This window comes from Astyanax mexicanus, chromosome 6 (genome assembly GCF_023375975.1).
Source record: "Astyanax mexicanus isolate ESR-SI-001 chromosome 6, AstMex3_surface, whole genome shotgun sequence".
NCBI classification, from domain to species: Eukaryota; Metazoa; Chordata; class Actinopteri; order Characiformes; family Acestrorhamphidae; genus Astyanax; species Astyanax mexicanus.
In genome coordinates, this window is record NC_064413.1 from 11,225,404 (window position 1) to 11,469,196 (window position 243,793).

Consider the following 243,793-nt stretch of genomic DNA (forward strand, 5'->3'; position numbering starts at 1 on the left):
ATGTAGTTTGAGCAAGTAGTGCCATTTTTCAGGCTAAGTAAGAAAATGCATTGTAGCAATTTTGTGATGTTTAGCGAAAAGATAAACAGCTAGCAAAGTTGTTAGCTACTGCGTGTTAGTGCCTGCAAGATTGGGGTTAAGGTGAAGGCCATTACTGCTGGTCTTGTTTGGGGATTTCCCCAGAATGTCATGAGGATGCACTACACGTCATGATGATTTAAGAAAAATGCCAGTATATATGCCAGATATAATTGACATTGTGTGTAGGGCTGGACGATATAACAGTAATACTGTATGCCACAATATTAAAATATTTTGATGGTATCTTCAAACGGGGAAGGTATTTCTTAAATATGACTGTTTGATGTGGCAAATTTCTACTCTGTGTCAAACAAAGGCCAAAAAAACTTATTGATTAATGTGTATTTAGGATGGCCACAGAAGTCTGGGTGGCTTTCTGAAAACAGGTGGGGAAAGACATGCTGGTTGCATTTCCACTTGCCGCGGTCAAAGTTCAACATGGTCCAACTTTGACCGCGAAACGCATGACGTGAACATATTGTAGACAAAACATTGGTCGCAGACGTGACATGCTTTCGAAAACCACGCCTACTATCAGCAGGCGACACTGCACGTCAGCAGCAGCCCAACTGCAAACACGTGTGGCCAGCGTTGAGCGGAGTGGAAAACAAAGCAAAGCGGCGGCGTACCGCGTGCGATATGAAAAGGCCTTTAGGCAAAGCTAGTGGTCTGCAGGATGTAGGTTACCTTTGAACGCTCCTCATGTAGCGGGATCACGGTCTCTGATGTGGTATTAGCGGTTAGCCTGTTAGTTAACATTATCAAACTTGCTATCTACGTTCATGTAAAGTGGCCCAAATCCGGTCTGTTAGGTGTTTTGTGACACACTTGTGTCGTTTGTGTGTAAACAGCTTTCATTGAATCTTCAATCCGATTTGGGTCACCTCAATATGTGGTATTAAAACCCAATACAAAACCGATTCGCGGCAATCCGACTCTGTCTGAACGGCCAGATCGGAATTGGCGCGCCATCACGGAGAGCGGAAATAATAAATAATGGTAAATAATAAACGTGAAAACAGCTTAACGGGGGTTAATGTATTAAAACAATGAGCCAGGAACACCAAATGTATTCAGGAATACTCATTTATTACTCTTAATTAGTACTTTCTACAACTGTAAGGATGAACCTGTACTCCAAAAGGAAAGTCATAAATGTGACGTTAGACTTTTTTTTCCTCCCACTGAAAGATAGACACACACAGCACTGTTCTTATTCAGTCTTCTTACAATTATTCCACCGGTTTCTTCCCCGTTAACTCGGGCCGCAAGACATTGACACACTTTCAAATCTGACACGCCGGCCCTGAATAGGGAATTATGTGTATAGCCTATATATATATTTTTTGGTATTTAAGTAAGCATCTGAACAAATTATATTGTGGCCAAAATTCTCCCACAATCAAGTATCCCTTATCCAATAATTAGCCCTCATGCCCCCTTCAAGTTTTGCACCTTCTGGACACCTTTGTGGCTCTTAAATCATTATACATCAATATTTGTTTTTGCTTCTTTTTTATATATCACTTAATCAACTTCAGTCCTACTCAAGACTACCAAACATGAAATACTTTTCAGGATTTTAACCCTTTAAATGACAGTTTAATTATTTGAATTATTGCAGGTTTTTTTGCAAAAAAACACAAAAAATTGATTATTTTCCACAAAACAAACTGCAGACAAATGGGGCATTGGTGGTAATTAGAGTGTTGGATATGTCAAAGATTAGCAACAAAATTGTTTTGATTGCATTATTATTTTTTATGTAGTGCCAGATTTAAAATTTTGCACCCTCTGGACACCTTTGTGGCAAAAATGTACACGCACAAAATCAGCAATAAAATCTTCATATGTCAATATTTTCTTTTCTTTTTTTCATTTTTTTTCATAAATCACTCAATCAAATTCAGCCCTGATCAAAATGATCAAATATTCAATAATTTCCAGGATTTTAACCCTTTAAATGACAGTTTAATTACATGATTTATTAATTATACATTAAAAAACCCCACAAAAATAGAATTATTTTCCATATAATAAATATTAGATGATGGGGCATTGGTGGAAATTATAGTTATGGATATGTCAAAGACTAGCAACAAAATTGATTTGATTGCATTATTACTTTTTATGTAGTGCCAAATACTCCCTCTGGACACCTGCGTGGCCAAAAACGCCCCATTGACTTCCATTGAAACCACATTTATTCATCTCACTGCAATTACAGTATAAAACCATGCATTTTGAAATGTTAGTGTTTCATTTTGAAGAAAAGTAGTGATATTTGACATTTTTACTGTATTCCATTGGATTCAGTCATTTTCCCATTTTAGGCTGATAAATGAAATTCTTGTAATTTTGCCAGTTATATTATGGAGCCATGTGACTAACAGGGGTTAGCACTTGCAATTAGCACTTCAATACACCTTAATCTCTCACACCTGTATGAAAGAAGACCAAACGTGATCAAACCATTAGGACTTCAGATCCAACCAGACCTGGACAAGTTGGCCATTGACATGTCCACGTTAAGGAAGGCACACGATCCTATAGCCCCTTTGGAACTTAAAAAACCAACAGTCATATTAAAACTAACTGAAAACCTGAAACTAAACACCCACCCAAATGACTATCAAGCTCAGTTCTTCGACATTCAAAACATGTACCCTACCCACAGAACAATTTACACTGATGGATCAAAAATAGAAACTCATGTAGTAGCAGCATTCTCGACCACAAATTTTCACAGCAGCATTCGCCTACCAAGCCATAAAACCATCTTCACAGCTGAAGCATACGCACTGCTGCTGACATTGGAGTACATCAAGAACTGTACATACCCCACCTACCTAATCTGCTCAGACTCCAAGTCCTGCCTTCAAGCTTTGGAATCTTTAAAAACAGACCATCCCATTATTTCTGAAATACTTGCAAATGTCAGCTTTCTACATAAACAAAGATACCAGATAGCTTTCTGCTGGATCCTGGATTACAGGAAATTATATGGCAGATAACCTCGCCAAGAAAGCGTCGACAAAAGAGGTGACCAAGTTCTCAGTCCCACCTTTGGACACATTTTACATCATAAAGTCCTTAATCAAATCCAAATGGCAAGAAGAGTGGGACCAAGAGCTCAAACTGCATGAAATTCAGCCTTTGTTAAGACGGACAATCTACAAGCACAACTCAAGCTCAGATCAGACAATTTAGTGCATAGGTCACTCAAGTCTAACACAGACACTTAATGACAAATGATGAAATACCATCTTGTCCATCGTGAAATATCCCGCTGACAATGAAACACATCCTCATCGACTGTCCTGCCTGCATCACTATAAGACAATTTTACTACCAAGAACAGAACATAAAATATTTTTTTGGGGAAAACCCACCAGGGAAGATCTTACAGTTCTTATCGCACCTTAACCTCAAACACCTAATTTAATAGATATGTAGCGAAATATATTTCATTTATTCTGCTTGAACTTTTGTAGGGAGGACTCCAGTGACCATTCCGTGCCTGACTCCCCATGAAAGCTTGTGTCTTCAGAGAATTCCTGCAGCTTGGTGGGAGATAAATGCTGCATGACCATTTCTAAAGCTTCCTCTGAACTGAAATGCCTCTTCATTTTTCTGGCAGGTCTTTCTTTTTCTCTGCTCACTAAGAAATGACCCCCTCAGCCAAACTGCACATTTCTTTGGCTGTGAAAGCAGCCACGTGCATAAACATACTAATAGTTTTTTGTTGTTGTTGTTTTTGATTACATCAAAGGCAGGAGGTCATGATTTTACTCAAGCACCTTGTCATAGACATCCATTAAAAGTGACCTTATTAACCCCTAAAATGTCAGTGTGTGATTACAGATTCACACACAGGAAGATTCTCTCTCACAGGTGCACACGCATGCATTTGCACACACACACACAGACACACACACTCTTGGGGGTCCCCTGTTAGTGACATGGCTCCATAATATAACTGGCAAAATTACAAGAATTTCATTTATCAGCCTAAAATGGGAAAATGACTGAATCCAATGGAATACAGTAAAAATGTCAAATATCACTACTTTTCTTCAAAATGAAACACTAACATTTCAAAATGCATGGTTTTATACTGTAATTGCAGTGAGATGGAAAAATGTGGTTTCAATTCAAGTCAATGGGGCATTTTTGGCCACGAAGGTGTCCAGAGGGAGTATTTGGCACTACATTAAAAGTAATAATGCAATCAAATCAATTTTGTAGCTAATCTTTGTTGCTAGACGTATCCAAGACTCTCATTACCACCAATGCCCCATTTGTCTGCTGTTTGTTTTGTGGAAAATAATCAATTTTTTGTGTTTTTTTGCAAGAAAATGGCAGTAGTTTAAATAATTAAACTGTCATTTAAAGGGTTAAAATCCTGAGTTTTTTATGTTTGGTAGTTGTGAGTAGGACTGAAGTTAAATGATTCATGAAAAAAAGCAAAAAAAAATATTGATGTATAATGATTTAAAAACAGGTTTTTGGTGCGTATACATTTTTGCCACGAAGGGATCCAGAGGGTGCAAAATGCATCCAGAGAGTATGAATGACATGTAAGAGTAAAAGACATTAGATTTCGAAAATTTTATGAAAAAGCAGATTTTCTGCAAAACTTCATGCCAATAGCTGCAACATAGCCAAAATGTTTTTTTTTTTTTTTTTAAAGTTGAGAAAAATGTACAAAAATGCCCAAAGAGGGCATGAGGGTTAAACACTAAATGCCCCCACAGTAATTAAACACTAAATAGCACCCACAATTATCCCTTAACCATTAAATAAACACTAAATACCCCCCCCCCACAATCAATCATCCCTTAACCATTAATTAAACACTAAATACCCCCCACAATTAACCACCCCTTAACCATTAATTAAACACTAAATACCCCCCACAATCAATTATCCCTTAACCATTAAACACTAAATACCCCCCCACAATTAATCATCCCTTAACCATTAAACACTAAATACCCCCCCATAATCAATCATCCCTTAACCATTAATTAAACACTAAATACCCGTCACAATCAATCATCCCTTAACCATTAAACACTAAATACCCGCCACAATTAATCATCCCTTACCCAATAATTAAACACTAAATGCCCCCACAGTAATACACTAAATACCACCCACAATTATCCCTTAACCATTAAATAAACACTAAATACCCCCCTCACAATCAATCATCCCTTAACCATTAATTAAACACTAAATACCCCCCACAATTAGCCATCCCTTAACCATTAATTAAACACTAAATACCCCCCACAATCAATCATCCCTTAACCATTAATTAAACACTAAATACCCCACAATCAATCATCCCTTAACCATTAATTAAACACTAAATACCCCCCCACAATCAATCATCCCTTAACCATTAAACACTAAATACCCCCACAATCAATCATCCCTTAACCATTAATTAAACACTAAATACCCCCCCACAATTAACCATCCCTTAACCATTAATTAAACACTAAATACCCCCCACAATCAATCATCCCTTAACCATTAATTAAACACTAAATACCCCACAATCAATCATCCCTTAACCATTAATTAAACACTAAATACCCCCCCCACAATCAATCATCCCTTAACCATTAATTAAACACTAAATACACCCCCCCCACAATCAATCATCCCTTAACCATTAAACACTAAATACCCCCCACAATCAATCATCCCTTAACCATTAATTAAACACTAAATACCCGTCACAATCAATCATCCCTTAACCATTAAACACTAAATACCCCCCATAATCAATCATCCCTTAACCATTAATTAAACACTAAATACCCCCCACAATCAATCATCCCTTAACCATTAATTAAACACTAAATACCCGTCACAATCAATCATCCCTTAACCATTAATTAAACACTAAATACCCGTCACAATCAATCATCCCTTAACCAGTAAACACTAAATACCCCCCCACAATCAATCATCCCTTAAACATTAAACACTAAATACCCCCCCCACAATCAATCATCTCTTAACCATTAATTAAACACTAAATACCTGTCACAATCAATCATCCCTTAACCAGTAAACACTAAATACTCCCCCACAATCAATCATCCCTTAACCATTAAACACTAAATACCCCCCCAAAATCAATCATCCCTTAACCATTAATTAAACACTAAATACCCGTCACAATCAATCATCCCTTAACCAGTAAACACTAAATACCCCCCCACAATCAATCATCCCTTAACCATTAAACACTAAATACCCCCCACAATCAATCATCCCTTAACCATTAATTAAACACTAAATACCCGTCACAATCAATCATCCCTTAACCATTAATTAAACACTAAATACCCGTCACAATCAATCATCCCTTAACCATTAATTAAACACTAAATACCCCCCCACAATCAATCATCCCTTAACCATTAAACACTAAATACCCCCACACAATCAATCATCCCTTAACCATTAAACACTAAATACCCCCCCACAATCAATCATCTCTTAACCATTAATTAAACACTAAATTCCGCCCACAATCATCTCTTACCCATTAATTAAACACTAAATACCCCCACAGTAATTAAACACTAAATACCACCCACAATTATCCCTTAACCATTAATTAAACACTAAATACCCCCCACAATCAACCATCCCTTAGCCATTAATTAAACACTAAATTCCACCTACAGTCAATCAACCCTTACCAATGAATTAAACAAGATATACCCCCACAGTTAGTGGTTTGTATTTAGTAAAAAATATATAACAACAACAAAATTACACATCATACATTGTACTTAAAATGCTGAAGTGAACTTCAGTTTACATTGCAGGTACTGCATATTGTGCATTGAGCTTAAATAAAAAAATATTTGCCTGTGGAGGTATATAAATTAAAAGGTAGTGGTTCATTGGCGTGGGCATATTTCATTAAAAATTGGTGTTTTTAACTTGTTGTTTTAAAGGTGAACTCCGGTGTAAAATGGACTTGGGGTGTAGTGAAACATGATAACATAAAGACCACCTCTGTTTGCCCCATCAGTGGGGGCAAAGAGCCTGTTGGGAGACTCGGCCAACAGGTCTGTATTTCTGAATGCTAGGGGCGAACGGAATTGGCCTAATCAACAGAAGTTTGTACTTATCAGCAGAAGTTCGTGTTATCATGATTCACTACACCCCAAGTCCATTTCGCACTGGAGTTCTCCTTTAATACATTGAGCCATGTTAAAGGGACACTATGTAGGATTTTCTTGATTATTCATCATTTTTAAATGAGTAAATGTACAACTTCAAAATCACTGTTCCACTCCATTGAGGTGTAATACGTAGAATAATATCCCTCTCATGTCTGATCTGGGCTCCACTGTGCTGAAACAAGGCTATGTAAGTTCTGAGAGCAGACCCTGCCAATGCTCACATTGTTTCAACACAATGAAGCCCAGATCAACATGAGAGAAATATTATTTTGCATATTACACCTCAATGGAGTGGAACAGTGCACCTTTAAGCTGTTTCATTATAATAGATTTCAGTGGAAAAAACCTTAACGTCACATTTATGACTTTCCTGTTGGAGTACAGGTTCATCCTTACAGTTGTAGAGAGTACTAATTAATAGTAGGGCTGCAACAACTAATCGATTAAATGGATTATTTAAATAGTTGGCAACTAATTTAATAATCGATTAGTTGGGTCTACGTTATTATACATGTAGACGGCAGTTCCTCTCCAAGCCGCTAGGTGGCGCTTTGCTGCAGCCGGTAGTAATTGGCCCGTCAGCGAGCAGCCATGTGGTCCATTATGCTGGAGGTGAGCTGTTTTGTAAAGCATCCAGTTAAAAATACGTGTTTTATTAATCCATCCGTGTTCATACTGTTCGTAAAAATACTTTTAAAGGTGCTTTAGTCAAGTACTAAGTATTATTTTGTTGTTTTGGAGATATATATCTATATCTCCAATATATATATTCTATATTTGTTGTTTTATATTACATGTGTAGCTATGGAGTCAATCACATGGATAAATGAGTTTTAATTCACTGAGCTCCATTATTAATGCTTATAAGCTGAAATACTGCTGTATTAGTTCATTCATTTTCACTAATTCATGGGTTTGTGCAATATTTCAGTGTTTAATGAGCAGAAAGTGGCAGTGTTTTGATACAAACAGATAAATAAATATACTGAGTATAAATAAATAATTGGTGAGTAATGCTGTTTAACAGAGCTAGATAAACTCAGTGTTGTTTTACACAAACTTTTATAATGCTTTATAATTACAATCAAACCACATAATAATTTAAAGGGTTCCTTTGCAAAAACAGGTGTTCATTTTTATTATTTTATTTTATTTATTTATTCATTGATAGTATGTACAATGCACATAAACACATTACTTAAAATTAGTGAAAAATCCCAATTTTTACTATTTTTTACCATTTTTATTGAAATATACTGAGTATAAATTAATCATTGTTGACTAATGCTGTATACTTAAAACAAGATCTCTCATTTTTAGTAAATTTATATCTCATTAACATTTAGCAAGTTTTCCGTTTGCGATGGCAGTTCCATTCAGAGTAAAATATTAAAAATATATAAAATCTTTTCTGACTCTGGGTTTGTGTTACATTATATTGTTACATTATATACACTTATTATATAACTTAATGTAATGGTTAATTTTTATTGTAAACACTAATATTGTTAACAATGAGAGGTTGTTTGTTTCTTATACAATTACACACACCATTTTTGTACAGACAATATGGTTTTTAAAATAAAATTCTGGAAATCTTATTTAACCCCCCCATTCGATTAATAATCGATCAATATAAAATAATCGTCAGCTTAATCGATTATCAAAATAATTGTTAGTTGCAGCCCTAATTAAGAGTAATAAATGAGTGGCTTTTGGTGTTCCTAGCTCATTGTTTTAATACATTAAGCCACATTAAGCTGTTTCCTTATAATAAGTTTCAATGGGAGGAAAAAAGCTTAACATAACATTAATGACTTTCTTATTGGAGTACAAGTTAATTCTTACAGTTGTAGAGAGTACTAATTTAGAGTAATAAATGAGTGGCATTTGGTGTTCCTAGCTCATTGTTTTAGTACCTTAAGACACATTAAGTGTTTTAGACTCTCCCTGTCAGATATGGGTCACTATTAGCAGATAGATGAGAGAGAGAGGCTGTGGAGACCTTAGTAAAACAGTTGTATAGAGAGGGACACAAAAAAAGATGGCTAAATATTAGCAGATAGATAGATAGAATGACTAGGGGTGGGACGAGATGTTCATCTCACGAGACGAGACACGATATTGGGTTCATGAGAAACGAGACGAGACAAGATTTTAACAATATATAAATGTATGATTAAAAATATTTTATTTAACTGAAAATCACAAAATGAAAACTGCAGGTTTTAAAATGTATATTGTAATGATGATCAATTAAGTTTTACTCTGAATTATGAATTATGTATATACACTACCTGGCCAAACAAAGTTGACACCAAAAAAAAGGTCACACACTAATATTTGGTTGGACTGCCTTTAGCTTTGATTACGGCATGAATTCGCTGTGGCATTGTGTTGATAAACTTCTGCAATGTCACAAGATTTATTTCCGTCCAGTGTTGCATTAATTTTTCACCAAGATCTTGCATTGATGATTGCAGAGTCTGACTGCTGCACAAAGCCTTCTCCGGCACATCCCAAAGATTCTGGGGTGGCCAATCCATGTGTGACAATGTATTGTCTCGTCTCACCCCTACTCTTTACTATTTACTGTGTTGCTATTAACAAAATATTAGGCTCCATATACACATTGAGATTATGTCTTCAGATGGAAATGTTTTATCTTGACTTACCAATAATCATTTGTCCAGATATAATCTGCTTTAGACCTAGCTTGTTCCCCCTGCCACACCAGTTAAGTTTTTTTGCAAGGTCAGTGGATAGTAACTTGCTGGCAATTCTCCAAATGTTTTTTTCATCGTCTCTCCACCACTAAGTGACAGCATGTCAATCTAAAATAATGCAGAGTAGTAGAAATGTATGAATTTACCAAACTTACTTCCTTCCATACCTTTTGTATTTACTATTAAATGTCTGACGTGCATTTTATGTTAAGATTTCGGAATTCGGCGGCCACCCATGAAAGACTCAACAAGGGATGTTAAGTAATTTATTTTGAGGTCCATCTCACGCAGTGCCTCTAGCACAGTCCTATCTACAGCTGCAAAATTAAAATGATTATTTTAGTCCATTTTTATTTTTGTGCATATTGGGTTTTAGGGTTTATTTTAATTGATCAAACTTACATGCACACTGATTAGGACTAAATCGTCTTGACAGTCCCTGCTGAATGGTGGGTGCTGTTCATGCAGAAGTTAAATTAAAAAGTCACTCTTCAGAAAAAGCTACTTTTTTTAAATTGTTTGCATTTTAGTGACCTAGGGCATTGTTTGGACCATAAATCATATTTAAACTTCAGTAAACTCACCGTGGACATGAGGAAGGACCTCCTGGCTATGTCCTGTTCCCTGAGAGGGTTCCGCCCATATGGACTGATTGGACATGGGCCACTGTGAGGTTTCTTGTTGTACGGTAGGAGCTGTTTACAGTTTATAGAAAAAATTGACATTTGTCATTGTTACCTATATTATAGTTTTTCTCAGTCACTCTCAAATCACCATTATTTGCCAGTATTTACACAACAGTGAGTGTATTTCTCAAAAAAACAAAACTACACAATGACCAGCTGATGCCTGTACCTCATTCAAAATCCTTAGTTCATGCACCAAAGGTGCATGAATTTATGTCAGTGACCATGTCTGAGTCAGAAGGAAGAGGTATTTTGTTGTTGATTACAAACAACACCAAATGCTTTCTCATGTGTTCATATATTTGTATACTCTGTGTTAAACCTACTGCACTTTTTCCTGAGTAGCATAAATTAATTTCGGCATTACCTAGATGTTTGGTCGGTTAAAGTATAATACATTGTGATATGCATGGCCAAAGCAATTGATCATTTGGGAAACAGCAGAGAGTTGTACAAAAATCATTTGCAATGGCGCTCCAAAGCATTTGCTATTTGTTTGAAATGGTTTTGAGAAATTAAATTCTGATCTGAAAAATTCTCCAAAGCAGCCAAAAAAACTGCACTAATACTAAACTAAAAAAAATGTTTCCCCCTTCAGTAAACTCACCACTGGAATGTGGATGGATACTCTGGTCATGTTCGGCTCTCTGAGCGGGTTCAGCCCATGTGAACTGGTTGGACCTGGGCCACCGTGATGTTTCTTGTTGTACGGTAGGTGCTGTTTACAGGGATTAAACAAAGCTGAGACAATACATGGCTGTGAATTTTCTATGAATAATATTCATGTAAAGATACTTTTGAGAATGTCTGACTTTAGTCGTTTGCATTTCAGCTACCGATAGTGTTATTCTTACCTATATTAATAATGTGCTAATACTCAACTAAAAAATGCTTTTCTCCTTCTTCAGAAAACTCACCACTGGAATGGGAAAGAACACCCTGGTCATGTCCTGTTCTTTGAGAGGGTGCTGTCCACATGGGCTGGTTGGACATGGCCCGCTGTGATGTTTCTTGTTGTACGGTAGGTGCTGTTTACAGGTAATTGAAAAAAAAATCTATGAATAATATTTATGAGAAGATACTTTGAAGAATTCATAAGGTATTGATAAATATAGGAAAGAATGAAACTAAGGCATCATTCTTGCCTATATTTTGAATGTACTAATACATTTTTTGTACTAATTAATGTACTAAAATTGCTTTTCTTCTTCAGTTAACTTACTATTAGTTAGAACACCCTGGCCATGTCCTGTTCCCTGAGAGGGTTCTGCCCTCTCAAAAATAGTTGGACGATAGTTTTGTGTTGACAAGAAAGAAGAATATCACAGACCTGCCAACCTTTATGCATTTTGTGTAGTGGATATACATTTTGACCCCAAACTATGCTGCTTGTATTTGTCAGTTCAAAATCTGTAAAAATCCATATGGCTTCGAGTTCACCTCTCTGTGCATTCTCGCACTTGGCCATGGTATTGGGCATTGGCCAGCTACTTACAGAGTAATCCGGAAAGTATTCACAGCACTTCACTTTTTCCACATTCCACACTCCAACCTGATGGAGCTTCAGAGGTACTGCAAAGAAGAATGGGCAAAACTGCCTAAAGATAGGTGTGCCAAGCCTGTGGCATCATATTCAAAAAGACTTGAGGCTGTAGTTGCTGCCAAAGGTGGATCTACAAAGTATTAAGCAAAGGCTGTGAATACTTACGTTTTTATTTTTAATACATTTTCAAAACTTTTTTCACATGGTCATAATGGGGTATTTTGTGTAGATTTTTGAGGAAAGAGATTCATTTAAGACAATTTGGAATAAGGCTGTAACGTAACAAAATGTGGAAAAAGTGAAGCGCTGTGAATGCTTTACGGATGCACTGTATATCTGCATCTGATGCACAGTTCAGAATTGGTTGTTTTTCATCCATAGACAGTGGTCCGGTTTTCATATTGGTTCCTCCTCTAACAATAAATGAACAGTCTGCACAGGCTAAACCCAAATCTGAAACTGAGCGTAGACATTCAGTGCTATCTATTGTTTGAATAATCAATATAACAGGACACACGTGCAACAAAACACACTTTACTGTAGAGTTGCACGGTGTACCGAAGATTCGATTCTTTTTCGATACTACGTCATCACAAACGATTCGGTTCTTTAGCGTTCGATGCTTTCGATACTGTATATAGCCCAGTCACTAGCTTCAAATGAGTCAAATTAGTAGGCGCAATTTGATTCAGTTCATAAGAAAACTGATACACACCGCAGCAGTCGGTGTGGCAGGATTCAGATAAACTTAGTATTCTGAACAAATGAATTCATTTGACTCGGTTGAGAGCGACACACGCGCGTGCAAGCCAGCAGAGCAGCAGCGAATGTAGAATGGCGACGGCTAAAATAACAGATGTCTCTCGTCCGCGACTTGTGGACAAAACAGGCGCGAGGAGTGAAGTGTGGGCAAATTTTGCTTACATCGCTGATGAAAAAGGGAATCCGACCAACACCACAAACCCAGTTTGATTACCCAGAGATTTCCCACCACATTCCTCGGGCCGGGTCGGGTTCGGGTTCCAGAAAAATAGTCTGAGATGTAGGCGTCTGTTTTTTATTTATATTTTTATTTTTAAATAAAATAACGAAAACTGAAAGTGAAACTAAACTACTTTATTTATAAGCGCTGTTTTCACTCCCGCAGTTGTACAGCGGGGGGTGTTGTGCCGATTCTGTCCGCGAAGCGTTATGTGTGGGACTAGAATATGAGCACGAGGAGATCAAAGAGAACCTTTACCTGTGAGTAGCTCACATCAGAAGACGCAAATCTCTCTCTCTCTCGCTGTGTCTCTCTCTGTGTGTCTCTCTCTCTCTGTGTCTCTCTCTCTCTCGCACGTGAACGCCTCCGCGTTTGACCTGCAGCACTTTGTTTAGCTGTTCTTAAAAATCATTTTAATTAAATAATAGTTCTATGCTTCTTTATTACAGTATTATTTAACATAATTCTGATCATATTTCGCTCATTCAAACAGCCCGAAAACAGCCAGTTTATGGTTTGGGTTGGGTCGGGCTCGGGCAGAACGTGCACGGGCTCGGGCTGGGTCGGGTCGGATTTTTTGGGCCCGATCTAACCTCTACAGAGGAGGGAACACCAGCAACCTGGCTAAGCATTTAGCAGACAAGCACCCTGATCTCTACAAAGAGCTGAGAAGTCGACAGGTTAGTGGAGTTAGTCAAGATACACTCTGTCTGTACACTGAACATGGGCTTATTAAAAACGGTAAACGGTTGATTAATAAAACGGAGCAGTAAGTGTTAAAATGAACATAACATTGTAATGTTCTTCTGTCTCTTTATTTTCCTTATTCAGAACTTAACTTCTGCCCGCCCGTCAGGTTCACATAGTCAGGCTACCATTACCTCTGGTTTTGGTTTTAGTTTTTTAGGAAGTGTTTAGATAATTATGTTATAGTTAAGGTTATAATAACGAAACTTGTTTTTTGTTCAAATGTTTCATTTTAGAATAAAAACGTTTGCACCGATTGTTCAGTGTTCAATCCAGTTCAGTCAAAAATAAACATTTTATGTTCAGATATTTTTTTAGTTTTTTTTTTCTTCCAAGTATCGTTTTAGTATCGAGAATCGTGATACTACAGTTAGTATCGGTATCGAAGTCAAAAGTTTGGTATCGTGACAACCCTACTTTACTGTCACATGTTCCAATACTTTTGCTCACAAGAAAAATGGATGTACTATTTTTTTTAACTGTGTCAGATGCAGATGTAAGTAGCTGGTAATAAAAGCTGAAATGTTATATTCATTTTTTAATATCAAACCCAAATGTTTAGTCTACAGCAGAAATAAAGGGATTGGACTCACTGTCCCAATACTTTTGGAGGGGACTGTATTTCCAGATTTTAATAGCAGGTTCTTCTAGTTTGCCACATATGTAGGCTATTTAGCAGCAACAGTAAGAAGAATTATGTAAACATTAATTAAAATGGTAAGTGTAATGATTAGATATGACTCATTAATAATAATAATAATATGCAAGTAGTCTTGCTGCAGGTCAGCCCAAAAATGATCAGATGCATTACTATGTGACTTCTGTATGATAACTTAAATAATTTTGTTAAGTTATTTATGCTTCATTTTATCAACATATAAGCAAAATAATGATAAATACAGAGTAAATAGCTGTGCTGAGGAAGTGACCTGCGAATAAGTTTTGGTCTAAACTGATCATGTGAACTTCGCACTAACAAGTGTGCTTTACTATACTTACTACACATATATTGCGAAAAACTAACATTTGCTTACATTTTTATTTAGACATCTAAAGTTCTTTGAAGAGGTGAGGTTTTCCCTTACCAGGTGAGTTTTTCTTTCATAGCTTTTTTTAACATTCCTTTCTTAATCACACCCTCTGTAATTAGGCTAATTCATCTTTGTTTAAACATTACAATTACTGTAACTTTAATTAATTGTATTTTAAGTGTTAATATTAAGTGTATTTTAAAGCAAAAAATACGTTGAGTCATTGAGTTTAAAAATACTGTCATACCTCCCATATTTTAAAATTGCTCATAAGACTTCAGAAGACTGTAACATACAGTTAGGAAAATAAGTATTTGGACACCCTGCAACTTTGCAAGTTCTCCTACTTAGAAATCGTGGAGGGGTCTTAGGTGCATGTCCACTGTCAGAGACATAATCTAAAAAAAAATCCGGATATCACAATGTATGATTGTTTAATAATTGATTTATGTGTTAATGCAGCAAAAAAGTATTTGAACACCTGCTAATCAGCAAAAATTCTGGCCCTCAAAGACCTGTTAGTCCGCCTCTAAAAAGTCCTCCTCCACTCCACTTATTAATAATTTAGAAGCACCTGTTTAAGGTCGTTAGCTCCATAAAGACACCTGTCCGCCCCACACAATCAGTAAGACTCCAGCTACTAACATGGCTAAGACCACATATCTGTCCAAAGACACCAGAGAGACCTCCACAAGGCTGGAAAGGGCTACGGGGCAATTGCCAAACAGCTTGGTGATAAAAGATCAAATGTTGGAGCAATTATTAGAAAATGGAAGAAGCTAAACATGACTGTCAGTCTCCCTCGGTCTGGAGCTCCATGCAAGATCTCACCTCGTGGCGTATCAATGATCCTAAGAAAGGTGAGGAATCAGCCCAGAACTGAAGAAAGCTGGCACCACTGTTTCCAAGATTACTGAGGGTTACTAAGGGGAATACACTAAGACGTCATAGTTTAAAGTCATGCATGACCATTTGGATGATCCAGAGAAGTTATGGTAAAAGTTCTGTGGTCAAATGTGACCAAAATTGAACTTTTGGTCTTAATTCCATTCGCCGTGTTTGGAGGACGAAGAATGATGAGTACCATCCCAAAAGCGCCATCCCTACTGTGAAGCATGGGGGTGAAAGCATCATGCTTTGGGGGTGTTTTTCTGCACATGGGACAGGACGACTGCAGTGTATTTAGGAGAGGATGACCGGGGCTATGTATTGCAAGATTTTGGGGAACAACCTCCTTCCCTCAGTTAGAGCACTGAAGATGGGTCGTGGCTGGGTCTTCCAACATTACCCAAAGCACACAGCCAGGATAATCAAGGAGTGTCTCCATAAGAAGCATATAAAGGTTCTGGAGTGGCCTAACCAGTCTCCAAACCCAAACCCTATAGAAAATCTTTGGAGGGATTTCAAACTCTGTGTGTCTCGGCGACAGCCCAGAAACCTGGCTGATCTGGTGAAGATCTGTGTGGAGGAATGGGCCAAAATCCCTTCTGCAGTGTGTGCAAACCTGGTGAAAAACTACAGGAAACATTTGTAATTGCAAACAAAGGCTACTGTTAACATTTGATTTTCACAGGTGTTCAAATACTTATTTGCCACAGTAACACACAAATAAATTATAAAAAAAAAAAATCATACATTGTGATTTCCGGATTTTTCTTTTTTTTTGTCTCACGGTGGACATGCACCTAAGATGAAAATTTCAAACCCCTTCACGATTTCTAAGTGGGAGAACTTGCAAAGTCGCAGGGTGTTCAAATACTTATTTTCTTCACTGTATTACAAATATGCATTTTTAATTGGCTTCTAATTTACAAGAGATGGGAGTCTGCTCTCAGTTAAATTTAGGCCTTGTGGTTAACTGACTAGTATCCACAGATGAAACAGATACACAGATAAGGTTAAAAAGTGCTGGAATGTTAAACATTAAACCTTGAATATCTGACAGATTGGTGCACCACTCCTGCTTTGCTCTTCTAGGCTGAAATGTACTGCTAAGAGTTGTAAGGGTGCATAAAAGTTTAGAGAATTGACATTTTTGCTAATATTTTATAATAAAATATAAATAATTAAATTTGCTGTCAGATTGTTAGAAAGGGAAATACAGTGGGGACTACACTTCAACTATGAGAGACAAAATAAGACAAAAAAATCTAGGAAATAACATTGTAGGATTTTTTTTGTTAAAGAATTTATTTGTAAATTTATGGTGGAAAATAAGTATTTGGTCAAAAACAAGCAATCAAGATTTCTGTCTCTCACAGACCTGTAACTTCTTCTTTAAGAAGCTCTTCTGTCCTCCACTTGTTACCTGTATTAATGACACCTGCTTGACCTCGTTATCTGTATAAAAGACCTGTCCACAGCCTCAAACAGTCAGACTCCAAACTCAACCATGGCCAAGACCAAAGAGTTGTCGAAGGACACCAGGAAGAAAATTGTTGACCTGCACCCGCCTGGGAAGAGTGAATTTACATGTTGGTGTTTACATGTTGGTCCCCTGTGGGAGGGAAAGACCATTGATAATCTCCCTCTATCTGGGGCCCCATGCAAGATCTAATCCTGTGGGAAAAATTTTCATGAGAACGGTGAGCAAAAATGCCAGAACTACACGGAGGGACCTGAGGAATGACCTGCAGAGAGCTAGGACCAAAGTAACAAGGCTACCATCAGTAATACACTATGCAGAGAGGGACTCAAATCCTATAGTGCCAGGCATGTCCCTCTGCTTAAGACAGTACATATCCAGGCCCATCTGAAGTCTACCAGATAGCATATGGATGATTCAGAAGAGGATTGGGAGAATATCCTGTGGTCAGATGAAACCAAAATAGAACTTTTGGTGAAAACTTAACTCTGCATGTTTGGAGGAAGAAGAATTCTGAGTTGCACCATACCTACTGTGAAGTATGGGGGTGAAAACATAATGCTTTGGGCTGTTTTTTCTTCAAGGGCACAGGACAACTGATCCGTGTTAAGGGAAGAATGAACAGGGCCATGTATTGTGAGATTTTAAGCCAAAACCTTAGTGAGCATTGAAGATGGAACATGTCTGTGTCTTTAAGCATCACAATGATCCCAAACAAACCGCTTGGTCAACGAAGAAGTGGTTCTGTAAAAAACATTTCAAGGTCCTAGATTGGCCTAGCCAGGCTTCAGACCTCAAGCCCATAGAAAATTTGCTCAGTGACCTCCCGAAAACATCACTGCTGTAGAGGAGATCTGCATGGAGGATTGGTAACAAAATACCAGCTACAGTGTGTGCAAACCTGGTAACTTACAGGAAATGCCATTGCCAATAAAGGTTATGTTACAAAGTACTGAGTTGAACTTTTGTTTTTGACCAAATACTTATTTTCCACCATAATTTACAAATAAATTCTTTAAAAATCCTACAATGTGATTTCCTTGATTTTTTTTTCTTATTTTTTCTCTCCTATCATGTATCAATGATGAAAATTACAGCCCTCTCTCACCTTTTTAATTAGGAGAACTTGCGCAATTAGTGGCTGACTAAATATTTTTTTCCCCTACTGTATATTGTGATTCATTCATTCATAAAAATGTGCTGTGTGTGTGTGTGATCATCCATTCTGTAAACACTAAATACAGTACCGCAGTATTTTGAATTGTGTTGTTTCGGTCTTTGAGGTGGGGCTGGGGGTCTTGGTGCATTTGGCAGTCTTTTTTTGACAGGTGGGGTTTCTTCCTTCTCCTCTTCTTCTGTTGAGGAGTATGATTTCTTTCTACAATAGTACAATAATAAATTAGCAGTTGGTAGTGCATGCTGCGGAGTTGGTTTAAAATACTTATAACACCAGTATACACGGCTTACTTCCTGACTCTCTTTCCCAGAGTTTCTTTGCCAGAGTTTCTTAACTCAGTTTCTGAGTTAAGATCTGACGTGTAGCAGGACTTCTTCCAGTTGGCAACAAGGTTGTCAAATGATTCTGGGAAAGGAAAAAGAAGAATGCATACTAGATCAGGTATATTATGGTCACATTAATACATATGATATATATATTCTATATAGTGTGTGTGTGTGTGGTCACCAAACTTTTATAACCTGATTCATAAAGTATTCGAACATTGTGCTTGCTCCATCCTTTTTCAGGCTGTGGGACCTCTGCTTTCCTGACGCTTTTGAGGAGTCTGGTTTCATCTTTGTAGGGTGGCCACCACGAGAAGCCATGTTCGTACCAAGATTTTGACACTGGTCCGGTTTGCTCCTCCCCCACAAACTCTACTATGAGGTACATTGAAGGAGCTGCACCATGCCCCAACCCCCCGCCAAATGAACATTTTCAGGTTCTAATACTTAAAAAAATCACATACATACGGTCAAGTCAGATTATTTTGACCACCTCCTTGTTTCTGCACTCAACTTTTTCAGTGAGCATATAGGAGCACTTTATAGTTCTATAATGACAGACTGTCTTTTTTTCTCTGCATACTTTATTATACTCCTTTTACCCTGTTCTTCCATGGTCAGGACCCCACTGTACCACCACCGAGCAGCTATTATTTGGGTGATGGGTCATTCTCAGCACTGCAGTGACACTGACGTGGTGGTGTGTTGGTGTGTGTTGCACTGGTACCAGTGGATCAGACACAGCAGTGCTGCTGGACAATAGTCCACCAAACAGAAATAATAATAATATCCAGCCAACAGGGTCCTGTGGGCAGCATCCTGTGACTACTGATAAAAGACTGGACGATGACCAACACAAACTTTTCAGCAGCAGATGAGTTTCTGTCTTTGGATCTACATGGGGGAGCAGCTAGGGCGGAGTGACTAATTGAGTGGGCACAGTGTTTAAAAACTCCAGCAGCACTGCTGTATCTGATCCTTTTATACCAGCACAACACACACCAACACATTACCATCATGCCAGTGTCCCTGCAGTGCTGAGAATTACCCACCACCCAAATAATTGCTGCTCTGTGATGGTCCTGTGGGGTCCTGACACATGAACAGGGTGAAAGGAGTATAATAAAGTATGCAGAGAAACAAAGACATTATAGAATGTCATTATAGAACTATAAAGTGCTCCTATATGCTAGAAACTAGAAGGTGTTCATAATATTTGTCTTAGAAGCACTAATGAATGATCAGCTCACCATATATATATATATATATATATATATATATATATATATATATATGGTGAGCTGATCATCAAACTTTTGAACGGTAGTGTATGTATATATATATATATATATATATATATATACACTACCGTTCAAAAGTTTGGAGTCACATTGTAACGTCCTTATTTTGGAAGGAAAAGCACTGTACTTTTCAATGAAGATAACTTTAAACTAGTCCTAACTTTAAACAAATACACTCTGTACATTGCTAATGTGGTAAATGACTATTCTAGCTGCAAACGTCTGGTTTTGGTGCAATATCTACATAGGTGTATAGAGGCCCATTTCCAGCAACTATCACTCCAGTGTTCTAATGGTACAATGTGTTTGCTCATTGGCTCAGAAGGCTAATTGATGATTAGAAAACCCTTGTGCAATCATGTTCACACACCTGAAAACAGTCTAGCTCATTACAGAAGCTACAAAACTGACCTTCCTTTGAGCAGATTGAGTTTCTGGAGCATCACATTTGTGGGGTCAATTAAACGCTCAAAATGGCCAGAAAAAGAGAACGTTCATCTGAAACTCGACAGTCTATTCTTGTTCTTAGAAATGAAGGCTATTCCATGCGAGAAATTGCTAAGAAATTGAAGATTTCCTACAACGGTGTGTACTACTCCCTTCAGAGGACAGCACAAACAGGCTCTAACCAGAGTAGAAAAAGAAGTGGGAGGCCGCGTTGCACAACTAAGCAAGAAGATAAGTACATTAGAGTCTCTAGTTTGAGAAACAGACGCCTCACAGGTCTCCAACTGGCATCTTCATTAAATAGTACCCGCAAAACACCAGTGTCAACATCTACAGTGAAGAGGCGGCTGCGGGATTTTGGGCTTCAAGGCAGAGTGGCAAAGAAAAAGCCATATCTGAGACTGGCTAATAAAAGAAAAAGATTAAGATGGGCAAAAGAACACAGACATTGGACAGAGGAAGACTGGGAAAAAGTGTTGTGGACGGATGAATCCAAGTTTGAGGTGTTTGGATCACAAAGAAGAACGTTTGTGAGACGCAGAACAAATGAAAAGATGCTGGAAGAATGCCTGACGCCATCTGTTAAGCATGGTGGAGGTAATGTGATGGTCTGTGGTTGCTTTGGTGCTGGTAAGGTGGGAGATCTGTACAGGGTAAAAGGGATTCTGAATAAGGAAGGCTATCACTCCATTTTGCAACGCCATGCCATACCCAGTGGACAGCGCCTGATCGGAGCCAATTTCGTCCTACAACAGGACAATGACCCTAAACACACCTCCAAATTGTGCAAGAACTATTTTCAGCAGAAGCAGGCAGCTGGTATTCTATTGGTAATGGAGTGGCCAGCGCAGTCACCAGATCTGAACCCCATTGAGCTGTTGTGGGAGCAGCTTGACCGTATGGTACGCCAGAAGTGCCCATCCAACCAATCCAACTTGTGGGAGCTGCTTCTAGAAGCGTGGGGTGCAATTTCTCCAGCTTACCTCAACAAATTAACAGCTAGAATGCCAAAGGTGTGCAATGCTGTAATTGCTGCAAATGGAGGATTCTTTGATGAAAGCAAAGTTTGATGTAAAAACAATGTTATTTCAAATACAAATCATTATTTCTAACCTTGTCAATGTCTTGACTCTATTTTCTATTCATTTCACAACATATGGTGGTGAATAAGTGTGACTTTTCATGGAAAACACAAAATTGTTTGAGTGACCCCAAACTTTTGAACGGTAGTGTATATATATATATATATATTTATTTCAATTCGTATTTAAGTTAAGTTTTGGATGTTAAATATATATTAATAGTGATTCCAAACTGGACGGTAGTATCTATTTACTGTGTCTTTGCATGCAGTAATGGAATTGACACAAATTTGTGTTTATATGGAATGAGGAAGGCCTTCCCCTCTATCTGATCATCTTTGCAGAAGTGCATCGTTCTGCTGAGTCCATGGACCAAATATATACGTTGAGGGTAGATGATTGCAGTGGATAATCAAAGAATGATTCGTGCTGCTCATATCTGCTGTATGCCAGAAATACCTCACTCCCTTAAGAGATAATATTTTGGACCTTTACAACCTTTCCCTCAAGGTAAATATAACTGTTGGCTTGATCAAGCTTGATGGTGAACTGTGGTGTTACCAGCTTTTTGTGTTGGGTTGCACCATAAAATGGTGGAGGAAGAGGACCAGATATGGTATGTCCTAATACATTATTTGTCTTTGTCTCTGGACCTTGTCTCTGTGCTATCTCTGACAGTCTTTTTACAATTTGACTGAGTGGGCTGCTAGGTTTCCTAATCATTCTTTTCATTTTACCCAGGTGGTTTTCGTACTGGAAGGCACTGAAGCTGTCAAGAGCGCCATGAATTTGAACATCTTGTGCAAGATGCACTAGGTTGTGAACATTGTATGACAGAAATTTAGGGCCATATAGCTCTCCAAAATGAGAAACAAAAAGACCCAGGATGTTGTTGGCATATTCAAGATAGTCCTTAAGAAGATGTGTGTTACTTAGGATGAAAATTCCCACAAATAGCAACAAAAAATTGTGGTACACTTCAGTGCTCAGTATGTCTTTTAGCAGAACGGGGCCAGTGTACAACAAAAATTGTCTAAACTCTGTAGCTTTCCACCGGTCAATTTCTCTGAGAGCCCTTGGTCGACGTGCAAACTCGACAGGAACGTAGCTTTGGACACCAAGCAGCTTTTCTGTCAAGGCATTTACCTGAAAGCTAGACAGCCTACAAGTGAGTGGACCTAACTTAAGCCAAAGATGAATAAGTCGCCGCATGACACCAAGGCAGACAAGGTGCATGTAATCAAGGGGGAATCCAGATACCATTCGTAGAGCTGTCTGTTCCAGAGCTGAAATACCATGGTGGTGGTCCGAATCGGTCTTGTCCTTGAAGCTTTGATCTGTTCTTAGTGGCAGATCTGTTCGAGGATACGTCATCCTACTGTCCATGTACATGCCTTCCTGTATGCATTTCTCACACCCGTGATACCCTGTGTGACCTTTGATGCATTTGATAAAAGCACGGGCTGGAGCATCACAGACCATTGAGGAGAGCAAAGTTAACCTGATTCCGTTGAAGTCAAATCCTTCTGCAAGTACAGCTATCTCAACTGCAAAGTCATCAAGAAATGCGTTTGCGGAATTGGGCTTTCTCTCACCACAAAACAGACCAATTGTGACTGGCTCATGATGTGGTAGGTTAAGCACAGACCACCAGCTTTCTCTTGAATGGAAAGGTCATTTGATTTTGCTGTATTCAACAGTGTCCTGGCATCTTTTGGCAAGATTGGATGATGCTTGCCAAGGACCTCTAAAAGTGCATTTACTGCACTGTGTGTGACATGGTGTTGAACTGCCCATTTTGCTAGTTCGTCACGCAATGAATCGAACTCCGTTTCTGACTCTGATCCAGAATCTAATTAGGCAAAGTCCTCACAGTAAAAAAGTAAATCAGTATTGCAACTGAGGTCATTGTTGCATACAGCAGATTGGTCATTCATGGGCTCTGAATCACTGTTGTCGCCATTGTGATCAAGTTGAGCATTGATTTCTTTTTGTGAATCAATGCTTTGTGCTCCTTGTACCTGAATTGACTCTAAGTCTCTATCTACCCATGATTTTGCTTTTCACCTAAGTGTCCAGTATGATGGTTTTCTGCATGACATTCTATACAGTTAGACAAAAGAGACAACAAAATCATTGTCACAATCAATACATGTCAACAAGTAAAGAAACTATTTTTGTTCATTACATACCTTTCTTATGCAGTTCTTGTCTTGCAACTGAATCTGGAAACAACAATACAACTGTGAATATTTGAATGAAAGATTTCATACTCATTCGATAAGCGTACACTCTAAATATGATAATTCTTAAGTGGTGTAAAGTAAATATTAGGACCTAAATAGAATGGAGAATGTTATATAAAAAATAGATTTATTTTTGGAGATGGTTAATGGCATTAAAACCGTTTGTTACAATCTAAGCCATTGTGGTGCTATGTATATCGTTCTACTACATAAACTAGTTCTACCAAAAAAAATAATTTTGCTAAAGAACCTTTTAAGATGTATTAATTGGTCCTAACTGAAAATAACTTAATATGAAATAATGAAACCCTTAATTCTGAATGTTGTCATTTTATTTTGGTTGTAAAATATTTTGTTCTAAAAAAATTTGAAATAAAAGGCCTGGCCCCCTGGTTGAGAAAACCTGTACTAAACTGTAGCTGCAAAATTGCAAGGGAGCAAACCCTATACAAGTAGACCACTTGTTTTATAATGCACATAGTTTATCATACAAAGACAGCTTAAAAATATATATTTTTCTTGAGAGCTGTGTCTGAAGTTTTTGAGCTGGAAAAAGTATTTCATATGCCCAACCATGTACATTTTAGTGGTTTCACTGTTTTAACACACCATGACACTCTGAAATGTCTTGTTAAGTACCTGATTACACTGATGTACACTTTGCCTACAGAACCAGGTTTGAAAAACACTGTATTTGCTCTTTAAAGGCCCGAGGCCAGCTGGCAGAATAGTAATATGAGCTCTTTCCGCTTTAAAATAATATGAAACCGCCCCCTTTTATTTAACTGGCTGAAACCTAAACCCATTACAGCTTTAAATGGAGAGACGTGACAAAAATGCACACAACTGAAAAGGAGTTTGGTCAAAATGTTTGGGCTGTAGTGCTGCTGTTGCCGCTGTTTCAGAAACTGGGTTCTCGCGTAAATGCGGTGAAATGTGAGTAAACATGGGGCTTATATTTAGTAGTATTTTTTACTGCTTAAATGAGCCAAATGTTGGATATACTAATATTTTTAGTACTTATATAGGCACGTTTTATAGCGTTAGCTACAGCTAGACTGAGAGTAGGTTAGATAACAGCTAGGTTAGTTAACTAGCAGGCCAGCTCGTCCGTTCGTCCGCGGTCTGTTGGTCTGCAGTGACACCACGGCTTATGTTACTAATGTATAGTAAGTTAGCTATCTTGCCAACTTAACTAACGTAAAAAGACTAGCTAGCCTTTTGTGGACGCCAGTGAATTTATGCCAAGTTGATAAACACAATTAGCTGGATAGTCTTAATATTATAAGTGACGGTCCAGTTAGTTTGATAGTTGGTATTACAAGCGGTGACGCTACGAGTTAAGTTACTAATGTAGCGTTAGCTAGCAAAGCTAACTAGCATTCTGAAATATGCAATACTGTAGTGCCAAGTTAATAAACTGACTAGCCAGCTGATTTTATACAACAGTAGTAATACATTTATACATTTCTGGCTGTAAATACCTATTATACCTAATACCTATTATTTAATATTAACTTTAATTAATATTATTTATTAATATTAAATACCCATTATTAAAATAGTAACTATTTTCAAATAATTAATTTAAAACTGGTAGCTAATACAGTGGCTGACTTGCTAACTTGGCTACCTAACGTCAGTAAAGTAACAACGTTAGCAAGTTAGCTAACTAGGTAGACAAGTTTGCTTGTTAACTAGCGTTACTTACTTTCGTGAAATGGAAAAAATAAGCAATACATACAAATAAAAGTGAACTATTTTTAAGAAATTGGCTCGTTTGACGGGTAGGTCTTTGGTGAACAAAACCGTTGAGCGTCTGCTAACTGGCTAGCTTGCCTGTTTAATTTGTCACGAGCTGTTTAACAAAAGCTCGCGCACGTAACCGTGTCGTGCTTTAATATACTAATATACTACAAACCGCGGCAATGTTAATGTGAAATGTGGTAGAACATCATGTATAGGATATCGCAGGATCGGAGTTGGTAATGTTCACCACTTCAGTGCAGATGTTTAGCATATTTCTCTCATATGATTTTATATTATCTGAATTTTACCATCCTAATGAATCAAAATGTAAATTTTTGCTGAATGCATGCAAACACTGTACTGCACTGATGTGATGGACCAAGAAAAACAAAACTGTTGATCAGACAGTTTTTTTTATGTGACATCATTGGCTCACTTTGCTTGTGATAATCAGATCATGTTTTCTAATGCTCGATCGTGTGGAATTTTTCTGTTCTGTTTGCAGAATTGAAAAGTTTATGGAGAATTAGTAAACCTCTCAACAGAAGAAGAAGAATACAAGTTGCATGTAGGTAACTTTTTTTTTATTTTGGTTCATGTGTTCTTAATCCCACCTGTGTGTAAATGTAATGTTTTATATCAGAACAAATATATTAAATTGACTAGGTTTGAACTGTTCTGTATTAGTATATGAATTTGTTTTTGTGTTGAAAATAAGCGGATCCATGAATCAATGTTTCAGTGTCTACAAATGACTCAATTTATAATTTGCTTTGATATAAAAAAATAGATTTTTATATTTTTCATCCCAAGAGCTGATCAAACCATATGATCTATTTTTCGTGGATTGCTGAGGTTTTACTAGATAAAAAAAATCAAATTATATATAGGATGAGTGTCACAGGGTCGGAATTGGTAATGTTCACCACTTAAGTGCAACAATTTGTGTATTTGTGAAATGTGTAAATCTAACATGCATTGTGAAGGAAGCAGAGTAAAGGCTTTTAACCACTAAACGAGAGTACATCACAGACGAACAGAATCTGGGTACAGCTAGGGCTGTCGCGCTAACCGCAATATCGCGATGTTGACCAGGAAAACCGCAGGGGAGGCAAGGAACCGCAAAACCGCATGTTTGTTTTGTTTTTTTCATTTCTGTCTTGCATGTTATGGTGATTGAAATTACTTTTTTCGTTTAAGAAAAATATATGGAAACGAATAATAACTTTACATGTAGTTTATCTTGTTATTCTGTAGCTAGATCCAGTCTTATTTTAATGGCCATTCTTTTGCACTGAATGTGCTGCTGAACCAAGGGACAGCAAGCAACTGCCAAAAAATATTTTTTCTATTTTTGTTTCGTTTTTGCAACTTTATGCAATACATATTAAATAAATTATTAATAAAAGCAAGTTGTAATTTTTCAGCGGGAATATGTACTCCGCTCAGATCCTCTCTGAAGCCACATAAGGTGAATGTGTTTAAAGACATGAGAACGAACGTCTCAGGGCTGGTTTATAGTTCGTCTAAAAATCTCACACAGGGACCAAGTCTCCGCCGCGTGTCTCAGACTTCACCGCAGAACGCGGAGGAATGGCGCGGACACTTAGAGCTTAGATCAACCCGAACCAGCATGAGGCGGCAGTTCTCCATCAGGTCCGGTAGGAAGCAGCGGTCCCGATATTTCTCTTTCTCAGTTCTGAACTGAACCGGACTCTTTTCCACACACAGAAAACTGATAGTGGCGAATCCGTCCGTTATTTCTGAGGGTGAAGCTGTGCTCAGGCTGCGGTTAACACTGAGCTTTTAGCTACAGGTCTGAGTTGTTTAAATGAGTGAAACGTGTTCTAAAGGATGGAACTGAGCAAGTGCTGCGCTCTGACGTGTGCGAGCTGCTCAGGACAGGCCAACTTCGGACTTATTTTTCCAAAAACAGTATAATTGGTTACTTTGCTACATTGTGATTATTATGCAGTAGCTGTATATAAAATAAAAATGCATTTTAAAAACGTCACAGACGATTAAGTGATGGGAAATATCAGCGCCGGAAACGCACTGCCTTATCATTCGCGCAGCAGTTCACTTGGCAGGTAAACCAGGCTTCTTTTCTACAACCTGTAAATATTCTATTGATGGCTTGATTTATATATGTATTTATTTTTTGTTTAATAAAAATATATATAAACGAATAATAACTTTAAATGTTTCAAATATGGTTATGTTTCTAAATCCACTAGACCTTTAGTTCAGGTTTGGTGGTAGCCCAAGTAGCCTGAGCGCACCTTGTGGGCACATGCTCTGGACTGAGATACCTTTTCCACGTGGGCACGCACTCTTTACTGTCACAGCCCTACACATATTTAACTAGTCTTAAAACTGTGTCATCTTTATCGTTTAAAAACAACAATATACACAAATTCTTAATAAATATAACAAAGAATTTATATAACTCTAAAATTAAGTCCCATATCGCGTCATATCGCGGTTTTGAGCCACCATGTCAAACCACAGGGGAAATTCTTTCACCGCGACAGCCCTAGGTACAGCAGAGATAACCAAAAACAGTGGAGTTGTGCATGAGATTTCACAGGCTGGTGCTCGGCATTTTGCACATTTTAAATATGCTTGATTCTAAAACATAAAATACATTTAATCTTGAGAGGCAATGCATGCAACATTGCAGAAGTATTGAACACTGATCTGTCCATCTCAGGCATCTTACTGAAATGAGAAAGCAGCAGAGCTGAGTATGTGGGTTGCGCACTTGCATGGTGGACACTCATTGGCAATTTAACAATTTATTGATTTAACAAACAGTAGCCTCAGTAGAGTGTGGAAGAACCATTCACAGTCACAACCAGGGTGCGAATTATACAGTGACAATTTTGGGGGTGAAGTTTTAACATGGGTGTAGGTATGAAGGATACAGTGCCCTCCATAATTATTGGCACCCCTGGTTAAGATGTGTTCTTTAGCTTCTCATAAATTGAGTTTTGTTCAAAATAATATAGGACCACGATGGAAAAAAGAGTAAAATACAACCTTTAACTCAAGTGAATTTATTCAGTAGGAAAAAAATCCCACATTAAGAGATAATTATTTAATATCAAATCATGTGTGCCACAATTATTAGCACCCCTGATGTTAATACTTTGTACAACCCCCTTTTGCCAACAAAACAGCACCTAATCTTCTCCTGTAATGTTTCACAAGATGGGAGAATACAGAAAGAGGGATCTTTGACCATTCCTCTTTGCACATTCTCTCTAAATCATCCAACGACCTGGGTCCTCTCCTCTGCACTCTCCTCTTCAGCTCACCCCACAGGTTTTCAATGGGGTTGAGGTCTGGGGACTGAGATAGCCATGGGAGGAGCTTGATTCTGTGTGCGGTGAACCATTTCTGTGTAGATTTGGCCACATGTTTAGGGTCATTATCTTGCTGAAAGACCCAGTGACGACCCATCTTCAGCTTTCGGGCAGAAGCCACCAGATTTTGTTTTAAAATGTCCTGGTATTTTAGAGCATTCATGATGCCATGCACCCTAACAAGGTTCCCAGGGCCTTTGGAAGAGAAACAGGCCCACAGCATCACTGATCCCCCCCCGTATTTCACAGTGGGCATGAGGTGCTTTTCTGCATACTCAGCTCTTGTGTTACGCCAGACCCACTTAGAGCATTTGTTGCCAAAAAGCTCTATCTTTCTTTCATCTGACCAAAGCACACGGTCCCAGTTGAAGTCCCAGTACCGCTTAGCAAACTCCAAACGTTTGCGTTTATGATTGTGAGTGAGAAATGGTTTCTTCCGTGCATGCCTCCCAAACAGCTTGTTGGCATGTAGATAGCGCCTGATGGTTGTTTTGGAGACTTTGTGACCCCAAGAAGCTACCATTTGTTGCAATTCTATAACAGTGAGCTTTGGAGAACTTTTTATTTCTCTTATCATCCTCCTCACTGTGCGTGGTGGCAAAAAAACTTGCGTCCTCGTCCAGGCTTGTTTACCACTGTTCCAGTTGTTTTAAACTTCTTAATAATTCCTCTGACAGTAGATATGGACAGGTGTAGGCGAGTAGCGATTTTCTTGTAGCCATTGCCTGACTTGTGAAGGTCAACACACATCTGCCTCACTTGAATGTTATGTTCCTTTGTCTTTCCCATGTTGAAGATAAATGGCCTCTGTGTCACGTCATATTTATACCCCAGGGAAACAGGAAGTTGTGAATTACTAATTAAATGTTCCTACATACTCTGATCAACTCCGTAAACTACTGTAGAAGTGACAGAAATACTTTTATTAAATTTATTTCCTAAGAATTGTTAGGGGTGCCAATAATTGTGGAACAGGTGATTTTATGAAGAATAATTATTTCTTAGTCAGGGATTTTATTTCCCCCTTAAAATTTACTTGAGTTAAAGGTTGGACTTTACTTTTTTTCCCCCATCGTGGTCCTATATTATTTTGAACAAAACTCAATTTATGAGAAGCTAAAGAACACATCTTAACTAGGGGTGCCAATAATTATGGAGGGCACTGTATATACATGTTTTGACCTCCAAACTATAGTTTTTAGCCCTTTTGAGGGGGGTTCAAGTCTTAATGAGAGGGATCAGACCCCCACCCAATCTCCCCGTAATTTGCGCCCTGGCTTGAACCAGTGTGATACTTTAAATGTGGTTATGGCACTGTAAAAATTTTGAATAAGTACAGCAACTCCTCCTTTCATCAGTTTTCCTGCAAAACTTGGCATTATTTTTCTAAAGCAGCACAAAATGTTAATCTACAGTAACCGTTTTAACTTTGTCTATGTTTTTAGCATACAGATTTTTATTTGAACAGCCCATACACTCGGTTAATTAATCATGCATATTAAAAAAAGTAAAACATCATCTTCATAGTTATATTAATTGTTTTGAGGCACAGCATGAATTTGAGTTTACTGCAAAACGACTTATCGGAGCAACTCAAAAGTTCACTTATTTTACCAGGTTAAATAAATGCTAAAGTAAAATAGTAAAAAAAAAAACTCTTCAGTTATTCATTACTTATAGTTTCGCATTTCCCCTACCACCTCAAAAAGGCACAAACGTTACAATGAGCCTGTAGTAAACGAGTGTATGTGTATATATATCTGCTAGTTTTGGGCAGTAATTCCAAACAGTGCACATAAAACTGAACCTGGGCCCCCACCCAAACAGCAGCACACCACCTTTAATCGACTGCTCAGTTTTTAAACAGATGGCATGTGCTTCTTCTTCAGATACAGCCACTGGCTAGCACTAGCCATGTAGCATTACAAGCTAACACACTCTATTAGCTAACAACTGGGACTGGCTAAACATGCCAGGTTCATCTGTGACTTCTCCAGTTTATCGCGTTCTCTCCTCTTTCAACATTTTGTGCTTATTAAAAATTTAAACAGGTCTGGAGAGAGAGAGTGAAAGGGTACTGTAGCTCAGCTCTGTAGCTTGAAGGATAATGTAAACCATTCCAATTGTCAATGCACATTAATTAGTTAACTGGAGAACCAAAGGCATTATGACTGATCCACAGACATTTGAATACTTTAATGCCTTGGCTTTCAAAAAGCAATATTGTAAATTAAGAAACTTGTGTATTACCTGTCCATAAGAATATTTGAGAAATATTAATTTGTTGAGTATTTTTGGTCTGTTTATATATAAATACTGTGATGTGCCATAAAACCGTCAGAATAAAAAAAAAGTTATATGAATTTTTGGTCATAAACCGCCCAGCACCAAAACACATCATACATACTCTATTGTAAACTCTGAAATTTGAGCACTAGCTGTGCAAGCTAATTAATTTGGTTATGTATTATGTTTTTCATTATTTATATATAATAAAAAAAAAAGAAATTGTTTAAATGATTCTGAGGAAGATGTTTAAACTTGGTCATTCTTCAAACACCAAGGCTGACTGAGTGGAGGCTTGTTAACTTACCTGTTGAGCCCCGTTTGCAGTCCAGGAAAGCTGCTGATATTGTAAATCTCACCTTTGGTGATGTGGGTGGAGTTGGCTAAATATTAAGTTATTTTGTAACAATCTTGTTTGTCAGTTGTATTTTATTCAGAGCTAGTTCCAGCACATTCAGTTTCTCTGCCTTCACTAAAGTCGACCTAAGTTTTCATGGTAATGGCAGGTTTAGAATTGGATGTGCCCTTGGAGTCACTCTTATGCAGCTGGTTTTGGCCAATTTTTGGCCTTGCATGTCATGTTAAAGGCATCCGTTTGATAAATTTCACATTATGTATAAGCACAGATGTTTTTTTAAAAACATATTTAAAACTTTGTTCCTTATTTCTATTGTTATTAGGTTATTGCTTTAATAGTGAAATACTGTGATAATGTGATGTTGTCTGATATGGTTGTTGTGGTTGAATCTCTGTTGCAACCCTACCGTGAAACATGTTATTACACATTTTACAAGTGGCTTTGGGTTGTCTAAAGTTCAAAATTGATGGGCAAGTGGTGGTGATGGTGATTATTTTGATTATTTTCTCTCTGTGCAGGTGAAAGGTGCATGAAGTCTGTATTTCCAACAAGCCATTGAAGAGAGAATTGTCCTCTAACTGAGAATCCACACAGGTTGTTGCAATCCTTACTTTGCAAAAATGGCTAGTCACACATTTGTACTGAAAATTGGCTGATATTGTTTATATAGTTGTCAGTCCTATAGACATGATCAAACTTGTTATACACTACATAAAGAGTGAAGTCAGTTTTGTTATTCAGCCAGGGTTTAATACTGTTGAGTACAGAATTATGCCCAGATCACACTACACAAATTCAGCCTGATTTTGACATGTTTTTAGTCCGATCCGAATTTCAGTGTCGCGAACGACCGAGGTTTGTGTAGGTCAAAGAGCAGTAATTTGACGTGAAGGACGTTGCACAACGTCCTGATGAAAAGACTAGTATGTTAGATTTTTTTTGTGTTTTATGGCCTAGTTTGACATGTTCAGCGACGGACTCCTGGATGCTAACCAACAGAAAGTCAGCGCGCTCTGTAGCGCACAAGATGAACATGAAGAAAATAAAGAGAAATGGACCTGCTGCAGTTTGGGGGAGCAGCGAATTGAGTTTTGTTGAAATGTAGGAACAATACCCCTGCCTCTATTACCTTTCTACAAGAGAGTACCATGACCGAGTACAGAGAGAAGTAGGCGAGAAATAGTGATTGCTCTTCAGCTACCAGCTACATTTATACCATACCTCACGTTCGCTCTGAAGAAAAGCCAGAACCACCTCTGTGAAGCTGGAGCCTCATAAAACCGAATACAAACATTTTAATTTTCGTTAGCTCTGCTGCGTTTGGGCAGCATAAGTCTTTGTTTGCGCTACTTACATTCTTAAGAAATTGAAACATTTGTGCTTTTAAAATAAATGAGTGCTATTTAAACCATTGAGCTATATGTGAAATAAAATGTACAGTATATGTTTGCGTTATGGCCATATTGCTTGGTTTTGTAGAGCAGAGCTAGGAACAAATTCAGCTACTAGAGGGGCTTCAAGCCTCACCTCGTCACAGCAGCAGAAATAGCCCAGGGCGCAATAGCCCAGGTGTCAGGAGGAGAGGGTCGGGGCACTAAATCCTCATGTTCAGCTCAGTTAATTGGGAACTGTCCTATAGTGGAGATTACGATTTGGGGCGTGGCTTTCTATTGTTTGTTGGATACAGGGTCTATGGTGAGCACTGTAACCTCTCAGTTCTTTGACAAACATTTGCAAGGCCAGTTTCAACAGGCTCTTCAGTCTTGCCCTTGGTTGCAGTTAAAAGCAGCCAATGGTTTAGACATACCGTATTTAGGGTATGTAGAAGTAGATGTGTGCTTCCTGGGAAAGTAAACCTTGTTACTAAGGCCTCGTCTGATGCTAACACTGTTTCTAAAATTCTATCCCAGGTCTAGTAGGCATGAACTTAATTAGCCAGTGTTGTGCAGCATGGGAGTTCTTCTTAATTTCTTAGACACACAGCTTGCAGCAAACTTTGCCGGATGGTAAAGTAAGTCTGGTTCTGCTGCGTGGCCCAACAGTGCGAGTGCCGGCAGGTGCCATGAAATTGGTGTCAACATCATGTTATGATGGGTTGGGATCTGCCTTTTCTTCTGGCTTATTAGAGCCAGTACATTTTATGGATGGGCAGTTGCCTAGTGATCTTTTGGTTCCTTCTGCTTTTTTGTCTGTGTAGCATGGGGTTGTGCAGGTACCAATAGTCAATGTCGGCCCGCAAGATAGATGGCTTCCGCCTAAGGTAGCTTTTACACTCTGGCAGTTCAGTACCATGTCCAAAGGGATGAGCAACATCATGTTGCTACTATCCACTCTGTTCAAAGCCAAGACAATAGTGGCAGTGACTTTTCTAATCTTAACTGGCCTACCCTTTCCTTTGAGGAACAGGAGGAGGCTCGGGCTCTCTTGAAAAGATTTAGCACTGTTTTTAGTCAGGATGATGGTGATTTGGGCTGTACCACTTTGGTCCAACATTACCCCTCTTCTGCACTATCCCTCTTCTGGATTCAGCCCCTGTGAGGCAGAGACCACCTACTGTATTTCAATGATGTAGTCATCTTCTCCCAGACATTTCAGCAGTATCTGCAGCATTTGGAGATGGTGTTGGGACAGCTAAAAGAAAATCATTTAAAATAAAGCAAAAGAAATGTAATTTCTTTCAGATAGAAGTTAGCTACTTGAGCCATGTCCTATCTGCTGCAGATGTGTCCACTGACCCTGAGAAGGTTTGTGCTGTTTCTGAGTGGAAGCAACCCTTTCAGTTATAGAACTCAGTTTTTTTAGGGTTTGCATCATTACATTACATTACATTACATTTGGCAGACGCTTTTGTCCAAAGCGACTTACAATAGTCAAGTACAAAGTAATAGGAATTAAGATCATTTTAGATAGGGCTTAAAGGAGGTCGAAGGGAAATAAAGGGATAGAGAAGTGAGGGAGGGGAAGAAAGAAATGAGGTTAGAAGTAGTTAGTGTGTTAGAGGTGTTAGGAGAGTAAGTGCTCTTTGAAGAGGTCTGTCTTCAGGAGTTTATTAAAGATAGCGAGAGATATCAGTCAGCACTGGGATGAGACTTGTGAGAAGGGTTTTCTTGCTCTAATAGAGAAGTTAGCTATGCTGATTTTACCCTTCCTTTTATAGTCTAGATTAATACCGGGTGCAGGCTTTGGAGCTGTTCTATCCCAGGATCAAGATGGTAAGCGATGGCCGATTGCATTTGCTAGTCGTGGTTGGTGGCCTAGCAAGCGTAATATGTCAAATTATAGTTTAATGAAATTGGAGCTCCTGGCTCTTAAATGGACAGTTACAGAGTAGTTCAGTACCTCCTGGGTGATAAGTTTACAGTTTACACTGATAATAATCCACCGAGTTACCTGCAGTCTGCCAGGTTGGGTGCTGTAGAACAGCGATGGGTGTCCCAATTAGCACATTTTTAAGTTACAGTATTAAATATCGTTTTGGAACTGCCAATCGTAATGCAGATGTCTTATCATGGCTTCCTGCTGCTCCTCATCCCTCTTTGTCTGAGAGAGTAGCAGGGATTTCCATTCCTTTTGAAATGGACAGGAGAATATACTAGTTGTTACAGATGTGTTTTTTAAAATTCACACTAGCTTATCCAGTGCTTGATCAGAAAGCTAGTACAGTGGTTATCCCATTTCCCATTATCACCCAGAAGGAAATGGCTAGTGTGAACGATTTAACAGGACATTGCATGACCTGCTCCTTTGTTGGGGGGGTGGCTGTTGAGAATGATTTTGTGGCTACTGACCCTGTAAGCTGGGTAGCACAACACGAGTATTTGTCAGATGTGTATATTGGTGCAAAAAGGCTTTTGAAGGCAGCAGCAGTCTATCGTAGGCGGGGTCAGGCTCCTATTCTTTCCTCTGGTATGTTGGTTCGCTGTAAAAATCATTTTCATGGCAGACAAAAAATCCAGGACAGTGGAGTTCCACTGTCTGAGATTGTGACTTGCTTAGATGAGGTGGGCACGCTGTACAAGATTAGAACTGCAGGAAACAAGGACCCCTATACGGTTGTGCATAGGTTGGATATGAAGCCAGCAGTAGTTATAGTGTGTGTAGGTGTGTGTGTGCATAGGGGTGTGTGTGTAGGTGTGTGTGTGTGCGTAGGGGTGTGTGCGTAGGGGTGTGTGCGTAGGGGTGTGTGCGTAGGGGTGTGTGCGTAGGGGTGTGTGCGTAGGGGTGTGTGCGTAGGGGTGTGTCCGTAGGGGTGTGAAGGGGTGTGTGTGTGTAGGGGTGTTTGTGTGTGTGTAGGGATGTTTGTGTGTGTGTAGGGGTGTGTGTAGGTGTGTGTGTGTGTGTGTGTGTAGGTGTGTGTGTGTGTGTATAGACCAGACCTTCTCATTTAATTATAATATAATTAATTTTGTTTTTTCAGCCGTAGAGAGGGATGCTCTGATTGTCACGTCTAACAATCCGAAGTCGAGGGAGAAGACAATTTTTGAACCACCTTTTCTCGGTCCTTCCCCGTCAGGGGTGAGCAGTGTGGTGCTGCTCAGATGCAATGAAAGCTGCCGAGGTGTCACGCTGCCCCATTCCGCAAACACAAAACCTTCACTCTATTGTCGTCTGTGTGCACGGTTTGACGAAGCACTTCCAGCCACATTACATTCCATAGCATAGGGTTGGGGGTGGGGGGGGGGGGGGGTTTGGGGAGATGGTGCAAGAGGCTTGCGCAAGGTGAAGGTTTTAGAGGAAAGGTGTGGGTGCGCAGTCCACACTCCCACCATTTTAACTCTACCAGAGCAATTTCCAGTGGCATGAGAAACGACATTCACTCCGGATAGAGCTGCAGGGGTCTGCCGGTGGTCCGGTCTGCTGGACTCACTTAGGGTTCACTCCCCTAGCCAACATTTCCTCCCAAGGTTAACCCACGCTGGCAGTGGGGCAGTGGTTGGCGCAAGCACCTCTGTTTTTAAACTTTTCTTGATTTTTTGGTTTATTTAGTAGTGCTCAGCACTATCCGAAAAATGCTTGTCTCAGCCTAAAACGTCTGATGCAAATTTTCAGCTTATATTTTCTCTTTATTTTTCTTCACTAATGTATGTAACCATTCTTCTAGGAAGACTGTGTCACTATGTCTAGAGTATGTTTAAGTGTTTCCAGATGTATACCATAACATCCTATATAAGCAGGTCCCCTAGTCCCCTTCAAGCATCTTCACCGCAAAGAGACAGCGATAAACAACACTTTTCTCTGTTTTCTTCTCTTTTACTCCCTTCACACTTACTCATCCACTTTTAGTCTGCTTCCTCTTTGCTCTACACACCTATTAATCAACTCTCAGTCTACCTTTATAGACTTTTTCCTCAGGTTTGCTGGATTAGCTGTTTGCTGCTGCAGTTTGTTTTTGTAAGTTTCTAAATTCAACTGAAACAAGGTGAGTGCTTTTTTTCTCCATGACTTCTGCTCAGGTTTACTCCTGTTCAGAGTACTTCACAGATACTTGTAAAAATAGTGGTATTTGTACTAAGTGTGAGATAGTTAGCACCTTGGTGGAAATAAGTTAGAGCTGCACATCCGGGGTTTAATAAGGGATAGACAGCAGGATTCACTGTTAGCAGCCCCAGGTGTCTCAGGGAGAGTTAGTACCCCCTCGACTCCGGCCTTAGAGCCCTCACAGCGGGGCGAATGGGTAACCCCCCAGGCAGGTAATGCCCCGCTCAGTGAAGCACCAACTGAGGAGCCTGTTAAAGGTACTCTGGTGATAGGAGACTCTATCGTCCGACACGTGAAATTAGTTACTCCTTTAGGGGCACCAGCGGCAACAGTAACTTGTTTACCGGGAGCCAGAGCACCGGACATTAGTGGCAACCTTAGGCTGTTAGGGAATAGAAGATATTCGAGGGTAGTAATTCATGTAGGGGCCAATGATATTCGTCTGCGTCAGTCTAATATTAAAGAGGTGATTAAACAGGCCCAGACGCTGTCCGAGGAGGTAATCTGCTCTGGCCCCATCCCAATGAGGTGTGGTGATGAAGCTTACAGCAGGCTTTCTTCGCTGAACCGCTGGATGTCCAAGTGGTGTGCAGAAAATCATGTGGGCTTTATAGATAACTGGCTACAGTTCGAGGGCAAGCCTGGTCTTTTAGGTAGGGATGGGGTCCACCCCACTCGGGAGGGTGCTACCTTACTTTCATGCAGCATAGCTCATAGTCTTTTAGCTAGTTGGCAGAGTAGTATTAGAAGCTGCTGACAATCCAGAGCTGGGACAAGGCCGCAGACAGAGAGGCTTAACCAACCGTCTGTGAGCTGCAAAGAGACGTTACCTAGATACCAATGTATTCAGACTGTCTGTGTCCTCCGAGTCAAACAAAAAAACGCCGAAAAACTAAAACAGTCCAATCCAAATAACTTAACTTATATTAAACAATTGTATCCAGACTGTAGCACTAACACTTCAAACCTAAAAAATAATTAAATTAGCAGTTATAGTGAATGAAATGATAACTGATCAGAAATTCGCTATTCTGTGTCGGACAGAAACCTGGATTAGGCCAAATGAATATGTAGCATTAAATGAAGCCACCCCTGCAGGCTACAATTATATACACAATTCGAGATTGCCCGGTGGAGGTGAGGTGAGGTCTGCATACTTTCCAGAAATACCTTAGTTAGCAGAAACTCTATGATAATTTTACTTCTTTTGAGCTTCTTTACACCAGTATAATTAATCCAGTTACAAACAAGAATTAATTTTCCTTAATTAATATCTACAGACCACCAGGGCCCTATTTAGAATTTTTAAAAGAATTTAGTGATTTTGTCACAGACTTAGCAGTAAATAGTGATAAAGTTATTATAGTAGTCGACTTCAACATTCATTTCGAAAAGTTGGATGATCCATTAAAAAAGGCATTCACATCAATTTTAGACTCAGTTGGTATTATTCAAAATATAACAGGACCTACTCATTACTGTAATCATACTCTGGATTTAGTTTTGACCCTCGGTGTTAGCATAGATAACCCGAATATTTGTTCTCAAACCTCCGCAATTTCAGATCATTACCATTATTAATTTAAATTACATCTCAGTCATAATTTACGTACAACCCCTAGCTACTCTGTAAAACGTTCAATAATGCCTTTTACAGCCCAACAATTTACTGATAAGCTTCCCGATTTATCAACTATAATGTACTCTCCTGTAGACTCAGTAGAACTAGACAAACTAACAGAAGGTTTAGAAAATACCTTTCGCTCCACTTTAGATGTTGTAGCACCCCTTAAACATAAAATAGACAGACAGAAAAAGCTCGCACCGTGGTACAATGATCAAACTCGTACCTCAAAGCAGTTAGTATGAAATTTAGAGAGTAAAAATCGATCAACTAAACTGGAAGTGTTTCACTCTGCGTGGAAAGACAGTCTTGCTAAATATAGAAAAGAACTTAATAAAGCCCGCTCAGCATATCTGGCCCCTGATCGAGATTAATGAAAATAATCCTAGAGCTGTCTTTAGTGTTATTTCCAAATTAACTAAAAACCAGGCAGGTACTGACCCTCAGATTCCAGCCATTCATACCAGCAACGATTTTATGGACTTCTTCGATAGTAAAATAAAAAAAAAATCAGGATAAAATTAAACAGATAAACAGCACATCCTCTCTGTGGCTGATCTAGAACAAAACCCTGTTACGGAAGTTAGGTTGGAAGTCTTTAACCCACTTCCACAGCTAGAACTAGAGAAAATTATCTCCTCTTCAAACAGGCTTCTGAGCCAGTTAGCTAATGAATTAGCTGACCATATCATAAAAATGATCACATTTTATCTACTAGGGGTGGGCAATATGGGCAAAAAAAAAATATCTCGATATTTTTTTGGATTTTTGCGATAACGATATTTTGACGATATTTTCCAAAAAATACAAAACTATTCTAAAAAAGTATTCAATTGAACATGTAAGGTTCAAAATATGGTAAAAAACAGGAAATTTTTTAGGCGCTTTTCAGATTTTCTATTTCTATTTTTTATTTTTAGATCCATAAAATGATATATTTATGTGGATGAAGTGTTTTAGTAGCTCTATATTCTGCTATTAGAAGTTTTAAAATCACCATGTAAAATTATAAACTGCTCCCTAGATATGATAGAGATCTGAACCTGGGATGGTCCTTTCTTTCTGAAAAGGACTGGAAACTTTAGAAGAATAAAAACTATTAATTTTATAACTTATTTCGCAATAAAGAAGGTCTCTCAGCCTGTTCTCTCCCTATAGAATAGACCCGCTGGAGCAGATTTTCCAGAGGGAGGGGGGAGCGCTCTCAGAGTGTCCGGTTTCAGAGCGGGCTTCACCTCTGTCCCACATAACTCGCCACCTGATTGGCTGACAGAATGTAGGGGGGCAGAGGGGGGCTCTCAGTCTGCCCAACTACCATGGTAACACACATGCGCAGTTTGATCGCTCCAGAACAAAGGGAAAGTCTCAGAACACAGCGCTGGAGTTTCCAATAGTTTTAATCTGCGTCGGATTTATAAGAGCGCTTCTCAGACATAAATGGGGATTATTGGGGACTGGATTGATGGATTTTCTGATGGTTGGGTGGATTCTGAAGCCAGTGCTCTCAGGTAGGTGCTGATTCGCTCTGTTTGGGTGTGGGGGGTGTTCTGCAGGTACCCCGGGCGGATCAAAGAGCGTGTTTTTATCACAAACCGGACCGTCTAGCGCACGCTTTCAGCTCTAAAATGAAATACAGCTAAATGTGACTGAAAAGTAGAGATTCTTAGCTTTAAAATGGCATATTGGGTGTCTATATTGAGCCTATACTTACTCAAACACAGCCAGATATGAATTATGATATTTTTCTGGCCCGCCGGCGGGACAGGGCGTGTTAATACTAGAGACCTGCGCGGGACAGCATTTCCAGTCCTGCTCCCGCAAAAAAATATGATTTTCAGTCCCACTCCCGCCCGCAATTCCCGCATGATTCCGACGTTCGCGTTACTGCTCAAGGCAGTTCTTGTCATTGGCTTGAGGAATTAAAAGTGATGTACTTAGCTGAACACATCACTAAGCTAGCTGCAATGACAAAATATTCAAATAAACAGAAATATTTAACCAAAATAACAAATAAATTCTTACACAAAACAAACTAAAAAGTAAACAATTAGAACTAAAAAAAAGAAGTAACTAAACAAAACCCACCTACAGACCCAAACAAATAAACGCCACAATAAAGCAAACACAACTGAAAGCAAACAGGGCCTGCAGGCCAAGACACAAGACACAGGCCAAGGCCCTCTCTTTAAGGAAAATAAATGAATAATAAATCGCAAAAACAAATAAAATTAGAAAACAAACAAACTAAACTAAACCCAAAATACTAACGAAACTATAATCTAACGAATTGCAAAAGATGAAAAATAAAAACGTCACACAAAAGTAGGAAAACAATAAATAAGTAAATAATAAAGTAAATAAACTGCGTCTGGACAAGGACACCAAATACAATAAATCACCCAGAAACAAAGAAATAAACAAACAACAATGTAACGACTGGCAAAGCACCAGCTTAACCAGAACCAGCACAACGAAAGGAAGAGCAGCTAAGGTTAGCTTTCCGAGACTTTCCGTCTGCCTCACCCGCCCGCAATGAGCTTTCAAAATTTGCCCTTCGCTGCACTACTATGCATTGGGTCCAGCGGGTGCAGGTCTCTACTTTATACACAACGCACTCTGAGTTTAGTTAATCAGTTGTTTTTACTTACATTATGTATATGTATAAATATATAAATAACAGCCTTAAAATACGATGCAGTTTATTAATTTTTGGCGATTTAAAAAAAAAAACAAAAAAAACTCGATATTACAAAATTACACATCGTCAAATCAACATTCACGATAATTTCGCAAACGATACATATCGCCCACGACTATTATCTACATCGAACAGAACTTAACCTGTTTTAATATAACTGTAATGATGAAAGCTAGCAAATATGAACTATATAAATAAATTTGTTTTGTCCTAACAGAAGCTAGCCAACTCTGTTAGCATTTATCTGGTTTACATGTACAAGCAGATATTTTATCCAAATGTGATGTCTTAGAATGTTTAGATCTTTCTAATTGAAGGCAAGGTCTAGGTCTGATTTTGAATTAATGCAGTACAGTTTTAAGATAACTTGAATCTTTTTTGTGTGGGCCTGAGTCTATCATACAATCTGTGAAGACATTATGTAGAAATTATCGCATGTTGTCCTGAGACCAACATCATCATCGTCATTATCATGTGCATTGTTCTGAGACCATCACCATCATATCATGTGTGTTGTCCTGGGATCATCGTTGTAATATGTCTTGATATCACAATGTATGTTTTCCTGAGACCATCACTATATATATATATATTGTCTTGGGACTTGTTGTCCCAAGATCATCATGTGTTGTCTTGAGACTTCCATCTGTATTTCCAATGACAGTAATCATCATCATCATCATCGAGTCATTATCATTCTGTCAAGTCCATCTAGAAAATCATGTTTTTTTTTCCTGAGACACTCATCATTGTCACAGGACATTCACTATTGGTGTATGTTGCTTTGAGGCTTTAATCACGTGCACTGTCATAAAACTTTCATTGTTTTATCATTGTTGCATGTTGTCCTGAGACTGTTATCATAGATGTAGTCCTAAGACCATCATCATTGTTTGTTTTCCTGAGACTATCATCGTGGATGTATTTCTAAGACCATCATCCATGTTTGTTGTCCTGAGACTATCATCATGGATGTAGTCCTAAGCCCATCATCGTTGTTTGTTGTCCTGAGACTATCATCATGGATGTAGTCCAAAGACCATCATCGTTGTTTGTTGTCCTGAAACCATCATCATGGGTGTAGTCCTGAGACCATCATCATTGTGTGTTGTCCTGAGAATATCAAGACAGGTTTGTCCTGAGACCATTATTATCATCATGTGTGTTGCCCTGAGACCATCATCGTTGTGTTTTTTACTGAGACCATCATTATCATTATGTGTAATGTCCTGAGGTATTATTATTATTATTATTATTATTATTATTATTATTATTATTATTATGTGCACCACCACCACCACTACCACTGATGTAGTAATAATAATAATAATAATAATAATAATAACCTTTAACAATATATTACCTTTTGTCTAATTGTGGTTGCTTGAGGCCTGTTTTAACAGAATTGTTTCTTCAACAGTTCATGTGATGATCAAGAAGAAGTCAGCCAAATGACTGAGGAAAAGTTTAATAAGTAAGTTTAATGTATTCCTCTTGAATTGTTTATTTTGTTTATCAAATTAACACATTGAATTGATGCACTATTAATATTTAACTAATTCAATTGATGCACTTTGTGTTACTCCATGTATTTTCTGGTTTTGTTCACAACACAAGTGGAGACACAAGGAAACTTATTTATTTTTGCACAGTGACTCCCTAGCCACACTCAATGACAATCAGTGGATTGATGATGAGATTTTGGAACTGGAATTCAGGTTAGAATAACATGTAAGAATTAACAACTGTTTGTTGAAATAGAAATTAAAGGACTTTTGACATTTGATTAATTATAATTTTAGAATTGTTGTATAACTAATCTCTGAAATTGACAATATAAATAAGTTATAATTATCCTTTTTTTTAGGAATATCTATGCTTCACTACGTCCTGCATTACAGAGAAAAATTTACTTCTTTCCTGTTTTGTTTAGTAACAAACTGGACAGAAGGTAAGACTGTGTTTTTTCCAAATGACATGTTTAGGCTGACACATCAGTGTCTTCCACAGTTTTGATTAGTTTTGGTAGTTGTTGCTATCATTTGCATATTGACCAGTGCCACGGTTGACCCTGGCAGGGAGACGAGGAGACGGACGCAAGTGCAGGTAAGGGCGAAATAAATAAATAATTTATTAAATAAATAACAAGGAACAAATAACACAAAACAAAGATACACAAATAACCAATAACCAAAACAAATTAGAGAACATAAACTAAACCAACTAGAGATAATGATAATAAATAAACAGGGAATATATACAAGGGAAGAAACTAGAAATAAACAAGGAAATAAACTATAAACAAGAAATAAACAAGAAACAAGGGACTAAGGCTTTAGGAGACAAGGAAACACTGAGAGAAGCTATGGAACACTGAGAGAGACAAACGACAGGTGAAGGTGCAAAGACCCACGAGGGACAAGTGGCACAGGGGATCTATTTAACAAACAGAAAACACACTAGAATTGGAAACACCTGGGGAAGGGGTGGAGCTACAAATGAGACACGTGGTGGAAAACTACTGAGACAGGAGACACAGAGGAGCATAAGGCACGTGGGGAAAACACACAGAGACATGAGACAGGGCTAAGATGTGACAACCAGTAATATAAAAATTTATTTCTACTATAGTTTCTGCATATCTTTTTTGCAGTGATAAAAGGGGCAGATGGGATTCACATTTCACAAAGAATTCATACCACTTAAAACTTTCTTCTTTCTTACAATTTTTCTTACACACAAACTTTAATGTACTTTATTAAGATGTTATATGATAGACCAACACAAGGTAGCCAGTGATTGTGAAGTTAAAATAACATTGTAAAAGACATAGTAGGTAAAAAAAAATACTAATTAATTTTTTGGAAAGTGTGGCATGTATTTGTTTTCAGCCATGTTTGCTCTGATACACCTATAATAAATTCCCTGTGACCAATTGCCAAATTAATAGAGTACACCAGTGTGTAATTTATATAATAACTTCATGTTATGTGATGCCTTAAAGATTTGCTGTAGAATATTTGTGATCAAACAGCTTCATAAAAAAAAACAATAAACACACCAGAAAGGTCAGAGATAAAGTTTGGAGAGGTGTAAATTGGATTAGGTTACATAATATCCCAGTTTATAAACATCTCAAAAAGCACTATTCAATCCACCATCTTACAATTGAAGGAATATGGAACAACTCTACAACTACCAAGGCATGTCTGTCCACCTAAAATGACATTTCAGTCAAGGAGAGCACTTGTCAGAGTAGCAGCCAAGAGGCCAATGGTCACTCTGGTGGAGCTGCAGAGATCCACAGCTCAAGTCGGAAAAACTGTCCACAGGACAACTATAAGTTGTGCACTCCACAAATCTGGTCTTTATAGGAGAGTGGAAAGAAGCCATATATTCATGATAGTTGCTGTTCACAGATAATCTGACTAGGTTTATGCCATTCTGTAAAGAATAATGGGCAAACATTTCTGCCTCTAGATGTACACAGCTGGAAGAAACATAATCCAAAAGACTGTCAGCTGTAAATGCAGCAAAAGGTGGTCCTACAAATTATTGACTTAGGGGAGCTCTATACATTTTCATACCATACAGTTTTTATTTATTAAAATGTTGAGAAATGTGAATAATTTTTTCTTCACTTCACAATTGTTTGCTACTTTGTGTTGGTCTATGATATAAAATCCCAATAAAATCCATTTAAATTTGTGGGTGTAACATAAAAAATAAAATATATAATGATTTTACTGTCTACATTTAAGTGTCAATGCTATCTAAAATTTTACCTTAAGTTCAACTTGTTTTATTGTACTAAGTTTACATTGAAATATATTAATTAAAATTAGCCTATAGTATCCATCAATTTGATTGTTCTTAGTGCTACCAGATGTCATTCTTACTGTCTGTTTTCTTTCATAACAGGGATGTATTTTAATTCTGCATTTCTATTCATTGCTATTATTTTTTTTTTGCCACACTCAGCAAAGGTGAATACAACGAAGCCATATCCTGGGTGAAAGATGGGAGGATCTTTAGTCGAGAATATCTTCGAGAATATGTGTCAACATGTGAATGGGTAAGAGCTTATTTATCTTCAAAAGTTTTGTCTTACATAATGTATTGGACCTTTCCAACAGAGGGTCTGGGAAGAAATGGCAGAGTTGGGTGTCAAAACCTAGTCAAAATCTGGACTTTAATCTGATTAAACAGGCCATTCATGCTTAAAAACCCTTCAGTGTAGTTGTAGTATAAGAGAAGGCAAAAATTCCTCCACAGATGTGGAAGACTTATTGACAGTTATTGATACTTAATTGCAATTGTTGCTGCCAAGGGTGTTAAGACCAGTTATTAGGTTTAGAGGGCAAATATTGTTTCATACAGGGCCAGGATGCTTTGGATAGCTTTTTTCCCGTAATACATATTTATACACTGCCCAAAAAAGGTCACACACTAATACTTGGTTGGAGCTTCTTTAGATGTGTTTAGAATACACATTTTCTATGGCAGCATTTCCATGAGCTTCTGCAATAATAATAATAATAATAATACATTTTATTTCAGGCGCCTTTCTGTCACTCAAGGACACCTTACAAAGTGCAAAATAAGCATTAAATAAACATACAAAATACACAACATTTAAAAACAGGTTAAAAAGGGAAAACAATCAGATGGAATAGGCAATTTTAAACAGGTGAGTTTTGAGGGTGGATTTGAATTGTGAGAGTGAGTTAATTTGTCTGATATGAGGTGGTAAAGAGTTCCAGAGTTGGGGAGCAGAGCGGCTGAAGGCTCTGCTCCCCATGGTGGTGAGGCGAGCAGTAGGGACGGTAAGGTGGATGGAGGAAGAAGATCGGAGGGAACGAGATGGAATTACAACCTGAAGAAGATTAGAGAGATATGGTGGAGAAAGATTGTGAATGGCCTTAAAGGTGAGCAGGAGGATTTTGTAATTGATACGGAACTTTACTGGGAGCCAGTGGAGCTGTTGGAGAACAGGAGTGATATGATGGGGGTTCTACTGATGATACGGGCAGCTGAATTCTGGGCCAGTTGAAGCTTATGGAGAGTTTTATTGGTGAGACCAAAGAGAAGAGAGTTGCAATAGTCTAATCGAGAGGTGACAAGGCTGTGTACAAGAATGGCAGTGGCATGAGGAGTAAGAGAAGGGCGAAGACGGTTTATATTGCGGAGGTGGAAGTACGCAGACCGGGTAATGTTGTTGATGTGTGATTGAAATGAGAGAGTACTGTCCAGGATGACACCCAGACTCTTTACCTGTGGGGAGGGGGAGACGGAACAGTTGTCAATGTTAAGAGACAGACTGTTGGTTTTGGATAGTATTGATTTTGTGCCTACGAGGAGAACCTCAGTTTTATCACTGTTAAGTTTTAGTAGATTTGAATTGAACCATAGTTTTATTTCAGACAAACAGTCAGTAAGGTAGGAGGGTGGAAGATTTGAATTGGGTTTGGTGGCAAGGTAGAGCTGGGTGTCGTCCGCATAACAGTGGAAATGGATGTTGTATTTGCGGAAGATATTTCCAAGGGGAAGGAGATAAATGATGAATAGGAGGGGCCCCAGGACAGAGCCCTGGGGCACACCTGAAGTGACAGGAGAAGGCAGAGAAGTAAAAGTTTTGAGCTGAATGAACTAAGTGCGAGAGGTGAGGTATGATTTAAACCAATTTAAAGGAGTCTGAGTGATACCAATGGAAACTAGTCTATTGAGGAGTGTGGTGTGACAGATGGTGTCAAATGCTGCACTAAGGTCAAGAAGGATGAGGATGGAGAGTAAACCAGAATCAGCTGCCATGAGGAGGTCATTAGTGATTTTTATGAGCGCGGTTTCTGTACTGTGGAGAGGGCGAAATCCAGATTGGAACTGTTCATACAGGTTGTTGCAAGACAGATAAGTATGTAGTTGAGCAGCTACTGTTTTCTCAAGGATTTTTGAGATAAAGGGTAGATTAGAGATTGGCCGTAGGTTATTAAAATTTGTGGGGTCAGCACCAGATTTTTTTAAGATTGCGGTTATTGCAGCAGTTTTAAATGACGCAGGAACAGTTCCAGTGGAGAGAGAAGAATGGATAATAGCGGAAATTAGAGGGAGCAAGGAAGGGAGGCAGGCTTTGACCAGGCCTGTAGGGAGAGGGTCTAGCTGACAGGTGGATGGTTTAGATTTACGGATGAGATCTGAAATTTCCGAATTTGAGGGAAGCTGAAACGAGGAAAAAGAGTGGACAGGGGGGGAAAGTTCAGGAAATATGCCAAGCGTAGGTTGTGAAGTGAGATGTTTATGAATGTTCAGAATTTTTTCATTGAAAAATGACATGAGGGAGTTACAGAAAGCAGTTGAGCAGAGGTGAGATGGCAGAGAGTCTGGGGCTTGGGTGATATTCTTATATAATGAAAATAGTGACTTGTTACCTTCATTGGAACAGATTAGACTAGTGTAGTAGTTGGATTTGGATGCGGTGATGCAGTCCTTATAGTGTAGCATATGATTTTTGTAAATGTCCTTGTGAATAGTTAGACCAGTTTTCTTACAGAGCCGCTCAAGTTGCCGTCCTTTGGCTTTCATGAGCCGAAGTTCGGGCGTGAACCAGGGGGCAGACTGAGAAAAGGAAACAGACCTGGTTTTTAGCGGAACGAGAGAGTTGAGTATGTGGTGGAGTCCAGTATTATAGTGTGATATCAGCTCTTCAAGGGTAGTTGAGTTGAGAGTGTTTGTGAGGTGGTGAATAGATGAGGAAAGAGAATCTAAATTAATGTTCTTAATGTTACGGAAAGAAATGAGACGGGGGGGCTTAGAGATGGAGAGAGGGAGATTAATAGAGAATGAGAGCAGGAAATGGTCAGTTATAGGGAGATAATCTGTTGTAAAGTAGGAAGGTGAGACACCAGAGCAGCAAATCAAGTCCAAAATGTGACCTTTAGTGTGAGTGGGAGCATCTGTGTGCTGCTGGAATCCAAAACTGTCAAGACAAGATGTAAAGTCTTTGGTAAGAGGGTTATTGATATTGTCCATATGAATATTGAAATCTCCCAGCACTATATTATTTGGTGAGAGGGTGGAGAGATGAGTAAGCAGAGCAGCAAAATCATTGAGAAAGTGGTTGTTTTGTTTTGGGGGACGATAGACAGTTGTAATGATAGTGGGAATAGGTCCAGACAATTGACACACTGTTGATTCAAAGGAGGAGAAGGTAGGCACAGACACCGGCGATACTTTACACTTCTCGCGGTGAATTATCGCGAGACCTCCCCCCCTCCGGCCGGTGTCACGAGGTTGGCAAATGTAAACAAACCCCGGAGGAGTGCATTCATTAAGTTGTACAAAGTCATTTGGTTGTTGCCAGGTCTCAGTTAAACAGAGAAAGTCAAGCTTACGGTCGATGAGGAGATCCTGGATGAGATGTCCCTTGCTTGTGAGTGAGCGAATGTTAAGAAGACCGAAGTTGACAGTGGAGTTGTCTGGTTTGCGGGGGTGTTAGCCGACCGGGCTAAGCAGGCTAGCACACTGTGGTCAACAGCCCGGCTGTAGTTGCGAGATGGACAGCGAGAAGTGGACCAGATGGATTTTATTTCTTTCGTTGAGTCCTCGTGGAAGTTTCGGCGAGATCCGCGGTGGATGTATCTCCGGCGGGGAAGGAAAGCTGCATCCGAATGGAGGAGTAGTGCAGCCAACGGAGGATCAGACAGTTGGTACCGCAGCCGGAGGAGTTCAGCAGCGGAGTACTGAAGCAAGCCCGTCGCGGGTTGGTGAACAAATGCCAGGAGAAGCCACAGAAGCACGGACCAGATGTGGGTCATGCCGGTCAACATTGTGATCGAGGACTCAGGTAGATTGATCAGGTGCGCAGAGGCAGGTAAGGCTCAGAAGCTGTCCGTATAACAACACAGAAGTGTAGACTAATTTTCAAAAACAGATGTAAAGTCTGCCAGATGAGATCTTGTGTATCATTCTTTTGTCCTAGGTCGCAGGACCAAAGACCGTAGGACAGCTTAAAAAATACAAATATTAAAATTCCGGGCGAGCAGCGGCAGCAAGTCGCGCCAGCGTTCACTCTAGAACCGGATCCCAATGTCACACAATGTGAGTTGCATTCATTTCTGCTCAAGATCTTGTATTGATGATGAGAGATTTGGTGTTGAGAATTTATTTGTTAGAAAGGAAATTTATTTAGAACACATGATTTAAAAGAATGGTTAAAACAACATTAATAAGTTAATTCATAAGTTAATGTTAAGATTAACAGTTCATGTGTCAGATACATGATAAGATTAAAAAGAGATTGTTGGTCAGTTTATTTGGATTATACATAGGAATTGGACTTCATTGCCCATGGGACATTGTGCATGTTACGTTACACACGCAGTGATTCTAAAGGTTGGGGGCGGGGCTATATTTTTTTGTTGTAGAAGGAAGCAGACAACTCAAGCAATTCACTTGCTGTAAATATGTGGAGTTATTTAATTAATTAATTAATTAATTACTGGTTGAAACGGATTGACGTCTCACTTCATTAATTTAACAAGATTAGTTAGAACATTTTGGTGCCGAAACCCGGGAAAACAGACCGAGATAGCGGACGAAGATACTGAAGAGAGACCACTCGCAGCGGAGCAAGGTGAAAGAGCGACAAGGAAACGTAGGACGATTCGGAGCTCCACTACGTGACTGATAAACCAGATAGATGTTGAACTGCGAAAGGAAAATGAACAGAGGGATCTCAACCGTGTGCGGAAGATGCTAGCTGTGTTGTCAGCGAAGGAGGACCGTTTGCGCGAGCTGGACAATACAGTGGAGGAACACACTTCACTGGAAAACGTGGAGGCGGAGGTTGAACTCGCAGAAGAATACAGAGACCGCGTCATTGAGGTAAAAACGCGTGCTCATCGAGCGATCAACGAGACTGTGAGTAACCCCCCACCTACTCGTCAAAGTGATGCTAGTAGTGCAAATAAACATATAATGAGACTGCCTAAGTTACAAATTGACAAATTCAACGGAGATGTAAGCTTATGGCAGGAATTTTGGAGCCTGTATGAGATTGCAATTCATAATAACAGTGTACTCTGCAAGAAAGAAAAGTTTACCTTCCTGAAAACTTACCTTACTGGAACAGCTGCAAAGTCAGTAGCAGGGCTCACGCTGACAGACAGTAGTTATGATGCTGCAATCGATTTACTTCAAAAAAGATTTGGAAGGAAAGATCTCATTGTAAATGCTCACATGTCAAAGCTACTGAACCTCACTCCTGTAAAGAAATCATCTGACATCACTGCCTTAAGACAGTTGTATGATGAATGTGAAGTTCAATCAAGAAGCCAAGAATCATTAGGAGTGGTATCAGACACCTATGGTGGAATGTTATGCCCAATATTGCTCCAGATGACATGGCTCTTGAATACAAGAGGCGACAATGAGGCGACAATGATGAGTGGAAGGTGGCCGATGTGCTTCAGTTCCTTCAGACAGAGGTTCAGACGCGAGAGAGAACTGTACAAATGATGAAATCATTTAATCAGAGAGAAACACACTAACACACTAACTACTTCTAACCCCATTTCCTTCTTCCCCTCCTTCACTTCTCTATCCCTTTATTTCCCTTCGACCTCCTTTAAGCCCTATCTAAAAATGGGTTATCTAAATTCCTATTACTTTTGTACTTCATTATTGTAAATCGCTTTGTACAAAAGCGTCTGCCAAATGAAATGTAATGTAATGTAATGTAATGTAAAACCCAGTTCACTAACAAACTAAGCAGCAGATCACATTCAGCTAGCGATGTTAGGGTAGCCGTTTGTGAGAAAAATCTGGCACCCCCACCTGATGTGTCGGTCAACACAGACACACCCATAACGTCAGTAATTCCCCAAGCAGAGAAAGCAGAGAACACAGTCCTGCTACAGACCGCCAAGGCATGGGCCGTAGGGCCCACAAGCAGGAAGATGGACCGCTGTTTGTTAGATGGAGGCAGTCAGGGGAGTTTTGTGCATGAGAATGTAGTGAAAGAGCTACAGCTACCTGTTACCAGACAAGGAACGCTTACTCTTTACACATTTGGCTCCTCTACTGCAACAACGGTCGCAACATAGTGAAGCTCAGCTTGGCGAATGTATGGGATAAGCAGCAGAGAATTGAAATAGATGCTGTTGTGGCCCCACAAGTGTGCACTGCACTGATGAAGGTTCCAGGTGAACACATACAGAAAGAGCTGAAAAGAAGGGGTCTTTAATTAGCTGACTGTGATGGAGATTATAAACCTGAACTCTCTGTGCTAATCGGCTCTGATTATTACTGGCAGATCAGTGGCAGATGCTGGTCTTTCGAGGAGGGGAAGCTCAATTTCGGCCTACATCTTAACATATGTAGTTTTTTTATTCAAAAATTCTACTCTCCCTCAGATGTTTTTTTTTTTGTAAACAAAAGCCATAATTTTCAAGTTTTCACTACACAACAAAAAGGTACCCATTCTTTACGTTGAACAATTACATAAGAAAAGAAGCTATGACATGAATAAACATAAAATGATCAGTAAAAAAAAAAACATTACGCAAAAAATAAAACTCTGATATTATGTGCAGCTTGCACTGGCGCAAGGCTAGTGTGAAGTGTGTCCGTCCGTGAGTGCTTTGCCCAGCATTTATCCAATGACTCATCTCGTTTCGCCGCGCGCTTTGCTCCGCTATTGAGCTCTGTGGACGCTCAGCATCCGCACTGTTTAAAGCAGCGCTGTGAAGCTGCGGGAATGAGTGAGAGGAAAGTCGCGTCGTTACCAGTGATAAGAAGCTGATTCTGAACTAAGTTCAGCGCGGTGTAGCGCATATTTAATCAGTGACATGTACACACAATAGTATATATTTAATCACTAAACACTTTTTTTTTCATTTTAGAGGAAGCTGAGCTTACCTTGCAGTCTTAGAGCAATCGCCACTGTGGCAGATAGTATCAGGTCGTGTTGAAAGACTGACCAAGAGCCTAGTGGCACTAGAGAGCACATTTGGATGGGCAGTACAAGGCCCAATGACAGTGTCCAGCATGACAGAGTCAACATGTACGAACATACTGCTCAGCAACGAAGTACAGATTGACAATCAACTGCATGCATTCTGGGAGCTAGAGTCCTTGGGCATCACAAGTGAGAAGCCTGAGAGCCCAGAGGATGCAGAGGCATTGCAGCTGTTTGAAGAAACCTCCATTCTCAAGGACGGGCGTTACCAAGTGGAGTTGCCATGGCGACGAGATCATCCACCACTTCAAGACAACTACCGCATAGCCGAAAGGAGACTGGAGAGTTTGAAAAGGAAACTAAGTAAAGATGTCACACTGTACAGCAGATACAACAAAGTTGTGGAATACTACCTAAAGCAAGGAATGGCTGAGGATGTACCAAAGGAGCGTGCATCACTGCAAGACAGTCAGACGTACTACTTACCCCATCATGCTGTACTGAGGGAAGACAAGGCGACAACAAAACTGCGAGTCGTATTTGACGCTTCATCTAACGAAGATGGAAGTCCCTCACTGAATGACTGTCTCTTAACCAGTCCCAATCTGAACCCAGATCTGATGAGTGTTTTGATCAAGTTTAGACTGCATGAAGTCGCTTATATGGCAGACATCAAGAAAGCCTTTCTGCAGATTTCACTCACGGAAAGAGATCGGAACGCCGTGAGATTCCTGTGGTTTACAGGTCCACCAACACAGGCCATGAAACTGCACATGCTCAAAATGACGAGGGTGGTGTTTGGAGCTTCGTCAAGCCCATTCCTACTCCTCGCGGCCACCATTAGGAAGCATCTGAGACAGTACGAATTAGAACACCCAAAGGTGGTAGAATGCATCATCTCCTCACTGTATGTGGATGACTTTATTTAAAGATCAAATGAGGTGACAGTATACAGTCTATAAAGTCACAAAAACGGCCAAGAACATAATGTCTGAAGCAGGCATGGAGCTATGCAAATGGATGACAAACTCTTCTGAGCTCAAAGAAAAATGGCAGGAGAGCTTGATGGATTGCTCTGCTCACCCAGAACCACACGGGTCCATTCTGAAGGTGCTGGGCTTGGTGTGGAGACCGACCACTGATGACTTTGTGTTCGACCTCAGAGGGCTGCTAGATATCCTGAAAGAAAGAGAAAACACAAAACGAAGTATTCTGCAATCTTCTGCTCGAATATTTGACCCATTGGGATTTTTGACACCCTTCACGATTAGGATCAAGTGCATGTTCCAAGAGATGTGGGAGAGAGAGCTCCAGTGGGACGAAGAGCTGCCGCCCGATTTGACAAAGAAGTGGCAACAGTGGTGTTCAGAGCTCCCTCAACTGCACAAGGTGTCAATCCCACGATGGTACAAAATGCACAGCACACAGCAGAACAACCAAGAGCTGAAGCTGCATGTATTCTGTTATTCTTACAGTGAACTTACAGTGCAGTCGCTTACATTGAAGGAAAAACAAGGGAAGGAGACGTGACCATAAGCCTGGTTGCATCCAAGTCCAGAGTGGCCCCGCTTAAAAGAATGACCCTGCCACGCCTGGAGCTGATGGGTGCTGTGATAGCAGCCAGGTTGGAGAATGCACTCATGAAAGCGCTGCAGCTAGACAAGACACAACTCAGACTGTGGACAGATTCAATGATCGTTCTGCACTGGATCTGCGGCTCTGCTCATAAGTGGAAACAGTTTGTAGCAAATAGAGTCTTTACAGAAATCCAGACTCTAACCGACCTACAGTCCTGGTCCCACTGCAAGGGTAAACTTAACCCAGCTGACCTTCCCACCAGAGGTCTACCTGTACAGGACATGAAGCAGAGCACATTGTGGTGGAATGGACCTTGGATTCTAATGACAGCTGACCACTCAGAGAGTACTCAGGAAGATGTTCAGGAAGAGGAGGTTAAATCTGAACTCCGATCCAAATACCAGATTGCAGTACAGGCCGTTCAGCAAGAACCAGACTTCCTAAGTCCTGTCTTATGTCTAGAGAAGTACATCAAACTAAAAACAGTGCTTCGGGTGACAGCCTGGATCAAGAGGTTCATCACCAACACACGCTCAAGATCCAAGGTGAGCGGTGAACTGACAGCGGAAGAGCTGAATGAAGCAGAAAAATATTGGACGAAGGTGGTTCAGAGACAGAGTTTCAGCTCCGAAATTGATCTGCTGATAGCAGGAAAATGCCCCAACATAGACTCCAGAATACAAGAGATCAAAGCATTTCTGGATGAAGATGCATTGCTTAGTGTTGGAGGACGGCTACAACATTCTGATCTCTCTTACAGAGAAAAACACCCCTGGATTTTGTCCAGCAAACACAAATACACAGAGATGGTGGTGCAGAATCAACACAAGAAAATATACCATGCAGGTGTACAAGACACTTTAGTGCAGACTAGAGAGAAATATTGGATTCTTAAGGCACGGCAGGTAGTGAAGAAAGTTGTGTCCGGATGTGTATTTTGCAGGAATTTCAAGGCAAGGCCAGGACAACAGACTACTGCACTATTGCCAAAGGACAGAATAACAGAACCACCACCTTTCGAAGTTACCGGTGTGGATTTTGCAGGACCACTCTATTTGAAGATCCAGAGCTCAATGGCAAAGGCATACATAGCACTGTTCACGTGTGCTGTAACCAGAGCAGTCCACTTAGAGTTGGTCTCAGACATGTCCACGGAGCACTTCTTACTAGCTCTTAAAAGTTAAAAGTTTCATCTCCAGAAGAGGGTTATGTAAGGTGATCTATTCAGATAATGCCAAGACGTTCAAGAGAGCAGATCAAGATCTGAAGGAGCTCTGGCAACGAAAGAGAGATCCACAACTACGAGAGTTCTTCTCAGATAAGGGCATCACCTGAAAGAGCAGCCTGGTGGTGTGGATTCTGGGAGCGGCTTGTTAGATCAGTCAAAATCATTCTCAGAAAGGTGCTTGGTAGAGCTAAACTCAACTTTGAAGAGATGTGCACCATGCTTACAGAAGCTGAAGCCATAATAAACTCTAGGCCGCTCATGTACGTGCCCAATGATGTGGACCAGCCAGAGCCACTGACCCCTGCCCACTTCTTGGTGGGTCAGAGACTGACTTGCTTGCCTCCAAGGTCATTTCCAGCTGAGATCAAACATCCAACAGCCAACAAGGAAGAGATGACCAAGAGGTGGCGCTACAGACAACGACTCGTGATCAACTTCTGGAATCGCTGGCAGAAGGAATATCTAGATAGATAGATAGATAGATAGATACTTTATTGATCCCGAAGGAAATTTAGCAAGAATCTGCTGGATCTGAAATCAGCCCGTTGCTGCGACAACCCACAGCCTTCTTCGCTGAAGATTGGAGATGTAGCACTCATCAATGAAGACAACACCCCAAGGCAGAGCTGGAAGCTGGGGAAAATTGAAGAACTGTTTCCTGGTCGTGATGGCCTTGTCAGGTCATGTGCAGTTCGCACCGGCACGGGGACTGTTCTGCGGAGGCCCATCCAGCTTTTGTATCCTTTGGAAATTGTATAAACAGTAGTTTATGGGGGGAAGGATGTTGAAAATTTATTTGTTAGAAAGGAAATTTATTTAGAACACATGATTTAAAAGAATGGTTAAAACAACATTAATAAGTTCATTCATAAGTTACTGTTAAGATTAACAGTTCATGTGTCAGATACATGATAAGATTAAAAAGAGACTGTCAGTTTATTTGGATTATACATAGGACATGGACTTCATTGCCCATGGGACATTGTGCGTGTTACGTTACACACGCAGTGATTCTAAAGGTTGGGGGCGGGGCTATATTTTTTTGTTGTAGAAGGAAGCAGACAACTCAAGCAATTCACTCACTGTAAATATGGATCCTCTTGATGCAAAAAAACGGCAGAGCAAGGTGATATTGATGTCATTGTTTGTGTTTAACTTATTTGAGTTATTTTGTGTCATTTTAATCTTTATTGTTAATTATACTATTTTTTTGTTTTGTTTTCTCAGACCGTGTATTCTTGCTATGGATTCTTTATTGAGATGTTGTGATGACGACACAACTTTCAGCTACATCAGAGGGTAACTTATTCGAAGAAAAGGAATAAGTGGTTAGACTGTCCATTAATTATTTGTGTAATCATTAAAAAATAATTAATGTTTCAACAGCTTTTTAAGTGCAGCCTGGGAACAAAATCACAAAACGGCAAGAAATTTTTCTTCACTTCCTGTCATTTCTGTTGCTGTTCCCCAACAAATTAACTAATCCTGTTTGCAAAGCATTTGCTGGAGGTACCTTGAGAGATTTACTCTTATTTTATGAAAATGATAAAAAAAACCCTCATACAAATCTGAAATATATATTGTAATATTTCATATTTATTTCAATTACACTTTCACCTAGGATCTTCCAATTGACTTGTCAAAGAATGAAATTGATAAAAGCCACTGGTTCACTGTTGAGGATGCAAAGATGGCAAGGAGAGAGTTAAGGGAGAGGATCCTCAAATCATGTGAACTTGGTGGAGGTACCTGCATTTTTGTTGTACCCTGTCGGTTAGTGAAAGAAAGCACATGTTTTTTTTCCCTCATAATCATAAGAATCAGAGACATTGTTTTAAATGTCTTTTAACAAGCTTTGCACAGTTGAAAGCAATGAGACGAACATTTCAGATGAAATTGCCATTCAAAAAGTGAAGGTGAGAAAGACGGACAGGAGAGAAGTGAAAAGAGGAGAGAAAGGAGGTAACAAACTGAAAAGCAAATGGAATGTAGATCAAAGGAAAATGGTCAAGAACAAAACACAGAAGATGAGAAAGTTAAACAGGAGACAGCAAGAAGCTCTAGAGAAGGTTTAGATCCAGATCTAGAAAAGAAGACTGAGTACAAAACAAGTGAAAAAGAAGAGAAAACAGGTGATGTAGCTTGTGATAAACAAGAAAATGTTATGGAACTGCTTGAAGCTATTGTGAAGGGAGAAAGCTTTGAGGATTCTGTAAAAGAAGAAGAAATACCAGAACAAGATGGAAGAAAATGGGAACAGACTCAGGAAAAAGAAGAGGTAAAAAGGGAAGGAACATAGTACAAGGTTCTTGAAAGAGTAACAGTAACAGGAAAACATTACTTTGTTGATGAGGCAGAAATAAAAAGACGAGTGAAGGGAGAGAACATGTCGGCAAATGTGTTCAGAAGCCTGATCAGGGTGCGTGCAATACATATACATTAAATATTTTCACTGGCAAAATGTAATGGCTATTGATCATTACATTTAACTGTTTATCTATTTTTATTGTTTTATTTCTAAATTTATGTACAGGTTCCCCGCAAAGTACTTGCACAACCCAAGAAGGCTAAGACCCAGGTGAGCATATTCAGTGCTCTTTCAGCCCAGGATCTTGCTCTCGGGTATGGCTCCAGCCTAACTAAAAACATCTCAAAGTACAGACTCTTGATGGGCATTCCGGCAGATGATGCACAAGTCACAGTGTAAGTTGATGTATTGTACAAGGGTATTCATTTATGCTCTAATATATGGGTTCAACAATTAAATTACACTTTAGGTGTATATTAAGTTTATAAGTTTTTATTCACTACTTTTAAAAAAATGCATCAAGTTACAGAACATGTTGTATAAAAGACACAGGATGTGGAACAACCATGCAAACTACTAAAAAACCTGTATTTTTCTTTGTTTTTTTTCCTTTCAGGAAGACCATACAGACTATGATAAGAAACTTAAATGAGCTGGGTCCAGATTCTGATTTTGCTATAAAAACACACACAATTAATTTTGGCCCAGTTGCAACAGATCTTTGCTTGTCTTTTGTTGAGGATCAGCTAAAATAGTTGATTCATTCACAATAGTGTAAAGTTCTTGTGACAGAAAACAAAACATACAAATCACAAATTCATTGAAAGTTTAAAGTTACACATTCTTGACACAAACAGAAAAGAAAATGTACAGAATGCAAATTCAATCTTACATTTTTGGTTATGGTTCAACTTTACTTCTTTATATACATTTTGTTTTGCATATTTATTTTTACTGACTTTTACCTACTTTGTTTTTTTTAGTTCTCTTACACTTTCTGAGTTTTTGAGTTTTTCTTTTTTTCATAGGAAAGCTCTTTGAGTTTGTTGCCTCATCACAAAGACTATCTTTTCTCTTTTTTGTTCTGTTTGGAAAAAGTGGGCATAATTTCCTTGAATTGTCATTACTGAAGCTCTGAATAAAGCTTGATGCAGTTTGGTTGTTTTCTCTACGAACTTCAACTCCAAGCTGATATATCTGAGTTGATATATGTTCTGGAATTGTTTTTCATCTACGAACAACTTCTAGTATTTTCTCCAGCTCCCTTACTGATAAACTGTTTTTCTGATGGACATCAACATTTGGAGAGACACAATAGCTCTGCACGTGTGAAATACTCTCAGATTCAAAAGTTTTACAAAGAACTTTGTGTGCAACAACAAGACAAGCACATTTTTTGTAGTGTGAAAAAGAACAGCATGTGCATGTGTTCATAGTAATGCAAGGTTTGGATACTCTGTTTTTGGACAAGCCTTCAATGCTCAGTCGATTGTTTTTGGGGCAAACAAGTGTATATTTCTGGCATTTCAGCAAGTAAGCAGCATGGACTTTTAATTGTGCTTCTATATCTGGAATTTTTTTGTCATCATCACTTTGTAGTAAATGAATCAAAAGCAAATGTTTGCATTTCTGGCCTCTACAGCCAGTCATGCAACTGCAATAATGTTCAACTCCCGAAAGGAATTGGTACTTGAGGTGATGGAAAAACCTTTACAACAGATATAAAAAGAAAACAGTATCAAGTGGGTTGCAAGCAATTATCTACAATGTAACTTCATGACTACAAATGTAATAGTAGTGGTGTCCAGCTGTCTTTTCTATGCTGTGGTGTGCTGGGGAGGAAGCATGAAGAAGAGGGACGAGATGCGTCTGGACAAGCTGGTCAGGCGGGCGGGGTCCGTGGTTGGTGTGGAGCTAGACTCTGTGGTAACGGTGGCAGAGAGGAGGACACTGCAAAAACTACTCTCCATCATGGATGATGATGGTCACCCACTGCATTTCATCATCATGGATCAGAGGAGCAGTTTCAGTGGCAGGCTCCTGTCACAGAGCTGCTCTACGGACAGACTGAGAAGATCGTTCGTTCCGAGAGCCATCAGACTCTTCAACTCCTCAAAGTGGAGCCGGAAGAGAGAGGACAGATGAGAAACGAGTCTCAATATGTGCTTTCTTAATCAGCCTTTTTTTATCTGTACTGGAAAGCACCCTACACATCTACACCCTGGGACTCTTTTGCCTTTTTACTGTATATACTGTTCATTTGCATCCCTGGACACTTGGCACTTTACTGTACACTCTGTACCTTTTCACTCCTGGACACTTTACTGTACATCTTGTACATTTGCACCCCTGGACACTTTGTCACTTTACTGTACATCCTGTACTTTTGCACTCCTGGACACTACACTACGCACCTTACTTAAATACAATACTTGCACAGGTTTATGTTTAATATTGTCATATCTGCTGATACCTTCTATACTTAAATTATTATTTTACTGCACTACCTCATATCTATGACTGATTACTTTCACACTTTGTATAGTTTTTTTGTATTTATATATTTATATTTTATTTTATAATACTTATTGTTTGTTTCTACTGTGTACTGTTTGTTTCGACTGTGTTGTGTAACTGCTACTGGCTGCTAAATTTCCTTCGGGATCAATAAAGTATCTATCTATCATCTATCTATCTATCTATCTAGTAATACTGCCACATTATGTACAGTCGGAATGTTTTCACCATAATAAAAAATTATTCTCCTCTGGACAGCCAACGCATTATTGCCTGTTTTTAAAAATAAGCATCTTTGTCTGGTAATGGCAAACAACATAAAGTACACACATTTTGGTCAGTTTAATGTACTACTGTACCAGATATATTTTAAACAAATGACTTAAATAACATACTGAATGAGAAATTCCAACTTGAATTTTATACAGCACACTCCACAATTTCTGGCACCCTTGGTTAAGATGTGTTATAAACCTTTAAAAAAAATTAAATGCTTATAGCAGAAGCATAATCTCACACTGAAATATGTAGAAAACTGTAATCTTTAACTCAAACTGTTTAAAGTGAATAGTAAAAAGATCCAAGACTAAGAAATTATATTTTTTACAAGATATTTTTACATATAATTTGGCATGTTGTAAATGTCATCAATAAGTGCACTTTGAGAATAAGTGTGGAGTGCACAGAGTGATTTAGGATTAATCTGTAAACTCTACTGTGTGAGGTGCATGGGTGAGAAGCAGTGACAAAGGAACTGCATACATTCATTTGTGACTGTAAGAGTGTATGATCATTTGTGTGTGTGTGTGTTTTGGTGAGTGAGTGTGAGATAGTGTGATAATGGGAAAGAGTATGTTACTGTCTGTGAGAGTGTAATAGTGTGTAAGAAGTTTTTGGATTGGCATGTTTGTTAGAGTGAAATAGCAGTCAAGTTTGAATTTTTGCCTAAGGTCTCTTTTACAGTTTTTCTCAATTGGTTTGGCTCATTTCTTGAAACTGAGATGACATTCCTATAACTATAAGGTAAATTGGCCAAACAAACTTTCTTCGCAACACTTCAGATAACCAGCAAAATGTCATATGTCTCCCAAAACGTTCATTCTTGCTTCAAAATGAAGTCCCTCTCCCATATAAATAGTCAGTACCATAAAAATGGCATAGATCCTTCTCAATTGGCACATTTTCATTCATTTCATCCTCATGTCAAAATAAACCGGACGGTGCAGCACAACTACATGGATCCTTATCACATGCTCATATCACTCCAAAAACAGCTTACCCATGTGTCAAAACTAATTTCCTTTCTCACACAAATCATCAGTGCCCCCAAAATGCATTGTCCCTTTGGTATTGTGTAAGTACTGCAAGTCAAAATGCTTAGATGTTTTGTCTTTATGGCAGAGGTCTAGCTAAAGGAATACAATTTTCACACCACACACACTGCACTCATTCTGCTGAGGAAATTGTAAATATTTCTATTTACAAGTATCTTTACACATTACTGTAGGTAGGAAAGAAAAAAATACAAAGGAAAATGTATCAAATATACTATGTATACAAAATACAAAAACAAAACAAAAATACAGTATGTAAAAAAACAGTCAAACAAATGCAATACAGTAACATTCTGACTACTCTGTTTAACTCCCCTCTCTCTCCTGGTCATCTTCCTGGCCATCCATCCGCTGCAGTCTGTTTGGCCATAAATTCTCATCAACATCGCCTCTGATGTGTTCTTTAGCAATGCACCGTGGGAAGAAGCGCCGTGAATGCCTGAGCCATCCTCTACACTGATCGCCACAGGATCCTTATATCTTTACAGGACTAGCATCAAAGTACTAGCACCAGGCCAAACTGTATACAGTCATATGAAAAAGTTTGGGCACCCCTATTAATCTTAATAATTTTTAGTTCTAAATATTTGGGTGTTTGCAACACCCATTTCAGTTTGATATATCTAATAACTGATGGACACAGTAATATTTCAGGATTGAAATTAGGTTTATTGTACTAACAGAAAATGTGCAATATGAATTATACCAAAATTTGACTGGTGCAAAAGTATGGGCACCCCTATCATTTTATTGGTTTGAATACTCCTAACTACTTTTTACTGACTTACTGAAGCACAAAATTGGTTTGGTAACCTCATTGAGCTTTGAACTTCATAGTCAGGTGTATCCAATCATGAGAAAAGGTATTTAAGGTGGCCAATTGCAAGTTGTTCTCCTATTTGAATCTCCTCTGAAGAGTGGCATCATGGACTCATCAAAACAACTTTCAAATGATCTAAAAACAAAGATTGTTCAACATAGTTGTTCAGGGGAAGGATACAAAAAGTTATCTCAGAGATATAACCTGTCAGTTTCCACTGTGAGGAACATAGTAAGGAAATGGAAGACCACAGGGACAGTTCTTGTTAAGCCCAGAAGTGGCAGGACAAGAAAGATATCAGAAAGGCAGAGAAGAAGAATGGTGAGAACAGTCAAGGACAATCCACAGACCACCTCCAAAGAGCTGCAGCATCATCTTGCTGCAGATGGTGTCACTGTGCATCGGTCAACAATACAGCGCACAAGGAGAAGCTGTATGGGAGAGTGATGTGAAAGAAGCCATTTCTGCAAGCACGCCACAAACAGAGTCGGCTGAGGTGTGCAAAAGCACACCTCAGGCGACTGTTTGTGGCGTGCTCGCAGAAATGTCTTCTTTTTCTTTCTTGCTGCAGCTCTTCGGAGGTGGTCTGTGGATTGTCCTTGACTGTTCTCACCATTCTTCTTCTCTGCCTTTCTGATATTTTTCTTGGCCTGCCACTTCTGGGCTTAACAAGAACTGTCCCTGTGGTCTTCCATTTCCTTACTATGTTCCTCACAGTGGAAACTGACAGGTTAAATCTCTGAGACAACTTTTTGTATCCTTCCCCTGAACAACTATGTTGAACAATCTTTGTTTTTAGATCATTTGAAAGTTGTTTTGATGAGCCCATGATGCCACTCTTCAGAGGAGATTCAAATAGGAGAACAACTTGCAATTCGCCACCTTAAATACCTTTTTTCATGACTGGATACACCTGGCTATGAAGTTCAAAGCTCAGTGAGGTTACCAAACCAATTTTGTGCTTCAGTAAGTCAGTAAAAAGTAGTTAGGAGTATTCAAATCAATAAAATGATAAGGGTGCCCATACTTTTGCACCGGTCAAATTTTGGTTTAATGCATATTGCACATTTTCTATTAGTAAAATAAACCTCATTTCAATCCTGAAATATTACTGTGTCCATCAGTTATTAGATATATCAAACTGAAATGGCTGTTGCAAACACCCAAATATTTAGAACTAAAAATGATTAAGATTAATAGGGGTGCCCAAACTTTTTCATATGACTGTATATGCAGCAATGCCAGCATTCAAAATCCTAGACAACACCTGTCAGGTAACAAACTGTAGATTGGTGACCTGTAATGTGGGACACACATTTTCGTCAAAAACTGCTTTTACCTGTTACCTACTCACCTGATTGTCATGAATTTATGAAATGTTCCAAAATATGTGTTCTGTATTGTATTACAATTTCTTAACTCATTTTGAAATTTGAGCAGACTATTCTGCAGATGATGACTTATACAATGAAATTGTGCTGACATGTTTTGGAGAGAACAACCATTACACTGAGAACCAACCAATTGGGATAGACCAACAAGATGCATTCTTTTGGAAAATGTACTAAATGTAGGATGATTGTGTTAAGTGTAGGCTACTTGTACATAACCGTTTGCAAAGATGTACTAAGTGCTTGAGACATGTACAAAGCATTTGAAATGTGATGAAAGCAATGAGAAATGCCATTCTGTTATGAGGAACTGCAAGTTAGTTTGGGGATTTGTCCATGTTATTTTGAAAATGTCATCTCAGTTTCAAGAAATGAGCCAAGCCAATTGAGAAAAACTGTATAATAATGCAGAAAGGTATATTACAATAATTTATTCTAAGACTAAGATTTAGTCTAGATCTAAATGTTTTTTGTTTTTCAAATGACAATATTAAGAAGCTAATAAGTTGAGCCTTTATGCAAATTTAACACTTAAAAAGGACAGTTATAAAGGTTGATGTAAATTGTACTTACTTGTGTAACATGGTACCAGCAGAGCAGAATATCTGACTCAGGAAATATATATACACTGCTCAAAAAAATAAAGGGAACACTCAAATAACACATCCTAGATCTGAATGAGTGAAATATTCTCATTGAATACTTTGTTCTTTACAAAGTTGAATGTGCTGACAACAAAATCACACAAAAATCATCAATGGAAATCAAATTTATTAACCAATGGAGGCCTGGATTTGGAGCCACACACAAAATTAAAGTGAAAAAACACACTACAGGCTGATCCAACTTTAATGTAATGTCCTTAAAACAAGTCAAAATGAGGCTCAGTATTGTGTGTGGCCTCCACGTGCCTGTATGACCTCCCTACAACGCCTGGGCATGCTCCTGATGAGGTGGCGGATGGTCTCCTGAGGGATCTCCTCCCAGACCTGGACTAAAGCATCCGCCAACTCCTGGACAGTCTGTGGTGCAACGTGACGTTGGTGGATGGAGCGAGACATGATGTCCCAGATGTGCTCAATCGGATTCAGGTCTGGGGAACGGGCGGGCCAGTCCATAGCTTCAATGCCTTCATCTTGCAGGAACTGCTGACACACTCCAGCCACATGAGGTCTAGCATTGTCCTGCATTAGGAGGAACCCAGGGCCAACCGCACCAGCATATGGTCTCACAAGGGGTCTGAGGATCTCATCTCGGTACCTAATGGCAGTCAGGCTACCTCTGGTGAGCACATGGAGGGCTGTGCGGCCCTCCAAAGAAATGCCACCCCACACCATTACTGACCCACTGCCAAACCGGTCATGCTGAAGGATGTTGCAGGTAGCAGACCGCTCTCCACGGCGTCTCCAGACTCTGTCACGTCTGTCATGTGCTCAGTGTGAACCTGCTTTCATCTGTGAGGAGCACAAGGCGCCAGTGGCGAATTTGCCAATCCTGGTGTTCTCTGGCAAATGCCAAGCGTCCTGCACGGTGTTGGGCTGTGAGCACAACCCCCATCTGTGGACGTCGGGCCCTCATACCATCCTCATGGAGTCGGTTTCTAACCGTTTGTGCAGACACATGCACATTTGTGGCCTGCTGGAGGTCATTTTGCAGGGCTCTGGCAGTGCTCCTCCTGTTCCTTCTTGCACAAAGGCGGAGGTAGCGGTCCTGCTGCTGGGTTGTTGCCCTCCTACGGCCTCCTCCACGTCTCCTGGTGTACTGGCCTGTCCCCTGGTAGCGCCTCCAGCCTCTGGACACTACGCTGACAGACACAGCAAACCTTCTTGCCACAGCTCGCATTGATGTGCCATCCTGGATGAGCTGCACTACCTGAGCCACTTGTGTGGGTTGTAGAGTCCGTCTCATGCTACCACGAGTGTGAAAGCGCCACCAACATTCAAAACTGACCAAAACATCAGCCAGACAGCATAGGTTCTGAGAAGTGGTCTGTGGTCCCCACCTGCAGAACCACTCCTTTATTGAGTGTGTCTTGCTAATTGCCAATAATTTCCACCTGTTGTCTATTCCATTTGCACAACAGCAGGTGAAATTGATTGTCAATCAGTGTTGCTTCCTAAGTGGACAGTTTAATTTCACAGAAGTTTGATTTACTTGGAGTTATATTGTGTTATTTGAGTGTTCCCTTTATTTTTTTGAGCAGTGTATATTTATTTATATGAGCGTGTGTGTGTGTGTGCGCGTGTATATACAGCTTCGTAAAAAAAATCTAATTAAAAGGACCGTTTCAAAATGATCAGTTTGTCTGATTTTGCTATTTATAGGTATATGTTTGAGTTTTATTTTAGTTTTATTTTATAAACTACAGACAACATTTCTCACAAATTCCAAATGAAAATATTGTCATTTAGAGCATTTATTTGCAAAAACTGAGAAATGGCTGAAATAACAAAAAGATGCAGACCTTTCAGACCTCAAATAATGCAAAGAAAACAAGCTCATATTGATAAAGTTTTAAGAGTTCAAAATTAAAAATTCAGAATTCAATATTTGGTGGAATAACCCTGGTTTTTAACCCCACTATAAACCTTTGGAATGTATTCAAAAGGAAGATGACAGGACACCATCAAACCAAGCTGTGTAAAAGACTAGTAGAGGAGAGCATGTCAAGAAAATGCCAAGAAAATTGTTTCTAAATTAATATTGTCGCTGTCCAGTGAAAAACACTTATCTCCAAAACAGCAACTTTACAGTAGAGAGAAAAAACCTACTAAACTTTTAATGGAAGTCAATGTAGAAAGAGTTTATTTCAGGTCATTTTGAAGGGTTTATATTGATCTGTTCATCAATAAATTTTGGCACAGTGTAAGGGACAGTTTGTTCAAATTGTAAACTAAAAATCAACAAAAATGGAGATGTGTTTTTCATTGGACAGCGACGATATGAATGTTTTCTTTGCATTATTTGAGGTCTAATTATCAGAAGTAATGATGTAATTGTCTAATCATAGATATGTTTACTTTGATACACATACATTACCTTGTTGCTACAGTGAAGATATGTCTTAGCTTTTCTAAGGCCAGCTCAAGTGTAGATTGCTTTTCATTTCCCAAGATAAGATAGGCAACAGGTAATCCATGACCATGGTTGTCTCTAATGGCCAGTGTGCATAAAGGGAAGTCATATTGATTTACACAGTAGGTGGCATCCATGAACACAATGTCCCATCCATATTTATCAAGATTGGTCTTCATAGATGGTGTTTGTAGGACAATGATGAGATCTGTACAATCAGTGTAGGCTTGATAGAAAATCACATGCTCACTTAGTGGACCTTCCAGCAGTTTTGTTGTACTTTGGGCATCATCTTTATGTAGACGGCATTTACGCATCATACATGTTCGTATGTTTTCAATGTCTTTTGGTATAACAAAATAGGTGCGGCTGTTAAAATCATCATATCCTCTCTCCTTAGACCATTCATGGGCTTTAACAAGAATAGTATCTGGTTTTACACCCAATTTTAAAAAGTGTTCAATTTGTTCTATTAGCTCAGGGCTAATATTTCACAGGTGTCCCTCTGACTGGTGTTCTGGGTTATGACCTGAATGCACATTGAATGTTCTTTGGACTATTAAAGTATAGTTGACCCATTCTTTTTTTAGTTTAAATAAAACATAGGCTTTACAACCTTGTGCTTTGTAGCTTTGAGGCCTCGGTGTTGCAGATCTGCTGCACAAGTATAAAGAGTAACCATTCTTTTGGTCCTTCAGACTAGAAGAATTAACACATCTAAATTTTCCTACAGATGAATCCATTGTCTTTACTCTGTTTAAAATGAATTCTTCAGCATTCTTGTCTTTTGTTAGGATGTGAACTTCAAGACTTGCAGTCTTCCATCTTGATTCCAAATATGACAAAATTCTATAAAACACAGACGAAGAGTAGTAATTTTAGTAGTGATCCTGCTCCAGTAAAAGGAGCAAGAACAGAATTTTTGAAACAAGGATTGATGACAAAACACATATTTTGTCGATCTATAGGCGAGCCATCAACAACAATAAACAACAAATTTAATAATGATGATAACTGTCTCTGAAAAATAAACATTAGAATGGGAGTCTCAGAACAAAATGTGGTGATAATTACAGTCTGAGGAAAGCAACCATGATGATGGTTTCAGACCAAAACACATGTAGTCTTCTGGCAAAACAGATTTTTTTTAGAATTACAGACATAATAATCTCATAATAGTCTTAGGAAAACACAGATGATGATGATGATGATGATACACTGATTGATAGGCAACAGATAAAAACAATGATTTCAGGACAATATTTAATATGCAATATTGATAATATCAGGAAAATGCTAATAGTCGTAGAACACAAAACAAAAAGATAATGGTCTTAGAACAAGCCACATGATGATGATGGGTTTTTAAACCCATGGTGGTGGGGATATGTGTGTGTGTGTGTGTGTGTTATACTGAAAAATATTTTTCTCATTTTTCAGTATAACTGATCATTTTAAATTACTTAAACTTATTTTTTTCCCCGAAATGACTTGAAATATGACATTTAAAAAATAGGATCAGGACATCTCTGTACAAAACAAATTGAAAAATTAAAAACAGGCATAACGATGATGGTCTCAGGACAACATATGCAGATAAAAGTCTAACAATGGTCTCAGGACAAAAAATAAGATCTCAGTGCAATACAACTACGCAAATCTCAGGGTCACACAACAATGCTCCCAGGAGAAGAAAAAACATGATGCTCTCTGAACAGCAAACATCTTAAAGGTTTTAAGACATGACTCAACAATTATTAGGACAATACACAAGATTGTGATGATCTTGATGGTTTCTGGACAACACAAGGCAATGATGGTCTCAGGACAACAAACAATGGATGATTCAGAAAATAATATAATAATGATGGTATCAGAACAACATATGAGAATGAAAGTCTTAGGACAACAATCAATATAATGATGGTCTAAGGACAAGAAAGACATTTAAGAGGATTTCAGTACAGCAACCATGTTGATGGTCTCAGGATAACACTTAATAATGTTGGTCTCAGAACAACACATATCTATCGCTGTCTCAGGGCCACACAATGATGATAGTCTCAGGACAAGAAAAAATATTTGCCCAGAACACACATCAGGATGGTTATAAGACAACACTCAGGAAAGTATCAGGAAAGACAAAGGATTACCTCAGAACAAGATTCTAAAAACAATATTATGATGATTATCTTGATTGTCACAAGACAAATGAAAGACTAAGAACAAACATAGGGGTGATAGTCTCAAGACAACATAAGATTTAAGTCTCAGGACAGCAAATAAGATAAAGATGTTTTTAGTCAAACCCATAATAATAAGAAAGGCCTCAGCACAGCACACAATAATGATAGTCTCAGGACAACAAGCAAAATAATGATGATCTCAGGACAACACATAATAATGACAGTCTCAGGACTACAAGCAAAATAATGATGGTCTCAGGACAACACATAAAAATTACAGTCTCAGGACAACACGCAAAATAATGATGGTCTCAGGACAACACATAATAATGATTGTCTCAGGACAACAAAGATGATGGTGGCCTCAGTACAACAAACAAGATCATGATGATCTCAGTATTACACATAATACAGCAAAACACAACTATGGTATTCTCACAATGATGATGGTCTCAGACAAGAAAAAAACATGATGGCCACAGAACAACATATTATGATGGTTTCAAGTACATAAAAAACGTAATAATAGGACAACAAAGAAGATGGTGATGGCCCCAGGAAAAGAAACAAGATTGTGATGGTCTTATAAAACATCATGCTGAAGACAACACTCATGACAAAACATGATGATCTCAGGACAAGACTCTGAGGACAATTCACATAATGATAATGGTTTTGAAACAACACACTTGATAGACAGATTGATAGACACAGAGATAAATATCTCAGGACATAACTCATGAAGATGATAGTCTCAACAAACCTGATCTCATGACAAAAACATGATAATGATCTCAGGAATAAGGACATGTGGAAGATTGTGCTGGTGCAGGCTGGCATAAGGACAGGTTGAGGCTTGTACTGGTCCAGGCTGGCATAAAGACAGTTGGAGGTTTGTGCTGGTGCAGGCTGGCATAGGGACAGATGGAAGCTTGTGCTGGTGCAGGCTGGGAGAAGCACATGTAAAGTTTTTGCTGGTGCAGGTTGGCATAGGGACAGATGGAGGCTTGTGCTGATGCAGACTGGGAAAAGGACGTGTGGAGGCTTGTGCTGTTGCAGGCTGGCATAGGGACACGTAGAAGCTTATGCTGATGCAGGCTGGCATAGGGACGTGTGGAGGCTTGTTCTGGTGCAGGCTGGCATAGGGACAGGTTGAGGCTTGTGCTGTTGCAGTCTGGCATAAGGACAGGTGGAGGATTGTGCTGATGCAGACTGGCATAAAGACATGTGGAGGATTGTGCTGGTGCAGGCTGGTATAGGGACAGGTGAAAGCTTGTGCTGATGCAGACTGGGATCGGGACAGGTGGAGGCTTGTGTTGATGCAGACTGGGATAAGGACATGTGGAGGCTTGTGCTGTTGCAGGCTGGCATAGGGACAGGTTGAGGGTTGTGCTGGTGCAGGCTGACATAGGGACAGGTGTAAGCTTGTGCTGATGCAGACTGGGATAGGAACAGGTGGAGGCTTGTGTTGATGCAGACTGGGATAAGGACATGTGGAGGCTTGTGCTGTTGCAGACTGGCATAGGGACAGGTGAAGCTTGTGCAGGTGCAGGCTGGCATAGGGACACGTAGAGGCTTATGCTGGTGCAGGCTGGCATAGGGACGTGTGGAGGCTTGTTCTGATGCAGGCTGGCATTGGGACAGATGGAAGCTTATGCTGGTGCAGGCTGACATAAGGACAGATTGAGGCTGGTGCAGACTGGCATAGGGACAAGTGGAAGTTTGTGCTGATGCAGGCTGGCATAGGGACAGGTGGAAGCATGTGCTGATGCAGACTGGGATAAGGACATGTGGAGGCTGGTGCAGGTTGGCATAGGGACAGGTGGAGGATTGTGCTGATGCAGACTGGCATAAAGACAGGTGGAGGATTGTGCTGATGCAGGCTGGCATAAGGACAGGTGAAAGCTTGTGTTGATGCAGACTGGCATAAGGACAGGTGGAGGATTGTGCTGGTGCAGGCTGGCGTATGCACATGTGGAGGATTGTGCTGGTGCAGGCTGGCATAAGGACAGGTGGAAGCTTGTGCTGGTGCAGGCTGGGAGAAGCACATGTAAAGTCTTTTGCTGGTGCAGGTTGGCATAGGGACAAATGGAGGCTTGTGCTGGTGCAGACTGGGATAAGGACATGTGGAGGCTTGTGCTGTTGCAAGCTGGCATAGGGACAGGTTGAGGGTTGTGCTGGTGCAGGCTGACATAAGGACAGGTGGAAGCTTGTAATGATGCAGGCTGGCATAGGGACATGTGGAGGATTGTGCTAGGGCAGGCCGGCCTAAGGACATGTGGAGGATTGTGCTAGGGCAGGCCAGCCTAAGGACAGGTGGAGGATTGTGCTGGTGCAGGCTGGCATAGGGACATCTGGTCTCACTGATGTAATACTTGTTGCCCGGTCGCTGTTGGACGGACTAAACCATTTTTAGGACTGTGACTTAAGTTGCACGCTAATGTGTGTGGTCAGTTAGTTGTGGATTTTGGGTTGATTTTCCAAAATAAAGGGGCATATTCAGCCTCATGTCATAAAATAAGCTACAAAAGGTAAAACAAAAAAAAAAGATATTTCATAGCTCAGTTCAAGCAGATGTCCTGACAAATCCATACTGAGTTTTGAGTAGCTTTCCACATTTAGCTATTTAAATTATATGTGATAACAAAGCTTCAGGAGGTATTTTTTGACAAAAATATTTAAAATAGTTATATATTTGTATCTGCTGAAAAAATGTTTAAAAAGTAAAACACCTCTCCCCTGTACATTATAGTTTGTGCGTATGATTTAAATCAAATATAATTAAAATAACTTGTAACACTACCCCCACTCTAGATGGTGTATAACCTATGTCACCAATCCAGCACATACACCACACATTACAGTTTCTTTTTTCTCTTTTGTTAAAACGTGAATGTCCCTTAGCAAAAGAGTAACACTTCGTGAAAGAGAAAAGAACTTGGTGTCTCCTTTGGTTTTATGTCCATTTTCCTTCCTGGGTAGGGGGAAAAGCACAGTATTGAGTAGTATCGAGTTTGCTCATTCTCCTTTTTTTTTGTTAGGGCAAATTGTTGTACTTTTGGCATGGTGTTTCAGTTTCTTGAAGCACTCCATAGGTCCAACCCTGAAAGAGGCATAAACAAACCTGCCACACACAGATAATTTGCAACATTAAAAGGAAATGTGTCTTATTTTATAGCTAACGGCTCCCCCAAACTAACTTATATTGACAAATACATTTGACAAAGAGCATTTTTTTCAGTACAAGTGTGCTTGGGTTTTCTCTTTTTTTTTTTAACAAATGTAACAACAATTGCTTATCACAATAACAAAACATTATCGTCTTTTTTTTTTTTACAATGAACACTTATTTTTTTTTTTTAAGTTTGTGTGTGTTTCAATCACAAAGTCCAGTTCTCTAAACAGTCCATTCCCTATATCGTTTTGGAGCTTTCCTACTCCGTTTTGGACGCCCTTTGCGTGTGTGGGCTGCAGAATGTTCAGTTACAGTTCCTTGTCTTTCTGGTTGCACTGTGCTACCCCCACTATGATGAACTGCATTAGTGTCCATAGGAGATCTGGGGATGTTCACTGAGTTGTTGGAGGTTTCTGCAGGGATTTGTTCACTGTCTAGAGTGAAATGGTTGGTTCTAGCTCTGTTTGCTCTTCGATGAACAAGTGGGAAAGGTCAGGGTCAGGCTCTGTGTCAAGAGTTGGTGGTGGAATTTCTGTGGGATTCCATGTTTCAATTTGTTTGATGACCCAGCTGTTGTCCAGTGGCTCACGTGAGTGGTAAGCTTTCAGTTTATCGTGATGCACCACTTTATATTTTGTTTTAGGATTCTTTTGGATTCTGTACACTAAGTCATCAAGTTGGCCAAGAACAAAGTAGGGACCTTCATAGGAAGGTAGGAACTTTCTCACCTTGTTTCTCACTCGCTTAGTGCCCTTGATAAGGTGCCATTTCTCGCCCGAAGATGTTGGGTGTAAACCCTGTAGAGCTGTGTTTTGTTGCTCAGTATGCCATCACAGCATATGGGATCATAATGTCCCAGTCCCAATGGCAACGCTCAACTGTAGTAGCCAGGATCTTTTGCAGGGTGGAGTTGAAATGCTCTACTTGCCCATCGGACTGTGGTCTGAAGGGTGTAGGACGAGTCTTTTCAATTCCCAGCAAATCACACATTCTTTGAAAAACTTCGAAATCCAAGTTGGAGTCCTGATCGCTGTGCAAAACATGAGGAGCACTGCAGTTCTGCAGTGAGTACATTAGCCACTGTCACAGCCTTGTCATTCGGCAGAGCGTATGCCTCCACAGTTGTTGTGAAATAATCCTGCACAACCAAGATGTAGCGATTATACCTCTCTGTCTCATTCATTGGGCCATCAGATCAATAGCAATCCTCTCCATGGGTGCTCCAACATGAACAGTACCCATAGGTGCTTGTGGTGTTTTGGGGGGTCGGGCCTTGGCAGCACAATTAGTGCAAGTGCGGCACAATTAGTGCAAGTGCGGCACCAGAGCATGACATCCTCCTTCATCTGATACCAGTGATATCGAGTCTGCAGATGGGTCAGGGTCCTTTCTACCCCAAAATGGCCCATCGTGCACCTGCCTAATTACATCATGGCGGTAGACTTGTGGCAGCAGGACTTGCAGGTGATACACAGGGTCCTCAGAGGTGTAGAACCGTCTGAATATGATGTTTTCTTTGAAGTCCAATCTGTCCCACTGACTCCAATACGCTTTTGTAGCTGGGCTGTAAGATGATACTTCCTTCCAGGTAGGACGCTGGTTCCCCTCCTCTAACCACCTCCAGACTGGTGCGATGTCAGGATCAGTTGTCTGTGCCTCATACAGCTGCTCTGCAGTCCAACCTTGAAAAGGATTTATTTCACTTGTGGCTGTGTGGCGAACTCTTTCCATCAGATTAGCAGCCTTTTCCCAACTCTGTGATTTCCCGTTTTCTCTGTTAGTATGGTCTTGGGTAATTCGTCTACCCCCACTGGCATGAACTCGGTTGAAGAAACGTCCACTTTTTCACTGCTGCTTAAGTCACACTGCACTGCTTGATCACAGAAATGTTCACTGCTAGAGGATGGATCTGGAACCACACAGGGACAGGATTTTCGACATGGCCGCCTAGCGTTACAGTGTTGAGCACCTGGACGATGGATGACCTTGAAGTCGTACTCCCCAAGCTTTTCCAGCCATCTGGCCAGCTGGCCCTTAGGTTCCTTCATACGCATGAGCCAGCGCAAACTACTGTGGTCAGTTCGTACATTGAGGGTTCTGCCCAGGAGATACTGGCGAATGTGAGAGGTGAATTCTACAACAGCCAAGAGCTCCCGCCTGGTAGTGCAATAATTTTGCTCTGTTTGAAACAGTCTGCGACTCCCGTAAGCCAAGACACGTTCCTCAACATTCTGCACTTGAGATAGGACGGCCCCAATTCCAAAAGGTAAGGTAAGCCTCCTTTTTAACTCCTCAAATGCCTCCTGGCATTCTGCTGTCCACTGAAAACGTGCATACTTTCGGGTAAGTGCATGAAGGGGTTGTGCCACAGCAGCAAAGTCTTTAACAAATCGTCGGTAGTACGAAGCAAGACCAACAAACTGACGAACTTCAGAGACATTGCAAGGCGGTGGCCATTCTCGCACTTTTGAGATCTTTTCTGGGTCAGTGGAAATGCCATGTTCGGACACAGTGTGTACAAGGTATGCTACCTGCCGATGAAAAAGACAGCATTTGGCTGGCTTTTGCTTGAGGTTTGCCTGGCAGAGTCTCTCAAACACCTGTCCAAGGCGTTCCAACATCTCGGAAGCATCTTTGCCCAGGATTATTATGTTGTCTAGGTATACAAGAAAGGTTTCCCACTGCATGCCTGCCAGAACACGATCCATTAAACGCTGGTACGTCGCAGGCGTGTTGCATAGGCCAAAAGGTATGACATTCCAGGTAAAGAGCCCTTTCTATTGCAGAATGCTGGTGAGCCCTGGGTTCTACCTGCCAATACCCGGCAGCCAGGTCTAATGTACTAAACCAGCGGGCAGTGGATAAGGTGTCTAGCGTGTCTTGAATGCGTGGTAAAGGATACATGTCTTTGACAGTGCGTTCGTTCAAAGACCGGTAGTCAACACAAAGTCTATAGGATTGGTCCTTCTTGCGTACCATGACAATCGGTGACGCCCAGCTGCTATGACTCTGACTTGCAAGTCCAGTTTTAAGGCTTTGCTCTATCTGTTGATAAGCATTAATTCGTTTTTCACAGGCCATGCGATGTGGAGGTTGTTTTATTGGAGGGCCTGGCATGGTTTGGATGTCATGCTGTACCAGTGTGGTGCGGCCGAGGTCTCCAGGTCCAGTTGAAAAGACATCTCCATATTTCTGAAGTAGCTGGGATAGATTTGTCTTATCATCTGGGTTCAACACAGATGCACCTTCAGTATACAAATCTTGTAGATGGTTGGGAACAGCAGCCACGTGAGAATTATCTGGTCGGGACTCTGTGGACACAATAGAATGGACTTGAACTACCTCTGCAGTTTGGAGGACCCTTGCTACAGCACCCTTCTTTATCGTAATAGCTGAAGCTCCAGGATTGTACATACGGAATGGGAACATGATTAGCTGCCTGAGCATTCACAACAACTCTTGCCACCAGCACTCTGTGTTTCTCCATAAACCCCTTGGTTGGGCTCAACACCACCTTCCCCTTCTCAGGTCCGGAAAAGTGGGCGTTACCCGGCACAATGTACTCACATCCTGATTCCAATGTGGCTGTACGTGCTACTCTGACAATATGGGCCCTAGGTCTTTGGTTTGGGTCGAAATATGGAATGTGCTCCCCGAACAGCATGATTTTCTGATTTCCAAAATCAAGACGTGCTCTAGACTCAGGGTGTCTACAGGTGTGACCAAGTGAAAATTAAGACATTTTAAGACTTTTTAATGCCCTTTTCCAAATAAAATTAAGACCAACTCGCAAGATCATACAGGTTAAAATAAAAAACAATTGATTATTTACGTTTAAACTAGCTGCTTGATAACTTCAAATGTGAATGCACAAGACAGACACTACGAGACACAAACATTACAATTTTCACACTGTACAGTATACACAATTAAACTTTATACAAAACAAAATTCAAACACTGACATAATACAATACACGCTCACACGCACACACAAACTCACACTAGGCCAGTTTTTTCTGATTCACACTCCAGCTCACGCTCAACCCCTCTCAGTTCTGATACTTTTTCTCTAAAATGCTTTCTAAGGATGTTTGTTTGATTTTGTGATCAGGCACCCTAGAACAGCTCTGTGATGCATTTGTTTTCACGGTCCGGTAAACATTTTTATTCTAATTAAATACAAAATGCAAGATATTATATATTATATATTAAGTTTTACTAAGAACAATTTTTAAATATCTTATACAAATAAGAGTGAATAATAATAATGATAATAATAATAATAATAATTATTATTATTATTTTTAATATTATATATATATATATATATATATATATATATATATATATATTGTATATTTATATTTAATATATATGTATTATTTATTCGCTCTTATCTGTATTAGGTATTTTAAATATGAGAATGAAAATGAAATAAAAAATATTATTACATTTAATTTAAAATGTTGCTTATTAAAACTAATAATATCTTGCATTTCGTATTTAATTACAATAAAAATGTTTACCGGACCGTGAAAACAAATGCATCACAGAGCTGTTCTAGGGTGCCTTTCTTCTAGGGCCCTACATCTGTTACTTCCTTGCTTTATGACACATAAGAAACATAGCGTGATTTTCACTCCACCAGGTGAGTGAGCCTGAGTGGACACCTGCATAAGTTGAAGTTGTTTAATCACTGTTTAATTCATCTCTCTCTCGCTAAGTTAGAGGCGTTACAGGCATCTCTCTCTCGCTAAGTTACAGGCGTTACAGGCATCTCTCTCTCGCTAAGTTCTCTCTCGCGCGCGCGTGTTATGTTTCTCTCTCTCGCTATGTTACAGGCGCATTCTCTCTCTCTCGCGCGTGTTATGTTTCTCTCTCGCTATGTTACAGGCGCGTTCTCTCTCTCTCGCGCGCGTTATGTTTCTCTCTCTCGCTACGTTACAGGCGCGTTCTCTCTCACGCGCGCGCGTTATGTTTCAGTCCCTCTCTCTCGCTCGCTGTGTCCTATACTCTCTCTCTCGCTCTTTTCATATACTTAATAGCAGCGCAGTATGTGTACGCAGCACTATGTGTGTGTAGTACGCATGCCGGTGTTTAGTTTTGCTTACCATTTCGTACGCCTGAGAAATGAGACTGGGTTGGCAATGCATGGCTAACTACCGATTTCCACCCCCGAAGTTCAACACATGGCTGACGGAATTATTCCCCCCTAAATTTAGCTCCGCAAATTTAAGATATTTTGGTTAAAAATTTAAGAAAAAATAAGACTTTTCAAGGCCTTATTTGACAAAAATGAAATTTAATACCATTTAAGACTTTTTAAGGACCCAACTTGGATGGGGAGACTAACTTCTCCAAGCACAGAAATGTTCAGAGGCCCAATACCTTGTAAAAACTGCACAGTAGAAGGCTGCAATAGGGGCTTAACATCAGGGTGGATTTCGTTAAAATGGCGAAGAGGCAGAACATTTCTCCGAGCGCCACTATCTAGCAGTGCGCAGACTTCCCTGTCATGTATAAGCACATGGATGCACATTTCTGGGCCATTTTTAACAGTGAGCACAGCTGGAGCATTGTGATGGTTATGGGGGCTGTTCACTCTCTGAGATTGGTGGGGTTTAACTGGCTTTCTGGGTAATGGGCAGTCTTGTTTCATATGCCCTATCCCGGAACAGTTATGACACTTGATTTCAGCCCAGTTAATATTTTTCCCCTTTCCACCTTTAAATGATGAGGGTCTGCTATATCTGCGCTTCCATTCAACAGGCACTCCCATTATGCTGTCTTTGTCATCTCCCTCTCTCAAAGTGTTGCTATAATGCACTACTGCTGTTTTGCTTTTCCGTTTAAGGTTCTTATATGAGTTAGTGGCCATAAGTTGAGTGACCCTTGTGGTCTCATACCTGTGGGCAATTTCATAAGCCTTGGCCAGTGTGCGTGGTCTGTTTTCCAGCAGCTTTTGTATGACATCAGCATCCCCAAGTGCATAAGTGAACACCTCTACAGCAATGCTATCTTGTTCAGTTTCTGATCGGTCTGAATATACAATGGAAACTTTTTCATAAATGTCATCTCTGAGAGTATTTAAGGCCTCATCTGACTTGTTTTTTTTGTAAATTACAGCTCCAGCAGCACCTACTAGACAAAACTTGAGCTGGGTGGCTTTAGTATTCTCTGTCCAGTTGTTAGCTTTTGCACAGCTCTCAAAATGATACAGGAATTCTTTCCATGATGAAGAACCATCAAACTGCCCTGGACGTAATACAGGAACCCTTTCTCTTTGGCTGCTACATTCATCACCACTACAGTTGGGGGAATTATCATCTTGTGCGTAACTAGGTGGTTTGTTACACGAGGTGGGACAAGCACAATTATGGGGGGTGCATTTACTTCTGATTGCATGTTATTACAAGCTTGAGATGGATGAGCTTGGCATTTTGCACAGCAATGTGTAGCAGGTTGCAGTACATGCTGATTTTGCACACCACATACTTCACATGAACAGAACAGATTTAGAGAGTTTTGGCCAGAGACATCAGGATAAACAATGCGTGTGCTTTCTGCATTGCATTTGTGCATCGCGGGAGTGAAGAGGTTAACGCTGGTAGCGCGCGGCATTTTTAATAGTTGGGGGCGCTCACATACTGAATGCACTGCTCTGCAGCAACCGGGGCTCTGAGCACTCTGCAGTTTTGTTAAGTTTTCTCTCGCGCTGGCTGCAGCGGTTTCCATGTCAACAAGGAACGGATTGGTTCGCGCTGAGTGCGCGGGTAAAACTCCGTTATTTAGGAAAAGTTCTGGCTGCGCTCTGTGACCGTGCACGCGTGCGGGGAAAAACAGCTCCACGCTGTCTTTAAACGGATTGCTGCTGCGTTTAAATGCAGCGCTTCCACAGTCAGAACTCTGCCCCTCGTGCCAGGTCATTTGTGGACGCTGACTCTCATTTACACTTATCAAGGACATGAATGGGTTACTATAGTTGGTGTAATTAGTGCGGAGACTTGCTTCTACGGGGGAACTTTTTCTCTGCTCCGCCGCCATTTCGTGTTTACATTCTCCTACTGCCTTGCCATACATTTGCTAGTAATATTAGCTGAGCTGCTTGAACTGCGCTGCCTTCTCGAAGCTTCTTTCACCATTTCATTAGGAACAGTTGCATGTGACTCACCACTGAAAGACGGATTATCCCGGACAACGAGCCCCCAGTGTCACCTTTATTCTCCTGGCAGTTGTTTCTCCCGGCCGTGGACGGGAACCAGTGGAACCTGTAGTTCTTTGGGCTAGAGTTAACTGCTCTAGGGTGATACCCACTTTTACTTCACTTGGTTTAGTTTCAAAGCGAGTCACAGGAGTCCAGGGTGAGTTCCCAAGCAATTCTTTCATTTATTAGCAGTTCTAAACACTCAAAAAGAAAGGTAGCTAGCATTCAGAGAACAGAGGGGAGAGCCATAGATGTTAACTGGTCTAACACGAGGCGGAGAGAGAGAGAGAGAGAGAGACGAAGCAGCAGCCATCTAACCCTAATTTGCTCCTAATCACACACTGCTGCTTCCTCCACCAAACTGATCTAAACAAAATATAGCGAGCTTCACATACATTTCTTAAAGGAACATGAACCCCAATCTTGTAACAACTGTAATAAAAAAATGTTGAATGCTTTAGATCTTTTACTTAAGTATGATGCGTTAAGAACAGTTCAAGTAATTTTTTTGATAGATGACTTTGATAGTACTTTAACTCAAGTCTGGATCTCTAGTACTCTGCAAAAATGCTCTAGAATAACAGCTAGTGTAAACTTACCAGTAATGTCTGTAACATGTGACTTAGAACTTAATCTGACCATTTTGTCAGTAACTAGTATTCTAACGTTTTACTATTTGTAATCGAGTAATCAGATTAAAGTTACTTCTCCAAGTCACAATGCGTGCCATTTGTCATATTTTCTTAGTAAAAAGATATAGTACCTCCCTGAAATCAACTTTTGCAACTTGGGATGTCTGATACTCTTATTAAATAAAGGAGATATATTACAGTTACTATATGCCTCTCAGGCTGGTAACTAGATCTAGATGCCTACAGACAGATAAGCAGTGAATGCTCTCATTAAATAAAGGAGATGTATTACAGTTACTTCATGCCTCTCACACAAATGACAGCGTCAGTGTTAATAAGATAGTGAAGTCAGATCAGTATACTTTACAATCAACCATTATCACATTCTGCAAAACAAGGACATGGGCCTGTGGCTTTCACTGTAAGTGAGGAAACCAGTAACATTCTTTCACTGTATAAGTGTATAAGGTATAAGTCAGCAAACACAAATACATATCCATGTGCTATATATTCCTTACTGTATTATAACCATGATAGTGTGACTGCATTGCTGATAGTGATCCACCACACAAATAATATAGTGGTATCAAAAAGTTTGGGCATCCCTGATCACTTTCATAGTTTTCCTTTATAAATCATTGTTTGTTTAGATCAGCAATTTTAGTTAAATATATCATACAGCAGATGAACACATTAATACTTGATAATTTAATTGAAGTTGGAAAGTGTGCAATAATTATTTAAAGTAAATTAGGCAGGTTTATTCGTATCCTTTGTTGTTTGTTTGATTTTGTCCTTTAGTTCAAACCTTTCTGTAAAACTGCAAATATAACCCACAAATATATTAATACATTTTTAATATAAATACATTTTTACTGTAAATACAATAAAAAATAAACATAAATAACCTCTGAGTATGAACTGCTTTAAAACATGTAAATAGTTATACCGGTCTTGTAAATATGTACAAATGTAAATATACTTGTGGTGCTAACTTGAATTTGCCGATGATAAGATAGTGTAAGGGCAATCGGAGGAAATATAAATCTGTTTTCTGAATGAGTGATGGTGACACCTGTACATATGGCCAGGGAATGCAGAGCTCAAGATCAATTAGAAAATCAGTCCATGTTTTCCATTTCCACCTGAAAAGTAAAGCTGTCTGTTGTTTAATTCCAACTCACCCCTAGGCTTTGCTGTAGAGGCAAACTCCTTATTCCAGCTCTTTTAGGTCTTTTGCCCTGTCTTCAGTAGGGAATGCATCACTTGATGACTTGATGACTGTTGGAGGCTATCTTGTATAATTTAAGATTACATTCTGTGAGCGTTTCCCATGCGTCTTTCAGAAGACTGTGCTTACAGTGGTCAGTACATCATCGACGTAACAGTTTCTCATAACAAACTGCTTGGCAGCAACACCATGCTCTCTCTCACCTTGCTCAACCGTACGTCTTAAGCCATAGATGGCTATAACTGGAGATGGGCTATTGCCAAAGACATTTACTTTAATTATTAAGTCTATAATTTCTTTGTTAGGGTCATTGTCTTTGTGCCAAACAAATCTCAGGTAGGTTCTGTGGTCTTCTTGTACGACAAAGCTGTAAAACATCTGTTGCACATCTGCTGTAACTGCCTCTTGATCCTTTCGGAAGCACATGAGGACACCTATGAGTGAGTTATTTAAATCTGGGCCACTAAGAAGAGTGTCATTTAAGGATATCCCATTGTACTGGGCACTTGAATCAAAGACTATTCTTGTCTGGTCAAGTTTGCGAAAATGATTATTGGTTATTAAATGTGTTCTGATCTTCATCTCACAACAATAGACAAATACTTTGCTTAAACTAATACCACACAAAAAGTTTATGTTTGCATGATTTTATTGAACACAACATGTTAAAATTCACAGTTGGGGGGAAAAACCCCTAGGCTAATGACTTTTCTAAGAGCTAATTGGAGCCAGGATTTGATGAGATTGAATGTGTTGGTTAAAGCTTCCCTGCCTTATAAAAACACACACCAGTTTGAGTTTGCTGTTCTTAAGAAGCATTGCTTGATGCGAATCATGCCTCACACAAAAGAGATCTCAGAAGACCTACGTTCAAGAATTGTTCACTTGCATGAAGCTGGAAAGGGTTACAAAAGTATCTCTAAAAGTCTTGATGTCAATATGTCTACTATCCCTAGGCATGGTCGTTCTGTAAAGATGACTGCAAGAGCACAGCGCAGAATGATCAATGGGGTGAGGAAGAGTTCTAGAGTGTTAGCTAAAGACTTACAGAAATCTCTGGCACATGCTAACATTTTTGTTGACAAATCTACAATAAGGAAAACATTAAACAAGAATGGAGTTTAATAGAGGACACCATGAAGAAAGCCATGGTTGGGTATGTGGTGTTGGTTCAGTGTTGGGGTGTGGTGTTGATTCAGTTTTGGTGTATAGTGTGGGTTCAGTGTTTGGGTATGGTGTGGAATTAGTGTTGGGGTATGGTGTGGATTCAGTGTTGGGTGTGTGGTGTTGGTTCAGTGTTGGGGTGCGGTGTTGATTCAGTGTTTGTGTATAGTGTGGGTTCAGTATTAGTTTGTGTTTTTTGTGTTGGGGTATTGTGTGGGTTCAGTGTTGGGTGTCTGGGTTCAGTGTTGGGATGTGTTGGTGTGTGTTCAGTGTAGAGGTTAGATCGGGCCCAAAAAATCCGACCCGACCCAGCCCGAGCCCGTGCACGTTCTGCCCGAGCCCGAGCCCGAACCGACCCGAACCATAAACTGCCATTATGAGCCCGAGCCCGACCCAACCTGAACCATAAACTGCCATTATGAGCCCGAGCCCGACTCGCCCTATAAACTGGTTGTTTTCGGGCTGTTTGAATGAGCAAAATATGATCAGAATAATGGTAATTAACACTTTAACAAAGAAGCATAGAACCATTATTTAATCAAAATGATTTTTAAGAACAGCTAAACACAGTGCTGCAAGTCAAACGCGGAGAAGTTCACGAGCGAGAGAGAGAGAGAGAGAGATTTGCGTGTTCTGGTGTATCCTACTCACAGGTAAAGGTTCTCTTTTATCTCCTCATGCTCATATTCTAGTCCCATACATAATTCTGCAGCTCCCTCAGTGTTTTCTGTCGTATTTTGCGGCTAGCACGAGCGCTTACAACTAACACCGCGGACCGCGAGGTACCGCCGCGCTTGTACCAAACCCGCTGCTGAATCCAACTCCCGCTTCGCGGACAGAATCGGCACAACACCCCCCACTAGAACTGCGGGAGTGAAAACAGCACTTATAAATGAATTAGTTTGGTTTCACTTTCAGTTTTCGTTATTTTGTTTAAAAATAAAAATATAATTAAAAAACAGATGCCTACATCTCAGGCTATTTTCTGGAGCCCGACCCGGCCCGAGGAATGTGGTGGGAAATCTCGGCCCGGGGCAGGTCGGGTTCGGGCAGAGAATCTAAGCTCTAGTTCAGTGTTGGTGTATGTATACATGTATGTATGTATATGTATACTGTGTGTTTAGTGTTAGTGCATGGTGCTGGTTTAGTGTTGGTGTATAGTATGGGTTCAGTGTTAGTGTGTGGTGTTAGATCAGTGTTGGGGTATGGTGTGGGTTCAGTGTTGTGTGTGGTGTGGGTTCAGTGTTGGGGTATGGTGTGGGTTCAGTGTTGTGTGTGGTGTGGGTTCAGTGTTGGGGTATGGTGTGGGTTCAGTGTTAGGTGTGGTGTGGGTTTAGTGTTGGGGTGTTTAGTGTTGAAATGTGTTGTGAGTTCTTTGCTGGTGTATTTTGTTGGTTTGATATGTGGTGTGAGTTCAGTGTTTGTGTGTAGTGTTGGTTCAGTGTTGATGTATAGTGTAGGTTTAGTGTTAGTTTGTGGTTATAGTTCAGAGTTGGTGTATAGTGTGGGTTAAGTGTTGGTGTGTGGTGTTGGTTCATTGTTAATGTGTGGTGTGGGTTAAGTGTTGGTGTGTGGTGTTGGTTCATTGTTAATGTGTGGTGTGGGTTCAGTGTTGGTGTGTGGTGTTGGTTCAGTGTTGGTGTATAGTGTGTGTTTAGTGTTAGTGTAATGTTGGGGTGTGCTGTGAGTTCTGTGCTGGTGTATTATTTTGTTTGATTGTTGGTGTGTGGTGTTGGTTCATTGTTAATGTGTGGTGTGGGTTAAGTGTTGGTGTGTGGTGTTGGTTTATTGTTAATGTGTGGTGTGGGTTCAGTGTTGGTGTGTGGTGTTGGTTCAGTGTTGGTGTATAGTGTGTGTTTAGTGTTAGTGTAATGTTGGGGTGTGCTGTGAGTTCTGTGCTGGTGTATTCTGTTGTTTGATTGTTGGTGTGTGGTGTTGGTTCATTGTTAAAGTGTGGTGTGGGTTCAGTGCTGGTGTGTGGTGTTGGTTCAGTGTTGATGTATAGTGTGTGTTTAGTGTGTTTAGTGTTAGTGTAATGTTGGGGTGTGCTGTGAGTTCTGTGCTAGTGTATTCTGTTGTTTGATTGTTGGTGTGTGGTGTTGGTTCATTGTTAATGTGTGGTGTGGGTTAAGTGTTGGTGTGTGGTGTTGGTTCATTGTTAATGTGTGGTGTGGGTTAAGTGTTGGTGTGTGGTGTTGGTTCATTGTTAATGTGTGGTGTGGGTTCAATGTTGGTGTGTGGTGTTGGTTCAGTGTTGGTGTATAGTGTGTGTTTAGTGTTAGTGTAATGTTGGGGTGTGCTGTGAGTTCTGTGCTGGTGTATTCTGTTGTTTGATTGTTGGTGTGTGGTGTTGGTTCATTGTTAATGTGTGGTGTGGGTTAAGTGTTGGTGTGTGGTGTTGGTTCATTGTTAATGTGTGGTGTGGGTTCAGTGTTGGTGTGTGGTGTTGGTTCAGTGTTGGTGTATAGTGTGTTTAGTGTTAGTGTAATGTTGGGGTGTGCTGTGAGTTCTGTGCTGGTGTATTCTGTTGTTTGATTGTTGGTGTGTGGTGTTGGTTCATTGTGGTGTTGGTTCATTGTCAACATCTCCCTGCTCTGCTCTCTACTACTCTGGTCTGCTGCTGTGCTGGTCTGCTGCTGTGCTGCTCTGCTGCTGAAAGCTTGCTTTAATCTTCAGCTTCTACACTTTTCTCTGTTTTCTTCTCTTTTACTCTCTTCACACTTACTAATCCACTTTTAGTCTGCTTCCTCTTTGCTCTACACACCTATTAATCCACTCTCAGTCTACTTTTATAGACTTTTTCCTCAGGTTTGCTGGATTAGCTGTTTGCTGCTGCAGTTTGTTTGTGTAAGTTTCTAATTTCAACTGAAACAAGGTGAGTGTTTTTTTTCTCCATGGCTTCTGCTCAGGTTTACACCTGTTTAGAGTGTGGCATGTATAGCTTAGATCCCTTATCCACCGATACTGGTAACAATAGTGGTATTTGTACTAAGTGTGAGATAGTTAGCTCCTTGGTGGATAAGGTGAATAAGTTAGAGCTGCACGTCCGGGGTTTAATAAGGGATAGACAGCAGGATTCACTGTTAGCAGCCCCGGGTGTCTCAGGGAGAGTTAGTACCCCCTCGACTCCGGCCTTAGAGCCCTCACAGCGGGGCGAATGGGTAACGTCTCGGCGGCATAGTCGAAAGGCTAAGGCTAATGCTACCGCAAAGGCCACAGCCAGCCCACCTAAACACCACGCTCCCCCAGTTCACGTGTCAAACAGGTTTGCCCCGCTCAGTGAAGCACCAACTGAGGAGCCTGTTAAAGGTACTCTGGTGATAGGAGACTCCATCGTCCGACACGTGAAATTAGCTACTCCTTTAGGGGCACCAGCGGCAACAGTTACTTGTTTACCGGGAGCCAGAGCACCGGACATTAGTGGCAACCTTAGGTTAGGGAATAGGAGATATTCGAGGGTAGTAATTCATGTAGGGGCCAATGATATTCGTCTGCGGCAGTCTGAAATAACTAAGGCTAATATTAAAGAGGTGATTAAACAGGCCCAGACGCTGTCCGAGGAGGTAATCTGCTCTGGCCCCATCCCAATGAGGCGTGGTGATGAAGCTTACAGCAGGCTTTCTTCGCTGAACCGCTGGATGTCCAAGTGGTGTGCAGAAAATCATGTGGGCTTTATAGATAACTGGCTACACTTTGAGGGCAAGCCTGGTCTTTTAGGTAGGGATGGTGTCCACCCCACGCGGGAGGGTGCTGCCTTACTTTCATGCAGCATAGCTCATAGTCTTTTAGTTAGTCGGCAGAGTAGTATTAGAAGCTGCTGACAATCCAGAGCCGGGACCAGGCCGCAGACAGAGAGGCTTAACCGACCGTCTGCGAGCTGCAAAGAGACGTTACCTAGATACCAATGTATTCAGACCGTGTCTGTCCCCCGAGTCAAACAAAAACATAAAAAAACTAAAACAGTAAATCTAAATAACTTAACTTATATTAAACAATCATATCCAGACTGTAGTACTAACATTTCAAGCCTAAAGATTGGTTTACTTAATATTAGATCTCTAAATTCAAAAGCAGTTCTGGTGAATGAAATGATAACTGATCAGAAATTCGATGTTCTGTGTCTGACAGAAACCTGGATTAGGCCAAATGAATATGTAGCATTAAATGAAGCCACCCCTGCAGGCTATAATTATATACACAATCCGAGATTGTCCGGTAGAGGAGGTGGGGTCTGCATATTTTTCCAAAGTACCTTAGTTAGCAATCAGAAACACTATGAAAATTTTACTTCTTTTGAGCTTCTTTACACCAGTATAATTAATCCAGTTACAAAAAAGAATGCATTTTCTTTAATTAACATCTACAGACCACCAGGGCCCTATTTAGAATTTTTAAAAGAATTTAATGATTTTGTCACAGACTTAGCAGTAAGTAATGATAAAGTGATTATAGTTGGAGACTTCAACATTCATTTCGAAAAATTGGATGATCCATTAAAAAAGGCATTCACATCGATTTTAGACTCAGTTGGTATTATTCAAAATATAACAGGACCTACTCATTACTGTAATCATACTCTGGATTTAGTTTTGACCCTGGGTGTGAGCATAGATAACCCGAATATTCGTTCTCAAACCTCCGCAATTTCAGATCATTACCTTATTTCATTTAAATTACATCTTAGTCATAATATACGTACATCCCCTAGCTACTCTGTAAAACGTTCAATTACGCCTTTTACAGCCCAACAATTTACAGATAAGCTTCCAGACTTATCAACTCTAATATATTCTCCTATAGACCCAGTAGAACTAGACAAACTAACCGAAGGTTTAGAAAATACCTTTCGCTCTACCTTAGATGTTGTAGCACCCCTTAAACACAAAATAGAGAGACAGAAAAAGCTCGCACCGTGGTACAATGATCAAACTCGTACCTTAAAGCAGTTAGTACGAAATTTAGAGCGTAAATATCGATCAACTAAACTGGAAGTGTTTCACTCTGCGTGGAAAGACAGTCTTGTTAAATATAGAAAAGAACTTAATAAAGCCCGCTCAGCATATCTGGCCTCACAGATCGAGATAAATAAAAATAATCCTAGAGTTCTCTTTAGTGTTATTTCCAAATTAACTAAAAACCAGGCAGGTACTGAACCTCAGATTCCAGCCATTTACACCAGCAACGATTTTATGGACTTCTTCAATAGTAAAATTGAAAACATTCGGGATAAAATTAAACAGATAAATAGTACATCCTCTCTGTCATCTGGTCTGGCTGATCTAGAACAAAACTCTGTTACTGAAGTTAGGTTGGAAGTCTTTAACCCACTTCCACAGTTAGAACTAGAGAAAATTATCTCCTCTTCAAACAGCACAACCTGCACACTTGATGCTGTTCCCACAAAATTACTAAAACAGGTACTGCCAGATATAATTAAACCTCTGTTAATGATAGTAAACTCATCGCTCGCCCTGGGCCATGTACCCAAAGCCTTTAAAACAGCTGTAATTAAACCTCTGATCAAGAAACCAAATCTTGATCCTAGTGTACTGTCTAACTATAGACCTATTTCAAACTTACCCTTTATTTCTAAGATTTTAGAAAAAGCTGTAGCCCAACAACTTTGCTCTTACCTGCAAAGAAACCAGATCTATGAAAAATTTCAATCTGGATTTAGGCCTTATCATAGCACTGAGACAGCTTTAGTTAGAATAACAAACGATCTACTTATAGCCGCCGACCAAGGCTGTGTTTCCTTACTCGTACTTCTCGATCTGAGCGCAGCCTTTGATACAATAGATCATACTATCCTTTTAGAAAGACTAGAGAACATGGTCGGTGTAACCGGAACTGCCTTAGCATGGTTTAAATCGTACTTAACCGATCGCTATCAGTTTGTGAGGATAAATGATATGTCTTCCAGTTATACCAAGGTAAGATATGGAATTCCACAAGGCTCTATATTAGGACCGTTATTATTTACATTATATATGCTCCCACTGGGCAAAGTTATTAGAAAACACAATGTGAATTTTCATTGTTATGCGGATGACACGCAGCTCTTCATATCAGCCAAACCTGATGACAGAGTGAGATTAAAGAAAATCGAGGATTGTGTAGAAGATGTAAAATCATGGATGTCGCACAACTTCCTCCTATTAAATAGTGATAAAACAGAAGTTCTCCTATTAGGCCCCAAAGCTGCTAGAAATAAATTATCAGACTTAATGCTAAATCTGGCTGACTTCTCAGCCACCCCTGGTTCAGCAGCTAAAAACCTTGGAGTTATCATAGATTCAGATCTAGCATTCGATAAACACATATCTAATGTTACTAGAACAGCTTTTCTACACCTCCGTAACATCGCCAAGCTAAGAAATGCCCTATCACTGCATGACGCAGAAAAATTAGTACATGCCTTTATTACCTCAAGGCTAGATTATTGTAATGCGCTACTGTCTGGATGTTCCGGCAGTAACTTAAATAAACTTCAGCTAGTTCAAAATGCTGCAGCCAGGGTCCTTACTAAAACGAGAAAATTTGACCATATTAGTCCAGTACTATCAGCACTGCACTGGCTTCCAGTCAAATTCCGCATAGACTATAAAATTCTCCTGTTAACGTATAAAGCCCTACACGGACTCGCTCCTGAGTATTTACAAGACCTCATCTCCTGTTATGAACCACCGCGATTACTCAGATCTCAGGGTGCTGGTTTATTAGTAGTTCCTAAAATTCAGAGGAGCTCTGCAGGAGGAAGAGCTTTCTCTTATAAAGCGCCTCAACTCTGGAATAATCTCCCCGAATATGTTCGGGACTCAGACACAGTCTCAATCTTTAAGTCTAGACTGAAAACTTACTTGTTTAGTTTAGCTTTTGGTAATTAATGTTTTTCCCTTTAGATAAGGCTGCAGATTCAGGGGTTCATGGACAGAGGAAATTGTGGTAAACTGAGATGCTGGTGCTGTTGTTCTCCCACTGCACACGGTCACTCAGGTTTGTGGACGGTGGAGTGGGTGGATGCTGGTGTTTCAGGGTGCCTCCATGTCTATGTTACCTTCTGGCTCTCTGCCTTTAGTTAGGCTGTTTTATTCAGTTCTGCCGGAGTCTTTAGCCACACTCTGAAAATGTTTTAATATTCTCAGTTTTGCATAAATCCAGTCAAAACTAATTCCATCTCTCTGCCTTCCTCCGAGTTACTGACTGCCCACCTGTCTGACCCGATACCGATGTTGGACCCTCAGGCTCTCGCGTCTCCTGTCCGGCCAGACTGATGGAAGTTTCTGAAGTCAGCTCTTCTCCACCACCACCACAGATCAGCTGCTCATCGACCATCTTACTCTCCACTACAGATTACATCCAAGCCATTAGTGGCGCTATTACACTCCTGAGTACATAAAACCTATATGGATGTATAAAAGACTTTTTAAATTTCTATTTAAAAGCCGTTTGACCAGTGGTAGGATGGTCCCCCCTTTAATGTGAGTCTTGGTCCTCCCAAGGTTTCTTCCTCCTCCTGCAGCTCTGAGGGAGTTTTTCCTTGCCTCCGCGCTCACTGGGGGTTCTGCATTCTGTATTTTCTATGTTTAATGTTTTGCCTGATTCTTTGTCCTGTAATCATGTTTCTGTAAAGCTGCTTTGTGCCAACACCTGTTGTAAAAAGCGCTATACAAATAAATTTGATTTGATTTGATTTGTTAATGTGTGGTGTGGGTTCAGTGTTGGTGTGTGGTGTTGGTTCAGTGTTGGTGTATAGTGTGTGTTTAGTGTTAGTGTAATGTTGGGGTGTGCTGTGAGTTCTGTGCTGGTGTATTCTGTTGTTTGATTGTTGGTGTGTGGTGTTGGTTCATTGTTAATGTGTGGTGTGGGTTCAGTGTTGGTGTGTGGTGTTGGTTCAGTGTTGGTGTATAGTGTATGTTTAGTGTTAGTGTAATGTTGGGGTGTGCTGTGAGTTCTGTGCTGGTGTATTCTGTTGTTTGATTGTTGGTGTGTGGTGTGGGTTCAGTGTTGGCGTGTGGTGTTGGTTCAGTGTTGGTGTATAGTGTGTGTTTAGTGTTAGTGTAATGTTGGGGTGTGCTGTGAGTTCTGTGCTGGTGTATTCTGTTGTTTGATTGTTGGTGTGTGGTGTGGGTTCAGTGTTGGTGTGTGGTGTTGGTTCAGTGTTGGTGTATAGTGTGTGTTTAGTGTTAGTGTAATGTTGGGCTGTGCTGTGAGTTCTGTGCTGGTGTATTCTGTTGTTTGATTGTTGGTGTGTGGTGTGGGTTCAGTGTTGGTGTGTGGTGTTGGTTCAGTGTTGGTGTATAGTGTGTGTTTAGTGTTAGTGTAATGTTGGGCTGTGCTGTGAGTTCTGTGCTGGTGTATTCTGTTGTTTGATTGTTGGTGTGTGGTGTTGGTTCAGTGTTGGTGTATAGTGTGTGTTTAGTGTTAGTGTAATGTTGGGCTGTGCTGTGAGTTCTGTGCTGGTGTATTCTGTTGTTTGATTGTTGGTGTGTGGTGTTGGTTCATTGTTAATATGTGGTGTGGGTTCAGTCCTGGGGTGTGATGCGTTTTAGAGAGACTGGCCGCAGCTTCATCTCAGTGAAGGGGATGGAGACGTCTTTACCCTTCCAGTCTATCCAAACAACTCCCTAGAAACACACACACACACACACACACACCAGCACACAGAGATTTAGTTTAGTTTTAAACCAGGAGAACCACCCGTAGGCTCATCTCATTCATACCTGGTTCTGGGAGAAGGTGGAGTACAGGCCGTTCAAGTTGGCTTTGTAGCAGTTTTTGTACCACCAGCCCCCCATGTAGGCCTTAGCACAGTGAATACTGAGGGGATTAGGATCCTTATCCTTAGTGGAGAATGGGCAACCATTGTGGTACCTCATAGAATCCCCTGCAAACACACAAAAACACAGTTTAAATCTAGATATTTATGTTATTTCAGCTTAAAACTGAATAGTAAGTTATCAAAACTTCATTCTGGATATTAATATTATTAAAGGTTCAAACTAAATACACATGTTTCAGAACATCAAACTGAATATGAATGTTGGAGATTTGTCCTGGATATTAATGATATTTAAGTTTCAAATAGAAAAGTAATGTTATCAGAATGTCTTTCTGGTTAATCATTTAGAATATCATTGTTATTGGAACTTTATTATGAATATTATTAAAGCTTAATTCTGAATATTAATGTTATTAAAGGTTTATTATAAATATTAATGTTAATAAAGGTTTATTACAAACATTAATGTTATTAAAGCTTGATTCTGGATAGAATTGTTATTAGAGCTTCATTCTGGATATTAATGTTATTAAATGTTTATTATAAATATTAATGTTATTAGAGCTTCATTATGGATATTAATGTTATTAGAGCTTTATTCTGAATATTAATGTTATTAGAGCTTTATTCTGGATATTAATGTTATTAAAGCTTTATTCTGGATATTAATGTTATCAGAGCTTCATTCTGGATACTAATGTTATTAGAGCTTCATTCTGGATATTTAGGTATTAAATGTTTATTATAAATATTAATGTTAATAAAGGTTTATTATAAACATTAATGTTATTAAAGCTTGATTCTGGATAGAATTGTTATTAGAGCTTCATTATGGATATTAATGTTATTAGAGCTTTGTTCTGAATATTCATGTAATTAGAGCTTTATTCTAGATATTATTGTTATTGGAACTTTATTATGAATATTGATATTATTAAAGCTGCATTTTGGATATTCATGTTATTAGAGCTTTATTCTGGATATTAATGTTATTAAATGTTTATTATAAATAATAATGTTATTAGAGCTTCATTATGGATATTAATGTTATTAAATGTTTATTATAAATAATAATGTTATTAGAGCTTCATTATGGATATTAATGTTATTAGAGCTTTGTTCTGAATATTAATGTTATTAGAGCTTTATTCTGGATATTAAGGTATTAAATGTTTATTATAAATATTAATGTTAATAAAGGTTTATTATAAACATTAATGTTATTAAAGCTTGATTGTGGATAGAATTGTTATTAGAGTTTCATTACGGATATTAATGTTATTAGAGCTTCATTATGGATATTAATGTTATTAGAGCTTCATTCTAGATATTAATGTTATTAAAGGTTTATTATAAACATTAGTGTTAATAAAGGTTTATGATAAATATTAATGTTAATAAAGGTTTATTATAAACATTAATGTTATTAGATCTTCATTGTGGATATTAATGTTATTAGAGCTTCATTATGGATATTAATGTTATTAGAGCTTCATTCTAGATATTATTGTTATTGGAACTTTATTATGAATATTAATATTATTAGAGCATCATTCTGGATATTAATGTTATTAAAGGTTTATTATAAACATTAGTGTTAATAAAGGTTTATGATAAATATTAATGTTAATAAAGGTTTATTATAAACATTAATGTTATTAGATCTTCATTGTGGATATTAATGTTATTAGAGCTTCATTCTAGATATTATTGTTATTGGAACTTTATTATGAATATTGATATTATTAAAGCTTAATTTTGGATATTAATGTTATTAGAGCTTTATTCTGAATATTAATGTTATTAGAGCTTTGTTCTGAATATTAATGTTATTAGAGCTTCATTCTAGATATTATTGTTATTGGAACTTTATTATGAATATTGATATTATTAAAACTTCATTTTGGATATTCATGTTATTAGAGCTTTATTGTGGATATTAATGTTATTAGAGCTTCATTCTGAACATTAATGTTATTAGAGCTTCATTCTGGATATTAATGTTATTAGAGCTTCATTCTGGATATTAATGTTATTAAAGCTTCATTCTGATTATTAATGTTATTAGAGCTTCATTCTGGATATTCATGTTATCAGAGCTTCATTCTAAATACTCATGTTATTAGAGCTTCATTCTGAATGTTAACGTTATCAGAGCTTCATTATATATATATATTTTATATATTAAGGTTATTAGATTGTCATTAATCTTATTAATTTTATTAGAGCGATATAAAAATTTTATACGTTATTGTGTATTCTGGCATTTGGTTTGAGTCGCTGTAATGAGCATGTGCATGTGTGCATAACAAGCAGGTGTGTATGCACATTGGGCATGCAATTTCCTGCAAAGATGGCAACATCTGTGTTGAATGGTTGCTTAGGTTGTATTCAGTCAGTGCAGCACCTGTGTAGTGAGCAGTACAGTGTTTTCCATTGCCAATATAGCAATACACAGGAAATCTTACTGAATGTGCTTAATTTCCAGACCAGCATGTTAACAGGCTGGCACATATATATATATAACACTGTTTATCATGTGTTAGCAGCTAAGCATTCCTCGGCTAGCAGGCCAATACTAACAATGTAACAATGTAACTAACAATAGTCAAGAGCAACAGCATTAAACAGTGTCAAGAATAGATTCAAAAAGGATTTTTTGTATTTTTGTGCTTTTGGTTTTCGTTTTGGATTATTTCTCCTCCCTAACCAATGGATACAACCCCTTCAGATATTCAACAGATTGCTTATTCCAGGGATTTTCTACTACAGGTGTAGTGTGGCTCTTATCAAGCAGCTGTCCCACACAAGCTACCTGAGACTTTAATCAAGCACTCATTCGATGAAATGGACACACGTTACAACAATAAAAGGAAGGTAACACGACTAGGGAAGAAGAAGGGGGAAATTAGAGCAAGACTTACGTGAAAAAGAGGTAAACAGCATCATGCACTTTCTCAGTGACCCTTGATAATGTTTACTCTTTGTGCAAGCTAATGTTCTGCACTAGTATAAGTATCGTACTGCTTTCATTCTTGCTCTTACTGAAACACGGTTGAATGCAGTGTTAATTTTGACAGATCATTTTGATTTAGTTTTAATCTTTAGTCTTTTGGTTAATATTAGTTTTAGTCTAGTTTTAGTCGACAAAAAATAAACATTTTAGTCTAGTTTTAGTCTAATAAATTTTAGTCATATAAAAAATATGTGGTATCGAAAAAGAAAAAGGAAAAGAAGCAGCTTTTCGACCCAGAAGAAGCTCTGGCCTGCAAACACGATGCTACCGCCAATTCGGACAACCTTACGACGCTGACTGAGCTAATTTACCAGATGAAGGAAGCTTTATACGACCTTTGCACTGAGGTTAAAGAAATGCTTTCGGCTATGTATTGTTTTCGTCAAAGAATGAGCAACTCTGAGGCAGAAATAACAACCCTAGTCTGCTCAGTTTTGCTTCTAAAGAACCGTTTGGACAACGTACAAGCAGCTCAGCGCCAGGACAGGCAAGACATACAGGCAACCCCTCAAACACTTAATAAGCTGCAGAACCAAGAGGACCGTAACCACAGGAACAACTTACAGCTCGTCAGCCTTCCCCAAGGCATAAAGGCAGTCAGCTTCCAACTTTCTTCACGGTCAGTTCCACTTATTTCTCTTCACCGCCTACTACGGACCCACCGCTCAGAAACGTAAATCTTTCTCATCCTGTCTAGCTGCTCTTAAACAAAAAGGCCTCCAGTACTTCCTCATCTATCCTGCCACACTTAAAGTCACATATAATTCAGAGAAGCGCACCTTTTATTCTCCTGGTGATGCACAGTGCTTTATAGAAAGCCTTTAATTAGTTATTCAAGTTAATTTACTTGTGTTGACTACAATGTCGTTTTCAAATAGTTCTGGTATGTTTGTTTGCAGGCCAAATGATAGTAGCTATTCAAGCCCATCTTGGGCAGAATCCAGGGAATGTGTTATTTGCTTTCTGTTTCGGCTAGCCCTTGCAGGAATTTTATAAATCATTCCTGGCAAAATAGCAAGTGTTTGTTCACCTTTATTCTTTCTTTTATTTGTTCTTTAATTTGTTTGTTTTTTCTCTGACTTATGTTAAATTTCCTGGGGGGGCAACTATTTTTTTCTTGTAGCCATTATTTTGATTTACTCAACTCTTCTTTCTGATATCCATATTCTCTGTACAAATTTTTTAATCATAGAAATGTAGTGAGCCCTCATATTGCATTTATTACATTATATCCTCAGCTGCCTCAAACATCATGAGTGGTTATAATCTTTTGTCATGGAACATTTAAGGTGGCAATGAATCAATTAAGAAAATGTGTAGATGTCTTGCATAGAAAAAGCACAACATAGTGTTCATACAGAAATCCCACCTGAAATTGCATGATGTTAACAGATTTCAAAATAAACACTACAAAATTATTGCTAAGTCCTGTGCATCGAACAAGACTAAAGGTGTGTTGCTTGTAGTTAACAGAAAGCTATAATTACAGATAATTAACTCAGGAAATGATCTTGAAGGTAGATTCTGTTATGCAATAGTTAAACTAGATACAATAACATATTGCTTGGCGCATCTTTTTTTGAAGATCTTAAGACCAAATTACCCAATAATTATAAGAGTACTAAGTGAATTGAGATCTGGTGCAGCTTCAATAAAGAAAGGTAAATCTCCTGGCCTCAATGGCATACCTCCAGAACTTTTGCTCGAATTGTGGGATATAGTTAGTCCATTATTATTAAATTCCATTAATTATTCTATACAAATAAGTCATTTTCAAAGGGATTAAACTACTAAAGGTGGATTCGCTGCAGATAACATCAAATGGGTGTTTCATATTATTAATGCCAGCAACAAAAATGAAAGTACCTCTCAGGCTTTATTTAGTTTGGATGCAATGAAAGCTTTTGACAGACTTGAGTGGCAATTCCTGTGGTCAACTCTCAAGAAATTTAGTTTTAGTCCCCCTTTTTATCAAAATGATTCAAATTCTATAATCTTTCCCAACAGCATGCATATCTACAGGACACATAATTTATCCTCCTTTTACTCTTGAGAGAAAGACAAGAGAAGGTTGCCCCTTTAGTTTTAGTCTGTTTATTTTATCTCTTGAACCTTTAGCTGAAGCTATTAGGCAGAGCACTTTAATCACTCCTTTCCGAATTAGCAATTCGTCACATCATATCTCCCTATATGCTGATGATATTATTATTTTTATTTTCTGATGTTGATAATGCAGTTCCTCATGCACTTCCTTTATTTAATACATTTGGAATATTTTCAGGATACAAGACAAACCTATTCTAATGCCTATTGGCAAAGGTGGCAGCGATGTAACCGTTTAATGCACCCCAAAATCCAGTTCCAAAAATCGAAATTTACATATTTAGGCATTAAAATATCCAAACCTAGCTTTAATTCGTTAATACAACTACGAACATCTTTTTAACAAACTTAATAAAGATTTAGACAAATGGATTTTACTTCAAATTTCCATGTCAGCTAAGATTTCCATACTTAAGATGAATATTCTACCTATATTCTATCAATTTCTTATTGGCAATGATCCCTCTTCCTCCCCCACAAAATGTATTTACTGATATTGAGAAGCTATTAAAAATTAATTTGGAACAACAAAAGATCTAAAATATTCCTAAAATCTCTTTAGCGTTCAAATTCATCTGGGGGTTTAACCATCTATAATCTATAGATCTTAATTGAAATGTCCAAAAATAATATTTAATGGTTTGACTCCACTTCCAGTGTCTTACCTTTTGCTAGTGTCAAACAAAGGACACCTCTACTAAGATATAGCCCCATAATCACGTGTTCCCTCGAGTTATGGAATTTTACCAATATAATATGAAACTTCACAGATCCTCTCCCATATGGTATAATAATTTTCTTTTAACCAGCTCTAAACCAATTGTTTTTTTCACTTGGTCAAATTATAATATTTTTTCTTTAGGGGATATGTTTGGTATCAATGGGCACTATTCCTTTTAAGAACTATGTAACATTTTTTATTCCCAGCACCTCCTATTTTCTATATTTGAGACTACGCTCTGCACTTCACTTGTGCAATCATAAATCTTCCAGAGGCTTAGTCTCATGTTTGTAAGACCTATTTATTAAATTCCACTCTTGGTGCAGTAAGAGATCTGGAACAGGGACCTACGAAAAATCAGTACACCACCAAACTGGGATGTAATATGGCACAATATCTTCATATCATCAAAGAATCTGTCTCATCAATTAATTCACTTTGAACTAGCACGCAGGATTTACATTACCCCTCGTCGAGCCTTCCGGATGAAACTGTCTAGTGACAAAAACTGTTCCAGACGTCAGTTGGGCTTAGCTGGGGATTACATGCATATGTTCTGGTCATGTTCAGTTGTAAAAGCGCTATGGTTATATGTCACATTAATCCTATCTGGTTATTTATGTTTTACTATTCCCATGCGCCCAGTTTTGCTTTTGTTACTTGATGATTCTAATTTAATGCTGAGTGTACAAAAAATAAAGTCATGATGGCAGCAACAACAGCAGCAGCAAATTCAATCAATCTTGAAAGGATGGTTAGAATCCAGCACATTTCTGTTACAACTGTGGTGTGGATATTTTCTGGACATTCTTATTTTAGAGCGGGCAACAGCTAGATTCTACAATGCTAAAGCGACAACAATTCAATTTTTGGCTGATGTCATAATTTAAGTTAAAGCTTTGTAACTATGGATACTATGTTTGTTTATCATTTTTATAAACTCTTTTATAAACACTGTAAAAAAAATGCTGTGAAATCCACAGTAGTATACTGTGTTCCTGCACAATTAGTATCACATAGCACAATGCTGTCTCTTGACTAACTAAAATCTAAATCTAATTATATTTTTATGTCACAGAAGTCAAAGTATTGAAATCAGAATAAGACTGCTAGATTGAAAAGCCAGTTGCAAAAAAAATAAAAATAAGCTAAGCTTAGCTTTGACTGGCAAAACAATTAGATTAAACTGTTGTTCTTCACATACTGAGGAAAAATTAGTTAAAGATTATTATTTGCTGTGTCTCTACAGTTTTTGTTGAATAATAAATAATGTCATGCAGTACAGGGCATTAAATAAATGCTTATGTTTAACAGTGATTCATACTGACTGCAGAATAAAGCACTAAGGTATCATTCTGTTGTTAAAACACTGATGTAAATAAAAACAAAATACACATAACTATTTTTTGTAAATCTGATAAATACAACTATACACAAAATTACAGTTTGCATGACACATTTTTACAGACTAATTTACTATTCAGCTGCTGCCATTTTTTTTAACAGTATTTTTTTGTTTTTACAGTAACTTACTGTTAAGTTTTTGCCAGTTAGTTACTGTGATTTGATTTTGGTTCACAGTAAATAACCGTTTAACTACTGCCAGTTAGGTACTGTGATTTTATTTTACAGTAAATTACTTATCAATTACTGCCAGTTACTTACTGTAAATTTCACAGCAGATTTTTTTACAGTGTATATCTTAAACTTTTAACTGTAATTAACCCTGCATGTATTTTGTTTCCAATTCAATGCTCTTTTGTAATAAAGAGAATTGTAATTGTAAAATCAATCAAAAAGATGTTAACAAAAAAGGTTTTGTTGCATTTACAGTTTTTCTCAATTGGTTTGGCTCATTTCTTGAAACTGAGATGACATTCCTATAACTATAAGGTAAATTGGCCAAACAGACTTACAGTTCTTCACAACACTTCAGATAACCAGCAAAATGTCATATGTCTCCCAAAACGTTCATTCTTGCTTCAAAATGAAGTCCCTCTCCCATATAAATAGTCAGTACCATAAAAATGGCATAGATCCTTCTCAATTGGCACATTTTCATTCATTTCATCCTCATGTCAAAATAAACCGGACGGTGCAGCACAACTACATGGATCCTTATCACATGCTCATATCACTCCAAAAACAGCTTACCCATGTGTCAAAACTAATTTCCTTTCTCACACAAATCATCAGTGCCCCCAAAATGCATTGTCCCTTTGGTATTGTGTAAGTACTGCAAGTCAAAATGCTTAGATGTTTTGTCTTTATGGCAGAGGTCTAGCTAAAGGAATACAATTTTCACACCACACACACTGCACTCATTCTGCTGAGGAAATTGTAAATATTTCTATTTACAAGTATCTTTACACATTACTGTAGGTAGGAAAGAAAAAAAATACAAAGGAAAATGTATCAAATATACTATGTATACAAAATACAAAAACCTGCAAAAACAAAAAAAATACAGTATGTAAAAAAACAGTCAAACAAATGCAATACAGTAACATTCTGACTACTCTGTTTAACTCCCCTCTCTCTCCTGGTCATCTTCCTGGCCATCCATCCGCTGCAGTCTGTTTGGCCATAAATTCTCATCAACATCGCCTCTGATGTGTTCTTTAGCAATGCACCGTGGGAAGAAGCGCCGTGAATGCCTGAGCCATCCTCTACACTGATCGCCACAGGATCCTTATATCTTTACAGGACTAGCATCAAAGTACTAGCACCAGGCCAAACTGTATATATACAGCAATGCCAGCATTCAAAATCATAGACAACACCTGTCAGGTAACAAACTGTAGATTGGTGACCTGTAATGTGGGACACACATTTTCGTCAAAACCTGCTTTTACCTGTTACCTACTCACCTGATTGTCATGAATTTATGAAATGTTCCAAAATATGTGTTCTGTATTGTATTACAATTTCTTAACTCATTTTGAAATTTGAGCAGACTATTCTGCAGATGATGACTTATACAATGAAATTGTGCTGACATGTTTTGGAGAGAACAACCATTACACTGAGAACCAACCAATTGGGATAGACCAACAAGATGCATTCTTTTGGAAAATGTACTAAATGTAGGATGATTGTACATAACCGTTTGCAAAGATGTGCTAAGTGCTTGAGACATGTACAAAGCATTTGAAATGTGATGAAAGCAATGAGAAATGCCATTCTGTTATGAGGAACTGCAAGTTAGTTTGGGGATTTGCCCATGTTATTTTAAAAATGTCATCTCAAGAAATGAGCCAAACCAATTGAGAAAAACTGTAAATTATGCCAACAATAAAATGTTTTAAAACAAGTTACCTGTAAATATGGTGGAACAAATAAAGTCAAGTTTTTGAAATTATACACTTCTACTGCAGTACAGATTTATACTAACTTTACTGGCTTTCAGTAGACTAGACTTTCATTACCAAGTGTATTTGAAACTCGTCCAGTCCAGCAACAGCAGAGTTTAGGTCTGTTTATATGCAGTTACACATACACACACACAGCTCATGCTAGAGTTAACGTTAATTTAAAGCAGTAAAGCAGATTAACACGGCTGACGTGCATTACCCATTAGTTTAATAGAATGTAAAAAGCAGTGAAGGCTGTATGAATTAAAACACCTTAGCCAATGACGATGGATTACACAGATCACAAATGAAACACTAACTCTAAACCAGAGACACTAGCTAACCTAATTAGTTAACGGAAATCTGGACAAGCTTAGCTTTCTAAATATATTGGTGGTGAGACGCATGGCGCATATTTTGAGTTGTGTTTTCCACGGTCGCGCAGCTAAACTTATCCTATAAATCCTGTTTATTCAGTAAGTAGGAGAGGAGCCACTGTGTGCGGTTCAGAGTGAGTTGACTTTTGGGGGGAGGGTTGGGGGCAGTGTTGTGCTGAAGTTTGCCCCCCCCCACCAGGAAAAGGGGGGAAAAGGGAGTGCCTAATTCGGCACAACAACAGTCATTAGGACGCTGTGTGGAGCGGTTGTGTTCATTTATAATTTATTACAAGTAATTTCCCCATTCATCAGTCTTTGATATTTTCATGTAGGTTTTATTATTTGCAGTGTTGGGCACCTTACTTTGAAAAAGTAAGACTTTTAATCAGCTTTTAACACCATGCAGCCACATGTCCTAGCTGAGAGGCTTATTTCACGTTTCCACATTGACCATCAACTCATTTTGTGGATTATGGGCTTTCTTGTTAATAGGACGGACAGAGTAATGGTGAACCACTCCCTGTCTGACATCCTTTCCACCTCTACTGGGTCTCCGCAAGGCTGTGTTCTTTCCTGTCAGATGGCTGCACATCTGTCCAGCTTGATTGTCACATAGTGAAATTTGCTGATGACACAGTACTTTTGTCGTTGCTTTCTGGTCATACACAACATCATGATTCAGCTCTGCAGTTTTGTGGATTGGTGTGTAAGCTCATGCCTTGAGCTTAATATAAGTAAAACTAAGGAGATAGTGGTGACCTACTCTCCTAAACATAGACAGACAGTCGGGGCAGTCACCGCCATCATACAAGGGGAGACAGTGAAGATTGTGAAAGAATATAAATATCTGGGGATAATTTTCGACAACATGCTGAGAATCTAACACAGAAGAAAATCCATTAGAGACGTTAGAGAAGTTAACACTGTTTGGAGTTAACAAGCACCTTCTTAACACCTTCTATCATACATTTATTAGAAATATAACTTTTGCTTCCATTTGCTGGTTTCACTCCATCATCCTGCAGAATAGAAACTGAGGAGCGTGGTTAAAGTCTGCTCTAATCATTGAACAACTTATTCAGTCTCCTACCACCTCAAGTGATCTGTAAACTGTGTAGTCATGTTATGTTTCCTGAATGGGATTGGCGTTCCTCAAGACAGAGACTTTGTTGTCCTTACTGTAAGACGCAGAGAAAGAAAAAAACTTCCTTCTAAGGCTGGCCCGAATAGCGTTTTTTAAAATCCGGAAATTCGGCACTGATTGGTATATTTGAATATTAGTTTTTAAAAAGACAGATTAAAAACGGATTAAAGTACGCCCCCTTAATCCACCGCAATACTTTCCACGGACCCCTGGCCCAGAAAAAATACGATTTCCCACCCTTTCCTCGGGCCGGGTCAAGCTTAAGAAAATGATCTGTGATAGGCTGTTTTTTTATTTTTGTGTGTTTTCACCTAAGATTTTTTTGTGTTTTTACTCCAGGTTTTTTATTTAGTTTTCACCCTGGATTTTCTGCTGCACCACACCACGGCTTCTCTGCTGCGTCCGCAGGCCAGGAGCGCCGTTGCTCCACGGCTTCTCTGCTGCGTAAGCCGGCCCAGTGGATTGCTGTTTTTGTGTTTTCGCACTTAGGCTATTGGCTTAAAAACAAAAAAAACGTTTGTTTAGAAAGTATTTTATATTCTTAAACATTGTTAATTATATAAGAGCAGAGAAAAGTCATTTTAAATTATGTTATTGTTGGTCTATTTCGGTTTAATGATTTTTCAGTGCATTACTGATTTTTGTGTTTTTGTACTTGGGCTATAAGCTCAATATAAAATAGTTTGTTTGTTTAGAAATTATTTTATATTCTTAGACCATGATAAATTATATAAGATTAGAGGAAATTCATTCAGACATCATTGTAGGCTAGGTTTTTTTGTAACTGATTTAGCTCCTAGTGTTATATATATTAATATTTTTTTATATAAATCAATTTCGAAGTGCCTGCAAGTTTTTATCATGTATAACATTACTTTTAATGTCAGACAGAAGCAGCTTCATAAAGCTATGTTTGCTAGCAGGAATAATCTTGTTTTTTCACACTTATAATACTTACCGCATTTAGATGGTTCCTCAAGCTTGATGTGCCACCATTATATGCTAGTTGAATATCACATATTTGGCACATTGCCTTTGTCTTGTCTACACTCAATTTGAAATGTCTCCAAACAGCTGAGCTTCTCAGCATTTTGCCTCTCTTATACCGCCATTAACCTGAACAGATGTGTGATGTTAGTGAGAGTGAGGGGGAGCTAAGAAAAGGAAAAAAAAGAAATATCCGAATACCAAAATTAAAAACCAAATACCTTTTCAATGAGCGAATATCTGAATACCCGAATATTCGGGTCCAGCCCTACTTCCTTCCCAGAGCAGTTCATCTCTTAAACTCCAGAAAACTGACTGTTCAAAAGAACTGACTCTGGTACATTTATATAATAGTGCACGTGTATCTGTCAATGTGTTTGCGTATTGTGTGAATTATTTTCTGGAGGGAGTTGTGTGCCCTTCTCTGACCTACTCTTTGCCCTTTGAATTGCCCCTTGGGGACAAATAAAGTAATCTAAATCTATCTCTAAATTGCAACAAGCATTTCAATTTAGAAGTGTCTGTTAAACAAAGTTTAACTGATTGTTGCTGCTCCCACGTATTTTGATTGGCAGGTGTTGGTAAGTCTTTACCTGCAGTTCCGGAGTATCCGGACAGAGTGATGGCGTAGTGGTTAGCCTCAGATGCCACAGTGAAGTTGGAATAGCGAGCATAGGCCGTGTCGTTACCGTATTGCATGTCAATGCGCAGGGTTACAGGGGTCAGGCTGGTCAGACTGTGAAGGATATCATTTCCTGGAGGGAAAATTAACCATATAATTAAAGGATGGCCTCAAGCCTGGTTTGTGACAGAAAATAATGTAAAATGTGTTTTCATTCACTACAGTTTTGTGAAGAAACTTTACATTGTACAGGCTACTGTGATTAGGAGTCACATTGAAACAAGCAGAATGGCACAAGTTAACTCACTCTTTAGACAGTTCTGGAAGATGTGCAGAACCACTTATTAGACTAGCTTTGGAATTGTGCCATCTGCAGGGCTTCTGTGTCTCTACTGCACAGATTCTTGCTGCAAATTTGACAATATAGTGGACAATAACTGTCATTTTTATTCACCTTATTCTGCATGGTGACAAGTAGGGGCCTACAACTTCTGGTACAGCAGAGTACCACTGATAAAAAATGTAACCACAGTGACAAATATACAGAATGAATAGCAATAATATTGTAATAATAGTAATTATATAATTATAATATACTCAGTTACAGAGAGTGTATGGGCTGGCTCCAGGGCTCCATGGTTCTCCTGAAAAAAACAGCTTCCTCTCTGTCATTCTTTATTCTTCTCCCTTCAAAATCCCCACAGTAGCCATGGGCTTTTGTTTTGGTTTTCCCTCGTTTTCAGGACCCACCGCTTTTTTTAAATTCTATTTTATTTTATCTATATTTATCTTAACAATGCTCTTTGTGTGTAAACTGGACTGTGAGATCACAGTTTCATTCCACCTCATGTACCACATGTGAAGTCTCCAATCCTTGAATTCTTAAATAAAACAACCGAGACAGGTTTAAAAAAGAATTTAAGGATTGGAGGCTTCACATGTGGTACATGAGGTGGAACAAAACTGTAATCTCACAGTCCAGTTTACACCCAAAGAGCATTGTTAATATACATATGGATAAAATAAAATAGAATTAAACACTTGCTTCGCTAGAAAGTGGTAAAGCACTCATCTAACAAAAATGCAGCCTAGGTCCCAGTTTGAATCAGTTTGACTCCTCTGCTCTTGGGTCCTATTAACCACCACTACTAGGTAGCTCACCCAGTTAGGAGGCTGTGCTGTGAACCATAAGACCTAGGTTCAACTCCCTTTCTGGTTGAGCCCTTACAGATTGACAGTAATGGCCTAGAGCAGTTACCATCACAACTCTGCTATGTTGGTAGGGAGAATGTTTAAAATGTATCTCCTTCAACCACAGCTGGTTGCTGGGGTTGCTAAATGGTTGCTATGATGTTAATAAACAGAAGCTATGTGATTAGTAGGTGGTTGATGTGGTGTAACAAGTGTTTGTTTCCAGCTGGTTGCCATACTGTAGTTAGGTGGTTGCAAAGCAGTTGAAAAGCATAATGCTATTCAATGCTGTTTGAGGGTTTCCGTAAAATAATAAAATGCAATTGTTTGCATATGCAATAAATGTCTAAAAGATTTAACTGAACACAACTAAAAAAAACCCCACCCAGCCAGAATTCTGCAGTCAGAAACCCGAAGCCTTTACTGTAATCATTCCAGCCTCTGAAGAAATCTGTAGATCCATCCACCCTCCTCTGAAACACCTAGAAAACACACAGTCATAAAGACAATATCAGGCTTAAGGCAAAACTTTAAATCCCCCCCAAAAAAGCATAAGTGGGGCTTTGGGCTAACTAACCATGTAAGCAATGTAAAGGAAAATATTATTGCAGTACCGTCCAGCCTCCTCCATCAGTATCCATATCACAGTAGACCCACGCTGGCTCTCCATCCTTCCCATTAGGGTAAACCTCCACTTCTCCAGACTCTGTCACCCCATTCAGCTGCACCTGCGAACAGTCGGTTGGGTGGGGGAATGGAACCTGTGCTGTGGGACAGAAACAAGTAGATTTCCATTACTTCACACAATAAGTTTGGTGAAGTGTGAAACCTATTTTGGAGCTTCTATCCTGATGTTACTCCCCTTTCCATCTGAATATCGAGGGTTCTGCTATAAAGACAATTGTGATAGGACTGGAGTGAGGGTAGTCTAATAAAGCATGCTTTAAAACGACTGGAGCAAGGGTACTAAAATAAAGATCACTGTGATAGGAGTAAGGGTATTTTTTGCAGTATACTGCACATACAATACAGAAACCCCAGAGATTATTAGAGGCAAGGAAATTCTCCCCAGAGCTGGAGGAACATTTGGGGAACCAAGGCTAACATGTATCTTATATTATTACATGTACTATTAAAGCTAATATATATTTAGCTGGATTGCCACAATAACAGTGGTATGCAATCTAGGGGTGGGAATCGTTTACTATCTCACGATTCGATTCGATTCCGATTTTGGGGGCCACGATTCGATTCAAAATCGATTTTTGATTCAAAACGATTTGAATTATAAAAATTTCTGCTTCTGGCTTATGAATCTTATTGAAAAAAAACCCTCCATAATATACACTGGTCCTGGAGCAGGTAATGTGTTACAAAAACAATAAAATGTGCAGGAATGTGGGTCCTCAGTGACAGAGGAATCACTGGGATATCACAATGACGTTAATGAACAATAATAATAAATAAATAATAAATAACACTGCTTTATTACCAGGCTACTAGCGGTGGTGTGTAGGTGACGCTGCTGGGCTGATGTGATGATAGCACTGGAGCGCTAAAGTTCAGGAGCAGCTGCTGATTAACTAGTTAATTTAAGGTCGTTGTATTTCTTCAGAAAGGGGGCAGGAGGTGGAGAAATTAATTCATATTGTCCATTCCTTAATTCCTCTGTGATGAGGAGCTGAAATTAGCTCTGATTAGCTTATTGTATTTTTCCGTTCCGCCTTAAATGCTGCAGCCCGCTGCCACCTGTAGCGTTATTTAAGGTGGAACTGGAAAGTTAGCTAGTTAGCTAGCTAACAGTTACTGAAACTAACTACTAGCGATCTTTTTTATGCTTGTTATGAAGCATTCTGCCATAAAACATTGAAACTACACGTTAATCTAAGGTAATATAGTGCTTGTTCTGCCATCTTACCGGTGATTCTCAAACACCTACGCTCTGTGTGTGTCTGGAAGATCTCCGTTTGAAAGGACAAGCGCTATCCCCAGGGTTGCCAGGTCCAACAAAAATACCCAGCCCAAAATCAGTCTAAAACCCGCCCCTCAGAATCGATTTTGGGACATTTTAAATCGATTCTGAATCGTAGTAAATGAGAATCAAGATTCTTATGTGAATCGATTTTTTGGCACACCTCTAATGCAATCGCTAGTAGAGAGTGAGGAACTAGTTTAAGGCAGGTGGCAAAGCTGGACAGTGGGCAGCTGATCTGTGGTGGGTAATGAGTAAGGCTGACTTCCTGGAACTTCCATTAGTCTGGCTGGGCAGGGGACAAGAAAGCCTGAGGGTCCAACATCCATCGGTATCGGGTCATCGGTATCGGGTCAGACAGGTGCCCAGGTCAGTAACTTAGAGGAAGGCAGAGATTGGACTAGTTTTGACTAGATTTATGGAAAACTGACAGTATGAAGCATTATCAGAGTGTGGCCAATGACTTAGCATTAGTAAGTAAAGGTAGAGAGCCAGAAGGTAACATAGACACGAAGGCTCCCTGAAACACCAGCATCCACCCACTCAACCATTCACAAACCTGAGTGACCGTGTGCAGTGGGAGAACAACAGTATCTCAGTTTACCACAATTCCCTCTGTCCATGAACCCCTGGATCTGCAGCCTTATCTAAAGTGAAAAAGATTAATTACCAAAAGCTAAACTAAACAAGTACATTCTTTGTCTAGACTTAAATATTGAGACTGTGTCTGAGTTCCGAACATATTCGGGAAGATTATTCCAGACTTGGGGAGCTTTATAAGAGAAAGCTCTTCCAGCTGCAGAACTCCTCTGAATTCTGGAAGCAACTAGAAAACCAGCATTGTGTAATCTAAGTAACTGTGGTGGTTCATAATAGGATATGAGGTCTCACAAAAACTCAGAAGCGAGATTTTGTATGTTAACAGGTTAATTTTATAAGGCATTTGGCTGGAAGCCAGTGCAGTGCTGATAGGACTGGGCTGATATTGTTTTTTGTTTTTGTTTTATTAAGCACCCTGGCTGCAGCATTTTGAACTAGGTGACGTTTATTTAAGTTACTGGAGGAACATCCTGACAGTAGCGCATTACAATAATCTAGCCTTGATGTAATGAAATAGTGGCTGCTGTTTAAACCGTGTGGACATCTTCAACCTATTATGGTTATCAGAGCTAATTCAAGCTTGTCCAAGCTATTTAACCTTTCAGACTCTGTTCTGTTCAGATCACCAAATTAATAATCCACAAAATAAATACAAAATCATCTGGAGACTGTGAATGAAAACAATGACCACTGGGTAACACTTTACAATAAGGGTACATGAAACGGCATGAATTCATGCAGTATTTCATGACTGAGTAATCATTAATTCAAGCACATAAAACATCATGAGTCATCGTGAATGTACATGAAGTTAGCATGTATCATACATGTGTTAATGTATTAGTTCTTGTAGTAATTAAGGTACAAATGTCATTTACTGGCATGAGTTATTAATGATGTTCATGTCAGGGAATTTGAGGTAAAAACCAAAGGGTCAGCCCACACCTCATAGAAAAAACTAAATTCAGCAATACTTAAGCATTACCCCTTCATGAGTTTATGATGTTGTGGCCCTCAAAGTAAAGTGGTACAATATTCATTCTATAATACTGATGTTATGAAAAGACAGAGGAACCATTGGTTAAGCAAACATTCCTTATTGTTTTGAATCTTAACAGTGTACATGGATAAACTGGCATCAGATAGCAAAGCTTTAAATAACAAAAAGGTATCTCACAGGTTCTAGATATTAACCAGTTAAGTGTGAGATACAAACTACAGTAACACTGACATATCTCACAAGTTCTAGATATTAACCAGGTAAGAGTGAGATATATCTCCAGTAACATGATAATAAGAAGCAATACAGTCTCCTTACACTGAAGAAAGCAAAGGCATGACAGAACTTAACAGTATATTCAGTCCAGATAACCTGTCCCGTACACACATGCACACACACACACACACACACACACACACACACACACACACACACACACACACACACACACACACACACACACACAGGCAGTACACAACTGACCCTTAGGCCCGCCCCTTCTCAATACTGATTGGTTAATAACATGACAAACATGCTCATCCCATTGGTCGCACTGAACAGGAAACAGATAAATGGCGCAACAATAAAATAAAATAATAAGAAAGTAGCCAAGTATATTTAAAAATATATATTTGCTATTTTTTTTCTTTTTTGTGTTTGGAACATACACTTTTTCCTTTTACTTATTGAAATTTTGACTGCAGATTTAATTTATTTAGTAACTAAATTCACTCCATACACAAGTTTTTATAGTTGATAATTAAATGTAAAATGTAGGACCCTTAAAAATGTCCTGTGTATTTTCATCAATTTCTTTTCATTGTTTTTGTTGTTTTGTTGTTAAAGGCACACTAGGTAGAATTTCCTTGATTATTGAACTTTTTAAAGTATTAAAATTACAGCTTGAAACTCACTGCAGTGCTCCATTGAGGTGTAATATGAGGAATAGCGGTTCTCTCATGCCTGTGTCGAGCTTCTCTGAGCTCAAACCAGATTCAGCTTTCCGTCCTGTAGTTCTAACAGTTCTACAAGGACTACAAAAACCCAGTTGGTTCATTCTTTACAGATGCTAACTACTACTAATGGGCACAGCAGCTCTTTTAGATGAACTGAATCATTAAAATCCGTTCACTAAAAATATTTATTCTAAAGATTTGTTCATTTGAGCGAATCTTTCGCGAACGACACAACACTAATAACTAACATACAGACACTATGGCAGAAGCTGGAAAGAGACCAAAGATGTCTGTGAAAGACAGAAAATGAGAAAGAGAGACTAAGAGACCAGACAGGAATAAATATAGGAATCTCTTGTACTCGTTCGTGTGAGCTAAGAGACGCTAAACAGCTAATAAAAGACGCCAAGCTGGCTGGCTTCTTGTTGGACAAGTAAATAACGACGGTTATAGTGAGGTAGTATTTACATATATTGTATCTGACCCAGGTTTTGTAAGCTTAGCTTGCAGTATATTGCTTCAAACTGAAATATACATTTTAGTCTGGGGCTTCTAAAAGCTTTTACTGATACTGTGTTTTTGTTTTACTATAATTTCATGTTGTGCTTGTTTTGTGGTGAGGGCTAACAGTGCTACTCTGTAAACACGCTGTTTTATCAGTTGTAGACACAGAAGAAATGTCTCGTTTCAGTCGTGTTTACAATAAAGTAAACATTTCATGCTAAAAGGGAAAAAATGATGATGCAATTCAGATTGGTTGTAATTCTATTTGTGTGCTTTTTGCTTTCTGATGTAAAAAGTTGCTTATATTCAGGTGAAGTGGAACTATTGTAATTTGTTACATGATTGACTTTTTAAACATGAAAGCTCCTAGTGGAACATACACATTACATTCAGAACTAATATACCTTACAATGCTTATGTACACTTTGCTATTACTGCTGCTGTAACACTGTACATTTCCCCACTCTGGGACTTCTAAAGGATTACCTTTTCTTAATAAAAAAACGAATCAAATCTGAAAGCAGGATGTAAATTCCTTCTAGTGTTCATGTGACTGTGACACCAATGACATTTTAGTTAAAATGGAGGATTTTGTAAAATGCCTGCCTCATTGGCATTCAAGAGACCATGTGCAGGTACATAAAATTAGTGAAATAAAATACATATGGCAATATATTTGACAAAAAAATCATTTTTTGAACATTTAAAGCAGGACAGTGCTGTAAATGTTTATTACACTCTGCAACTGTAGGGGGAGCCCACAAGCACAAAATCTTAGTCCTACCTAGCGCTATTATCTGAGGTCTCCAGTTCAGTGCGACCAATGGGATGAATGTGAGACATGTTTGCCATGTTATTAGCCAATCAGTATTGAGAAGGGGCGGGCCTAGGAGCCAGTGTGTGCTGCCTGTGTGTGTGTATGGGCCCTATTTTAAGATAACGCACACTGTAAAAAAGGTGCTGTGAAATATACAGTAAGTACCTGCCAGTAATTGACAAGTAACTTACTGTGAAAAAAAATCACAGTAACTAACTGGCAGTAGTTAAACGGTTATTTACTGTGAACCAAAATCAAATCACACTAACTAACTGGCAAAAAGTTAACAGTAAGTTACTGTAAAAACAAAAATTACTGTTAAAAAAAATCTGGCAGCAGCTGAATAGTAAATTAGTCTGTAAAAATTTTTTCATGCATACTGTAAATTTGTGTATAGTTGTATTTATCAGATAATTATGTGTATTGTGTTTTTATTTACATCAGTGTTTTCACAACAGAATACCTTACTGCTTTATTCTTACCCTCATTTACAATGCCACTGAGCATTTAGAGTTTTAAAGGGATAAAAAATATTTGTAAAAAAAAATAGAAATACTGACATAAACTGACATTTACTATAGACGAATAAAGACCGACCAGGATCCCGAAACACTAAAGCTGATGCTCTTTCACGTATTTATGATGAGAATAATTTGCCTATTTCTGAACCCACCTCAATTCTGAAACCTGAGGTAGTTCTGGCCCTGATCAGTTGGGAGATCTCGGAGGATGCGCTCCGATATTCACGAATTTGTTTCTTCCTGCACTATATGCACCGGTAAATTAGTACCCCGAGTTGTTCCAGCTCGACCTTGGTCCCACTTGGCAGACGATTTTGTCACAGATCTTTTCTTATCCTTGGGTAACACAGTTATCATGACTGTTGTAGATCATTTTTCACGTGGCATTAAGTTCATCCTCTTCGCTAAATTACCCACTGCATTTGAAGCTGTTGAGAGTCTATTGTAACACTGGTGGTGGGTGAGCCAATTCAAGAAAATGATTTTTATAATAATAATGCCAACTCCCAAAACAACCAACCCACCCAACACCTGCGCACACCTTAGTTATCTGGGCACCACTCCCCGCTTACAGGGGTCTCAACTGAATGAGCAGAAACGGCAACCAAGTAGAGGGCAATCAATAACAATCTTTATTGTAAACAATAAAAAAAATATTTATGAACATTAATATGGACATATAATAAAGGTCACTGTGGTGGTCGTATCACTCCAGTGGGAGTTCTTCTACTTAAAAAAAAAGAAATAACTCACTGCACTACTTGCAAACAAAAAGAGAACACTCGTGAATTTAGTTACCCACACACAACCACGACAAATACAAAATAGCTCCCCACTGGAGGATGCCCCACCACAGCACCTAAAAAAAAAAAAAAAAAATTGTTTAATCTAATTAAAACAATTTGCCCTCTTTACTGAATATCATGCAACACTGGCCCTTTAAGATCAAGAAACAGACAGTATACAGGTCACAGGCACCAATTATTACCACCAATAAACATGGAAGTATAGGACAATATAGTAGAATCAACCGTGTATAAAAAAAATATATAATGGTACTAATACAAAAAAAATTAATCCTTGAATTCTATTAAGCAAAAAAACAATAAACAAAACCAAGAACCAAAACAAAACAGCGACTGGTGCCAACAGGGTAGCCTACAGCAAGGGGATGAAAAACAGCGTTAATTTATTTATACATCTCCCTTGTTTTTTCTTCACATAGGCAGACACACCTCACACCAGCATACTCACACACACACACAAACATCCTATTACCTTCAACCACTATAAGATGAACCTTCAGAGGTTCTCACTGGGACTGGTCTGCTTTCAGTAGTTAATTATCCACTCTCCTCTACAGAGAGAGATTCTAAATTAAAAAAAGAATACAAAAATCACACCAGCTTAAAATCAAAACCTACCTTAATACACTAAATTGTCCCACCAATATTGGCTTACTGCCTGTTTAAATTCCATATATTAAACAATTTAGTTATATATTTTAAAAACAAAGTCTTAATATACATGTTTAAACATTCCTATACATATACAAACGCCCTCTACACACCCTTGTCATGTTTCCCTTTTATTCCAGATACACAGATTAATCACTAAATTCATAAAATACCAACCTAAAACTTACAGTTGGCCAACACTGGGTTCCTCAACTCTCAACACCTTTTACATACACCTGTAGCCAACTTCTCTACAGCTCTCATCCTGTAGGATGTGACACCAGCATATCAGTCAACTAAACACACACAACTTTAGTAAAACTAAATAGACACCAAATGTATACTCACACCAGAATAGTCACACACCGTTTACAGCACCACACTGAGTTAGATCCTAATGCGCTCAGACAGGTCTCAGTCTGTAAAAATATTACACCAGCCATCAGTTAGCAATTTATAGCTTACTAGTACTATTAAACACCAGACTTGTACTTACACCGCAGAATCGCGCCGCACTGCCGACTTATGCCGCTATCGTTCACCACGCCAAACAAATGCAACTGCGCAGGACCGGTAATATAACAACCCCGCTCATCTGCGCAATACGTCACTGCCGCTGTCCAACGCAAAACCAGCTTAAGAGTACCTTCTCCTCTACAAACCATCTTTACCTGTGCACTACGTCATCACTGCCCAGCGGTAAAGTCTGACTCGATAGTGTAGTCTCCTTAGCAAATGATCTTTATGCAAGAGTCGCGGACCCACTGCAGTACGTTATAAATGCGGCCGAACATTACAGTCTCCTATGTAAACACTCTTTAGCCCCCCATTCCTGGTGTCTCCATTTAAAAGGGCCATAATGGAACTATACACCCCCTACAGGTCGTTCCTGTCACACTATGTAATAATGTTTTTTGAGCTTTTGGTATTTCCGAAGATATAGTTTCTGATCGTGGCCCTCAGTTCAAGATCAAGTCTGGTCTGCTATTATGAATAGGTTGGGCATTTCTGTCAGTTTGTCTTCTGTTTATCATCCCCAGAGTAATAGTCAGTGTGAAATCAGGAACTAGGAAAAGTCTTAGGTATATATATTGCTCTAACAATATCCATGATTGGGCCCAATATCTCCGTTGGGCAGAATTAGCACAAAACTCCCTAGTCAGTTCCTCTACTAAATTAACTACCTTTCAGTGCTTCCTAGGCTATCAACCTCTTCTTATGCCATGGTCAGCTGAACCATCAGACATCCCTGCTGTGGATCAGTGGATGAGCCATAGCAACGAAGTGTGGGAGGAGACTCACAGACACATCGAAGCTGTGTTAGAACAACACAAACAGCAGGCTGATTGCCATCGTCGTGAGACTCCACTTTACTCCCCTGGGGATTGTGTTTGGCTATCTACCAGGCATTTCCGGCTCCCTGAGAGAAACAAAAAACTCTCAGTTAAGTATATTGGCCCTTTTAAAATTGTTAAAAGAATTAATGAAGTTGCATACCGTCTTGATCTGCCATCTAATTTTCGTATATTTCCCTCTTTAATGTCTCTCTACTCAAGCCGGTTATCCCTGGTCCGCTGGATGAGACCTCACATGGGGTGCTGCCTCCTCCGCCTGTGCTCATGGACCTGTGGAACGCCTGTTGGACTCCAGAAGAAGAAGGGGAGCCCTGGAGTACCTGGTGGATTGGGAAGGCTACGGACCTGAGGAGAGAAGCTGGGTGACTGCAGCTGACGTCCTTGACCCATTATTAGTGGAGGAATTCTACCGTTCTCATCCGTCTCGTCCAGCACCATGCCCTAGGGGTCATCCGAGGAGGAGGTCTCCTGACCCTGGAAGGGGTAGGCGCTATGGGTCAGCTTCTACTCGGTCTCTCAGTTCCGGACGCGGCTCCAGGAGGGGTCGTCCTAGCACCAGGGTTCCTGTTCAGGCTATCCCCGCTTCAGGTTCTCTTTTCCGTCGGGCCTCCGGGGCAGTTCCTTTGTGTCATCCTCATCCTTCGGTCCTTTTGGACTCCTCCGGGTGGGGGTACTGTCACGCCACAGTGCTCTCCTTCCACACTCCTTAACTCCATTTCTCAAAAACCCACTGGCGATGACGTCACTGTCAGCCACTCACCTTCACCCAATCGCGTTACGCTCCCTCGTTCAGAGTCAATTCGAGTCAATTCGAGTGAACAATTTCTGTAATTCCTGCTAACGATTTCTGTAATTCGAATGAATTTTTATGCGCGCTAAGACAAGAAGCTCGGAGGGAAAGGAGCATTTTTCTCTCTTGATCTGTTTCAGGGGTGCAGTGATGATAATCAGTTATCTACATTTATAACCTGCTGATAATAATGCACTAGTGTTAGTTAGATAGTACAGTGTGCAGATTTATGGCAAATGTATAGATCAGAATTCGCCTGGCTTTGATGGCACATAAAGAGTGCGTAATGCTTTAAAAACGCCATCCAAAACACTGTTTAGGGCTTACTTTTACGCCTTGGAATAAACGTGAGCCGCTGCCAGGTGTTTTAGAGCGTGTGGCGGTGCCAGGCGCTTACATAACGCCACCACGCGTTTTCATAAGGCCTCTAGGCGTTTCATATGCAAAAATGGACAGAATTTACATATCCCCTCCTTCTCCAAGCAGTTCAACCCTCTGACACTGTCAGGGAAATCTCTCACCAGTTAAAATAAAAGCAGACACTATGAACGAACATTGCCTGCAATTCATATGCTCAAACTGTACTGACACGCTGTGACAGGAGCTCAAACTGTACTGACACGCTGCAACAGGAGCTCTCACTGTACTGACACGCTGCGACAGGAGCTCACACTGTACTGACACGCTGCGACAGGAGCTCACACTGCACTGACACACTGCAACAGGAGCTCACGCTGTACTGACACGCTGCGACAGGAGCTCACACTGTACTGACACGCTGCAATTCTGTACTGACATGCTGCGACAGGAGCTCACACTCTACTGATACGCTGCAATTTTGTACTAACACGCTGCGACAGGAGCTCACACTCTACTGACATGCTGCGACAGGAGCTCACACTGTACTGACACACTGCGATTCTGTACTGACACGCTGCAACAGGAGCTCACACTCTACTGACACGCTGCGACAGGAGCTCACACTGTACTGACACGCAGCAATTCTGTACTGACACGCTGCGACAGGAACTCACACTGCACTGACATGCTGCAACAGGAGCTCACACTGCACTGACACGCTGCGACAGGAGCTCAGACTGCACTGACACACTGCGACAGGAGCTCACACTCTACTGACACGCTGTGACAAGAGCTCACTCTGTACTGACACGCTGCGATTCTGTACTGACACGCTGTGAAAGGGGCTCACGCTGCACTGACACGCTGCGACAGGAGCTCACACTCTACTGACATGCTGCGACAGGAGCTCACACTGTACTGACACGCTGCGATTCTGTACTGACACACTGCAACGGGAGCTCACACTGCACTGACACGCTGCGACAAGAGCTCACACTGTACTGACACACTGCGACAGGAGCTCACACTGTACTAACACACTGCTACAGGAGCTCACACTGTACTGACACGCTGCGACAGGCGCTCACACTGTACTGACACGCTGCGACAGGAGCTCACACTGTACTGACACGCTGAGATTCTGTACTGACACGCTGCGACAGGAGCTCACACTCTACTGACACGCTGGGATTATGTACTGACACGCTGCGACAGGAGCTCACTGTACTGACATGCTGAGATTCTGTACTGACACGCTGCGATAGGAGCTCACACTGCACTGACACGCTGCAAAAGGAGCTCAAACTCTACTGACACGCTGCAACAGGAGCTCCCACTGTACTGACACGCTGCAATTCTGTACTGACACGCTGCGACAGGAACTCACACTGCACTGACATGCTGCAACAGGAGCTCACACTGCACTGACACTCTGCGACAGGAGCTCAAACTGCACTGACATGCTGCGACAGGAGCTCACACTCTACTGACACGCTGCGACAGGAGCTCACACTGTACTGACACGCTGCGATTCTGTACTGACACGCTGCGACGGGAGCTCACACTGCACTGACATGCTGCGACAGGAGCTCAAACTGTACTGACACGCTGCGACAGGCGCTCACACTGTACTGACACGCTGCGACAGGAGCTCACACTGTACTGACACGCTGCGACAGGAGCTCACACTGTACTGACACGCTGCGATTCTGTACTGACACACTGCGACAGGAGCTCACACTGTACTGACACGCTGCGATTCTGTACTGATGCGCTGCGACAGGAGCTCACACTGTACTGACACGCTGCGATTCTGTACTGACACGCTGCGACAGGAGCTCACTCTGTGCTGACACGCTGCGACAGGAGCTCACGCTGCACTGACACACTGTGATTCTGTACTGACACGCTGCCACAGGTGCTCACACTGTACTGACACGCTGCGATTCTGTACTGACACACTGCAACGGGAGCTCACACTGCACTGACACGCTGCGACAAGAGCTCACACTGTACTGACACACTGCGACAGGAGCTCACACTGTACTAACACACTGCTACAGGAGCTCACACTGTACTGACACGCTGCGACAGGCGCTCACACTGTACTGACACGCTGCGACAGGAGCTCACACTGTACTGACACGCTGCGATTCTGTACTGACACGCTGCGACAGGAGCTCACACTCTACTGACACGCTGGGATTATGTACTGACACACTGCGACAGGAGCTCACTGTACTGACATGCTGAGATTCTGTACTGACACGCTGCGATAGGAGCTCACACTGCACTGACACGCTGCGACAGGAGCTCAAACTCTACTGACACGCTGCAACAGGAGCTCCCACTGTACTGACACGCTGCAATTCTGTACTGAAACGCTGCGACAGGAACTCACACTGCACTGACATGCTGCAACAGGAGCTCACACTGCACTGACACTCTGCGACAGGAGCTGAAACTGCACTGACACGCTGCGACAGGAGCTCACACTCTACTGACACGCTGCGACAGGAGCTCACACTGTACTGACACGCTGCGATTCTGTACTGACACGCTGCGACGGGAGCTCACACTGCACTGACATGCTGCGACAGGAGCTCAAACTGCACTGACACGCTGTGACAGGAGTTCACACTCTACTGACACGCTGCGACAGGAGCTCACACTTTACTGACACGCTGCGACAGGAGCTCACACTGCACTGACACGCTGCGATTCTGTACTGACACACTGCGACAGGAGCTCACACTGTACTGACACGCTGCGATTCTGTACTGATGCGCTGCGACAGGAGCTCACACTGTACTGACACGCTGCGATTCTGTACTGACACGCTGCGACAGGAGCTCACTCTGTACTGACACGCTGCGACAGGAGCTCACGCTGCACTGACACACTGCGATTCTGTACTGACACGCTGCGACAGGTGCTCACACTGTACTGACACGCTGCAACAGGAGCTCACACTCTACTGACACGCTGCAACAGGAGCTCACACTCTACTGACACGCTGCAATTCTGTACTGACATGCTGCGACAGGAACTCACACTGCACTGACATGCTGCAACAGGAGCTCACACTGCACTGACACGCTGCGACAGGAGCTCAGACTGCACTGACACACTGCGACAGGAGCTCACACTGTACTGACACACTGCGATTCTGTACTGACACGCTGCGACAGGAGCTCACACTGCACTGACACACTGTGATTCTGTACTGACATGCTGCGACAGGAGCTTACACTGTATTGACATGCTGAGATTCTGTACTGACACGCTGCAACAGGAGCTCACACTGTACTGACACACTGCGATTCTGTACTGACACGCTGCGATTCTGCACTGACACGCTGGGACAGGAGCTCACACTGTACTGACACACTTCGTTTCTGTACTGACATGCTGCGACACTGACACGCTGCGATTCTGTACTGACACGCTGGGACAGGAGCTCACACTGTACTGACACACTGCGTTTCTGTACTGACACACTGCGACAGGAGCTCACACTGTACTGACACGCTGCGATTCTGTCCTGATATGCTGCGACAAGAGTTCACACTCTACTGACACACTACAATTCTGTACTGACACGCTGCGATTCTGTACTGACACGCTGCGACAGGAGCTCACACTGTTCTGACACACTGCGTTTCTGTACTGACACACTGCGACACTGACACGCTGTGATTCTGTACTGACACGCTGCAAAGGAGCTCACACTGTACTGACACGCTGCGATTCTGTACTGACACGCTGCGACAGGAGCTCACACTGTACTGACACGCTGTGATTGTGTACTGACACGCTGCGACAGGAGCTCACACTGTACTGACACGCTGTGATTCTGTACTGACATGCTGCGACAGGAGCTTACACTGTATTGACATGCTGCGATTCTGTACTGACACGCTGCAACAGGAGCTCACACTGTACTGACACGCTGCGATTCTGTACTGACAAGCTGCGATTCTGTACTGACACGCTGGGACAGGAGCTCACTGTACTGACACGCTGCGTTTCTGTACTGACACGCTGCGACAGGAGCTCACACTGTATTGACATGCTGCGATTCTGTACTGACACGCTGCGATTCTGTACTGACACGCTGGGACAGGAGCTCACACTGTACTGACACGCTGCGATTCTGTACTGACACGCTGGGACAGGAGCTCAAACTGTACTGACACGCTGCGATTCTGTACTGACACGCTGGGACAGGAGCTCACACTGTACTGACACACTGCGATTCTGTACTGACACGCTGCGACAGGAGCTCACACTGCACTGACGCGCTGCGATTCTGTACTGACACACTGCAACAGGAGCTCACACTGTATTGACACGCTGCGATTCTGTACTGACTTGCTGCGATTCTGTACTGACACGCTGGGACAGGAGCTCACACTGTACTGACACGCTGCGTTTCTGTACTGACACGCTGCAACAGGAGCTCACACTGCACTGACACGCTGCGATTCTGTACTGACATGCTGCAACAGGAGCTCACACTGTATTGACACGCTGCGATTCTGTACTGGCACGCTGTAACAGGAACTCACACTACTGACACGCTGCGATTCTGTACTGACACACTGCGAGAGGAGCTCACACTGCACTGACACGCTACGACTGGATCTCAAACTGCACTGACATGCTGCGACAGGAGCTCACACTGCACTGACATGCTGCGATTCTGTACTGACACGCTGCGACAGGAGCTCACACTGCACTTAAACGCTGCGATTCTGTACTGACACGCTGCAACAGGAGCTCACACTGTATTGACATGCTCCGATTCTGTCCTGATATGCTGCGACAGGAGTTCACACTCTACTGACACGCTACGATTCTGTACTGACACGCTGCAATTCTGTACTGACACGCTGCGACAGGAGCTCACACTGTACTGACACACAGCGATTGTGTACTGACACGCAGCGACAGGAGCTCACACTGTACTGACACGCTGTGATTCTGTACTGACATGCTGCGACAGGAGCTTACACTGTATTGACATGCTGCGATTCTGTACTGACACGCTGCGACAGGAGCTCACACTGCACTGACACGCTGCGATTCTGTACTGACACGCTGGGACAGGAGCTCACACTGTACTGACACGCTGCGTTTCTGTACTGACACGCTGCAACAGGAGCTCACACTGCACTGACACGCTGCGATTCTGTACTGACATGCTGCAACAGGAGCTCACACTGTATTGACACGCTGTGATTCTGTACTGGCACGCTGTAACAGGAACTCACACTGTACTGACACGCTGCGATTCTGTACTGACACACTGCGAGAGGAGCTCACACTGCACTGACACGCTACGACTGGATCTCGAACTGCACTGACATGCTGCGACAGGAGCTCACACTGCACTGACATGCTGCGATTCTGTACTGACACGCTGCGACAGGAGCTCACACTGCACTTACACGCTGCGATTCTGTACTGACATGCTGCAACAGGAGCTCACACTGTATTGACATGCTGCGATTCTGTCCTGATATGCTGCGACAGGAGTTCACACTCTACTGACACGCTACGATTCTGTACTGACACGCTGCGATTCTGTACTGACACGCTGCGACAGGAGCTCACACTGTACTGACACACTGCGATTGTGTACATACACGCTGCGACAGGAGATCACACTGTACTGACACGCTGTGATTCTGTACTGACATGCTGCGACAGGAGCTTACACTGTATTGACATGCTGCAATTCTGTACTGACACGCTGCGACAGGAGCTCACACTGCACTGACACGCTGCGATTCTGTACTGACATGCTGGGACAGGAGCTCACACTGTACTGACACTCTGCGATTCTGTACTGACACGCTGCAAAGGAGCTCACACTGTACTGACACGCTGCGATTCTGTCCTGACATGCTGCGAAAGGAGCTCACACTCTACTGACACGCTACGATTCTGTACTGACACGCTGCGATTCTGTACTGACACGCTGCGACAGGAGCTCACACTGCACTGACACACTGTGATTCTGTACTGACATGCTGTGACAGGAGCTTACACTGTATTGACATGCTGAGATTCTGTACTGACACGCTGCGATTCTGCACTGACACGCTGGGACAGGAGCTCACACTGTACTGACACACTGCATTTCTGTACTGACACGCTTCGACACTGACACGCTGCGATTCTGTACTGACACGCTGGGACAGGAGCTCACACTGTACTGACACACTGCGTTTCTGTACTGACACGCTGCGACACTGACACGCTGCGATTCTTTACTGACACGCTGCAAAGGAGCTCACACTGTACTGACACGCTGCGATTCTGTACTGACACGCTGCGACAGGAGCTCATACTGTACTGACACGCTGCGATTCTGTCCTGACATGCTGCGACAGGAGCTCACACTCTACTGACACGCTACGATTCTGTACTGATACGCTGCGATTCTGTACTGACACGCTGCGATTCTGTACTGACACGCTGCGACAGCAGCTCACACTGTACTGACACGCTGTGATTCTGTACTGACATGCTGCGACAGGAGCTTACACTGTATTGATATGCTGCGATTCTGTACTGACACGCTGCAACAGGAGCTCACACTGTACTGACACGCTGCGATTCTGTACTGACACGCTGCGATTCTGTACTGACACGCTGGGACAGGAGCTCACACTGTACTGACACGCTGCGTTTCTGTACTGACATGCTGTGACAGGAGCTCACACTGCACTGACACGCTGCGATTCTGTACTGACATGCTGCGACAGGAGCTTACACTGTATTGACATGCTGCGATTCTGTACTGACACGCTGCAACAGGAGCTCACACTGTACTGACACTGCGATTCTGTACTGACATGCTGCGATTCTGCACTGACACGCTGGGACAGGAGCTCACACTGTACTGACACACTGCGTTTCTGTACTGACACGCTGCGACACTGACACGCTTCGATTTGGTACTGACACACTGGGACAGGATCTCACACTGTTCTGACACGCTGCGATTCTGTACTGACACGCTGCGACAGGAGCTCACTCTGTACTGACACGCTGCGACAGGAGCTCACGCTGCACTGACACACTGCGATTCTGTACTGACACGCTGCGACAGGTGCTCACACTGTACTGACACGCTGCAACAGGAGCTCACACTCTACTGACACGCTGCAACAGGAGCTCACACTGTACTGACACGCTGCAATTCTGTACTGACACGCTGCGACAGGAACTCACACTGCACTGACATGCTGCAACAGGAGCTCACACTGCACTGACACGCTGCGACAGGAGCTCAGACTGCACTGACACACTGCGACAGGAGCTCACACTGTACTGACACACTGCGATTCTGTACTGACACGCTGCGACAGGAGCTCACACTGCACTGACACACTGTGATTCTGTACTGACATGCTACGACAGGAGCTTACACTGTATTGACATGCTGCAATTCTGTACTGAGACGCTGCAACAGGAGCTCACACTGTACTGACACACTGCGATTCTGTACTGACACGCTGCGATTCTGCACTGACACGCTGGGACAGGAGCTCACACTGTACTGACACACTGCGTTTCTGTACTGACATGCTGCGACACTGACACGCTGCGATTCTGTACTGACACGCTGGGACAGGAGCTCACACTGTACTGACACACTGCGTTTCTTTACTGACACACTGCGACAGGAGCTCACACTGTACTGACACGCTGCGATTCTGTCCTGATATGCTGCGACAGGAGTTCACACTCTACTGACACACTACAATTCTGTACTGACACGCTGCGATTCTGTCCTGACACGCTGCGACAGGAGCTCACACTGTTCTGACACACTGCGTTTCTGTACTGACACGCTGCGACACTGACACGCTGTGATTCTGTACTGACACGCTGCAAAGGAGCTCACACTGTACTGACACGCTGCGTTTCTGTACTGACACGCTGGGACAGGAGCTCACACTGTACTGACACGCTGCGTTTCTGTACTGACACGCTGCAACAGGAGCTCACACTGCACTGACACGCTGCGATTCTGTACTGACATGCTGCAACAGGAGCTCACACTGTATTGACACGCTGCGATTCTGTACTGGCATGCTGTAACAGGAACTCACACTGTACTGACACGCTGCGATTCTGTACTGACACACTGCGAGAGGAGCTCACACTGCACTGACACGCTACGACTGGATCTCAAACTGTACTGACATGCTGCGACAGGAGCTCCCACTGCACTGACATGCTGCGATTCTGTACTGACATGCTGCAACAGGAGCTCACACTGTATTGACATGCTGCGATTCTGTCCTGATATGCTGCGACAGGAGTTCACACTCTACTGACACGCTACGATTCTGTACTGACACGCTGCGATTCTGTACTGACACGCTGCAACAGGAGCTCACACTGTACTGACACGCTGTGATTCTGTACTGACATGCTGCGACAGGAGCTTACACTGTATTGACATGCTGCAATTCTGTACTGACACGCTGCGACAGGAGCTCACACTGCACTGACACGCTGCGATTCTGTACTGACATGCTGGGACAGGAGCTCACACTGTACTGACACGCTGCGATTCTGTACTGACATGCTGCAAAGGAGCTCACACTGTACTGACACGCTGTGATTCTGTCCTGACATGCTGCGAAAGGAGCTCACACTCTACTGACACACTGTGATTCTGTACTGACATGCTGCGACAGGAGCTTACACTGTATTGACATGCTGCGATTCTGTACTGACACGCTGCGATTCTGCACTGACACGCTGGGACAGGAGCTCACACTGTACTGACACACTGCATTTCTGTACTGACACGCTTCGACACTGACACGCTGCGATTCTGTACTGACACGCTGGGACAGGAGCTCACACTGTACTGACACACTGCGTTTCTGTACTGACACGCTGCGACACTGACACGCTGCGATTCTTTACTGACACGCTGCAAAGGAGCTCACACTGTACTGACACGCTGCGATTCTGTACTGACACGCTGCGACAGGAGCTCATACTGTACTGACACGCTGCGATTCTGTCCTGACATGCTGCGACAGGAGCTCACACTCTACTGACACGCTACGATTCTGTACTGATACGCTGCGATTCTGTACTGACACGCTGCGATTCTGTACTGACACGCTGCGACAGGAGCTCACACTGTACTGACACGCTGTGATTCTGTACTGACATGCTGCGACAGGAGCTTACACTGTATTGACATGCTGCGATTCTGTACTGACACGCTGCAACAGGAGCTCACACTGTATTGACATGCTGCGATTCTGTACTGACATGCTGCGATTCTGTACTGACACGCTGCGTTTCTGTACTGACACGCTGCAACAGGAGCTCACACTGTACTGACACGCTGCGATTCTGTACTGACACGCTGCGACAGGAGCTCACACTGCACTGACACGCTGCGATTCTGTACTGACATGCTGCAACAGGAGTTCACACTGTATTGACATGCTGCGATTCTGTACTGACACGCTGCAACAGGAGCTCACACTGTATTGACACGCTGCGATTCTGTACTGACTTGCTGCGATTCTGTACTGACACGCTGGGACAGGAGCTCACACTGTACTGACACGCTGCGTTTCTGTACTGACACGGTGCAACAGGAGCTCACACTGCACTGACACGCTGCGATTCTGTACTGACATGCTGCAACAGGAGCTCACACTGTATTGACACGCTGCGATTCTGTACTGGCACGCTGTAACAGGAACTCACACTGTACTGACACGCTGCGATTCTGTACTGACACGCTGCGACAGGAGCTCACACTGTACTGACACGCTGTGATTGTGTACTGACACGCTGCGACAGGAGCTCACACTGTACTGACATGCTGTGATTCTGTACTGACATGCTGCGACAGGAGCTTACACTGTATTGACATGCTGCGATTCTGTACTGACACGCTGCAACAGGAGCTCACACTGTACTGACACGCTGCGATTCTGTACTGACACGCTGCGATTCTGTACTGACACGCTGGGACAGGAGCTCACTGTACTGACACGCTGCGTTTCTGTACTGACACGCTGCGACAGGAGCTCACACTGCACTGACACGCTAAGATTCTGTACTGACATGCTGCAACAGGAGCTCACACTGTATTGACATGCTGCGATTCTGTACTGACACGCTGCGATTCTGTACTGACACGCTGGGACAGGAGCTCACACTGTACTGACACGCTGCGATTCTGTACTGGCACGCTGTAACAGGAACTCACACTGTACTGACACGCTGCGATTCTGTACTGACACACTGCGAGAGGAGCTCACACTGCACTGACACGCTACGACTGGATCTCAAACTGCACTGACATGCTGCGACAGGAGCTCACACTGCACTTACACGCTGCGATTCTGTACTGACACGCTGCAACAGGGGCTCACACTGTATTGACATGCTGCGATTCTGTACTGACACGCTGCGACAGGAGCTCACACTGCACTTACACGCTGCGATTCTGTACTGACACGCTGCAACAGGGGCTCACACTGTATTGACATGCTGCGATTCTGTCCTGATATGCTGCGACAGGAGTTCACACTCTACTGACACGCTACGATTCTGTACTGACACGCTGCAATTCTGTACTGACACGCTGCGACAGGAGCTCACACTGTACTGACACACTGCGATTGTGTACTGACACGCAGCGACAGGAGCTCACACTGTACTGACACGCTGTGATTCTGTACTGACATGCTGCGACAGGAGCTTACACTGTATTGACATGCTGCGATTCTGTACTGACACGCTGCGACAGGAGCTCACACTGCACTGACACGCTGCGATTCTGTACTGACACGCTGGGACAGGAGCTCACACTGTACTGACACGCTGCGTTTCTGTACTGACACGCTGCAACAGGAGCTCACACTGCACTGACACGCTGCGATTCTGTACTGACATGCTGCAACAGGAGCTCACACTGTATTGACACGCTGCGATTCTGTACTGGCACGCTGTAACAGGAACTCACACTGTACTGACACGCTGCGATTCTGTACTGACACACTGCGAGAGGAGCTCACACTGCACTGACACGCTACGACTGGATCTCAAACTGCACTGACATGCTGCGACAGGAGCTCACACTGCACTGACATGCTGCGATTCTGTACTGACACGCTGCGACAGGAGCTCACACTGCACTTACACGCTGCGATTCTGTACTGACATGCTGCAACAGGAGCTCACACTGTATTGACATGCTGCGATTCTGTCCTGATATGCTGCGACAGGAGTTCACACTCTACTGACACGCTACGATTCTGTACTGACACGCTGCGATTCTGTACTGACACGCTGCGACAGGAGCTCACACTGTACTGACACACTGCGATTGTGTACTGACACGCTGCGACAGGAGCTCACACTGTTCTGACACGCTGTGATTCTGTACTGACATGCTGCGACAGGAGCTTACACTGTATTGACATGCTGCAATTCTGTACTGACACGCTGCGACAGGAGCTCACACTGCACTGACACGCTGCGATTCTGTACTGACATGCTGGGACAGGAGCTCACACTGTACTGACACGCTGCGATTCTGTACTGACACGCTGCAAAGGAGCTCACACTGTACTGACACGCTGCGATTCTGTCCTGACATGCTGCGAAAGGAGCTCACACTCTACTGACACGCTACGATTCTGTACTGACACGCTGCGATTCTGTACTGACACGCTGCGACAGGAGCTCACACTGCACTGACACACTGTGATTCTGTACTGACATGCTGTGACAGGAGCTTACACTGTATTGACATGCTGCGATTCTGTACTGACACGCTGCGATTCTGCACTGACACGCTGGGACAGGAGCTCACACTGTACTGACACACTGCATTTCTGTACTGACACGCTTCGACACTGACACGCTGCGATTCTGTACTGACACGCTGGGACAGGAGCTCACACTGTACTGACACACTGCGTTTCTGTACTGACACGCTGCGACACTGACACGCTGCGATTCTTTACTGACACGCTGCAAAGGAGCTCACACTGTACTGACACGCTGCGATTCTGTACTGACACGCTGCGACAGGAGCTCATACTGTACTGATACGCTGCGATTCTGTCCTGACATGCTGCGACAGGAGCTCACACTCTACTGACACGCTACGATTCTGTACTGATACGCTGCGATTCTGTACTGACACGCTGCGATTCTGTACTGACACGCTGCGACAGCAGCTCACACTGTACTGACACGCTGTGATTCTGTACTGACATGCTGCGACAGGAGCTTACACTGTATTGATATGCTGCGATTCTGTACTGACACGCTGCAACAGGAGCTCACACTGTACTGACACGCTGCGATTCTGTACTGACACGCTGCGATTCTGTACTGACACGCTGGGACAGGAGCTCACACTGTACTGACACGCTGCGTTTCTGTACTGACACGCTGTGACAGGAGCTCACACTGCACTGACACGCTGCGATTCTGTACTGACATGCTGCGACAGGAGCTTACACTGTATTGACATGCTGCGATTCTGTACTGACACGCTGCAACAGGAGCTCACACTGTACTGACACTGCGATTCTGTACTGACACGCTGCGATTCTGCACTGACACGCTGGGACAGGAGCTCACACTGTACTGACACACTGCGTTTCTGTACTGACACGCTGCGACACTGACACGCTTCAATTTGGTACTGACACGCTGGGACAGGAGCTCACACTGTTCTGACACACTGCGTTTCTGTACTGACATGCTGCGACACTGACACGCTGTGATTCTGTACTGACACGCTGCACAGGAGCTCACACTGTACTGACACGCTGCGTTTCTGTACTGACACGCTGCGACAGGAGCTGACATGCTGCGATTCTGTACTGACACGCTGCAACAGGAGCTCACACTGTATTGACACGCTGCGATTCTGTACTGACTTGCTGCGATTCTGTACTGACACGCTGGGACAGGAGCTCACACTGTACTGACACGCTGCGTTTCTGTACTGACACGCTGCAACAGGAGCTCACACTGCACTGACACACTGCGATTCTGTACTGACATGCTGCAACAGGAGCTCACACTGTATTGACACGCTGCGATTCTGTACTGGCACGCTGTAACAGGAACTCACACTGTACTGACACGCTGCGATTCTGTACTGACACACTGCGAGAGGAGCTCACACTGCACTGACGAAAGTCTGAACCATCCAGAAAAGCGCTTTCACACTGCAGGCGAACCGGACCATGGTTCAGAAGATCCGGACCGAGACCACCTCTCTTGGTCAGCCCAAACTTTTGTCCTCTAGTCCGGACCTGACATGCTACGACTGGAGCTCAAACTGCACTGACATGCTGCGACAGGAGCTCACACTGCACTGACATGCTGCGATTCTGTACTGACACGCTGCGACAGGAGCTCACACTGCACTTACACGCTGCGATTCTGTACTGACACGCTGCAACAGGAGCTCACACTGTATTGACACGCTGCGATTCTGTACTGACTTGCTGCGATTCTGTACTGACACGCTGGGACAGGAGCTCACACTGTACTGACACGCTGCGTTTCTGTACTGACACGCTGCAACAGGAGCTCACACTGCACTGACACGCTGCGATTCTGTACTGACATGCTGCAACAGGAGCTCACACTGTATTGACACGCTGCGATTCTGTACTGACACTGCGAGAGGAGCTCACACTCTACTGACACGCTGCGATTCTGTACTGACACGTTGCAACAGGAGCTCAAACTGCACTGACATGCTGCGACAGGAGCTCACACTGCACTGACATGCTGCGATTCTGTACTGACACGCTGCGACAGGAGCTCACACTGCACTTACACGCTGCGATTCTGTACTGACACGCTGCAACAGGAGCTCACACTGTATTGACACGCTGCGATTCTGTACTGACTTGCTGCGATTCTGTACTGACACGCTGTGACAGAAGATCACACTGTACTAAAACGCTGCGTTTCTGTACTGACACGCTGCAACAGGAGCTCACACTGCACTGACACGCTGCGATTCTGTACTGACATGCTGCAACAGGAGCTCACACTGTATTGACACGCTGCGATTCTGTACTGACACTGCGAGAGGAGCTCACACTCTACTGACACGCTGCGATTCTGTACTGACACGTTGCAACAGGAGCTCAAACTGCACTGACATGCTGCGACAGGAGCTCACACTGCACTGACACGCTGCGATTCTGTACTGACACGCTGCGACAGGAGCTCACACTCTACTGACACGCTGCGATTCTGTACTGATACGCTGCGACAGGAGCTCACACTGCACTGACACGCTACTACAGGAGCTCAAACTGCACTGACATGCTGCGACAGGAGCTCACACTGCACTGACACGCTGCGATTCTGTACTGACACGCTGCGACAGGAGCTCACACTCTACTGACACACTGCGATTCTGTACTGACACGCTGCAACAGGAGCTCACACTGCACTGACACGCTGCGATTCTGTACTGACACGCTGCAACAGGAGCTCACACTGCAGGAGAAATGCAGCCCGTAGCCAGAGCTCTTTCTGTGTAGAAGCGCTCGGTTTAGCAGAACCAGTGCCATATTAAGGCATTTTGGGTCCTGAAGCAAAATGACAGATTATAAACTGTAACATTAAAGCGTTACTAAGCAGCAGAACAGCTTAGATCTAGCCCAAAAAATACAGCCCGACCGAACCCGCTCCATAAACTGTTTTTGTGAGACCCAGCCCAGTTAAAAAAAAAAAATTTAGTAAGTAGAACATTAAACCTTAGCTTTTTAAAACATTTTCAGACTGTTTAAATGAGCAAAATCCATTCAGAATGATGTTAATTAACATTGCAACACTGAAGAACTTGCTGTAGACCTGGGGTGGGTTTCCCGAAATCAGTCTTAGCGAATAACGAACGAACTAACGAATGGCGTGAGTAAAGAACGAGCCAGGGGTGGGTTTTACGAAAGCTTCGTAATGCTAAGAACTTCATTAACTCGTACTTAAGATTGATCGTTAATTAAAGAGTGTTTCCCAAATCCGTGTGTAACTAAAGTACAACGTAAACTCGCTCGCAGATTAAAGAGTAACCTGACCCAGTCGTTATTCCTAAAGTAAGGGAACTGCTTGCAGTTCAGCACCTTAAACACCAGGGACCGCCAATTTGTGGTTTAATTGATATTATATTATATTATATTATATTATATTATATTATATTATATTATATTATATTATATTGCCAATTTTGTCTATATCTTGTTGTCTAATTGGGCATATTTGAATTTGCTAATCAAACCCACGAATAAATAATTAAAATCCAGATTAGTGATGGTAGAGCTCTTGACATTAATGCTGCAATGAATGCAATCAATAAATTCCTGCAGTTGATGGTTACAGTCTAAGCAATCTGCTGTCTCCAAGTCTGTGCATTCTGTAACCAGGCTGTTACCGTGCCACACAAACACTCATACACAATTTCCATCAGACCGGGAATTACAGCACAACACAATATATTTTCATGCTATCAGGAAAATGCCTGGTATTGTAGGTTCGGTGTAGGGGATGCCTGCCGTGTCTTTATTCACACCTACACGTATTGTAAAGGGGACTCTGCGGTAAATATGCAGGTAATATTTATTAATATTTAATAATTAGGTGCTTCTAACCAACATTGTTGCCGTTTATCTGTGCAAACTCTGGGGTGTGTGAACTCAAATATATAATTACCAGTCAAAAGTTTCGACACGTCATTCAATGTATTTTTTTTTTTTATTTAATTTATTTTCCACATTGTAGATAAATATTAAAACCATAAAAAAATATCAATTGACGCATATGGAATTATCTAGTAAACAAAAAGGTGCATGGCCTTCACAATCCCCTGACCTAAACCCAACTGAGATGGTAATTTGAGGTGATTTGGGATGAGCTGGAGCTTCACAGCTAAAAACAGCATCTATTGTTGCATCTATTGAGTGTGCAGATCTGCCCTCAAAGATAAATCTAAAGTATAAAACATATTCTTTTTGGTGTTTTGTATATATAGGAACATTTGTAATGACAAACAGATGTACTTAGGCCTAAAGACACATATGACTATAATAAATAAACAAAAATAACAATATTAATGATACAATCTATTTGAAACATTAAAAAATCTAAGAAAAGTTTAATGTTTTAAAATAGATTTTTGTTTATTTATTTAGTCATATGCATCTTTAGTAGTATTTTATCAATGCCAAAATACATCCTTTTGTAATAAAAATATCAGAATATGTATAATGTTGATGATTACAACACATTTCTACATTTCTAGGCTGTAATAGTGAATAAATACTGCATATGTTGAAATTATGCAGTGTTGAATTGATGTTTATGGTTCGATTGAGCGCGCTGTTTCAAGGGAGGAGTCATGAACGTCATGAAGTCAAGAACGTGTGAGATATGTCAGTGTTACAGGAGTTTGTATCCTCACTCTTAACTGGCTAATATCTAGAACCTGTAAGATATGTCAGTGTTACTGGACTTTGTATCTCATTCTTAAATGGCTAATATCTAGAACCTCTGGCAGTAATCAGTGTCGATTGACGACAGCTGGGTGCAAGCTTTAAAAGCTGGGCTCATTTGCAGCCCAACTCAGAGTTTTAACACTCTAGTTGAGAGCGAGATCACACCAGTTTGTTGCAGAAAAGCAAAGAAAAAGCAAAAAGAAAAAGTTTTCACAGTGAAGGTTAGTCCTGTTCCTCCGGAACAGTCAGTCCACTGTGTGTCTACTTATCTCTCCCCAGAGAAGCCTGTTGCTCTCTGTCTTTCCTTTTTCTCAGTGGTCGAAACCACTTAATATCTTTCTTTTCCTCGCTGTCTCTTTCTCTCCACTCCCCTCTCTGAGTTAGAGAGTGAGAAAAAATAAAAATAAAAAAATAAAAATAATAAATAAATAAATAAAAAAACGAGAGAATCTCCACCTTGTAAAAATCCCCACCACACCTTTACTATCTCCCAGTTGGCAGTTTATTTATTCCTTTTTGAATTTTGTTTGTTTGTTTGGACTTTCTTTGTTCTCATTTCCGGTCACACACACCACGGTGGCGCAGTGAGATTATCCAGTGCCTTTAATCCTTTCTCGCGGCTCGTGGGGGTTTGAATCCTGGATCGCCACGCGATATTATTATTGTTGTTGTTTCTATTATTACGTTTTTTTTCTTTCCAGTGGAGAGCTATTCTCTACGTTTTCACCATTAAGCTCTTTTTCTGACCCTAATCCCATATTAAACATTTACCCTTAACATTCTCCTTCATTCTCTTAATTCATTCTCCTCCTGTTCTGAGCTGTATGTTAGGCTCTGCTATAGAGTAGTGGTTTGGTGCAGTGTACTCCATCTGCTTTTGAGTTCACCACACCCCTCCCAATCTGGGAGAATAATTTGAAATCCCGGATTGTGGATCGTAACAATTTCAGTGTAAGGAATGGTTATTAAGGTTTTGTTAGTTTTATTTTTTTTAGTTCCTTGGTAGGTCTGAGAGTGTGTGTGCGTTTTGCAGTGTTCAGTTCCCAGACAGTACCTGGGTAAAAAATGTTTTTCAGTCTGTTTGTCCTGGAAGTGATGGACCTGAAGCGTTTTCCAGAGGGCATCTGTTGGAAAAGATGATGTCCAGAGGGGAGGAGTCTTTCAGGATGTTGGCTGCTCTGCTGAGACAGCGAGACAGCGGACAGCCTGTGATCTTCTGGGACGTGTTGATCACTCTCAGTAGTGCTCTCCTTCCTGCTGCTGTACCAGGTTGAGATGCAGTGGGTTAGCACACTCTTAATGGCATCCATAGTAGCACACATGCAGCTTCTCCTGAATGTTGTTTTTCCTGATCATTCCCAGGAAATAGAGTCTCTTCTGTGCCTTCTTGATTGCAGCTGTGGTGTTTGTGGTCCAGGAGAGATCTTCAGAGATGTACGTACCCAGGAATCTGAAGAAAGGTACTCTTTCCACATAGTCCCCGTTAATGAAGAGTGGTGTGGGGTCTGTGGGTTTCCTCCGAAAATCTATAACTAATTCTTTTGTTTTTGGAGGAGTTCAGGGAGAGATTGTTCTCTGCACACCACTCAGCCAGTCCCTTGACTTCATCCCTATATGCAGACCACAGTCGTGTCATTCGCAAACTTGATGATAGTGTTGCTGGAGTAGGTGGGGGTACAGTCGTGGGTGTAGAGTGCATAGAGGAGAAGACTCAGCATGCAACCCTGTGGAGCTCCAGTGCTGACTGTAACTCTGGAGGAATGAAGGCGGCCTAATTTAACAGATTGGGTGCGGTTTGTTAAGAAGTCCCTAATCCAGATGCAGGTGGGTTGGGAAAGTCCAAGGTCTGCGAGTTAGTCTCCAGTCTGCTGGGGATGACCATGTTAAATGCCGAGCTAAAGTCTATAAACAGCATCCTCACATAGCTCCCCTGGTGTTCCAGGTGTGTGAGTGCTGTGTGAAGGGCAGTGGTGATGGCATCTTCAGTGGACCTGTTTGCTGGGCAGAAGTCGTCGAGGTTGCTTCAGTGTTACTGGAGTTTGTAGCTTACTCTTAACTGGTTAATATCTAGAACCTGTCAGATATTTTAGTGTTATTAAGTCGAACTGTCTTGTTCATATCATCTTGTTAAACAAAATAATCGGAGTTTGTTACTCCCATGTACCTGTTTAATATCTGGAACCTGTTAGATATTTCAGTGTAATTAGGCAAGACTGTCCTGGTACTTAACATCTTGTTAACCAAAAATAATTACTTAGTAAATCAGTGTGTACCTCACACATACCTGGTTAATTCTTAGAACTTATGGGACTGTAATTGAAAGGGTTACCTTATTTTTTTTTTGTAATTTAAAGCTTTGCTATGTGATGCCAGTTTATCCATGTACACTGTTAAGATTCAAAACAATAAGGACTGTTTGCTTAACCAATGGTTCCTCTATATTTTCATCATTAATATATATAGTTCTCAAGATGGTGGCACGTGCACACGCAGCGGCTTCTCTCTCTCCCGAGGAAACAGCAGTTTCGTGTTTTTTGTCCTGTAAGTCGCAGTGTTTTTGTACGTCCTGAAACGCACCTACAGCCGTGAAGTCTGCGCTTGAAGAGCTGCATCTGATTACTTCAGTCAACTCAGAAGACTGTGAGAGACTGTTGTGTTTATGTTTTCATGGAAACCTGGCTCAACAACAGCATACCGGACCACGCCGTTTAGCTGGAGCGGCTAACATGCTATCAGGCAGACAGAGCGCTAGCTGAACGAGGTAAGACCCGTGGCGACGGACTCTGTGTTTACATCAGCGATGCTTGGTGTCGTAACGTTGTTGTGGTCTGCAAACACTGCTCACCGGTAGTGGAACTGAAGATTATTAAGTGCCATTCGTTCTATCTACCGAGAGATTTCTCCACCTTGCTGATTGCTGCTGTTTATCTCTCTCCATCTGATCACCTCACCATTATGCTAATGCAAGCTTACAGACCACTGGTTAAAGTCACCAAACCAGTTCTTAAGCAGGTATGAGTGTGGCCAGAAGTTTCCTCAGAGGCACTTCAGGACTGTTTCAGCACAACAGACTGGAATATGTTCAGAGAGGCTGCCACCCACAGCAATTCCACGGACATTCAGGAGTACACAGACACTGTCTCTGCCTATATCACCAAGTGCATTAATGATGTAACCGACCTCAAGACCATCACTGTTCGAGCTAACCAGAAACCATGGCTGACAGGAGAGGCCCACAAGCTCCTGAAGGTTAGAAATGCAGCCTTCAGAACAGGAGACCAGGCAGGCCTGAGGACAGCCAGGGCCAACCTGTCCGTGGGATCAGGAAAGCTAAGAGGCTGTACTCAAAGAAGATATCCCAACGCTTCAGTGACAGCAGAGACACACGGAACCTGTGGCAAGGAATTCAGTCTATCACAGGCTATAAACCACATCCACAGACAGCGACACATCTCTGCTGAACGACCTGAATGGGTTCTTCGCAAGGTTCGAGCCACTCAACAACACACCCGCCCAGAAATCCACCCCTCCTCCTGGTGACCAGGTGCTGACGCTGTCCCCAGACAGTGTGAGGAGAGCATTCAGCAGGATCAATGCTCGAAAAGCACCTGGGCCTGACAACATTCCTGGTCGTGTGCTGAAGGACTGTGCCTGGGAACTCGCAGAGGTTTATACTGACATCTATAACACCTCCCTGAGTCAGGCGGTGGTTCCCACATGCTTCAAAGCCACCACCCTCATCCCTGTCCCAAAGAAGGCATCGCCATCCTGTCTCAATGACTATCGTCCGGTTGCACTCACCCCCATCCTCATGAAGTGCTTCGAACGACTAGTCATGCATCACATCAAGTCTTCGCTCCCCCCCTCCCTGGACCCCTACTAGTTTGCATATCGGTCAAATCGCTTGACCGATGATGCCATCTCTACGGTTCTTCACTCAGCCCTCACACACCTGGACAAGAAGAACACCTACGTCAGAATTCTGTTTGTTGACTTCAGCTCAGCATTCAACACAATCGTCCCCCAACAGCTCATACACAAACTGGAAAGTCTGGGCCTGAGCACTTCACTGTGCAACTGGCTGTTAGACTTCCTGACTGGAAGACCACAGGCAGTGTGGGTTGGCAGAAACACATCCAGCATCACCACACTGAAAACAGGGGCTCCCCAAGGATGTGTGCTGAGCCCTCTTCTGTTCACTCTGCTGACCCACGACTGCACACCTCCAACCTCTTTGTCAAGTTTGCGGATGACACGACGGTGGTGGGTCTCATCAGCAACAACGATGAGTCACACTACAGGAGCGAGCTGAGCCGCCTGGCCTCCTGGTGCAAACACAACAATCTTTCTCTGAACGCAGAGAAGACTAAGGAGGTTGTTGTGGACTTCTGGAGAACTTACAAACAGCACACTCCATCAACGGAACTGCTGTGGAGAGGGTGAGCAGCACCAAGTTCCTGGGTGTGCACGTCACAGAGGACCTCTCCTGGAGCACCAACTCAGCATCACTGGCCAGGAAGGCAAATCAGCGTCTCTACTTTCTCCGCACGCTGAGAAGAGCTGGAGCCCCCACCCAAATCATGCCCACCTTCTACAGAGGGGCCAACGAGAGCATCCTGACCAGCAGGACCCTCCAGCGCATCGTGAGAGCAGCTGAGAAGATCGTTGGCACCTCTCTCCAGGACTTCAGGACTTGTACAGCTCCCACCTCACACGGAAAGGCCTCCGTCTGGCAGGAGATTCCTCCCACCCACTACACAGCTTCTTCAGCCTGCTGCCATCAGGGAGGAGACTGTGGAGTCTCGGTGCTAGGACCAGCAGACTGCGAGACAGCCCCATCCATCAGGCTGTGAGGATGCTGAACTCTCTTCCTGCTCTACCCCCATCCCAATCCTGCCCCCAACACACACTCACTTCGCACTTGTACATAGGGTTGGGCGGTATTGAAGTTTTTCATACCGTCATACCGTTGTCAGATTATATGGCGATATACGGTATTACCGGCGGGGGGGGGGGATGGGGGTATTTATTATTTTTTTTTGTACATGTGTGTTTTGATATTTTAGAATTCGTTAGAGCTTTAATTGCGCGGATGATTTATTTTTCTATGTATACTATTTTATTTTTGTACCTTTGTGCACTATTTCTTTTTTGTTATTTTAGAATTCGTTAGATTATATTACTTTTAGGATTTTGAGCTAAGTTGAGTTAAATATTTTCCTATTTTATATCTATTTTTATGTTTATATTAAATGCTGCAGAGCTTTAAATGCGCGGATGAGCTCGCGTTCAGGCTCGCGTTCAGGCTCGGGTTCAGGCAGACAATCTAAACTCTAGTATGCAGAACTATATTATTATTGTTATTCATTTCCCATTCTTTTAAATAGCAGGGTACTTTGATTTTTATTTCTCAGCCCGGAAACGACCCGGCCAGAGGAAAGTAATGTAAAATCTCGGGTCAGTCCAGGCTCCAGGAAATAGTCATCTGTTTTTTAATAATATTTTTATTTTATATGATGCTATCGCATGCTAATCACCAGTGACGTGCAGACATTACGGCCCAATGTGTTTGGGCAACTGCCCTTTTGCCGTCCTTGATATTGCCCTTCCGAGGGAGGGTTTACTTTAAATTATGTAATTTCTATTATTATTAGAACAATAACAAACGAATATAAACCCAAAATGTTGACAAAAATATAATATAACGAATTTCAAAACATAGAAATGTTAAAATGGTATTAATATAACATAATATAACAGTTGGATCAAACAGTTTAGCGTCAGTCACAAGGAAAGCGCGCGCGGAGCTAATTCAGCGCGAGGCTAGAAATAATTTGAAAACTCATTTTAGTTAAATAAATTAAGATGAGTGAGGACCTGTACAGTTAATCAAATATTGTCAAATATAAAGGATGGGTTGAGGTTTTGGGGAGTTTTTATTTTATATTAATTATTTTTTACTCATTTTAAATATTTTTAGTATTTTATTGATAAAACATAATCTGACAGCCACCTACTGTGCCACTTTTAGGTACCAAAAAAAAAAAAACGGACAGCCAGCAAGCATGCATGAAAGCGAAAGTTCTCCTTGACTGAAAGTAATAAAAACGGTAATTAAAAGAAAAAACTAGAACGAACTGAAATTACAGATTGAATACCCTAATTTTCGTGTTTATTAATTTATTTATAAGCGCTGTATCCACTACAGCAGTTTATCAGCGGGTGGTGTTGTGCCGTTTCTGCTGGTGAAGGGGAGCCGGGGTTCTGCGGGGTCAGATTCAGCAGCGCGATGCCGTGCGCAGCGCCTCGCGGTCCGCGGAAATACTTATTTTTACAGCGCTTGAGCTAGCCGTGAAATAACGACAGAAAACCCTGAGCAAACTGCAGAATTCTGTATGGGATTAGAATATGAGCGTGAGGGACATAAAAACACTGTTTTTTAGAGAAACGGGAGATGAGGAATATTTGAGAAGCAGCTGTAACTATGTGAGTAACTCACGCTGAACACACCACGCTGCAGGATAAACTGATAAATCTTATTATTTCGGTTGTTGGTTGTTTTTTTGTTGGGGGTTTATTGCCACTCCAGCACAAATGTGGCTATTTGTGGTGATAATTTGGTTGAAAATTAGTGAAACCTGTAGAGTTTATTGAGTTTTTGCTGTATGAGCTCCTCAGTGAGAATCCCCACCCTATAACCAATCAGGGAGCTTCAACTGCTGACCCCTCCTACTGCTCTTTCAGTGTGGATGCGCAGAATGTCTTAAACGTCTGTTTTTCAAAGTTCAGGTTTGGAACGTCACGTGGTTAATATACCGTCACTATTTTACAATACCGTCACCATATTTAAATACCGTGGTATACCGAAATACCGTCTTACCGCCCAACCCTACTTGTACATATAGTGTCTCCCACTCTTTTATATTATATAAACAACATCATGAACTCATGAAAAATGATACTTAAGTACTGCTGAATTTAGTTTTTTCTATGAGGTGTGGGCTGACCCTTTGGTTTTTACCTCAAATTCCCTGACTCACATGAAGACCTGCATGAATATCATTAATAATTCATGCCAGTAAATGACATTTGTGCAGCCAGGGTACTGTAATAATTAAGCACACTAATAGAATTGGCATGAGGGTACTGTAATAAAAAAGCACACTAATAGAATTGCAGTGAGGGTACTGTAATAATAAAGCACACTAATAGAATTGGTGCGAGGATACTGTAATAAAGCGCACTGTGATAGGAATGTAGCAAAGGAACTTTAATAAAGAGCACTGTGATATGACAGGAGTGAGCATACTGTAACTAAGAGTACTGTGAGAGGACTGAGGTGGGGGTAGAGTAATAAATCTTACTGTGATTGGAATGGAGTGAAGGTACTGTAATAAAGCGCACTGTGATAGAACTGGAGTGAGGATACTGTAATAAAGCGCACTGTAATAGGACTGGAGTGAGAGTACTGTAATAAAGTGCCCTGTGGTAGGACTGTAACAAGGGTACTGTAATAAAGCATACTGTAATAGGACTGTAACGAGGGTATTGTAATAGAGCGTACTGTGATAAGGATGGAGTGAGGGTACTGTAATAAAGCGTACTGTCGTAGGACTGTAACAAGGGAACTGTATTAGAGCGTACTGTGATAAGGATGGAGTGAGGGTACTGTAATAAAGTGCACTGTGATAGGACTGTAACAAGGATACTGTAATAGAGCATACCCTGATAAGGATGGAGTGAAGGTACTGTAATAAAGCGTACTATGATAGACTGTGATAGAACTGTAACATGGGTAATGTAATAAAGTGTACTGCGATAGGATTGTAGCAAGGATAAAAGTGCACTGTGATAAACTGGAGCAACGGTACTGTAAAAAAACGTTCTGTGATAAAACTGGAGCAACGGCACTGTAATAAAGCTCACTGTGATAAAACTGGAGCACATGTACAAAAGATCCTTTCATCATGGTCCAAGTGAGCCCAGACACAAAGAGCACCATCACCAACCAAGCTCAAGTATGGCATGTTAACACCCTTCCAGAATGCTGCAGAGATCCTTGTCAGGCCAGTGGATGAATGTTCAGGAATGTCAAGTGGGTAGGTCCAGGCCTGGAAAGAAAGGTTGGTGCATAGACTAACTCAAGGGACCAACGTGTTCTCAATGGACAAGTGGGACGTGGGCCTTGCCAAGGGCGTAGAGCATGACATCCGCCACAGTGATCCACGACCATTTAGAGAGATTTCCCGCAGACTTGCACCCACAGACCTTGATGATGTCTGCCATCACCTGCAGAATTTTCTGGCCGCAAGAATTATTAAAGAGTCTCGAAGTCTGTATGCTTCAGCTATAGTAGTTCCAGAAAGAAAAGCAAGAAGATCTGAATGTGCGTTGACTATCGTACATTAAATTCCCAAACTGTTCCAGACCAGTACACTGTCCCAAGGGTGAATGATGCTCTCGACTGTTTATCAGGCAGTCAGTAGTCCTCTGTCCTCGAGGTGGATACTATCAAATAAAGAAGGCTGATCAAGATAAGGAAAAAATCGCTTTCATCTGTCCCCTAGGATTTTACCAATTCGAGAGAATGCCTCAAGGGATCACTGGGTCCCCCGCTACAATTCAGAGACTGATGGAACGGGTGGTGGAAGTTATGAACTTGTTGCAGTGTCTAGTTTACTTAGACATTGTCATAGTTTTTGGATGGACACTCGCTGAACATGAAGGACAGTTGTTTTGAGTCCTGGATCGACTAGAGGAGCATGGTCTGAAAGTCTCTATTAATAAGTGTCAATTCTGTCAGACACAAGTAAAGTATGTGGGACACATTGACTCTGCTGCAGGAATTGCTACAGACCCTAACAAAATCAAGGGTGTCTCACATTGGCCACAACCAACTGATCGAAGTCTTTGCAGTCCTTGGATTTTGTGGATATTACAGGCAATTTATCACGAACTATTCTGCTATATTGCGTCAACTGTGCGTATATAAAGAGTGACCAGTCACAGTAGTACAGAACTAAATGCTGTTAAGTTGTATTTTGCTATAACATATTTTACTTTTATATTTGAGTTCACATTTAAGTGAGGTTGCACTGGATTTACACAAAGTATAAATAAGTTTATTTACTCTTGGTTAAATCTGTTCATTTTTCAAGTGTATTTGGTTTACTGGTTATGAATTTACATTAGGGTGATCATTAAGATCATCAAGCAGTTATTTTATAAGCTATGAGTTTCCTTATCTATACTACAAGCTAATAGTTTCTATGCTAAACTATATTCTAAAGATGTTTATAATTCTTTAGTTATCTAAACTGGTTATATACAGTAATTGGTTTACTGTAGACTATTCTAAAATATGTTATTTATTTTATTTTTGATATTTGAAATTGTGTGTGATATTATATTTTTCCTATTATAATTTTACAATACACTTATTTTTCAAAACTGTGTCTGTGTCCACTCTATAGGTGTATGTTGGTACGGATAATAAAGTTAGAACGGGTAAGGTTAAGCTACCTATAAACAGGTGAGAACCACACCCACAAATTCAGTAAAAAAAACACCACCCCCTCTGTGGTAAAAGAGGACTACAGTGGAGCTGCAGTGTTGACACTTGGTAGGAACCACTTGGCAAGTCCAACTTTACCAATGCTAATGAGTGGCCAAGTTGGCTAAAACCCTATGAGGGCTATAGAATAGTGACAGAATTGGACAAACGGACAAATTTCTATTGAATGCTCTCATTTATGCTGCTGGTGGTAAAGCCAAGATCATTTAAAATGTGCTGCTACTAACGGAGGAGCACAAAAATTCATACAAAACTGTCACAAAAGCATTCACCGAGCATTGTGTGAGCAAAAGGAATGTAATATTTGAAAGAGCATGCTTCAACCAGAGAAGCCAAGAGTCAGGTAAGAGTGTGGAATCCTTTATTACAGCAGTGCACATGCTGACAGGGTTGGTGCAGCTAAATACTGACAAGGCTGAGTTCAAGCTGAATAAAGGAGCTGCTGTTACAGCAATTCCAAGCAGTTTCTACTCAAAAATCACGGTTCATTGCAGCCATTAAAAAAGTTCTGTGCGGCTTAGGACACCACATGCAGGACATTTATGTTGTTGGTGGGCTAGTCAAGCCATCACTGGGCCGATAAATGGGTCTATGCAGTGCAGGGCCCGCAGAAAGATTTTGAGGAACTGTACCCAAAGGTGGAAAATAACGAATGACATTTACTCACATTACTGTAATTGAGTAGATTTTATGAGTTACCCTAGTTTTTAAAATAGGTAATTTTATTTTTACTCAAGTACATTTTGACGCAAGTAATTTACTTTGCTACATTAGAAAACTTCCTGTTACTGATTAAAAAATAAAATGCTGAAAAAAAAACAATTGTCTGAATAAAAAAAAAAGTAGTGCGGATGCGTCTGTGCACGGATGCTCGCGCGTGGAATAACAAGGCAACGACGTCCTCATAATAAATTATACACATTTAGAACCTAAAGCTTATTAATACTGTATTGTTATAGTTAAATAATACTGTGTTTAGATTTTGAGAGGCGTCTCTACCCGCAGCCTCGCCTATATTGAGCTTCGGCTTCGGGATTCCCGCCGCGTGATGCCGCATCCTGAGAGCGTGCGTAGGTCCGCGGAGGTCTTCAGCTGCTTTACTTAAGTTATTGCGATCAATGGAACGTAAATACAACCAGTTCCAGTCATAAATAAAGGAAATAAACCTTTAACTGATGCAGGAGGACTGTCTCTGTGTTATCAAATATACTGTGAAGCATGATATGCGTGTCAACCTGAAGCTGTGTTTATTGACTTAGTTCCAACTGTACACTGTAAAAATAAGGAAAGAAAAATAATTTTAAAAATTTGAATAATGGAATTAGAAGCAGTTCTATAAATGGCTCACATAAGACCTGCTTTAAATCTGTAACACTATATTCAATTATAATTGCTGGCCTAAAATAAAAATAATACAATGTTTAAGATGTTTATTTGAGTGGGGAATTTATATTGAAATTTTGATAAATCCGATAATTTATTCCAATATTTTAAATATTTTAGATGTGACCAAATGTAATTGTAATATGTAGGACAAATTATATCATCATATTACATTAAAAAACTATTATAAATTAATGGGAGAGTAAAACGGGTGTTATTGAAAGTAATTTCTTTAAAACCATATATAAAAATATAACTGCTGAGCACCATGCGCTCTCCCAGCTGGACGCAATTTGCTGCGCTGGCGCCGAAGGCTAGGCTGTGCGTAGCTACGCCTCCACGGCGAAATCTGGACACTGTATAATAACTGTAACACTAGAGCACAAGAGCAAGATATAAATGTAAATAACTGATAATTTCTTTTCTTCTTTTCCTATTTAATGTCCACTATTTTCTTTACAGTGCTCTGGCGTGCCTTCAGTGTCACGTTTGTCTCCAGGCAAATTTTTATTTGAGATTGTGCTGTGCTCTTCAAAGGGTGCTGATATCAGAGGGGGAGTATCATTTCGGCAGGTGTAAATATCAGGTTTTCAGATTTGAACTTGTGAATCTGAGTGTGAATCTTCACAGATTTTACGATTAAGCTGTGTTTAACATGTTCTCCTAATAATGATCATTATGGCTAAAACACGTTAAGTCCTACGAGTTATTTAGTTCTGCAATACCCGTCTTCTTTCGTTATATACAACTAAACTAGCACTGTCTAAGAGTCTTAGTTTGGCTTAATATCTGGCTGTGTTCTGAGTGAAATATAAAGAGTTTACACACAAAATAAACGGACAGCGGGAGAGCAACCTCTAGCGCCCACATGTTTACCAGACGTGTGAGCACGCGAAGAAGAGTCTGATTCTGCCGGGGGTCATAATTTGGCCTCTTTTTTTAACAAATGATTTAAATACATTTGAATAAATGATATCTCGCGCTTTTCATCGAAGCCGTCCACTCAGCTCAGAGCGGCACTTCAAATGTGCGATTCATGCTGATATGCAGCTGCTCCAAATACTTTGTGGTCCTGAGGAGCCCTGGATTAAGCTTTAAGTTTATTTGGGTGAGTAAAGCACGGGTGAAACAAAAAATATAATATTAGCCTCAAAAAAGCACGTTAAAAAGTATTTATAAAAAACATTTATATAGTTTTAAAATAAAGGCATATCTCGTCATACCGCATATCGCAGTGTTGAGCCACCATATAAAACCGCCGGGGAAATTATTTTACTGCAACAGCCCTATTGGGAACATTAAACAATCTGCTTAAATGGGGGAAAAAAACATGTAAATAGCAGTTAAAGCAAAGAAGTAAAAGTAAAAGTAAAAAAAAAAAGAACTGTAAAACTAAAATAAAAATACGGTTTACTATCACCTATATGACCATAACATTTTAACAGTAAAGAAAAAAAGGGTCATAGAAACTTAAAAAATGTTTTATGTGGTGGTCTAAAGAAATACTGCCTGAAAGGTCCAAATTATTATGTGGAAAAAAAGTACAAATCATAAATTAAATCCTTTTTTAATGAACTATTAAGTTCATTAAAAAAGGATTTAATTTATGATTTGTACTTTTTAACATGAAATAATTTAAAAGTAACTATGTAACTTTTACTCAAAGTACATTTTAAATTGAGTAGATTTTTTGATGGGAACTTTTACTTTTACTTGAGTAGAATTTTAGCAGTGTAAAGGTACTTTGACTTAATTACAATTTTTTAGTACTTTTTCCACTCTGACTGTACCCCACAGTGTTTTTTGGCTTAGGGACATTAAAAGAGCCCTACAAAATAGAGTTGGAGACGGGTGATTCCATATGCACCATCAACGCTATGCAGAGTACCACTGCCCTTGACAAAGTAAGAGCTGAATGGCATAAGAGTTTCAAAATTGACCAAACTTACACCATGGTGTGCTGGACCATCTACTAAAGAAGCAGCAAGGAAAGGCTCTGTGTCAACCTCACACACCTGAACAAGTAGGTGCGGCAAGACAGACACATTCTCCCTCTAGTTGACCATACACTGTCTATGCTGGCTGGGAAAAAAATGTTCACATAGCTGGATGCCAACTCCAGCTCCTGGCACATCCCATTGTCTGAGGAGAGCTCACTTCTCACAACATTTATCACACCCTTTTGTAAATATGCATTTAAAGGTCTCATTCCATCATTTTTTGCTCATTTTAAAAGGTCTTGTTGTGGTCTCTAGAATAAATGAACGCCATGTGGGGTGTTTTTTGTGAAAAAAGTGCTCCGGTATAATCCTGCTTTAGTCTGGTGGAGGAATGGGCGGGGAGAAATGATAGGATTTTGGATCTTGTTCATGAACATTCATACATGCAAACATTTCACCTCTGATTGGCCAACAGCACTGTGAGGCAGTGAGACGAACAACAGTTTAAAGTAAAGACATTTTTACACAAATAACAGTCTTTGCAATGCCATATGTTACTTTCCAACATGTGTAATGCCCTGCAAAGTGCAGTTTAGCCAGTGACCTTGTCTTAGAGTCCCTGTAAAAGGCAAGACTAACCAGAGATTCATGTAAACCTAGTTACTTACACAAAGGTGGGTAGTCCAGGTCCTAAGAAGCAAATGGTTAGAATTTGTCTATGGAACACCACCAGCAAAGTAAAATTCAGATAGGTAGGTGTAAATTTATAACAGTTCTGTTTACACTAGTTAAAAGTAAAAATCCACCCCGGGGTTTTGTGTGCTGAGCCGCAGCAGTAGTGTAAACAGAACTGTTATAAATATACACCTACCTATCTCAATTGTTTTGTGGCGTGGAAGAGGAAAGAAGACCCGTGAGACTCATGCTGAATGCTCAACAGCTCCTTTATTGAACAGACTTGCCACTCACTTACAGTCTTTAACAAGACTAGGAGAGCTAAAACCATTACCCCACAGAGCTCAAACAGCCCAAAGGCCACCAACCCAGCTGTGTGTCTCCCAGATGGCAGATCCAGAGTGGTGCCCACCCTCTCTGCATAACCCCTCCCAAGGGAGATGCCCCACCCCTGTCATCCTCGCACACAGGAGAACAGAAACATGCCTACAGGCAGCCACACACACAACCCAGAGCCGCCACATAGCCCCCCTCCCAAGGGTCAGCCGTCCCGGCGACCCCACCAACCCAACACAAACCCCGTGCACAACAAAACTTTTTTTTTTTTTTTTTTTTTTTTTTTTTTTTACAATCAGTCGCAAACAAAGTCATTAAGGCGGGCGGGCGGCCTCCGTGCCCGCGGCAGCCTGGAGGGGCCGGGTACGGCACCGTCTGCCAGCGGCTCCGAAGAGCCAGAGTTCAGATCAGGCACAAGTGCAAGGCCGGCAGGTTCCACACCACCGTCCACAGTGTCCGACAGTCTCGGCCTATAGGGGGCCAGCCTATCACGGTGCACAATCATAGTGCGTCTGCCCCACCGGATCTTATACACCACCTCCCCCAGCCTGGACAGCACCAAGCACGGACCCACCCAGGCCGACTGGAGCTTCGGGCACAGTCCCTTCTTCCGCTGAGGGTTATATAGCCAAACCCTCGCCCCCACCGCCAACGGGTCCCCAAAGCAGCGCGTGTCGTACGCACGCTTCTGCTTCTGCCCGGCAGCAGACTGGTTGGAGCGCGCTAGACAGTGCGCTAATTCCAGCGAAGAGATAAGGTCAGAGACGAAAGTGGGCGTGTCCGAAGCGTACCCGCCCCCGTCAGGAGGCGCCCCAAAAGCCAGGGAGACCGGCGTCCTCAGTTCGCGGCCGAACATAAGCAGAGCCGGCGTGAATCCCGTCGTCTCCTGCACAGCGGAGCGACAGGCCAGCAGCACTACCGGCAGGTCCATCGGGCTGCCGCACTGGTAAGGGTGAAGTGGGGCGCGGGGCGCCCTCGAGGGGCCCTTCTTGGCAGCGCACACGTCACAGCAGTGCAATAAGAGTTCCACGTCGGTTCTACACCCAGGCCAATAGAAGCGTTGCCTCAGGCGCTTCAGAGTCTTGGTGACACCAAAGTGCCCAGCCCCTAAGCGCCCGCGGTACCACCACCTGAAACACGCGCCGCCCGTTCGCCGGATCCTCCCAGGTATGGCACAGCACGCCGTCGGACAAACTAAAACTAGCCCAGTTGGAGCGCAACGCCTTAGCAATCGGGCCCAGCGGCACCACCTCCCCACACGACGGTGTGACGTTCGCACTGAGCGCGTGTACTGCCCACGATAATTCGCGATCTGCCCGTTGCGCATCGCGGAGCTGCTCTACGGACACCTGAGCCACCCCGACAGCGCCAGTAACATCCCCGGAGATTGCAGCGCAGCGTGCAGTCTCAGCAGATTTCTCCTCAGCACGAGCACAATGTTTGCAGTCGGCGCCCACACACGGCCGGCGTGACAAAGCATCCGCGTTACTGTGGCCACGGCCCGGGCGGTGCACAACCTCAAAACGAAACTCCTGGAGTCTAGATAACCAGCGCGCAAGTTGGCCCTCGGGCTCGCAGAAACGCATGAGCCACTGTAGCGAGGCGTAGTCGGTGCGCAGCAGAAAGGGCACCCCATACACGTACGCTTGGAAATGTTTAAGGCTTTCGACCACTGCAAGTAGTTCCCGGCGCGTTACGCAATAGTTGCGCTCCGCCTTGTCCAGGCGGTGGCTATAGTACGCTATTACGCGCTTGGAGCCGTCCTGAACCTGCAACAGGACTACTCCGAGGCCGTGGTCGCTCGCATCAGTATCCACAATGAAACTCTCAGACACCTTCGGATACGCTAGAATCGGAGCATTGCACAGGCGGCTTTTTAGCTCCTCGAATGCCCGCTCCGCCTCGTCAGACCAGCGGAATTTCACACTAGGCTTAGTCAGAGCATGAGGCGGTGCTGCCACGTCCGCAAACCCCCTAATAAACCGCCTGTAATACGAGGCGAGCCCCACAAACCTGCGAACCATTTTTGCGTCTCGCGGTGTGGGCCACTCACGGACTGCCTCCGTCTTTTTGGGATCGTTTTCCACGCCAGCACCGCTCACTACGTGGCCCAGGAAGCTCACGCGCTGCCTTAGCAGATTACACTTTGCCGGATTGAGCTTCAGGTTAGCAGCCTGAATCGCGCCGAGCACCATTTCAAGGTGAGACAGTGCGGAGTCGAAGTCGGTTCCGTGCGCCAAGACATCATCGAAATAAACGACGCAGCACGACCGCGGAACACCGCATAAAACACGCTCCATAAGACGCTCAAAAGTAGCCGGCGAGTTACACAATCCGAACGGAAGCACCGTGAAATGCCATAGGGCTGAGCCGAGCAAGAAAGCGGGTTTCTCCCTATCCCCCGCCGCGAGGGGCACCTGCCAATATCCGCTCCTCAGGTCTAACGAGCTGAACCAGGCTGAGCCAGACAGCTGGTCCACCGTATCGTCGATCCTGGGGAGCGGGTAGGAGTCAAGCTTCGTGACAGCGTTAAGTCGCCGATAATCCGCGCAAAAGCGCCAATTTCCATCCTTCTTTTTCGCAAGGACCACCGGGGCCGACCACGGGCTGCTCGAAGGCTCAATAATGCGTACTCGCCATCTCGCGGACTAACTGCTACGCGCTTTGCTAACGCCAGACGGTGCGGCCTCAGCCTGATGGGCTGGGCGTCACCCGTGTTTATCGAATGAACCACAAGGTTAGTTTTAGTACACTCACGCTCAGACACAGCGAAACTCGTGCGAAAACGGCCGATCAGTTCGTGCAAACGGAGTTGTTGGGGACCAGATAAACCCACACAACTGCGCTCCAGCATCTCCTCTAGCGGACCCTCTACCGTATCACGCACCGAATCACACACATTCCCTACCACCAGTTCACTTACCCCTAACTCGTCGCGTATCTCTACGGGGAGTCCAGTCACCAGCACCGAGCCCCATGCACAGTCAATGATAGCTCCGACGTGTGAGAGCAGGTCCTTACCCAGAATGCACGGGTCGTTGCCGACATCAATCGTCAACTCCGTTAATCCTAGGAGACCTATAGGATCCCCGGTGACTGAAGAGAGACCGATGCGCTGGCTGTTGTCAGTCACAAACTCACCTGCTACCTCCATCGCGAGCTCGGGCCGTATCAGTGAGACTGACGAGCCCGTCTCCACCAGCGCGTTCACCGTCACTCCATTCAATGTGCATCTCAGGAAGTAGCCGCTGAGTCCGGCAGTTCCGGAAGCAGATCCCGAGGGTAAGCATAGCATTCCTGGGGCCACCGTAACCCTCACTGGGTGGTCCCAGCTCCGTTTCCCGGCCGGCTGCAGTGCGCTCGCTTGTGGCCACGCCCCCCGCAGCGCCAGCACTCCAGTTGGGCATCAGACCGGCTCCGACCCCACCTCTGCGAATCACGGGCAACCGGCGACGCCCCCCACGGTCCAGGATGGCTTGAGAGGATGAGTTCGGACCGCTCCGCCACCTCCACCGCGGACTCCAGGGTCTGCGAGTCGGCCAGCCTCACGTGTTTGCGCAGCTCGCTCGGCTCGAGGGCGCGCAGAAAGTGATCCAACGCGAGCCTCCTCTGGGCCGCTCGCGGAAACGTTGGGTAAGCTTGGCGGGTTAGCAGGGCCATCTCTGATGCCAGCACGCCCAGTGTCTCTCCCTGCTGTCGGCGTCTGTCCGCCACTAGCATTTTGGTGGCCGCCTCCGACGGTTGGCGGCTGAAACGTGTTCTCAGCGCCCGCGTCAGTTCAGGCAGCTCGCAGCGGCACTCGGCGGGGAGCTCGATCAGTACCCTCAGCGCGTCGCCCTGCAGCGCCAGGCAGAGGTTGGCTGCCGTCTCGGCGTCCGTCCAGCCCGCAACGACCGCCACGATCTCAAGCTGAGCTTCGAAGGCTGTCCAGTCAGCGCTGCCATCGTAGAGGGTAAGGCGGGGTTGAGCCGTCAAGCCCGCCATCCCGGAGGCTTGCGCCGCCGTCCTCGCGCCGTCCTCTCCCCGGCCACGACCTCCGAACAGCCTGCTGGCGCCGTCAGGTCCGAGTCCACTCCGCTGGAGAGCCTTGCCTCTAGTCCGTTGGTCCGCTGTCTTCCTCCTCAGCCGTTCGATTTCCCCTGCCAGCAGCTCAATATCTTCCAGCAGGGTCACTTCTGACACCAAATGTGGCGTGGAAGAGGAAGGAAGACCCGTGAGACTCATGCTGAATGCTCAACAGCTCCTTTATTGAACAGGCTTGCCACTCACTTACAGTCTTTAACAAGACTAGGAGAGCTAAAACAGCCCAAAGGCCACCAACCCAGCTGTGTGTCTCCCAGATGGCAGATCCAGAGTGGTGCCCACCCTCTCTGCATAACCCCTCCCAAGGGAGATGCCCCACCCCTGTCATCCTCACACACAGGAGAACAGAAACATGCCTACAGGCAGCCACACACACAACCCAGAGCCGCCACAGTATTTTGCTGGTGGTGTTCCATAGACAAAATTTATCTGACACATCAGCCTCATGGGTTTGGGACCTCTGGCTCCTCTAGTGGGTTTACAAAAATTCTGCATTCATTTTTTCTCACGCCCATAACTCTTAGCCCAGAAACATCCTAGGAGAACCAGTTGATTGCATTTTTTAAAGAATCATCATTGATCATTGATCAAAGTGTTAAATGCCCTAATTAGGTGCTTAATAAGAGCAGATGCACTGTCAAGAGCTCCTGTGAAACACAATGAGGCAGAGGTCAAAGTGTTTGTGGATGTGGTTGTCTAGACCAGTGGTTCCCAACCTTTTTCCTCAGGGACCCATATTTTTACCATTGTAAGCTTTGGTGACCCAACATAACACCCCCCCCCCCCCCAAATGTAAAAGATGTAAGTGTATAATTGGTTTGGGGGGGGGGGGGGGGGGGATTTAGAAATGACAAATAAAAACTGACATTTACTACAGATGAATAAAATAAACACGTAAAAAAGGAAAAATTGATACATAAAACATAAGGAATTCTTATATTATGAAGAAAAAAATAATTAGATCAATAAAATAATACAACTATTAAAATGAATAAAAAATAATTTATATAAAATAAAAACAAACAAACAAAAAAAAAGAATAATATCAGTTTCAGTTTCAGTTTCAAATCAGTAAAACAGCTCACCAAAATCTCAACCTGTCCAAATATTGGACAATAATTGATTAACTTTACAGGCCCTCGCTCATTTTCATTTATTTAACTAAACTGAGTTTTATATTCTTATATTATTATATTATTATATTCAGCCTCGCGCTGAATTCAGCTCCGCGCTGCCGGAGAGAGCGCCCGCGCGCGCGCCAGAGAGAGAGAGAGAGACAGAGAGAGCGCAGCGCAGCGCGGCGAATTTTGCTTACCCTAGACTATATATAGTATTAAAATTAAACCCCTTAAAATCAAGAGGGCTTCGCGACCCATCGTGGATCTTTGGCGACCCATAGGTTGGGTCGCGACCCATAGGTTGGGAACCACTGGTCTAGACCCTTCCTGCTACAGAAGCAAGATTAAAGGTAATGCAAGACAAACAGAAAGCGAACCCCACATGTGCAAAGCTAATTAAGTGAATGATCAGAGAAACATGCACTTCCTCCAGATCTGGGGCCGTACTGGCCAGAGAGGGAAAACATATCTATAGCAGCAGAGCTGCTATTAAGAGGCCAAAGAATTAGGATTCCTCAAGGCATGAGGAAATATTTTTTTTAGGACCTTCATAGTGGCCACCAGGAGAAAGTCAAGTGTAGAGCGAGAGCCCACCAGTATGTCTGGTGGCCGGATATAACTGTCCACATCAGCCAGCTGGTGGAAAATAGGGGGGTATTCTGCAGCAGAGTGTTGTAGCATGGACTATGTTATTTGTAACACACTTCTGATTTCATCTTTAAATAATCCACCCACGAGTTAATGAACTTCAAACCTGAGTCCCAGCCTTATCCTTGTTCATCCACAGTCAGACAGTAATGTAACAAGCATCCCAAGAAACACTGTTCAATCCTTCATCCCAAACTGAAAAAAGTATTCTACAACTGCAAACCTACCAAGACATTGCCAAGCTTGTGCTTGAGCTATTCTGTGAAGAAGAATGAACAAATATCTCAGTCTCTAGATACACAAAGCTGATAGAGACATAATCCAAAAGACTTGTAGTAAAATCTTAATAAAATACATTTAAGTTTGTAGTTGTAAGGTAAAAAGGTTCAAGGGGTATGAATATTTTTGCAAGCCACTGTAATACAGCCCCACAGTTTAAATACACTTAGATACCCTTCCTCTGAGTGTGTTGGTTCTGTTGGTATCTGTTGTTGTTTGTTGGTGTGTATAAACTGCTCTATAAACTGGTGTGTAATGAATGGTTTGTAATAAATGACAGTGATTTAATTTCATTTTCTGTAGTTTGTGAATTAGCTTTAATGTTAGTTTCCACTTGGTTCTAAATGCACTGTTGGCATGAGGTTCAGCGTCTCTGTGATAGTGTTATATGGTTTCAGATATTATAAGATGTTCAAATGCTCCACTGTAAAATTGCTCCACATTGCAGACCCTAAATCAATTTACCTTCTGAGAACTCTCCTTAGAGCGGCTGGCTGAGCACCCATGCCCAGTAATGGCACCTTCAGTGCACCAGATGGTGCTCTAAACAGATATGTCTGAATGACCCTGATCGTAATCTACTAAATCAGATCCAGAACTTACCCGTTGTGAATGCAGAGGAGACGATGTTGATGTATTGTCCTTCACGCTCTCCGTCTACTTTCACTGTGTAGTTGGAAAATGCTGCCAGATCAGTCAGCTCATACTGGGTCACGGTTGGGTTTAGAACCACTTCCTGTTTGTTTACAAAGCATACAAATATGTTATTCCTAGTTAATTCTACACAACATTAGCCAGGTTTTTCAGTAACTGACTGTACATTGACAAAAACCTCAGCACAGAGGCAAATTTAAGAGCTGCTAGAACTACTAAAAGATGCTCCCCGCATGATGAGTCACGAAATTTGGTTTAATAACTAGACCAGTCAGAAACAGCCAATGGGATCACAACCATGTGACCAACCAACTTCTGCATGGCATCACTTGTTCTACTGTGTCTATTTCTAGTCTGTGTTTATTGCTTGTAAATTCTTATAAAAAATATATTTCTGGACTGCAGCCAGATAGTGTAATTAACTGTGTTGCGTTCAGTCATGTAGTTTGAAAACCACTTTCAACAAATTGAAAGACTTTGATTACAGCACAATTTAGACATCCCAAGTTGCAAAAGTTAATTTCAGGGCCAAAAAAAAAACAAACAAACAAAAAAAAAACTTGCACACACACCAAAGGATAACGAAACTTTACTTTTATTTTAATTAATTTTACTTTTTTTTAAATTAAATTTAGAGTACTCGGAGGTGAAATGAGTTTTATCATTTTTCTTTATGGAAGGCCCTGCCTCTGCTTTCCCTGCCTCTGCCATGATCTGCTTTCTCTCACTCACTGAACAATTGGGGCAATGGGATGGGGGAAAAACACTGCCCGCCCACACTAAAAACTGATTGGCTGTCTCACAGACTCTTTGCAGAGAACAGGCCAATCAGAACCCTCTCTGTTTTCTCTCTCTCCTTCCCACACGCGATTAGAGAAAAAAAGTCTGTGGCCTGTGTGCGCGTTTGTGTGCAGTGCGCTCTTGGGGCGCTCCTTCTGAATTCCGGAAGATTATATGTGACTCGCGGGCATCAGGGAGCCACTACCGAAATGCGGGAGACTCCTGCAGCTTCAGGGAGACTTGGTTTGTCTGCACAACTTGTTGTGTTATGTAAATGGAAGAACCACCTGACCACTGAAAAAGTTGTGTATTGTGAACCAGGCATTAGCAAAGTTTGAGTGATGACCCCTAAAGGCCTTGAACAATGTGACGGAATTGCGGAGAAAACAAACAGCCTCGGACGTCGCACAGGGGCTTCCTTTGTCGTGTGATGCACATGGAAGCTGGGTGAACTCCATGTCCGAAGACACTATGAGCACTATGACACTATATCGCTGAGCAAGTACAGCGTCTCCTTTAAGATTCCTTATTGAGAGACTATATCTATCTATCTATCTATCTATCTATCTATCTATCTATCTATCTATCTATCTATCTATCTATCTATCTATCTATCTATCTATTGGAGTTTGGAAAAATGTTCAAAGAATACAGTGCATTTAATTGTATTGAAACTTTTAAAGTGTTAAGATTACAGTTGAACATTGTACACTAAACTGTGTACTGTTTTTTACTTTGAGCTTTTGGAAACAGCTTTCACATTTAAGTTTACAGTTCAACTGATGTAGATTATACTACATAACATTTTAGTTTAAATAAACATAGACTTGGAAGCAACTTTGTCTCAAATTTCTGAATATTTAACAATATGGTATAAAACTTGTGTAAATAACAGTCAAAGATGATTGGTGAATATAGAATAAGCTATATAGAAATATTTCGTCTCACACTTGATTAAGTACACCTCTGTTAATAATTGCATCTTGCCATGGCACAGATCCATGAGCTAAACAGAATAACTGCTTCAAGGTATTTCGCGTGCCAATGGCTGCTTTGGTAGCTCGTGCACTTGACAATCTTACTGGGTGCTAAAGGTTGTTGTCACCCTCTACCTGTCTCCTCCACTCTTCAGACTGTGTGTTTCCACATGCAATAGGCATGTCCACAAAATGTGCTGGAATGTATGATGTGGTGAGTCTGTTGGTTGTATGAGTGTGTTGGAGAATCAGAAAAAGGTCTCACGTACCATCTGCGGTTTTCTGTTTTCTTGTCTACATAAAGACTGAGCAGCGAAACAGTTCTTCCTCCTCCTCTTCTTCTAGTATATGTTTTTAAACTTCCAATATTTCAGAGCTTGTCTAGCCAAAGTGCGATGGGTAAACGTTTTCCAGTAGTCATGAAATTTAACTTTACTAATGTCACAGCACTACCTGCAGTTGTGGAGCATTTGTGACAGGCAATGCGAAGCCGCAGACTTCGTGCAATGCTCGCGAACTTTGTTTCGCTGGAAGTATGTGGAGGCCTTTACACTGTTCTAGGTGTCCAGTCATTTGGAGAAAACATCTCTGTAGATGTAGCTGGTGTTAAATTGGTGTTAAAATTAGTAAGGTACTAATTTTAGGTCAACAAAAAAGTGAAACAGTACACACTCTTAGTGGTATCAAACTAAACTAGCTCTCCTATTGATCGGGACTTCACCGATTGACAACCAGTATAATTAGGAATCAACCAATTACATTCCAATGTACAGTGGGTGGGGCTGTCAGTCTAGCCTTTCTGGAGGTTTGGCATAGGCTGTTAGTGTGAGCAGAATAATCATATGTAGTCGTTTAGGTTTTTTTTTTTTTTTTTACCTTACTGTTCCTGTCATGCTGATATGTCAGCCTGTAGCTTCTAAAAGCCAGGTGTGGAGCCTTCCATGAAATCACAGCCGAACTGAAGGTGATCTCAGTAGGGATCACTGCCTGGAGCTTCACTCCTGAAAAACACATTTAAAACCATCGATTCATACTGGATTGCCATCACTTCACAAATAATACTGTAAAACAAAAAAACAAATTTGTATAAAATTACAGAAAATGCTGCGCCATTTTTTTTGTTAAAATAACCAGATAAATACTTAAAAAAAAATTACAAATCATGTACATTTACCCTTTTTTACAGTGTACATATACTTTAGATTCATTATGGATAAACAAAATGCAAAGTTTTATAGTAAAATTACAAAAATACAGTTGCATTTTTTTTAACAAAATACTTTTTATTTTACAGCAAGAAACAGACAATAAACAATGTATTCTTGTCATTCTACTAGTAATTTGAAAACAATACAGGTAAAATACTATAACTTACAGGGAAAAATGTTTACAGTGTATACACAGCAGAAGATTCATACTGAATTAACATTACTAGACAATTATTACAAAAAACTACACATACTGCAGTTTCATAACTAAATAAGTGAATTAAAATTATTCCTCTTCTATAAAAAACATAACCCCAAATCCACTGTGTGAAAAGTAGGTAAAAACAGAATGCAATAATTTATTAGAACAATATAACACATATCAGTTGTTGCATTTAAATCAGTTTTAGATGCTCTAGGCTTTAAACAAAATGTAATTGGCCCCACTCACCGATGTAGTCATACATTAGACTTTTTGACACTGGGTATTGAGGCTGAGAATATATTTACTCTTTCTCAAGATGACTCAATATCCGATCATTATCTAATTATGTTTGAAATAGTTTTTAATCAAAATATCCTCCTCCTGCCCCGCTATATCAGCAAGCGTAAAATAACAACCGCAATTGCTAATGAATTTGTAAATAAACTCCCTGACTTAACCATCTCCCTTCCGTCCTATGAACATGATCTCGAGCACAAAACAGAAAATCTACAAACTGTGCTCCGCTCTAACCTTGACCGCGTTGCGCCGACAAAAATAAAACAAATTAGGGATAAAAAGCTAGCACCGTGGTATAATGACTGTTCTGGACTGAGATTATTTTTTGTGTGCTATTTGTTCCTCCTGCCACTAGGTGGTGTCTTGTTCTAAAATTTATGGTAGGCATGTGACACTTACAGGAAGTCACCTTGAACATTTGTTTTCAATCAGGCCAGTTTGGCATGGTAGATTGAGCAGCTGGTGAATCCAAGCTCATCCTCTTTTGATATCACGTGTAGAAGCATCGTCTGTGAGTATTTTTGAAGGATATTGTTTGTACAAATATATTATGTTTATATTTTGACATATTTTGTAATTTATTAAAGTAAAAATGGTTGTTTATTTGGTATTCGTCTTTTTTACATATTAAGCTAGTTTGGAGCTTGCTAGGCTAATTGTAGGCCGTGTGGTTGTATATGTGTATTAGATATTGTAGTAATTGCATATTTTATGCTGATTGTGTGTTTTATTTTGTTTCTTCATTTAGTTTTACACCTTTGCATGCTGTCAGTTTTAATAAATCTACAAATCTGACCAGTGTGTTATGGGAGTTATCTGTCTGTCTAATTGAAGAAGGGGAACTCTTTAATGAGGGCAGAACAGTAAAAAGACGGACTCAACAGTGATCTCTACCACAGTGAGTAAGATATCCGGCCTGTTCTACATCTACCAGTTTCAAGATGTCGGCAAGAGAAGAAAGTGAAACAAGGTCAGAGTGTTCACGTTCATCTAAAACATCAAAATCATCGAAGCACTCTGTGAGATCTGCAGCTAGCTTGGCTGCATTGGAAGCACGAGCTAAGGCAGAAGCTGCTCGGGCAAGAGCATTGCATGCACAAAGGGAGATTGATGTTAAGGTGAAAAAGGCTCAGCTGAAAGTGGAGGAGACCCGTCTTGATGCCACATTGGAAGCCATACAGCAAGAGAAGGAGGCCGATGCCGCTTGTGCTGAAGCTAATGTATTGGAATCGGCAGTGGACTTGGCAGCTATGGGGGAGCTCACTGGAGTTCATGATGTCGACCCAGCCTCATCCTATCATTCAGCTGAGAGAAAAGAGAAATATGTTCAAGAACAGTACGCTTATGTGAAATCTAATCAATGCACAGATGATCCAAAGCAGGATAAAAGGGCTGATTTTAGTCCCTTAGCAGCTGTTAACCTCAACTCTAATGATGATCAGATACATCATGAGCCAAGCCAAGGTGAGAGTCAACGTTTGTCTGTGAAAGCCACAATGCCAGCTGCAACAGCTGCTTATTCAAAACGGCCGTCAGTGCAATTCACACCAAAAAGAGAAGGTGGATTTATCGGATCACACTCAGCATCTGAACCAAAGAACCGATGGACTCCCAGACAAGATACAGTGGATTACATCTATCCACAGGGAGGAGAATCCAGTGCAAATGTCTCAGTGCTGGGAAGGTTCTTAGCTCGCCGCGAGCTACTTACAGCTGGACTCACAAAGTTCAATGACAGACTCGAAGAATACTGGGCTTGGAGGTCTGCCTTCCGTAACGCTACTGAAGATCTGGGTCTGAAGCCTAGTGAGGAACTTGACCTGCTGATTAAGTGGCTTGGTCCGGAATCTGCAGATCATGCAAGGAGAGTGAGATCAGTTCGTATCAACTACCCTCGTGAGGCCCTTAACATGGTCTGGCAAAGATTAGAGGAGGTCTTTGGATCACCAGAGGCCATGGAGACGGCTCTCTTTAACAAGCTTGAGCGGTTCCCCAAGTTCTCCAATAAAGAACCCAAGCAGCTACGAGAACTAGGAGACCTTCTCCTAGAGATACAGGCAGCCAAGGAGGATGGGTTCCTGCGAGGCATTAACCCTATCCTGGAAAAATTGCCATTCAACCTGCAGGAGAAGTGGATGGTGCACGGTACGAGTTATAAAGAAAAACACCACGTCATCTTTCCACCCTTCTCCGTGTTCGCCGACTTCATTCGTGCAGAAGCAAGGATGAGGAATGATCCGAGCTTTGCTGCCGCAGCTCCCAGCAACATGACACCTAGAGGTGGGAAATTCTTACCAAGGTCAGCTAAAACCCTGATAGCCGTGCATAAAACAGAGGTGGACAATCCTGCTAAGGGGAATGAGACCATGGGTTCAGACAACCTGAAGAAAGAGTGTCCTATACATAAAAAGCCTCACCCCCTAACTAAGTGTAGAGCCTTTAGAGCGAAACCGCTGGACGAGCGTAAGGCCTTTCTTAAGGAGAATGGCATATGCTTCCGTTGTTGTTCCTCAACCTTCCACCGAGCTAAGGACTGCAAATCCAGTGCTCTGAATGCAACAGCGATAAGCACATTGCAACCCTTCATGCTGGCCCTGCAGCATGGTTGACAAGGCCAGCTAGCGGCCCCTCCGAAGACCATGGCGGAGAGGGAGAGGAATCTACTCCTGCTTCAGTCACTACCTCAATCTGCACAGAGGTCTGTGGAGACAGCGCAACAACCAAGTCATGTGCCAAAATCAGTCTGGTCTACGTATATCCTAAAGACCAACCTGAGAAGAAGACAAGAGTGTACGCCATCCTAGATGACCAGAGTAATAGATCACTAGCCAGGTCATCGTTCTTCGAGATGTTCAACATAGCCGACAACACCTCGCCCTACACACTTAAAACTTGTGCAGGTGTGTCCGAGGCTGCCGGCCGCAGAGCCAGAGGGTTTATGGTGGAGTCGGCTGATGAAAAGACCAGTCTAGCTCTGCCTACACTCATCGAGTGTGATCAACTTCCTGATAATAGGGCGGAGATTCCCACCCCAGCTGCTGTGATGTACCATCCACATCTGAAGTTCCTAACCTCTAAGATACCTCCTCTTGACCCAAAGGCTGAGGTCTTACTTCTTTTAGGAAGAGACATGATTCAGGTGCACAAGGTCCTTGAACAGCGAAATGGCCCCCCACATGCTCCTTTTGCCCAGCGATTAGCCCTCGGCTGGGTGATAGTAGGGGATGTGTGTATTAATGGTGCACATGTACCTTCGCCTGTGAACACCTACAGAACCTACATTCTTGAGAATGGGCGTCCTAGCATTCTGTGTCCTTGTCTCAACAAGATCGAAATCAAAGAGAAGCTCAACCCCACTTACCAGTTCCAGAATCCTTCTGTCTTAGAACAACCATCCTTGCCAAATGACAAAACGCGACTCATGGGGAAGTCCATCTTCTGTCACACAAAGGACGATGAAAAAACAGCTCCATCTATGGAAGATATTGCTTTTCTGAGAATTATGGTGAAGGAACTGAAACAGGGTGATGACAACAGCTGGCAGGCTCCACTCCCCTTCCGCAACCCACGCCAGCGTCTGCCAAACAACCGCAAGCAGGCAAGGACCCGTCTCGCTACAGTCACCAGGACACTTAGGAAACACCCGGAGAAGAGAGAGCATTTCACTGAGTTCATGAGCAAGCTCTTCGAGAATGGACATGCTGAAGTGGCACCACCTTTACGACCAGATGAGGAGTGCTGGTATCTACCGTTCTTCGGAGTATATCATCCTCAGAAGCCTGGAAAGGTGAGAGTGGTATTCGACTCCAGTGCACAACATCAAGGGGTGTCCCTCAATGATGTTCTCCTCACGGGCCCAAACATGAACAACAGTTTGCTCGGGGTACTGCTGCGGTTTAGGAGGGAGCCAGTGGCAGTGACGACTGACATCCAGCAGATGTTCCATTGTTTTGTCGTACGTGAGGACCATCGGAACTTTCTGCGCTTCCTCTGGCATCGCAATAATAACCTGGATGATGACGTCATTGAGTACAGGATGCGCGTACATGTTTTTGGAAATAGCCCATCACCATCCGTGGCCACATACGGGCTACGAAGAGCTTCTGCAGAGGGAGAGAGGGAGTATGGCACAGAGGCCAGGCTGTTCGTTGAAAGGAATTTCTATGTTGACGATGGCCTTCTGTCTGTCCCTTCAGAAGAGGAAGCCATCACTCTTCTTCATAATACTCAAGACATGCTGGCCCTCTCCAACCTTCAGCTTCACAAGATAATGTCAAACAGGGTGGCTGTGATGAGAGCCTTCCCTCCTGACGATCTGGCTAAGGGGATGAAAGACCTGGATCTCAGCACAGACCCCCCTCCCATGCAGAGAAGTTTAGGGGTGAGCTGGGATATTTCTGATGATGTGTTTACCTTCCAAGTTGCTGATGAGGAGAAGCCTTACACCAGACGTGGGGTCCTTTCAACAGTAAGCTGTTTGACCCGGTGGGCTTCGCTGCACCTGTAATCATCCAAGGAAGGTCCATACTGAGGGAGCTCACCACAGAGTTATGCGACTGGGATGCCCCTCTTCCTGAGGAAAAGTACAGAGACTGGAAACTGTGGAGGGATTCTCTGAAGGAGCTTGAATGGCTTAAGATCCCGCGCCAATATACCTCCACCTCTCTCCGCCAAGCAGGGAATAAGGACCTGTGTGTATTCTGTGATGCTTCCACTACTGCTATAGCTGCTGTTGCTTATGTTAGGACAACCACTGCGAACGGCAACGTGGAGGTTGGCTTCGTATTCGGCAAGGCGAAGCTTGCTCAATGTCCAGAAACAACAGTTCCAAGGCTCGAGCTGTGTGCTGCGGTTCTGGCGGTAGAGGTTGCAGACGCAATTGTAGATGAGATGGACACCATCTTTGGCGCCGTGACCTTTTACTCGGATAGTAAAGTGGTCCTAGGCTACATTCACAATGAATCGAGACGATTCTACGTCTACGTGAGCAACAGGGTGCAGCGCATTAGGAGGTCAACAAGCCCTAAACAATGGAAGTACGTGCCCTCCGACCAAAACCCTGCTGACCACGGCTCTCGAGCAGTCCCAGCAGGCAGCCTAGCTCACACCACATGGCTGCGTGGACCACCATTTCTGTTGATGTCAGCTGAAGTTGAACCTACACCTAGTTCCTTTGACTTGGTCAACCCTGGCTCTGACTCTGACGTCCGCCCACAGATCACTTGTCATTTCAACAGGGTTACCAGCGAAAAACTTAGCCCTGTGCGTTTTGAGAGGTTTTCCAGCTGGCGGTCACTCAACCGAGCGATTGCTAAGCTCATGCATGTTGCCCACTCCTTCACACAGGGGAACAGCTGCAGGGGTTGGCATATCCATGAAGGGCCCTGTCCCACAGAAGACTTGGAGAAAGCGAGAAACGTCATAATTCGGGCTGTCCAACAAGATGCCTTCGCGGAGACATTGGAATGCATTCGGGAAGGAAAAGCCATTCCTAAGCAAAGCTCACTCCTCAGCCTGTGTCCTTACCTTGACAGTGCGGGCATTCTCAGGATAGGAGGACGCCTGTCCAAGGCAAACCTGGATGGAAGAGAGGTTAGTCCTGTAATCCTACCTGGGCAGAGCCATGTCACAACTTTGCTCATCCGGCACTATCATGAGCAGTTCCAGCACCAAGGACGGCACCTCACCGAGGGTGCTGTGAGAGCGGCAGGCCTGTGGATTATTAGTGGGAAACGGCGCATCAGCAGCATCCTTCATCACTGCGTCACATGCAGAAGGCTACGCAGGAAGATGGAGACTCAAAAGATGGCCGACTTACCTGCGGACCGCCTCAGCGAAGATCCTCCCTTCTCATTTGTGGGTGTGGACGTTTTCGGACCATGGATGGTCACAGCACGGCGGACCAGAGGAGGACTGGCTAGCAACAAAAGATGGGCTGTGCTTTTTACGTGCATGAGCACCAGGGCCACACATATAGAAGTACTAGAGTCAATGGACTCTTCAAGCTTCATCAATGCTCTAAGGCGGTTCTTCTCAGTCAGGGGGCCTGCGAAACAGATCAGAAGTGATTGTGGCACCAACTTTGTCGGGCCTGTAAGGAGTTGCAGATAGACTCTGTGACTAGCGACAAGGAGGTGCAGGGATATCTCAGTGACAATGGGTGTAAGTGGATCTTCAACCCACCACACTCTTCGCACATGGGGGGCAGTTGGGAGCGGCTAATTGGACTGACAAGGCGTATCCTGGACTCGATGCTGTTGAAGGTCAGCCCAGCAAGGCTCACGCATGAGGTCCTGACTACGTTAATGGCAGAGGTCTCGGCTATCCTGAACGCCCGTCCTCTGGTTCCTGTGTCCACAGACCCCGACGCCCCATTCATCCTGACACCAGCGACACTTCTCACACAGAAGGTCAGTGTCCTTCCTCCTCCCAAGGGTGAATTTGATGAGAAGGACCTCTACGGCAAGCAGTGGAGGCAGGTCCAAAGCCTCGCCAACACCTTTTGGCATCGATGGAGGACCGAGTACCTCCCCACTCTGCAGAGACGCAGGAAGTGGGAAAAGGAGAAATGCAATCTGAAAGAAGGGGATGTCATCCTCTTGAAAAATGACCAGTTACAGAGAAACGACTGGCCCATGGGCATCATCATCAAGACCTTCCCCAGCACAGATGGGAGGGTAAGGAAGGTGGAGATCAAGACTACAAGGGATGGATCAAGCAAGACCTTTCTGCGGCCAGTCTCAGAGGTCGTCCTACTCCTCTCCCCAGAGACTGATTAGGGTTTATAGTTTCTTAACCCCCCTTGTTAAAGGTGGCATCTTTTTAGATACCAGACGGGGAGTGTTCTGGACTGATTATTTTTTGTGTGCTATTTGTTCCTCCTGCCACTAGGTGGTGTCTTGTTCTAAAATTTATGGTAGGCATGTGACACTTACAGGAAGTCACCTTGAACATTTGTTTTCAATCAGGCCAGTTTGGCATGGTAGATTGAGCAGCTGGTGAATCCAAGCTCATCCTCTTTTGATATCACGTGTAGAAGCATCGTCTGTGAGTATTTTTGAAGGATATTGTTTGTACAAATATATTATGTTTATATTTTGACATATTTTGTAATTTATTAAAGTAAAAATGGTTGTTTATTTGGTATTCGTCTTTTTTACATATTAAGCTAGTTTGGAGCTTGCTAGGCTAATTGTAGGCCGTGTGGTTGTATATGTGTATTAGATATTGTAGTAATTGCATATTTTATGCTGATTGTGTGTTTTATTTTGTTTCTTCATTTAGTTTTACACCTTTGCATGCTGTCAGTTTTAATAAATCTACAAATCTGACCAGTGTGTTATGGGAGTTATCTGTCTGTCTAATTGAAGAAGGGGAACTCTTTAATGAGGGCAGAACAATGACCACACACGTACATTAAAACAAACCGCTCGTAACTTTGAACGTAAATGGCGACACACAAAACTAGAATTTTTCCGGCTAGCATGGCAGCATAGTCTCACAGACTACAAAAAAGCCCCAATTAAAACAAAATCCCAGTATATTTCATCGCTTATTGAGAAAAATAGAGACAATCCTAGATTCCTTTTCACTACTGTGGCTAAACTCACCGGCAGTCAAAAACAAACTAGCTCCGTTATCCCTGCCGACATTAATAGTAATGATTTCATGAAGTTCTTTCATGATAAAATTAATAGCATTAGACAAAAAATTCAGTATCACTCCCAAAATTTATTTATAGATATCGATGAATGCTGCTCCAGCTCTGAGGCACACCTAGAGTGTTTCAGCCCGGTTACAGAAAAAGATTTACTTAGTGTAATTAACTCATCAAAATCAACATCATGTATATTAGATCCAGTACCCACACAATTAGTGAAACAGGCACTGCCAAAGGTGGGAAAATCATTACTAGAAATAGTAAATTCATCCCTTAGCATGGGCTACGTACCCAATTCTCTCATTAAGCCCATTATCAAAAAGCCAAATCTGGACCCCCGCGAGCTTGCTAATTATAGACCAATTTCTAATCTTTCCTTTATAGCCAAAATCCTAGAAAAAATTGTGTTTAACCAGCTGCGCTTGTATCTACAAAGTATTAGTATGCATGAGGTTTTTCAATCTGGATTTAGACAAAACCATAGTACTGAAACTGCTTTACTTAGAGTAACTAATGATTTACTTTCAGCTCTTGATAGGGGCAGTAATGCCATCCTTGTACTGCTAGATCTGAGTGCTGCCATAGATCTGCCATGACACCATAGATCACGCTATTCTACTTGATAGGTTAGAAAATCTTATAGGAATTAAAGGATCAGCCCTCACCTGGTTCAGATCTTATCTGAGAGATCGTTTCCAGTGTGTTTACTTAAATAACGAATGCTCATATCAGTCTAGAGTAAAATATGGTGTCCCTCAAGGATCAATACTGGGTCCATTACTCTTTACTCTTTATATGCTACCACTGGGTAAAATTGTCCGTAGGCATGGTATTAACTTTCACTGCTATGCTGATGACACACAACTTTACATATCTGCTAAACCCAACAAGGAGCTCTGTATAAATCAAATAACTGACTGTATTAAAGAGATTAAAAATTGGATGACACACAACTTTCTCTTACTTAATTCTGATAAAACTGAGGTCCTTCTATTAGGTCCTAATATTGATAAAAACATAAATGTTAATACTGTAGACATAGACGGTCACTTAATTATACCTGGTAAAACTGTAAGAAACCTTGGGGTCATCTTTGACCCAATTCTTTCGTTTGATGCTCACATATGTAGCATAGTCAAAACTGCATTCTTCCACTTAAGAAATATAGCTAAAATCCGCAGTATACTCTCTCTGGAAGATGCTGAGAAGCTGGTACATGCATTCATAACCTCCAGGCTGGACTACTGCAACGAGTTGTTGGCTGGAAGTCCACATAAATTACTCCATAAACTCCAGCTAGTTCAGAATGCAGCCGCAAGAGTGCTTACTAGAGCTAGAAAGTTCGATCACATTACACCTATTCTTTCATCCCTACACTGGCTACCTGTTAGATTTCGTATAGATTATAAAATACTTCTCCTGACGTATAAATCCCTCAATGGTCTGGCCCCACATTATCTACAGGAACTCCTTACTCCTTACAATCCGCCGCGTTCACTCCGCTCCCAAGACGCTGGCCTGTTATTAGTCCCGCGTATTAGAAAAAACTATGCAGGAGGAAGAGCGTTCTTTTATAAAGCTCCCCAACTTTGGAATAGCCTCCCTATTAATATACGGGACTCAGACACACTCTCAATCTTTAAATCTAGACTCAAAACATTTCTATTTGCTCAAGCTTTTGAGTAATGTCTCATTACAATTTTCTTCCTCTTACAGCTTATCCAGCAAATATAAACCCTGTACTAATCATCTGCTTTCTCTTTCTCTCCCCATGTCCTGAGCTGCTGCTACCAGTGCCCATCCCACTCCAGCAGAGTTTTATAAAACCATTCTAAACCCTTTTTCTTCCCTCCCCTCTCTGTTCTCTCTATCTTTCTCACATGTGCTGAGATGCCTGGCCGGCCGGTCGGCCTGGATGTGTCCGTTTGTGGTTCCAGCTTTCAGGAATCAGCCCTGTCCTTCTACTCATCAGAATTATTACACAACCCTTCTAACTCCTGCTTTTTGTTTCTCTTCCTTTCCTTTCTGTTTTCTCTATCTATCTCTTTTACATGTATGGAGATGCCCTGTTCCTGATGTTCCCAGCCTGGCTCTCCACTGCCCGCTGTGTTGTTCTCCGGCTCTGCAACCCTGCACTGATTACCATTAACACACTCAGTATCTGTTTCTGTATTAGCCATAGCTCTATAGTTTGTGCCCATCACATTCTTATATTCATAAATATGAATAGTATGAATAGTACATGTTATATTAGCCATAGTTCACATTAATTCTCTGTACTGTTTTGTTCTGTTATTTGTTTGTTGTTTGTTATTTGTTTGTACTGAGCGGGTCAACCCGAGTAGGATGGGTTCCTCGTCTTGGTTCCTTCCAAGGTTTCTTCCTCTTAAAGGGAGTTTTTCCTTGCCACTGTGTCACCATAAAATTGGCATCTCTGTGGTGCTGCTCATAAGAGGCGTGGACCTGTTTTTCCTGTAAAGCGGCTTTGTGACAACCTTTGTTGTAAAAAGCGCTATATAAATACAATTTAATTGAATTGAATTGAGTTGTTGACAGTTAAAAGTAAGATATTTTAAAAACTGGATCATGCAGAGATGAAGTCATATCTATATGGCTGTAGCATAGCTTTGCAGAAGAGGATTTGGGTGCAGTCTATACCTTTCACCAACAGAAAAAAATATACAATAAGAGAGCCAAGACTGTAAAGCAATTAGAATCTTCCATCAGACAAAAAGGGATTCTTCTCCCAACACTCCAGCACTGCTCTGCTCACTCCACAGACCTTTACACACTGCTGTTAAAAGAAGAGCAAATTCTACACAATGGTAGAAAATGCTCCTTCCTAACCTTTTAAAGATGCTGCCATCAAGCTCTAAATAAGTGAAATGTTAAAATGTCTCTTTTTTTGGATGTGATATGTGCTTCTATTGTAAATAAAATATGAAATTTACAAGTCATTGCATTTTGTTTTAATTTACATGTATTTTCATTTTACGCAGTGTCTCAACATTTTTGGAATTGGGGTTGTACATGCACTGCATAGTGGATTAAAGTCACTAGCACACTTGCAGATGCATACTGGAAGAACATTGTGGTCTTCTTGCTATTTACTGGAGTTACAGAATCTCCCACAGAGGAACTGCAGCTCAGAGCGTTAACAAGATAAAGGTAAGGACACAGGTGGTCTCTAAGGGGCTGTTCCCTCACCGCTTGTTGTTTTAAAAGTTGTGGAGATGGACCTGCTCTGGTGGTTGCTGATTTGGCTGGTGAGCTTTACTGTGTAAAGAGTATATCTGTGAAGGCCTCTCAGCTGGTGCTCCACTGAACTCCCAGACAGCATCACTGTCACCGTCACGTTAGGAGCTGTGAAAAAGACATACATCTGATTAGATGAGAAGTTAGAGGAAGTTAGAGTCAGGATGAAAAACCATAAAACTGAAGATTAGATCCACTTACACTTTGCTGAAGTGTAGCTAAGAATGTAATGGTCCACTTTAGCTTGGATTTTCTTCCATACTATAAGAGCCTTAGTGTCAGTAATGTTCACTGCCTGAAGATCAGTGGGAGGGTCAGCCACTGGAAAACAGTCACTGGAAAATTAGTCCCTACTGCAGAAAATGATTTTTTCCATAGATGTTGTGTTAGGATGCACTCTTTTTGCTTAAACCAGAACCAGACACCATTACATAATAATTATGAGACAGCTGCTAACATTCTTGCACTGATTTTGCAGGTAGCCAGTTAGCATTACACTGTTTTAGTATCAGGCTAGCTACTGACCCAACCAACAACCTACAGCAGCCTAAACAGCCTAGTGCAGCTGGCCTTATCTACGAGGTGTTCTTCAAGACCTCAGTCAGTGGGTGATTAATCACGTTGCTGCTTTTAAAGACTTTTTTATTTATCCAATAATTTTCGAATTGTGATTGCACTTTTTTGTATATCCTCATTTTTTTTTACATATATTCTTTTTAAAATATCAGCCCAATATCAATCTTCATTCTGTTGCACGTAAATTAAAAAACTTTCGTGTGGTAAGGTGTGTTTTGTTGATACATCCTGATACATTAATTATTCAAACAAAAAACAGCACTGAATGTCTACACTCAGTTTAAGATTTGTGTTATCTGTGAAGATTGTGCATTTATAGTTAGAGAAGTAACCAACATGAAAACCAGAGAGCTGTCTATGGATGAGAAACAGGCAACTGTAAGGCTGAGAGAAGATGAAAAAAAAAAAACAGTTCAAGGGCGTGACAAAATCAGAACCATTGTTTTTGCAACTCCAGAGTTTTTGTGAATGCAAGACCACAAATGCCCAAAGAACCTTTAGAAGTCTATGCAGCTGAAATCACACAACTTGTACTAGCAGCTTTTTTTTCTAACTATGGTGAGCCTGCCATTGCCATGGAACAGTTTAAGACGCTTTGTTCCTGGTCTAGACCCAGTTCTCCAACCTAAGTGTCATGAACATGGTGCCACAACTATCAGAACCATTGCACAAATATTGTCTATAGCCAGAACAACTGTTTGGAATGTCCTGAAGAAGAAAGACGTCACTGGTGTACTAAATAACAGGTAATGAACTGAACATAGGTTTCTATCACAATTTTTTTTCTTTACTGTTAAAAGGTTATGGTCATATAGGTAACAATAAACCATATTTTATATAGTTTTACAGTTCTTTTTTTTTACTTTTACTTCTACTTTTCTCTTTATCTTCCATTTACATGTTTTTTTTTTCCCCATTTAAGCAGATTGTTTAATGTTTCCAATAGGGCTGTTGCGGTAAAATAATTTCCCCGGCGGTTTTATATGGTGGCTCAACACTGCGATATGCGGTATGACGAGATATGCCTTTATTTTAAAACTATATAAATGTTTTTTATAAATACTTTTTAACGTGCTTTTTTGAGGCTAATATTATATTTTTTGTTTCACCCGTGCTTTACTCACCCAAATAAACTTAAAGCTTAATCCAGGGCTCCTCAGGACCACAAAGTATTTGGAGCAGCTGCATATCAGCATGAATCGCACATTTGAAGTGCCGCTCTGAGCTGAGTGGACGGCTTGAATGAAAAGGGCGAGATATCATTTATTCAAATGTATTTAAATCATAATTTAAATAAGAGGTGCCAAATTATGACCCCCGGCAGAATCAGACTCTTCTTCGCGTGCTCACACGTCTGGTAAACATGTGGGCGCTAGAGGTTACTCTCCCGCTGTCCGTTTTTTTTTTTGTGTGTAAATAACTCTTTATATTTCACTCAGAACACAGCCAGATATTAAGCCAAACTAAGACTCTTAGACAGTGCTAGTTTAGTTGTATATAACGAAAAAAGACGGGTATTGCAGAACTAAATAACTCGTAGGACTTAACGTGTTTTAGCCATAATGATCATTATTAGGAGAACATGTTAAACACAGCTTAATCGTAAAATCTGTGAAGATAACCAAGTTCAAATCTGAAAACCTGATATTTACACCTGCCGAAATGATACTCCCCCTCTGATATCAGCACCCTTTGAAGAGCACAGCACAATCTCAAATAAAAATTTGCCTGGAGACAAACGTGACACTGAAGGTACGCCAGAGCACTGTAAAGAAAATAGTGGACTTCGAAAATAAAATTATAATATTAAATAGGAAAAGAAGGCTAACTGGGTGGCCAGTTTAAGATGATCTGTTAAGATGATCTGTTACAGGGATGCTGGGATTATTATCAGTTATTTACATTTATATCTTGCTCTTGTGCTCTAGTGTTACAGTTATTATACAGTGTCCAGATTTTGCCGTGGAGGAGTAGCTACGCACAGCCTAGCCTTCGGCGCCAGCGCAGCGAGACGCTTCCAGCTGGGAGAGCGCATGGTGCTCAGCAGTTATATTTTCTTTACAACTGGTTTTAAAGAAATTGCTTTCAATAACACCCGTTTTACTCTCCCATTAATTAATATTAGGCTTACAAATGAATTCTATAAAAAGGATAATAGTTTTTTAATGTAATATGATGATATCATTTGTTCTACATCTTACAATTACATTTGGTCACATCTAAAACATTTCAAATATTGGAATAAATTATCAGATTTATCAAAATTGCAATATAAATAAACATCTTAAACATTGTATTATTTTTATTTTAGGCCAGCAATTATAATTTTATATAGTGTTACAGATTTAAAGCATGTCTCATGTGAGCCAATTATATTGACTGTCCCTAATTCCATTATATACATTTTTTATCTTATTTTTACAGTGTCCAGTTGGAACTAAGTCAAAAAAACACAGCTCCAGGTTGACACGCATATCATGCTTCTGTCACACCTTAACCTCTGTTTGTCCTGTGATTTTTTCTCTTTTGGTCCTCTGTGCTTCTGCCCTCTGTTTTCCTGTTGTGTTCCCAGCCATGTGCTTTTTTGAGCACATGGCATTGTTTTGTTATTTTCCAAACAATGTCCAAGCCCTGCCCTAGTCATTAGTGTTATCACCTTGTGTCTCATTTGTAACTCCGCCCCCTCATTACCTCCACAGCTGTCCCTAGTGTGTGCCAGTGTATAAATACCCTATGTGCTCCTTTGTTCTCTGTCGTGCTTTTTGTTTGATGCTGTCCTGTTCAACCATGTCTGGAAGTTAATCTGTGTTTTGTCCATAGAGTTCTGGTTTGTTTTCTGTATATTGTTTGATTCTTTGTTAGTTTATTTCACTTCTTTGTTTAGACCTGGTTTAGTGATTTGTTTTGAAGTATTTGTTTTATAGTCTTTATTTTATAGTCTTAGTGTTTATTTTCTTGTCCTAGTTTTTGGTTTATCAGATTATTTCAAATAAAAATGACTTGCATTTGCATCCGGCCTCCTTCATGTTACAGCTTCAGAGTATATTTGATAACACAGAGACAGTCCTCCTGCACCATTAAAAGCTTTATTTCCTTTATTTATGACTGAAACTGATTGTATTTATGTTGCTTTGATCGCAATAACAAAAGTAAAGCAGCTGAAGACCTCCGCGGACCTGTGTGCGCTCTCAAGACACGACATTGTGCGGCGGGGATCCCGAAGCTGAAGCTCAATATAGGCGAGGCTGCGGGTAGAGACGCATCGCAAAATCTAAACACAGTGTTATTTAACTAGAACAATACAGTATTAATAAGCTTTAGGTTCTAAATGTGTATAATTTATTATGAGGACGTTGTTGCCTCATTATTCCACGAGCATCCGTGGGCAGGCGCATCCGCGCAATTTTTTTTTTATTCAGACAATTGTTTTTTTTTGTCAGCTTTTTATTTTTCACTTAGTACGTTTTCTAATGTAGCAAAGTAAATTACTTGTGTCAAAATGCACTTGAGCAAAAGTAAAATGACCTATTTTAAAAACTACTTTAAAAATTACTCATTTCTCATAAAATCAGTTACAGACCATAAGCCCCTGTTGAATCTCTAGAAAGCAGCAGTTGAGAGTGATCCAACTGTTAGGTCGGGGTAGTCGGGATACTGGAACTTGGTGTATATACCTACACAGTCACTCGCAAAGAAAGAAAGAAACATGCCAAAGCTGATACCATGTCCATGTCTCTGCATGGTAATGAGTTTAGTGGACATTTGGGAGCAGATCATACCCTTTAGAGAGCAAGACGAATCTGATATTGGCCATGTATATCCCATGACATTCAAGTTTTGCTCAGAATGTCTCCCCTGCCAATCACGCAGATTAGATGAGCGAGCCCCTATGCAGTCTATTCATGCCACCTGTCCTTTCCAGAGGATTGCTCCGGACATTACCGAGCTGCCTATTACATCAAAGGGGCTTGTGTTACTAATGACAGACTTTTTTAACTTGTTATGTCAATCTCTTTCCCCTGAAAGATCAGCGTGCCATTACTGTAGCTCAGTGTGTTTTTGAGGAATACAACCGCCAGAATGGCATTCCTGAAGCCATTCATGATGTTATGTAATAACAAAAGTTTGGGAGAAGGACCACGCCTGAACTCTACGTTCTAACTCCACCCCGTATCAATCAACCGTCCTATAAATACCTCCCCTAACTAACTACCTCTCGTGACGAAAACTTCGCAACAATCGAATTTGACGCACTCACCTGCCAGCATTTGCTCGCTCCCCATGGATCTCCAACTCACCGCCTCCGATGAGGACCTCTTCCTTCCCAGCCAGCCTGTCTCTGCTCCTGCTCCCTCTCGCCGGGCTCATCGCTTGAGGTCTGTCGTCTCCATTCCGGCTACTCCTGGTTCTACTCCTGGTTCTACCCATTCTTCCTCCCGGGCTGGTCGTCCTCACCAACGCACCCCCGGATCTCAGCGTTCCCGCCGCTCTTCTCCTCCTTCCCCTACTCCTCCTGGTCGGGCTCGCCGCTCTGGGCGCCCGGCTTCCTTAGCCGGCCCCGCACCCCCTTCCCCGGCCGAGCCCCTCTCTTCTGGTAAATCCCAGCCTCCTCGCATGTCCGATTGGACTGTTGTTAAGTTACAGTGGGTTTTGAAGGACCGCGGCGTCCCTTTCCCCCGTTCTGCCCCCAAAGCGGAACTTTTTTCGCTCCATCTCTCCTCGTTGGGTGGAAAACAGCGCGCAGGAGCCGCACCGGCGTTGCGGTCCGATGACGTCACCCGCTCAACTCTTCGCCACGGCTCCTCTACCTGCTTCGGCCTCAGCGCCTCCTCCTCTGGGCCCCGAACCCCTCCCCTTCTCCTCTGCCTCCTTCTCTCCTTCATTGCCGATCCGGGCTGTTTTCTCTCGTCTCTCTCCTTCCCCCCCGCTTCCTCCATTCGTCCAACCCCCTCCCTCGATCGTCCAACCCCCTCCCTCGATCGTCCAACCCCCTCCCTCGATCGTCCAACCCCCTCCCTCGATCGTCCAACCCCCCCTCCCTCAGCCGTCCAACCCCCTCCCTCAGCCGTCCAACCCCCTCCCTCAGTCGTCCAACCCCTTCCCTCAATCATCCTTCGTCCCTCCCCTTTGCTTCGCTTCTGCCGTTCCCCAACCGGTGTGTACCAGCCAGCCTTTCTCATTCTCTCACTCTATGCCAGTCCAGCCTCTCCCCTCCACTTCTATCCCTGTTCCCCCCCAGTCTGCAGCATTCACCGCGCCCTTCACCGGAGCTTCGTGCTCTTCATTCTCCCTGTCTACGGCACCGCCTGTTGCCCTTCCGGCCAACGCACGGATGTTCAACCCTCCCCTGGTCTCCTCCTCTCTGCGGAACCGCATTCTTCAAGGTGCGGAAGGTGATCTTTCCTCCCTACTTCTCCCCTCCACTTCTTCTGCTCCCCGTGTCATCGACACCGGCGACATCTCGCTTACCTTGCATCAACCAGGCCCCCGCGTCTCTAAAATCCTCTCTGCAGCCGAATTCGCCTTTGCCTTCTCCATCTTCAGGGATGTCATCTGTTCGGCTTTTCCATCACGTCGCCAGGAATTGGACGACTATCTGTCCTTGATTTTGGATATGGCTATCCGTTTCGGAGGCTCTGGTTTCTACGTATATCACCGCCTCTTCTCAGCCCGCGCCGCAGCTCGTCTTAAACAGTGGAACCTTGCTACATTCTGGGGCGCCCCAGACCTGGAACTTTATTGCCACGTTTTCGCGAGACGTAGCTCCCTCTCCTGCTCCGCGTGTGGCGGCCCCTCTCACCCTGCTTCTGTTTGTTCCCAGGCAGCCTCCACCGCCCCTCCGGCCCCCGTCCAACATTCCTCGGCACGCGCCGCTCCCGTGCGCCCGTCCTCTTAGGGCGCCCGCGACAGCTTTGGCCGCCCTATCGTTTTTCTCGACGGGCAGATGGTTTGCAACAATTTCAACCATTTGGGTTGTTTTGCTTCCTCCTGTCGAAGGCTGCACGTTTGCTCTCGATGCGGTTTGGCGCACGCTCTCTCCTGCTGCCCAACGCGTCCCCCCAAGTTCGGCCGGAGCTGACTATTGCGGTTCCTCTCCACCCCGGTCAACGTACCGGCTCTCGTCGCTGACCTGTCTGCTCACCCTGACACCTCCTTCGTTTGCAGCCTCCTGGACGGCTTTCTCTTTGGCTTTTACCCCAGTCTCGTCGCCTCGCCAAGCTCTTCTCTCACCTGTCCTAACCTCCTTTCCGCTCTGGCCGAGCCCGATGTCATGTCTTCCCTTCTGCAACAGGAGCTCTCCAGTGGTTTCATTATCGGTCCTTTCTCAACGCCCCCTTTTTCCGTATTTCGCATCAATCCTTTGGGCATTGCCACACGAAAATACTCTGGCAAAAAGAGGATCATAATTGATCTCTCGGCTCCGCATGGCTCTTCGGACCCGTCCATCAACAGCCTCATCCCTAGTTCTGAATTTTCTCTCCGTTACGCCACCGTGGATTGTGCCATCGAAGCCATCAAGTTGGCCGGCAGAGGTGCTTGGCTGTCGAAGGCCGACATCATCTCAGCTTTTAAAATCCTTCCCCTCCATCCTGACTCTTGGCACCTTTTTGGAGTCCGCTGGGACGATCAGTTTTACTTTTCCGTTCGCCTTGCTTTTGGGTGCAAAAGCAGCCCCAAGCTTTTTGATTCCTTCGCTGAGGCGCTGTGCTGGATCTTGCTGAATAAACACAGGCTCCCGTTCGTGCTCCACCTCCTGGATGATTTTCTCGTCGTTGACTCACCTTCCTCGCCCCCCTCGCGGGGCCTTGACCAGCACTTTCACTCGTCTCGGAGTCCCGATTTCGGAGGAGAAGACCGTGGGTCCCGCCACGTCTCTGGAGTTCCTCGGGATCATTCTCGACTCCGCTTCCTTCCAAGCTTCTCTTCCTCAGGAAAAGCTTAATCGCGTCACTTCTTTCATCTCCGACTTTCTCAGTTTTCCCACCCGTACTAAGCAGCACCTTCTTTCCCTGCTCGGACACACTCAGACATGAATGGTCAGGAAAATCAATTTTACTCCATTCAGACAATCTCGCCGCGGTCCACATCATCAACAAAAGTCGATCAAAATCGCTAGAAATAATGCCTTATATCCGTCGCCTCACTTGGCACTCCATTAAGCATCAGTTTATAATTAAAGCTGTCCACATCCCAGGTTTATCCAACTCTATTGCTGACTCTCTTTCTCGCTTTCAATTCCAGAAATTCAGATCCTTGGCTCCGCATGCAGACTGCAACCCAACGCCGGTACCTCCATTTTCACTAACTACACTACACCTAACCCCCGTCTGAACGAACTAATCCTCCAAGCACAACAAACCATCCTTTCAGCCGTTTCCCCACAGACACTCTCTACTTACTGGTCAAGCTGGAAAGCATACAAAAATTGCCACTCCACACATAATATATCTTTCCCTTCTCATCATCCATCCGTAATAGCAGCTTATATTACTTTCATTCACACTCAACATTCAGCCCGTTCCTCATCACTCAGTCCATCTGGCAGCTATCAATTTTTCAATCAATTCACCCTCAAATTTCCCTTCTCCTGAAAGGAATCCAAAAATCAGAAACTCCATCCTCACACCAACGAGCTCCCATCTCACCAGAAATCCTCCATCATTGCATTCAAACCCTCCGCATCAGGCTTTTACCCTCCGACAACATCCTCCACGCTCCAATCGCTATTTCTCCTGGCATACTTCGGATTCCTCAGATGCTCAGAATTCACTTCACTTAAAATCTCCCACAACTCCTTTTCCTACCCCCTCATATCAGATCTCAGCATCCTGGACTCGGATACTCTCACCTTTAAAATCAAGCGAAGCAAAACTGACCAGCTTGGCAAAACCACGATCCTCCATCTGTTTAAACTTGACTCACCCCTCAGCCCGTACGAACCACTCGTCCACCACCTAAATCTCCCGCTCTCTCAACAAGCATCACCTTCAGATCCTCTGTTCACTACGGAATCTGGTAGTATAATCACAAGGCACTGGTTCCACACACAGTTCCGCCGCATCCTTTCAGTCAACGGTTACTCACCAGACCAATTCTCCGCCCACTCATTCCGCATCGGTGCAGCATCCAACGCCTCCAGACAAGGAATCCCCGAGCACGTCATCAAGCTTCTCGGACGGTGGTCTTCTCAGGCGTACCACTTATACTTCCGTTCCAAACCAGACGATTTGAGACAGGCTCATCTCAAACTAGCTTCATTATTAGCTCCATATTTTGGGGATATAACTGCATGCTTCTTCAGCACGCAGTTCAGAACTCCAGCCCAAATTTCCCCGAGTTCCCTCCCCTTTTTCTTCCTCCTTTTCTACTTCTATCAGGCGTGGTCAGCACTTAGCAAAACACAGATCAGGGCAGAGGATTCAACTCGGATTTGGTGAAACAACTGTGCAGCATGCTAAGGATTGAGAAAACCCACACCTCACCTTATCATGCACAGTCAGATGGCATGGTCGAGAGACTGAATAGGATACTAAAGGACCAGTTAGCTAAATACATGTCGAAAGTGGGGCGAATGTGGAAGTTACTTGTTACAGTTTGAACTTGTTTACAACTCCAGTGTACATTTAAGCACTGGGTTTTCTCCCTTCTTCCTGGCCCATGAAAGAGAGACACTCCTTCCTGTTGACATTTTGCTACATTGTGACCCAGCGCTGACATTTCCTACACCTGGTAGCCCAGCTGCATATGCGAAGGACCTCACTGCTCGCTTGTCACAAGCACAAGCACAAGATCTGAGCAGCTGCACAGATCTTTGCTGCAGCCACAATACATCAGAAACTCCAGTACAGCAAAAAGACTGTGTTTCACATTCATAAGGCTGGAGATCTTGTCTGGCTAGATGTTCCAGCCCACAGACAGAACAAGCTAGCTCCTAAATGGAAAGGACCATTTGTCATTCTGAAACAGATGGACAGAGATGGAAGCTTAGGTGTCACATTTGAGACTACAGATTCCAAAGACAAACATTCCAGACGGTGGGTGGTACACCAAAATCATCTCAAAGCTTACAAAGGAACTCTTCAGAAAGAGCCAGTCAAGAACCTGCAGTTTCAACAGATGCCAAAATGCAGCCTGGATCACAAAAATCCAACCTATCTGCTTTACCAGGAGCTCTTCCCTTTTGTCATCTTGCCCGCATATTTGTGCCTCCTGGGCAGGGGCGCAAGTACATAATTTTTGGGGTGTATGCAAACGCAGTATCTGTGCCCCCTGGGGGAGAGACACGTTTTACATTTTTTCTCAATTGGTTTGGCTCATTTCTTGAGATGACATTCTCAAAATAACATGGACAAATCCCCAAACTAACTTGCGGTTCCTCATAACAGAATGGCATTTCTCATTGCTTTCATCACATTTCAAATGCTTTGTACATGTCTCAAGCACTTAGTACATCTTTGCAAACGGTTATGTACAAGTAGCCTACACTTAACACAATCATCCTACATTTAGTACATTTTCCAAAAGAATGCATCTTGTTGGTCTATCCCAATTGGTTGGTTCTCAGTGTAATGGTTGTTCTCTCCAAAACATGTCAGCACAATTTCATTGTATAAGTCATCATCTGCAGAATAGTCTGCTCAAATTTCAAAATGAGTTAAGAAATTGTAATACAATACAGAACACATATTTTGGAACATTTCATAAATTCATGACAATCAGGTGAGTAGGTAACAGGTAAAAGCAGGTTTTGACGAGGAGGAGTGTCCCACATTACAGGTGACCAATCCATCAGTTTGTTACCTGACAGGTGTTGTCTATGATTTTGAATACTGGCATTGCTGTATATATACAGTTTGGCCTGGTGCTAGTCCTAGTCCTGTGATGATATAACGATAGTATAGTCCAATGGCGATCAGTGTAGAGGATGGCTCAGGCATTCACGGCGCTTCTTCCCACGGTGCATTGCTAAAGAACACATCAGAGGCGATGTTGATGAGAATTTATGGCCAAACAGACTGCAGCGGATGGATGGCCAGGAAGATGACCAGGAGAGAGAGGGGAGTTAAACAGAGTAGTCAGAATGTTACTGTATTGCATTTGTTTGACTGTTTTTTTACATACTGTATTTTTGTTTTGTTTTTGCAGGTTTTTGTATTTTGTATACATAGTATATTTGATACATTTTCCTTTGTATTTTTTTTGTTTCCTACCTACAGTAATGTGTAAAGATATACTTGTAAATAGAAATAGTTACAATTTCCTCAGCAGAATGTGGGGCGGTGTGTAGATGCGTTTTAAAATCATCAGTGGGGGGGTCAGAGTGGGGGGGTTGAGATGAGTTTTAAAATCGTCAGTGTCCTGTCATTACTTTCCCACCGCGCTCCGCAAATGTATTTGGGGCTTTGATTTGGCGCCCCCTCTAGTGCAGCGCCCCTATGCGTCGAATAGGCTGCATACCCCCTTTTTGCGCCACTGCTCCTGGACCAGTAGTTTACACTGTACCTGCCAATGCGGGTAGCCCCATTTCTTTTGATCCTGTCCTGCAGATTGACCCCCAATACTTCCCCAGAGCATGTGCTATCTTCCAGCCCTGCGTCTTCCTTTTCAGATACCCCTGCTCCTCTGTCCACCACATGCAGTGACCATATAGTTAGACCCCCTGCCAAATTACCTTACAGTGGACTTTGCCTTACTGCACTGATTTCTTTGTTGTTTTTTGACTAGTATGTTGACCAGTGTTAATGTTAAAATGTTTTATGCTGACATTAACAAGTTGAAATGGGAACATTTCTATTTAAAGGAGGGGACCTATGTGAGAGGGAAATAATTTGTATATTTAGTTCATTATAATTTAGTGTGGATTTTATAGTTAAAAAATAATCATTAAAATGTTACAGTTAAAATGTAAGGTAATGCAATTTGAAAATGTTAAAAATAATTTCAGTAGCATAACATTGCAACCCTGATGTTTAATTCCTAGGGGCAGACTTCCACCCCTGATCATTTTCATGTTTTTCCTTTAAAAACATTGGTTTTTCAGATCAGCAATTTCAATTAAATATATCATATAGTAGACGAACACAGTGAAGGATTTACAGAAAGTGTACAATAATTCTTTAAACAGGTCTCAATTTACCTGAAAACAAAGATTGTTCAACATCATGGTTTAGAGGAAAGATAAAAAAGCTATCTCAGAGATTTCAGCTGTCAGTTTCCACTGTAAAGAACATTGAGGAAATGGAAGACCACAGACACAGTTCTAGATAAGGCCCAAAGACCTAGATCTACAACATCATCTTCCTGCAGATGGAGTCACTGTGGATCCTTCAACTACTACTTTGCACAAGGAGAGGCTGTATGGGAGAGTACTGCAGAAGAAGCCTTTTCTGCGCACACGCCACAAACAGAGTTGCTTGAGGTATGCTAAAGCACATTTTGGAATAAGGTTCTGTGGATTGATGAAACTAAAATTGAGTTATTTGGAGGGCGATATGCATGGCGGAAAAATAACTCAGCATTCCAAGATGAACACTTGCTACCCACAGTAAAATTTGGTGGAGGTTCCATCATACTGTAGGGCTGTGTGGATCAGTGCAGGTGCTGGAAATCTTGTTAAAGTTGAAAGTCCCATGGATTTCAGTAAAAATCTGCAGACTCTTAAAAACAATGTTCAAGAATGAGTGATAAGTTGCGCTGGGGCTGGATACTTCACCAAGGCAACAACCCTAAACACTGCTCAAAATCTACTAAGGTATTCATGCAGAGGAACCAGTACAACCTGATTGAACTGGAATGTACATAAGGCTTGTGTTGTGTAGAGTAAAGTTGTAAGTGGTATTAGTGAATATAGTAACTATATTGTAAAGGTTGTTATTAATAATGGATATGGAGAACATAAGGCTTGTGTTGTGTAAAGTTGTAAGTGGTATTAGTGAATATAGTAACTCTGTGATTAGTAAAGCAATCTTTTTGTCATGTGGTTCTAACAGCTACTGTAAAATGATGCAGTGATCTGCATCTTTTTAACATGTGTGTACCTGTAGTAACAGAGGCTGTAGTCGGCTCGCTCTCGATTGTTCCCAGGATTGACCTGACACTAATTTCATAAGAGAAACCCGCAGAGAGTTTAGAAATGAGAACGTGGGAGAGCTGGGAGTCAACAGAAATGGACCCATTGTCTCCTGAGAAGGAAAAACAGATAGACAAAAAATATAACTTCCTTTTTGTGACTCAGATCACAGAAAATGATAAGTAATGTGAATATACATATGTCCAAAAATTTTGTGATTTGTCCCAAATCAAGGGTATTAGTCAGGAATTTGTTTCCCTGCAACAGTAGCCTATAATCTTCTGAGAGGCTTTACACTAAATGTTAAAACATTGTTGTGAGGCTGATTTGGGAAATTTTGTTAAAGCTAATTTAGTTGCTTTTAGAGAACATTAGTAATATTGGATACTGATGTTAAAAAGTACTTGCTACAGTACTTGTGATACAGTACTTGGCTAATGGAGTCATCACTTCAAGTCGTCCCTATAGAGCTTTACTACAGATCCATATCTACAACTTATCCCAAATAGTTCAGTTAGGCTTCAACGCTTCAGTTCACCCTAAAGGAGTTTCACTGGAGCTCAGGTCAGTGGACTTTCATCAGTTCAGATCATGCCAAACATTTCAGTAGAGCTTCATTACGCCAACTAATATCACAGGTATTCAGTGGGCCAGAATTATTGGCATTCAGTATTAGCTCTATTATTGTCTTTAGTCAATGCATCTCAAATGAAATTTCACAAAGTGAGCATATTTTAAGATGAGTAAATCTTAATGTGGCTAAACCAAATAATTAAAAGGGACATCTGGACATTTTGGACATACGGTATTTCATAATCATGTACCATTGCCAGTGTTGGTATATGTCACTCTAAATCCTGTTACTATGCTCTTTGGCTTGGTCCATGACACTGACAGGGAGGTCTCTGTTATATTGCTGAACACCAGTTCTTTAGGGGGTTCAGGACCTGTGGAAAGATCAGTAGATCAGTTTTCTATTATTATTGTCTGCAAATCTCTTAAATACTGTATAATATTAATATATATATATTCAGAATTATTCAGAACATGTTGAAAAGATGATTAGAATATGAGGATTTTAAATCCCCATTATTTTATATGAACTGTGGTGAGAGTACACTCTTTTTAAAAAAGTTGCAGTGTATAAATGGAGATGTGAATGTGACCTTAAAATCTAGTACATTACACCTAAATTCTCTTATACTAACATGTTTATTTTCTGGCATCGCTCAGAGAACCTTCTGAAGCACATTTATTTTAAGAAGTATAGGCTGAGAAAGTGGATGTGTGACAATTTACCTGTGGAAACAAAGAGACGGTAAAGTTTGTGTGGTCCTCCGGGTCTGGAGCTGTACAGAGACACTAGGTACCGTGTCTGGGGCTGAAGGTTTGTGAAATGAAAGGATCGAGCAGTGCCCGAGAGAACCTGACTGAATTTGTTTAGAATGTTTCTATCAGCTTGTCCACTGTGGACCTTTGAGGTTTTATTTGAAGTGTTGATTCCTGCCTCGTTCTTAGTGATGTTTTCTGTATCTTCTTTATCTTTACTGTCCAGGCTTTTCCCAGCTTCCTGTGCAACTTCCTCATTATTGCCTGTAAAAACCTCCCTCCTTGTTACTGTAAAGTTCTTGAAATCTCCCTGTAGGGCTTCCCAACTGATCATGAATCCAGTGGCGGTTACATTGTGAACCTCAACAGAACTGATGTCCTTTAGTTTTGTGGTTTTAGCATCAATGTTCAATGTGTTTAACCTGCTACCTGCGAGATGCTTCTTACTTTTTTCTTCAGAAACTGTGACAACATCCACCTTTTTCTGTATAACTACATCTTGTTTAAGAAGTGTGACATTTGCCTGAGTTATCTTCTTGTCTTTTTCTGCCACCCTTTTCTTTACAAATGTTGCTTTGTTGAGGGATGTTGTCCCACTGACATGGATATTCTTGTACTTTTTAGTGCAGCTTAAATCCTTTTTCTTTGTACCTCCACCTTCTTTTAGAGCTGACGTCTTTCTGTCTTGCTGTAACACCTTGTCTTTTTTGTTAGATGTGGTTGTGTTTCTTTGGCTCTCTAGCTTTTCTTTCCCTGTTGCTTTTTCCTGAAGGCCTGCTGTGGCATCACTCCGTAGTTGCTGTTTGTTTTTTTGTTTTTTATTTTTTTCTTCAGAAACTGTGATGGTGTTGATTTTTTTGCTCTCAGATGCTTCTTCTTTGAGAAGTGTCACATTGACCTGCTGCCGCTTCTTGTCAGGTAGAATGGTTACATTTACATGTCTTTCTATCTTATTTTTGCTTTCTTTCGGAAGTGTGGCATTGTTTAGGGGCCGGGGTCTGTTTTTTACAGTGGACACCATGACATTGACGTGCTTTTCCACCTTTCTCTTTCCAGATGCTTCTTCTTTGGGAAGTGTGACAATGACTTGATACAGCTTATTGTCTTTTTCAGGAGTAGTTACATTTACATGTTTTTTCCTTGTAAATGTTGTGTCTTTAAGAGGTGCTGTAATGTCAACTTGCTGAAGCTTTTTGTCTTTCTCAGTGGAAGTTACATTTCTGGGTATTTGCACTTTTTTCGACCCAGATGCCTCCTCTTTGGCCTCCTCTTTGACATGTGTGGCATTGACAAGTTGGGTCTTTTTTTCTTTTTCAGTGGAAAAAGGTACATGTTTTTCCACCTTTTTCTTGCAAGATGTTACTTCTTTGTGAGTTGTCGTCACAGAAGGAGCTGTTGCATTTACATGACTGTCCAGATTATTCTTTCCACGTTTAATCACTGTTGTCACATTACTTTGGAGTAGTTTCATATTTTTTTCAGGTGATACGGCAGTACTGTATACCTTCTTCTTTCCAGAAGATCCATCTTTGAGAAGAATGGCACTGGCCTGGAATTGAGTTTTGCCTGTTCTTGAAGATTTATGTATATTTTCATGCTTCTCCATATTTTTATTGCTGGATGCTCCAAATCCAAGAAGAGTCATGTTGACCTGGTGCAGCTTTTGGTCTTTTTCAGTTAAACTTGTTACATTTATGTGTTTCTCTACGTTCTTTTTTTTTTTAGAAGGACCTTCTTTAGGAAGCGTGGCATTACCCTGGAGTTGTTTTGTTTCTTTTTCAATGGAAACTGTTCCATTTCCATTTTTCTCCACCTTTTGGTGTCCAGATGCTACTCCTTTAATAATTACATTCCTCTGCAACAGCTTCTTGTCGTTTTCAGCTCTTGTTGTTGCTGAAGAAGTCAAGTTGGATTGAGGATGGATCTCTTTTTCAGAGCTTGTTTTATAATCTGTTGAGGCTTTGGCTTTCTTCACCAATCTGGATAAGACTTTAGAAGTTCCGTTAGTCTTCTTCTCATTGGTCTGGGTTATGTTGTGGTTCACAAGCATGTCTTTTAGGTCTACTTGTTTTGTACTGAGTTTCTCTGTCATTTCTTGCTTAGTGGAGGGGTTGATTGGGAGATCCGTTTGTATCTGTTTGTATGGTATTGTTTTCAGGACTGCACTTTTGCTTCTTTTTGTTTGTTCTTGCCCTTTTCCATCTTTCAGCAGAGTGTTGTTCCTAGTTTCATCAATGTGGTCTTTGCCGGTACTGTTTGTGGTTGGTTTTGCTGATGGCTTTTTGTATTTCTTTAACTCTTTCTCATGGTCCGCTTTCTTTTCAAAGATCATCTTGTCTGCTTTTATAGTTTTTATGTCTTCTTGTCTGGTGGTGTCAATTTCGGGCACCTTCATGGCCGCAGTTTCTACAGCCAGTTCACAACCTTTTAAAATATGAACAGGGAATAAAAGAAGGTCCACTGACCTGGTAAAATGACATGTACATTCCAATAGGAATTTTCTGCATTAAAATCTTTGTGAAAACAAGTTTGTTTGCTTCTTTGTTTTGTGTTTTACTGTTATTCACAAAGAATGACTTCAAATTATGAATAAAACTCTAAACAATTATTGCTAAAACGAGTTATACAACAAAAACACTAATGTAATACAGTATTTATTCATATGGAAATCAATTCAATGCATCAATTCAAGAAACCAGTCTGGGGATAATTATTCTCACAGTCCAAGTTTGCAAACCTTTCTGTTTTAAGCCACACATTGACCCCAGTCTCCCCCATAATCAAACAACATGCAGTTATACACGACCAAACATCTTTTCAGTTACACTGCACCTACAAGCTAATGTGGCTAACAAATAACTGACAATTGTAGCCTGCCAATTACCATGATTCCAACTTTATTCCAGAGACACAAAAAAAGTCAATTTCACAGCACTCTCCAGGGTGGATGTTTGAGAAAGCTTGACAGAACCAAGGCTTTTAGAAATACTAGAGAACATGGTTGGTGTAACTGGAACTGCATTATCATGGTTTAAATCATACTTAACCGATCGCTATCAGTTTGTGAGGATAAATGATATGTCTTCCAGTTATATCAAGGTAAGATATGGAATTCCACAAGGCTCTATATTAGGACCGTTATTATTGACATTATATATGCTCCCACTGGGCAAAGTTCTTAGAAAACATGACGCAAATTTTCATTGTTATGCGGATGACACGCAGCTCTTCATATCAGCCAAACCTGATGACAGAGTGAGATTAAAGAAAATCGAGGATTGTGTAAAAGATGTGAAATTGTGGATGTCGCACAACTTCCTCCTATTAAATAGAGAAAAAACAGAAGTTCTCCTATTAGGCCCCAAAGCTGCTAGAAATAAATTATCAGACTTAATGCTAAATCTGGCCAACTTCTCCATCGCCCCTGGTTCAGCAGATTAAAATCTTGGAGTTATTATAGATTCAGATCTAGCATTCGTTAAACACATATCTAGTGTTACTAGAACAGCTTTTCTACACCTCTGTAATATTGCCAAGCTAAGAAATGCCCTATCCCTGCATGATGCAGAAAAATTAGTCCATGCCTTCATTACCTCAAGGCTAGATTATTGTAATGCCCTACTGTCAGGATGTTAAATAAACTTCAGCTAGTTCAAAATGCTGCAGCCAGGGTCCTTACTAAAACTAGAAAATTTGACCATATTAGTCCAGTCCTATCAGCACTGCACTGGCTTCCAGTCAAATTCTGCATGTTAACGCATAAAGCCCTACACGGGCTCGCTCCTGAGTATTTACGAGACCTCATCTCCTATTATGAACCACCGCGATTACTCAGATCTCAGGGTGCTGGTTTATTAGTAGTTCCTAAAATTCAGAGGAGCTCTGCAGGAGGAAGAGCTTTCTCTTATAAAGCACCCCAACTCTGGAATAATCTCCCCGAATATGTTCGGGACTCAGACACAGTCTCAATCTTTAAGTCTAGACTGAAAAGGCTGCAGATTCAGGTGTTCATGGATATAGGGAATTGAAACTGAGATACTGGTGCTGTTGTTCTCCCACTGCACACGGTCACTCAGGTTTGTGGACGGTGGAGTGGGTGGATGCCAGTGTTTCAGGGAGCCTCCGTGTCTATGTTACCTTCTGGCTCTCTGCCTTTAGTTAGGCTGTTTTATTCAGTTCTGCCGGAGTCATTAGCCACACTCTGATGATGTTTCATATTCTCTATTTTACATAAATCCAGTCAAAACTAATTCCATCTCACTGCCTTCCTCCGAGTTATTGACTGCCCACCTGTCTGACCCGATACCGATGTTGGACCCTCAGGCTCTCGCGTCTCCTGTCCGGCCAGACTGATGGAAGTTTCTGAAGTCAGCTCTTCTTTATCCATCACCCACCACAGATCAGCTGCTCATCATCCATCTTATTCTTCACTACAGATTACATCCAAGCCATTAGTGGCGCTATTACACTCCTGAATATATAAAACCTAATTTTTAATTCTCTCGTGAGAGCCCTCTCTTTCTCTTGTGTGCGCGCCCTCTCTTTCTTATTCTCTGTCTCTCCTGCGAGCCCTCTCTTTCTCTCATGTGTGCGCCCTCTCTTTCTTATTCTCTGTCTCTCGTGCGAGCCCTCTCTTTATCTCATGTGCGCGCCCTCTCTTTCTTATTCTCTCTCTGTCTCTCGTGCAAGCCCTCTCTTTCTCTCATGTGCGCGCCCTCTCTTTCTTATTCTCTCTCTGTCTCTCGTGCGAGCCCTCTCTTTCTCTCATTTGCGGCAGAGAAAGTTCGGTTTGAGCAGCTGTCCTTAAGATCACCCCTGCGGTTCGGTGTTCAGTAGAAGAATGTGCTCTGGCTGTCGGAGAGGCAACGAGATTCTCAAGTATCCTCTCTGCCTGTAGTGCCCCTTATACGACCAGCCAAGAAAATAACACTGTCTAATGTCCCACCTTTCATCAGAGATGAAGTATTAATTGCAGAATTAAACCATTTTGGTCAGGTTATGCCTGATCGCAAACTATTGTGTTTCTCCTTACTACTTTTCATGAGTAGGGTAAGGGTGGGCTCTTTAAATCTGAATGGGGCGCGTGGCGTTCGGAAGAGGGTACTGCTGTAGGAGCTCATGAAGCAGAAGGGTGTAGATATTATGCTTATTCAGGAAACACATAGTTATATAGTAAATGAGGTGGAATATAAGAAAGAATTTGATGGGGAGGTTCTTCTAAGTAGCATGTGTCCTTCTAGAGTTGGCCTGCCTGTGTTGTTTGCTAAGCACTTTCTGCCAATCTCTTATGAGGTTGAACAAGTGATGGAGGGGAGGTGCATGGTTGTTCGTGCTCACTATGAGCATTTTAAGGTTGTTATTTTTAACATTTATGCTCCTACAGCTGGCATTGAGCGGGTTAGATTTCTTAACACTGTCAGTACAGCTTTGCAAAATTGTAACTCTGGGGATTTTCTTTTTATGGGTGGTGATTTTAACTGTACAGAGAACGACATTCTAGATAGAAAACATTCTGAACCTCATGCTGCATCCCAACGTGCTCTTCATGAGATCCTGAGAACTCATAGTCTGTGTCATGTTTGAAGGGCTCTGAATCAGAGCACTAGGCAGTATACAAGGTCTCAGGTGAGGGATGGTTTTATGTCATTGGCCAGGCTAGATCTATTTATTGTTTTAAGTACCAGCTGAATGTATTTAAAAGCTGTGTAATTACTCCTGTTGGGTGTTCAGATCATAGTTTGGTTTTGTGTTCTGTTTTTATTGCTAGTTTTAAACCCAACAGTGCATATTGCCATTTTAATACCAGTCTTTTGTGTGATGTTAATTTTAAAAAGGTTTTTGTTGTTTTTTGGGATGGTTTTAAATTACAAAAACAATTTTTTTGGTAACCTGTGGGAGTGGTGGGATTATGGCAAGGTACAAATTAAACAACTCTGTCAACAGTACACATTGTCTCAAGGGACATTACCCAATCTATGATTTGGATTTGGAAAGTGAAATTTTAGAAATACACAGACAGATGGACTCCACTGGAGACCAAAGTCAAGTCAGAGTTCTTAGCTCTAAAACTTCAGCTCTGAGAGACCTTTTGGATGTCAGGGCACAGGGAGCTCCGTTCCAGGTTCCAGACTCTGACCCAGATGGATGCCCCATCCAAATTAGTCTGGAGAAGCGGAATGGTCAGAGCCGTTTTATTCACTCTCTGCGCTCTGAGGATGGGCAGAAACTGACAGAGCCAACAGAGCTCCGTAAGCAGGCTGTACGTTTCTATACTGAATTTGTCATGTCTGGTGCTGAAAGCACTCCTGTGCCTCCCACACTGTCTGTGCTTCTCAAGTCTCCAACTACAATACCCAGAACGCACCACACCATGACATCATGCACACACCTGTTCACCTGAAGTACCACCTGACTCCTCCAGAAGGTCCGGAGTACTAATCTCTGGCACTATTTTAGGACCACTCTCACGCTCACTCCTCGGCGAGTAATTGTTTGGTTTACTTGCATTACAAAGCGTTTCTCTTGCCATTGTTTGATTTTTCCGTGTATGGTCCTTTTTCCGTGTTTTTCTGACTTCGATATTTGCCTTCGCCCTCTGATTGAATTTATCTCGTGTATGACCTGGACTGTGTTTATCACTTTGCCTTTTGCCTTTGCCCTGTGTGCTGGATTTACTCCCATGTATTACCTGGACTGTATTATCGACTCTGATTTTTGCCTGCTCCCTTTCACCACTTTCCTGTGTATGAACTCTGGACTGTCTCACGTTTATGGTATGGTTTTCCCCTGCTATTCTTCATTGGTTTTGTACCTGCTTGTGCTTATAAACCCTGTACCATCTAAGCCTTTTAATAAAAGCTGTAAACTATGTCTGTACCTGCCTGGTTCCTGTCTGGCCCTGACAGAATTGTACAGAAGTGAGTGCAGGGAAAATGAGGAACTGGCTGCTGATTTCTATGCAGGTTTGCCGAGGGTCAGTGAACGCTCCAGTGCAATACTGGAAAGACCGCTAGGTGTGCCCCTGGTATAGACGGTCTTCCAGTAGAGTTCTATAAGCCCTTTTGGTCTGAGCTAGGTGCTGAACTGTGTTGGAAGTTTTTTTTGTATTAGTTTAATCCATATAAAATATCTAGTAGAAAATGGGAGATAGGACTGAATTTTAGGCCTCAGTAAATAGCAGGAACACCCCGGGTGGAAGAAACTATTTACGACCTAACAAGCGGCACATCCTGGGGACGAAGACTAGTTACGACCTAACGACCAAACTGTTGTTACCTGTATGTGTGTGTGAAACCATTTGTTGCCTATGGGTAAAACCATTTGTTGCCTATGTGTGTGTGTCATCTGTGCTGTATAAGAGGCTGGTCCAGAGTTGGCCAAGGAGTTCGACTCTGACAGCCGGAATAAACGAACCGAACCGAAATAAACCTGCTTTTCTCTGAACCTGAACTCAGAAGTATTTGAATTGGTTGATAAAGAATGACAAGAGAAACCACACTGTTGAGGACACCGGCAAAACAAAACCCAACAACTGCTTGCTGTTTTAAACGAGAGTTTGGCTGATGGTTCCCTGCCATTGAGTTGCAGGAGGGCTGTCATTACCCTGCTGCCCAAGAAGGGCAACCTGCAGGAGATTAGGAATTGAAGGCTGGTCAGTCTTTTGTGTACAGATCTGAAGATCCTCTCCAAAACCCTGGCTCCCAGACTAAGAGAAGTGATGGGGTCATTTACCAGGATCAGACCTACTGTGTCCCTGGCAGGTCCATTAGGGATAATATTTGCCTAATTAGAGATATTTTGGAAATCTCTAAGACTCAGGGACTTGATTTTGGACTCATTTCTATTAATCAAGAGAAGGCCTTTTATAGAGTTGAGCATCAATACCTATGGCACACTCTGGAGACTTTTGGTTTTGGGCCATCTTTTATTAACATGATTAAAGTATTGTACCATGACATTGAAAGTGTGCTGAAAATTAATGCCGGGCTGAGCGCTCCATTGAAGGCTCTTCGGGGCATAAGGCAGGGCTGAGAATTGTCTGGTATGCTCTATTCTATTGCCATTGAACCACTGCTAAATAAGCTTCGCTCTCAGATTGAGGGTACCAAGTTGGGACTTGAGCATCCTATTCATCATCGTTTATCATTTTATGCTGATGATGCAATAATAATAGTGAAGGGGCAGGCTGATATTGATAGTTTAATTTCTGTTGTTAATGATATTGGGGTTTTATCGTGGGCTAAGGTGAATTGGGGTAAGAGGGAGGCTTTAGCAGTGGGGCAGTGGGCTGGAGGGCTGGGCTTTCAGGTGCCTCGGTGGCCACCTGAAATGTCTTGGAAAAGAGGGGGCCCGAACCATGAACTGTTATTATGAGCCCAACCCGACCCATAAACTGTTATTTTGATCCCGAGCCCGACCCGACCCATAAACTGTTACTATGAGTTTGAACCCGACCCGACCCATAAACTGTTATTATGAGCTTGAACCCGACCCGACCCATAAACTGTTATTATGAGCCCGACCCGACCCATAAACTGTTATTATGAGCTTGAACCCGACCCGACCCATAAACTGTTATTATGAGCTTGAACCCGACCCGACCCATAAACTGTTATTATGAGCCTGAGCCCGACCCGACCCATAAACTGTTACTATGAGCTTGAACCCGACCCGACCCATAAACTGTTATTATGAGCTTGAACCCGACCCGACCCATAAACTATTATTATGAGCCCGAGCCCGACCCGACCCATAAACTTTTACTATGAGCTTGAACCCGACCCGACCCATAAACTGTTATTATGAGCTTGAACCCGACCCGACCCATAAACTGTTATTATGAGCCCGAGCCCGACCCGACCCATAAACTGTTATTATGAGCTTGAACCCGACCCATAAACTGTTATTATGAGCTTGAACCCGACCCGACCCATAAACTGTTACTATGAGCTTGAACCCGACCCGACCCATAAACTGTTATTATGAGCCCGAGCCCGACCCGACCCATAAACTGTTACTATGAGCCCGAGCCCGACCCGACCCATGGACTGTTATTATGAGCCCGAGCCGACCCATAAACTGTTACTATGAGCTTGAACCCGACCCGACCCATAAACTGTTATTATGAGCCCGAGCCCGACCCCGACCCATAAACTGTTATTATGAGCCCGACCCGACCCATAAACTGTTACTATGAGCTTGAACCCGACCCGACCCATAAACTGTTACTATGAGCTTGAACCCGACCCGACCCATAAACTGTTATTATGAGCCCGAGCCCGACCCGACCCATAAACTGTTATGAGCTTGAACCCGACCCGACCCATAAACTGTTATTATGAGCTTGAACCCGACCCGACCCATGAACTGTTACTATGAGCTTGAACCCGACCCGACCCATAAACTGTTAATATGAGCTTGAACCCGACCCGACCCATAAACTGTTATTATGAGCCCGAGCCCGACCCGACCAATAAACTGTTACTATGAGCCCGAGCCCGACCCGACCCGACCCATAAACTGTTATTATGAGCTTGAACCGACCCGACCCATAAACTGTTATTATGAGCCCGAGCCCGACCCGACCCATAAACTGTTACTATGAGCCCGAGCCCGACCCGACCCATAAACTGTTATGAGCTTGAACCCGACCCGACCCATAAACTGTTATTATGAGCTTGAACCCGACCCGACCCATAAACTGTTACTATGAGCTTGAACCCGACCCGACCCATAAACTGTTATTATGAGCCCGACCCCGACCCGACCCATAAACTGTTATTATGAGCCCGAGCCCGACCCGACCCATAAACTGTTATTATGAGCTTGAACCCGACCCGAACCATAAACTGTTATTATGAGCCCGACCCCGACCCGACCCATAAACTGTTATTATGAGCTTGAACCCGACCCGACCCATAAACTGTTACTATGACCTTGAACCCGACCCGACCCATAAACTGTTATTATGAGCCCGAGCCCGACCCGACCCATAAACTGTTACTATGAGCTTGAACCCGACCCGACCCATAAACTGTTACTATGACCTTGAACCCGACCCGACCCATAAACTGTTATTATGAGCCCGAGCCCGACCCGACCCATAAACTGTTATTATGAGCTTGAACCCGACCCGACCCATAAACTGTTACTATGAGCTTGAATCCTACCCGACCCATAAACTGTTATTATGAGCCCGAGCCTGACCCGACCCATAAACTGTTATTATGAGCTTGAACCCGACCCATAAACTGTTATTATGAGCTTGAACCCGACCCGACCCATAAACTGTTATTATGAGCCCGAGCCCGACCCGTCCCATAAACTGTTATTATGAGCTTGAACCTGACCCGACCCATAAACTGTTACTATGAGCTTGAACCCGACCCGACCCATAAACTGTTATTATGAGCCCGAGCCCGACCCGACCCATAAACTGTTATTATGAGCCCGAGCCCGACCCGACCCATAAACTGTTATTATGAGCTTGAACCCGACCCGACCCATAAACTGTTACTATGAGCTTGAATCCTACCCGACACATAAGCTGTTATTATGAGCTTGAACCCGACCCGACCCATAAACTGTTATTATGAGCTTGAACCCGACCCGACCCATAAACTGTTACTATGAGCTTGAATCCTACCCGACCCATAAACTGTTATTATGAGCCCGAGCCTGACCCGACCCATAAACTGTTATTATGAGCTTGAACCCGACCCATAAACTGTTATTATGAGCTTGAACCCGACCCGACCCATAAACTGTTATTATGAGCACGAGCCCGACCCGTCCCATAAACTGTTATTATGAGCTTGAACCCGACCCGACCCATAAACTGTTACTATGAGCTTGAACCCGACCCGACCCATAAACTGTTATTATGAGCCCGAGCCCGACCCATAAACTGTTATTATGAGCTTGAACCCGACCCGACCCATAAACTGTTATTATGAGCTTGAATCCTACCCAACCCATAAACTGTTATTATGAGCTTGAATCCTACCCATAAAGTGTTATTATGAGCTTGAACCCGACCCGACCCATAAACTGTTATTATGAGCTTGAATCCTACCCAACCCATAAACTGTTATTATGAGCTTGAACCCGACCCATAAAGTGTTATTATGAGCTTGAACCCGACCCGACCCATAAAGTGTTATTATGAGCCCGAGCACGACCCGACCCATAAACTGTTATTATGAGCCCGAGCCCGACCCATAAACTGTTATTATGAGCTTGAACCCGACCCGACCCATAAACTGTTATTATGAGCTTGAATCCTACCCGACCCATAAACTGTTATTATGAGCTTGAATCCTACCCGACCCATAAACTGTTATTATGAGCTTGAATCCTACCCGACCCATAAACTGTTATTATGAGCTTGAACCCGACCCATAAACTGTTATTATGAGCTTGAACCCGACCCATAAACTGTTATTATGAGCTTGAACCCGACCCGACCCATAAACTGTTATTATGAGTCCGAGCCCGACCCGACCCAAAAATTGTTACTATGAGCTTGAACCCGACCCATAAACTGTTACTATGAGCCCGACCCGACCGATGAACTGTTATTATGAGCCCGAGCCCGACCCGACCCATAAACTGTTACTATGAGCTTGAACCCGACCCGACCCATAAACTGTTACTATGAGCTTGAACCCGACCCAACCCATAAACTGTTACTATTAGCTTGAACCCGACCCGACCCATAAACTGTTATTATGAGCCCGAGCCCGACCCGACCCATAAACTGTTACTGTGAGCTTGAACCCAACCCGACCAATAAACTGTTATTATGAGCTCGAGCCCGACCCGACCCATAAACTGTTATTATGAGCTTGAACCCGACCCGCCCCATAAACTGTTATTATGAGCTTGAACCCGACCCGACCCATAAACTGTTATTATGAGCTTGAATCCGACCCGACCCATAAACTGTTATTATGAGCTTGAACCCGACCCGACCCATAAACTGTTACTATGAGCCCGAGCCCGACCCGACCCATAAACTGTTATTATGAGCCCGAGCCCGACCCGACCCATAAACTGTTATTATGAGCTTGAATCCTACCCGACCCATAAACTGTTATTATGAGCTTGAACCCGACCCATAAACTGTTATTATGAGCCCGAGCCCGACCCGACCCATAAACTGTTATTATGAGCTTGAACCCGACCCGACCCATAAACTGTTACTATGAGCTTGAATCCTACCCGACCCATAAGCTGTTATTATGAGCTTGAACCCGACCCGACCCATAAACTGTTATTATGAGCTTGAACCCGACCCGACCCATAAACTGTTACTATGAGCTTGAATCCTACCCGACCCATAAACTGTTATTATGAGCCCGAGCCTGACCCGACCCATAAACTGTTATTATGAGCTTGAACCCGACCCATAAACTGTTATTATGAGCTTGAACCCGACCCGACCCATAAACTGTTATTATGAGCACGAGCCCGACCCGTCCCATAAACTGTTATTATGAGCTTGAACCCGACCCGACCCATAAACTGTTACTATGAGCTTGAACCCGACCCGACCCATAAACTGTTATTATGAGCCCGAGCCCGACCCATAAACTGTTATTATGAGCTTGAACCCGACCCGACCCATAAACTGTTATTATGAGCTTGAATCCTACCCAACCCATAAACTGTTATTATGAGCTTGAATCCTACCCATAAAGTGTTATTATGAGCTTGAACCCGACCCGACCCATAAACTGTTATTATGAGCTTGAATCCTACCCAACCCATAAACTGTTATTATGAGCTTGAACCCGACCCATAAAGTGTTATTATGAGCTTGAACCCGACCCGACCCATAAAGTGTTATTATGAGCCCGAGCACGACCCGACCCATAAACTGTTATTATGAGCCCGAGCCCGACCCATAAACTGTTATTATGAGCTTGAACCCGACCCGACCCATAAACTGTTATTATGAGCTTGAATCCTACCCGACCCATAAACTGTTATTATGAGCTTGAATCCTACCCGACCCATAAACTGTTATTATGAGCTTGAATCCTACCCGACCCATAAACTGTTATTATGAGCTTGAACCCGACCCATAAACTGTTATTATGAGCTTGAACCCGACCCATAAACTGTTATTATGAGCTTGAACCCGACCCGACCCATAAACTGTTATTATGAGTCCGAGCCCGACCCGACCCAAAAATTGTTACTATGAGCTTGAACCCGACCCATAAACTGTTACTATGAGCCCGACCCGACCCATGAACTGTTATTATGAGCCCGAGCCCGACCCGACCCATAAACTGTTACTATGAGCTTGAACCCGACCCGACCCATAAACTGTTACTATGAGCTTGAACCCGACCCAACCCATAAACTGTTACTATTAGCTTGAACCCGACCCGACCCATAAACTGTTATTATGAGCCCGAGCCCGACCCGACCCATAAACTGTTACTGTGAGCTTGAACCCAACCCGACCAATAAACTGTTATTATGAGCTCGAGCCCGACCCGACCCATAAACTGTTATTATGAGCTTGAACCCGACCCGCCCCATAAACTGTTATTATGAGCTTGAACCCGACCCGACCCATAAACTGTTATTATGAGCTTGAATCCGACCCGACCCATAAACTGTTATTATGAGCTTGAACCCGACCCGACCCATAAACTGTTACTATGAGCTTGAACCCGACCCAACCCATAAACTGTTACTATGAGCTTGAACCCGACCCGACCCATAAACTGTTATTATGAGCCCGAGCCCGACCCGACCCATAAACTGTTACTGTGAGCTTGAACCCAACCCTACCAATAAACTGTTATTATGAGCTCGAGCCCGACTGGACCCATAAACTGTTATTATGAGCTTGAACCCGACCCGCCCCATAAACTGTTATTATGAGCTTGAACCCGACCCGACCCATAAACTGTTATTATGAGCTTGAATCCGACCCGACCCATAAACTGTTATTATGAGCTTGAACCCGACCCATAAACTGTTATTATGAGCTTGAACCCGACCCGACCCATAAACTGTTACTATGAGCTTGAACCCGACACATAAACTGTTATTATGAGCTTGAACCCGACCCGACCCATAAACTGTTACTATGAGCTTGAACCCGACCCGACCCATAAACTGTTATTATGAGCTTGAACCCAACCCGACCCATAAACTGTTATTATGAGCCCGAGCCCGACCCGACCCATAAACTGTTATTATGAGCTTGATCCCGACCCGACCCATAAACTGTTATTATGAGCCCGAGCCCAACCCGACCCATAAACTGTTACTATGAGCTTGAACCCGACCCATAAACTGTTACTATGAGCTTGAACCCGACCCGACCCATAAACTGTTATTATGAGCCCGAGCCCGACCCGACCCATAAACTGTTATTATGAGCTTGAACCCGACCCATAAACTGTTATTATGAGCTTGAACCCGACCCGACCCATAAACTGTTACTATGAGCTTGAATCCTACCCGACCCATAAACTGTTATTATGAGCTTGAATCCTACCCGACCCATAAACTGTTATTATGAGCTTGAACCCGACCCATAAACTGTTATTATGAGCTTGAACCCGACCCATAAACTGTTATTATGAGCTTGAACCCGACCCGACCCATAAACTGTTATTATGAGTCCGAGCCCGACCCGACCCAAAAATTGTTACTATGAGCTTGAACCCGACCCATAAACTGTTACTATGAGCCCGACCCGACCCATGAACTGTTATTATGAGCCCGAGCCCGACCCGACCCATAAACTGTTACTATGAGTTTGAACCCGACCCGACCCATAAACTGTTACTATGAGCTTGAACCCGACCCGACCCATAAACTGTTATTATGAGCCCGAGCCCGACCCGACCCATAAACTGTTATTATGAGCCCGAGCCCGACCCGACCCATAAACTGTTACTATGAGCTTGAACCCGACCCGACCCATAAACTGTTATTATGAGCCCGAGCCCGACCCGACCCATAAACTGTTATTATGAGCTCGAGCCCGACCCAACCCATAAACTGTTACTATGAGCTTGAACCCGACCCGACCCATAAACTGTTATTATGAGCCCGAGCCCGACCCGACCCATAAACTGTAATGAGCTTGAACCCGACCCGACCCATAAACTGTTATTATGAGCCCGACCCGACCCATAAACTGTTATTATGAGCTTGAACCCGACCCGACCCATAAACTGTTACTATGAGTTTGAATCCGACCCGACCCATAAACTGTTATTATGAGCCCGAGCCGGACCCGACCCATAAACTGTTATTATGAGCCCGAGCCCGACCCGACCCATAAACTGTTACTGTGAGCTTGAACCCAACCCGACCAATAAACTGTTATTATGAGCTCGAGCCCGACCCATAAACTGTTATTATGAGCTTGAACCCGACCCGCCCCATAAACTGTTATTATGAGCTTGAACCCGACCCGACCCATAAACTGTTATTATGAGCTTGAATCCGACCCGACCCATAAACTGTTATTATGAGCTTGAACCCGACCCGACCCATAAACTGTTACTATGAGCTTGAACCCGACCCAACCCATAAACTGTTACTATGAGCTTGAACCCGACCCGACCCATAAACTGTTATTATGAGCCCGAGCCCGACCCGACCCATAAACTGTTACTGTGAGCTTGAACCCAACCCTACCAATAAACTGTTATTATGAGCTCGAGCCCGACTGGACCCATAAACTGTTATTATGAGCTTGAACCCGACCCGCCCCATAAACTGTTATTATGAGCTTGAACCCGACCCGACCCATAAACTGTTATTATGAGCTTGAATCCGACCCGACCCATAAACTGTTATTATGAGCTTGAACCCGACACATAAACTGTTATTATGAGCTTGAACCCGACCCGACCCATAAACTGTTACTATGAGCTTGAACCCGACACATAAACTGTTATTATGAGCTTGAACCCGACCCGACCCATAAACTGTTACTATGAGCTTGAACCCGACCCGACCCATAAACTGTTATTATGAGCTTGAACCCAACCCGACCCATAAACTGTTATTATGAGCTTGAACCCGACCCGACCCATAAACTGTTATTATGAGCCCGAGCCCGACCCGACCCGACCCATAAACTGTTATTATGAGCTTGATCCCGACCCGACCCATAAACTGTTATTATGAGCCCGAGCCCAACCCGACCCATAAACTGTTACTATGAGCTTGAACCCGACCCATAAACTGTTACTATGAGCTTGAACCCGACCCGACCCATAAACTGTTATTATGAGCCCGAGCCCGACCCGACCCATAAACTGTTATTATGAGCTTGAACCCGACCCATAAACTGTTATTATGAGCTTGAACCCGACCCGACCCATAAACTGTTACTATGAGCTTGAATCCTACCCGACCCATAAACTGTTATTATGAGCTTGAATCCTACCCGACCCATAAACTGTTATTATGAGCTTGAACCCGACCCATAAACTGTTATTATGAGCTTGAACCCGACCCATAAACTGTTATTATGAGCTTGAACCCGACCCGACCCATAAACTGTTATTATGAGTCCGAGCCCGACCCGACCCAAAAATTGTTACTATGAGCTTGAACCCGACCCATAAACTGTTACTATGAGCCCGACCCGACCCATGAACTGTTATTATGAGCCCGAGCCCGACCCGACCCATAAACTGTTACTATGAGTTTGAACCCGACCCGACCCATAAACTGTTACTATGAGCTTGAACCCGACCCGACCCATAAACTGTTATTATGAGCCCGAGCCCGACCCGACCCATAAACTGTTATTATGAGCCCGAGCCCGACCCGACCCATAAACTGTTACTATGAGCTTGAACCCGACCCGACCCATAAACTGTTATTATGAGCCCGAGCCCGACCCGACCCATAAACTGTTATTATGAGCTCGAGCCCGACCCAACCCATAAACTGTTACTATGAGCTTGAACCCGACCCGACCCATAAACTGTTATTATGAGCCCGAGCCCGACCCGACCCATAAACTGTAATGAGCTTGAACCCGACCCGACCCATAAACTGTTATTATGAGCCCGACCCGACCCATAAACTGTTATTATGAGCTTGAACCCGACCCGACCCATAAACTGTTACTATGAGTTTGAATCCGACCCGACCCATAAACTGTTATTATGAGCCCGAGCCGGACCCGACCCATAAACTGTTATTATGAGCTTGAACCCGACCCATAAACTGTTATTATGAGCTTGAACCCGACCCGACCCATAAACTGTTAATATGAGCTTGAACCCGACCCGACCCATAAACTGTTATTATGAGCTTGAACCCGACCCGACCCATAAACTGTTACTATGAGCTTGAATCCTACCCGACCCATAAACTGTTATTATGAGCTTGAACCCGACCCGACCCATAAACTGTTATTATGAGCCCGAGCCCGACCCATAAACTGTTCTTATGAGCCCGACCCGACCCATAAACTGTTACTATGAGTTTGAATCCGACCCGACCCATAAACTGTTACTATGAGTTTGAATCCGACCCGACCCATAAACTGTTATTATGAGCCCGAGACGGACCCGACCCATAAACTGTTATTATGAGCTTGAACCCGACCCGACCCATAAACTGTTAATATGAGCTTGAACCCGACCCGACCCATAAACTGTTATTATGAGCTTGAACCCGACCCGACCCATAAACTGTTACTATGAGCTTGAATCCTACCCGACCCATAAACTGTTATTATGAGCTTGAACCCGACCCGACCCATAAACTGTTATTATGAGCCCGAGCCCGACCCGTAAACTGTTCTTATGAGCCCGAGCCCGACCCGACCCATAAACTGTTATTATGAGCTTGATCCCGACCCGACCCATAAACTGTTATTATGAGCTTGAACCCGACCCATAAACTGTTATTATGAGCTTGAATCCTACCCGACCCATAAACTGTTACTATGAGCTTGAACCCGACCCATAAACTGTTATTATGAGCTTGAACCCGACCCGACCCATAAACTGTTACTATGAGCTTGAACCCGACACATAAACTGTTATTATGAGCTTGAACCCGACCTGACCCATAAACTGTTACTATGAGCTTGAACCCGACCCGACCCATAAACTGTTATTATGAGCTTGAACCCGACCCGACCCATAAACTGTTATTATGAGCCCGAGCCCGACCCGACCCATAAACTGTTATTATGAGCCCGAGCCCGACCCGACCCATAAACTGTTACTATGAGCTTGAACCCGACCCGACCCATAAACTGTTACTATGAGCTTGAACCCGACCCGACCCATAAACTGTTATTATGAGCCCGAGCCCGACCCGACCCATAAACTGTTATTATGAGCTTGAACCCGACCCGACCCATAAACTGTTACTATGAGCTTGAATCCTACCCGACCCATAAACTGTTATTATGAGCCCGAGCCTGACCCGACCCATAAACTGTTATTATGAGCTTGAACCCGACCCATAAACTGTTATTATGAGCTTGAATCCTACCCGACCCATAAACTGTTATTATGAGCTTGAACCCGACCCGACCCATAAACTGTTATTATGAGCTTGAATCCTACCCAACCCATAAACTGTTACTATGAGCTTGAATCCTACCCGACCCATAAACTGTTATTATGAGCTTGAACCCGACCCGACCCATAAACTGTTATTATGAGCTTGAATCCTACCCGACCCATAAACTGTTACTATAAGCTTGAATCCTACCCGACCCATAAACTGTTATTATGAGCTTGAACCCGACCCGACCCATAAACTGTTATTATGAGCTTGAATCCTACCCGACCCATAAACTGTTACTATAAGCTTGAATCCTACCCGACCCATAAACTGTTATTATGAGCTTGAATCCTACCCGACCCATAAACTGTTATTATGAGCTTGAATCCTACCCGACCCATAAACTGTTTTTATGAGCTTGAACCCGACCCGACCCATAAACTGTTACTATGAGCTTGAACCCGACCCATAAACTGTTTTTATGAGCTTGAACCCGACCCGACCCATAAACTGTTACTATGAGCTTGAACCCGACCCATAAACTGTTACTATGAGCTTGAACCCGACCCGACCCATAAACTGTTACTATTAGCTTGAACCCGACCCGACCCATAAACTGTTACTATGAGCCCGAGCCCAACCCGACCCATAAACTGTTATTATGAGCCCAAGCCCGACCCGACCCATAAACTGTAATGAGCTTGATCCCGACCCGACCCATAAACTGTTATTATGAGCTTGAACCTGACCCGACCCATAAACTGTTATTATGAGCTTGAACCCGACCCGACCCATAAACTGTTATTATGAGCCTGAACCCGACCCGACCCATAAACTGTTACTATGAGCCTGAACCCGACCCGACCAATAAACTGTTACTATGAGCCCGAGCCCAACCCGACCCATAAACTGTTATTATGAGCCCAAGCCCGACCCATAAACTGTTACTATGAGCTTGAACCCGACCCGACCCATAAACTGTTACTATGAGTTTGAATCCGACCCGACCCATAAACTGTTATTATGAGCCCGAGCATGACCCGACCCATAAACTGTTATTATGAGCTTGAACCCGACCCATAAACTGTTATTATGAGCTTGAACCCGACCCGACCCATAAACTGTTATTATGAGCTTGAACCCGACCCGACCCATAAACTGTTATTATGAGCTTGAACCCGACCCATAAACTGTTATTATGAGCTTGAACCCGACCCGACCCATAAACTGTTATTATGAGCTTGAACCCGACACATAAACTGTTATTATGAGCTTGAACCCGACCCGACCCATAAACTGTTATTATGAGCTTGAACCCAACCCGACCCATAAACTGTTACTATGAGCTTGAACCCGACCCATAAACTGTTATTATGTTATTGTGAGCGAAATCTGTTCAGAATGACGTTAATTAACACTGAAACACTGAAGGTGCACAGACCTATTATTTACAGTTTTTCCACATTGTTTACACAAAAAATGTGGAACTATGCACACAAATCCAAAAACATGAAGCTCATGTGTCAACATTGTGACTCCAAACTGTTGAACTCTAAACACAATTTTATATGTTCTCACTCAAATATCATTCTAAATCACAGCTTTGCAAATCGCTAAACACAAATTTCATCATTTAGAAAACCTTGCTCACCTAAGAATCATTGACCTCCAAATACAAAACTCTAATTACCAAGTAGTCTCACACAAGTTGCAGCTATATAAACTTAATTAGAAGAAAGTTTCAATCATTTGTCAGAGTATAAAAGAGGCCTCACGTGACTGATACAGCCCTCCTATGTTGTCATCTGGGATAATGTAAGTTTCCACCGGGCAGCTCTGGTCAATGATTAGTTCTCTAAATCCACAGTTTGTTGTGCTGCACCTTCCACCATATTCCCCATTTCTCAATCCAATAGAGGAATTCTTTTCTGCATGGAGGTGGAAAGTGTACAAACGCAGACCCCACGAGCGTGTGGCTCTACTTCATGTAATGGAGGAGGCATGTGATGACATCCACGCAGATGATTGCCAAAGATAGATTTGCCATGCAATGCATTTTTCCCACACTGTTTGGCGAGAGAGAATATTGCAGCTGATGTAGATGAGGTCTTCTTGCCTGATCAAGATCAGGGGTCTGAAGAACAGTGATCTGTTTCTTTGCATTTTGAAATAAATACATTTTTGTGTCCTCTTTGTATGTGAATTTTCCTTATCATGTTTCTCATTGTGAAAATAGGTGAAAATTACAGTTTTGCAACAAACTACATACAGTACATATAGCTTACATTTGTGTAGTACTGTAAATGGGGGGTCATACACTACACCAAATAAATAAAAACAACAGAAACACAACATATTTCCATGGACTTGTATGTATTTGAATTTGTACAGCGGCCTCATGAAGTCAAAAACATAACCAAATTCTTCTGATAACAGTGCTTTGAATTTATCTTGTCAGTGTTTATTTGATGCTCTGTAAGAGATAAGCATAAAATAGTTGTGTGTGTTGTTTTGGTGGAAGGAATCAGTTTTGATGGAGATTTGTAGAGTTTCAGCAAAGGAGTTAATAATTTTCAGTTTGTGTTTAGAGTTTTGAGAAACTGAGCCAAGTTTTTAGAAATGTGTTTAAACATTTGGGAAAAACTGTAATGAAAATGTTTTTTTAAGAACAGCTGCACTTAGCGATGCAATTCAAACACAGACAAGTGGAGGAGCTCACGTTCGCCCAGAGCCCTACATGATTGACATTCTAACTGGTGCAACTTTCTTTAAACAGTTTAACTTGTAACTTACAAGGTTTTTATAGTTTTACAGTTTTTCTCAATTGGCTTGGCTCATTTCTTGAAACTGAGATGACATTTTCAAAATAACATGGACAAATCCCCAAACTAACTTGCAGTTCCTCATTCCTCAACAGAATGGCATTTCTCATTGCTTTCATCACATTTCAAATGCTTTGTACATGTCTCAAGCACTTAGTACATCTTTGCAAACGGTTATGTACAAGTAGCCTACACTTAACACAATCATCCTACATTTAGTACATTTTCCAAAAGAATGCATCTTGTTGGTCTATCCCAATTGGTTGGTTCTCAGTGTAATGGTTGTTCTCTCCAAAACATGTCAGCACAATTTCATTGTATAAGTCATCATCTGCAGAATAGTCTGCTCAAATTTCAAAATGAGTTAAGAAATTGTAATACAATACAGAACACATATTTTGGAACATTTCATAAATTCATGACAATCAGGTGAGTAGGTAACAGGTAAAAGCAGTTTTTGACGAAAATGTGTGTCCCACATTACAGGTCACCAATCTACAGTTTGTTACCTGACAGGTGTTGTCTATGATTTTGAATGCTGGCATTGCTGCATATACAGTCATATGAAAAAGTTTGGGCACCCCTATTAATCTTAATAATTTTTAGTTCTAAATATTTGGGTGTTTGCAACAGCCATTTCAGTTTGATATATCTAATAACTGATGGACACAGTAATATTTCAGGATTGAAATTAGGTTTATTGTACTAACAGAAAATGTGCAATATGCATTAAACCAAAATTTGACCGGTGCAAAAGTATGGGCACCCTTATCATTTTATTGATTTGAATACTCCTAACTACTTTTTACTGACTTACTGAAGCACAACATTGGTTTGGTAACCTCATTGAGCTTTGAACTTCATAGCCAGGTGTATCCAATCATGAGAAAAGGTATTTAAGGTGGCCAATTGCAAGTTGTTCTCCTATTTGAATCTCCTCTGAAGAGTGGCTTCATGGGCTCATCAAAACAACTTTCAAATGATTTAAAAACAAAGATTGTTCAACATAGTTGTTCAGGGGAAGGATACAAAAAGTTGTCTCAGAGATTTAACCTGTCAGTTTCCACTGTGAGGAACATAGTAAGGAAATGGAAGACCACAGGGACAGTTCTTGTTAAGCCCAGAAGTGGCAGGACAAGAAAAATATCAGAAAGGCAGAGAAGAAGAATGGTGAGAACAGTCAAGGACAATCCACAGACCACCTCCGAAGAGCTGCAGCAAGAAAGAAAAAGAAGACATTTCTGCGAGCATGCCACAAACAGAGTCGCCTGAGGTGTGCTTTTGCTTTTGCATACCTCAGCCGACTCTGTTTGTGGCGTGCTTGCAGAAATGGCTTCTTTCACATCACTCTCCCATACAGCTTCTCCTTGTGCAAAGTGCGCTGTACTGTTGACCGATGCACAGTGACACCATCTGCAGCAAGATGATGCTGCAGCTCTTTGGAGGTGGTCTGTGGATTGTCCTTGACTGTTCTCACCATTCTTCTTCTCTGCCTTTCTGATATTTTTCTTGTCCTGCCACTTCTGGGCTTAACAAGAACTGTCCCTGTGGTCTTCCATTTCCTTACTATGTTCCTCACAGTGGAAACTGACAGGTTAAATCTCTGAGATAACTTTTTGTATCCTTCCCCTGAACAACTATGTTGAACAATCTTTGTTTTTAGATCATTTGAGAGTTGTTTTGATGAGCCCATGATGCCACTCTTCAGAGGAGATTCAAATAGGAGAACAACTTGCAATTGGCCACCTTAAATACCTTTTCTCATGATTGGATACACCTGGCTATGAAGTTCAAAGCTCAATGAGGTTACCAAACCAATTTTGTGCTTCAGTAAGTCAGTAAAAAGTAGTATTCAAAGAGTATTCAAATCAATAAAATGATGAAAGTAAGGGTGTCCATACTTTTGCACCAGTCAAATTTTGGTATAATTCATATTGCACATTTTCTGTTAGTACAATAAACCTAATTTCAATCCTGAAATATTACTGTGTCCATCAGTTATTAGATATATCAAACTGAAATGGCTGTTGCAAACACCCAAATATTTAGAACTAAAAATTATTAAGATTAATAGGGGTGCCCAAACTTTTTCATATGACTGTATACAGTTTGGCCTGGTGCTAGTACTTTGATGCTAGTCCTGTAAAGATATAAGGATCCTGTGGCGATCAGTGTAGAGGATGGCTCAGGCATTCACGGCGCTTCTTCCCACGGTGCATTGCTAAAGAACACATCAGAGGCGATGTTGATGAGAATTTATGGCCAAACAGACTGCAGCGGATGGATGGCCAGGAAGATGACCAGGAGAGAGAGGGGAGTTAAACAGAGTAGTCAGAATGTTACTGTATTGCATTTGTTTGACTGTTTTTTTACATACTGTATTTAGGGTTCAAGCACCGAAGGTGCGTAGAACCCTATTGTTTTTGCTAAGATTTTTCTTATTAGGGGTTCGAGCACGTAGTGCTAGAAACCCTATTGTAATTGTTCTGATTATTATTAGGGGTTCGAGCACGTAGTGCTAGAAACCCTATTGTAATTGTTCTGATTATTATTATTATTATTATTATTATTATTATTATTATTATTATTATTATTATTATTATAGTTCTTATTCTTTTTCTGCCATAGAAGTGATTGGGCAGAAGAAACCGTAAGGCCTACAGGGCTGAGACTTGGTCATATGGTAGTACTTCTCACCGCTACTCAGATTCAAAAGATGAGCCCGATCGGCCTCAAGGGGGCGCTATGGCGAAGGTCAACGCGTTTGGCCTCGTAACTCCTACGCCCTGATAGCTAGAGCAAAAATTCTTGCATTATATGATTCCTTGGTTAATGGGAAATCAAAAAGGTCAATAGAACTACTAAGCTCCGCCCACTTAGATTTTTTGCTATTTAGCATAATATGCAAAACCTACTTTTGAGAACTTGTCCTAGGGTCATTGACCAATCCTGTCATATTTGGTGTCAAACAACTCAGCAGAGTCCCAACCTCAATAATTATCAAAAAAAATTTGAAATTTGTAAACAATATGGCCGCCATATGCAAATTAATCTTACCGTGGCACACCCAAATTTACTCTAACAGCTGTAACTTTTGAATGCTTAAACCTACACTAATGCCACTTTAGAACTTTGATGCCAACATGATTCGGAGGTAGCCCGTCAATCTGTGTAGACATACGCCCCCAGGGGGCGGAGCCAAAGCTAAAAATCTGTTTCTCAGGAACCGTACAAGCTATGAAGCTCTCCTTTGGCATGTATCATCTATGGCCTATGTCCTAATGTTTTACAGAAGGAAAATTTGATATGCAAATTTTTGCGATCGTTATTAGCCAATCAGATTCCAGCAAGCTTTTGACAGGCTAAACAATGACCAATCAGGACGATACTTATACCCTACATGTATCTCAGGGCCTTCTATCATCCATTAAAATATGGCGTTGATTGGCCTCAAGGGGGCGCTATAGCAGAAAATCAGTTATATCTGAAGGTACAAGTGGCCTAGGCTTGTTATTCTTTTTTAGTTGTATACTTTGCTGTAGCCTTTACAACTTTGTAATTACATATGTTTACCAAAAATGCAAAGATTTTCATCAGTGGCCAAAAGAGTAAAAATTGCTCTTTTCGAACTTGTCTTTAAGTCCTTAATCAATCAAAACAAATTTGGTCTTGATGCAATCTTGAGACCCTGTAGGTAAATAATTATCAAAAAAATCTTGACATTTAAACTATTTGAGGCCCATAAACCTTGATCAAACATGTACGTGAAAGCCTTTTCAGAGTTATTTGGCCAAAACTCTGTCAAAGTTTAAAACATGCCAAAACTGTTGAACCTACTAATTAACAATGACATTTGAAGTACATGTGCCAAGTATGAGCCAAATAAGTCTTCAGTAGGCTCTACAGTGAAAAAATAACTATTTTCAATTTATTCTATTTATCGCTATTTTCCAACCTAAATGGACAGAAGACAGGAACCTTTCACCCTATCAACACACAAATTTATACACATATATAGACTGATAATCTGATCTTGATTGCAAATTTTCAGCCAAATCGGACATGTTTTGCCTCTACAACGGCTGGAAAACTACAGCGATTTTGTAGGCCTCAAGCCTGTATTATCGCTTTTTTCAAATCTAAATGGACAGAAGTCAGGAACCTTTGACCCTATTGACACAGAAATTGACATACATATATAGACTGATATTGTGATCCTGATTGCAAATTTTGAGCCAAATCAGATATTTTTTGCCTCTAATATGGCCAAAGAGCAACAGTCATTTTGTAGGCCATAAGCCTGTATTATCACTTTTTTCAAACCTAAATGGTCAGAAGTCAGGAACCTTTGACCCTATCAACACACAAATTTACATACATGTATAGACTGATATTGTGATCTTGATTGCAAATTTTGAGCCAAATCAGATATTTTTTGCCTCTAACATGGCCAAAGAGCAACAGCCATTTTGTAGGCCATAAGCCTGTATTATCACTTTTTTCAAACCTAAATGGTCAGAAGTCAGGAACCTTTGACCCTATTGACACAGAAATTGACATACATATATAGACTGATATTGTGATCCTGATTGCAAATTTTGAGCCAAATCAGATATTTTTTGCCTCTAATATGGCCAAAGAGCAACAGCCATTTTGTAGGCCATAAGCCTGTATTATCACTTTTTTCAAACCTAAATGGTCAGAAGTCAGGAACCTTTAACCCTATCAACACACAAATTTACATACATGTATATACAGACCACTTGATCATGAGTACCAATTTGGAGCCCAATCGGACTTTTCTTCTCTTTTTAATAAATAGAAACACACTGATAGGGAATGTTCTGTCTTTCTGATAGAGTGATAGATTTCCAGCAGGTTATATGTGGTCTCTTGCTGCGCTCTGGTGGTCATTTGGTGAAACAGTTACAGTTGAATTATTCTAAATTAAAGCTCTGCTGAACTTATTCAATCTTGCTTGTCTTGCTTAATTGAAGATCTTTATCCTTCTTGGTCATGCTAGTCAGCCGCCTGGGTCATTCTTGTTTATGTTCCACCCACTTAATTTTTTTTTTAATTTGCATAATATGCAAAACCTACTTTTGAGATCTTGTCCTTGGATCCTTGACCAATCATGACATGTTTGGTGTCAAACAGTTCAGCAGAGCTTACTCCTCAATAATTATTAAAAAAATCTTTACATTTATAAACAATATGGCCGCCATATGCAAATGAGTTCTACCATGGTGCAGTAAAATGTCTTTAACACTTATAACTTTTGAATGCTTAACCTGACACTAATACCATATCAGTCCTTTGATCATTACATGATTCTCAGATAACCTGTCAGTTTAAGTAGACATACACCCCCCCAGGGGGTGGGGCCAATGCTCGATAGCTGTTTCTCTAGAACCATACAAGCTATCAAGGTCATCCTAGCCAATTATCATCTATGGCCCATGCACTAATGGTACACCAAATGAAAATTTGATATGGACACTTTTGTGGTCACTATTAGCCAATCACATTCCAGCAAGCTTTTAACAGGCGGAATGTTAATCAAGTCAAAACTTATATACTATACACGGGTTATTTATATGCCCTTTTTATGCCTTGTGTTTTTTCAATTTAAGAACTGAATTTGTTTCACCAAATGCCCACTAGAGTGCAGTAAGACACCACATAAAACCTGATGAACACTACAGCTCAATTTATCAATGCTTTTCAACTAGTTTACTCACACCACTCATCTAGCATTGCCATTATGGTCTTTATGGTCACGCTGGTCACCCAGCTTGGTTATGCTGGCCATCCAGCTTGGTCATGCTGGCCATTCACATTGGTCATTATGGTCCTGCTGGTCATTCAGCTTTGTCCTCATAGTAATGGTGGTCTTCCAGCTTGGTCATACTGGCCAACCACCTTTGCCATGCTGGTCATCCAGTTTGGTCATTATGGTCTTCCAGCTTGGTCAATATGGTCAACAAGTTTGTCATCCAGATTAGTCATGCTGGTAATCTAGCTTGGTCTTCACGGTCATGCTGGTCATCCTCATCCAGTTTGGCGATGCCGGTCAACCGGCAACATGTTTTAAGCCTAACCGGCCTCCAGGGGTCTCTTTGCCTGTGACGCTCGAACCCCGTAAATCGCCGCTTGCGGCTATATTTATTATTATTATTATTATAGTTCTTATTCTTTTTCTGCCATAGAAGTGATTGGGCAGAAGAAACCGTAAGGCCTACAGGGCTGAGACTTGGTCATATGGTAGTACTTCTCACCGCTACTCAGATTCAAAAGATGAGCCCGATCGGCCTCAAGGGGGCGCTATGGCGTAGGTCAACGCGTTTGGCCTCGTAACTCCTACGCCCTGATAGGTAGAGCAAAAATTCTTGCATTATATGATTCCTTGGTTAATGGCAAATCAAAAAGGTCAATAGAACCACTAAGCTCCGCCCACTTAGATTTTTTGCTATTTAGCATAATATGCAAAACCTACTTTTGAGAACTTGTCCTAGGGTCATTGACCAATCCTGTCATATTTGGTGTCAAACAACTCAGCAGAGTCCCAAGCTCAATAATTATCGAAAAAATTGTGAAATTTGTAAACAATATGGCCGCCATATGCAAATTAATCTTACCGTGGCACACCAAAATTTACTCTTATAGCTGTAACTTTTGAATGCTTAAACCTACACTAATGCCACTTTAGAACTTTGATGCCAACATGATTCTGAGGTAGCCCGTCAATCTGTGTAGACATACGCCCCCAGGGGGCGGAGCCAAAGCTAAAAATCTGTTTCTCAGGAACCTTACAAGCTATGAAGCTCTCCTTTTGCATGTATCATCTATGGCCTATGTCCTAATGTTTTACATAAGGAAAATTTGATATGCAAATTTTTGCGATCGTTATTAGCCAATCAGATTCCAGCAAGCTTTTGACAGGCTAAACAATGACCAATCAGGACGATACTTATACCCTACATGTATCTCAGGGCCTTCTATCATCCAATAAAATATGGCGTTGATTGGCCTCAAGGGGGCGCTATAGCAGAAAATCAGTTATATCTAAAGGTACAAGTGGCCTAGGTTTGTTATTCTTTTTTAGTTGTGTACTTTGCTGTAGCCTTTACAACTTTGTAATTACATGTGTTTACCAAAAATGCAAAGATTTTCATCAGTGGCCAAAAGGGTAAAAATTGCTCTTTTCGAACTTGTCTTTAAGTCCTTAATAAATCAAAACAAATTTGGTCTTGATGCAATCTTGAGACCCTGTAGGTAAATAATTATCAAAAAAATCTTGACATTTTAACTATTTGAGGCCCATAAACCTTGATCAAACATGTACGTGAAAGCCTTTTCAGAGTTATTTGGCCAAAACTCTGTCAAAGTTTAAAACATGCCAAAACTGTTGAATCTACTAATTAACAATGACATTTGAAGCACATGTGCCAAGTATGAGCCAAATAAGTCGTCAGTAGGCTCTACAGTGAAAAAATAACTATTTTCAATTTATTCTATTTATCGCTATTTTCCAACCTAAATGGACAGAAGACAGGAACCTTTCACCCTATCAACACACAAATTTATACACATATATAGACTGATAATCTGATCTTGATTGCAAATTTTCAGCCAAATCGGACATGTTTTGCCTCTACAACGGCTGGAAAACTACAGCGATTTTGTAGGCCTCAAGCCTGTATTATCGCTTTTTTCAAATCTAAATGGACAGAAGTCAGGAACCTTTGACCCTATTGACACAGAAATTGACATACATATATAGACTGAAATTGTGATCTTGATTGCAAATTTTGAGCCAAATCAGATATTTTTTGCCTCTAATATGGCCAAAGAGCAACAGCCATTTTGTAGGCCATAAGCCTGTATTATCACTTTTTTCAAACCTAAATGGTCAGAAGTCAGGAACCTTTGACCCTATCAACACACAAATTTTCATACATGTATATACAGACCACTTGATCATGATTGCAAATTTTGAGCCAAATCAGATATTTTTTGCCTCTAATATGGCCAAAGAGCAACAGCCATTTTGTAGGCCATAAGCCTGTATTATCACTTTTTTCAAACCTAAATGGTCAGAAGTCAGGAACCTTTGACCCTATCAACACACAAATTTACATACATGTATATACAGACCACTTGATCATGAGTACCAATTTGGAGCCCAATCAGACTTTTCTTCTCTTTTTAATAAATAGAAACACACTGATAGGGAATGTTCTGTCTTTCTGATAGAGTGATAGATTTCCAGCAGGTTATATGTGGTCTCTTGCTGCGCTCTGGTGGTCATTTGGTGAAACAGCTACAGGTGAATTATTCTAAATTAAAGCTCTGCTGAACTTATTCAATCTTGCTTGTCTTGCTTAATTGAACATATTTATCCTTCTTGTTCATGATGGTCAGCCACCTGGGTCATTCTTGTTTATGCTCCACCCACTTAATTTTTTTTTTAATTTGCATAATATGCAAAACCTACTTTTGAGATCTTGTCCTTGGATCCTTGACCAATCATGACATGTTTGGTGTCAAACAGTTCAGCAGAGCTTACTCCTCAATAATTATTAAAAAAATCTTTACATTTATAAACAATATGGCCGCCATATGCAAATGAGTTCTACCATGGTGCAGTAAAATCTCTTTAACACTTATAACTTTTGAATGCTTAACCTGACACTAATACCACTTCAGTCCTTTGATCATTACATGATTCTCAGATACCCTGTCAGTTTAAGTAGACATACACCCCCAGGGGGCGGGGCCAATGCTCGATAGCTGTTTCTCTAGAACCATACAAGCTATCAAGGTCATCCTAGCCAATTATCATCTATGGCCCATGCATACACCATAATGGTACACCAAATGAAAATTTGATATGGACACTTTTGTGGTCACTATTAGCCAATCACATTCCAGCAAGCTTTTAACAGGCGGAATGTTAATCAGGTCAAAACTTATATACTATATACGGGTTATTTATATGCCCTTTTTATGCCTTGTGTTTTTTCAATTTAAGAACTGAATTTGTTTCACCAAATGCCCACTAGAGATCAGTAAGACACCACATAAAACCTGATGAACACTACAGCTCAATTTATCAATGCTTTTCAACTAGTTTACTCACACCACTCATCTAGCATTGCCATTATGGTCTTTATGGTCACGCTGGTCACCCAGCTTGGTTATGCTCGCCATCCAGCTTGGTCATGCTGGCCATTCACATTGGTCATTATGGTCCTGCTGGTCATTCAGCTTTGTCCTCATAGTAATGGTGGTCTTCCAGCTTGGTCATACTGGCCAACCACCTTTGCCATGCTGGTCATCCAGTTTGGTCATTATGGTCTTCCAGCTTGGTCAATATGGTCAACAAGTTTGTCATCCAGATTAGTCATGCTGGTAATCTAGCTTGGTCTTCACGGTCATGCTGGTCATCCTCATCCAGTTTGGCGATGCCGGTCAACCGGCAACATGTTTTAAGCCTAACTGGCCTCCAGGGGTCTCTTTGCCTGTAACGCTCGAACCCCGTAAATCGCCGCTTGCGGCTATATTTATTATTAGGGGTTCGAGCACGTAGTGCTAGAAACCCTATTGTAATTGTTCCGATTATTATTAGGGGTTCGAGCACGTAGTGCTAGAAACCCTATTGTAATTGTTCTGATTATTATTATTATTATTATTATTATTATTATTCTTATTCTTTTTCTGCCATAGAAGTGATTGGGCAGAAGAAACCGTAAGGCCTACAGGGCTGAGACTTGGTCATATGGTAGTACTTCTCACCGCTACTCAGATTCAAAACATGAGCCCGATCGGCCTCAAGGGGGCGCTATGGCGAAGGTCAACGCGTTTGGCCTCGTAACTCCTACACCCTGATAGCTAGAGCAAAAAATCTTGCATTGTATGATTCCTTGGTTAATGGCAAATCAAAAAGGTCAATAGAACCACTAAGCTCCGCCCACTTAGATTTTTTGCTATTTAGCATAATATGCAAAACCTACTTTTGAGAACTTGTCCTAGGGTCATTGACCAATCCTGTCATATTTGGTGTCAAACAACTCAGCAGAGTCCCAACCTCAATAATTATCAAAAAAATTGTGAAATTTGTAAACAATATGGCCGCCATATGCAAATTAATCTTACCGTGGCACACCCAAATTTACTCTAACAGCTGTAACTTTTGAATGCTTAAACCTACACTAATGCCACTTTACAACTTTGATGCCAACATGATTCTGAGGTAGCCCCTCAATCTGTGTAGACATACGCCCCCAGGGGGCGGAGCCAAAGCTAAAAATCTGTTTCTCAGGAACCGTACAAGCTATGAAGCTCTCCTTTGACATGTATCATCTATGGCCTATGTCCTAATGTTTTACAGAAGGAAAATTTGATATGCAAATTTTTGTGATCGTTATTAGCCAATCAGTTTCCAGCAAGCTTTTGACATGCTAAACAATGACCAATCAGGACGATACTTATACCCTACATGTATCTCAGGGCCTTCTATCATCCATTAAAATATGGCGTTGATTGGCCTCAAGGGGGCGCTATAGCAGAAAATCAGTTATATCTAAAGGTACAAGTGGCCTAGGCTTGTTATTCTTTTTTAGTTGTATACTTTGCTGTAGCCTTTACAACTTTGTAATTACATATGTTTACCAAAAATGCAAAGATTTTCATCAGTGGCCAAAAGAGTAAAAATTGCTCTTTTCGAACTTGTCTTTAAGTCCTTAATCAATCAAAACAAATTTGGTCTTGATGCAATCTTGAGACCTTGTAGGTAAATAATTATCAAAAAAATCTTGACATTTTAACTACTTGAGGCCCATAAACCTTGATCAAACATGTACGTGAAAGCCTTTTCAGAGTTATTTGGCCAAAACTCTGTCAAAGTTTAAAACATGCCAAAACTGTTGAAGCTACTAATTAACAATGACATTTGAAGTACATGTGCCAAGTATGAGCCAAATAAGTCTTCAGTAGGCTCTACAGTGAAAAAATAACTATTTTCAATTTATTCTATTTATCGCTATTTTCCAACCTAAATGGACAGAAGACAGGAACCTTTCACCCTATCAACACACAAATTTATACACATATATAGACTGATATTGTGATCTTGATTGCAAATTTTCAGCCAAATCGGACATGTTTTGCCTCTACAACGGCTGGAAAACTACAGCGATTTTGTAGGCCTCAAGCCTGTATTATCGCTTTTTTCAAATCTAAATTGACAGAAGTCAGGAACCTTTGACCCCATTGACACAGAAATCGACATACATATATAGACTGATATTGTGATATTGATTGCATATTTTGAGCCAAATCAGATATTTTTTGCCTCTAATATGGCCAAAGAGCAACAGCCATTTTGTAGGCCATAAGCCTGTATTATCACTTTTTTCAAACCTAAATGGTCAGAAGTCAGGAACCTTTGACCCTATCAACACACAAATTTACATACATGTATAGACAGACCACTTGATCATGAGTACCAATTTGGAGCCCAATCGGACTTTTCTTCTCTTTTTAATAAATAGAAACACACTGATAGGGAATATTCTGTCTTTCTGATAGAGTGATAGATTTCCAGCAGGTTATATGTGGTCTCTTGCTGCGCTCTGGTGGTCATTTGGTGAAACAGTTACAGTTGAATTATTCTAAATTAAAGCTCTGCTGAACTTATTCAATCTTGCTTGTCTTGCTTAATTGAAGATCTTTATCCTTCTTGGTCATGCTAGTCAGCCACCTGGGTCATTCTTGTTTATGCTCCACTCACTTAATTTTTTTTTAAATTTGCATAATATGCAAAACCTACTTTTGAGATCTTGTCCTTGGATCCTTGACCAATCATGACAAGTTTGGTGTCAAACAGTTCAGCAGAGCTTACTCCTCAATAATTATTAAAAAAATCTTTACATTTATAAACAATATGGCCGCCATATGCAAATTACTTTTTCCATGGTGCAGTAAAATGTCTTTAACACTTATAACTTTTGAATGCTTAACCTGACACTAATACCACTTCAGTCCTTTGATCATTACATGACTCTCAGATACCCTGTCAGTTTAAGTAGACATACACCCCCAGGGGGCGGAGCCAATGCTCGATAGCTGTTTCTCTAGAACCATACAAGCTATCAATGTCATCCTTGCCAATTATCATCTATGGCCCATGCACTAATGGTACACCAAATGAAAATTTGATATGGACACTTTTGTGGTCACTATTAGCCAATCACATTCCAGCAAGCTTTTAACAGGCGGAATGTTAATCAGGTCAAAACTTATATACTATATACGGGTTATTTATATGCCCTTTTTATGCCTTGTGTTTTTTCAATTTAAGAACTGAATTTGTTTCACCAAATGCCCACTAGAGTGCAGTAAGACACCACATAAAACCTGATGAACACTACAGCTCAATTTATCAATGCTTTTCAACTAGTTTACTCACACCACTCATCTAGCATTGCCATTATGGTCTTTATGGTCACGCTGGTCACCCAGTTTGTTATGCTGGCCATCCAGCTTGGTCATGCTGGCCATTCACATTGTTCATTATGGTCCTGCTGGTCATTCAGCTTTGTCCTCATAGTAATGGTGGTCTTCCAGCTTGGTCATACTGGCCAACCACCTTTGCCATGCTGGTCATCCAGTTTGGTCATTATGGTCTTCCAGCTTGGTCAATATGGTCAACAAGTTTGTCATCCAGATTAGTCATGCTGGTAATCTTCACGGTCATGCTGGTCATCCTCATCCAGTTTGGCGATGCCAGTCAACCGGCAACATGTTTTAAGCCTAACTGGCCTCCAGGGGTCTCTTTGCCTGTAACGCTCGAACCCCGTAAATCGCCGCTTGCGGCTATATTTCTTATTCTTTTTCTGCCATAGAAGTGATCGGGCAGAAGAAACCGTAAGGCCTACAGGGCTGAGACTTGGTCATATGGTAGTACTTCTCACCGCTACTCAGATTCAAAAGATGAGCCGAATCGGCCTCAAGGGGGCGCTATGGCGAAGGTCAATGCGTTAGGCCTCGTAACTCCCACGCCCTGATAGCTAGAGCAAAAATTCTTGCATTATATGATTCCTTGGTTAATGGCAAATCAAAAAGGTCAATAGAACCACTAAGCTCCGCCCACTTAGATTTTTTGCTATTTAGCATAATATGCAAAACCTACTTTTGAGAACTTGTCCTAGGGTCATTGACCAATCCTGTCATATTTGGTGTCAAACAACTCAGCAGAGTCCCAACCTCAATAATTATCAAAAAAATTGTGCAATTTGTAAACAATATGGCCGCCATATGCAAATTAATCTTACCGTGGCACACCCAAATTTACTCTAACAGCTGTAACTTTTGAATGCTTAAACCGACACTAATGCCACTTTACAACTTTGATGCCAATATGATTCTGAGGTAGCCATTCAATCTGTGCAGACATACGCCCCCAGGGGGCGGAGCCAAAGCTAAAAATCTGTTTCTCAGGAACCGTACAAGCTATGAAGCTCTCCTTTGGCATGTATCATCTATGGCCTATGTCCTAATGTTTTACAGAAGGAAAATTTGATATGCAAATTTTTGCGATCGTTATTAGCCAATCAGATTCCAGCAAGCTTTTGACATGCTAATCAATGACCAATCAGGACGATACTTATACCCTACATGTATCTCAGGGCCTTCTATCATCCATTAAAATATGGCGTTGATTGGCCTCAAGGGGGTGCTATAGCAGAAAATCATTTATATCTAAAGGTATAAGTGGCCTAGGCTTGTTATTCTTTTTTAGTTGTATACTTTGCTGTAGCCTTTACAACTTAGTAATTACATGTGTTTACCAAAAATGCAAAGATTTTCATCAGTGGCCAAAAGAGTAAAAATTGCTCTTTTCGAACTTGTCTTTAAGTCCTTAATCAATCAAAACAAATTTGGTCTTGATGCAATCTTGAGACCCTGAAGGTAAATAATTATCAAAAAAATCTTGACATTTTAACTATTTGAGGCCCATAAACCTTGATCAAACATGTACGTGAAAGCCTTTTCAGAGTTATTTGGTCAAAACTCTGTCAAAGTTTAAAACATGCCAAAACTGTTGAAGCTACTAATTAAAAATGACATTTGAAGCACATGTGCCAAGTATGAGCCAAATAAGTCTTCAGTAGGCTCTACAGTGAAAAAATAACTATTTTCAATTTATTCTATTTATTGCTATTTTCCAACCTAAATGGACAGAAGACAGGAACCTTTCACCCTATCAACACACAAATTTATACACATATATAGACTGATAATTTGATCTGGATTGCACATTTTCAGCCAAATCGGACATGTTTTGCCTCTACAACGGCTGGAAAACTACAGCGATTTTGTAGGCCTCAAGCCTGTATTATCGCTTTTTTCAAATCTAAATGGACAGAAGTCAGGAACCTTTAACCCTATCGACACAGAAATTGACATACATATATAGACTGATGTTGTGATCTTGATTGCAAATTTTGAGCCAAATCAGATATTTTTTGCCTCTAATATGGCCAAAGAGCATCAGCCATTTTGTAGGCCATAAGCCTGTATTATCACTTTTTTCAAACCTAAATGGTCAGAAGTCAGGAACCTTTGACCCTATCAACACACAAATTTACATACATGTATATACAGACCACTTGATCATGAGTACCAATTTGGAGCCCAATCAGACTTTTCTTCTCTTTTTAATAAATAGAAACACACTGATAGGGAATGTTCTGACTTGCTTATAGAGTGATAGATTTCCAGCAGGTTATATGTGGTCTCTTGCTGCGCTCTGGTGGTCATTTGGTGAAACAGCTACAGGTGAATTATTCTAAATTAAAGCTCTGCTGAACTTAATTAATCTTGCTTGTCTTGCTTAATTGAACATCTTTATCCTTCTTGGTCATGCTGCTCAGCCACCTGGGTCATTCTTGTTTATGCTCCACCCACTTAATTTTTTTTTAAATTAGCATAATATGCAAAACCTACTTTTGACATCTTTCCCTTGCCTCCTTGACCAATCATGACATGTTTGGTGTCAAACAATTTAGCAGAGCTTGCTCCTCAATAATTATTTAATAAATCTTTACATTTGTAAACAATATGGCCGCCATATGCAAATTAGTTCTACCACAGTGCAGTAAAATGTCTTTAACACTTATAACTTTTGAATGCTTAACCTGACACTAATACCACTTCAGTCCTTTGATCATTACATGATTCTCAGATACCCTGTCAGTTTAAGTAGACATACACCCCCCCAGGGGGCGGAGCCAATGCTCGATAGCTGTTTCTCTAGAACCATACAAGCTATTAAGGTCGTCCTTGCCAATTATCATCTATGGCCCATGCACTAATGGTACACCAAATGAAAATTTGATATGGACACTTTTGTAGTCACTATTAGCCAATCACATTCCAGCAAGCTTTTAACAGGCTGAATGTTAATCAGGTCAAAACTTATGTACTATTATTGATATTATTGGTTATTAATATGTGCCCTTGTCATGCCTCACTGCTAGGCTCTCCGAATGCCCACTAGAGTGCAGCAAGAGACCCCATAAAACCTGCTGAACAGTACAGCTCAATTTATCAATGCATTTCAACTAGTTTTCTCACACCACTCATCTAGCATTGTCATTATGGTCTTTATGGTCACGCTGGTCACCTAGCTTGGTTATGCTGCCCATCCAGCTAGGTCATTCTGGTCATTCACATTGGTCATTATGGTCCTGCTGGTCATTCAGCTTTGTCATCATAGCAATGCTGGTCATCCAGCTTGGTCATACTGGCCAAACACCTTTGCCATGCTGGTCATCCAGTTTGGTGATGCCAGTCAACCAGCAACATGTTTTAAGCCTAACTGGCCTCCAGGGGCCTCTTTGTCTGTAACGCTCGAACCCCGTAAATCGCCGCTTGCGGCTATATTTATTATTATTATTCTTTTTCTCCTGTAAAAACAGTTGTGCAGCCTAAACCGTAAGTCATAGAGAAATGAAACTTGGTAGGTAGATGTAGGATCAGTGCATCTCGGTGGACAACAAAAATGGCACCGATTGGTCAAGTGGTGGCGCTATAAACAAGGAAATTCATTTTTCACAATTTTCTCAATAACTCAAAAACCATAAGACCTACATTCAAAATTCTTTGTTTGATGGATTCCTTGGGTCAATACCTACAACTTTCCAATTTGGACCATGCACTTCCGTCTATATAGATTTTTTGCTAATTTGCATAATATGCAAAACATACTTTTGCGAACTAGTCCTAGGAATTTTGATCAATCCTGGCATGTTTGGTATCAAAACACTCGTGAGAGCATGCGCTTCAATATTCATTAAGAAAAAGTTGAAATTTGTAAACAATATGGCCACCATATGCAAATTAGTCCTTCCGGATATATGCCCCATTCACTTCAATTGTTAAATTTGGAACACTGTTTCTCAGCAACCGTGCAACCTAGCAAGCTGAAACTTTGCATGCAGAATCTGTCATACAGCCTCTAAAGGATGTTCAAAGGGCAACTTAATCAATCAACATGGCTGAACACCATCAGCCAATCAGCATTCAGCAGACATTTTGGCAGGCTGAATGTTGCCCAATCTGGATGACACTTGGCAGTTATGTTCACGTGGAGACGCTGTAGTGACCTGCAAATTGCTGAAACAATCCGACCACTGGGGGGCGCTGTTCCAACAAATCGAATACATGTCAATCATACTATACTATTTTGACATCTAAATGTTTGTGCCATATTTAGTACAGTGGCTCTGACAAATTTGTCAATACAACTATGTTTAAAAAGTGCTTTGTTTATTCAGAACTGCTAATTGTTTGAAAATAGCAATATTGATACTAGTCTCTGGATATTTGGCCTATCACCGCCATTTCAGACTTGTTGCACACTGTAGAGTCTCTAGGTTAAGATTCAATAAAAACATTTGTGAAAATTTCACATACAATAGTGTCCAGGCATCAAGCAGTCTGAGCGTCCTTGAAATTTTCAACCTAAATTGCTGTAACTCTGCAGTATTTGCTGTAATCTCACAATGTCAAAGACCTCTGTACAATATCACTCTGATGAAGCGCCATTTAATACAGAACTAGATTTAGAATATATTTGTAATTACATGTCATATCAGAACATGCACTCCTTTGTGCCTCTTCTCAACATTAATAACAGGTGAAAGACTTTTGATAATTTCTCAATGTGACAGAGTGTCTCCAATTGTGTTACACCTTCTTACACATCACCATCCTATGCTCTAGTAGGCACCATTGTGCCAGTTGCTGTTTGATGAAGCGCCATTTAATTCAGAACTAGATTTAGAATAACTTTGTAATTACATGTCATGTCAGACAATGAACTCATTTGTGTTAATGTAAACTTGTTTGGTAAAACATTTCAGCTTGTTTTGCAAAGGTCAAAAGGTCAATCTGAACACCACTTTGTAAACATTCTGGTTGAAACCACCTGATCAATACGAATAACATGTAGACACATTTTGACTAGATCTAACTCACTTGATGAATATCCTACAAACTTCACTAGATTGACATTACAATTACAATTTACAATTTAAGCACTGATCACGTTGAAAGGCTTCTGCTCAACATTAATAACAGGTGAAAATTTTTTAATAATCTCTAAATGTGACAGGGCATCTCCAATCATATTAGCCCTTTTTACACATCACCATTCAGTTCTCTAGTATGCACCATTGTGCCAGTTGGTGCTTGAACCCGATGATTGCCGCTTGCGGCTATATTTTTGTTTTGTTTTTGTATTTTGTATACATAGTATATTTGATACATTTTCCTTTGTATTTTTTTTTCTTTCCTACCTACAGTAATGTGTAAAGATACTTGTAAATAGAAATATTTACAATTTCCTCAGCAGAATGAGTGCAGTGTGTGTGGTGTGAAAATTGTATTCCTTTAGCTAGACCTCTGCCATAAAGACAAAACATCTAAGCATTTTGACTTGCAGTACTTACACAATACCAAAGGGACAATGCATTTTGGGGGCACTGATGATTTGTGTGAGAAAGGAAATTAGTTTTGACACATGGGTAAGCTGTTTTTGGAGTGATATGAGCATGTGATAAGGATCCATGTAGTTGTGCTGCACCGTCCGGTTTATTTTGACATGAGGATGAAATGAATGAAAATGTGCCAATTGAGAAGGATCTATGCCATTTTTATGGTTCTGACTATTTATATGGGAGAGGGACTTCATTTTGAAGCAAGAATGAACGTTTTGGGAGACATATGACATTTTGCTGGTTATCTGAAGTGTTGCGAAGAAAGTTTGTTTGGCCAATTTACCTTATAGTTATAGGAATGTCATCTCAGTTTCAAGAAATGAGCCAAACCAATTGAGAAAAACTGTAAAATGTTCAGTATAGTTTAATTTTATTTTGTTTTCACCTTTTCTCCTCCAGTTAGTTTTCATTTGTTTTATAGTGGTATTTGCTAGTTTTTATTAGTTTTTACACATTACATCAGAGAGCTCAATCTGAGAAACACATAAACAAATTCTAACAATTTGATAAACTTTACAGGTGAGATTGATAAAATATGAGTGAGAGAGAGAGAAAGAGAGAGAAAAAGAAAGAGAGAGAAAAAGAGATTTATTAGCTCATCCTTACGCATGGGGTGTTCAGTTGTATGAGCTACTCACAGGTATTTATAGCTGTGTGGTGTTTATTCCACTGTATCTCCTGTTTCACTACAGAACACATGCTTTTATCTCTCAGGCTTTTATCTCTCAGGCTTTTCTGACGTTTTTTTGCTGCTAGCGAGAGCTGAGCACTGCCGCTGTTGTGCTGAATCTGACTCCCCGCAGAGTCCGGCTCCGCATGCGCTGCGGCACAACAGCTCGAGTGAAAACAGCGCATATTACAGTTTTTTTCAACTGTTTACACACTAAATCTTTGCTTGTCACACAATTTTCTAAACATGCCCTTCAAACACCATAACCCACACCAAATCTGCAAAACCATACACTAATTCTCAGTGTCTGACTCAGTTTTCAATTTCCAAACACACATTTTGCAAAACTCTACACACAAGTTTCTACCTAACACACAAAGATCAAACAGGAAGTTACTTGATTTCATCTTTCAAACACAACCTCTCAAAATGCCACACTAAATCACCAGTGCTTCACTCCTACCCCTCACATGTGTAAGCACTCATTACTTTATTGAACACCAACGAATCATTGGCTAAGTATAGGCCTATAAATAGGTCAAATGTCAAGATGCCTGTTTTGAACCATGAATGACAATGAAGAGAAAACCGGGAGAGTTGGTAGAGGCACACTCAACCCCCCAACCCATACCCTCACCACAGCCAACAACCCCCCCCTCCTTTTCAGACATGTGTTTGGTGTCTGTCCAACTTCATGTGGTGGTTGGATTTTTTTCTGCGCTGTACAAATGTTGTATTACAGTTTTTTCAACTGTTTACACACTAAATCTTTGCTTGTCACACAATTTTCTAAACATGCCCTTCAAACACCATAACCCCACACCAAATCTGCAAAACCATACACTTATTCTCAGTGTCTGACTCAGTTTTTAATTTCCAAACACACATTTAGCAAAACTGTACACACAAGTTTCTACCTAACACACAAAGATCAAACAGGAAGTTACTTGATTTCATCTTTCAAACACAACCTCTCAAAATGCCACACTAAATCACCAGTGCTTCACTCCTACCCCTCACATGTGTAAGCACTCATTACTTTATTGAACACCAATGAATCATTAGCTAAGTATAGGCCTATAAATAGGTCAAATGTCAAGATGCCTGTTTTGAACCATGAATGACAACGAAGAGAGAGCCGGGAGAGTTGGTAGAGGCAGAGGACGTCCACGAGGAGTTCGGGTTTGAGGAGGAGGAGTTGGAAGGGGAGGAAGAGGATGAGTTGGACAGGGAAGAGGACAAGGGCAAAGAAGGGAAGCAAGGAGAGCTGTCTCAGATGAGATTAGGGCTACATTGGTTGATCATGTGATCAATCATGGGTTGACCATGAGAGAGGCTGGACTGCGGGTCCAGCCAAACTTGAGTTGATTCACGGTGACAGCCATAATCCGAACATTGATTTGGAAAAAAATAATATTTTGGGTTTGAAAACTGTGTGTGTTGTGAGTATTTCACCTTTGCACTTCTGTATGGAAATAAACATAGAATCCCATGAATGAAAGAGGAGCTTTAGGTTTTGATCAACAGTGTGTAGATGATGAATCCAAAATGTCATATTATGACAAAGGTGTTGGCAGTGTGAGGTCAGTGCTTGCTTTTGAGATGTGTTGATGACATTTTGAATGTTGTGTGTCATTTTGTTGGAGATTTGAGGCATTTTGCATTTTGGGTGAGCAATTGTGGGTTTTGTGTGTAGAGTTTTGGAAAATAGACACAGAGCTTGGAAAATGTGTGTAAACAGTTGTAAAAAACTGTAATACATTTACAAACACGAAAACTAAGGGTATTCTATCAGTAATTTCAATTTGTTTTAGTTAATTTTATAAACACACAATACAGTTCCAGTTAGTTATGTTTTTTCTACATGTGGAGTGTGTGGTGTGGGGTGTGTGGTGTGGGGTGTGTGTAATGTGGGGTGTGGAGTGTGTAGTGTGTGTGTGGTGTGTGGAGTGAGTGTGTGTAGTGTGGGGTGAGTGTGTGGTGTATGGACTGTGTGTGTTGTGTGGACTGTGTGTGGTGTGGGGTGTGAAGTGTGTGTAGTGTGGGGTGTGTGTGTGGTGTGGGGTGTAAAGTGTGTAGTGTGTGTGGTGTGGGGTGTGAAGTGTGTGTAGTGTGGGGTGTGTGTGTGGTGTGGGGTGTGGAGTGAGTGTGTGTAGTGTGGGGTGAGTGTGTGGTGTATGGACTGTGTGTGTTGTGTGGACTGTGTGTGGTGTGGGGTGTGAAGTGTGTGTAGTGTGGGGTGTGTGTGTGGTGTGGGGTGTAAAGTGTGTAGTGTGTGTGGTGTGGGGTGTGAAGTGTGTGTAGTGTGGGGTGTGTGTGTGGTGTGGGGTGTGGTGTGACAAGCCAATTTAATTGCAGTTTTTCCCAAATGTTTAAACGCATTTCTAAAAACTTGGCTCAGCTGCAACTTGTGTGAGACTATTTGGTAATTAGAGTTTTGTATTTGGAGGTCAATGATTCTTAGGTGACCAAGGTTTTCTAAATGATGAAATTTGTGTTTAGTGATTTGCAAAGCTGTGATTTAGAATGATATTTGAGTGAGAACATATAAAATTGTGTTTTGAGTTCAACAGTTTGGAGTCACAATGTTGACACATGAGCTTCATGTTTTTGGATTTGTGTGCATAGTTCCACATTTTTTGTGTAAACATTTGGGAAAAACTGTAACTCCTTTGTTGAAACTCTACAAATCTCCAGCAAAACTGATTCCTTCCACCAAAACAACACACACAACTATTTTATGCTTATCTCTTACAGAGCATCAAATAAACACTGACAAGATAAATTCAGAGCACTGTTATCAGAAGAATTTGGTTATGTTTTTGACTTCATGAGGCCGCTGTACAAATTCAAATACATACAAGTCCATGGAAATATGTTGTGTTTCTGTTGTTTTTATTTATTTGGTGTAGTGTATGACCCCCCATTTACAGTACTACACAAATGTAAGCTATATGTACTGTATGTAGTTTGTTGCAAAACTGTAATTTTCACCTATTTTCACAATGAGAAACATGATAAGGAAAATTCACATACAAAGAGGACACAAAAATGTATTTATTGCAAAATGCAAAGAAACAGATCACTGTTCTTCAGACCCCTGATCTTGATAAGGCAAGAAGACCTCATCTACATCAGCTGCAAAATGCCTTGCATGACAAATCTATCTTTGGCAATCATCTGCGTGGATGTCATCACATGTCTCCCCCATTGCATGAAGTAGAGCCACACGCTCGTGGGGTCTGCGTTTGTACACTTTCCACCTCCATGCAGAAAAGAATTCCTCTATTGGATTGAGAAATGGGGAATATGGTGGAAGGTGCAGCACAACAAACTGTGGATTTAGAGAACCAATCATTGACCAGAGCTGCCCGGTGGAAACTTACATTATTCCAGATGATAACATAGGAGGGCTGTATCAGTCACGTGAGGCCTCTTTTATACTCTGACAAATGATTGAAACTTTCTTCTAATTAAGTTTACATAGCTGCAACTTGTGTGAGACTACTTGGTAATTAGAGTTTTGTATTTGAAGGCCAGTGATTCTTAGGTGAGCAAGGTTTTCTAAATGATGAAATTTGTGTTTAGCGATTTGCAAAGCTGTGATTTAGAATGATATTTGAGTGAGAACATATTGTCCTGCCACAACACATTTGTAGCTGTTTTAGGTTTATATATGTAGCTAGTTGTTGTTCTCTTAAAAGACCACTAGGTGTCAGTAGCTGTGTCCACTAGGGGGTTAGTAGCAGCCTCTCACATATCAGGAAGTGAGAGCAGGTCCAACCTCATGGAAGCTTTGGTGTATTGTATCTCAGTCAATCCAGTAATATCTGCACACATCTGAATGCCTATGATAGCATCGTGGGTATGAACATATTGTTTTATCTTAATCTAACATTGTAGACACTTATTTGCTAGATATTATAGGTTTTAAGTGTTATATATTATTTGTTGAGAATTGATTGCGGTGCCATTTTGGCTGTTTATACTAGACAGGTAAGGATGTGTAAATGAGAGTGATACAGTGAGATTATATGTTTGTATTTGGGATAAATATACACTAAATGGTTACAGTAAAACCCAAAAGATTGTATTTTATTTGTTGATTTAATTAGCACATGTTAAAGGGAAAATATCTTTGAATACTGTTTTTCTGTGTTTTAGTTTCACCTTTCCTTGCAACAATAAACCTGTGGACAAGAGCCAACTGTCTTCAGAGTGGTGATGTTTAGAAGAGTGTTTATCTGTCTGTCAGCATATAGGACAGAACAGTGAAACCACGGCTTTCTGGCGGGCATAGGATAACGCAGTATAGACTGGCAACAACGTCTTCACACAACTAGTGAACGACTGTAAAAGTTGGCCTAAACAGACATACACCATACTTTGCCAAGATGGAGGAAACCTCTTCCTTAAAGACACGCTCTCGTGCTTCATGTTCCTCAGTGCGATCCAGTACATCTTCAACCGGGTCTGCTGCAGCCAGAGCATGAGCGAGAGCAGAAGCAGCAAAAGCACGTCTTTCCTTTGCTGAAGAGGAACTAGGCCTGAAACTGGAAAAGGCTAAGTTGGAAGCATCTATGGAAATGCTCAATTACAAGAAAGAATTTGCTGCTGCTATTGCCGAAGCAGAAGCACTTGAAGCCGCAGCTGATTTCAATATGGAGAAACTTAGCAGCAAGTTAAGTTTAAATTCTGTTCCCTTGGATGCCGCACAGCGCACAGAGCAATATGTTGTTGACCAAGCCCAAGTAAAAGAGGAAGAGTACCAGCAAGATGGTGATGGTGTCTTACCAAAAACAGAGCCAAGTTGTAGCTACAGTGTTCCATCTTCACATCTTAAACCTGAAGCCAAACCATTTGTTCCAGACCAAATCAACAATGCTTCCCAGTCATCTCATCTTACCTTACAGCAGCCTCATGTCTGTGAAGATAAAGGTCTCCACATACCAAATAAAGTTAGATTCAAGAGCAACCATACCTCTTCTGTACAACATATCACACCATCAAAAGATGAAGCTCGTCCCACTCCTTCACCCTACCCAGTTGGGCCAAATTCCAGTGATGGCAGCTCGTACGTTCATGACTTTATGAGATACCTTGCTCGACGTGAAGTTGTAGCTACAGGTTTACTTCAGTTTAATGATAAGCCTCAGAACTACAGAGCCTGGAAACGTTCATTTCAATCAGCTACAAGTGGATTAAATCTAACACCAAGTGAGGAGATGGATCTTCTGCTAAAGTGGCTAGGCAAGGAGTCAGCAGGACATGTTGAACAGATAAGGGCAATACATATCAACCATCCAGAAGCAGGGTTGGCTATGACATGGGACAGACTTTAACAAATGTATGGCTCAGCAGAGGTAATAGAAGATGCTCTGTTTCAACGCATTGATGCCTTTCCAAAAATAACAAATCGTGATTATGCTAAACTAACAAAGCTGAGTGATCTACTTATGGAACTGCTGTCAGCAAAGGAGGAGGGAGATCTGCCTGGTCTTTCTTTCCTCGACACAGCACGAGGAGTGAATCCAATTGTACAGAAGCTCCCGTTTCGTTTGCAGGAAAAGTGGGCTTCAGTTGGTGCATCCTACAAGCGGCAAAACCATGTTACCTACCCTCCTTTTGCCTACTTTGTAGACTTTGTTGAACAGGAAGCTACCATTGGAAATGATCCAAGCTTCAACTTCATGTCGCATACAGAAATGCTTCCCAGAACAGAGAAGGCAGCTTGGAAGTCAAACAGACCACGAGAAGTTACTGTCCATAAGACGGAAGTGTTACCCACTGGCACTTTTGATTCTGTTGGGTATCCAAGAAAGGCTGATGACTGCAACAAGCTGTGCCCCATTCATAAAAGACCCCACCCTCTGCGTGAATGCCGTGCATTCAGAGAAAGGCCCATTGAAGATCGTAAGGCATATTTAAAGGAGAATAATGTGTGCTTTAAATGCTGTTCCTCGTCATCACATATTGCTAGGAATTGTACGACTAAAGTACAATGTTCAGAATGCAAAAGTGAAAGACACCATGCAGTGCTTCATCCCGGACCTCCACCATGGAAGGAAAAGGTGGATCCTGCTCCAGAGCACGGCGGGGAGGATGTGGCAGCTACATCTCAATCTGATGTCACTAGCAAATGTACAAAGATCTGTGGTGGAGATCTAACAGACTGGTCCTGCTCGAAAATATGCCTCGTAAAGGTATATCCAGCTGGTCACAGAAACAAAGCAGTAAAACTGTACGCGATCCTGGATGAGCAGAGCAACAGGTCCTTAGTTCGTTCACAGTTCTTCGAGGTGTTCAGTGATCAAAGCCCAGGGGCTCCCTATACATTGAGAACGTGTGCAGGGGTAAAGGAATTGGTAGGAAGGCGAGCCAGTGGTTATGAAGTGGAATCTCTGGATGGAACTGTCCATATTCCATTGCCTAGTCTTATAGAATGTAATGACATTCCTAATAACCGAGATGAGATACCAACTCCTGATGTGGCTCTTCACCATGCACACCTCAAGTCAGTGGCACACTTCATCCCAGACATCGACCCTCAAGCCCCAATTATGCTTCTTCTAGGTCGGGACATTATTAGAGTGCATAAAGTCCGCAAACAGGTGAATGGTCCACACAACCTGCCTTATGCACAGAAGCTCGACCTAGGGTGGGTCATTGTAGGCAATGTATGTCTGGGTGGCGTCCACAAACCTCAAACAATCAGCACTTTCTACACCAACACCACAGAGCTACAGCGCCCTACGCTCTTTGATCCATGTCCCAATGTATTCCGTATCAAAGAAAAGTACAGTGATGTACAGGTGCTTAATCACTGTCCAACATTGTCTGAGGAGAATTATTCCTGCGAGATTGACCACCTGGGGTGCACTGTTTTCAAGAGAACTAAGGATGACAATAAGATGGCTCCTTCAATCCAAGATGCATCCTTCATGAAAATAATGGATGAGGGGCTACAGAAAGATTCAAACAACAGCTGGATAGCACCGCTACCCTTTAAGTGTCCAAGGCAGCGACTCCCCAACAACAGACCCCAAGCACATAAGCGTCTTATGTCCCTCATGCGCAACTTTGACAGGAAGCCTGAAATGAGAGATCATTTCCTCAGCTTCATGGACAAGATGTTTAAGAATGGCCATGTTGAGTTGGCTCCTCCTCTCAGGGAGGAAGTAGAACGATGGTACCTGCCAATGTTTGGTGTGTATCATCCAAAGAAACCGAAGCAAATCAGAGTCGTGTTCGATTCCAGTGCCAAATACAATGGCGTATCGCTCAACGATGTACTGTTAACCGGGCCTGATCTAAACAACACACTGTTTGGTGTACTGATACGCTTCAGAAAAGAAGCAATTGCTTTTACAGCAGACATAGAACAGATGTTCTATTGTTTTTTGGTGAAAGAAGACGACAGGAACTTCCTCCGTTTTCTCTGGTACCTAGACAACGACATCTTCAAATAAATTGTGGATTATCGTATGAGGGTCCACGTCTTTGGTAATAGCCCCTCACCTGCAGTGGCTATTAATTGTCTACACCAGTCAGTGCAGGGCGAAGAGTTCCATGTCGACCCGGATGTTAAGCACTTTGTGATGCGCGACTTTTATGTTGATGACGCTTTGAAGTCTGTTCCTGATGTTGAAGCTGCTGTTGACTTGCTTAAAAGGACACAGGACACACTCTCTAGATCAAACCTGAGGCTACATAAAATCGCAGCAAACAACAAAGACGTCATGAAGGCTTTTCCGTCCAGAGATCATGCAAGTGACCTTAAGGACTTAGACCTTGGAGTAGATCTGCTGCCAGTGCAGCGCAGTCTTGGACTCAATTGGGACCTCCAAACAGACTGCTTCCTCTTCAGTGTATCAGATGAGATAAAACCTTCCACTCGACGAGGTGTCTTATCCACGGTTAACAGCCTCTACGATCCTCTTGGGTTTGTAGCACCAGTTACAATCCAGGGCAAGGATATTCTTAGAGAACTCACTGCTGAGAACAGTGACTGGGATGCGCCATTAACCCAAGAAATGGAGGACATTTGGGTGTCATGGAGAACCTCTTTAGCAGAGCTGTCCAATTTTTCTATCCCCAGACCCTATACTGAAACCTCACCTTCAGCGGCTGTCAGAAGAGAATTGTGTGTCTTTTCAGACGCATCAACCAAGGCTATTGCTGCAGTGGCATATATTAAAGTCACAGATGTTGCTGGCAACAGTCATGTCGGGTTTGTGATGGGCAAAGCCAAGCTGGCCCCCCGGCCTGAGCACACAGTACCAAGATTGGAACTTTGTGCCGCAGTGCTTGCTGTCGAGTTGGCAGACCTAATCTCAGGAGAACTAGACCTTCAGATTGATGCCATAACCTATTACTCAGACAGCAAGGTCGTTTTGGGCTACATTTCTAATGAAACCAGACGCTTTTATGTCTACGTCAATAATCGTGTACTTCGCATCCGAAGATCCTCCCATCCAGACCAGTGGCACTATGTGCCAACAGACCAGAATCCAGCAGATCATGCAACTCGTTTTGTTACTGCAAGCCATTTGAGAGACAGAAACTGGTTAAGTGGACCCAAATTTCTGTCGGCGCACCAGCAAAACATCTCTGAGAGCAGCTTTGAGCTTGTTGATCCAAGCTCAGACCCAGACATCAGGCCTTTAGTGTCCACTTTGAGCACTACATCATCATCTAAACAGTTGGGTTCTCAAAGATTCACCAAGTTCTCTTCTTGGAAATCACTAACTCGTGCCATTACTCGCCTCATACACATAGCCAAACTTTTCAAGACAACGCAGGAGAAACCCAGCTCCTGTAAGGGCTGGCATTACTGCACAGATAAATTCACAGTTGAGGAATCTAGCCAAGCTTCAAACATCCTCTTTCAATCAGTACAACAGGAAGTGTACAGTGAAGAGATCAGATGCCTTCAAAAGCAGGAGAAGATACCACAAGGTAGTCCTCTTAAAAACCTGGACCCCTTCATCGATGCTCACGGCCTCTTGAGAGTTGGAGGTCGTCTCAACCAATCAAGCCTTGATCAGGGTGAAAAGACCCCCTTGATTATACCAGGCAAACACCACATTGCAACCATACTCATCAGACAGCACCATGAACTAACACAACACCAAGGCCGTTTGTTCACAGAAGGAGCTATTCGTTCAGCTGGCTTGTGGATAGTTGGTGGGAAGAGGAAAGTAAGCAGCGTTATACTGCAGACGGCTAAGAGCTCCACTTGGCAACCAAAAAATGTCCAGCCTTCCTGCAGATCGTCTATCCACAGATCCTCCATTTACTAATGTGGGATTAGATGTGTTTGGCCCTTGGAATGTCTCCTCACGTCGAACCAGAGGCGGCCTCTCACATAGCAAACGATGGGCTGTGATCTTCACATGTTTGTGTATAAGGGCTGTTCATATTGAAGTAATAGAATCCCTCGATACATCCAGCTTCATCAATGCGCTAAGGTGTTTTCTTGCTGTGCGTGGTCCAGTTAAGCATATTCGTTCGGATCGTGGCACTAATTTTGTCGGTGCTTGCAAGGACTTAAAGATACCTTCGAACATTGATGGCACAGCTGTGAAGACTTATCTATCAGACCAAGGCTGTACATGGACCTTCAATCCACCACACGCTTCCCATTTTGGTGGAACATGGGAAAGAATGATTGGCCTTGCAAGGAGAATTCTGGACTCCATGTTTCTCCAGCTAAAAGGAACACTTACTCATGAAGTGCTGGTTACCTTTATGGCCGAAGTATCAGCCATTATCAATTCCCGGCCTCTTGTTCCTGTGACAACTGACCCTGATGATCCTTTTGTTCTTTCTCCAGCAACTCTACTGACACAAAAGGTGAACGTTGTTCCTGTTCCTGCAGGGGAGTTCGGAGAATCAGACCTCTACAAGCGCCAGTGGCGACAAGTTCAGCACCTGTCCAACACTTTCTGGGATAGATGGCGAAAGCAATATCTCCCAACTTTACAGGCACGCAAGAAGTGGCAGTCTGTCCAACCAAACATCGAAAAAGGAAGCGTTGTTCTCCTCAAGGACAGCCAAGTTCCTAGGATTGAATGGCCCCTTGGACTAGTAACACAGACCTTTCCAAGCAAAGACAAGAAAGTGCGTCAGGTTGAGATTAAGATCATGAAGCCTGGAAAGGCTACCCTTTTCCTTAGGCCTATTACAGAGGTGGTACTTCTTTGTCCTCCAGAATAAGGTATATAAACTGTTGGGATTGTTGAGTGACGTGTACCCACATCAGGCGGGGAGTGTCCTGCCACAACACATTTGTAGCTGTTTTAGGTTTATATATGTAGCTAGTTGTTGTTCTCTTAAAAGACCACTAGGTGTCAGTAGCTGTGTCCACTAGGGGGTTAGTAGCAGCCTCTCACATATCACGAAGTGAGAGCAGGTCCAACCTCATGGAAGCTTTGGTGTATTGTATCTCAGTCAATCCAGTAAGATCTGCACACATCTGAATGCCTATGATAGCATCGTGGGTATGAACATATTGTTTTATCTTAATCTAACATTGTAGACACTTATTTGCTAGATATTATAGGTTTTAAGTGTTATATATTATTTGTTGAGAATTGATTGCGGTGCCATTTTGGCTGTTTATACTAGACAGGTAAGGATGTGTAAATGAGAGTGATACAGTGAGATTATATGTTTGTATTTGGGATAAATATACACTAAATGGTTACAGTAAAACCCAAAAGATTGTATTTTATTTGTTGATTTAATTAGCACATGTTAAAGGGAAAATATCTTTGAATACTGTTTTTCTGTGTTTTAGTTTCACCTTTCCTTGCAACAATAAACCTGTGGACAAGAGCCAACTGTCTTCAGAGTGGTGATGTTTAGAAGAGTGTTTATCTGTCTGTCAGCATATAGGACAGAACACATATAAAATTGTGTTTAGAGTTCAGCAGTTTGGAGTCACAATGTTGACACATGAGCTTCATATTTTTGGATTTGTGTGCATAGTTCCACATTTTTTGTGTAAACATTTGGGAAAAACTGTAAACTCAATTGAGCTTTCTCTACTTAAAGTGGTTTTTAATCACAGATTTTATGCATATTGGTATGTTCTTCTTCAACAGTCTTACACACTGCTTTTGGATAACTTTATGCAACTCCTGGTGCACAAAATTCAAGCAGTTCAGTTTGGTTTGATGGCTTGTGATCATCCATCTTCCTCTTGATTATATTCCAGGAGTTTTTGGTAAAATCAAAGAAACTCAATTTTTAGGTGTTTTTTTATTTTTCCCAGAGCTGTATATAATACCAGTCAAAAGTTTGGACACACATTCTTATTACTGCTTCTTCTTTATTTGTATAATTTACTATGTTTTAGATAAATATTAAACACGTATGCAGTTAGGTATTAGACAAAATAAGTGTTTGGTCTTCACAAACGCCTGATATAAAAACTCAACCCAGGTGGTTTGGGTTGGAGGTCAGAGTGAAGAAATAGCAATTACAGTTTTTCCACATTGTTTACACAAAAAATGTGGAACTATGCACACAAATCCAAAAACATGAAGCTCATGTGTCAACATTGTGACTCCAAACTGCTGAACTCTAAACACAATTGTATATGTTCTCACTCAAATATCATTCTAAATCACAGCTTTGCAAATCGCTAAACACAAATTGCATCATTTAGTACACCTTGTTCACCTGAGAATCACTGACCTTCTAATACAAAACCCTAATTACCAAGTAGTCTCACACAAGTTGCAGCTATGTAAACGTAATTAGAAGAAAGTTTCAATCATTTGTCAGAGTATAAAAGACGCCTCAAGTGACTGATACAGCCCTCCTATGTTGTCATCTGGGATAATGTAAGTTTCCACCGGGCAGCTCTGGTCAATGATTGGTTCTCTAAATCCACAGTTTGTTGTGCTGCACCTTCCACCATATTCCCCATTTCTCAATCCAATAGAGGAATTCTTTTCTGCATGGAGGTGGAAAGTGTACAAACGCAGACCCCACGAGCGTGTGGCTCTACTTCATGCAATGGGGGAGGCATGTCATGACATCCACGCAGATGATTGCCAAAGATAGATTTGCCATGCAAGGCATTTTTACCCCGCTGTTTGGCGAGAGAGAATATTGCAGCTGATGTAGATGAGGTCTTCTTGCCTGATCAAGATCAGGGGTCTGAAGAACAGTGATCTGTTTCTTTGCATTTTGAAATAAATACATTTTTGTGTCCTCTTTGTATGTGAATTTTCCTTATCATGTTTCTCATTGTGAAAATAGGTGAAAATTACAGTTTTGCAACATATATATACTACACTGTATTTGTGTAGTACTGTAAACAGTACTACACCTCACCAAATAAATAAAAACAACAGAAACACAACATATTTCCATGGACTTGTATGCATTTGAATTTGTACAGCGGCCTCATGAAGTCAAAAACAGAAACAAATTCTTCTGATAACAGTGCTTTGAATTTATCTTGTCAGTGTTTATTTGATGCTCTGTAAGAGATAAGCATAAAATAGTTGTGTGTGTTGTTTTGGTGGAAGGAATCAGTTTTGCTGGAGATTTGTAGAGTTTCAACAAAGGAGTTAATCATTTTCAGTTTGTGTTTAGAGTTTTGAGAAACTGAGCCAAGTTTTTAGAAATGCGTTTAAACATTTGGGAAAAACTGTAACAGTTCTCAGCACCTCTAGAACTCCTTTAAGACAGTTGGAGAACCATTCCAGGTTCTACCTCATGAAGCAACTGAGAGAATCAGCCAAGAGTGGGCAAAGTTGGCATCAAAGCAAAAGGTGCTACTTTGAAGTAGTATTAAACATATTTTTGACTTGTTTAACACTTGCTTACTTCATAATTGCATACATTTCTTCACAGTTTAAAAATTTTCTTTTGTCTTCAGTATTACTCTACAAGGTAGAAAATAATAAATATATATTTAAAAAAATAAATGAGAAGGGGTGTGACTTTTAAATGGTACTGACATGATAATGACTTGACTGGTAATGACATGATCATTTAAATACGCTTGTCATGGACAGCAATGTGGGACTTACAATGACATTTTAATGAGTAGAACAAAATGAAAGAAAAAATACATTTTGAGGACTTTCAGAAAACAAAGCATAATTCGTCATATTTTGAGGACTATAAGGCACACCATATTATAGGATGCACAATCAATGAACGAGTGACAATAGTAAGGAACATCTAATTCAGCCAGAGGTCTTGCTGCTGGGGGCCAGACCTCCTGCAACTCTTAAAAATATATATAGTATTTTAAAGTCAAACGAGTGCTGAATGTTAATCTACACAGATTTATCTCCTGAAAACTGTTTATTTGGGTAAATAAAGCACTTCCACAGCTGCTGAGTGTTTTGGTGAGCCAGGGCAATAATAGCTAGCAGTTTGTCCCACATAGCTTGTTTTAAAACCTTTGCATGGCAAAAGAGCTTGTGCTACAGTTAGGGACTAATGCTAATACTGCTCCTTCATAACGCTGTATGTCACTGGAATTTACTGCTCCTTAATACCTGACAGGTGTAATTCATACATAAGTGTGTCTTATTCTCCGAAAAATATATATTTATATATATATATATATATATATATATATATATATATATATATATATATATATATATATATATATATATATTTTTTTTTTTTTTTTTTTTTGCATTCTCTCTAATTTTTTTTTTTACTTTGTGTTATAGGTGTTGGACAAGTGGACGGGGTATGGTCCAATGATAAGCCTTCTCAAGCAGTAGTGCTGAGCTTTTATTTATGGCTTGTGGATTGATGAGCTTTTTTTATGTTTGTCTCTTTTGCTGTATGAAACCAGAGGTTCATTGGAAATATATTATTTTGCAATGATAATTTTAATGTAATACATGTAAAAAAAAAAAAAAGTAAAACAATTCTAATTTGTTCTGTATGTTTGTGATTGTGTACTTTCATAAAGTGATCTATTAGATAGTGACTGTTAAATTACTACATGGAATACTATAATGCAATGCAGATCGGTCGGAGTAAATGTTACACTTTAAAATAGGTAGACAGTTTCTGTGTAGTTATGTTATGGTAACTCTGTATTGTAGTTGTAAGTTGTAAGTGGTATTAATGAATATAGTACCTCTGTATTGTAGAGCTTGTTGGTGATAAAGGACATGGTGAATAAAGGCTTGTGTTGTGTACAGTAAAGTTGTAAGTGGTATTAGTGAATATAGTAACTGTATTGTAGAGCTTGTTGGTGATAAAGGACATGGTGAATATAAGGCTTGTGTTGTGTACAGTAAAGTTGTAAGTGGTATTAGTGAATATAGTAACTGTATTGTAGAGCTTGTTGGTAATAAAAGACATTGTAATTATAAGACATTTGTTGTGTACAGTGAAGTTGTAAGTGGTTTTAGTGAATATAGTATAGTACAATGTACTGTGTAAATACATTGCTGTTATTTATGATATATGTTTACCAAAGTTACACATATTTATTCCACAGTAAGTACTTTAAATGTTACACTTTAAAACAAGTGAACAGTTCCAGTGTAGTAATCGTGTAAGTACATTGCTGTTACATATGATACGCGTGTACCAAAAATAAACATATTTATTACATAGCATTTTACATTTACACTTTAAAGTGTTCCTGTGTAGTTATTGTGAAAATACTTGTAAATTTCAGGCTGTTAATCAAAGTACTGCTTTTGGGATATTGTAATAAATAGTACATTTAAAATTTCTACATTTACAATTCAGTTTGCTGAAACTTGCTCTTATAGAACTGCAAAGTTATAGAAGGGTTTATCCCTGACAAAGTGGTGACAACATGAGCATAGCATTAAAACTAGGTAAATGTTTTTAAAAGCTTTTAATTTTCCTGTGCAGATGCAGTGTACATACTCTTGCCATGCTGTCCTGCACATTTTTTTATATTTTCTTATTTTCTACACTGAACATAGCATTGGTCAAACTTTACATGTTTTTTTTTAAGTAACCTAAACATTACACTAAATAATAAAATAAGCGTTTAATCGTTTGATTTATAAAATGGAAACCAGTAGGTTTTTGTGCTTGAAATAAGTGGACTGTTTAGGTGAGCTAACAAAAGTGAGGTAATGTGCTGGATGTCATTGTGCACTTTCCTCCTGAGTGGATCATATGCTGACATACTAGTCTTCCCATGATACAATCTTAGTAATTATTTTTAGTATTCAAAACACCCGATCAACCCTAATTACATACTAGACAATAGCTGACTGAGAAGATTATAAGTGTTTTATAATGATATAGGAGGAGTGCCCATACATTACACCCGCCAGAGCTTAATTTCCATAACCATTCAACCATTCAATAACTATAACATTAGGAAACCAAGTTGTAGCATTGGAATTAACCTTCATTATTTAAGGTAGAACAGAAAAAAAAGCGTCTGAGATAAGATTACCGTAAGAGCTGTTACATTTAAGGTGATTTAGAAGAAACAGAAGACAGCATAGCAGCTAATTAGCCTTTATCTTCTAAAAAGAGGAAACTATCTTCTGAAATGGGACATTAACTCTCCTTAACTTGATGAAATGGAGGGACGGGGCATTTTTAAATTTACAAGGCCCTAAGCAGTGCATGCAATAAGCAAACAGGGCAGTCCAGCTTTGCTACTTGCAATAGCGATGGAAGAATCTGTTTGTGTTTGGAGCCTACTTACACGCCTCCTTCAGAGCTGTCACCTCCTTCTCCAGAAACTGTACTTGTCCCTTTAGTGTCTCTATCTGGGCCTCACATTCATCTGTGCATGCGCTGATCTCTAGGCTGATCTGGTGCTTCATTATCAGTGGAGATCCAGGCTTTATGTTTAGCTCCACCTCATGGACTCTGCTTGCGTTGAACAAGTCTTTCTGGTGGTCCTTCTGCACGCAGCCTTGACTGATGATTACCCTGATGGTGGAGCTTAAGGGAGGCATGTCTTTGGATGTTTTCTGAGCATTGTCATTCCCGGGGAATTTTGCTGTTGAAAATGGGGTTTGACTAGCATTGCTGACCTTTGAGGGCTTGGGTTTAAGACTCAGGTTTTTGAAATTAATAGCATGAGGCGCCGGTTTAGAGAAGTTCCTTCCCTCGCCAGTAGAAGCTTGAAGAGAGGGAATGGGGGTTAGCAGCAAGATGAGAGCCATAGAGATTAGCATAATGAGCTAGCTCTATTGGTGTCACAGATTGCGTAGAAATCCTCCTGCTGTTGTTTAGTCGTGGAACCAATGTAGAACCTAAGAAAATGAATGGTGTTTTTTTGAGGAGCTGGTCATCAGGTTTATCCATAATCATAGAACATGCTGACCCTCTTATTTAAAGGGATGCTTCTGCCAAAATAATAATGTACCCTACTGTCTTTCTACTGCAGTGCTGTTAATTATTGCTGTTTTTAGTGTTTTGTACTGAGGCTATATGCTTAAAATAAAAATGTCTGTTCAGAAAGTATTTTATATTCTAAAACATTGTTAATTATTTTACAGTAGAAGAAAGTCATTGTAAATTATGTTATTGTATATTTTTGTTTAATTACTTTGCAGTGTGTGGCTTTAATTTTTGCTATAGGCTATATGTTAAAAATTATATTAGGGTAGACAGGGAGATCGTTTTTTAAACATTGTTATTAAATAATAGCTCTATGCTTCTTCAGTGTTGCAATGTTAATTAACATTTTGCTCATTTAAACAGCCTGAAATGATTTTACAAAGCTCAGTTTCAACACCCTACTTATTAAAAAAGGTCGGGTTTAATTTGGGCTTGGGCTCAAAAGAACAGTGTATAAAGCGGGTTGGCCCGGGCAGAACGTGCACAGGCTCGGGCCAGGTCGGGCTGGATTTTTGGGCCAGATCTAGGCTCTAGCTGCAATCTAGGTTTCTTATAAACAATTTATTGCCTTCAGTAAAATACTCAAATGAAAATGTTAGATTTGATTGTTCCAATTTACCACACCTACTTAAAGTGCAGCAGCGGTGACACACACGTGTTCACTTTTGAAACACTATTATTATAATATTATTATAGTATTGATTTTTGTAAAATATAACTACATTTTTTAGGGTAAGAAAACTGCTGACAGATCTAGATTTTTATATGACCTATGCCTTTAATGGAACATGTACAGGTCTAGATTGTGTATGGCAACCAATAGCTTTGTTTGTGTTTTTGTGGGATTGACTAGCTGTTCAATATGTTCAGTTTAATCCATGGCTATTATGGAGTATGTGCTACATTAGCAGTTGTAAGATTTCAGTTCTCTGAAGCCCCTGTGGTGTACTGGTTTACCTTCATACCCTGAAGAAAAACTGGTTCCTGCCTCACCCTGCTTTAACTGCATGCTTGGTGATGTATTAATGGTTTCATTAAGTAATGTAAACAAAGCTGAGTTCACAGCTTAGTTATTTTATCTCATAACTAACTTTCACTCTCTTACATTTCCCTTCTCTACATTCACAATGTTTTATTTCTTGATTAAAGCTTCCTGAATGACACAACTAAATACTACTACTAATAATAATAACAATAAAAATAATAATGGTATATTATATTATATATTTATAGATGCTTGTATGACACAAAACTATCCGTTTGTTTTTGCATATATAAGTCCCGTAAATTAAAAAAATTATTTAAAGCATATTTTCTTGATTGTAAATTGATTTAACAATCCAACACCAATGAAGACAGTTAGTCTTTGTGGGATTCCTGGTCATTGACAGATGGCTGTGAGCATGTTTAGTGTGCATGCTAACACGCTAACAGAGCTGCTCTGTGCGGTCCAGCTCTAAAGGACTGTAACGTCTTTGACTCTGCTTTATATAATCTTTGCTTAAAGATGCTATTCATTGCCAAACCCAAATTCTAGCTGAGAATAAATATTTTTTATGTTTACTTTTAGCTCTTGCTTCTGGGGCATCCAAAAAAATTCTGAACCCTACCAAAGTATGCTCACTAATTAAATTTTTTATAAACTTTTAGTACCTCTCTATAGAAAGAATACCATTCATAAAAAGGCTTATGAGTTTATTTTTTTAGGTCATAAAAATCTTACAGATGTGTTCCTGCTGCCGTCAGTACTGCTAAAGCTCAGATTTGGCTGGTTCCTGAAAATAAGAGACCACTTAAAAATTATGAGTTTCTTTGATTTTACCAAATTGAAAACCTTTAGACTATATTTAAGAGGAAGATAGATCATCACAAGCCATCAAACCAAGATGAACTGCTTGAATTTGTGCACCAGAAGTGTCATAAAGTTATTCAAAAGAAGTGTGTAAGACTGGTGGAGGAGAACATGCCAAGATGTGATTAAAAACAGGCTTAAAACTTGAATATAATTTTAGCCATTTCTCATGTTCTGCAAATAAACGCTCAAAATGACAATATTTTTATTTGGCATTTGGGAGAAATATTGTCCGTAGTTTATAGAATAAAGCAACAATGTTAATTATACTCAAACATATAAATATAAATAGCAAAAGCAGAGAAACTTATTCAGAAGCTGAAGTGGTCTCTTATTTTTTTACAAAAACATACACTTTTGGTTTTGCTCCAATTTTTCATGAGCTGACCTAAGATGTTTCCTATGAACGCATAAGGCCTTTTTCTTTCAATTTTTTTCACAATAGTGTGACATATCAAAATGCTGATTAGACATAGTGATTATTAGACAGGTTTATCTTGGGCTGGCCACAATAAAAGGCCACTCTAAAATGTGCTGTTTTGTCATAAAGCACAATGCCACAGATGTTGCAAGTTATATGGGAGCATGCAATTGGTATGCTGACTGCAGGAATATCTACCAGAGCTGTTTCCCGTGAATTAAATGTTCGTTTCCCCACTATAAGCTGTCTTCAAAGGCATTTCAGAGAATTTGGCAGTACATTAAACTGGCGTCACAACCGCAGACCACATGTAACCACACCAGCTCAGGACCTACACATCGAGCATCTTCACCTCCAAGATCATCTGAGACCAGCCTCCCGGACATCTGCTGTAACAATCGCTTTAAATAACCATAATAAGAATTTTTCAACTGTCTCAATGAAGCTCATCTGCATGCTCGTCGTCCTCATCGGGGACTCCACCTGACTGCAGTTTGGCGTCGTAACGGACTTGAGTGGGTAAGTGCTCACTTTCGATGTCGTCTGGCACAATGGAGGGTTGTTCTCTTTAAGGATGAATTTTGTTTTTCACTGTACAGGGCAGGAGGCAGTATAGCATCGTGTGGGTGAGCAGTTTTCTGATGCCAATGTTGTGAATGGAGTGGCCCGTGGCCAGTGGATGGTATATTTTAGATGGAATTTTAAATGCACAGAGATAACGTGATGAGATCCTGAGGCCCACTGTTGTGCCATTTATCCATGACCATAACCTTATGTTGCAGCATGATAATGCACGACCATAACCTCATGTTTCAAGGATCTGTACCCAGTTCCTGAAAGCTGAAAACATCCCAGTTTTGTGTGGCCAGCATACTCACCGGACACGCAAGAACTGGAATGCTCTGGATCAGCGTTTACGACAGCGGGTTTCAGTTCCTGCAACTTCATACAGTCATTGAAGCGAGCCATTGATCAGCTCTATGTGAAGGAGATGTGTTGCACTTTGAAAGGGTAATGGTGGTAAAACCAGATACTGACTGGTTTTCTGAACCCCTGGTTTCTCACAATACTGTAAAACTGCACATTTTAGAGTGGCCTTTTATTGTGGCGGCCAAAGATACACCTGTATTATAATCACTGTGTCTAATCAGCATCTTGATGTGACACACCTGTGACAGGTGGAGGTTTTATCTCAACAAAGGATAACTAACACAGATTTGAAAGAAAAAGGGCTTTTGTTTACACAGGAAAAGTCTTAGATCTTAGAAGTACAGCTCATGAAAAATGGGAGCGAAACTAAAAGTATTTTGTTTATATTTTTGTTAAGTGTATTTTAAAGCTATAGTATACTGGTCTAAAGGGTAAAAACTAAATTATATAATACTAAACTATACTTTACAAGTCTATACTGTTCAGCTGGATTTCAGCACACTATTATCATTTCTCTTCTCTGAAAGACCTACTAAACCTGGCAATTTGCCAGTAAGATAAATCAGATGTGTTTGAGCAGTAACAACATCATCAAACTGTGCAGAATTGTGGACCTTCAACACTGGAATTGCCCACCAATCCAACAAGCATTTTGCTGTTAATGTTATTACTAATTTAGAAATGGTCATAGACCATCTGGGGAGAAGTAATGAGAAGGTAAGGTAATCTTCGACTAAAAAATGATCTTGATTGGAGTTCAGTAAAATGTAAATAAAGCTGAAGAGTACTTCAAGAAAACTTCAAGAACACAGGTGAAGGAACAGGAAACAGAACCATCTTTACCAATACATTTTAATCCCAAATTATACTGTTATCCTAAGTTCTTTACAAAACCTGTTATTTAGTTATCTTTGCTATAAAGTGCAATAAGTAAAAATCCTAAAATAGTATGAACTAATTTTGTGAGTTTCTGTCATAATTTATGAGGATACAAAGTGATGTAGCATCTGACATCATGAACATGCCTTGTGTCCCTGATTTACCTTTTCAAAATGGTCAAATTACAGTGGTTTGCAAAAGAATATATAGCCCCTGAACTTGTTCACATTTTGTCACATTGTATTTTATTGAGATTGTAAATGATAGACCAACATCATTGTGAAGTGGAATAAAAATAAGTTATGGTTTTCAACATTTTAATTAAATAAAATCTGAAAAATGTGATGTGCAAACGTATTTAGCCCCCTAAATCAATATTAAGTAGAGCCACAGCCGCAAGTGTTTTGGGTATGTCTGTATCGGCTTTGCACATCTGCCCATTACTTTTTTACAAAATAGTTCAAGCTTAGCCAGCTCAGCCATTCTTAGGTGAAGTTAGGTGAACATCTGTGGTCATTACATTTAATGTACATTTAAATTGGATCTTTTAGTTAAAATAAATATTTGAGTTTAATTAAAAAAAAAAAGTAAAATGTATATCTTTCCAAATGGCACTATCTATTTGCATACTGGGCAAATACTCTAGTCACTGACATTCACTGTCAGTGTGTGCACTGTAAAATGTCACATCACTATTTTCCTTATAATAACTTGACTTATTTTATAATATCCAATGATTTAACTTTAAAAATATGATTGTTAAGTTAACTTTAAATATGTATTTTTTTAAGTTTACATTTTCTTAGGTAATCAGTTGCAACTTCTGTTCAGTTTTAGAGTGAAAAATAATGAAATTATTACATCCTTAATGAACAGACAGCGCTAAATATATATAAAACGCTTGGTGAATGATATCTGTTAAAGTCAGTTAAGTATATGGAAATAGACTCACTCAGCTGATCTCAGTGCAGTTCACTAACGCCTGGCTTCCTCCATCTGCTTCAGCCTCCAGCAGCGTGAGAGAGGAACCTGACAGAGAAGCAGTAGACCAGGAGGAACCCCAACCCCCTCACAGGAGGAGGGGCAGCCCCACCAGCTTTTTTCACCGTTTGGGGTTAAACTGTAAGTGAAATAAATCAGAACTGCTGTTTAACTCACTCAAACTAACAAACTGATTCTGTTACAGTATTCTACGCTTTGATTACTACAGTAATTTAGTGTTAAATCAGTGTTAATTTAACATTTATAGTGTACAGTGTCTTGCAAAGGTATTTATACCCCTTGAACTTTTCCATATTTTGTCACATTACAACCACATAAAACCTAAATATATTTCATTGGAATTTAATGTGAAAGACCAACGCAAAGTGGTATACAATTGTAAAGTGGAAAGAAAATTATGCATGATTCAAAACATTTTTACAAATAAAAAACTAAAAAGTGTGGTGTGCAAGAGTGCAACCAATTGTATTAAGAAGTTGCCTGATCACTGCTAATGACTTAAAAGAGTCCACCTGTGTGTAATCTAATCTCAGCACAAATACAGCTGCTTTGTGACGGCCTCAGAGGGTGGTTAAGAAAATATTGAGTAGTAAACTGCATCATGAAGTACAGGAAAAAGGTTGTGGAGAAGTTTATTGCAGGTTTAGGCTATAAAAGGATTTCCCAAGCTTTGAACAACTCACGGAGCACTGTTCAATCCATTATCCGGAAATGGAAAGAGAATGGCACAACTGTAACCTACCAAGACAAGCCAAAAAAGGAGAGCACTGATCAGAGATGCAGCCAAGAGGCCAATAGTAACTCTGGATGAAATGCAGAGATCCACAGCTCAGGTGGGGGAATCTGCACAAATGTGGTCTTTATGGAAGAGTGGCAAGAAGAAAGCCATTGTTAAAAGAAAACCATAAAAGGTCCTGCTTACAGTATGGGGACACGGCTAATGTGGAACATGGTGCTTTGGTCAGATGAGACCAAAATGTAACTTTTTGGCCAAAATGCAAAACGCTATGTGTGGCAAAGAATTAACACTGCATATCACTCTGAACACACCATCCCCACTTTCAAATATTGTGAAGGCAGCATTATGCTCTGGGGATACTTCTCTTTAGCAGGCACAGGGAAGTTGGTCGGAGTTGATGGGAAGATGGATGGAGCTAAATACAGCAATCTTGATAGAAAACCTGTTAATCTGCAAAAGAGTTGCCTTCCAGCAGGACAACGACCCTAAACATAAAGCCAGGGCTACAATGGAATGGTTTAAAACAAAACATATTCATGTGTTAGAATGACCAAGTCCAAAGTCCAGACCTAAACCCAATCGAGAACTTTTGGCAAGATCTGAAAACTGCTGTTTACAAATGCTCTTTGTCTAATCTGACTGAGCTTGAGCTGTTGTGCAAAGAAGAATGGGCAAAAATTTCAGTCACTAGATGTGCAAAGCTGGTGGAGACATACCCTCTCATACATACCCTTTCACAAAGTATTGACTTTTGGACACCGCACTTTTCAGTGTTTTATTTGTAAAAAATGCTTTGAAATATGCATAATTTTCTTTCCACACACAATTGCAGTAAAAAATATTTATGTTTGTGGTTGTAATGTGACAAAATGTGGAAAGGTTCAAGGGGTATGAATACTTTTGCAAACCACTGTAACTTGATATGCTATATTGTACCATGCTGTTTTGTAGTGCTATACTATACTTTCCTATGCTACAATATATGTTTGTCTATACTTTTTATTA

The 243,793-nt window shown here is 41.4% G+C and overlaps 1 protein-coding gene and 3 long non-coding RNA genes across 5 annotated transcripts; 3 read left to right on the forward strand and 1 right to left on the reverse strand.

Moving 5' to 3' along the window:
* The first annotated feature begins 10,852 nt into the window (after positions 1-10,852).
* LOC111188564 (uncharacterized) lies at positions 10,853-32,450 on the forward strand. Its single transcript, XR_007439583.1, has 6 exons — positions 10,853-11,424; positions 11,622-11,751; positions 15,032-15,073; positions 19,128-19,266; positions 26,215-26,277; positions 32,240-32,450. It is a non-coding gene; the product is annotated as an uncharacterized LOC111188564 (long non-coding RNA).
* Positions 32,451-42,888: 10,438 nt separating this feature from the next.
* On the forward strand, positions 42,889-45,873 carry LOC111188560 (uncharacterized). The gene is made up of 5 exons (XR_002648562.2): positions 42,889-42,995; positions 43,174-43,239; positions 43,389-43,472; positions 43,600-43,627; positions 45,503-45,873. It is a non-coding gene; the product is annotated as an uncharacterized LOC111188560 (long non-coding RNA).
* A 156-nt stretch (positions 45,874-46,029) lies between these two features.
* Positions 46,030-59,883, forward strand: LOC125802444 (uncharacterized). 2 transcript variants are annotated; one of them, XR_007439575.1, is made up of 8 exons: positions 46,030-49,388; positions 49,497-49,615; positions 56,333-56,407; positions 56,509-56,580; positions 56,668-56,790; positions 56,903-57,700; positions 57,815-57,984; positions 58,206-59,883. It is a non-coding gene; the product is annotated as an uncharacterized LOC125802444 (long non-coding RNA). The 2 variants fall into 2 exon arrangements; XR_007439574.1 differs by having other exon boundaries at positions 46,030-49,615.
* Positions 59,884-90,020: 30,137 nt separating this feature from the next.
* tnxba (tenascin XBa) lies at positions 90,021-242,066 on the reverse strand. Its single transcript, XM_049480534.1, has 14 exons — positions 242,000-242,066; positions 236,322-236,877; positions 180,507-182,960; positions 180,032-180,154; positions 179,176-179,319; positions 166,763-166,882; positions 166,514-166,669; positions 154,813-154,937; positions 152,129-152,261; positions 105,231-105,382; positions 105,002-105,098; positions 103,397-103,558; positions 91,044-91,207; positions 90,021-90,947 (listed from the first exon to the last, which is right to left on the reverse strand). The coding sequence occupies exons 2-14, from the start codon at positions 236,797-236,799 to the stop codon at positions 90,846-90,848; spliced, it is 4,410 nt and encodes a 1,469-aa protein (XP_049336491.1). The 5' UTR covers positions 236,800-236,877; positions 242,000-242,066; the 3' UTR covers positions 90,021-90,845.
* Positions 242,067-243,793: the final 1,727 nt, after the last annotated feature.

Excerpts from the sequence above, each read along its gene's own strand:
- tnxba (XM_049480534.1), bottom strand. The coding sequence starts at position 236,799 with ATGCTAATCTCTATGGCTCTCATCTTGCTGCTAACCCCCATTCCCTCT. Across the intron at positions 105,383-152,128 it reads CTCCTCTGCATTCACAACGG|CACAGGTTCCATTCCCCCAC; the intron begins GTAAGTTCTGGA and ends TCTGTCCCACAG. Across the intron at positions 105,099-105,230 it reads CTGATGGAGGAGGCTGGACG|GTGTTTCAGAGGAGGGTGGA; the intron begins GTACTGCAATAA and ends TGTGTTTTCTAG.